We start from the raw sequence: 233,050 nt of genomic DNA, 5'->3' as shown, positions 1-233,050 counted from the left end.
CAGTGAGGCTGGGAGGAAAGAAAACAAGAGTCCTTAGGCGTTTCCTGTTGCTGCTGTCAAAAATGACCACAAATTTAGTGATTTAACAGTTTTATTTTATTACAGTTCTGGAGGTCAGAAGTGACACTGAGCTTAAATCAAGGTGTGGGCAGAGATGTATTCCTTCTGGATATTCTAGGGGAGAATCTGTGTCTTTGACTTTTCCAGCTTCTAGAGGCTACCCACATTCCTTGGCTTGTTGCGGAACTACTCAGACCTCTGCTTCCCTTGTCGTATCTGACTCTGACCCTCTTACTTCCCCTTTTCCCTTATAAATACCCTTGTGATTAGATTAGGTCCACCAGATAATTCATAATAATCTCCCCATCTCAAAATCCTTGATTTAATCATAACTGAAAAGTCATTTTTGCTATGTAAGTTAACATATTCACAGGTGTTGGGGATCAGGATATGGAATCATGGGAGGGGGACATTATTCTATCACCTTCTCCCAGAAAAGAATCATGTCTAGGTGGATGATGAGACCCATAATGAGGTGTATTTTGGCCGAATTAAGCCAATGCATATACCTGAAAACAGTTACAAAAAGTATAGCGATAAAAATGCTGATAATATACCTAGTCTAGACCCCACCCAAAGGGCACAGGGTTGTTTAACCTATTCACAACAAAGGTTCCACTCTTGGAATTAAGGCTCTCAAATTCAATAAATATTTATGAAATTGTTCCAGGAACTGTTGAAGACACTCATCAAAAGCAAGCTCTGCTAACAGAAAGCTGCAGTCAGTTTGAGGGGCAATGATAAGGGCAAGAACAAGGAATTATGGGATACAAAAAGGGTACCTTTTGGGAGGGAAGGAGCAAGGGAAGCTTCCAGGAGGAGGGCCTGCCTGTGCTGAATCTCAGGATGTTGATTCTTTTGGCTAACGGTTCAGAATAAATTCCAGAATCCAGGCATGGTGGCATGCACCTGTAATCCCAGCTATTCTGGAGGCTGAGGTGGAAGGATCACCTGAGCCCAGAAGTTCAAAACCAGCCTGGGTCTGTAACAGAGTGAGACCCCGTTCTCAAAAAAAAAAAAAAAAATCCTGGCTTGCATGTGTTATTGAACAAAATAATGTTTATGAAAACAGTTTGTAAAGTATCAAGGCCTGTAGAACTGAGAGATAGTATCATTATTTCTAAATCCCTCCCACAAATAGGTCAGCCACTGTGTATCCCAAGGCCTTTCCTCCACCACCACGGACATATACACTTGTTGACATTTGCTATAAACATTATATAATAAGTTTATAATAACGTTTCCAAAATGGCTATGTCATCTGCCTTTTAAGGAGTCTTTAGTTGGAACAGGAGCCCCTGGGGACTGGCTGAGTGCCATCATGGGCACTGCTAGGCATAGATTGACCAAGCGCTTAATAAAACAGTAATGGTAGCAAATGATTAGAAAAATAGGGATTGCAACTTGTCATGAGCTTCCAGAAAAGCCCTGAGAATCTGAACATCGTGAGGAAAAAAAACAAACGGCAGTGTGGAGAGGGGAGAGACCTGATTTCTTTTCACCAAGATAGTTCCGGCCTGCTGGCCTTAAGACTATATTGTTACTTTCCTTTCTTCCCGACCCTGAACATCATGCAACGATTTTTCAAATTTTTGGAAGGGGGTGGAAAGAGTCAGGAATGCTGTTTCTTCAACATAAAACTTGTATTTGTAATCTCCGTGTAGTGTGATTCAAAGAGTGTCTTGGATTGAATCAGGCCACTGCCCTGGTCTGCAGGAAGAATGAAGACAGATAGAAGGCTTTCCAGGAACTGCAGTAGACAAGGAGCTTTCAGTCTGGCTTTGTGTAAATCAAAATCATGATGAGTCAACATCAAGTTTAACCCTTAGAGTCCTGATGACTTGGGTGCGAGACTACCAGTGGCCTTTCTTTCACTTTGGCCCGGGGTGGCTGGAGTTCTGCGCTGCCCTGTGTACCTAGGCCACTCCACTCAACTGTTTTGACCTTTGCCCTTCTCACTAAGTCTTCGTCCTTTTCTGTAACTGGAGGCTGAAAAGGGCATATGCAAGAAAATGTCTGGCAGGAAAGAATGATGTCCCTCTTTCCAAAGTCAGGTGTCCTTCCATCCATTTAGAGACACCTTCCTGAGTCCAAAAGGGACACAGACACCAGCATATTCCAAGGGCTTAGCTAAAAGTGCTGGTCCCTTAGACAAAAATCTCACAAAGAGTCCTCTAAGCAAAACCTCACACCACTGCAAAACAAAGAAAAAGGAGAAGTTGAAAACAGGGAATTTCCCTCCTGATTCTGGATCAGTGGCCCCCAACCAGGGGCAATTTTACATCCCAGGGGACATTCGGCAATATGGAGAGATATTTTTGGTTGTCATGACTGAAGCGGGGGCATGCTTCTGGAATGCAGTGAGTAGAGGCCGGGGATGCTGCTGTTAATACAATGCACACGACCGCCCCCACAATAAAGACTTACTCTACTCAAGATGACAACAGTGCCAAAGGTGAGAGAGATCCTAAGCTAGAATACTCTTTGTTGTCTTTTGTATTTGGTCCGCACCCACCCACTGTCCCCCATGCCTGGCCAAAATTAGAGATGAATGCTAAAAGTATGTACTCTTGACAACTCCCTTTCCTGTATCTCGTACCCCCAGTTCCCCATCCACTGTCTAGTCCTGCAGTCACTGATTAGATGGTAAAACATCTCTCAGATCTATTCCTCCCCCGACCACCCAGTTTCGCCTCTATGGTTCTATTTCAGGACTTTATTACCATTCCAGAAACAGTCTTCAAACTGGCCATGAGGGTCTACCCTTTACAAGACAGATCTTCCCAATGAGCAATCTGTCCATGTCACTCCTCAGCTTAAGGTTAAGTGACACCCCTCCCTTCATCAAATGCCACAAAAGGCAGTCTCAACTCCTCTGCCTGCAGGCTTGCCTCTTCAGGATAGATTCCCCACACTCTTCCCAGCTTCACTTCCAGCCAAGCTTCCAGGTTCCAGGTGGCTGACTGGCCACCTTCAGGCTGAATCTCCCTTGTGAGCAATTGTGTTTGGTCCATATCGTGTTGGAATTCATGGGGATCTAGATGCCAAAGTGTTTTTTTTAAGTCAGGAGATTTTGCCTAAGGCCCCAGATTTCCAGCTTCTCTTAATAAATCAAAAGTCCTGGTAATATTGGACCTGTTTCAGTGTAGAAACCATCAGCAGATGTCAGATGGGCTGCCACCTTGTTAACAGGGCATGTACTTCCTGTCTGCACATGCCCTAGGGCTCCCTATTGCTCCCTGGCCTAGTCAGCGTTTCCTCACTTATGACTTGCCCGGTTCTTGTTTGTCACCTGTGATATTTTCTCACTACAAACCTTTTATCTTGCTGTTCCCTTTATCTAAAATGCTTTTCCATTTCTCAAGTGTCACATTTTTTAGGGGCTTCTCTAACTCCCAAATGCAAAATTCTTTGCTCCCTCCTGTGTGTGTGCTCATAGCACCAGACACATTCCTCTATCATATCAAATCACACAGAGGTTTGTGTGCATGTCTATTTCTGCCACTGGATTCAAGCTCCTGGAGGCCAGACTGTCCAGGGTGACTCCAGGTTTTCTACCTAGGAGGAGCTTAGTGGTGGTAATCTGATTGGAAGGAACAATCCCCAGGGGCCTTGTCTTGGAGCCATGTGTGTACAGCAAGAGCTCTACTCTTACTTAGATTCTGAGTGGATTGAGTCGGGGGAGCTTGGAGAAAGGCATCCTCTGGCACCACAGAGAATATAAAGATGAATGGAACATGGTTAGTGGCTCATAACTCATTCTCAATGTTTGGGTTTAATTGAATTAAAGGTCCTTGCTCTTCAGCAAGTGGTTTTCTTCTAGTTTTAGTGGAGTTCACTCAAGGGAGTGTTGCTTGCACAAGAGGCCACTGACAGGACCCTTTGGGTTTTGCCTGAGAGTAGGCACGCTTCTAGGTGACTGGGTCAGTGTCCTGAAACCCGTAGACCTGTGGGCCTCCAAACTTTACAGCAGGTTTTTTGTTTTTGTTTTGTTTTTGGTTTTTTTTTTTTAAGATGGAGTCTCGCTCTGTTGCCCAGACTGGACTGCAGTGCGATCTCAGCTCGCTGCAACCTCCACCTCCTGGGTTCAAGAGATTCTCCTGCCTCAGCCTCCCAAGTAGCTGGGATTACAGGCACATGCCACCATGCCCGGCTAATTTGTGTATTTTTAGTAGAGATGGGGATTCGTCATGTTGGCTAGGCTAGTCTCAAACTCCTGACCTCAGGTGATCCGCCCGCCTTGGCCTCCCAAAGTGCTGGGATTACAGGCGTGAGCCACTGCACCCAGCCTACAGCAGTTATTAAATTGACTCTTTAATTCAACAAGGCACTCCCTTTACCCAGAAATCTCCAATGCTAAAGTCCTCAAGATGGCTTCCAAGGCCTTACCCTATCTGACCCCATTATCTCTCTAACCTTCTCTCCTACTGCTCTCCTTGGCTCCCTTACTCTCCTCCAGCAACACTGACCACCTGGCTGTTCTTCACACAAGCTAAGTGCACTCCTGCCCGAGGGCCTTTGCCTTGACTTTTTCTTTGGCTATTTGCTCTCTCCCCGTCAAGATATCCTCATGCCTCACTCCCTGGCTTCTGTCAGATCTCTCACTGAGGCCTGTCCTGGCCACCCCATTGAAAACTGCAAGCCCCATGGCCACTTCCTTTCTCTCCTTCCGCTTCCTGGGTCATTTGCTGTCTCCACTAGAATGTAAGCTCCATCAGGGCAAGAAGTTTTTTCTGATCGGTTCCCAGCTGGATCCCCAGCACTCAAAACTATATGTGGCACATAATACTTGCTCAATAAATATATTTTAATTGAATAAATAAATTGTACATTTTTCTAGGTGCTGTGAGGAATACCAACCAACAAACCAAAGGCCTGCTCTTAGGAAACTCCTGGTCTAAGTTGTGGAAAGGTATAGAGAGCAATTAGAGAAAATGTAAAAAGCAAACAAACAAAAATGGTACAAATGCTCATCTGTGATATGGGTTCAAAGAAAGGTGACACAGGCCTGTGCTTTTGAAGGTTTCGTACAGTAGATGGGAGTTGAACTAGACCTTGAAGGATGACCAGAATGAGAGAGGGAGGTTAGGAGGAGAGAGAGAGAGAGAGAGAGAGAGCAGTCAGTTTATGGCTTGACCTCATAAGCAATAAGAAGTCACAGCAGGCTTTTTACAAACAAGATGCTGACATAATATGTGGTGTTTTGCTTTCTAAGATGAATTACCAAGAGTTCGTTAATTCTTGTCTGGAGGTAAGAAGGCCCAGGAAAGACTATTTGAGGTGTTGGCAGCCAGGGACAGGGCCAGCCTCCAGGCAAACTGCTGGCTCCATCAGTCAGAGCCCAGGTGCCAGGAGGCTGATTCTTCCCTGGGCAAAATGACTTGGGGTGCTGCTCTACACAGGAGCATGTTCCTGGGGCCTGGAGCCCCTACGCTCTCTTGCTCCCCTTGAAAGCATTCATTATTCCTTTCAGAAGCTCCCTGGCCTCACTTCCTCCAGGCTGCCAACCCTTCCTCTCTGGAATTGGCCTTGCTCTGTTTTCCAACACTTCAGTCTCTGAAAGAGGAAGGGCCTCTGTGTCTTAGCATCCAGGTCCCCTCCTTTGGCTTCTGGCTGCGTTGCTATCATCACTGCCACTACCACTACCCTGGCATCTTAGCCAGGATCCCCTACAACCTTTTCACTGCACTTTCCCCACCCTGGATCTAAAACTCTATGTAGGGCCTGTCCCCTGTTCTGGTCCAGGCAGGACAGGTCCAGTCCTTGTACACTTTACCAGCCCCATTAGTGCTTTGCCACTCAGTTCCCTGGCGTTAGGATCTCTCCTCGGCCTTAGGGTTCCTCAGTTTAAACATTCACACTTTGGGAGGCTGGGGCAGGCAGATCACTTGAGCACAGGAGTTCCAGACCAGCCTGGGCAACATGGCCAGACTCCATGTCTACAAAAAATACCAAAAAAAGATAATAATAATTAGTCAGGAACTGTGACATTTGCTGTAGTCCCAGCTACTCTGGAGGCTGAGGCTGGAGGATGGCTTGAGCCCAGGAGGTGATTGTAGTGAGCCGAGATCACGCCACTACACTCCAACCTGGGCGACAGAGCAGGACTGTCTCAAAAAAAAAAAAAGAAAGAAAGAAAGATTCAAATGCTCCATTTGTGTGTTAGTCACCTGCACCTTCTTGCCTTGAAAGGTCTCCATTGTTTGCTTTGAAAGTGTAGGGCAATTAGTATTTTCATTTAAACAAAGAAGCCTCTAGTCCCTCTTGCCCCAATCCACAACACCTCTCCAAGGAGGGGGCTCTTTGCATATCTGTAACTCCACCCCATTAATGCTCTCATTTGCATATCCCAATAGCATCCCGAGAGGTCACTCTGCATATCTAGCTATTGGACAGATCCCTGTGCAAGCACAGAATTGAGGCCTCATTTGTGGATTGGAAAATACCAGGCTTCTGGAGGAGCAGCAAAACCCACCCCAGTTCAGTCCCTGCATAAACCCATCTTTCCCATAGTCGTTGACCTGGACTGCCTTTTCCGACCCTCAGTCATAGAGCAAGTTGACTGTAGTGTGACCTCATTGGCATCCCTGGTGCTATGCTGCACCAGCCTTGCTACTTCTCAGCCACAGAAGCAAGGACCCCTCCTTAACTTCTTATTCCCAGTTTCCAGGATGGTACCAATCTTCGCGAGTGTGATGAGGTTTGCTTTATGTCACAACATATAGTTTGTTTTTGTAAATGTTCCATGAGTGTTTGAGGAAAATGCATATTCTCCAATTACTGGGCCCAGTGTTCTATACGTTCCATTAAGTCAAGTTTGTGGATTGTGTTGGTCAAATCAACATACTTGCTGGTTTTTTGTTCCTTTGGACCTGCTAATTACTGAGGGTGTTAACGATTCTCACTATGATATTATGAGGGTGCATTTGTCAAATTCTTCTTATAATTCTGTTAATTTTTGCTTTATATATCTTTTTCGACGCTATTTCATCAAATACACGCAAATCTAGAATTGTTATAGTTTCCTCGTGAACCAAACCACTTATCACTATGAAGTACCTTTCATTAATGAAGTACTATTCTTTGTCTTAAAAGTGTATTTTGACTAATTTATTATAACTTCATTAACTTTCTTTTGTTTAGTATGTACCTGGTACATTTTCTTACATCCTTATTTTCCTTTCAGTGCAATTATGTTTTGGGTCTGATCTTGGGAACAGCATAAAGTGCAAATTCAGTTTTTTCTATCCAATAGGCAATTGTTGTCTTTTAACTGTAGACTTTAGTTCACTTAGATTTACTTCTTTCTTTTTTCTTAATTTAGTAGAGATGGGGGTCTCCCTACGTGGCCCAGGCTGGTCTTGAACTCCTGAGCTCAAGTGATCCTCCCACCTTGGTCTGCCAAAGTGCTGAGATTACAGGCATAAGCCACCACACCCAGCCAGACTTCTAATACATTTATACTTATATCTACCATCTGATTCTGTGCTATTTGTCCCATTTTTCTGTTTCTTTTTATCTTCTTTCTAGAATTCTGTTAAATGTTGTGGGCATTTTTTTTTTTTTGGCCTTTTTTAAATAACAAGAGCATGTTTTATCTTTTGTAAACCAGGCATAATGCTATAATAGTGCCTACCACAGGGTTTATTGTAACGATTAAATGAGATGAAGAAACTGACATAAAATGCTGATCCAGTGCCTAGCACATAATAAGCACTAATAAATGGGAACTATTATTAGAATTTCTAGTACTCTTTCATCTTTACAGTTCCCTTGTCTCTTGCGGTTCCGCTTCTGTTGTTCTCCTTTCTGCTGACATTGTCCCATTTGTTCTTAGTCCTTTTTCTTTCATTTCTCCTTTATTGCCACTCAATTTCCTGTTTCCTCTTACCCTTTCATCCCCAGGCAAGCTACATGCACAAGCTGCAATGATGGAGCCCTTTTGGGGAAGAGAGTCAATGTAAAGGGGCTTGGTGGCACAGCAGGGACAGGATCAGGGAGGAGTGCCTTGTCTACTGATCCCCACTCCACAAGCTGGCAAAGGTACACATAGCCAACGCTGGGCACCACTCCTGGCTGGCCATGGTGAAATTAGATCAGCTGGGATCACCGGTTTTTGTGAATGAGTTTAAAGGCCATAGCGTTCACCAACTAGGATACAGTTGAATTCCTTAGCACCTTCATGTATGAAGGATAGCTGGATCCTCACTCTCCACTCTCAAGAAGTAGGGCCGGGCACGGTGGCTCATGCCTGTAATCCCAGCACTTTGGGAGGCCGAGGCGGGCGGATCACCTAAGGTCAGAGTTCGAGACCAGCCTGGCCAACATGGTGAAACCCTGCCTCTATTAAAAATACAAAATTAGCCGGGCGTGGTGGCGCATGCCTGTAATCCAAGCTATTTGGGAGGCTGAGACAGGAGAATCGCTTGAACCCAGGAGGCGGAGGTTGCAGTGAGCCGAGATCGCACCATTGCACTCCAATCTGGACAACAAGAGCAAAACTCCGTCTCAAAAAAAAACAAAACAAAACAAAACAAGGAGCCCCGCTGTGGGGGAGTGTGTCTCACCTCACTAGGAATTTGTGTATGCACAGGCCAGAGCCTGGAAAGAGGAACCATTTGTACTCAAACACATTGTGGTCAGAGGAAAATTTTGTCATCATTGTTGTGACAGAGCCGCAACTAAATTTAACAAGCTGTGTATTTTTGTTTCCTTCATGATGCATGGAGAAAGCAAAACATTTTGTTTCCAAAAAAGCAAAAACTCTTCAAACAAAACAAAACGACAACAAAAAGCCTTCTTCTAATTTGGTATTTGATTGCTGTAGAGATTCCTTTCTCTAGTTGCTTTAGATTTTGCTTTTTCATGTCCTTTGTAGCATGACGTAGTTTCAAGATTCATTGTGTCACTGGAGGAACATTGGCACTTGGTGGAGTTTTGGGTGCTTTTCTGTTTTCTGGTGGTTTCCACACTTGGATTGAAATAAACAGAGGTGCCGAACTTCCATATTTCAATCGAGTCTCACGACAACTTGAGAGTCCAATATTTTGATGACAACTCAGCATATGCTATCATTCTTCACGGTAAATTTTAAATAGACACTGTTGGTAATTTTTGAAATTTCTTTATTACAAAACTACAATGTCAACTTACAATGTAGATGAAATGCAATATATTTCTGACTGCTTGCATCTACAATAACAAAATGCCTCTATATTATTCAGAAGTTCTAAAAAACAAACTATATATAATCTATCGTATCTATCTTTATCAAAGACAATGATACTGCGAGCATAGAAACAGGAGCAATTTGGTATTGACAGGTGACAGCATGCTGGCAGTCCTCAGAGCCCTCGCTTGCTCTCGGCGCCTCCTCTGCCTGGGTTCCCACTTTGGCGGCACTTGAGGAGCCCTTCGGCCCGCCGCTGCACTGTGGGAGCCCCTTTCTGGGCTGGCCAAGGCCAGAGCCCGCTCCCTCAGTTTGTAGGGAGGTGTGGAGGGAGAGGCGCGAGCAGGAACCGGGGCTGCGCACAGCGCTTGCGGGCCAGCTGGAGTTCCGGGTGGGCGTGGGCTTGGAGGGCCCCGCACTACGAGCGGCCGGCCAGCCGGCCCCGGGCAGTGAGGGGCTTAGCACCTGGGCCAGCGGCTGCAGAGGGTGTACTGGGTCCCCCAGCAGTGCCAGCCCACGGGCGCTGTGCTCGATTTCTTGCCGGGCCTTAGCTGCCTTCCCACGGGGCAGGCCTCGGGACTGTAGCCCGCCATGCCTGAGCCTTCCCCCGCCTCCGTGGGTTCCTGTGCAGCCCGAGCCTCCCTGACGAATGCCGCCCCCTGCTCCACGGCGCCTAGTCCCATCGACTGCCCAAGGGCTGAGGAGTGCCAGCACATGGCGTGGGACTGGCAGGCAGCTCCACCTGCAGCCCCAGTGCGGGATCCACTGGGTGAAGCCAGCTGGGCTCCTGAGTCTGGTGGGGACGTGGAGAGTCTTTATATCTAGCTCAGGGATTGTAAACACACCAATCAGCACCCTGTGTCTAGCTCAGGGTTTGTGAGTGCACCAATGGACACCATGTATCTAGCTGCTCCAGTGGGGCCTTGGAGAACCTTTATGTTTAGCTCAGGGATTGTAAACACACCAATCATCACCCTGTGTCTAGCTCAGGGTTTGTGAGTGCACCAATCAACACTCTGTATCTAGCTGCTCTGGTGGGGCCTTGGAGAACCTTTACGTCTAGCTCAGGGATTGTAAACACACCAATCAGCACCCTGTGTCTAGCTCAGGGTTTGTGAGTGCACCAATGGACACTCTGTATCTAGCTGCTCTGGTGGGGCCTTGGAGAACCTTTATGTCTAGCTCAGGGATTGTAAATACACCAATTGGCACTCTGTATCTAGCTCAAGGTTTTGTAAACACACCAATCAGCACCCTGTGTTTAGCTCAAGGTTTTTGTGAGTGCACCAATCGACACTCTGTATCTAGCTGCTCTGGTGGGGCCTTGGAGAACCTTTATGTCTAGCTCAGGGATTGTAAATACACCAATCGGCACTCTGTATCTAGCTCAAGGTTTTGTAAACACACCAATCAGCACCCTGTGTTTAGCTCAAGGTTTTTGTGAGTGCAGCAATCGACACTCTGTATCTAGCTGCTCTGGTGGGGCCTTGGAGAACCTTTGTGTGGATACTCTGTATCTAACTAATCTGATGGGGACCTGGAGAACCTTTGTATCTAGCTCAGGGATTGTAAATGCACCAATCAGCACCCTGTCAAAACAGGCCACTGGGCTCTACCAATCAGCAGGATGTGGGTGGGGCCAGATAAGAGAATAAAAGCAGGCTGTCCAAGCCAGTAATGGCAACTCGTTCCGGTCCCCTTCCACACTGTGGAAGCTTTGTTCTTTGATTCTTTGCAATAAATCTTGCTACTGCTCACTCTTTGGGTCCACACTGCTTTTATGACACAGTATCTTGCAATCCACAGAAAAGATTTGAGGAGTAGAAGGTGAAATGAACATAAACGGGAGACCAACACACAGGGATGCAGAGTGAAACCCATATAGGAAATAGAGTTTTAGGAAAGAGTGGGAAAAGGAAAGGAGATGAGAGAGACAGAGAGAAAGTAGGGAATGAGAGCGGGAGAGAGATGAACAGGAGAGAGGGTCTTCCACTATTAGTAGCCAGATAAATATTTGATTTGAAGTGACTCTGCGGGGGTTTTACCTCTCCTAGTATGCTGTAGACCAGTGGCTCTGAAACTTTTGATCTAGAGACCCCTTTAAACTTTCAAAAATTATGGAAGACCTGATTCCTGCTTTCTTTCCCTCTCTCCCACAGCTATTCATCCCCAGAGCACTCCTTACTTAACCACCTGTCTCAGAGTTTACTTCCTGGGGAACCTCACCTGTGACAACTGTCCAGCACAATGCCTGCCGTATTAATGCTTAAATGACTGCAGCAATTAGTTTCTTCAGTTGCAAATGTACTTGACTTTAAACAAACTAAATTAAACAACTTTTAGACACATAGGGGTTATTTATTTTGTAAACAGTTTCTTTCTTTTTTTTTTTTTGAGACGGAGTCTCAGAGTCTTGCTCTGTCGCCCAGGCTGGAGTGCAGTGGCACAATCTCGGCTCACTGCAAGCTCCGCCTCCCGGGTTCACGTCATTCTCCCGCCTCAGCCTCCCAAGTAGCTGGGACTACAGGCGCCCGCCACCACGCCCGGCTAATTTTTTCTATTTTTAGTAGAGACGGGGTTTCACCGTGTTAGCCAGGATGGTCTCGATCTCCTGACCTCATGATCCGCCCCCCTCGGTCTCTCAAAGTGCTGGGATTACAGGCGTGAGCCACCGCGCCTGGCCATAAACAGATTCTTGAATTCTCTCAAGGTATTTAACTGATAATATGATTTATTAAAAATAAAGTAAAACAGACAAAAAACAAGGTATCATTAGGGAAATGCAAACCAAAACCACAATGAGATACATCACACCCGTTAGGTTGGTTTGGCTATTATCAAAAAGCAGAAGATAAAAAGAGTCATCCAGGATGTAGAAATATTAGATCTTTGTGTACTGCTGATGGGAATGTAAAATAGTGCAGCTACTATGGATAACAGTATGGAGGTTCCTCAAAAAATAAAACAGAATTGTCATAAGATCCAATGACTACACTTTTAAATATATACCCAAAATAATTGAAAGCCGGGACTTGAACAGATAATTGTACACCCATGTTCATAGCAGCACTATTCACCATAGCCACATGATGAGAACAACCCAAATGTCCATCAGTGAATGAATGGATAAACAAAATGTGGTATCCACATACAATAGAGTATTATTCAGCCTTAAGGAGAGAAATTCTGACACATACTACAACGTGAACTTTGCAGACATTATGCTAAGTGAAATAAGCCAGTCGCAAAAGGATAAATACTATATTATTCCTCTTAAATAAGGTACCTAGAATAGTCAGATACATAGACACAGAAAGTAGAATAGTGGTTACAAGGGGCTGGGAGAGGGGAAATGAGTTATTTTTTAATGCATACAGAGTTTTCTTTTTCTTTTTTTTGGAGAGAGCGTCTCACTCTGTTGCCCAGGCTGGAGTGCAGTGGCACAACCATAGCTCACTACAGCCTTGACCTCCTGGGCTCAATGGATCCTCCCACGTCAGCCTCCTACAGATGGGTGCTGCCACACCTGGCTAATTTTTGTATTTTTTGTAGAGATGGGATATCACCATGTTGCCCAGGCCGGTCTCAAACTCCTGAGCTCAAGTGATCCTCCTGCATCAGCCTCCCAAAAAGTGCTGGGATTAGAGAGGCATGAGCCACTGGACTCAGCCACATGCAGAGTTTTCAATTTGGGATGATGAAAAAGTGCTGGAGACAGATGGTGGTGATGGTTGCAGAACATATGAATGTACTTAATATCATGGAATTGTACATTTCAAAATTGTTAAAATGGTAAATTTTATGTGATGTGTGTTTTACCACAATAAAAATGTACAAAATAAAATGTATAAATATGTCTGAAATCTTGCAATACCTTATAAATTGGCTGCATTCCTTTTTCTTGCCAGATAATAGTTCATTGTATGAATATATCACCCTGAAAACATCATGCTAAGTGAAAGAAGCCAGTCACAAAAGACCATATATTGCGATTCTATTTATATAAGATGTCCAGAAGGGGCAAGTCTATAGAGACAGAAAGTAATTTAATAGTTGCCAGAACTGGCGGGAAGACTGGAGGGGGGGGCAGGCAGGGAAGAGGAGTGACTGCCAATGGGCACATTAGCAAATGGGCACAAGTGTTTTGGGGGGGTTGATGAAAATGTCCTAAATTTCATTGAAATGTTCTAAAATTAATTGTGGTGATGGCTCTGTAACTCAATGAATATAGTAAAAACCGTTGAATTCACTTTAAATCACTGAATTATATCTCAACGAAAAGGTTAATGAAAACTGAAACAATAGAAAAGACTCTCGGGGACTATCTTTCCTGATTGACCAAGGAAATTAAACTTTTTGCCTCTGTATGGAAAGGTAGGTGGGCTTTCTTGTGTTTCTCTTCAATCATTCAGTAAGTATGTTACAGTAGGTAGCTAGTAAGGTATGAGCAGGGCAGGAGAGGTCTCCCCCGACACACACACCAGTAGTGTCAGGCAACCATCCCGTGATGGTCAGGCAATGAGTGGTTAACTGTCTTTCTAAAGTAATAATTGTGGCCAGGCATGATGGCTTACACCTGTGATCCCAGCACTTTGGGAGGCCGAGATGGACGGATTACTTGAGGTCAGGAGTTTGAGACCAGCCTTGCCAACATGGTGGAACCCCGCCTCTACTAAAAATACAAAAAAAGAATTAGCCAGGCGTGATGGTGTGCACCTATAATCCCAGCTACTCAGGAAGCTGAGGCAGGAGAATCGCTTGAATCTGGGAGGTGGAGGTTGCAATGAGTCGAGATTGCGCCACTGCACTCCAGCCTGGGAGACAGAGGGACACTCTGTCTCAAAAAAAAAAAAGTAATAATTGGTCACAGCCGGTGCCAGGGGAAGGCAGTCTCCTAATAGAAAACACCTGAAACTGGTGATGAGCAACTTCCTGATAAGATCTCAGGAGTTGGGCGAGTGAGGAGAAATAGCACAAGACCCTAGAAGTATGCCAACCTATAAAACTCTAAGTCAAAGGTCAAACTGGGCACTTGTCTCTCAAGTCACCCACTTGGCCCTCTTCTGAGTGTACTTTCCTTCCTTTCATTCCTGCTGTAAAGCTTTTTAATGAACTTTCACTCCTCTAAAACTTGCCTCAGTCTCTCCTTTTCCCTTACGCCTGTCAGTCGAATTCTTCTGAGGAGGCAAGAATTGAGGTTGCCGCGGAGCTGTATGGATACGTTTCACCGCTAACAAGTATTTATTGAAAACATTCTCTAGGCAAATAATACTGTTGAAGGTAAATACCGGCCTACAAAAAGATATTATGTTAAGAAATGGTGTCTGCCTTTTATTTTATTTTATTTTTTGAGACTGAGTCTCGCTCTGTCGCCCAGGCTGGAGTGCAGTGGCGCGATCTCGACTCACTGCAACCTCCGCCTCCTGGGTTCAAGCAATTCTCTGCCTCAGCCTCCCAAGTAGCTGGGATTACAGGTGCCCACCACCATGCCCAGCTATTTTTTTTATTTTTAGTAGAGACGGGGTTTCACCATGTTGGCCAGGCTGGTCTTGAACTCCTGACCTCGTGATCCACCCGCCTCGGCTTCCCAAAGTGCTGGGATTACAGGCCTGAGCCACGAGGCCCAGCCTTATTTTAGAGATGGAATCTCTGTCGCCCACGCTGGAGTGCAGAGGTGCAATCTCAGCTCACTGTAACCTCCACTTCTTAGTTTCAAGTGATTCTCCTGCCTCAGGCTCCTGAGTAGCTGGGATTACAGGCATGTGCCACCACTTCCGGCTAATTTTTGTATTTTTGGTAGAGACGGAATTTCACCATGTGGGCCAGGCTGGTCTCAAACTCCTGACCCCAGGTGATCCACCCACCTTGGCCTCCCAAAGTGCTGGAATTAAAGATGTGAGCCACCCGCACCCCCCAAGTCTGATATGATTTTTTTCTAATTCACCATTTCACTGAGGGAAAGGGTAAGTGAAGATCCAGTCTTTATATGGGGTTCTTGGTTCCAGGGCCTTGGCTTTTCTCTCTGTATGTTCATCGTATTGGTTAGTATTAGGTTCAGCTGAGAGAAACAGAGCTTCAAAATAATAGTGGCATAAACAAGAGGAAAATTGATCTCTCATGGAACAGTCTAGAGAAAGGCAGTCCAAAGCCAGTGTGGACTGTTTGTCCTCGTAATGTTCTCAGGCACTCCAGCCTCCTTTGATCTTGTTGCTCTACTCTATATGACCTCTATTTCTCAGGTCATCTCATGGTCCAAGATGGTTCCTCCAGCTCTAGGCTTCACTTTCACATTCCAGCCAATAGGAAAAACTAAAGAGCCAAGAAGAAAGGGACATGGCAGCTATCTTTTGAGATTCCCAGTACCTCCACATGAAATTTGCTTTTATATCCCCTTGGTGAGAGGTTAGTCACAGTGGTCATTACTCTGGGTAGCCATGTATGCAGTTAAAAATTAGTAGTTCTATTTCTGTGGATGTAGAGGAGAATGGGTGTTAGAAAATAACTAATAGTCTTAGGCTGGGTGCAGTGGCTCACACCTGTAATCCCAGCACTTTGGGAGGACAAGTCAGGCAGATCACCTGCGGCCAGGAGTTTGAGACCAGCCTGGCCAACATGGCAAAACCCTGTCTCTACTAAAAATACTAAAATGAGCCAGGCATGGTGGCGTATGCCTGTAATCCCAGCTACTCCAGAGGCTGAGGCAGGAGAATTGCTTGAACCCAGAAGGCAGAGCTTGCAGTGAGCTGAGATCGCGCCACTGGGTGACAGAGTGAGACTCTGTCTCAAAAAGAAAGAGAGAGAAAGAAAGAAAAGGAAAGCAGAAAGAGAGAGAGAAAGAAAGAAGAGAGGGAGAGGAAGAGAGGGAGAGGAAGAGAGGGAGAGAAAGAGAGAGAGAGAAACAGGCCAGACGCAGTGGCTCACGCCTGTAATCCCAGCACTTTGGGAGGCTGAGGCGGGCGGATCACGAGGTCAGGAGATCCAGACCATCCTGGCTAACGCGGTGAAGCCCCGTCTCTACTAAAAATACAAAAAATTAGCCGGGCATGGTGGCACACGCTTGTAGTCCCAGCTACTCGGAAGGCTGAGGCAGGAGAATGGCCTGAACCCAGGAGGTGGAGCTTGCAGTGAGCTGAGATCGCGCCACTGCACTCCAGCCTGGGTGACAGAGTGAGACTCCATCTCAAAAAAAAAAAAAAAAAAAAGGAAGAAAGGAAGGGAGAAATAAAAATAAAGAAAAGAAAAGAAAGAGCAGAACTAATAGTCTTGGCCACAGGGGTTGAATCTCGAATCACTAGATCACAGTTCACCTGCATGTCCCTCTAGTTTTCATTTCCTTCATCCTTTCTGGACTCTATTTTTCTTGCACTCAGTTGTGCCTTTCATTTATCCATTCATTCAACAAATATTTATTGAGCATCTACTATGTGCTGGAAACTGTTTTAGGAGCTGAAGATACAGCAGTGAACAAGATGAAAGTCCTACCCTCATTGAGCTTACATTCTATTTGAGAGAAACAGACCATAATCCAGAAAATGTAATACTATGATGTCAGAGGGTGTGAACTGGTATGGAGAAAAATAAAGCAGGTTAAGGGGATGGGGGGGTCCTGGGAGTGGGGTGAGTGGTTATTTTTTTTTCAGGGAAGGCCTCTGTGATGAGGTGACACGTGAGTCGAGACCTAAAATGAGGAAGAAAGCTATGGTATCATTTTGGGCAAGAGCATTCTAAGTGGAGATAAGAGCAAGTACAAATGGTCCGAGGTGGAAGTGGACATGGTGTGTACAAAGGTCAATATGGAGGCCTGAGTGACTGGAGTGGAGTGGGAGAGGGATAGCAGCTCTTCTCCAGAGGCAGCAAAGTGCCAGATTAGCCAGGGCTTCATAGTCTTTTGCGATTACTTGGAATGAGAAGAGAAGCCATTGGAGGATTTGGACAAAGGCATGACTTAACCTGCCTTATGTGTTGTTGGTTTTTTAAAACTTGAGATAGGGTCTAGTTCTGTGGTCCAGGCTGCAGTGCAGTGATGCGATCTCAGCTTACTATAACCTCCGCCTCCTGGCCTCAAGCACTCCTCCCACCTCAGCCTCCCAAGTAGCCAGGCATATCAACATGCCTGGCTAATTATATATATATATATATGTAGTGTGTGTGTATATATATATAGTATATATAGTGTATATATATAGTATATATAGTGTATATATAGTATATATAGTGTATATACACACACACATATATAGTGTGTGTATATATAGTATATATAGTGTATATATATACACACACATATATAGTGTGTATATATAGTATATATAGTGTATATATAGTGTATATATAGTGTGTGTATATATAGTATATATAGTGTGTATATATAGTATATATAGTGTGTATATAGTATATATAGTGTATATATAGTACATATAGTGTATATATAGTGTATACATAGTATATATAGTGTATGTATATAGTATATATAGTGTATGTATATAGTATATATATAGTGTATATATATAGTGTATGTGTGTGTATATATATATTGTGTGTGCACGTGTGTGTAGAGATGGAGTCTCACCATGTTGTCTAGGCTGGTCTGGAACTGCTGGGCTCAATCTGCCCAGCTTGGCCTCTCAAGGTGCTGGGATTACAGGTGTGAGCCACTGTGCCCAGCCTGCATTATGTTTTAAAAGGATCACTTTGGCTGTTGAGTTGAGAATAGACTCTAAGGTAGTAAAGAGTGGATGCAGGAAGATAAGTTAGAAGGCTATTGTGGTTAGCTAGGCATGAGATAAAAAGTATATTTTGAAGGGAGAGACACAAATATTTAGTGAAGGATTAGATACAAGGTATGAGAGAAAGAGAGAGGCTGACTCAACTCCTAGGTTTCTGGTCTGAGCAATTAATTGAGTGGTGACACCATTTACCGAGATGGGGAATTCTGGGAAAAGAATAGGCTTGTGGGGTAGATTGAGGGTACTGTTCTGGCCAGGTTAAATTTGAGATATGCAATGGGAAAGGTCATAATACAACTGGGCATAATTTTTTTTTTTTTGAGACAGAGTATTACTCTGTCACCCAGGCTGGAGTGCAATGGTGCAGTCTCAGCTCACTGCAACCTCTGCCTCACGGGTTCAAGTGATTCTCGTGCCTCAGCCTCCCAAGTAGCTGGAATTACAGGTGTGAGCCACCACGCCCAGTTAATTTTTGCGTTTCTAGTAGAGACAGGATTTCGCCGTGTGGCCAGGCTGGTCTCGAGCTCTTAACCTCAAGTGATCCACCCGCCTCAGCCTCCCAAAGTACTGGGATTACAGACGAGAGTTACTGTACCTGGCCAGGCATAATATTTTTGAGATTAGAGAAATCTGGGTTGGAAACTCAAATTTGGGAGCCATAAGCCTATATATATGACCATGAGATTGGATGAGATCAGGAAGGGCAGCAGGGAGGTTGGTAGATTCGGCAGTGGGAGGAGGATACTCTCTTCTGATTCCAGTTTTTTTTTTCAGTGCAATGAGAAAGAAGATCAGTTGCTGACAGTGAGATGCAGAAGAGGAAACAAGGTTTGAGGAAAGGGGAGATGATATTAAATAGCTATTTGTGATGTTGTTATATTTTACATTTCTAGGTGTTTGTTGTGGAAAGGGTTTTTGTGTTATTCATTGAGCAAGTTTTGCTGTCATAGCTCACTTTTGTAATGAAGAGAAAGGTAATTTTATTTTATTATTATTATTTCTTTGAGACGGAGTCTACCTCTGTCACCCAGGCTGGAGTGCAGTGGTGCGATCTTGGCTCACTGCAGCCTCGACCTCCTATGCTCAGGTGATCCTCCCACCTCAGCCTCCCGAGTAACTGGGACTACAGGTATGTGCCACCACACCCAGCTAATTTTTTTTGCATTTTTGTAGAGATGGGATTTCACCATGGCTGGTCTTGAACTCCTGACCTCAAGTGATCCGCCTGCCTTGGCCTCCAAAAGTGCTGGGGTTACAGGTGTGAGCCACTGCACCCGGCCAGTAATTTTAAATTGAAAGATAAGTAGATAACAATCATCCTGTCCAAAATCAGGCAGAAGATGCTTTATTAAGACATTGACTGGCTGGGCATGGTGGCTCATGCCCATAAATCCCAGCACTTTGGGAGGCCGAGGTGGGAGGATCACCTGAGCCCAGGAGTTGGAGAACAGTTCTGGGCAACATGGCAAGACTCTCATCCCCACAAAAACATTTAAAAAGTAGAACAATAAGTAAATAAAAGAAACTGATTAGACACCATAGAAAAAGGAAACAATCACAAATTTGAAATGTTCCTTTTTTCTTTTTTTTGAGACAGAATCTCACTCTGTCACCCAGGCTGGAGTGCAGTCGTGTAATCTCAGCTCACTGGAACCTCTGCCTCCTGGGTTCAAGCAATTCTCCTGTCTCAGCCTCCCGAGTAGCTGGGATTACAGGCACCCGCCACCACGCCCAGCTAATTTTTATGTATTTTAGTAGAGACGGAGTTTCACCAGGTTGGCCAGGCTGGTCTGGAACTCCTGACCTCAAGTGATCCACCTGCCTTGGACTCCCACAGTGCTGGGATTACAGGTGTGAGCCACAGTGCCTGGCCTGAAATGTTTCTTATATTCCAGTAATTGAATAAAATAGGAACTAGATTGGATTTCCTCTTTTTCCCCTTTACACAGAAGGAATGACATCAAAGAGTGGTTTACCTAATGTCTCTTGCTCGCTGTCACCATGATGTGGTGACTGTCATCATGTAGGTGGCACTAGCTCCCTTGATATTTGCCCGCCGGTCATGTTTCCAGACAAGAATGCTATTGCTGTCCAATGCCTCATTAAAGGTATAGATGGGGCAGAGGACTAGAAATTGAGGAGCAAACACCTCAAATGTCCTTGGCAGATTAGCTGGGTCCTAGCCACATGCAGATGTGTGGTTCCAAGTGAAAGCAGATCTGAATATCCAGTGTGGAGACCACTGGAAAGAAGGGGCCAGACATAGTCCAGCCAGCCCCTGAGGTTAGAAACAGCCAGCATGCTCTCAAATGCTGTCTCCCACTCTTGGCTTTGTAGACCCTTTCACTGGGGGTAGCTGATAGAGCATCATATGCCCTCTCTTCCCAGGCCACAGCAGAAAATGGTGGCATGCATTAACATATTATTTATCCAGTGCCAGCTGAAGGAAGGGGCAAACTAATCTGTAACTTATGCTATACACTATAAGGAACTTAAAAAACATGGGAAGGACATGTACTTCCATGTACGATAGTTGTAGAGGATCTTTCCTTGTAGTTTTCAATTTTGCTTAACTGTCTATGTCAGAAAGCAAAATGGGCCTGGCGCGGTGGCTCATGCCTGTAATCCCAGCACTTTGGGAGGCAAAGGTGGGCAGACCACTTGAGGTCAGGAGTTTGAGACCAGACTGGCCAACAGGGTAAAACCACGTCTCTACTAAAATACAAAAAAAATAATAATAATAAATTAGCTGGGCTTGGTGCGTGCCTGCAATCCCAACCACTCTGGAGGCTGAGACAGGAGAATCGCTTGAACCCAGGAGGTGGAGAGGTTGCAGTGAGCCGAGGTTGTGCCACTGCACTCCAGCCTGGGTGACAGAGCGAGACTGTGTCTCAAAAATTAAAAAAAAAAAAGCAAAATGGACAAGTACCTGAACTAAAATGATGTAAAGATGGATGAAGAGATTCAATAACCATTTAAAAAGTGAGATCTCCAGGCATGGTGGTGCACACCTGTAGTCCCAGCTATTCAGGAGGCTGAGGCAGGAGGATCACTTGAGACCAGGAGTTTGAGACCAGCCTGAGCAACATAGTAAGGCCCCCTTCTCAGATTAAAAAAAAAAAAAAAAGAAAACAAAGTGAGATTGTTGGACTTGTCTGATCAGATGTGGGGAAGGGAGGAGAGTGAGGATTCTAGAGCAGCAAGCTCTTCATATACCAAATCTAGCCCACCTACTTTTGTACAACCTGTAAGCTAAGAGTGGTTTTTACATTTTTAAGTGGTTGGAAAAAACTCAAAAGAATATCTTGTAACATATGAAAATGACATGACATCCAAATTTTAGCACTCACACAATTTGACTGGAATATAGCCCTGCCCATTTCTTACATATTGTTCAGTAGCTGTTTTCATCCTGCAGCAGCAGTTGAGTAGCTGCAGCAGAGAGTGTATGGCTTGCAAAGCTTCACATATTTCTTCTTTTTTTTTTTTTTTCTGAGACGGAGTCTCACTCTGTCGCCAGCTTCACATATTTCTATAAATAGTCCTTTATAGGAAAAGCTTACTGACCACTAGTCTAGGTGACTTGTAAATTTCTGGCCAGTGTCACTGGATAGGAAGAGGTGTCCTCAACTGAGATGGAGAACAGAGGAGGAGGAGCAGGTTGAGAGGAAAGAGGAGCATGGTGATTGTGAGGTGCCTGTGGATCACCTAAGGAGAGAAGCTCAGCAAACAGCTGGGTGTCAGGCTCTCGAACTTGGAGAGAGGCCCCACTGTAAACTGAGTAGGTGAATTTCGCCATTCTTCCACTACTCCAGAAGTGAATTTCCAAATTTTCAGAGTCTCTTCCCATTAATTTGGTAAGGGGCTTAAAGCTCTAATTTTATCTTCAATCTCAGTAGTTGGTTTAGAAATAAAGTCTTACTGTCTTATAGAATCCTAAAGACATGGCACAGGGTGGATGAAGACTACAGGGCTTTTAAGAATTTGAGAAGCTGGAGTTATCTACAATTTAGTCTGCCATCTTACTAGGATGTAAGGGCTTATGGCTGTTCAAAAGCTGCAACTTTGCCTTTTCCTGTTTAAATTATAGCTTAGTGCTGCGGAAAAGGCATGAATGGATCTTCTGATTTTGGTGCTCTAGGTTGCACATAGGCAGAGGGAAGAAAACTGAAACCAAAAAGGCAGCTTTTTTTTTTCTTTTTTTCTTTTTTTTTTTTTGAGACGGAGTCTTGCTCTGCTGCCAGGCTGGAGTGCAGTGGCGTGGTCTTGGCTCACTGCAACCTCCGCCTCCTGGGTTCAAGCAATTCTCCTCCCTCAGCCTCCCAAGTAGCTGGGATTATAGGCACACACCACCATGCCTGGCTAATTTTTGCATTTTTAGTATAGATGGGGTTTCACCATGTTGGCCAGGCTGGTCTTGAACTCCTGACCTCGTGATCCACCCGCCTCGGCCTCCCAAAGTGCTGGGATTACAGGCATGAGCCATGGTGCCTGGCCAAGGCAGCATTTTTATATTCCTGAATTCACATGGATTCCTTCTGAAAACAATTGTTGTTTGTAATATAAAAAATAATAAGGCCAGGCCCGGTGGCTCACGCCTGTAATCCCAACACTTTGGGAGGCTGAGGCGGGCAGATCACTTGAGGTCAGGAGTTCGAGACCAGCCTAGCCAACATAGTGAAACTCTGTCTCTACTAAAAATACAAAACTTAGCCGGGAGTGGTGGCGGGTGCCTGTAATCCCAGCTACTCGGGAGGCTGAGGCAGTAGAATCGCTTGAACCCAGGAGGCGGAGGTTGCAGTGAGCCGAGATTATGCCATTGCACTCCAGCCTGGGCAACAGAGTGAGACTCCGTCTCAAAAATAATAATAATAATAATTATTATTATTATAATATTGGGGAGAGAGTTAGAAAATTACCTATCAGGTACAATGTTTACTATTTGGGTAATGGCTATACTAGAAGCCCACTCCCAGTACAGAATATACTCATGTAACAGACAAGCACATGTACCCCCTGAATCTAAGATACAATAGAAGCAATATCAGGCCAGGCACAGTGGCTCATGCTTGTAATCCCAGCACTTTGGAGGCCGAGGCAGGCGGATCACTTGAGGACAGGAGTTTGAGACCAGCCTGGTCAACATGGCAAAACCCTGTCTGTACTAAAAATACAAAAATTAGCTGGGCGTGGTGGCACACACCTGTAATCCCAGCTACTTGGGAGGCTGAGGCAGGAGAATCACTTGAACCTGGGAGGCAGAGGTTGTAGCGAGTGGAGATCACGCCACTGCACTCCAGTCTGGGTGACAGAGCGAGACTCCATTTCAAAAAAAAAAAAAGAAAAAAGAAACAACATCAATTCCTCTGGACACCATTTATTTGTGAAAAAAATAGTTTGAACACTTATCCCCAAATCATGTCATTTTAGGAAGCTTGATAACAGAGGTAGAGGTGGGGATTGCAAAGACCTGGGTGTGGGCCTGAAAAAGGAGGCTGGGTACCATGTAGCAATTGCCTTCAGGTGTTAGTGAGCTGAGTTTTTCCTCCTCCTTCCTCCCCTTTTTATTCTCTTAGATCTGTCTTCTTTTTCCCTTGATTCCTCTCAAAGTGGTGGCTTGAGTGTGAACTGTTACACCAGATTCTCTGGGTTCAAATTCCAGCATTGCCACCGATTGTGTGATCTCAAACAAGTTATCTAGCTTTGCTGTGCCTTAGTTTCCCCATTCATAAAATGAGGGATATGTGTCATTACCTAACAAAGTTGTAGTGATCATTGAAGGATTTAATTTAGAACAGTGCCGGGCACGCATTTAAGCATTGTACGAGTTATTAACATCACAATTCCCTTCCACACCCTGCTTTCTTTTGTCATTATTTACTGTCCTGTGATGAGCCCACTTAAATGACTGCCTAAGTATGATTCTTGTTTTATGAATGCCGCAGTTGTTGCGGTTTGCTTAGATGTGGTTCTATGTTTGAGTTAACCAGAGTAACATAAACCTCTGTGACTCAGGGGTGAGTTCTCAGCTGGACAAGTTAATTCTTTGTGTTAGCCACCTTGGTAAAAAGGTCTGTCTCTCAAACGAACAAAAAACAAAACAAAAAAACAACCAAACAAGCAAACTTGAACTGGGAGAGCCTTTCTTGGCATGTCTAGTAAAACACTCTTTCCATCTTCACCACGATGTCAAGATGTCTAGAAGGCACCTCCTGTGGGGAGAAGTAGGTTTATGGGGAGTAAGAAGCAGAGAGAAAAAGCAAGGAACCCAGATAAAGTGTCTCTGAAGTTGTACCAACCTTTTTTTAGACTAGATATCTCAGATGTTTATCATTTTGTTTCTTCTTAGAGTTTAAAAAAGATGTTTCCTCCTCCTTTGTCTAGTATTAATTTATATTTATTTAATAATAAAATTGAACATTAGTTCCTATGTTTATTGACCACTTGAATCTTTTCTTCTGCAAATTGCCTATTCACGTTCTTTACCCATTTTCTTTTCTCTTTTTGAGAAGGAGTCTTTTTCTGTTGCCCAGGCTGGAGTACAGTGGCATAATCTCAGCTCATTGCAACCTCCGCCTCCTGGGTTCAAGCAGTTCTCCTGCCTCAGTCTCCCAAGTAGCTGGGATTACAGGCTTGTGCCACCATGCCCAGCTAATTTTTAGTATTTTTAGTAGAGATGGGTTTTCCCCATGTTAGCTGGTTTCGAACTCCTGACCTCAGGTGATCCACCCACCTCAGCCTCCCAAAGTGCTGGGATTACGGGTGTGAGCCACTGCACCCAGCCTACCCATTTTCTTATTGAGAAATTTCATCTTATTGATTTCTAAGAGCTCTTTTTATAGTAAGAATATTTATCCTTACCCTATCATGTATACTACAAATATTTTACTATTATTTTCCTTTTGACTTTATAATTTTTTTTTTTTTTTTAGACAGAGTCTCGCTCTGTCACCCAGGCTGGAGTGAAGTGGTGCAATCTTGGCTCACTGCAAGCTCCGCCTCCAGGGTTCAAGTGAATCTCCTGCCTCAGCCTCCTGAGTAGCTGAGACTACAGGCACATGCCACTGTGTCCAGCTAATTTTTGTATTTTTAGTAAAGACTGGGTTTCACCATGTTGGCCAGACTGGTCTCGAACTAGCCTCAGATGATCCTCCCACCGTAGCCTCCCAAAGTGCTGGGACTACAGGTGTGAGCCACCATGCCCAGCCTATAATCTTTTTAAATTTAAATTTTATATGATCAAATGTATTAATTGCTTTCCCTTTTGACTTCTGGTTTTTAAGTCTTCTTTAGAAAGACTTTCCTCACCTCTACTGCACATATAATAATCTATGCCCAGTTTTAGTTTTTAAAGGATCTTGTCTTTTACATTTAAATCTCTAATCAATTTGAAATTTATTTTTGTGTAAATAGAGAGCCCTTAAATTTTGTGCATAAGGCCGGGTGCAATGGCTCATGCCTGTAACCTCAACACTTTGGGAGGCCAAGGCGGGTGGGTCATTTGAAGTTGGGAGTTCCAGACCAGCTTGGCCAACATGGTGAGACCCCATCTCTACTAAAAAATACAAAAATTAATCAAGTGTGGTATCACACACCTGTAATCCCAGCTACTGAGGAGGCTGAGGCAGGAGAATCGCTTGAACTTAGGAGGTGGAGGTTGCAGTGAGCCAAGATTGTGCCACTGCACTCCAGCCTGGGCAACAGAGCGAGACTCCGTCTCAAAAAAAAAAAAAAAAGGTGCAAATGCTTACCTAATTATTCCAACACCATTTATTGAATGATCTTGACACTGTTATTTCTTGAAATACAACTTTTTTTTTTTTTTTTTTTTTGAGACCGAGTTTTGTTCTTGTTGCCCAGGCTGGAGTGCAATGGCACGATCTTGGCTCACTGCAACCTCCACCTCCCGGGTTCAAGCGATTCTCCTGCCTCAGCCTCCGGAGTAGCTGAGATTACAGGCTTGTGTCACCATGCCCAGCTAATTTTTAGTATTTTTAGTAGAGATGGAGTTTCCCCATGTTAGCTGGTTTCGAACTCCTGACCTCAGGTGATCCACCCACCTTGGCCTCCCAAAGTGCTGGGATTACGGGTGTGAGCCACTGCGCCCGGCAGAAATACAACGTTTATCATACACATTTTTATATACATACAGATTCTGTGTCCTATTATATCCTTCTGCCTATTTCTCTATTAGTAAATGTCCAATTTATTTTTAGGTTTAATTTTTATGGGTAAAATGTTCAATTTTAATTAGCTACATTATTCATTTTAATGTCTGCCAGGGCTCCTTACTCCTCTTCTTTGGTATTTTCTTAGCTGTTTTTACATCTTGATTCCTTCTGATAAATTTTATTTTTTATTTCAATTTTCCTTTTTTTGAGACAGAGTCTTGCTATGTTGCCCAGGATAGTCTTGAACTCTTGGCCTCCAGCAATCCTTCCACCTCGGCCTCCTGAGTAGCTGGGACTTCAGGTGCTTCTGATAAATTTTATAATCATTTTGCCAAGTTAAAAAAAAAATCCTGGCCAGGTGCAGTGGCTCATGCCTGTAATCCCAGCACTTTGGGAGGCCGAGGCAGGCGAATCACGAGGTCAGGATTTCGAGACCAGCCTGGCCAACATGGTGAAACACTGTCTCTACTAAAAATACAAAAATTAGCCGGGCGTGTTGCACCTATAATCCCAGCTACTGGGGAGGCTGAGGCAGGAGAATCGCTTGAAACCAGGAGTCGGAGGTTGCAGTGAGCCAAGATCGTGCCACTGCACTTCAGCCTGGGCAACAGAGCAAAACTCCATCTCAAAATAATAATAATAATAATAATCCTTCTGGGATTTTGACTAAGGTGGCATTGAATTGACAGATATTAAGGAGAGAAGTCACATATTTATAATTCTAACAAAATATGTCTCTCCATTGATTTGGGAGTTTATGTTTTTGTCCTTCAGTAGACAAGTCCTCCCGACTTACTGCTTCTCCTTCAGGGCTAATAACTTAGAGGTCTTAGGTTTTGTTTTATTAAACTATACTGCTTCGTAGGTGGTAGTAGCAATGACATTGTAATTGTATGGCCTAGTTAACTTGGATGGTTTCTAGTAATGAGAAAGCCTTTACTTCACCGGAAAGTGAAAGGGATAGCCACAGAGATCATGAAGCAGATCCTGAGCACCTTCAGGTTCTTGAGTATGGCCAACCTGCAGATGAAGTGCAGAGTTAGGAATGAAGGTTGAGCAGACCAACACTACTTGTGGCATGCAAACATGTGAGGGGGCAGACAGATGTAAATGAGGGTACAAACAGCTATTAGTGGGAGAGATCTCCCAGTGGATTTATTGGTGAGTTGACCAGCAAAAGGCTCCTTGAGGACAAACCAGCGGTGGAGTAGGCATCACACATTCCAGTGAGGCAGGCGTTCCTTCTAGCCAGTGTTTTTCAACATCTGCACTATTGATAGCAGGAGCCAGGTGAGTTTTTGCTGTAGGAGGCTAGCTGTGCATAGTAGGATGTTTAACAGCATCCCTGGCCTCTACCCACTAGGTGTCAGTGGCAACCTCTTTGCCCCAGTTGTGACAACCAAAAATGTCTCCAGGCATTGCTAAATGTTCCCTAGGGGGTAAAATCACCCCCAGTTAAGAACCCCTCCTCTAAGATCTCAGGGACAATGGAGCAAACAACCAAAAAATGAGCATGTAGGGTCAGTGAGTAGAATGACAGTGGTAAGGGTGGGGGGGGTCTAGGTAGTTCAGTCTTGGCCAGTCGGCCTCCCAGAAAGGGGAAGTGAAAGATACCCTACCCTCATTGGGCCACATCTTGGTAGAGGGGGTGGAGTAGCTGACTTCCTAAGGATGTGCCAACATCAGAGCAGGAGAAGGAAGAAACAGAACGAGGGCAGAAACTAACTTACTCATATCCATCTGAAAGAAGACATCCTTGCTGGGGTAAATCTTCCAGGAAGGGAGACTGAAGGTAGAGAGGGAGCCAACTCAGAGAAAAATTTTAGATCTTGGGTGGAGAGAAGGAAATTACAGTAAGTTCCACCTCACAACATTTATCTAATGGAGAAGACTCATCAGATCCTAACTAAACGTGTTTTTCCGAGTTGCAGCATCTGCAGTGACTTGCTAAAATGCCCTTTGGTGAGATGAGCTGGAGTTACACGTCATGGTTGTGGAAATTGATTCAGCCAGGAAGTGGACACTGGGAAATTGTCTTGAGTGTGCACAATATAGGAATGTGAGGGTGCTCCTGGAAAGATAAAGCAACTAAGTTGTCAGGGAGGACAGGGCTTAGGAGAGTACTGTGAGATAGGGGTCAGTGCTTTACTAGAAAGCAACAAAAAGGTAGACCTCAACTCCAAGCCCCATTACCTAAAGTGAGAATGAAATGTCTTCAAATAAGATTGGTTGGGCCAAGTTTCCCTTAAAGGGTGTCTGTCGTTACAGAGAAACGGGTGGGAGGTGGGGAAGGGGAACTCTGAAAACCTTTCTGATCTACTTGAGAGCCATAAAATAGCAATCTGTGACCAGTGACAGGGAAATCCAAATGAGGGGAATAAATTAAACTTAACTGTAGGAGACTGTGTATGAGAGGCTCTCTATGGAGGGAATACTGAGCAAGTCCCACTAGTTGAATTTCAAATCCAAAACCACTTTCTGTGTAGTTCTGGTAGTGTAACAAAGCCAAAGGAAGTGCCAGTAAGCAGAGAAATCCTATAGTTAGGTGGCACATGGGAATTTTCATCAATCCTCAGATGCATAAGAAAGCCATAAAGATAAGCCACTGGCTTTGTTCAAGAAGACAGACACAGGGCTGGATGCAGTGGCTCACGCCTGTAATCCCAGCACTTTGGGAGGCTGAGGCGGGTGGATCACTTGAGATCAGGAGTTCGAGACCAGCCTGGCCAACATGATGAAACCCCATTTCTACTAAAAATACAAAAATTAGCTGGGCGTGGTGGCGTGCACCTGTAGTCCCAGCTATTTGGGAGGCTGAGGCACGAGAATCACTTGAACCCAGAAGGCGGAGGTTGCAGTGAACCGAGATCGCACCACTGCACTCCAGCCTGGGCGACAGAGCGAGACTCCATCTCAAAAAAAAAAAAAAAAAGAAAGAAAGAAAAGAAAAGAAAAAAAAGACAGACACAGGAGCAGGGCTGATATTCAGCCAAGATGCACCACTATGGCAGTACTAGTTGCTAACAGCCAGCATCTGTGTATATTTGTTGGTACTTATACCACCACACAGAAAACAATGTCCCTTCATGGGGGCACAGATCTTCACCATATGGTGAGATCAACGGAGGCCAGAGGTGACCTGTAAGATATCAAATGGCAAAAATTGCCTGACCTTGACCCATCCATTACCCCTACCTGGATGGAGGGATGGGCCCAGAGACACAGAGGGTATCATGGCTGGTAAAATTATCCTATGCTGTGGGGGAAAGATTACAGTTATAAATAACACATATATAGATGTAACAATTACGTAGATGTGCCAGGCAGCATTCCTTTTTTAAAAAAATTATTTTTATATTTTTAGTGACAGAGTCTCGCTTTTGTCACCCAGGCTGAAGTGCAGTGGCACGATAGCTCACTGCAGCCTCAAACTCCTGGGCTCTTCCAGGAGTGATCCTTCCACCTCAGCCTTCCAGAGTGCTAGGGTTAAAGGCACACACCACCATGCCCAGTCCAGGCATCATTCTCTATGCTTTATATACTTGGCTTCATTGAATCCTCACGATGTTAGGAGGTAGGGACAATTCATACCTGCATTTTACAGGTGAGGAAATGAAGACCTAGAGGGGTTAAGTAATGTGACCAAGGTCCCACAGCTTGGTAAATGACAAAACTGGGATTCTGACCCAGTCAACCTGCTTCAGAATTTGTATACTTAACAAATGTGCTGTACAGTAGGGATGCCAAAACTCTCAAGATGAGAATAATCATTAGAGGGAGAGCAGCCAAAACACCCAGGTAGGTATGGGTACCCCTAACTACCCCCCTCCCCCGGCAGCATCCCCCCAACCCAACAGTCTCATCTAGCGTCACAGAGCTATAATGAAATAAACTTGGAGGCCATCACGGTAGTGGCGGTTCTAATAAAAATGAGAAAAATCACAAGATGGTTAAACCAATGGGGAGAGCTGGAATTTCCCCTCCTGAAGATATTCCAGGGCTAAAACTTCAATTCTGAGTTTTGTTTCTACAACAAAGAAGAGGTGGTGGTGGTTAGAGGGGTTACTTTGTTTTAAAAAATAAAACATTCTGTGTAAATATCCAAAATCATTTCCATGAAAATTTCTCTTCAGAAAGGAGGATGAAGAGAAGTGGGTTAAAGGGTACAGTTAGATAGACGGAATAAATTCAATGTTTGATAGCAGAATAGGGTGACTACAGTTAAAACAAAAATGTACTTGGGAGATGGACACCTTAAACACCCTGACTTGATCACTATGCATTACATACATGTAACAAAATTTCACATGTACCCTACAAGTTTGTACAAATAATGTGGGTACATTTTTTAAAATTCTCTTACATGTGACCTGAGCTGTATTCAGCTGGCTCTGTGACTACTTGGGAGTTGCTGTGGAACAAACTGCAGCAATGCTTTCTTCTGGAAGTCTTTCATTTTCTTTATGATTATTATTCTTTTTTCAGACAGGGTCTTACTCTGTCACCCAGGCTGGAGTGCAGTGGCATAATCTTGGCTCACTGCAACCTCTGCCTCCCAGGCTCAAGTTTCCTTCCCACTTCAGCTTCCTGAGTAGCTGGGACTACAGGTGCATGCCTCCACACCTGGCTGATTTTTTGTATTTTTAGTAGAGATGAGGTTTTGCCATGTTGCCCAGGTTGGTCTCAAACTCCTGGGCTCATGTGATCCTCCCACCTTGACCTCCCCAGTGCTGGAATTACAGGAGTAAGCCACCATGCCCGGCTTCATTTTCATTTTCCTTGTTCTGATAGGGATAATTTTGTCAACTCCACCTTTCTTTCTCTCTAATCCTCTTTCATTGCATGTGTATTTCTGTCTAGATTTAGTTTGGGATGGGGAGGGAGGACATAGTACTATTACATGATATCATCGTGGCTCTGAAGGTATCTCAAATCCTGACTATGCCACAGAAGAATTCTGAAATAACCCACTGCATGAGTACTATAGGAGCTGGTCAGCTTTGCATTGAACATAATTCCACATCTATAATGGCTTAGCTTTTGCTTCTCAATCAACATATTAATTGTTCCAATATATCAGTACTAGGAACTATTACTCACATTCATCAGAGACATAAGATGTCTCTCTTCAAGAATACAGAATTTGGAAGATTCGTTATTGACAGAAGAAGACTACTTTTGAATTATCTTTTAGATTATAACATCCCATCTGCATTATCTGCCTGTGAAATATTGCCTTGATCATTCATATACCTGGTTCACAGTGGGTGGTCAATAAATGTGTGATGGATGAATGAATGGTCTACAGCTTCCACACTGCAGCGTTTACCTGCTCATATGATAGTTTTCACTGATTTTCTATGAAAGGCACATGCAGTAAGCATGCAGGATGAGAAGTCTAGAGCCTATAAGACTCAATTCTAGGAGATCTACTAAAGTAATGACTATTACAAAACACTATGGTATATAAAGAATGAGACTTGTCGATCAGAAATTGACTGAGGTTGGCTGTAAAGGTTTTCTATCAGGAGGATGAAGAAAATTGAGCATAAGTTTTCTGGACAAAAAGAAAAAGCTGATTTAACTTGGCTTGTGTCTAAGACCAAAACAGGATGAGAGAGTCTGAGAAAAAACATATAAAGAATGTTACCTGATTTTATATGCACTTTATTATTTTTGCTTTGCATATTGTGTACTACGGATGGTTTTAATTGTTGGAATTCATATAATGATAAAAATGAAGAAGTTAATTTTTTAAACTTCCTGTTAAAAACTTGGCCTAAAGTACTTCTTCAACACAGACACGCTAGTGGCAGTTCTAATAAAAATGAGAAAAATTCATGGCATTTCCTCCATGAAGCCTTTTTCAGTCTACATCTAGAAAGACTCTGCCTTTTCAAGCACTTGTAACTACCACTGATTTGCTATTATCAGACTTCTTCATAATACTTTGAGACCGAGTCTTGCTCTGTTGCCCAGGGTGGAGTGCAGTTGTGCGATCTCGGCTTACTGCAACCTCCGCCTCCCAGGTTCCAGCGATTCACCTGTCTCAGCCCTCCCCCACCCCCGCAACCCCCACCCCAGTAGCTGGAATTACAGGCGTGCCACCACACTTGGCTAACTTTTTGTATTTTTAGTAGAGATGGGGTTTCACCATGTTGGCCAGGTTGGTCTCAAACTCCTGACCTTAGGTGATCTACCTGCCTCGGCCTCCCAAAGTGCTGGGATTACAGGCGTGAGCCACCATGCCTGGCCCATAATATCTTTTTAATGTATTTGTTATCTCCCTCAACCACAGTCTCTCCGAGTTCTGGGATATCTGCCCACAATACCTTGCACATAATAAAGGCTCCAGGGGTGCTGTTTATCTAAACTGGCTTTATTTCCTTGAGACTGCTCAAGCACTTATCCTGTGCTAGGTTCTGGGAAAACAGAGGTGGAAAAGTTCAGATCCAGACTCTACCCATATGGAGGTTACCTTTTAAATGAAAAAGTGGAAAAGATGAACCCTTTTTAGTCTCTAGAAAGTTGCAAGAAGTTGAAGCAGAAGACCAAAGGAAAAAGTAGAGTTGAAAACAATAGACTATAAATCAGGATACTGTGACCTCATCTCTAATTTCCTGTGTGTCTTGAGTGCATTTCTTAACCATTTATGCATCCATTTCCTTATATGTGATACAGGTTCACATGAAGAATTGATTCCTATATGACATATATAAGGAGAATTGGATCAGAAAATAGATGCGAAACATGTTGGAGGAAACTTCCTGAACCAGATAAAAAGCATCCATAAAAAACCCACAGGTAACACCATACTGAAAGGTGAAAGATTGAAAGCTTTCTCCCAAAGATCAGGAACAAGACAAGGCTATCTGCAATTCTGCTACTCAATATTATACAGGAAGTTCTAGCTAGGTTCTAGGTAACAAAATAAAAGACATCAAGATTTAAAAAGAAGTAAAACTATATCTGCAGATGATATGATCTTATGTATAGAAAAACCTAAAGAAGCCACCAAAAACACGATTAAAGCTAATACAGAAATTCAGCAAGATTTTGGGATATCAGATCAATATACAAAGACCATTTGTATTTCTATAAACTAGCAATGAACAATCCAAAAATAAAATTACGGAAACAAATCAGGCCGGGCGCAGTGGCTCATGCCTGTAATCCCAGCACTTCGGGAGGCCGAGGCAGCTGGATCACGTGAGGTCAGGAGTTTGAGACCAGCCTGGCTAACATGGTGAAACCCCGTTTCTACTAAAAATACAAAAAAATTAGCCAGGCGTGGTGCCATGGGCCTGTAATCCCAGCTACTTGGGAGGCTGAGGCAGGAGAATCGCTTGAACCCGGGAGGCAGAGGTTGCAGTGAGCTAAGATCGCGCCATTGCACTCCAGCTTGGGCCACAGCAGCGAAACTCCATCTCACTAAATAAATAAATAAATAGAAAAGAAAAGAAAACAAATCCATTTACAATAGCATTAAAAAGGATAAAATACTAAGGAATAAACTTCCTTGTGGGCATAAGGAATAAACAAAAGAAGTGTAAGACTTATATACTGAAAACTGTAAAACATTGTTGAAAGAAATTAAAGATGATCTAAATAAATAGAAAAACATTCTATTTCATGGGGGCTGGAACACTTATTATTATTGAGATGGCAATACTCTGCACATTGAATTACAGATTCACAGCAAATCCTGCCAAAATCCCAGCGGCCATTTTTTTTTTTTTTTTTTTTTGAGATGGAGTCTTGCTTTGTTGCCCAGGCTGGAGTACAGTGGTGCAATCTCGGCTCACTGTAAACTCTGCCTCCCACCTTCACGCCATTTTCCTGCCTCAGTCTCCCGAGTAGCTGGGACTACAGGCACCCGCCACCACGCCCGGCTAATTTTTTTTGTATTTTTAGTAGAGACGAGGTTTCCCCCTGTTAGCCAGGATGGTCTCCATCTCCTGACCTCGTGATCCACCCACCTCGGCCTCCCAAAGTGCTGGGATTACAGGCGTGAGCCACTGCGCCTGGCCTGCCTTTTTTTTTTTTTTTAACAGCTATTGACTAGCTGATGCTAAAATTAATATGGGCCTGGGCGTGTGGCTCATGCCTGTAATCCTAGTACTTTGAGAGGCCGAGGAGGGTGGATCACTTGAGGTCAAGAGTTCGAGACCAGCCTGGCCAACATGGTGAAACCCCACCACTACCAAAAATACAAAAATTAACCAGGCATGGTGGCATGTTCCTGTAATCCCAGCTACTCAGGAGGCTGAGGCAGGAGAATCACTTGAACCCAAGAGGTGGAGGTTGCAGTGACCCGAGATCGTGCAACTATACTCCAGCCTGGAGGACAGAGTGAGACTCCGTCTCAAAAAAATAAGATAAAATAAAATAAAAATGGAAATGCGAGGGGCCTAGAATATACAAAACAATTTGGAAAAAGAATAAAGTTGGAGGACTCACACTTCCAAATTTCAAAATCTTACTACAAAGCTATAGTAATTAAGACTTTGTGGCACTAGCGTAAGGACAGATACAGAGGTCAATAGAATAGAACTAAGAGTCCAGAATAAACCCACATATTTTTGGTCAATTGATTTTTTATAAGGGTGCCAAGGCAATTGGATGGGGGAAAGATTCTTTTCAACAAATGGTGCAGGGAAAACTGGTTATCCACATGCAAAAGAATGAATCTGAATCCCTACATCATACCATATACAAAATTAGCTCAAAATGGACCAAAGACCAAAAGTAAGAGTTAAGATTATAAAACTCTTAAGAGAAAACATATGTGTAAATTTCTGTGAAATTGGATTACGCAAGGTCTTCTTAGATACAATGCCAAAGCACAGGCAACAAAAGAAAATATAAATTGGACTGCATCAAAATTTTTAAAAACTTGAATGCTTCAAAGAACACCATCATGAAAGTGAAAAGGCAACACACAGAACAGGAGAAATATATTTAAATCATATACTTGCATCTCGAATAAAGAACCCTGCAACTCAACAATAATAGTAATAATAATAAAGCAACCTGATTTAAAAATGGGCTAAGGGGCCGGGAACGGTGACTTATACCTGTAATCCCAGCACTTTGGGAGGCCAAGGTGGGTGGATTGCTTGAGGCCAGGAATTCGGGACCAGCCTGGGAAACTTGGCGAAACCCCAATTCTACAGAAATTAGCCAGGCATGGTGATGTGCATCTGTAGTCCCAGCTACTTGGGAAGCTGAAAAGGGAGGATCGCTTGAGCCCGGGATGGGAAGGTTGCAGTGAGCTGAGATCGCACCACTGCACTCCAGCCTGGGCAACAAAGCAAGACCCTGTCTCAAAAAAGCAAATGGTCTAAGGACTTAAAAGAGATATTTCTCTGAAGAAGATACAAAAATGGCCAGTAACCACATGAAAGAATTCTCAACATCATTAGACATCAGGGAAATTCAAATGAAAACCACAAAGAGATACTACACACTTGCTAGGATGGCAATAATCAAAGAGGCAGACAATAACAAGTGTTGTCAAGAATATTGAGAAACTGGGACCCTCATACATTGCTGGTGGTAATATAAAGTGGTGCAGCTGCCGTGGAAATCAGTCTGGCAATTCTTCAAAAGGTTAAACATGGAGTTACCATATGAACCAGTCATTCCACTTCTATGTACATGCCCAAGAGAACTAAAAACATGTCCACACAAAAACTTGTGAGTGTTCACAGCAACATTATTCACAGTAGCCAAAAAGTGGAAATAACCCAAATGTCCATCAACTGATGAGAAGATAAAATATGGTGTATCTATATAATGGATTATTATTTAGCCATAAAAAGGAATGAAGTACTGATACATTCTACAACATGGATGAACTTTGGAAATATGCTATGTCAAAGAAGCTGGACACAAAAGGCCACATATTGTATGACTGCATTTATATGAAATGTCCAGAACAGGTAAACCTTGTAGGGACAAAAAGTAGATTAGTGGTTGCCAGGGGCTGGAGGATGATGACCGGTAGGAGTGACTGCTAATGAGTATGGGGTCTCTTTCAGGTGATAAACATGTTTTAAATTGTAGTGATACTTGCACAACTCTGTGGATGTAATTTTAAAAAACACTGAATTGTGTACTTTAAATGGGTAAATTGTATGGTATGTGAATTATATCTCAATAAAAAGGAAAAACAAAGCAAAAAAAAAGAACATTGGAAAAGTTTTAAAATGCTATGCACAGAGGCAAAATCTTAGAACTTAGCCACGACTCCAATTAGGAGATGAACAAACATAGATACACTGTTTTTAGACAGTGACCATTAAGTGCTTAGAAAAAAAAAAAGATAAATAAAGCACTCTTACTCACCAACTCCCAAGACAGGGGTATAGCCTTGTTACACAAACCCACTCCCCACCCACAACCAACTTTTACTCTTTTCCTCTCCTTGTCTTTTGATAGCTGAACTAGTGTACTGTTAGAACAAGACTGAGACTAAAGGTAGCCCAACATTTTGGAGATCAGAAGCCCAAGACATATGTCTAATTATCAATGTTTTGAAGAGTTTGGAAATTCCTATTAATCCATTATATCACTCAGGTTCTTCATCTCAGAGAAAGCTAATATCTCATGGAACAAACCTGCACATGTACCCCCTGAACCTAAAAGTTAGAAGAAAAAAAGATACAAAATAGTTTTTTAAAAATGTGCGTTCTTATTATCATGACTTATCTAGTTTCTTAATTAGAGTCATCTCTAGTTCTAGGATGATGTGTTGTTGGTCAAGGTTCCAAGGACATTACTACCACTGCTGCTTTCTGTTTCACTTTTGAAAATATATAATATTTTGATAGGCAGCCAAATCATATAAATACGGTAACAATAACAATCCCATCTATATACATGATGCCAGTGGTGACAACTGGTTACTAGGAAAATTTCCATGGAATTTCTTATTTTCTCTATGGTTTTTCACCGTAGTGATAAACTAACACTACCAAGGGTGACTTAATCACATTTCACAGTATGTCCAAAGACTATCAAAACAACAACTTCTAGGGGAAATTGGACTCAAGCTTAACTGCAAAACAATCAGTATAGGAGAAATGTATTCTTTGGTGTTAATTAATTTGTAGAGGACAAATCACTTCAAGAAATCATTAAACTATATACACTTTAATGCCTAATACATGTAGTGTTTAAAAAACAGATTTACCTAGCTTTCTCTGTTTGAGCCCACCTTGTTCTCTACAGCTTGCTACCTTTAGTTTGAGAGTTGGAAAAATAAATCTAGTGAGCTTGTGCCATGACATGGCAAACTCCCTGGCCACAGGACACAAAATTATCTTTCACATTTCTTTTTTTTTTTCCCTTGGCCATCCAATGAGTCTTACCTAGTCCTTCCATATATGTCTCTGGGACTCGTCCTTTCTTCTCCATTCTTGTCATATCACTCACATCTAGAGGTTTATTGAATTTAGTTTATTGCAATATCTATGTAACTGGTTTCCTAATTTCCATGTCTCTCTACCTCAAATACATCTGGCAGCAATATAAAAGATTAAATTTCTAAAAATAACATTTAATTAAGTAATCTGTTTAAAAACCTTGGCTAGCTCTCTCATGCCTATTGAGTAAACTCCAAATACCATTAGCCTGGTATTCAACGCCTTCCAAAATCTCAGTCCAAATGTATTTTATTTCTTTTTTCTTTCTTTTTTTTTTTGTTGTTGTTGTTGTTGTTGTTGACAGAATCTCACTCTGCCACCCAGGCTGGAGTGCAATGGCATGATCTAGGCTCACTACAACCTCCACCTCCCGGGTTCAAGCGATTCTTGTGCCTCAGCCTCCCAAGTAGCTGGGATTACAGGTGTGTACCACCATGCCTGGCTAACTTCTTTTTGTATTTTTAGTAGAGACAGTGTTTTACCATGTTGGCCAAGCTGGTCTTGAACTCCTGGGCTCAAGTGATCTGCCTGTCTCAGCCTCCCAAAGTGCTGGGATTACAGGCATGAGCCACCACGCCCAACCTGTATTTTCTAGATTTATCATCTACCACCTCTTGGACAAAACTGGTCTCCTTACTATCCCCTGAACCTCCACAAATTCTTTTTGCACCTTTGCTTATGGTGTTCCTCCTGCCTAGAATACCCCTCTCCATCTTTGGAAGCCTGTTCAAAGCTTAACTTTTCTTCACTAAACCATCCCTGAACATTTACAATTCACAGTGATCTCTCTTTCTTTGAATGTGATTTGAGTTATGAATGCTGTCGTTCATTTGGCAATACTCACATATGACTTCTCCTGTCTTACATTGTTAATTCTTGTACTATTTAATTTTGTGCGTCTTGCTTTCTCAACTAGACTGCAAGATCCTTGGGAATAGGGGCCATTTATTACATTAAAAAATCTACCCACAGTGCGTATTGCTGTGCTAGGGGCTTTGACAGGGACTAGTTACAGACAGAAGAGTGCTGGAGTCTCCTCAAGATGCCAAACTCTCAGAATGCAGCATTTACTAGAGGTGATGATTCCTCACACATACATATCAAATATAATCACTTTAAAGGTGAAACTAACTCTACAGGTTACTCTAAGATATTAAGGAATTACAAACTGCCTTGGAAATACTTGTAAAAGTCCCCTATTAAAATACAAAATTAACTTTTAATAAATAAGTTCATGCTCTCCTGAAAGCTTAAAAATGACATATAAAGAAAAAATGGGCTGGACGCGGTGGCTCACGCCTGTAATCCCAGTACTTTGGGAGGCTGAGGCGGGTGGATCACAAGGTCAGGAGTTCGAGACCAGCCTGAGCAGCATGGTGTAACCCCGTCTCTACTAAAAATACAAAAATTAGCTGGGCGTGGTGGCACCTGCCTGTAATCCCAGCTACTCAGGAGGTTGAGGCAGGACAATCATTTGAACCCGGGAGATGGAGGTTGCAGTGAGCCAAGATGGCGCCACTGCACTCCAGCCTGGGTGACAGAGCAAGACTTTGTCTCAAAAAAGAAAAAATGGTACCCCCCAAAAAATAAAAATAAAAATGGTCAGGCCAGGAGCATAATCTCTAGGATTTACTTGATCACAAAGTGCTCAAAAAGCCAAGGCCCCGTGCAATCCATTTATATTTTAGTGACTGTTTTTTCATCTGTAAAAGAGGCTAAACCACATAAGGAAAATAAGTGTAGGCTGGGCAAAGTGGCTCATGCCTGTAATCCCAGCACTTTGGGAGGCCAAGGCGGGCAGATCACGATGTCAGGAGATCGAGACCATCCTGGCTAACACAGTGAAACCCCGTCTCTACTAAAAAAAATACAAAAAATTAGCCGGGCGTGGTGGCAGGCGCCTGTAGTCTCAACTACTCGGGAGGCTGAGGCAGGAGAATGGCGTGAACCAGGGAGGCAGAGGTTGCAGTGAGCCAAGATCGCGCCATTGTACGCCAGCCTGGGCAACAGAGCGAGACTCCATCTCAAAAAAAAAAAAAAGGAAGTCTAGAACCCGAGTTCCCATAGAAGGCAGCCAAAATGATTTGGATAATTCAAGCTTAAAAATGTCATTCACATCTTGGTTTCTCCTGAATTATTTAGGCAATCTGAGATTTCTTCATAGACAGAAATATAATCCCAAGCTAGTTTGCCAAATCTGTGGTGGTTTTCTACATTGACCCAAGACATGCTGCAACCATTAAGTTCTAATCAAAATGTTTATTAATCTTGTAACTGAAGAAAATAATCATTACAAAACTCCTACCTCAGATTGCTGTAAAAGCTTTGAAGTTCTTTGGGATGTACTGACTGCAATCTCAGAAATGTTTTGTTTAGCTTTGTAGATGGCCCCAGATGATAAAGCTTTGGCAACAAATGCTGCTTGCCCTGTATAAATCCCTTAGATGTCTTGTATGTAGAAGGGAGACCTACTAGATTACCTAGCGTCATCAGATCATAACATATATTTATGGTATCTCAAGCTTACTATTATATACATGTTATATATACAGAGTCTCACTCTGTCGCCCAGACTGGAGTGCAGTGGCGTGATCTCAGCTCACTGCAACCTCCACCTCCTGGGTTCAAGCGATTCTCCTGCCTCAACCTCCTCAGTAGCTGGGATTACAGGCATGCACCACCATGACCAGCTAATTTTTGTATTTTTAGTAGAGACGGGGTTTCACCATGTTGGTCAGGCTGGTCTTGAACTCCTGACCTCATGATCCGCCTGCCTCAGCCTCCCAAAGTGTTGGGATTACAGGCGTGAGCCACCGTGTCCAGCCTAAGCTTCGTATATTTGTAAGTATATCTTTTCCTTTTGAAATTTTCTGTGAAATAATGCTTTTGGTTCCTTTAGCCCAGCCTTGACTACTAATTGGCAAGGATTCAAATGATCTCCCCAATTTTAAATATCCGTGTATTATGGAAATGTTATCAATTTTCTTCTCCTCCTACCAAGGATTAGTATGATAATGAATTGAGCTTCTTGTCAAGAAAAATGCTAAGTTCAAAGTATTATTTCTTTCACTTCTAATTACAAATAAGTTTTACCTTTTATTGTATTCCATTATACAATTTTACATAGTACCATTATTTTAAGCAATAATTAAGCAAATTGAACTACTGTTTTTGAGCTCTACTTTTCAGCATATAGATTTACCTAAAAAAGTACAAACCAAGCACAGTGGTGCAATTTTCCAGGCACTTTCAAGTTGCTTATTTACAAATATGTAAGCACCCTGTTGGAACACATGAAAATTTTGGTGTCGAGAAGAAACACTCCATGTATATCAAATCTTTAAATTTTAACATTTGCACAGCTCCAAATATTCCTGAGAAAGGTCAGTCTCATTGTCACGTACATCTGCATTTCCTCACACTTCAGCGTATCTTGGGGAACCATAACCTCGGTCACTTGATGTACCACTAATTGCACAAAATACATGTAATGTGTTGCTCATCCAGGGAGAATGCATTGTGTCTTCTTGTAATATCTAAAACAGAAGAAATCAGCATGGTTATCATGAAGCAAAATAGCCACTGCCAAAAAAAGAATGTGTATATGAAATTGCAGGCATATTTCAATTTATCACTGACAGTTATTTAAAAAGACAGAAAGCAGAGAGAGCAAAGAATAACATTACCGACTTAAGTCTTCAAAGCTGTATTACAAAGGCAGCATATCAAAAAAGCAGAAAAGATCTAGTTACTCATTAAGAAAAACAAAGACTGTAAAATGCAAAATTCAATAAAAAGCGAGAGGTAACACAATCTTTAAAATATTTTTTAACAGATGGTCATAACAAGAGCTCTAAATGGTAGGCTCTGATATGAGTTTATGAATGATCTAACACAGTGGTTCTCAGAATCATCTATGGGACTTTTGAAACATGCAGATACCTATGTTCCTTCCCTGGAGACTTGAAAATAATAGTAAATGAAGATAAAAGTCTTAAGTGCATATTTCTAAAGACACATTATAATTGTATAAGCTAATTGATACAGAAGATTTTTCTTGGAAAGGAAGAACTTCATAAATATAAAATTTAAAGATTGTATTCCAGTAAGTATATAAACATAGATATTCATATTAGTTTAAATATTTTTTAAATGATCCATTTTGTGTAATCTAAAGAAAAAGCAACAGAAATCTTGTGCTTAAAGTAGATTGAGGTAAAAAACGCTATATACATTATATCCACTCTCTTTACCATAAAGTCCTAACTTAGGTCTCAAGCTTTCAATACTTGGTTCTCAAGTTAGTTGTGAAACTTCAGTATTAAGCCCACAGATTGATCTATAGTGGCAGTATTGAGACATATCATTTGTGTTGCTAAAAATCATAAGGCTTAAATAAAATTTATAACAGAGAAATTTCCTCTTACAAAAATATTAACTCATGACACTAATCTGAAAGCATACTAGAATGTTAAGAGATGAATAACTGATTATCTATGCTGGTCAGATGTGACAGGCAAGGAGGGTACTTATTGCTAAGAAATTACAAAACATACCCAACAGATGCTACAATGACCACCCCCAACTCTATCTGAGAAATCTGTAATTTATAGCTTTATGATAATATAAATCCTTTTAAAAATCAAAAGCAGCCAGGCGTGGTGGCTCACGCCTGTAATCCCACCACTTTTGGAGGCCGAGGCGGGTGGATTACGAGGTCAGGAGATCGACACCATCCTGGCTAACATGGTGAAATCCCCATCTCTACTAAAAATACAAAAAAATTAGCCAGGCATGGTGGCACGTGCCTGTAGTCCCAGCTACTTGGGAGGCTGAGGCAGGAGAAATCACTTGAATCCGGGAGGCGGAGGTTGCAGTGAGCTGACATTGCGCCACTGCACTCCAGCCTGGGCGACAGAGTGAGACTCCGTCTCAAAAAAAAAAAAAAAAAGAAAAAAAAGCTTGAAGAAGTTTTTGAAAGGACTATATACTTTGGTATTCTGTAACAGATTACACTGAAAGGGGACAAGGAATATCCAGTCATGTCTTTTTGTCAAGTAATCATTTATGGAGCTCAAGAGAATATTTCAAATTTCAGTACACATTAACACTTGTCTTACTTCTCAGTATTAATATATGCCTCAAAGTGTATGACTACAAGGTGGCTCTCTTTTATGTGAAACTCAATTCACTACAAAGTCAACATTTGCCAAAAGTAAGGCACACCCAAATATGTTTCATAATGACAGGATGGCTTGCATAAATATAAGCCAATAGAAACTAAGAGTTTTCTTGGTTAGCTATCAATATACAATATTAAGAGTCTAAATTATTGGTCTCTATATCTAAGAGAAATAGCCATGTTTTATGGGAATAACTGATACAGACAAGTGGGAAATACGACAGTAGATTTGAAAAATCCATGCTTCAAAAGGAAAACAAAATTTTATAAAATGACCACTCAGAATATCTTGATTACAGTAATAACAGTACATTGAATAATTTGTTTTCAATTTGAATAATTTAGAGTTCAACACTAGGTCATGCAGCTGCATGCAAATGAAATAACTGTAATATAGTAGATACTCACTTAAAATAGCATGTGCAATTGTCATATCTTTTGTGAAGGAGGAATTTTTGCTGCTTTTTCTATGCATTATGAGGAATAGAAACTCATCAACTAGATAGTTTCTAAAAACAAACTATGTAATCTATTTGATAACGGTATACCTCAGTTCAACCTCTTGCCTCTGACACTGGAGCACAAAAAACAAAATGGTTTCTTACAGATAACTGCATCACTAACCACTTTAGATAATTGTTGCAAATTTGATTTGTATTGTATCACTTAAATGATTAAAGATAATATGAAAAAAGTTTAAAATATAGACTTAATAACTTTAAGGTTATGCATTTTGAACCATTATATTTTGCTAAGCAACAATTTTGGGACCCGCAGATCATGTTTTCAGTTTTAGTCACCCTAATACTTGCCTGCTCATGGATAATGTCAGATAATTCTTTTACCATGTCTCTGAAATTTGACTTTAGCCCTTCATGGTACTCAACTTGATCTTCTTTAATTAGCCGCTCATTTAGTTCAAGTGCAATGCTGCATGCTTGTATAAATTTCCTGTGGATGAATATCAAAGATAAAGGTCTTGTTATTTATTCTTAGGAAGTATCACTGACAATCCATTTGATAACTCAGTTTAGCCATGGCTTGCCTAGGAAGAAGATCAGAATCTTCTATTTTCTCACTGTGCATTTATTTCTTAATGTCTCTTCCTAAGTCTGAAATGCCTTCTTTCCTTTCCACCCTTGCCTTATGGTTTCATTTCTTATCTCCTTCAAGACTTGGCTGAAAACACATACCCTCTGGAAAGCCTACTTGCTCAATCATTTCCTTGGCATTCTATCAGCTAAAGTTGTGCTGACATTAATTTGCACCTATAAATAATGAGTCATTCATTCAAAAAGAATTTATTTTGAGCTTACTATGTGGCTAGTACAGTGCTGGGTGGTACAGGTATGAAGGATCTTCCCTGGGCTGCTAAGAAGGAGAACAGAAAGTTGATGACCTATCATAAAAGTCTTTTTCCATTATTTCATGTGTTTATGTTTAATGTCCACAATTAGAGTGTAGGTCTTAGGGGACAAAGTACTTCATTGTCCATTTGTTTTATATCCCTGTCATAGCAACAAATAGTCTTTTGCATGTACCAGGCATTAATACTGGTGAATGAATGACTACTGGTTACTCTGCACTCTGGAACAGCTGATAAAACACAGACAGGAAAAGTAAACAAAATAAGTCGGGGGCAAATGAGTGGATAGGTTATCATCTTTCTCCTTAGTCCATATTACTCAACTGTTTCTCTTCTTCTGAATGAAGACTTTTATATATTAAAGATATTTCTCTAATGTAGGAGCATTCATACATGCCTAAGCTTACAGAGCCGCTCACTGAAGACAAGATATTGCATGCCCTAGTTTGGCAGAGTCCAAGTAGAAGTAAGGACAGGGGACTGGAGTGAGCCTATGCAATCTTTCCTGCCCCACTTCTATTCCTACCCCAAATGGTCTGAAATGCTGTAACAGGAGGTCAATTGGGTGAAGAAGGAAAGCACATAAGGAACATAGGCTTGTGTTTGTGTCACTTAAAATATTCAAAGCAACATAGTAAACTGGCATATTTAATCTCTTGGGTCACTAGGGTATTGTTAATGTCCTGCAGGATGAAACTGATCACACATTTGCTCAAAGTGCCATTAGGAGGTCACTTAGATATTGTAAAAGACCACAGAGAATGTCCCTTTTTGGAGGGGTATTATTTGGTCAATACTTTATTGTTTTTTAAAAGAAGAAAATAGAGAAAACGAACACGGGTCTAACCTGAAAACTATAAAACACTTACCTAAACATGTCTTTCAACTCACTCACTTTCTTAGGTGGATACTTGCTAGCTTGGCTGTCATTTAAGAAAGCTCTTGCATATGCTAATGGACCAGCATTGACCTATATTACAATAGAAGAAAAATGAGAGTGTTTCCAGAATGCAATAATCAAAAGAAGTTTTGGCATTTCTCTTTTTTATTAAAAATCCCAAAATATACAAGAAATCCATATCTGAGAAATATATGCTTATTACAAGTTTATTTCAAAAAACCATTAACTAAAGAAAATAATCTACAAAGATGATATTCTAGTAAGTTAGTGATTTCTGATATGTACATACAGGGCTTCGCTACAGTCATCGGACTTATGTTAAAGTCCTCTGACATAACACAAAACTTTTAAAAATTCAATGTAATATCTTCATTAAATGAACAAAAAATAATGCACAGGTTTTTGCACTCAGTAAGTGCCCAACACATAATTACAATTAATGCTTGCTCTGTGCCCTTATAAAACCAAAAGAAACATCAAGAAACATTCAATACATGTTGGATGACCAACGTACCTGCACAGAAACACAGCCCTGCAATTTAAGTTGGAGCTGAATCATGTCCACGTCAGTAGAGGAGCAAAGCTTTTGCAGCTCTGCAGTTTTATCTTTTATTTCATCAGTGGCAACATCAATTGGTTTTAAATTAATCTGCTGTTCACAGTTAATAGGAATCCTCTTCTTCACGTAAGGAAACGAGTTTGAAGCTATTAAAATGTTAAGATTGATTTACTGACTTTAGAAAATCATTTGTTCAAACAGCCAAATTAAAGAAAAAACTCTATTGTGCTTAACTCTCCCCATCCTTTATCTAGAAGATGACTTAGGGTCCCATATAGTACTTCAGGATTCAGAGAGAAACTCTCTTTATGAGACACCTCTGGGCAATCATGGATGACATATGGGAAAATGATGGTTTATCACATGGACGTGCTTGTGCAAACTTGTAACTGAACAGCAGAACAAATAATAATTAAAATTTCAGTTGTATGTTCCAGCTGGCCAGCTGCTACTCGTGTATGCTGAAAAAGACCAAGACAAATAAGAAGTTAACATGTAAAATTGTACTTACTTGTCAAGATTGTACGGCGTTTGCACTGTTCTTCTATACAGCCCTGTTTTTTGCCTGATAAAGTGTAAGGGGCCTCAAAAACAAATCTGCTGATATTATGATTTCTTTCAAACTCGGTCTTCCTTTCTGTGAGTTCTTTGTCATCAAAGTAAGGCTTCACATAAGTAACTTGTATATGAGCATATTTTGGATCAAGCTCTTTGGCATTTACCTATAAAATAAGAAAGTTTTTATTTATTTATTTTATTTTATTTTTTATTTTATTCAGTGGAAGGGAAAAGGAGATAAGGTAACCTACTAACTTCTTTGAGACCAAGTGAGGAACATTGCCATTATAATTGTGTTTCCAATAAAGGGCATCTTCATTCTTCTTTTTAAAAATCACTTACTTCTGATTATAAAGAAGTTACAGAAATCTATTTGGAGACTACAGAAACATACGAAGAAATTAAAAATTACTGTAATTGGCCAGGCACGGTGGCTCATGCCTGTAATCCCAGCATTTTAAGAGGCCGAGGCGGGTGGATCACTTGAGGTCAGGGGTTTGAGACCAGCCTGGCCAACATGGTGAAACCTTGTCTCTACTAAAAACACAAAAATTAGCCAGGCGGGGTGGCATGAGCCTGTAGTCCCAGCTACTCAGGAGGCTGAGGCAGGAGAATCACTTGAGCTTGGGAGGCGGAGGTTGCAGTGAGCCGAGATCGCGCCACTGCACTCCAGTCTGGGCGACAAAGTGAAACTCTGTCTCCAAAAAAAAAAAAAAAAAAAATTACTGTAATCCTACTACCCAGCAATGATCATTATTCACATTTTTATATATTTCCTTCTCATCTTTCTTCTATGCATATGTATTCAGAAAATTGAGGTCAGACTAAACAGTTTTGATTGTGCATTATGTGAATTACACCTCAATAAAAACACAGGTATCATAGTTTATTTATTTATTTTTGAGATGGAGTCTCGCTCTGTTGCCCAGGCTCAAGTGCAGTGGTGTGATCCTGTCTCACTGCAGCCTCAGCCTCCTGGGCTCAAGTGATCCTCCCACTTCAGCTTCCCATGTAGCTGGGACCATAGACATGCACTACCATACCTGGCTAATTTTTAAATTTTTTTGTAGAAATGAGGTCTCCCTGTGTTGCTGAGGCTAGCTTGGAACTCCTGGGCACAAGTGATCCACCTGCCTCAGCCTCCTAGTGTTGGGATTATAGGCATGAGCCACCATGTCTGGCCAATAGTTTATACTATAGTCACTGACATTACTTTTAATGGCTGTATGGATAAACATGACTTATTGGACCATTCTCTCATTAGTGGAGACAGGCTGTTTTCCAACTTTTTGCTATTGTAAATAATGTTCTGATGAACATCCTTGTATTTAAAACTGTGTGCATTTTTTTCTGATTTTTTCCTTAGGATAAATTCCTAGAAAAGAAATTGCTTAGTTAAAAGATTTACATGGGGCCAGTTGCAGTGGTTCGTGCCTGTAATCCGAGGGCTTGGGAGGCCAAGACAGGAGGATTGCTTGAGCGCAGGAGATTGAGACCAGCTTGGGCAACATAGCAAGACCCTGTCTCTAAGAAACATAAAAAAATTAGCTGGGGTATGGTGGTAACACACCTGTAGTCCCACCTATTCAGGAGGCTAAGACAGGAGGATTGCTTGAACCCAGGAGTTTGAGACCAGCCTGGGCAACATAGTGAGACCCCGTCTCCACACACACACACAAAAAAACCCCACAAGAAACAAAAATAAGCCAGGTGTGGTGGTGCACACCTATAGTCCCAGCTACTCAAGAGGCTGAGGTGGGAGGATCGCTTGAGCACAGGAGGTCAAGGCTGCCATGAGCTGTGATCGTGCCACAGCACTCCAGCCTGGGCGACAGAGCCAGACCCTGTCTCGAAAAAAATTAAAAGCGGCCAGGCATGGTGGCTCAGGCCTATAATCCCAGCACTTTGGGAGGCTGAGGTGGGTGGATCACTTGAGGTTAGGAGTTCGAGACCATCCTGGCCAACATGGTGGAACCCCAGCTCTACTAAAAATACAAAAATTAGCCAGGTGTGGTGGTGAGCGACTGTAATCCCAGCTATTAGGGAGGCTGAGGTGGGAGAATTGCTTAAACCCAGGAGGCGGAGGTTGCAGTAAGCCAAGATGGCACCAATGCACTCCAGCCTGGGTGACAGAGCAAGACTCTGTCTCAAAAAAAATAAAATAAAATAAAAAGAAAAGAAAAAAATATACATCTTGATAGATTCATATGGACACTTACAAATCTCTCATGCTTTTTAATGTCTAGGTGGTTATATCCATTATATGGGTAATACCACCATTTCTTTAACCATATGGACATTTAGACTGCTTCCAGGTTTTTGCTATATAAATTTTGTGGCAGTGAACAACTTTAAACATATATATTTATATGTGTACATCTACAAGATAAAATGTTAAATGTGAAATTGTTGGGTCCAAGGACACATACATTTAAAATATTGGAAGATATTGCCAAACTCCTCTTCAAATTGCCTTTGCCCTTAAGCAGATTTTGTTCTTTGGCAAGGGAAAAGAATATTTTTAATTTTTATTTTCACAAATTGAGAAAACAATAAATATATTTTAAAAGCCAGAACTGCTTATTATGTCTGTTGCCTGTGGGGAACTACTAAAATATGATACATAACAAACATCAGGAGTCCAGCCACCTGTAGTGGTTTGTCGCTAGCATTCTTCGGCCCAGTTTTCAGAGGCAGAATAAGGTAGAAAACTGCATGTTGCACAGAAAGTCTGACTTTTCATTACCTTTCCATTTATACAGTAATCAATATTGTGGGAACAAGTCTTACACTATCTGGCTGCAAGGGGAGAAAATCTTCTGTTGTCTCAATTCAACGAAACAACACAAAATAGTGAAACTGATAAGGAAAGAAGTAGAGAGTGTTTGCCATATATTACGTTGAAACTACCACCAAATCTATTTTTAAATGTCTTAGGCATACGTTTAAGATAAAGTCATCTCCAAGAGATATATGTAAGTATACAAAGTGAAGAGATTATTTTCGTGGTAGACAATGAAGTGTCTTTACAATAGCCATGGGCTTTTTCACTCTGGTAATGCTTCCTGCTAGCTTTTAAGTGTTCTGCATAGCACTGCGCATATCATAGTCACTCAGTAAATATCACTGTGGATACAAATCTTGAACTTTATATGTCCTTCCTACCCTTAAAAATCAGCTCTAAGTCTGGGCACACCCAAGGCAACTAAGGACAGTCAGGCATTCCTACAGTGCTTCCCCCAAATCCTGTCTATAGGGAACTATGCATTTCCTAGGAAAGGGCCTCTCTTGCTATAATATAAGCCTTCTCACTATGCCTTGGCAGGGCCTAGTGGGATGGATAACCTTTAGAGCAAGGCTCAAGGATCTCTCCTAAACCTATTTCATTGCAAATGTTAACTACAGTCACTATTACTGAACTAAGGATATCTTAGAATAAAATGTGTGCCCCAAGGTGATTTTAATCATGATGTAACGGAGAATCATGATGTACAATAGCATTTACAATAATATCTAACCTTTAGTGAGCATGCCAGCTTGCTATTATTAGTGAATGCTTTTTATGTACCAGGAAAGTGATTATACTTTCCATATATTAACTCATTTAATCCATACAACAACCTCATGAGGAAAATACTACTATTATTATCTCCATTTTATTACTAAGAACGATGAAGCACAGAGAGTTAAGTACCTTCCCCATGGTCACACAGCTAGTGAGTGGCAGAGAGTAGAGATTTGAAGCTTGGTATCTCTGACTCCAAAGCCCCTGTTCTTTCTTTTATTATCTGGAAAGCTCTGTTTTCATGCTTCTCTACCAGTTAAAAAAGGAAAAAGTCAGGAGCAATGTACAATGCCTGGAACTAACAAATAATGATTTCAACATGTAGGGTATGTGTTACCTTGTCTGAATCCTGAATTATTTTGACATTCTCTGTACCAAACTTTTCACCATAAAGTTTAACAAGTCTCAAGGAAATTTCTGAGAGGCCAGTGAGCTTTGGTTCTTTATAGATGTACTCCTTTCCATCTTCTTCTTCAAAAAAAGACTATTATAAAGTTAAACAAATAATAACATAAATAATATGAGCAAACACAACATTTAAAGAAAATCTACTAAATAACTAGTAATAATATATTTGAAATACATTTTGAATAATATTACTAAAAGTCCCATGCTTGTATTTACCCTTTTAATTTCAAATACATGAGAATTTTTTAATTCCTGGTAATTTTCAAATTTATAATCACATAAACATATGGCCTGAGGAAGATTTCCAAACTAGGTTTTTTCCTTCCCTGTACACTTACCTGTTTTTAATTTAAAAGTTTTAACTACTATATATTTAATATGTACTTTAAAAAGCTTAACAGAAAATGAAACTGACAGAAATCAAAACCTTTTCTGTTGTATTCTGACCTGAAGGGTTTAGATATGAGAACCAAAGTGAACTTTATACATACAAAAGAGGCTCCCTGCTGTTGTAATAGGCACTCTATCTGGATAGAATCCTAGCTGCTATAGTAAACTAGTAATTCAAAGGTGAATGTTTAAAAAGGAAAACTTTATGAATTCAAGTACACTTACTTGGCCATAAAAGGCAACTCTGAAGAAAGTGCCTAAAAGTCTCTTTTTTGTATGCATAACTTCCAGAATTTTTGTGTAAGCTCCATGAAGAGTTCTATAAACTTGAGTAAGTTTCTGAAAAATAAAAATATACAAATCAGCTTTGTTTTTTGTTTAATTACTAAATGTCTTCAAGATGAATGTACAAAAATAAAAAGCACCAGTATATTCTTTTCAAAATGGTCTTGGTGGGGCCATTCATACTCATCTCCCTTTGTAACAATCAGACAAAGTCCTCAACAACTTTAGGTCTAAGGGTAGAACTTAAAATGGTAAAATAACACTGTATTTCTTTTTAAAAGAAATTTCTTCTAAAAAAAAAAGGGGGGGATACATGTGCAGAATATGCAGGTTTGTTACATAGATAGATGTGTGTCATGGTGGTTTGCTGCACCTATTGGCCCATCCTCTAAGTTCCCTCCCCTCACCCCCCACCCCACAACAAGCCCTGTGTGAGTTGTTCCCCTCTCTGTGTCCATGGGTTCTCATTGTTCAACTCCCACTTGAGTGAGAACACGCGGTATGTGGTTTTCTGTTCCTCAATGACAATGTATTTCTTAATATCATGCTTCATTTCATTCACATCTCAATGGAAATTTTAAACTTTGAAATACTGTATTATCAACTACTATTTTCTACAGGATCGGAATATTTTTAACTGAAAGGGCAGCCAAATGCTTTGCTTGAGCCCTCAGGTAGAGAGCTATGAGAATAAACAATCCATGTATTTAAAAAGGAAAATAAAATGCAAATATAAAAATAAGCAATGGTGTAAGCTGCAGTGAGGACTGCTTTTATGCAAGTTCACAGATATTTCCAAAGGATATGTTTTTCCGCACTTCCAGAAAAAGAGAGCACGTTGTGCAAAGAACATTATCAAAAATGTGAAAGACGACCTACAGAATGGAAGAAAATATATGCAAATCACAGATCTGATAAGGGTTTAGTACCCAGAATATTTAAGGACTTCTTACCACTCAACAACAAAATATATGCAAACCAATTTTAAAAATGGGCAAATGACCTGAATAGACATTGCTCCAAAGATGTACAAGCAGCCAAGAAGGACACGAAAAGACACTCAATCTCACTGTCATTAAGGAAATGCAAACCAAGACAATGAGGTGCCACTTCACATGCACTAGGATGGATTTTATAAAACAAAATAAAACAAACAGAAAATAAAAAATGTTGGTAAGGATATGAAGTAATAGGAATCCTAGAACACTGATGATCGAAATGTAAAACGGTACAGCCACTGTGGAAAACAGCTTCGTGGGTCCTCAAAAAGTTAAACATAGAATTACCAAATGATCCAGCAATTCTACTCCCTAGTATATATTCAAGAGAATTGAAAATATATATCCACACAGAAACTTGCACATGAATGTTTACAACAGCACTATTCATAATAGACAAAAGGTGAAACAACCCAAATGTCCATCAATGGATGAATGGATAAACAATCTGCAGTATATCCATACAATGGAATCTTACTCAGCCATAAAAAAGAATGAAGTTCTGATATATGCTACAACTGATACATGAACCTCTAAATATTATGCTAACAGGCCAGGTGCGGTGGCTCACGCCTGTAATCCCAGCACTTTGGAAGGCTGAGACAGGTGGATCACTTGAGGTCAGGAGTTTGAGACCAGCCTGGACAACATGGTGAAACCCCATCTCTATTAAAAATACAAAAATTAGCCGGGAGTGGTGGTGTGCACCTCCCAGCTACTTGGGAGGCTGAAGTGTGAGGATTGCTTGAACCCAGGAGGCGGAGGTTGCAGTGAGCTGAGATCATGCCACTGTACTCCAACCTGGATGACAGAGTGAGACTCTGTCTCAATTAAAAAAAAATTATGCTAACTGAAAGAAGCCAGACATAAAAGGTCACATATAATATCACAGGCTGAGTATCCCTTATCTGAAATGCTTTGGACCAGAAGTGTTTGAGATTTTGAAATATTTGCATTGGACTTACCAATTGAACATGTCTAATCTGAAAATCTGATATCCAAAATGTTCCAATGAGCATTTCCACTGAGCACCATGACCATGCTCAAACAGTTTCAGATTTGGGAGCATTTATGATTTCGAATTTTCAGATTAGAGAGGCTCAATCTGTATTCCTTTTATATGACATATCCAGAATAAGCAAATCCAGAAAGCAGGTTAGTGGTTATTGGAAAATGGGAGTGGGGTGGGGAGTAATTACTTAATGGGTATGGAGTGTTTTTCTGGGGAGATGAAAAAGTTTTAAAACTAGAAAGAGGTGGTGGGTGCATACTGAGAATGATAGGATAACAGGATTTCTATACTTTAAAATGGTTAATTGTATGTTATATAAATTTCACCTCAACAAAAAAGGAAAAACACACAAGCTTCTTTCTCTAAAATTCCTCCCATATTATCTTTTATAATTGAGCTCAATTGGAGGGAAATCTTCCTTACTTTGGCTGCTATCTCTGATAGTTTTCAGCCCATTCCATAGAGATACACTGAAAAAGTATGCATCAGTGTTCTACTTTTTGGTTTTGTTTTGAGATTGGATCTTGTTCTGTAGCCAAGGCTGGAGTGCAGTGTCTCAATCATAGCTCACTGAAGCCTCAATCTCCTGGACTTAAGCAATCCTCCTACCTCAGTCTCCCAAGTGGCCGGAATCACAGGCGTGTATATCATGCTCCAGCTACATCAGTCTTAAACACAATTACTTCATCTATACAGAGTGCTAGGGGATTTATACAGACCCTTACACCCCTCCAAGGAAATAGGAGTAGTTCCCCTGTAGAAAACATCATTTCCTTTAATGTGTAAAGAAGATATATTTTTCTTTCTTCCCTGTTGGTTGGCTAAGTAGCAAAAGGCTCCCTGGGTTTCTAACAGCCAGAACTTCCTTCATCCTAAGAGTCAAAAAATGGGGACTTTATTTTGAAATTACTACAAAGGTTCTTCAGATGTAATGCTTTGATAGGAGGGGTAATGGCAAATCTGGTTTTGTCTCATAGGCTATTCTTTGCCATCTGTATGACCTATACTTCAGCTTATTAATATATTCACTTGAATTCTACTATGAGTTTTCAGGCATGCCCCATATACACCAAAAGTATGGCAGAGAGAGGAAGACCTAGAATCTGGGAAGAAAAAGTGAGTTTGATCAGAGCTAGTTTGGAGGAGAGATGAAAACACTACTCAGATTATATTAAATCTATGTGTGTTCACTCTCAGAAACTACGTCAACAAGGAAAGGCCTAACTGCTTTATTTAAGAATACATTGCCAGGCCAGGCACGGTGGCTCAGGCCTGTAATCCCAGCACTTTGGGAGGCCAAGGCGGGCGGATCACAAGGTCAGGAGATCGAGACCATCTTGGCTAACACGGTGAAACCCTGCCTCTACTAAAAATACAAAAAAATATTAGTCGGGCACCTGTAATCCCAGCTACTCAGGAGGCTGAAGCAGGAGAATGGCGTGAACCCGGGAGGTGGAGCTTGCAGTGAGCCGAGATAGCACCACTGCAGTCCGGCCTGGGCCAAAGAGCAAGACTCCGTCTCAAAATAAATAAATAAATAAAATAAAAAACAAAAAAAAAGAATAAATTGCCTTGCTTTTTTAAAATGGCTTGAATCCTAAATCATCCCTTCCCAGCATAGTAGCAACAGAAATTATGATATGGACTAAGAGACTTGAATATTTAAAAAATCCTGTTTAGTGCTGGTGGCAATTGCTGTGCATTATACTACTATTCTTTATTAACTAAACTTTATCAATAGTTTATCTGGCAAATCAAAATTTTAAAATTCTCATAATAGGGCTATTACTAGTGTATTATTACCTACCCCACTGTCATTTGCCAGCACCTTTAGTCTCTCCGCTAAATTATAAAGAATAGAATCATGTCTATGCCTCTTCCCTGGGTAACATGGAAATTTGACAGCTTTTTGAAGTGAAGGTTTAGTGAAAACAACACTGATTATTTTATGCTCTGAGAGGAAGAGGGGAGGTTGCTAGATAAAAATATTTTCAGGCCGGTCACAGTGGCTCACGCCTATAATCCCAACACTTTGAGAAGCTAAGGCGGGAGGATCACTTGAGGTCAAGAGTTCGAGACAAGCCTGGTCAACATGGTGAAACCCCGTCTCTACTAATAATACAAAGATAGCGGGGCGTGGTGGTGCATGCCTGTAATCCCAGCTACTTGGAAGGCTGAGGCAGGAGAATTGCTTGAACTCGGGAGACAGAGGTTGCAGTGAGCCAAGATTGCGCCACTGCACTCCAGTCTGGGCAACAGAGCGAGACTCCATCTCAAAAAAAAATTTTTTTTTCAGAACCACTGGTCTAATTTAAATCTCAATTTCTATTTTGGATCTTTTACCCTTAATTTCATTTGGAAAACATAAATGAATATAAGGTAGGATGTTTTAAGTTTTACTTTATTTTCATAAGCAGGACCAGAGGAAGTTTTATGTTGTCATTAATTGACACATAATAACTGTACATATTTATGGGGTACAATTTATGGGGGAAATGTTGTTTCCATACATGCCAACATTGTGTAATGATCAAAACAGGGTAATTAGTAAATGTATCATCTCAAATATTTATCATTCCTTTGTGGTGAAAACATTAAAAAATCTCAGGATTTAATAGCATTTTTAGGGATTGTCACTTTGAAATTGGACAAATGTGTCAAAATGATAGACTATCTATACTCTATGATAAAATGCAAAAGTCATAATGTAATGAACCTTATATTCTTCCGAGGACACAAGTCGAATAATAGTAACAGAACTATATTACTGTTTTCCCTAAAACCAAAATAAAATACATAAGTCAACGATAAAAATGTTCAAATTGCCTACCTCAAACTCACGACGTTTCTCATAAATTGGAATGATCAACTTGGAAATCTCAGAAATTATTTCATAACGTTCTGCCTTCCATAAGCCATCCACACATTGTTCTAGCAACTCCAGCAAGACCTCCTGCATTAAGAGAAAAATCCAATTAGGAATTAAAAATAGTTTTAGAGTTTTGGACAAATAAATTTTGAAGCATTTCAAGTCGGTAGAAAACAAACAGATGGTACTAAATTCAATGAGATGCACAAAAGGAACATACTTGTGTGACGATATTTTCTAAATCAAATATTTAAAATATTTAAAGTTAAAAACATTCTTAAAAATATAAAATTGATGTTAACAATAGTAAACTATGATTATTTTGTTTATTCACATAATGAAGATGTTAACTATAGTTGTAAACGTTAACACATCGAGAAAGAATGTTTTTAAAAAGGGAATATATTGTTTGTTCCAAATTGAGGATGTCTGAATGTCTAACATCTATTATTTTTTATATTAAAACAATATTTACCCATATTAGTCTTAAGAAAATTTGACAACTTTTTCAAGCTATTGTGTTGGTGGTTTAGGTGTTTATTATAATGATTTGATGTTTTTTTAAATTTTTTTAGTTTTTATTTTTGTGGGTTGGTATTAAAATGACTCAGTTTTGATAAAGAACACTTCCCGACTGATGGTTCTAAAATTACCGAGAATGATAGGATAACAGCTCAAAATAGAGATCACCAGCGCTGCCAGAATAACAGTTGCTATAAAACTCTTTTGTGAACCTTCATCTCATGTTCTCAACGATGAAAACATGAAGCCAATTACTGATGCTACCCGTAAGTCATAACAGCTTGTTTCTATCTTAAAGAGATGCACTTCAAACCTGTAGAACTGATTCCTAAAACAGCTCTTCCTGTATGTCCTTTAGAAAATCGAATTCATCTTCTAGCTCTTATACCTGTGTTTCCTATCTCACCAGTGGCAATATCCTATAGACCCTTAGGTAGCAAACTAAGCACAGTTTTGACTTTATCGTCTGTTATGGGTTGAATTGTGTCCCCTAAAAAGATAAGTTGAAGTTGTAACCCCAAGTACCTCAGAATGTGACCTTATTTGAAAATAGAGTCATTGCAGATATGATCGTTTATGATGAAGCAATACTGGAGTAGGGTGGGCCCCAATCCAATATGACTGGTATCTTTATATGAAGACAGAGACACACAGGGAAAACACCATGAGACTACAGAGGCAGAGACTGGAGTGATGCAGCCACAAGTCAGGGGAAGTCAAGGAACAACTCTTACCACCAGAAGACAAAGAAGGCTTCTACCCAGAGTCTTAGAGGGAGCATGGCCCTGAGAACAACTTGACTGCATATTTCTAGACTCTAGAACTGTGAGACAATAAATTTCTCTTGTTCTAAGCCACCCAATTTGTGGTACTTTGATATTGCAGTCTTAGTGCTACAGCCTGAATGTTTCTGTGTACTCAGAATGCGTATGTTAAAATCCTAACCCCCAAGGGGATGGTATTAGGAGGTGGAGACTTTGGGAGATGACTAAGTCATGAGGGCTCTGCCCTCATGAATGGGATTAGTACCCTAATAAAAAGAGAGTTAGCTCACCCCCTTCCATCACGTAAGGGCACAGTGAGAAGATACCATCTATGAACTAGGAAGTCGATCCTCACCAGACACCAAGTCGGCTAACACCTTTATCTTCACCTACTCAGCTTCCAGTATAGTGAAAAATACATTTCTGTTGTTTATAACCTACCCAGTCTCTGGCATTTTGTTATAGAAGCCCAAATAGGCTCAGATATCTACGCAACTATTACACCCTCTTTCTTTACTCATTCTCTAATGAGTTCATCACCAAGTCCTGCCAGTTTTATTTCCTAAATATTTCTCAAATCTGACCCTTTCTCTCCATTTCTCTCATGGCTAAGGTGCAAAATTTCACTATTTTTTTTTCTTAATTTATCTTCCTGCCTCCAGTCTTAGCCCTTTCAAATACATCTTCCACACATCTGCCATAGGGTTCTGATTAAAATGCAAACCTGAGCGTGCCACTCTCCCTTTCTTAAAATCTGGCAATGGCTCCGCATCACTCACAGAACAACGGACGCGCTCCTTCATGTGGCACATAAAGCTTGCAATGATGTGGCTGATACTTCCATAATCTCATCATTCATCATACCAAACTTTGTACTTTATGTTATAACAACAGCGAACTACTAGCAGTTTCCCTGAAGCACAATGGTGTGTCTTAGCTTTATGTCTTTGTTCAGGCTGTGCCCCTCCTCCCTTTAATCCCTTCTACTTGGTTAATCTCTTTAAAACACTTTAGGTATCACCTTTTCCAGGATCCTTCTCCTTATCAATATAGGGTAGGCAAGACACTACACATCTTTTTTTCTATTTCACTACTTTTTTGGCAAAGATTTATCACTATATTTGTACATTATTTACGTATTATCTACATATCTGACTTTTCCAATAGGCTGTGATTCTTTGAGAGTAGGGACAATATTTTACTTACATTGGCTTTTCCAGTAATTATTTTAGTGTCACTGGATAGTATATGTGAAATAAATGTTGCTACTTGAATAAAACATCTGTATATTAACATCTGCTAGCCAAATTAAAATTTCCAGCAATTTTGGGACAAACATTGGGGGAATTAAAAATAAGGTGCACACTTAGTATGAATTATCCCAGGAATGTAAAGTTAGGTTACAATTAGAAAAAAAAAACAATGTAATATACAACCTCATAAACTGAATAAAAGAGAAAAATTATATCTCTTTCAATAGATGCAAGAAAAAAGCATTTACAACACTCAACACCCATTCACGATATTTAAAAAGAACTCAAGAAACAAAGAATAGAAGAGATCTTCCTCAATCTGATAAAGGGCATTTACTAAAAACCTAAAGGCTAGACATGTTTCTCCTAAGATTGAGAACAAGTTAGAATGTCTGCTCTCACCACTTCTATCCAACATTATGCTGAAGGTTCTAGCCAGTACAATAAGGCAAGAGAAAGAGAAAAGGCATACAGGATTAGAAAAAGTAAAATTGTTCCGTGCATATGGCATAATTGTATATGTAGAAAATCATAAAAGACATACAAACTATGAAAACTAATAAGCAGATTTAGTAAGGTTGCAGGACGTAAGATCAACATACAAAATCAATTACATTTCTATATACTAGCAACAACATAATAAAAAATAAAAATATAAAAGCAAGCAATATTATTTACAATAGCATCAAAACATCACATATCTACCAGTAAATCTAACCCAAGACTTCTACCCTAACAACTACAAAATATTATTGGCAGTTAAAGATAACCCAGATAAATGTCCATTGATTGAGAAATTCAATATTGTTAAACTCTCCATTCTCAGGCTCTTTTGAGGAAGTAGAAAAGATGATTCTAAAGATTATATGGAAATTCAAAGGATGTAGAATAGCCAAAACAACTTTGAAAAAGAATAAAGCTGGAGGGCTAACACTACTTGATTTCAAGACTTAAGTTATAGTAATCAAGTGTGATATTGGCATCAAGATGGGCAAATAGATCAGTGGAAGAGAACCGAGAATCCAGAAATAGCCCACACAAATATGAAAAACCGAACTTTTGACCAAGGTGCCCAAGTAAATTCAACGTGACAAAAGGAAAGTCTTGTTTTTCCCCAAATGGTACGTCTTAAAAAAAAAAAGAAAAACTGTCTTAAAAAAAGAGCTTTGACCTCTATTTCATTCCACAAATGAACTTTAAATATATTATAGACCTAAACAAAACTCGGAAACAAGTTTCTAGGAGAAAACACAGGACAACACTATCAGGATCTTGAGGTAGGCACAGATTTTTGGGACCAGATACAAAAAGAACAAATTATTATAAAATAATAAACTGGATTTCATCAATTACAACCAAAACCAAAATTTTCTGCTCAACCACAGACTCAATTAAGAAAGTGAATGGTCAAGTCAGAAGCTGGTAAAGAAATATACAGCACATACATCTTGACAAAGGATTTATATCCAGGAAAGAACTCCCACAAAACAACAATAAAAAGTAAGCAATGTGATTTCTAAAATGGATAAAAGACAAACATTTCACAAAAGAAAATACAAAAGAGGCCAAGGAACACCTGAAAAAGTGGTAGACATCATCGGTTATTAGGGAAATACAAATAAAAGCCACAATGAGATGTTGATTCACACCTAATATTAATAGAATGGCTAAAATTTAAAAAGATCAGCAATATCAGATGCTAGGGAGGATGTGGGGCAACTAGAACTCTCATCTACTACTGGCAAACAGTATAAGACGGTCCAACCACTTTGAGAAACTCTTCGGAAATTTCTTAAAAGTTAAACATATATCTTCCCTAGGATTCAGCAATGCCACTCCTAGGTATTTACCCAAGAGAAAAAAAGCATATGTCAACAATAAGTCATAGATAGGAATGTTTAAAGTAGACTTATTCATAACAGCCTGAAACTGGAAACAATTCAAAATCCATCAACTGAATGGATTTAAAATTTGTATATAAAGACAAAGAACAAACTTTTGATATACCCAACAATATGGATGAATCTCAAAAACATTAGGTTAAACAAGAGAAGCCAGATTAAAAAAAGGTACATATTGAATGATTGATTGCATTTTTATGCCATAAAAACTAATTCATGGTGATAGAAATCAGATGGTGGAGTTGGGGAGCCTGACTGGAAATGGGCACAAGGGAACCTTTCCCGAAGGAATGGGCATGTTCTATTTTTTGTTTCTGATGGTAGGTTACATGGGTGTATACAACTGTCAAAATTCATCAAATTGTTTAAGATTTTATTACATATTAATTATATCATTTTTATTTTTGAGACACAGTCTCGTTCTGTTGCCCAGGCTGCAGTGCAGTGGCACGATCTTGGCTCACTGCAACCTCTGCCCCTGGGGTTCAAGAGATTCTTGTGCCTCAGCCTCCTGAATAGCTGGGATTACAGGCCTGTTCCACCACGCTCGGCTAATTTTTATATTTTTAGTGGAGACGGGGTTTCACCATGGGGACAGGCTGGTCTTGAACTCCTGGCCTCAAGTGATCTGCCTGCCTTGGCCTCCCAAACTGCTGGAATTACAGGCGTGAGCCACCACGCCCAGCCCAATTATATATTAATTATATGTTTAAAATCTATTGCAGGGGCACACGTCATCAGGACCTCCTGAGGTGGTGTCATGCAGAAAAAAAAACTGTTGCAAATCAAGTCAGAAATACATTTTTGGAAACAAGTTACATTGCGTTATTACCGGTTTAACTCACATATTTAAATACAAGCACTAAATGGACAACAGTTTGTATTTTTCATTTCAATGTAACTTCTAAATCAGTGTCAGTTTTTTAAATTGGCTAGGGTTTAAGGAAGAAGCCTTATTATGCAAACTGAAAAATAAAGTGGCACTTGGTAAAACATGATTCTACCTGTATATATCAAATAGAAGTATGTATAAATTACTTGTAGAACCCAAAAGATTTCCAACAAATGTGTTTATACAGAAAACTAATTACAGTTTTTGATTATTAAGAAAAGTTATTGCTCTCCTTAAGAGTATAAAAAAGGGTCAAGCTCAAAGCCATTTCTATGAATACACTGAAGCTGCTGTTTAGAAGGCAAGGATATAAGTTCAGTTGTACTGAACCAGTTAAGCCCCATGAAATCCTCTGAATCTTCCTGCTGTCAGCCTGTAAAACCTGCAGGTCTCTGGGAAATCATCTAACTAATATCCAGAAACATGAATTAACTTGTCCAAGGCTATACAGTCAAAAATTAAGCTGGAATAAAAATTCAAGTATCTTGCATCTCTGTTATGATCAATCAATTCAACAAACATATTTTAAGTATCTATCCTTGTAGGTTCTGAGGGTAAAAGGACACCAACTTGCTTTTGAGAAATCTCACTGCCAAGTAGGTCAATGATAAAACCTGACATTATTCTCACACTTCATGACTTTTTCAGTTTTCGCATGTATTGTGAAGTGACCACGATAGTATTATTGTCCTTATTTTACTGATAGGGAGACAGACTATGTAGAAATAGTAGGTAAAGCTTCTAGGTGTATCATTAACTAAATAAGCCAGAGCTAAGTTGAGATTTGTGTATTTTAAAAAATCAATTCATAAAGTGTTTATGAAGTGTGTCACTGTAATTTTCATCTCATTGTTTAATACAATTTTTTTAAGAAATGTAATTTTATGGGACTGTAACTTCAATCTCTTTTCTGTGTTTCTTTCTTGTTTTCTACATTCACACTCTTTGTGAACTTTTCCCCCATGGTTCAGTCCTTGATTCTCTGGTCTTCACTTGCCGTTATTATGTCTAACATTCAGTCTGCTTTGGTCCTCATAAGGATATGACTTCCAGATGTGTATTTCTAACCCTAATCTCTCTCCTTAGATTCAGTTTCATATTTCTTTTTTTTTTCTTTTTTGAGACACAGTCTCACTTTGTCACCCAGGCTGGAGTACAGTAGCACAATCTTGGGTCACTGCAACCTCCACCTCCCAAATTCAAGTGGTTCTCCTGCCTCAGCCTCCTGAGCAGCTGGGATTATAGGCAGGTGCCACCACGCCTGGCTAATTTTTGTATTTTTAGTAGAGCCATGTTGGCCAGGCTGGTCTCGAACTCCTGACCTCAGGTGATCCACCTGCCTCAGCCTCCCAAAGTACTGGGATTACAGTCGTGAGACACTGCGCCCAGCCTCAGTTCCACATTTCTAATGGCTTGATGGTTATTTCCATTTTGATAAGCTTTCACATCAAAATCAACTCACCTATAAAATGAAATTCATCACTTTTCCTGCAAAACCATCCATCTATCATTTTTCCTTAACCTCCAAACCTGAAATCTTAGAGCTACCTTTGACCCTTCCCCTCCCACAGCCAGCAAATCAGCATCTTTTCCTCACACTATTTCCTGAATCTTTCACTACCCTGGTTTAAGCCTTAACTACTCGTATCTGGATAATTAGGGCAGCCTTCTCTCTAGCCCCTGCCTCTAGCTCCTATCCCTGTATCTTCAATACATCTCCCACATCATCGCCAAATTAGCCTTCCCTCTTCCTTGCTTTCATGTAGTCATCATCCTGCTCAAAAATCTTTGAGGCTAGGTGCGGTGGCTCATGCCTGTAATCCCAGCCCTTTGGGAGGTCAAGGCAGGTGGATCATGAGGTCAAGAGATCGAGACCATCCTGGCCAACATGGTGAAACCCTGTCTCTACTAAAAATACAAAAATTAGCTGGGCATAGTGGCGCACGCCTGTAGTCCCTGGTACTCGGTAGGCTGAGGCAGGAGAATCACTTGAACCTGGGAGGCAGAGGTTGCAGTGAACCAAGATTGCGCCACTGCACTCCAGCCTGGCGACATAGCGAGACTCCATTAAAAAAAAAAAAAAAAAAAAGACTTTGATACCAATTTAATATTCTACTGAATAAAGCCCAAACATTGAAAGTTTCTCAAAATCTGGCCTCAACTAATACTCTTCTCTATGGGAACCTACTGCTATAGCCAAAAGGATCCACTTCCACTCACTGTGCCTCAAACATGTCTTACACTTTCCTACCTCTTAGTAGTGGTCCCTGCCCTTCTCCTGTCTCTTAGAATGCCTTCAGGGTGTCCTCATTCTTCCAATCCCTCTCTGATCATACTTCCTTTATTTTACCTGAGCTCTAAGGCATCTTTCACCTTTGACTTTGCATGGCACATATTGTCTGCATTATTCAAATATTATTCAAAAGTCTTTTTTCCATTTCATGTACATGCATTATCTCTTCAGGTGGACCTTGGAGGTCAGGGACTAATCATATTTAATTATTTAAAGCTCCTAGGTCACCAAGTCCAAGGCCTTGCTGTTAAGTCAATGTTCAATAAATCTTTGGTGGTTGACTGACAGCCAAAGCTGTTTTCTATCCATGTGGCGTTTAGAGCAGAAATTTTCCATTTAAAAATACTTTTGTACATAGTCTGTCTTAGTTGAAGTAAAGAGCAATGTTAACTCTATTTTTTATGGAAAAATTTCCAACATGTGTTGACTCTTATCTAGTTATTGGAATGGTGACTTGAGGACGGCAAATGCTGTATTTCTAAAACTAGACAATGGGACCAGTTCAAGAGACAGGGCCCTCTAAACAGGAACATCTTTGCCCTGGACAGTTTTAATACTTAAAGTTCATTATCCCTTAGTTACCTTCAAAATTAGGTTAGCTGTAATAATTGTTTAATATATATGAATTTTAAGAAGTGAAATTTATATAACTGGCAATGCAGGCCCTGGAATCCTTACTTCACTATAATGGACATCCATCATCCCAGCATCTTCTTTCATTGCTCCTTCTTCATCTATATTGGGAGTAATTTTCTTGAACGCTGAACATCCATTAGGAAATAATTCTGTGTGAATAAAAAAAACAGTGGAGTGAATTTATGAGAAAGCATTTAGTAAATAACAGTGAGCCTTACAGAGATGGGCTATTTAAAATAAACACATATTTTTGTAAGAATCAAAGTCTGAAGTACAATTTTCACTTACAAAAAATTTAAAAATTTGTTTCCATTTGCTACATATTTTATTAGTTTCTCCCCCTACAAAGTGAGCTTAAGTTAGTTATGAATAACTTTTATTCTTTGACTATGTATCATCTTCAATGGCTAGGATAGATGTTTACCTAGTGCAATCTAAACATTTTTATTTAAACTTTGATCCTGTATACATTTGTGTTCTATCATCTAAACAAGAGGGCAGGCACTTTTCAGGTAACCACTAAGTGATCTTTGGTAACCATGTCTAGTGCCTAATTTCACTGAGATTTGGGAGAGGAAGTGAGATGTTGGAGAAGGTCTGGCCTAGGACTTTTAAGAGAGTCAGGAAATAAAACAGATGGCAGGGATGAAGCATCCTAGAGAAAACAGGATGGGGCACTGGAAGAACCACCACTTTTGGAGTTACATAGACTCAGCTCTATCACTAACTGTGTGATTTTGTGCTAATGTTTATCTCCCTGGGACTATAAAAAGTTTTATCATCTGTAAAACAGGGATAATAAATAACTATGCAATGAGAATTAAATGAAATGTAAAGTGTTTAGAATGGAGCCTAGTAAATAAGTACTCAATGAATTATTATTAGCAAATAAGCCTACCAATAAATAAACTAGCCTTCTCAATGTAGAATAAAATAATGGCTGCCAGCTGGACTCCTGGGAAGTAGGAAGTGAACTCAAGCTGAGAACACCTGCTGTAGGCTTCTGGACCAAATTGTTACTGTCAAGCAACAGTCTAGGTGTAAAGGCCACATGGTTCCCCTATAGATTCTAGACAGGGGAACATGTGTAAACATTCCTACTGTGTCTGCCTTTACCTTTATCTAAGTGGGCTGTAATTTTAGAGTTCAAGGAAAATTCTGCCTCTTTATAACATAACCATTGAAAACGTTTCAATGAAAAAGTTTCCTTCTGATAGGAGCTAGTCACACAGACACAAAAAAATGGCTGTTGCAATCTACTGTTCTACAACCTAACAGTGATACTTACAAATAATGACCTTTACTTACAATTAAGTATCTGGTAATCTTCCTGTTAGAGGTTGGGGAAGGAAGAAGGAAGGTTTAAAAAAAAATCAGACCTCATGTTGAAGAGATTTCTCAGAATTCTGGTGGAAAAGAGGTTATATATCAGGGCTTGGATTTTTCCAACTCTTCTTGTCTAAATGAAACCTAATCACTAGACATGTATCTTCTGGGTAAGCTGCTTGACAGAACATGGGTAGGAACCACACACAGAAGTAGGAACCACACTTCTTTGAGAGAAAGATGAAAGTCTGCTAGGGGAAGATAGGATTATTTTGAAATACTTTTTTTTTTTTTTTTTGGAGACAGAGTGTTACCCCGTCACCTAGGCTGCAGTGCAGTAGCGTGATCATAGCTCATTCCAGCCTCGACTTCCTGGACTCAAGCCATCCTTCTGCCTCAGCCTCCCAAGTAGCTGGGACTACTGGTGCAAGCCACCACGGCTGGCAAATTTTTATATATTTTGTAGAAACCAGGTCTTGCCATGTTACCCAGGATGGTCTCAAACTCCTGAGCTCAAGTGATCCTACCCATCTCAGATTACCAAAGTGCTGAGATTATAGGTGTGAGCCACTACGCCTGGCTTTGAAATACTTTTTCAAGAAGGGAGAAATACATGGGAGTAGTCAGTGAGTTTTAATTAAGGAAGAAGGAGCCCCAGGAATGAAAGTGATATTTACTTTGACCCACCAAGCTGTGGGACCATTTTTGTTCAAATAAAGTAGTTAATAAAAGGCATTGGGCCAGGCGCGGTGGCTCACGCCTGTACTCCCAGCACTTTGGGGGGCCGAGGCAGGCAGATCACGAGGTCAGGAGATTGAGACCATCCTGGCTAACAGGGTGAAACCCCATCTCTACTAAAAAAAAAAATACAAAAAATTAGCTGGGCGTGGTGGCGGGTGCCTGTAGTCCCAGCTACTCGGGAGGCTGAGGCAGGAGAATGGCGTGAACCCGGGAGGTGGAGCTTGCAGTGAGCCGAGATCACCACTGCACTCCAGCCTGGGTGACACAGCGAGATGCCATCTCAAAAAATAATAATAATAATAAATAAAAGGCGCTGAAGATAAAACATAGCCTGCTTCATTTCTGAAGATAAGCATGCCTAAAATGGTCTGTTACAAGACCTCTAGAGAGTTCTATTCAAAGTACTGGACCATAAAAAGATAAGGAACTTTCACCAGAATGTAAATCAATTCCTCATTTCCTTCTTCAACAAAGTCTTTCTATTAAAAGGAACAAGTCAGTTGAACAAACAGAGTGTTTAGTGACATGGTTCATTTACATTCAGGACAATACTCCTTGTCTTGTTGTAAACATGTGATAAATAGTTCTCAGACTAGCAGCTGGTCTGTGGGATACTCTTTGTGCAGTAGCGCATTAGAAGAACTTTTTGAAATGTAGAAGAAACCATCCCACTTGATCAGCACTATCAAGTCAAGGGCCAGGCCGTAAAGAAGAGGGCCCAAGACTTGAGTGAAGAGACAAAGAACATAGCCTTTATTGAAGAAGATAGTGAATCCCTGAAGGCCTCGGGCAGCTAGGTCCATGACTGGGAGAAAAAAAATTCCCATCTGTTCAAAAGAGATTATTACTTTAAGTCATTTCCAAATGTAGGGCTTTTCTAGAATGCTGGGATTTAAGGGAGGATGAAGAAAGGCACACTCCTATGCCAGATGAGATGAGGCTAAAAGCATCTTGCTAGAGTCTTCGGGTGTATCTTAAGTAGAATTAGGGAAAATTATGTTTTATCTCAGGAACAAAGACATAAACACCCACTTTTGAAAGTCGTGTCTGGGTTATCTAGTGCAAAGACTACTATTGTGAATTTTCAGCTTCAGAGTCCAATATTCTTGCTAAGTGTGTTATCTTAATGCATCTGCCTGATAATGTATCTCTACCCAGAGATGACTATATTCCTCCCCCTTTTTGCTAAAGTTATCAACACCCATCAATATCCAATTATATCACGACCCTTTGTTAGAATCTTTAAAATGCTTGGAGAAAATCCTGATTCCTCTTAGTTCTAGAAAGATTTTCAGATGAAACAAGTTGCTGAGTCTAGAATTGGCCAATGTACATATCCCAACAGAAGGATGCATCTGTTTGAGGGATCTCATGTAGACCTATGCAGCCCTGTAGAAGGTGGTCCTGGAGAGTCTGCTATCAGTTTCTCTGGTATTTGACCAGGACTCTTGACCTTGCTGTTTATAGCTGTAACTTCTGTATTCCTGACTGCTGTCCTAGGGAAAGCAAGATGGAAACTGTTCAGATAGAGACCATAACCCTGAATCCAAGTTATCCCGTGAAAAAAAGTGGGAAGGGGTGTGGAAGATGGGATAGCAGTGCAACCCTTGATTAAAAAGGATGGCCAGTCAGAAGAAGGATAAGAGCTAAGAGTCCTGAGGGGAGGATAAGAAGGGAAAAAGCTATGACTAGGAAAGAATGAGGGAATAAAAAGCTTCATGAAACTCAAGCTATGAGATCCTGGATACCACGTCTTGGGAAAGAGAGCAACATTACCCTGTAAGGAATGAAAAAAACCAGATTCTATGGGAAAGGAAATTCCTTTTTCTGGGTTGATGGGTGAATCCTTGCAGGCCTGAAGCTTTGCTGAACCTAGGATGCTATTTGGTGGTGAAAGAATGCAGAGACTTGACTCTTGTCTTCCCTGGGGAAAACAGTTGTACCCTCTCTTAGGAAAAGAAAAAAGAGAGAATGTGATCTAGAAAATTTGAGGTTCTCAAACAAAATAAAAATAAGCAAATTCTGACATTTTTTATTTTATATTTTTTGGGAGGGAGGAGAATAGCTGACACTCAGTATTATCACTTTGAGGTGCCTTCAATAAAGGGAAGAGAATAGTGATCCTTAAGTCTCTTTGGTAGAACAAGCAAGAGCTTAGGCTGCCTGAAAGAAGTTTGAGGGTAGGGTGAGGGTGGGGGCAGGGAGTACTGCATACCTCCTTTCCCTTTTCCTGTCAATTCAGTGCCTGACACAGTGAAGAAAAGGATCTGGAAATGGTCCCTTGTGGGTGCTGTGTAGTCACCTTTGAGGGGCAAGGGCCCCTAAGCCCTTCCCTGCTTAGGCAATGATCCAATAGGGCAAAGTATTTTTTTTCCTTAAAAACGCTACACAGTAGAACATCTGCTTCCAATGTGTCAACTGATGAGTAGTATTTTATTCCATCTTGATTTAAAAATGTTTTATAATGTACTTCAAGAGAAACTGGTTAGGAATTAGAGAAAACAAAACATTTTTGGCAATGGATATGTATCAGGGATTTAAAATATACTCTAATGCTCCTTCCCTCTTGGCTTCATTATCAAAGGGCACTTAATGATAGAAAACAAAGAGTTCTAAAGGTGCCCAATTATCTTTGTCAAATACGTTGGTCTTAAGTGTAAATTCAATGATTTTTTTTCAGTTCTGCACTCAAATGTATTTTCATTTACTCTGTCAATTGCCGGGTCTTATCTAGACTTCAAAAAGCTCACTAATGCTTTCTCAGAATGGATGGGAGGTTAACAGATTACAGGTTTTTTTAAAAAAATAGTTTTGGAGGAACAGGTGATTTTTTGTTACATGGATAAGTCCTTTAGCAGTAATTTCTGAGATTTTGGTGTACCTGTCACCAGAGCAGTACCCAATGTGTAGTCTTTAATTCCTCCCTGGCCCCCACCCCCAGTCCCCAAAGTCCATTATATCATTCTTATGCCTCTAAATCCTCATAGCTTAGCTCCCACTTATAAGCAAGAACATACAATATTTGGTTTCCATTCCTGAGTTAGTTCACTTAGAATAATACTCAGTTTACGTTTTTAACTTGTGTTTTAAATTGGTAGTCGACCTTGGTATAGCTAGCATAGTTGAATCAGCTAATTAAGAAAAAAAGGTGTTTTGGATCACTGAAGCTAAGTGGGGAAAACCCTGAGGACTTTTACTACTACCACTATTTTAGAATAAGGTTTTCTAATTTAGGCAAATAGAATTTTCCAGGTTTAAAAATAGATGGCATCAGCAAACCACCATGGCACATGTTTACCTATGTAACAAACCTGCACATCCTGCACATGTATCCCAGAACTTAAAATAAAATAAAATTTAATTAAAAGAAATTTAAAAATAGATGACACCTATAAATAAATATGTAAATTCTCTTAAACATCATTTTTTTTAACATTCAAAACAACATTTTCTCCTCATTAGTGAAGAGTGCTTTGATTTCTATGAAGAATAAATTCTAAAAAACCTTGAGGGTATTATGAAATATATAAATGGCTAGTTGAAAATATTATTTCCACTTCCTGAAACGTATCAGTTTGGTGTTTATGCTAGCTGCCCCATGCTAATATCCAGAAAAACCATAGCAAGAAATTATATTTCTAAAGCTTAAGGACTGATAATAAAGACAAATAATTCTTGATTTTTGCTTAGCTTTAATGTCTCTGCACTTGTGAAAAAAACAAAAACATTCCAGGAAATAGTTTTAAAATAATTAACTATTTTCAAAGTCTAAAAAGTACAGTTTTAGACTTAGTGGACATAAAAATCTTCAGATTTCTACTGCTATTATTATTATTTAGATGGAGTTTTGTTCTCGCTGCCCAGGCTGGAGTGCAGTGGCGTGATCTTGGCTCACTGCAACCTCCGCCTCCTGGGTTCAAGCGCTCCTGCCTCAACCTTCTGAGTAGTTGGGATTACACGTGTGTGCCACAACGTCCCGGGTTTCACCATGTTGTCTAGGGTGGTCTTGAACTCCTGACCTCAGGTGATCACCTACCTTGGCCTCCCAAAGTGCTGGGATTATAGGCGTGAGCCACCATGCCTGGCCAGATTTCTAATTAAAAAGATGAGATAATATTAATCTATTTCTCTGAAGACATACTTGAAATCACGGTACTCCGTTTAAGGTTCTCATATCTTGTCAGTTTATTTGGAATTTCAGGTGTGTAATTTCAATATTTACTTATACTGTGATTTCATATGCATACCAGTGATTTTTAAAAAAAACCCTCAAATGGGGCCTTATTTTGGTAATTAATCTCCTTCTCTGTTTAAAACTCACATATGTATACTAAAAGGAGAAAACTAAAGTATATCAAACACATAGATTATTCAAAAGAATTCCAGAGTCAGACAGAAAGTGTTAATTTAAAATATAAGTAAAATGAATCTACATTTTACTTAAGAAGAATCTTTTTTAAAAAATTTATTTATTCATTTATTTATTTATTTATTTATTTATTATTTTTTGAGACAGGGTCTTGTCCTGTCACCCAGGTTGGAGTGCAGTGTCCTGGGCTCAAGCTATGATCCTACCTCACCCTCCTTCGTAGCTGGAACCACAGGCATGTGACACCATGCCCAGCTAATTTTTGTATTTTTGTAGAGATGGGGTTTCACCATTCCTGCCAAGGCTGGTCTCAAATTCCTGGGCTCAAGTGATCCACCTACCCATGCCTCCCAAAGTGTTGACATTACAGGTCTGAGTCACCACACTCGGCCAAGAATCTTTTTAGAAAAAGATTCTCCACATGGGTGTTATATGAGGCAATCAAACACTGAGCCTCAGTGTGAAATGATAGATATACAGTTAACTGTAGGAATTCTGTAATTAAAAAATAAAACAAAATATGGTTGTGTTCGTACAGCTGAAGCCAGAGTGATATGACTCCTTTAATAAGTTGGTTTCATTTTGCCGTATTGTTACTCATTCCACTGCCTTAAAGGAAGTAGCTTGGACATTGAGATAGAGATTTCTTGGTTGCCAGCTCCATTGCCAATCAATGTTTAAACCTAACTCAACTGGGTTACTATTTGAGCAGATGCAGTTTGTTCAACAATACTGTTGAGCAGTAGCCAACAATACTGTTTATGGAAAGGGACACTTCCAAGTAGATTTCCTGAATTAGGAATCTTAAATTAGGAATCCAGGGCTGCTGGACCTAAAGCCCTTCAAGAGTATGACTCCCTTTTAGTACCCAGGTATCACTGCACTAAAGTGGCTGGAGAGACATAGTCTATGGGCAGTTTGGTGATGTTAAGACACATGACGGGGAAACAAATAATCTGTGTTATCCCGACTTGAGCCTTGAGAAGAGTTTAATTTGTGGCAGTCTTCCAGGGAGGGACAGTCTTGGAAAATAAACACTGGGCATCAGGCCTGGCCCTGTACTATTTTTTTTTTATATTTTATATTTTATTTTAAAATAGGTACAGGATCACACTCTGTTGCCCAGGCTGGTCTCAAACTCCTGGCCTCAAGCAATCCTCCAGCCTTGGCCTCCCAAAGCACTGGGATTACAGGCATGAGCCACTGCACCTGGCCACCCTGTACTATTTAACTTTTCTTGTAATCTCTAATGAAAGCAGAAGGGACAACAAACAATCCAGTCTTCTTTTATAACAGCTTATTTTTAACACTGAATAAGGCCAAGGGTGAACATATTTTTCAGTGTTCTATTATATCATATTCATAGCTAAACTACAAAGATAAAAAACTATTATGCTAAATGAAAATCCCCCCCATCTCTAAAAACAGAAATATCTTACTTTTTCGATGAAGAAACTCTGCAACTAGAGCTGCTACATGGACATAACACATCGCAGCCTGAAAAAGGATGACAGAGAAAGAACTGTCAGAACATGCTCAAGGTGTTTTGAAGGGCTGTTTAGAACAAAACTTTAAGTAGTCACCTCTGAAAAATCTCCATTTTTTACATGAATCTTGGCCATGCTATCAAGCCAGGTTTTCCTGAGCTCTGGGGTGCTTGCATAGGACTTGGCTAAGCTATACTGGAGATCAATTAGCATTTCAGGGTCTTTCTCATGCTCCTTCATTTGGGCAGTGGCCATAAGAACAGTGCGGATTCTCTTGGTCAAGTCTTTGACTTCTGCGGGAAAGGCAGTTGCCTAATTTCAAAACAAACAAAAAAGACAAGTTGAACAACAATATCAATGTGCTCTAAGGCTTGTCATCCAATGCTGAGGACATATGATTTTCACTTCCTGTTACAGTTCTTGGTATTGCATATAGTACACTGAAATAATTTTAAATAAATTATTTTTTAAATATGTAACTAGCCCAGGCTTCAAAGGCTCTAACCTTGGTGGCAGTACATTCACAGGACATAAAATCATTAGCTCTGGAGCCAGACTACCTGGCTTTGAATCCTAGATCCTCCATTGTGAATTGCACAGCCATGGGAGTGATCTTTGTTTGCCGTTTTCTTGTAACAGTAACTAAAAACTAATAGCTTACTATGTGCCAAGCACTAGTCTGGGTTCTTTACATGTTTTAATTTTTACGACAACCCTATGAGTTAAGCACTATTATAAAAAAGTGTTTAAATGCTCGACCAAAGTCTCAAAATTGGTAAATGTTAGAGACAGGATTTTCACCCAGGCAGTCTGGCCCTAGAGCTGGTGCTCTTGGCCACTCTTCCATTCTGATAAGCATACCTACTCCATCCACTAACTACCACATACACTAAGGTGAAAACCATACTGCAGAAATTTCTGTTTACACAAATGGGAGGTCATGAATCACAGAACGTTCCAGAAAGTTTAGAGAGATCATTAAGCTTTCAAAGTTTGTTTTTGGCACCAAGAATACCAGAGTTTCCTCTTTACCCTAGCCACTGCTAAGGAAGTCCTATTGCATCCTCTTAACCCCCACAGGAGTAATCACAATTATCTATATGATTCAGAGATGATGAGGAAGAGACAGGTACAGGGGTTAGGGAGCTTGTCAATATAAACACAATATGTGGGGGAAATGGTTTGAAACACTGCCTTCTTGGCCGGGAGCAGTGGCTCATGCCTGTAATCCCAGCACTTTGGGAGGCCGAGGCAAGAGGACCACCTGAGGTCAGGAGTTCGAGACCAGCCTGGCCAACATGGTGAAATCCCATTTCTATTAAAAATATAAAAAATTACCCAGGCGTGGTGGCAGGCGCCTGTAATCCCAGCTACTTGGGAGGCTGAGGCAGGAAAATCACTTGAACCTGGGAGGTGGAGGTTGCAGTGAGCCAAGATTGGGCCATTGCACTCCAGCCTGGGCAACAAGAGTGAAACTCCGTCTCTAAGTAAATAAGTAAATACAATAGAAATAAAAAATACCTACCTGGCTTTGAATCCCTTTAAAAATAATAATTATATACATAAAGTTCCTTTCTATACATTAATAGAGATCCCATTTACCAGGGGAAAGCTGTATCTTTTCGTAATAGGGTTTGTTGGTAATGACTGCCATAACAGAATAAAACTAAGTCATTTCATAAATGAGTTATGGAAAAGAAAAAGATTTCCTATCAAGGAGAGAGTATACAAGCCCCATTTACCTAGAAAAACTTACCAATCTACCTATATAACATAGTACTAAGGATGGTAACAACTGGTAAAAACAATTCCTTAGAGTATAAGCATAAGTGGTGTAACTTGTTTCTATGCTCACAAGATTAGCTGGAGCATATACTGATCCCCCGCAGAACTAGTAGAACTGGCTGGAAAGCAAACTTTCCCAGCCTGAGAGCGGCTGGCACTACACGCTGTTATTTTTCAGTACAAGCAACATTCCTATGGGAATATTTTTTGGTGCATAGATTCTACACATCCAAACATCAAATATGCTGTGACTATGAGCTTTTAATCTTTTTCAGATTTTACACAATGTTGTCAAACTGTGCTGGAAGATGACCTTTCCCAAGAATGGGGATGATTCATTCTTCTGGGAGGAAAAGTCCTATTGGCAAAGGATTCTTCTTCCCTTGTATACATGTGTCACTGAAGATCAGAACCTGCACTCTATGCAACAAAGCAACAGATGAATTTTTACAGTGCTATAAGTTTTAAGCATACAGGAAAGAAAGTGGAACAGTGGTCAGAGTCTTGGGTTTGGCCTCAGCAAAATGGTGCTTAAGAGTGACAGCCTTGGTGTTAACAGATAATTTTCAAAACTCACAAAACCATCAAATAATGAATCCCTTCTGTGCCATTTCTCATCCATTGGCAATGGATCAGGCAACTGTTAGCTATTCTAAGTGAAATTTTGTGAAATTTCAAATTCAGTGCTTATTTAACCAATATTAAAAGTGGTGACAATTGTTAAGAAATAAAGGATCTATGTATTTTCTGAGCAAGTTTGGAAATGAAGCCCAGAAAAAAAAAAATTCAGATTCGACTTGCCATAACAACTATGAATACATAGTATATTCATTCATCCATCCACTAAACTGATATTGAATATATGCTATGTACCAGGCAGTGTTCTAGGTACTAGAGATATAGTGATGTATAAGACAAAGCCCTTAACTCATAAAACTCACATTCCGTACATTCTATACTAACAAAAGTTGTGAATCCAATGACAGTTTAAGAGTTTAAACTTCCCTGATAGCAAAGGTGGTTCTAATTTATTATATGAAATGAGAACATACCTTCATAGGTCTGTCACTATTTGCAAAATTATTGATAATGAATAAAGACTCCTGAAATCTTGATCCTCCGCTTAGTGCTACATCAGCTATCAGTTGGCTTACAGCAATTATTATCTGTGGGAAGAAGTAAATATTATTTTCCAAATAACTTTTGAACAAATGCTGCCTACGCTCATCATTTTATAAGTATATAAGCACTCACATGAAATGCTTCTTTTAAAGATTCTACACTGTACCATCATAATGTACCCTTCATATATGAGGGGTTTACATTCTTCTGCTGAAATAGTAACTTGAAAGGCCCTATTTCAAATTTTAAAGGATCTTTCTTGGTTAGACGTAAACAATTTTTCAAAACTCATAGCATAGCCAGATCTAAAACTATTTTCATAATAGTGAACTGATACAATGGTAGTCAGGTCTCCATTTTAAATATGCTTTCTAGGTTGTAGCTGTGGCAAAGGTGAGAATAAATCATGTTTTTCTTTGATGATTTCTCATTCCTTTTCACTAGTCTATTTTAGTTGGCTGGACTTCCAAGTCCAGTGCCTCAGCAACTTTCTTTGTTTTTGACCAGGGTTTACCTAGTTTAACAAAAGTTTATGGAATGGACTTTGATGGTACTTTTTATTTTTTGGGACAGGGTCTCACTCTATTGCCCAGGCTGGAATGCAGTGGTATGGTCTTGGTTCACTGGTTCACTGCAGCCTCGACCTCCCAGGCTCAGGTGATCCTCCCACCTCAGCCTCCCAAGTAGCTGGGACTACAGATGTGTGCCACCACACCTAACTAATTTTTTATATTTTTGTAGGGACAGGATTTTGCCATGTTGCCTAGGCTGGTCTCGAGCTCCTGGGCTCAAGTGATCCACCCACTTATGCCGCCCAAAGTGCTAGGATTACAGGCATGAACCACTGTCTTTGATGGGACTTTTAAATCTCTCAGTCTCCCTTGGGTGAATGCCAAAACAATTCATACTAAGATGTTAATGGCTGGATGCTTTACCACTGGTCCTAGGAAGCAAGATACAGTAATAGCCATGTGTATGGGCTCTAGAGTTGAATGCCTTAGATACAAATCTTGACTTTATCAATAATTCACTGTGTGGCTTTGGAAAAGCTATTTAACCTTTCTGTGCCTCATGTTTCTCATCTGTAAAATGCCTATGATAAAAATCCCTACTTTGTAGAGGATGAAAGAGATCATAACCATTAGAGTACTAGTTAATCCTTTATTGAGCACTTATTATGTGCCAGACAGTGTTCTAAGTCTTCATATTTATTAATTTGTCTATATTTGACTAAAAGACTTAAAGAAAACTGATGCTTTGACCCAGAAGAATCAATACCAATGGGGGAATTTCAGTTATATTGGCACACAAATTAGAACAATGTTCTGGGGGAAGGTGGGTTTCCAAGTGCCATCTCATATAAAAGCAAATAGTAAAGGACCTAATGTGTAATGATGGCTGACTCTAACATGCAAAAGTAATTATATAGCAGACTTTTACAGGAAGCATACACAGTATTCCTATTAGATTTTCACATTATTGATGACATTTTTCAACAAGCTGCTTATGGTTGTTTCCCCACTAATAATCTTATCTTCAGTAAACAACTCTAATGGGACAGACCATGACAGTAAAGATATAAATAGGACCAAGGATTTCCCATATTACAATGAAGGCTACTGAGTCAAGCAGTCCCAATTGTGGTTTAGTTCAGAGCTATTTCATCCAATAAACCCAAAAGTATGGAGATGTTGAATAATAACTATCATGTAGGAAGTATCTATCTTGTGCTACACATTGTGTCAGGCACTACAGGCACTATACACGCCTTATTTTAATCCTCAGGGTAACTCTGCAAAGTGAAATACTCAGTCTCATTTTACAAATAAGAGAACAGGTTCAGCCAGATTGAGTGACTTGCTTAGGGTCACAGGGCATGTAAGGATTTAAGCTATGATTTAAGTGCAGGTAGGCCTGATTCCAAAGTCAATGCTTTCCACTAAACCTTGACACATCTCTCATTTTTAAAATAAGTGGGCATACTGGAGCATGAAAAACATAAACTATGTTATCTGTTCTGTAAAATCTAACAAGCTTGTTATTTAATCATCTCATTTAATCCTCATAAAAATCCTATGAGCTAGGTAACAATATTTACCCCACCAGATTTGCAGAAACTGAGGCACTGAGAGGCTAAGGAAGTAACTTGCTCCAGGTCACATAGTATGTGGCAGTCCTCAAATTTAAACTAGAGACTGGGCACGGTGGCTCATGCTTGTAATCGCAGCACTTTGGGAGGTTAAGGTGGGTGGATCACCTGAGGTCAGGAGTTTGAGACCAGCCTGGCCAACATGGTGAAACCCCGTCTCTACTAAAAATACAAAAATTAGCTGGGCATAGTGGTGCATGCCTGTAATCCTACTTGGGAGGCTGAGGCAGGAGAATCACTTGAGCCCGGGAGATGGAGGTTGCAGTGAGCCGAGATCATGCCACAGCACTCCAGCCTGGGTGACAGGGCGAGACTCCGTCTCAAAAAATAAAATAAAATAAAATAAAATTTGAAATAAAGCCTATGCTCTTCTCTGCTCAGGAGCAGCTCTATTCCATAGAAATATGACACATGCCACATACGTAATTATCAATTACCTAGTAGCCACACTAAAAAGAGACTTATTTTAATATACTTAACCTAATACAGGCAACATATCATTTCAACATATAATCAATATAAAACAATTGAGATCTTCTTTTTTTTCATACTTAGTCTTCAAAAGCCATAGTATATTTTACACTTTCAGAACATCTAAATTTAGACTAGCCACACATCAAGTGCTAGATGGCCACATTGTATTGGACTGGGTTGGGTGGCTCTGGATCTTGATCTAGAGGTTAAAGATTGAAGAGAAGAAAGATGAAGAGGCGCTTTTATTTTCACTGACCTGTAGATGTGTCCTCAAAAAGGTTTTCCTTTTGGTATACTCAAAGTTGTTTCTCATCAAAAGATACAAAAGTGCAGATGCTTCATTCCTGGTTGAGCTAATCTTCGATGTGCAGCACTTTAAAACCTCATAGCAAAATGCAGCACACATGTTTACTCTTCCTTTGAAAAATGCTGAAGGAAACTAAAGAACAGGGAAAACAGAAATAAGTATTTAAAATCCAATCATAGAATCAATAGAATATCAAGTGCCCTCTATACCCTCACCTAAAACTATGCTGGGGGCTTTGAGGATACAAAATCAACATAAGGCAGGCTCTGCTCTCCAGAGAGCCTGAACTAGTTAACATAAACACCAGCATGTGATAATAATAGAACTTAAGTCAGTATATAAGTTATTACAAAGATGTAGAAGTACTGAATATAAACGCTATAGATCTGAGAAGAGCTCGAGAGTCTGCAACATATTATAGTATTATACTATATCTATTATATATTATATATGTATTATATATTATATATTAATATATTATATATGTATTATATATTATATATTAATATATGATATATGTATTATATATTATATATTAATATATGATATATGTATTATATATCATATATTAATATATATATTATATGTATATAATATATATAATTTATGTTATATATAAATATATAAATGTATAATTACATATTACATATTAATATATTAACATATCAATATAATATATTATATAATAATATATTGTCTCAGCACGTTGATGTTCACAATAAAGGAACTGTTGAAATATAAAGCAAAAGAGTAAGTAATGAAAATTGACCTTCCCATTTTTAAGCCCCCATTTGAGACCCATCATTCATCATTTCAGGCATTCTTTCAAAACATATTGAGAACCTGCTTACTGTATTATGGCGGTTCAAAAGTAATTGCCACTATATCACTATATAGTGGCAAAAACCGCAATTACTTTTATATATATATTATATTATTATATAATATTATTATATTATATAATATTACAATGTATATGTTATATTATATAATATTACAATTTATGTTATATTATATAATATTACAATTTATATATTATATAAATTATAATGTATATATTATGATATAAATTATAATTTATATATTATATTATGATATAAATTATAATAATATATTATATATTATATAGTATTATAATTTATATATTGTATATTATATAGTATTATAATTTATATATTGTATATTATATAGTATTATAATTTATATAATATATATTATATAGTATAATTTATATAATATATTATATTATATATATTATAATTTATATATTATATTGTATTATATATATTATAATTTATATATTATCTTATATTATATATATTATAATTTATATATTATATTATATTATTATATAATATTATAATTTATATTATATTATATATTATAATTTATATTATACATTATATCATTATATAATATTATAATTTATATTATATATATTATATAATATATTATATATTATATATTACATATTATATTATAATAATATATTATATATTATAATATATTATAAAATATATTATTTATTAAATATTACATTATAATATATTATATATTATTAAATATTATATATTATTAAATATTATATATTATTAAATATTATATATTATTATATATTATATTATAATATATAATATATTATTAAATATTATATATTATATTATAATATATTATATATTATAATATAATATATAATATATTATTAAATATTATATATTATATTATAATATATTATATATTATTATATATTATATATAATATATTATATATTATTATATATTATATATAATATATTATATATTATTATATATTATATATAATATATTATATATTATTATATATTATATATAATATATTATATATTATTATATATTATATATAATATATTATATATTATTATAATATATATAATAATATATTATATATTATTATATATATTATAATATATTATATATTATATATTATATTATAATAATATATTATACATTATTATATATTATATTATAATAATATATTATACATTATTATATATTATATTTAATAATATATATTATTATATATTATATTATTATATATTATATAATAATTATTAATATATAATATATAAACATATAATATATTAACATATAATATATCTTATATATTATATTTATATATAATATATAAGATATATGTTAATATATTATATTAATATATAACATGTATAATATATTATATAACAATATAATATATATAAAAGTAATTGCGGTTTTTGCCACTATATAGTGATATAGTGGCAATTACTTTTGCAACGCCATAATACAGTAAGCAGGTTCTCAATATGTTTTGAAAGAATGCCTGAAATGATGAATGATGGGTCTCAAATGGGGGCTTAAAAATGGGAAGGTCAATTTTCATTACTTACTCTTTTGCTTTATATTTCAACAGTTCCTTTATTGTGAACATCAACGTGCTGAGAAAATTATAGCTAAAATCTACTCAGCAAGTGAATTTCATCTTTTAACAAATGGGATATAGGAGATACACACACACACACACACACACACACACACACACATATCCTCTTCACATAAACACTGATAGTTAAGATACATTTTAGCATAGAAAAGGAGTAAGAAAGTGACTAATTATCAAAAGAGACAAGTGGCCTGTTCCTTTAAGAATGTATTCAGTCTGCTTTGTGGAAGACACAATATACAGGTAACATAGACTTGTTACAATTTCCCATGCTTTTAGGTCTAGGCAAGCAAATAATAAGCTGCTTCAGGGTACACAATAGATGTTTTTCAGAGAGTGAAGCTAGAGGGACATCTTTTAAAAATTATTTCTTAGGAACCTTGAATTTAGACCCACATATAGGAATCTACCCTTTATTTCACCTTAATACCAAGTGTAATTCTATGCAGATAATGAATGCTTAGTAAATGTTTTCTGATTGGCAATTGGGAAATCTCGCTAATAATTTCACCAAACTAAACTAACTCTGGATGAAGCAGATACTCTGGTATGAAAATAAACATTTAAGGGAGATCATAGCTATAGTGTAGCTCATCACTACACTAAGTCTTCTACCCACATCACTCACTTCTCTGAGTGGGCAATGGCTAAAATCATCAATGACCTAATTGCCAATTCTAACAGACCTCTTTTCCCCTTTCTTATTTGACTACTCCGTATACGTCATGACAATGTTGGAACTCTTTCCTTCTTTGGCTTCCATGATATCCTTCTTTCTTACCTTTCTTCCCACCTCTGTGACTGCTCCCTCTCATCTCCCTTACAGATTCGTCTTTGAACCTCCCTTCTACGTTGTTTCTCTCCAATGTTCTGCTCCTGATTTTTTGTTGTTGTTGTTGTTATTCTTCTTCTTCAATGTACCCTCCAGGGAAAATCAAACCACTCCCATGGCTTCAACTACCACTTGTATGTTGATGCTCCCGCTAGTTCACTATGCTCCAAAAATATCAGCCTTTTAGTTCTCAGAATACTCCAAACTGTTTCCCAACTCAGAGCCTTAGCACATGTATGTCATTCTCCCTAGATAGTTCTTTAAGCTCTTTTTACAGCTGGCCCCTTTTCAATAATTAAGTTCTCTCTGTTTTTTTGTTGTTGTGGTTTTTTTTGTTTTTTTTTGTTTTTTTTTGTTTTTTTTTTTTTGACGAAGTCTCGCTCTGTTGCCCAAGCTGGAGCGCAATGGCGCGATCTCGGCTCACTGCAACCTCTGCCTCCCGGGTTCAAGTGATTCTCCTGCCTCAGCCTCCCGTGTAGCTGGGACTACAGGCACCTGCCACCATGCCCAGCTAATTTTTTTTTTTTTTAAACTAAAGACAGGGTTTCACTATGTTGGCCAGGCTGGTCTCGAACTCCTGACTTCGTGATCTGCCCGCCTCAGCCTCCCAAAGTGCTGGGATTACAGATTCAGGTCTCTTTTTAAAAGTGACAAACCTATCTAAGATAAGATTATCTCCCACAAATCATTTACTGTCTCAGTACACTGTTTCCTTCCTAGAACATATAATAATTATGAATTCTTTTTTTTGAGATGAAATCTTGCCCTGTCACCCAGGCTGGAGTGCAGTGGCACGATCTTGGCTCACTGCAACCTCCGCCTCCTGAGTAGCTGGGATTACAGGCACCCGCCACCACGCCCGGCTAATTTTTGTATTTTTAGTAGAGATGGGGTTTCGCCATGTTGGTCAGGCTGGTGTCAAACTCCTGACCTCAGGTGATCTGCCCACCTCGGCCTCCCAAAGTGCTGGGATTATAGGCGTGAACCACTGCGCCCGGCTCATGATTACTAATTCTTCTATTATTTATTTTCTGTCTCCCCTATCCCCACTAAGACTGAACGCTTCATGAGGGCAAAGAGTATATTTATTTTGTATCTCCATTGTATCTACAGGACCTAGTACAGCACTTGACACACAGAAGGTCCTCAATAAATATAGTATGGATGAATGGAGAATGACTCCAACTCTGGCTCTCCAATCTGATCCCTCTCCAGAGCAAAGATCCATATAACCTAATGTCCCAAAGGCACTCAAATTCAACAGGACTCATTAACTTTTACTGCAAATGTAGTCTTTCCCCTGTATTTCACATCAACCACCACACTCCACCATACTGTCAGTGGACTGATGATCAAATCCTGTAAATCCTTTTTCAACATGTCTCATCTGCCTTTGATCCTTCATATATCCACTGTCACTGCCTTACTTCAGGCCCTCATTTCTTATTTAGCTTACTGCAACTAGTCTTTTTACTGCCTTTGACATTGTCACCAATCCTTCTTCAACACAACTTTTAAAGAGATTTTCCCCAGTCCTTACCAATTCCCTCTTAATACAAATATAATTGTGTTACTTCCCTGCTTAAAACCCTTCCATGACTACCTGATGCCTGAAAGATGAAATCCAACTCTTAAGATGAGTCCACATGATCTGTACTCCATTTACATCTTTAGTTTCATCTCTTGGTGAATCCATATTAAATCCTAGCTCCGTTGCTGCAGAAAAACTTTTGCTAAATTAGAGTTTTTCTCCTGCTCACCCCAGAGGTCTATACAGACTTATTTTATCCTGATGGTATTTGTTTCTGTGTATGTGTATCTTGATGTGTGTGTGCCTCCCTCTACTGGACAATAAGCCCTTAGGGACTATATCCAGTAAGTACCTACAGTTTTTGTTAAATGAATTATTTCTGAATCTCTTTCCCTTAGTTTCTTGTAACATGCTTGTGTTGAACTTGGCTTCCCATAGATTAATTCATAAATTATATTAAAGAATGGCAATAAAAAGCTTCAAATTCATCTAATTTCTGTATCTATTAAACACAATTGGCTGCTATCTAAATAATGAGGATGGCAAAAAGTTTTCAAAGCTTAGCTAGCCTATTACACAAATAAAGAAACTGAATTTCTTTGTCTTATTGTAGTTACATAAACCAGTGGAAGATCTGGACTGTGCCTTTCCATAACCTTGGCTCTATCTTGGTTAATTATGTTTATTCTTAAGTTTAAAAAGCCCCTGAGCACAGAAAATAAATCTTTGCTGTCTGTTTCAGTCATATTTCTTCCTAAAAGCCAAGTCTGAGGTTATTGTTTAGCTGAGGTAAGTGGACTGCACATTTAGGGCCCTCAGTTATGGCTAGCATTGAAAGGCAGGATTCATCCATTTGAACATGTACTGAGTGCTTACCATTTCCAAGATATTATACAAGACCCTGGGATTACAAAAGTTGGATCCTTTCAAAGTGTTTAGACATGAGTGCACTCATGGCATATATACCTCCAACATGACAATACTTTTAAAAAGAAGCAAAATAGAGAACTGGCAGGTTTGGTAATTTTATAATGATATTCTTCAAAGGAGCTTAATGGAAAAGGGAAGGTATGATGGGGTGAAATAAAAAGTAGCTTCTGATTTGAGGGGGTTCATGGTCAGGCCCTCTGTGTGTGCTTTGTTGTTCTGTATTTCTATTTACAAAGGCAGTACTTAATGGCTTCATGAGCTGGCATTGTATATGTCACCACAATGACCCCCATTGTCCCATCTTTCCTTTTTGCAATGAAGAGAGCCCACCGGCTGCTCCCAAGCTTCTGTCCTTACCTTACTGATGAAAGCTCTCAGTGAGGCAAATACATGTTTCAGCGACACTTCAGATTGTCCATTTTTAAGAAAAGCAAGATGTATATCAAACACTTTTTTCATTAATGGGTTATGGCCATCATTATTTAAAAGTTGGGTCTATAAAACATTAAAAAATATGGTTTATGCCCCACTGAGAATGACAGAACTGATTTCACCAATACCTGTTTATGAAACCACTGTTTGGAAGTTTCAGGAAAATAAAAGGCTCTTACATATAATTTCAAAATATTTGTGCCATCTTTCAACTTGGAAATCTCAAACAACTACTACATACATGATATCTAAAATATTTAATCCCAACATTTTAAACAGGTAGATTTTTTTTCAGTGCAACACAGCAATATACAGGACTAGTATGGGAAGAGTATTTTCTATTAACCTATACCATACTGCTTCTCAATTAAGAAATCAATAAATTAATAATGAATACAAGCAAATCAGCCTTTGTATTTCTGAGAGACTAAATATTGTAATGTATGAATGGAGGAAAATACCAGTTCTATTTTATTAGATTATGATCTAATTTACTTTAAAAGTATGTTTAGTATATGGTTAGCCATTTGTGAAAAAATAAGCCCTCTATGAGTAGAGATAATTAACAGGTATCACAATTGAACAGACTATGTAAATTATTTAAATGCCCCTTGCAAAGAAACAACAAATTGTAGAGAAATACCTATTAGTTTGTCAACTTTGTTTTAATCAGCAATGGTTAATTTCTCCAGCCCTATCCTGCTAACCCTCAAGAAAGTAACCAGCAGGTTACAGCTTGGCCAAAAACAACAAAACCCAAAACAACAACGATCTAATGATAATACTGACAGCCAGAATCCCTGAATGGTGTTTGATTTTTCTGGCACTTTCCTTAGTATATTTCAAGGCATGGTATAGTGGCTAGAATCATGGTCTCTTATAACTGGCCTAGATCTCAATCCTGATTCTGCCACTGCCCAGCTATATGACATTAACCTCCTGTGGGCCCCAGTTTCCCCATTTTCAAAAGGGAATAATAACAGTATCTACATCATAAGGCTATTATGAGGATTAAAAGTGAGTTCATATTTGTATTTTTAAGTTATTGAGATATAATTTACAAACCATAAAATTCACCAGTTTCAGGTATACAATTAAATTACATTTAGTAAATTCGGCAACAGAGTTGGGTGACCACCGCAATCCAATTTTAGAACATTTCCATTGTTTCAAAAAGATCACTCCCCTTTCTCATTCCCAGCCTCACAATGAAAAAGTGGGTTAATATTTGTAAAGCACTTAGGACAGTGCCTGATATCTACCAAGAGACTATATAAATGTTTGTTAAATAAATAAGAGGTATCAGAATAGGAGGAAGGAATACAATGTACATCATGAGATCTAATGGCTTTCTTAGTTATTGGCACGACGAAACATGGAGTTGTGTTGCATTTTAATATAGAACAAACCTAATACTTCATAAAGGGATCTGTAGCCTATTTATTAAAGGTATTCTGCAGCCTATTTTATATTAGTATCTAATTCAATTTTCCTTTATAAGCCTCTTTGAAAAGCACAGGCCAGGTTTCCATAGAAAATCTCGAGGTCTGAAGCAATTAACTTAATTACTTAGAGAAGAGGGGAAAAAGGAAAAAAAAAATCTGTATAACTGAAGTGAAAGCAAGCAAGATTTTCACCTTTGAGTTCTTACATTATGGTCACATCGTTTTTACTTTTCAAAGCACTCTCACGTCCATTATCCCATTTCCCCCTCCAATAATCCTGCTAGATAACTGCTTTTACCTTCTTTTTAAAATCATAGCAGTGATGATTTGCACTGAGAGGCAAACATCTGAGAAAAAACACTAAGTGCATGCCTAGGGAAGCCAGCCAGACTGCCCGGACATCATCTACCCTGACAGGACATCTCATCACAATGGGTATTTGGGCAAACAGATCCAATCATATTTTGGGCTAAAAATTGCTGGCTACTTAAAAGTATGGAAACTTTGTTTTTAAATACGAAAATCTAATAGAATTTAAGAGGTAGAAGAGAGCTTAAGGGCAAGTTAGTCCACTCCCTTCCCTTTATGGATGACACAAGTGAGTCTCAGTGACTTCCAGGGTCACATGATAACCAAACTAGAACTGCCATCCACATTTCCTGACTATTCATGCCAGCCTTTTTCAGTGTACTACCCCACATTGACTAGGTAATTTCTGCATAATGTTACTTTGCAATGGTACCAACTGAATTATAACTCTTCATTTTTACCTTGAAGCACTGAGTGAAAAATGATATGGTGTCTAGTACTGTTAGGGAAACTTCAGTAGCTGTATTGCCTTCAAGAAGTGCCTGGTGGAAAATGTCTGCTTCAGTTGTTGTAGAACCTAGGATTAAAAAAGTAAATTAAACTTTTCCCAACACGAAGATGCACATAATGGTGTTGAATGACTTTCTACCCAAAGACTTAAGACAAGAAAGGGGGCTCGGCTGGGTGCGGTGGCTCATGCCTGTAATCCCAGCACTTTGGGAGGCTGAGGCGGACAGATCATGAGGTCAGTTCAAGACCAGCCTGGCTAGCATGATGAAACCTGTCTCTACTAAAAATACAAAAAATTAGCCGGGCATGGTGGCACGTACCTACAATCCCAGCTACTCAGGAGGCTGAGGCAGGAGAATCACTTGAACCCGGGAGGCGGAGGTTGCAGCGAGCCGAGATCACGTCACTGCACTCCAACCTGGGTGACAGAGTGAGACTCCGTCTCAAAAAAAAGAAAGAGGGCTCACAGTGTCATACTGTATTTAACTCCTTCATCAAATATAGTCTGGGTTAATCAATTTCATTAGTTTTCATTACAGTTCTGTATCAACAGCTCTGCAGGACATAATTAGGTGCCCACCTCTTTGGAGACAAGGTTTCAGTGATGAACTCTGGCGATGTAACTAGGAAATAATGTGGGAGGCCTTCTAAGTCATGCCACTAATTATGTGGGTAAAAATGAGAAACCACTAAATAGAAATTCAGCTACAGATAAACAGTAGTGCCCTATGGTCAGACATTTTCAATTATGCCAATTATATGAGATTTGTTTCTAAATCAGAAGGAAAACAAGGTATCTTGGAGGCAACTGAAGGAAGTGGTTCATCATATTTTTACAAGAAGCTGAAGGCTTTAAAACATGCAGATTTAAAGGTCCTGAGTCTATTAGCTCAGGGTCTAGCAAAACATTATTTTTTATTACTAGGTCTTACCACAAAGCCAGTTTTGCTGGCTTCCTTTTCTGAAACCTTCAGAGGACTGTGTGGAAACAAAACATTCTCACTCTTTGAGTTGTTATTAATATTTGCTTTTCATAGGATAGCTTCCATTTATATAACCCTCTAGCTTCCGCAGTTGGGCAAGATTTCTCTCCTTGCCCTATTTGCCTTGTCAATACTTCAACCTGTCTGAAATACACCTTTGCCAAACTAGTATTTAGGGTTCACCGATTTCTGCAGTCAACTCAGCATGTTCATTCCCTAATCATTAAATGACCAAAAGTAACTAAACAAATATTACATATACTATTATATTAAGATGTCAATATTTGCATTAAAGTTTAACAGTAGGAATGAAGAATACTCAATATAAAAATATTATGAGAATAGCAATTCCATGGGAAAAATTTAGTTTCTTTAACACTAAGAAGAAAACATCATGACCTAAAATTGTTCAAAAATCCATGTGTATTTTATCATTTTATAGTCATGTATGATGAAATTGATTATATACATAGCAGAGAGATGCAAACACATGTATGGGAAATCATTTCCCATCATATTGGCAATTTAAACCAGGACTTCTTTTCTTCATACATATTTAAGGGATACAGGTGATATTTTGTTACATGCATATAATGTGTAATGATCAAGGTATTTATGGTATCCATCACCTTCAGTTTTTATTATTTAAACCAGGACTTCTTTAAGGTCAAATGGGTACCACACACACATTTTCACTTACTGTGATTAAGTGTAAATGAACTTTCTAGGCTACTAAGATGCTGAAGCCGGGCCTGCATTACTCCTGATCTGTTTCGAAGAGCAGGCATGGTTTGCGATTTTCGGTCTATTCCGAAGTGTTTTGACAGCCAGGCATCATGCACCCTAAAATAAATTTTAAAGTCAGGAACTGGAGTGCTCTAATAACATATCTCAATGTTATCATCTTTTTAACTAAAAAAAATTAGGTTTCCACATAAACATAGTAGTACACTCAAGGATTAAATGAAGTGTCACTAGAAACTGGATGAAGTTTTAATGTATCTTTAAAATAGCATATATGAATATAATTAAGGAATTTAGAAAGAGCTTCCACTTCCCTCCTTCTTCTCAAAAACATCAGAGATAAGTGGCCAACACTCCAATAAGATTTAATCTTTTCACAGGAGGTGAGGAAGGGCAAGAGTGGGAAGAAGACAGCCAGAGGTTCACTAAGAGTTGAAATGAGAGGGGAAAGTCCTAGAGCCAGATGTTCAAGAATGAATGCCAATCTAATCTGTTTCTGAACCTGAGGTAAGTTTGGATTAGAAATTTTTACTCTGTAAGCATGTCCATTGCTAAGATGAACAAATTTTTCTTTGTTTTACTTTAATGTTTTTTCCATTTAAAAAATTACAACTGGGTCATACATGGACTAAGGAAGAAATAGTTTGTTTATCCTCTAGTAAACGTAGTGGGAGAGTTGACAGAATCCTAGAGACTGAGGTTCATGGTAACAATGGCCATACCAGCTCCAACTTATGGGAAAACATGGTTGAAATTGGAACCCTCACCACCCAAACTACCTATCCTTAGGACGTTCCAGAGACTGAACAGTAATCCCCATCCACACAGCCTCTTAAAAATTAAACATTTTTTAAAACTGTTTTTGAGCTCCTTTAATGACTAACTCTACCCCTAAAATACATCTCATTGAAATAAGCAAGTAACCTTCTTCACCTTAGAATCTCTCAAATATTTCCTTAAGTATTTATTTCACTAGGACTTACACGGCAAAAGAGGAAATAGATAATGTATCATTTATGTCCCAATTGCTGTTGGGGATTTCTATTTGCCTTAGTAACTGAGGTGAGTATTGATAGTTTTCAGATAAAAATACAGACCTTACAGTTGTCCTCACTTTATGATTTCCTGCCTTCCCCTGGATCTAGCCTCTTCTGGATTCCTTTAGAAAAGATAAGCATCTCACAAGGTAGAAACTCTGTATATCACTTTAATCATCACCCCTTGGGAAGCTTGAAAATGTAAAAGTTCCCATTCGTTTAAACTTTCAGTTGGGACATGTTAACTAAATCACGGGTATCCCAATGTTAACTCAAAGTATACAACCTAGGTTTTACATGGCATGACTAAGATTGCCCTCTGTTGGAAGAGAAGGAAAAAGTAGAAATTGCAGTGCTATGGGAATTACCTTGCTATGTTTCTTTTCCCCATATATCTAAAGTGAAACAAGCATACTCTAGAAAGAAAAACAATAGCATGTTAGTAATATATTAACATCCTCTACAGATTAACAAGTGATATTTTAAAAGTCATAAGTTACAAAGAATAGCCTATTTAAATCATATTATAATGATAAGTGTTTTGCTATACAGAAATACATAGATAATTAATTGCGGGCTTGCCATATTCTCTTTCTACATTTATTTGCTACAATTACATCATGTTTTCATATACCATTTTAATGACAGGTTTAAAAAACCTGTCAATGCAAATCACCCTTTATGCTCTGTAACTTATCATAGCAAAGGTCTCCATCAGTCATTTTTTATTTTTGACACAGGACCTCGCTCTGTCACCCATGCTGGAAGGCAGTGGAATGATCTTGCGCGGCTCACTGCAGCCTCGACCTCCCAGGCTCAAATTATTCTCTCACCTCTGCCTCCCAAGTACCTGGAACCACAGGTGCACATCACCATGCCCAGCTAGTGTTTTATTTTTTGTAGAGATCAGGTCTCACTATGTTGCCCAGGCTGCTCTCAAACTCCTGGGCTCAAGTGATCCTCCTGCCTCAGCTTCCCAAAGTGCTGGGATTATAGGCGTGAGCCACCACGCCTGGCCCGCCAGCATAGTCAATAATATCTCTAAAAGGTTCTTCCACACTAAAAATTGGGGCAATTTCTACATTTTAAATAATAGCATTAAAATACTTTATATTATTAAAAATTTCAAACGCGTACAAAAGTAGGGAGAGTACCACAGTTAACTCCCACATACCCAATCATCCCCCAGATTCAACAATGATTGAACTCATGGCTATTCTTGTTTGACCTCTGCCCTGAATAGGTCCCCTGATATCCCTCCACCCTCCCTACCCCTGTGTTTCTAAAGCAAATCCCCAACATCAGATATTTTCATTAGTAAATATTTCAGTACAATTACAGTAGTTAAAAAAAAAATCTTAACTGCTGTTTATTCTTCTGACATTTTCCGTAAAAGTTTGTAAGACTTTAATCCAAGGGTTTTGTATTGATATGCTTTGTTTTTGTAGACATGCACATACAAATCATATATGTGTACTATTTATTTAAAAATTTATTGCATTTCATTCTATCTGTAATTTTTCTTTTAGCTTCCAATAATCATATAAAAATAGCTCAGGATGAAATATAGGACAACTTCCCATGTCCAGACTAGGTTTCCCCCCAAGAGTCTTGGAATACATACATATACACGTGTGTGTGTGTGTGTGTGTGTGTGTGTGTACACACAAATACACAGACACATTTCTGCAGTGGGTAGAATTACTCAGCTCTACATGAAAGTACAAATTCTAAATTCCAATCATTTACACTGCTCCACTAATCCAGCATCTGTTCCAAATGAATGATGCACGACAGCTGATACTACTTCTAGTTTTTCAGATCACAGAAAGCCTTTTGCTGGGCTTTAAAGATGGTTTATTATTAGCTAGAGTTTCAGCAGTATACAAAGTATTCCACGTTCACATTTTTCTTCTGTCTGCAGGTAAAGAACCTCTATGTCAGGCTCTATATTATCAAAATAATTTAACATTTTCTACATTATTAGCAAATAAGCTATTAAAAACAGAAAAAATTGTAACAGTTGAATTCTCCCCAAATAAGGGGAAAGTATATGAAGATAAATTAATATAACTTACTCTAAAAGTATAAGAATGTTTATGAGCTCCTGAGGTGATACTTTATTCCAGTAAGTTAAGAGAGTATCTGAAAATGGAATAAATAAAGTGTTAGATCTTGAAATAATTACAGCAAATAGCACAGTGAATCCCCAAGTCCTATGTAGCTTCAAGGACTATCAACTCAAGGTGAATCTTGTTTCATCTATATTCTCCTCTCCCCTCCCACTGCCCAGTATACACTCTGTATTCTTTTGAATTAATTCCAAATATATCATTTAATTGGTAATTAGTTCAGCATCAATGATCCTTTTTATGTGCTTTGTGTATGTCCTTTTGGGTCGCTTATCCCAATCTTCGTATCATTTCTGAAGACAGAGTAAGGGAAGTTGCTGTGTTTTTACTTTAGATGAGGTGTTTTTAATGAACTCCCTAAAATTTTATGCCAGATGGTGTGTTTATGTGCATTTTTCTGAGAAGGTCAAATGCCTTTGCCTGCTACTCAGAGGGCTCTGTGAATAAAAAGGTTTAAGAATTTTAAACTTCAGCCCGGTTGCGGTAGCTCACATCTGTAATCCAGCACTTTGGGAGGCCAAGGTGGGCGTATCACTTGAGGTCAGGAGCTCGAGGCCAACCTGGACAACATGATGAAACCCCTTCTCTACTAAAAATATAAAAATTAGCTGGGCGTGGTGGCGAGCGCCTATAATCCCAGCTACTCAGGAGGCTGAGGCAGGAGAATCACTTGAACCTAGGAGGTGGAGGTTGCAGTGAGCTGAGATCGTGCCACTGCACTCCAGCCTGGGCGACAGAGTGAGACTCCGTCTCAAAAAAAATAATAAAAATAAAAAAGAGAATTTTAAACTTCAGGAGAGACAGATAACTTTCCTTTTTCTCTCTGCCTTTGCATTATAAATTCTGATGTCCTATCTATCTGTGGAACAACTATTTGAGACACAAAAGTCTCTTAAATCTATCACATATACTTCTCTTTCTTACCCATTTCTTCCCCAACACACCTACTTAGTGAGATTTAAAACAAAACAAAACAAAACAAACAGTGCCACCACTTGACTTTCCACTCCTTTTTTATCCTACTTTGATGGAGCTAATGGTGTCAGCAGACCCTCCTCTAACTGTAAAAATCGCATAGGTGTCACAAAAGCAGGCAAATGACTTAATTCCCAACTGAGCTAGAACCTCTCAATGATAAAGATGGAAGACAAGACAATGTTGGCTTTATGGAGGGGCAAGGAGGATGAGGGAACAGGGGAGGTCGACTTAGTTACTTCCAATTTTCCAATTGTTTTATAAGACCACGAATATTGCTAGGTTTCAATTATTACAAAATGCTAATCATCAAGAATAAAACTGAAAATAGACTCAAAATTTGACTTGTTTTAAAAATTAGGCCAGGCCCAGTGGGTCACGCCTGTAATCCCAGCACTTTCGGAGGCCGAGGCGGGTGGATCTGAAGTCAGGAATTCGAGACCAGCCTGACCAACATCGTGAAACCCTGTCTCTACTAAAAATACAAAAATTAGTTGGGCGTGGTGGCGCGCCTGTAATCCCAGTTACTCAGGAGGCTGAGGCAGGAGAATTGCTTGAACCCGGGAGGCGGAGGTTGCAGTGAGCTGAGATCGCGCCACTGCTCTCCAGCCTGGGCTCAACAGAGTGAGACTCCATCTAAAAAAAATTAAATTAAAAAAATATATCAAGCTAGCAGTGACTTCCGCTTTCGCCTATCTGCCACTGGGTGTCTACTCACAGAAGCTTGGGTTCCCCCCCAGAAGTCCCTGCGTTTCCGGCCTCCGGTCAAAGGGCAGCTTGCTGTGCCACTGCGTGAGGGTGCTGGCCTCCCTCTCCTGTGGGTTAGCTCTTCCAGCCGAAAAGTTGGTGCCTCCTCTCCAGCGAAAACCTGGGACTTTCCGTCCAACGGTGAGCACCCATCTCCCTCGCCCCATGTCCTAAGGTAGCTTCGGAGAAGGTCTGTGAAAGGGGTAAAAGTGCTCGCCCTCACAGCGAACTAGCTCCAATCCACGGCAAGTCCGCCATTTTCTTAACGGCACTGTTGTTGAGCGACGAGGCCATCCCTCCCATTTCCAAATCTGTGAAACATGATGCAGGCAGGGAACAAGGGTGTAGGAGGGAGGAGAGGTTGTAAGAAATCTTCAGGAAGAGAATCATCACGGCTTAGTGTATGTGATTTGGAATCTGACAATTTTAAAAAAACATGGCTGGCGCTGAAAGAGCTCCATGATAAAGAGCTGCGGCGTCTACAGGCAAAATTAACAAGTCTGAGGAAACAGCAGTTGTCGGACGGGAGGCGGACGCGCTCCACAGCCAAAATTAAAGAGTTGACTGAACAGCAGAGAGTCTTGCAGAGCACCATTAATGACTTGAAAGATCAGTTAAAGGCAAAAACCTGTGACTGCTGTTCAATGACAGAAACATACAGGCTTGCGCTAGAGAAAGACTATTATGAAATCCAACAACAAAATCTTTTCTTTATTGCGGAACTCACTAAAGAAACAAATAAATTACGAGAAGAAAATAAAAGGCTTTCTAAAATAATAATGAGGCAACAACAATTTCAGACTTCTGGTAGTGATGACTTCGTTTCTGGTAGTCAAATGACTATGTCAGATTTTTCAGTCAGGGAGCCTGCACAAGGAAGGCAGAGGCATGTGCCTATCAAATCGATAAGCCAGTCACAAAGTAAGCAGATGAAACCTACGAGCACAAAGGAACTGCAACAAAGTTCAGAGTTTCCAGCTCCATCTTTTAGTCAAGACCTCTTTGAAGTGCCAGAGACCTCTTTTGCGAAAAGTTCCTCTAATGACACTAAGCCTAACATAGAAGACCCTGCCAGCCAGAAGCCACTGGCAAGTTCTCTTTTAACAACTTCACTTAGTCCTCAAAAGAGGTATGAATTTCAAGATTTTTTCAATCTTCATGAAGACAAGATTGGCCAGCCAAAAGGGACACTTGAAACAAAGGTCTCCCCGCAAAAAGAAACTCAGATTGGCGCATCATGGAACCCTTCCGCTATCTCCCCAGGAGAATACCCAACTCATGTATCTGAAACTTTACTGGAAACTTCAGAGGATTATTCTATAACCTCATATCGCCCTCTTGCAAAGGAAAAGAAAATAATCCCTTTGAATGTCTTGCCTTTAGACTCTACTTTAAAATCTAGTACAAAAAGAAGAGCAGTGGTTGCTATTCCTTTTAACACCAAATTTGCAGTGAGAGATAGCTCTAACCAGATACCTTCCAATGAACAGTCTGCTTCGGAGAATATTAATGAATCTACAAGTGCAGGGTATGGTGCCGATAAGCCTCAATGTGATACTGAGAGTGTCTTTTTGGAGTCTGGGCGAAAGAGAAAAGTGAAGACACAGTCACAAAGAAAGAGGAAGTAGCTTCCCCATTCCCCCCACCCCCCTCACCCCCCCCCCACCGCCCCCCACCACCTTCTCTCTTAAGGAAGCAACAATGTTTTACTTTTCCAACAGAACAGTCTTCTTGTCAATTCAGACTTCGTAACTGGTAACTCCTGACTCTTATTCCTTTTCTCACGATATAATAAACTAAGCAGTAAGGCCTGAAAATGTTTGGCAAATGAATCTAAGACTTTGAAATAGCAAATTTTTGTCAATTAATAAAATGCAGCTATAAGTAGAGAATGAAATTTATTCTCCAGAATCCATATAAAAGTGTAGAGATAGAACATCTTTTCATTGACATTAAAGTTGCTACTGTTTTATGACTCAATAAAAAAGAAAGCCAAGAGAGGACCTCAAGATTGTGGACTTGAAAGAGATAAATATTTAAATGCATATAGAGTAACTAAAACAATATTTACCGGACAAGACAAAGTAATTAGAATACATCCATTGAGAAGGATCTAGAAGAAGACATTTCTTAGAACAAAATGAATATGACTTTACAGATATACAGCATGACTTTATACATATAAAAGATAAACAGATGTGACAGACTGTATACTAGTTATTGAAAATGTGCTTTTTAAAATCAAAAAACAAGAGCAGAAGACTACAAAACCTAATTAACAAAGACTGAATATTCGGCACAGAGTACTGCCACTGAGCAAGCATGGTCAACATTTGCAAGAATAAGAGGAACTATCAAGTTCACAAGAAATAAAACAGTCATGGGCCGGGTGTGGTGGCTCACGCCTGTAATCCCAGCACTTTGGGAGGCCAAGGTGGGCGGATCACGAGGTCAGGAGATCGAGACCATCCTGGCTAACACCGTGAAACCCCATCTCTACTAAAAATAAAAAAATTAGCCGGGCGTGGTGGCGGGCGCCTGTAGTCCCAGCTACTCGGGAGGCTGAAACAGGAGAATCACTTGAACCCGGGAGGTGGAGGTTGCAGTGAGCTGAGATCCTGCCACTGCACTCCAGCCTAGGCGACAGAGTGAGACTCCATCTTCAAAACAAAAACAGTCATGGTTTTACCCATGACATTAAAAATAACAACCAGAGACTTGTCTCTGGTTAGTATAGAATGTGATGTATGTGTGTGTGTATGTGTGTGTGAGACCTACAGTGGAGGAGGGGAGAGAACTAGTCAGCAATGCAGCTTTTCCCCTCCTCCTACCTTCTCTCTCTTTCCCTCATTCTTTGGGCTGTGGTGGTATTCAACCGCTTTTTTGTTCACTTCTGCTTTTTTTCTAATGTATCTCTTGGACCTATTTTTTTTAAGGCTAGTCAAGTGGCAATGGGAGTGGAGAACAGATAAAGATTGGGCCTCTTTTTTAAAAAAAACATTTACTGAGAGATTCATTTATCATAAAAATGCCCACATAAATAGCCCACAATATTACAATAGTTTATAGTTTATTCAAAGACTAATGAAACCTTCACCACAGTTTTAGAACATTTTCATTGCCTTAAGAAGAAACTCCATAAATGTTAGCAATTTCCAGATTCCACAACACGTTTGATGTTTATGCTAAATCGTACATTCCTAGAACTTGAATATTCCAGTTTTTATTTTATTAATGAACTTTAGAATTTACTCATATCTAGCTATTTATTTTAATGTTTCTATAGCTACTTAGATATCAACTTATTTTATGTCTTTACATCCTGCATTATTATAAAATATTTAAAACGAAATAATTACTAAAAATAAAAAAATAGAAAATGAGTAAAAGATAGCAATCACTATGATGATCCCAGGTGCTTTTATGTTTTCCATTTTTGCATTTTTTTTTAAGCAAAAGTATTGCGAAAAGGAAGAGAAGGGAGGGAACTGTCTAAGTAAATGTGGTATTTGGAAATAACCTGCTTTTACTTCCCGAGGACATGCAGTTTATGAAAGTCCTTCGGTTGTATTCCATCATATAGTGTAAAGAGGAACTGGTGACACTAGTAAATACGGCTCTATACCAAGTAGAAAAAACAGAGCCCGACAAAGAACGCGGTACCAGACAATATCATACAGTGTTGCTGCAAAGATAATGATGACATTCCCTACCCTTCGAGAACTCTTCCTGTCTTTTTGTTTCTTATTTGTCAAATCCTGGGTTAAATAAAAGCTGAAGTATTAAATATGAATTCTGGTGGTTATTATTTCCTTTCAGTTACATTGGTCATTTAATGAATTAAATGCTCTGCATGAAAACAAAATGTTTAGCACTTCTAAAACCACTGCCTCATTTTAGAAATTCATTTGCAAAATTATGTTAAAATTATTTCAAAGACTCAAACTTGTGTGACTGACATGAACCTATTTTGAGGTTCAATTTAAGAAACATTTTAAGGTCAGAGTCTCCAAATAACTGTTTATAATGTGCATGTGCTCTGCCTCCAGATGATGATCAAATATTGTTGCATGAATTTGTGAACCTGTGAGGGTGTATGTCTAGTACAGTCCATGCTTAATATGATGGTAACTCACCTTCTGAAATCATTTTTACTATATACAGGTAGCACATCAGGAGGCTTCTGATTTCATACTGATCCAGGCGGTTATACTGGGATACACTACTCCTTGTAGAACTCTGTCGGGTCTATAAGGACAGGATGTTCGTGAAATAGTATCAGTACAATTTTCCACAGCCTTTAACTCAGTAACTCTTTTTTTATCATTAGATCTGTTTGGGAAAATTCTAAACATAAATCTAAATTTTATATCACAACTTGAAGGTGAATGGGCTGAATCTTTCTTTCCTAGTAATAGCTAGTAATATCACTAGAAATTACCTTGGAGTCTTCACAAAGATATAGCCATGAATATTGTGTTTCATTCTCATATGCCATGTGTTTTAGTGGTAAAATTTTAAAATAATCATGGCTATTTAAGGAAAGATAGCTTTTACATGGAGTGAAAGCATAAGAAACATCTTAAACTTTTTCATTTGAATCTTTCCTTAGAGTTTATTAAAATCCAACCTCCAAATCATACATTAGAAAATCTATCTTAAGGGCTAATAAAACCAGGCGCGGTAGCCCACACCTGTAGACCCAGCGTTTTGGGACGCTCAGGCGGGAGGATCACTTGAGGCCAGGAGTTTAATACCAGCCTGGGCAATATAGCAAAACCTGTCTCTACAAAAAAAAAAAAAAAAAAAAAAAATTTAGCTGGGTGTGATGGTGCATGCCTGTAGTCCTAGCTACTCAGGAGGCTGAGGCAGGAAGACTGCTTGAGCCCAGGAGTTCAAGGCTGCAGTGAGCACTGATCGTGTCACTGCACTCCAGCCTGGGTGACAGAGCAAGCCCCTATTTCTAAAAACTATAAATAAATTAAAAAATGGGCTAATTATATTATGATAATTACACTTAGGAGTACCCAGTAATACTTCAAAATTAGTGCCTCTACAAAGTACTGATGTGTTCCTATTATTTAATGACTTTTTAAAAAATATCAGAAATTAAGCATGACAAGATCTGACTTATTTGGGGATTTATATGAATAGAATAACAATAATCTAAAAAATTTAAAAGCTAATACTTTCAGTTGAGCTAAACTGGGGATGCACCATTGACTAGGGTGGAATTTACTAAGGAAGAACTTTTACTTGGAGCAAACAGACCTAGGTTCTGATTGCTTGCCTAGCTACTGTGTGACTACTAGCAAGTCATTCAACCTCTCTGACCTTTATTTGCCTTAGCTATGACAGTACCTGTTGTCACAATTTCTAAATGGTGTAAAAGAGAAACATTTGTGAATAAATTACTGTTTACCCAAAGGCCCAAGGAACCAGTGGAAGTATAGTCCACTGGTTCTCAAGGGTAACAATACCCAACCAGCAGCATCAACATCACCTGGGAACTTAGAAATACATGTTAGCAGGCCCTATTCCAGACTTACTGAATCTCACCCTGGGGTGAGGCCCAGACATCTATTTTTTAAGCCCTCCAGGTGATGCTGATGTACACTAAGAGCACCATGATATAGGAGAAAAAGTGCTCATATTAGAAAATCTGGGTTCGAGTATGGTCCTGCCATAGCTGCTTGTTCTAAGTCATAATCCCAATTTTCATTTGTAAATTGAGAGTTGGAATTTATTGTTCTTATAGTCCCTTCTAATACAATTTTATACGATTCAATGATTTTACATAACAACATGGCAAAACTTTACTCGTCTAAAATGAGGTCTTTCTGCCTTAAGGCAGTCACATCTCAAACTTTAATGGTAGGCGTGAAACGACTTGATAGAAGAGTTGGGAGGATATATTCTGATTAAGTGATGCTGGGACCCTAAGATTGTCAATTTCGGGACCTATATTTTTTCCTCCCAAATTAATATCATTACTCTATTACAAAAGAATGAAAGACTGCATTAATCCTGCCAGGATGTGCTTCGTTTTAAATAACAAGGCACATTAGATATTTTAAACTTGAATTTCCCCTCACTAAAATAGCGTGCTAGGGTTAAAGGAGATATTCAGAGTTACAACTCTTGAGGATGAACGCCTTATTCTCTATAAATAGTTTAAGACATTGAAGTAGCAGCTGCCACTATAGGAAGATACTGCTAAAATATCTAAGAATTATGGGATGCTTTTTGCAGAGCCAGGACGGACTACAGGTGAGTACAGATGCTCATATTTATACTATAAAAAAATTGTTGCAGGCTAATGTGTCACTAGGGTCATCCTATATATTTAAGTTCTTACATTTTCACCAGTGTTGCCCTGATCTGGAAATCCTGTTGCTCCTTCTGGGATGAGGGAACCTCTTGAATCTTCTCTCTTAATTCCATGTCCATTTTGAAAAGACCCATAAGCTGGGGAAAAAAAAAAAGTCAAGCCCTTGTTGGCAAGAGGGGGAACTGTCAGAAATATTTAAAAAGTACGGAACTAATTTAAGTAGAGACATTAATATAGGGAATAGATCTTGGACATCTAAAATGTGAAGTTTATTATATCAAAACACCATAAGAAACCATGTAAAAGTGAAGCAACTTTTCACCTTTCAAAACACTTTAGCATGTACAAAATGACAAGAAATTCCTTGGAAGCCGTAACATAAAGCCACACAATTTAAAAGACAATTTTATAGACAAGGAAACTTGAGCCCAGAGATGGGAGTATCTGGCTTAAAACTGGTGACAGATAAGAAGAGCGGAAACCAGTATTTTTCTCATTATCCTCTATTTTCTCAGTATGCCAAGCTATGTTCTAAATAAGCTTAGACAAGGAAACCTAGGCAAATAAATTTGACTGCAAGTATGAGTCAGATTTTAATTAAACTTTAGTAGAGATCAAGCTATGTATGGTCTTTATTATGAAATATATCAAAAATACTGAGAAGTAGAGGGTACATGTCTAAACACCCACGCAATGTATCATCTCCAAAAGGTTTAATTACCGGTGTCTTTGTCAGTGCTCAGACTCCCTCTATTGGCAGGTGAAGTAAAGCCACATGGAAACTCATCTCTGGATGCCTGTAACAGAATATGATACCTGTGTCATTTAAACAAATTCGTATATAGGATAAGAAATCTGAATTAACAGAATAAAATGTTACATTGATTTTAAACAAAGCTCACTGTGAAAGTCTAAATCAGATACTAGTAATTAGTATTTAGGTGACTCTTTTTTAAAAAAAAAAAAGCTACTAGCATACTGTTGTAACCATGACCTCTAGCCAAGTGACATAATTCTAGATAGCTGCAACTGGTACAGCTGCAACTGGTACAGTCTTTTTTGTTTTCGTTTTCTGAGACAGGGTCTTGCTGTGTAGTCCAGGCTAGAGTGCGGTGGCATGATCATAGCTCACTGTAGCCTCAACCTCCTGGGCTCAAGTGACCCTCTCACTTCAGCCTCCAGATTAGCCAGGACTACAGGTATACACCACCACACCCAGCTAATTTTTCATTTTTTTAGAGATGGGGTTTTCCCATGTTGCCTAGGTTGGTCTCAAACTCCTGGACTCAAGTGATCCTCCTGCCTCGGCCTCCCCAAGTGCTGGGATTACAGGCATGTGCCACGGCGCCCAGCCTGGTAAAGTCTTAACATGATTCAGTTCTCCTCCTTAGAACCAGGGCAATGCTAGAAGAAGGTGTGTGACCAGAAGCCCTAGGGAAACTTGAGCTGCAAAGAGTACAGAGAAGTGAAATATTTCCAAATAATGCTGTCAAATATATGTGGAGGGAGCATAAGCATGAGATACTGTATTTGTAAAGTGAGACCAGCCTGACACTCAGGTAGGTGTAGTATCCACATTCAGCCAGTTGACATGACTGGGAGTCACAGGGAAGCAAGCCACTAGAAAAGCTTAAAAGCAACGTCCTCAGGAACACAGGACAGGCATGACAAATTGGCTGTAGCATTTCATAGGGGGAATTTGCAGAGGAAGCTGTAAATGACACAGTTTAACCTGCTACCCAACAATATTACGTGGCCAGCCAAAGTGCAAAGGTGATCTTGGGCCATACAGAACATGGATGGGGGCAGAAGTTAACAGTCTACTGGGCAGACTATAAAGTGTATAATTTGGACATTGTATTTTAATAGGGTTACTGGTAAACTGGAGCATATTTGGAAAAGGGGTGACCACGAAAGCAAAGGGTTTTGGGGACCGGGCACAGTGGCTCATGCCTATAATTCCAGCACTTTGGGAGGCTGAGGCAGGCAGATCACTTGAGGTCAGGATTTCAAGACCAGCCTGGCCAACATGGTGAAACCCCGTCTCTACTAAAAGTACAAAAAAAATTAGCCGGGCGTGGTGGCGCATGCCTGTAGTCCCAGCTACTCAGGAGGCTGAGGCAGGAGAATCACTTGAACCCAGGAGGCAGAGATTGCAGTGAGCTGAGATCATGCCACTGCACTTTAGCCCTTTAGCCTGGGTGACAGACTTAGACTCTGTCTCAAAAAAAAAAAAAAAAAAAAAGTAAAGGATTTGGAATGACAGATTAGTGGAGATATTTGGTGGCTTGGAGAAAAATTTAGAAGGCACAAGTGGAAAGGGTACATTTGGAGGTGGGAACAGATGTGTTTCATGTGTCTCTAGAAGACAAAAGTAAGACCAGTGGATAGAAAACCTTTTAGGTCTAATGTGAGAAGGAATGTTTAAATTATTACAATGGCAAAAGGTTGTTTTGCCAAATAGGAGACTGATCACCTCCAAAGTTCCTTCTAATTCTTAAAATTCTAAGGGGAGCAAAAAAAGCACAGACCAATTGTGATAAACTAAAAGAGTCTCACCAAGAAGTGCTGAAGGAGACTACTAAGGGAAAGGAGAAGCAAAGGAATACAGTTTAGTCCCCAGTGCCTAATATCTTGGAAGTAGAGAATCTTTCGTTCAGTTTAAGTTGAATAAATGTATGAAGCCATACAACAACAGAAAATGTTAAGAACGAAAACACAGCGTTCAAAGGATTTGTGGTGTTCTCTTGGAATTTGTTTTCCAAAGTGCAATCTTTGGACCAGAAGCAGCCAAAAGCTTGTTAGAAATGCACGCTCTCAAGTCCCACCCCAGGTCTATTGAATTAAAATCTGTTGGCTAGGTGTGGTGCCTCACGCCTGTAATCCTAGCACTTTGGGGGCCGTGGTGGGTAGATCACCTGAGGTCAGATGTTCCAGACCAGCCTGGCTAACATGGTGAAACACCGTCTCTACTAAATATACAAAAAAATTAGCCAGGCATGGCGGCGGGCACCTGTAGTCCCTGCTATTCAGGAGGCTGAGGCAGGAGAATCCCTTGAACCCAGGAGGCGGAGGTTGCAGTGAGCCGAGATCACGCCACTGCACTCCAGCCTGGGCGACAGAGCGAGACTCTGTCTCAAAAAAAAAAATCTGTTTTAACAAATTCCCCAGGTGATTCATATGCAGATTAAAGTTTGCAAAGCACTGTATTAGGAAAAACAGTGTACATGGAGTAAAAAATGAACTCTTGGCTGGGCACAGTGGCTCATGCCTGTAATCCCAGCACTTCACGGGGCTGAGAGGGGAGGATTCCTTGAGCTCAGGAGTTTGAGATCAGCCTGGGCTGCACAGTGAGACCCTGTCTCTGCTAAAAATGAAAAACATTAGCTGGGCATGGTGGCATATGCCTGTAGTCCCAGCCACTCGGGAGGCCAAAGCAGGAGGATCACTTGAGCACAGGAGTTTGAGACTACAGTGAACTATGATTGTGCCACTACACTCCAGCCTGGGTGATAGAGCGAGACTCTGGCTCAAAAAAAAAAGTGAACTCTTAAGGTTGAGATCATATAGCATATGACCCCAATTCCAAATGCATTCAATAAAATAGGATAAAACTCCAACAGAAACACATTACTACTTACAGAATTAGGCATGGCTGCACAAGAATACAAGGTATCTCGACCTGCTAATCGCTGTATATTTTCCAAAAGTAGTCCAACAAAGGGGAGGTACAATTGTGCTATTTTGGCTTGTTGGTTCTGAAAAATAATTATTGAAAGCTTAATACGTATATAATATGTATATATTACAAATAAATGGAGTTGGCTTCATATATCAATTTAAAGACTAAAAAGTAGGCTAACATCCATAACAAATTACTGAAGCATGAATCTCTTTATACTTATAGTCTGAAAACTAATTACCACAGAACTTTGTTGGCCTTTGGATTTATCCATGATACAGACTCAAATTACATCCCTCAAACATAATGACATGAAGTAAAAGGTTTTTGTAAAAAATAGAAGTTGGCCTATAAAGCAGATGATATTAGTCCTGTTTTTCAGCTCCAGTGAGCGTTGAGCTTCATGAGAGCAGGGACAGTGTCTGTCTTGTTCACTGCTTCATCCCCAATGCCTGGGCACATAGCAGATGGTCAATACATATTAGCTGAAGGAATGAATGAGTAAGTGGAAGAAGTGAAAAAATGGTAAGTTACTGTATTCATTCAGGAAACATTTTTTGCTTCCATTAAAGCTACAATTACAATAATATGAACTTGGTCCCCTAAGTCAATTTTAAGACTTGGGAGATTGATATATTTGTAAATATGTAAATAAAACTGGCCACCAGGACTCTTAATTAATGTGGTACCTCTTATACAAATTTATTTCTTTCCTCAGCTTATAGACATTCCTCGCCAGATATGTATATACACTCAAATCAGAGAAAATAGTGGCTGTGGTAGCACAAGAGTTGCCCTCTATCTTTCATGACTTTAGGAGGTTTTTCTGGAGAATTAGATAAGGCCCTCTAGGGCAAAATGGTCAATATGTAGAATATAGAAGATTACTGCTCTCTTACTATTGTTTTAGTTTGCATTTACTATTGAGGTTGAACAATTTGTCACGTGTTAATTGGCCATTTGCACTTCATTTGTGAATTTCAAAAACCCTTCCCTTCTTAACAGACTTTCTTCCAACATAGTACCCCGTCAGTAATAGTCTCTACCACCAGAAGATTCTGATTTACCAGGTCTGGACTGGTCCAGATGATGCTGATGTGCATAAATGTTTCAGAACCACTAACCTAGTCCAACTTCCTGCTGAAGGCAGGAATGAATGGCCCTTACATGTATCCTTGACAAATAGTTTTTTAAACTTCTTTAAAACTCAAGCCGTTTCATGGGTTCTATTAGGAAGGTCCTTTATCTGAAATACACTCCTCCTAAGTTCTACCTCCTAGGTATAGCTCTGCCCTTTGGAGCTACAAAGAATAAGTCTATTTCTACTTTTGCATGGCAACCCTTTAAATATGTGAATACAGTTACCATGAATCATCTTAACTCATTCTTTTTTTTTTTTTTGAGACTGAGTCTTACTCTGTCACCCAGGTTGGAGTGCAGAGGCACAATCTCAGCTCACTGCAATCTCTGCCTCCTGGGTTCGAGAGATTCTCCTGCCTCAGTCTCCCAAGTAGCTGGGATTATAGGTACCCACCACCACGCCTGGCTAATTTTTGTCCCTTTTTAGTAGAAACAGCGTTTTACTATGTTGGCCAGGCTGGTCTCGAACTCCCAACCTTAGGTGATCCACCCTCCTCAGCCTCTCAAAGTGCTGGGATTACAGGCGTGAGCCACCGCGCCCGGCCTTTTAACTCTCATTACTTTCCTTTGTTCCATGACTTTGGTGTCAAGATTTTTCACTTAGTGATTACCCTTTTTCTGGTGGTTCTCTAATTTTTCAATGTCCCAAGTTGAGATTTAAAAGGCAGTATAGCTAGTGGCTGACAGCACAGATTTTGCAGTTAGAGACATGCGCAAAACCCAGCTCTCCCATTACTAGCTACTTGATTACAATCAAGTCACTTAACTACAGTTTTCTCTTTGGTAAAATGGGGGTAATAATAATGATATCAATTAATGTGAGGTATTTAAAATAGTGTTCGGCATATAGTGAGTCCTCAATAAATTTTAGCTGCTATTATTAATATTATGGCTTCTAAATAGGAGTCCATTTTAGTTCTGATAATGAGTGCTCTCTAGGGGAAGAGAAATTACAATTCTCTCAGGGAAGCAGGAACACAGGAAAACATACAGTCATTGCCAAATATGTTAAAAATTTTGCCTGCACAACAGATAGAATATAACCTAAGTATCTATTAATAGAAGACTAGTTAGATAAATAAAATAAAGTATATCCATATGATAGAATACTATGCAGCTACTTTTTAAAATGCGGTAGATCTAACCTTCAGGCTGTATTGTTAAGTGAAAAAAGAAAAATGTATAATGGTTTCTGTTATATTTTATACATATATGTCATATAGGCTTGTGCTTATATAAAATAGAAGTATAAATAAACTCACAAGAGTAGTTGCTTCTGGAAAGATGAATTGGTAAGTGGAGGTAAGGAATGGGAGACAGGCATTTTGATTTTTGTTTTTCACCATGCACGTGGATTACTTTTTCAAAAAAGGAAAAAGGATTTGCCCACAGCCCAACTAGAAGTAGAATCTGCAGTTCTCTTAGGTATGAACATTACTTGTAGTGGGTACAAGAACTATACAGGCCCCAGGGTAAATGTTAGATATTGAACATTCTTGTTCTGAAAAGGAAAAATATCTCATGGTAATTATAACAAGAGACATTGCTGGCTGGGCACGGTGTCTCACACTTGTAATCCCAGCACTTTGGGAGGCCAAGGCAGGCGGATCACGAGGTCAGGAGATCAAGACCATCCTGGTCATCATGGTGAAATCCCATCTCTGCTAAAAATACAAAAAATTAGCCAGGCATAGCAGTGCGTGCCTGTAATCCCAGCTACTCGGGAGGCTGAGGCAGGAGAACTGCTTGAACCCGGGAGGCGGAGGCTGCAGCGAGCTGAGATCATGCCACTGTACTCCAGTCTGGGCTACACAGCGAGACTCCGTCACAAAAAAAAAAAGAGAGAGATATTGCTAAATAGTTTATGAGTAACACATAACAGGGACCAGCAATATCTCCAGAATTTCCTAAGAGCAGGGGCTTAGGAGTGGCAATTGGCTGGAAAGGGTGGGGATGATTAGGGAGTTGAGTCTCAAAGTAGGCTTTTCATAGGAAACATTCTTTTCTTTTTTTGGTTTATTACTTTGGGGTCCCTTTAGAGAACTGATGGAAAATATGAGGGCTTAAGGCTCCCTCCAATCCCTCACCTTGGTGTCATCATTAATAGGAAACATGCTCTACTTGGATGTATTTGATAAATGAACTCTTACACAGGCTGCCTGGAAACTGCACAAAACAGACAAAGGACCTTTTATATCCTCATCCAATACTCCAGAATTGAAACTTTGGTTAACCAAGCCCACGAAGTAAACAAACTTCTTATGGAGAAAACTCCATCGTCATTTAATGCCTGTATGAAGCCTCTGAACAAAGAGGAAAGAGCTTCAGAAGTCATTGAAAGAGTAATAAGGCTTGGCATTTCAATCTTTCCCGTAGTTTAAAACCTCAAACACTCAAAGAGTGTCTAACTTATTTACAGGTAACAATACCTGCGTGTGTACACACACTGCTCTAAGAATTTAAAAAGTAAGTTAAAAGTGTCCAAATTTGTGATATAAAATATTTAATTCTGCCTCTAGGTGGTGAGAATCCCACTGGCAAAATCCAATTTTCTTTCACTTTCATGTGAAAAGGCAGTGGAGAAATATACAACTTTTTGCTTCAGAGAGGGGAAGTTCATTTTGTATTTTTCCAGTGAATCATTTAAAATCATGGCTAAAGACATTTTCCTCCACGTGGCATAAGGTCCTTTTCCCCACTTACAGGCATAAGCAAGTAGTTAGCCAGAACCCAGCGATAATGCATTTTTAAAGGCTTGGCCAAGCTTGATTGGACTGGAGGACTTTTAAGATATCTTTTTATTTGGATATATTATACCAGTTAATTTGTGTGAAGTCAATATCAACATTCACAAAAAGTGAAAATGGCACATAACTGAGCCAACTACACTAAGTGGAGGTATGTTATAATGTGTCAAAAACAAAGCAAACTGCAGTAAGCAATAAATTACATCTTAAAGCAAAGGAGTTAAATCTACTTTAGGATACAATCACATGAAGAAAACTAGCAAGATTTACATGTATGAAAATCACTGTAATTAAAGGAATGTAAGCAGATGTCACTGGCAGGCATTTTCTGTTTAAAAAGGACAAATGAGAATACCGTAGAAAAAGAATAAAAGCTCCAAGTCAGCCTTCCAAAATGACCGATGATAAATGACATCATAATTTTATTTATATTGGAATGTAAAAAGAAAAGGATAAATTATTTATTATGAAACAATATTATGTTTCCTAGAGTGATTTATGATACCGTGGAAGTAAATTAGAGTCTTCTAAATCCATACAGTTTGCACTCTACTTTTTCAAGCCAACAGGATTTAATGTCAGTAAGATTTCAATATATATGTTAAAAGTACAGTAAATAGGCCGGGCATGGTGGCTCACGCCTGTAATCCCAGCACTTTGGGAGACTGAGGGGGGCGGATCATGAGGTCAGGAAATGAGGACCATCCTGGCCAATATAGTGAAACCCCATCTCTACTAAAAATACAAAAATTAGCTGGGCATGACGGCGTGTGCCTGTAGTCCCAGCTACTTGGGAGGCTGAGGCAGGAGAATTGCTTGAACCGGGGAGGAAGAGGTTGCAGTGAGCCGAGATTGCACCACTGCACTCCAGCCTGGGTGGCAGAGCGAGACTCCATCTCAAAAAAAAAAAAAAAGAAAGAAAACAAAATTAGTGCAGTAAATAGAAACTGTAGCTGTGACCGTTACTCATAGACAACAGTGTAACGTATGTAAAATTTATAGCCATACCCACAGCTATTTATAGTAACACCATCACATTAACATTTTTTTCAGTAAGAAGAAAAACTTATTACATATTTTACATATGATATATATTTAAAGATATATTAAAGCGTATGTTTCACAGAATAAATTTTTTAAAAATTCTTAATCATGAAGCAGTTATGTTATTCTTTAAGTATGAGTTGAGAAAACAGTGTATTTCTTTAACAGTTAACTAAACTATATATATATTTTTTTTTTTTTTTTTTTTTTTTGAGACAGAGTTTCACTCTGTCGCCCAGGCTGGAGTGCAGTGGCATGATCTCAGCTCACTGCAGCCTCCACCTCCTGCCTCCCCAGTTCAAGTGATTCTCCTGCCTCAGCCTCCCGAGTAACTAAGACTACAGGTGTGTGCCACCACGCCCGGCTAATTTTTGTATTTTTAGTAGAGACGAGGTTTCACCATGTTGCCCAGGCTGGTCTCAAACTCCTGGCCTCAAGCGATCCACCCACCTCAGCCTCCCAAAGAGCTGGGATTACAGGTGTGAGCCACTGCTCCCGGTCCTAAATGGTATTTTTAAAAACCTAATGTTTTGAGGCCAGGCACAGTGGCTCATGCCTGTAATTCCAGCAGTTTGGGAGACCACAGTGGGTGGATCACTTGAGGCCAGGAGTTCGAGACCAGTCTGGACAACATGGTGAAACCCCATCTCTACTAAAAAATACAAAAATTAGCCAGGCGTGGTGGCGCTCGCCTGTAGTCCCAGCAACTCGGGAGGCTGAGGCACAAGAATCGCTTGAACCTGGGAGGAAGAGGTTGCAGTGAGCCGAGATCATGCCACTGCACTCCAGCCTGGGTGGCAGAGTGAAACTCTGTCTCAAAAAAAAAAAACTTATGATTTGAAGCAAAAATAAATTTTCCTCAATGCTTATATAATGCTCCTTGCTACAAAAACTTCATCTTCTATAAAAAATCATAGTAGAACTCTACCAGTGTGATACTGATGACTGCATGGATATCCTTACCTTGTGCTGGTATCTTGTGTCAAATGCATGTTTTATCAAAAGATTCTTTATAACAGAGATAGCTGTATATCTGATCTCATAATTGTCCTGAAGAGCAATGGAAGTTTCCCTCAGAAGCAGACCAACCAAGAAGTGATGCTTGCAATACTCATCTGATAAACTGTATTCAAGATTTGAATCTGCAGTACAATGAAATTTAAAACCCATTTATGAAAATATTCAAAACATGATTATAATTAAAATACTGTATTATTTAATAATATGTGATCATGCTAGCAAGAGCTATAATTTTTATTATTAATGATTCTGAGCAATTCTTTTATCATCTAGAATAAGCATGCAAAATTTACAAGACAGGAGCACTCATATTTTGGGCTAGACGATAGCTTTAATGATCATTTCAGTCAGAAAGAAAGTCCCTATATTCTTTTTTTTCCCCTAGATTCTTTTAAACTCATAGAAATCTTAGGATAGAAACTACAATAAAATAATTATATATTTTGCAACGTTTTAACAGATTTCTTTATAGCTGAAGAGATTTTGTCACAACTATAAATTTGAAAAATTCTATGTAATAATACTTGATTTACTTATCCATTTATACTTATAAAGTGGGAAAAGACAAACTAAACAACTGAATAGTCTGACAGTATTGACTGTTTTAGTAAATATTATATATTGGGCTGAAAATATACATGGGACATAAGAACAATAAGGAAAACAGTCTCATTTCATTCCAATCCATCATCACTCAAAAACAAATATTTTATATCAGAAAATAATCACTTCGAACTAAGTCTTTCCCTTCCTTTAAGATCCTCAGTCTATTTTATTTATTTATTTATTTGAGATGGAGTCTCACTCTGTTGCCCAGGCTGGAGCTCAGTGGCACAATCTCAGCTCACTGCAACCTCTGCCTCCAGGGTTCAAGCAGTTCTCCTGCCTCAGCCTCTGAAGTAGCTATGACTATAGACGTGCACCACCACGCCCAACTAATTCTTTTTGTATTTTTAGTAGGGACGGGGTTTCACCATGTTGGCCAGGATGGTCTCGAACTCCCGAGCTCAGGTGATCTGCCTGCCTTGGCCTCCCGAAGTGCTGGGATTACAGGCATGAGCCACTGTGCCCAGGCTAGATCCTCAGTCTATTTTAAATCCCAGATGTTAATATCATGGTTGGGACTTGCTTTGTAAGTACTTATAGGGGATTGTGATCAGGTTTAGTAATTTTTTTTTTTTTTTGAGACAGAGTCTCGCTCTGTCACCCAGGCTGGAGTGCAGTGGCGCAATCTCAGCTCACTGCAACCTCTGCCTCCCGGGTTCAAGCGATTCTGCTGCCTCAGCCTCCTGAGTAGTTGGGATTACAGGCATGTGCCACCATGCCCGGCTAATTTTTTTGTATTTTTAGTAGAGACGGGATTTCACCATATTGGCCACGCTGGTCTCTAACTCCTGACCTTGGAATCCACCCGCCTCGGCCTCCCAAAGTGCTGGGATTACAGACGTTAGCCACCGTGCCCAGCCAAGTTTAGTAATTTCTGTGGTAGATTTCTACTATCTTTATTTCCTCTCCCGTACTATTTAATTAGATAGGCCATGAAGCCAAAGGATATGTTTTCTATTTCTCTTTTGGCCTGTTCAGCACTTAATACAATGCTTTATATTCAGTTGGGACTTAATAAATGCTGCGAGTAGTCCAATTTAATCCTAAATCCTGATTATCTGTCCACCTCTTCTTTTTCCTGACTTCCTCATAGTTATAAATAAATATTGGGTGAATTATGTGAGCTATACATGTTCAGAATCGAATAAGGGGGTAGTTGAATAGGAGTGCTATGGTTTAAAAATATTTTTTTCTCCATTTTCACTGGCTATAATTCCATCACTAAAACCACCACTCAGCAGATACTTCTATACAGACCAAGGCAGATTATTTTCTTCCTGCATTGGTCTTGCTCTTTTGTGAATCCCTATCACCTTCTACGCACAAGGGCCAGGACTGACTAACAAAGGTGGCTTTATCTGAGTAGATTTTACAAATGGTAATCAATTTGTTATTTTGGTGATTTGAATAAATCCAATCAGGTGGTTTCATCTACACCTGCAAAATTGTGGCCAAGATGTCACTAAACAGCATCTGAGAGAGGCAAGCCTGAGAGAGGAGACACACACACAAAAAAAACAAAAACAAAAACAAAAACAAAAACAAAACAAGTAACTTCCAGTTCCCCATCCATGGCCTCTATGCTGGCTTGCAGCAGGAACTTGTGTTTTGAGGGAAAATGTTTTAAAGTTGATTTCTCTAGCAACACTCAGTTTTATTTTAAAACTAAACAAACACACTGCCTCCTAGATTTTCTGGGTACTTTAACTAAAGCCACATTTTGGCTAGGGAGAATTTGAAAAGCAAACAAAGCCCCCATCCATCTTAGCAATTCATCAAATCAATTGTTTTCTAAAACAGCAAGCTAATTTAGAGTGAACCGAGTTAAACCTACCTACTGAAGTCAAACGGTCCACCGCAAATGAAAAAAAATCTAATTAATATATGAAAAGAAAAGGGACAAATAAAAAACATAGTAACATAAGAATAGTGCTATACAACAAAGCATTCAATAAAACTAGCAATGGAGATAACTGAAGGCATTTCATAAATTTAGCACAAACATGTTATCATTTTACTCTACCTTTACATTTTTTGATGCTTTGAGGAGAAATGCATTTATGTCTTTTTCTTAATTTAGTCTCATACAAGATCCCAGACACTACTACAGAAAGTAATTTCACTAGTATCTGACATCTGTGTTTAAGCAGCAATCTATTAACACACCTGATTTCTTCACACTATGAACATTATTACTGATATTATGAAGGAAATGCAGAAAAACATTAATGGACTTCAGATAGTAACAATTCTGAAATTACCTTCAAGTTGACTGGTTCAACTAGAAAACATTATACTACACTAGCGCTAGCAAAACATGGAAAAAAACAAACTCAAATGATGGAAAATGCAAATACATGCCTTGAACCCGCTGCAGTTTAGGTTTTGCAAATGCCATTGGCAAGTTCAGAGGAATGTAATGTTCGTGATTGCAAATTGTTTGCAGAAATTCAAACTTGTATTCAGCCAGAACCTAAATGGAAAGAAATGATACATTAGCTCATATTTAGTAGGCATTTGCTATTTTAAGAATTTAATACAGCGCATTATTTTTCACAACGGAAGTGCTTAGTATTCTAAGCATACCTTGAGATGCGACCTGTGCAGGAAAGAGTTAACATAGCAGGTCCAAGACTGCTATCCTTTAAAAGGCCTGCTTGTTGGCTGGCATCTAAAAAATGAAATTTTGAAATGTTCCCTACATGTTAAGTTGCACCTTCTGTGTCAGCCTGCTTAGACTATTTGTACAAACATTGTGATTTATAGTGAACACCTGCTTTGCTTTCCTTTCTGAGAGTCTGGAATTTTGACCAGCCTCCAACACATAATCAGCCCCCAATAAAAACCCTCAACTCTGAGTTTTAAACAGGCTTCCTTGAACAGAAATATTGCACACTTACAAGTGCATTTTCACTGCTAGAAGGAGGCTGTGCTCTGTGAGACCCTTCACAGGAGGGAAAGAGCTCAAAAAGGCTGCATGTGGATTGCTACCCACCCCATTTGATGTCTTTTCCTTTCCCGATTCAGCTGAGTATCCTCATTATGTCACGCTCATGAATATCAGCCATCAATACAACTATATGTTGAGTCTGTGAATCCTTAAAATGAGCTATTGAACACATGGGGGGTCCTGGGGACCCCAAAACACAGTCCAGTATTCCTTGCTTTTACGTATGTCTATAGTCCAACTACCTAAATAAAAACAACAGTTCCTAATCCCCTAGAAGAGAATAAATGTCACTTTGGTCTTATGCTCAGATGTCTGACATCCACTACAATCATGTCCTTATAACTTACCTTAGGATCTTTGGGGCTGAATCCAGATATATAGTCATTTATTAAATTGAAAATAAATCCTCTATCCATTAGTGTCAAACAGCGCTATAGAAACCAAAACAAAACTAAGGGTTAATTACATAATTCTAAAAGTCTAAATTTTAAAAATGTAAAGTTTTAAAAATTCAAAATTGGTTCCACACAAAAAGAAAGACATTTTTATTTTTATAGATAACTTTCTGAGCTTCAGGTGACCTTAAAGAAAAAGATAAAGGGCAAGTGGCATCACTGGAATTGAGACTGAAGGGCCTCAATTATACAGTTTTCAGAACAAGATGTATATATAGCCACACACACAAATATACATTTATCTATACATACACACACATACATACACAGACACACATACATATCTGTAATCTATTCAGCTACACTTCCTCATTTTGGTCAACTCCCAAAGCCCAAGCGAGTTGACCTCATTTTGGTCAACTCCCACTTCCAAAGGGAAGTGTAAGGTAGTCTGTTAGCTGATGAAAGTGAGGCTTGCCTATGTAAATATTAATAATTCAGACCAAAAGAGTTTTTGTGTTCAGTGAAGTCAAAGCATAAAACCTCCCTTCTCTGTGACAGCCCCAAGTTATTTATATTTGCCCACTGTCATTGTCCTAGTTAAGGCTCTCACTACCTTGCAACTGAAAAACTGCAGTTAACCTCCTCAGTCTTCATGTCTCTCATGTCTCTATCCATCTGCTTCCAGATTAACCTCTAAGTCCTAGCCCAATGGTGTCATTTTCCTGCCCCAAAGCTTCCAATAGTTCCCTATTGTCTCTAATACAATTTCAAATTCCTTAGCTTGCCATTCAAGAACACTCATAGTCTTTTCCCAACTTACTTGTCCAGCTTCATTTGCCAATAGATCTCATTGACTTTCTTTGACTCTGTCTCAAAACAGAAAAAAAGAGAGAGAGAGAGAGACAGGCAGAGTCTTGCTCTGTCACTCAGGCTGGAGTGTAGTAGCACAGTCATAGTGCACTACAGCCTTAAACAATCTTCCTGCCTGTCTCCCAAGTAGCTGAGACTAAGGCGGGCACCAGCATGCTCAGCCATCATTCACTTATTATCCCCTCGAGATGCACTGTGTATTCCCACCTCTAAGTCTTTGGCTTATGCCACACCTAGCAATTCTATCGCTACTTCTATCTGGTCTTGTTCATTCTTTAAGGTTCTCATGAAATCCCATCTTCCTTAACTACATTGGTCCATGGATCCTTTTAAACACTTTATTCAGTATTAGCTTGTATTTTACTGACTGTTTTCCTGTCGTCTCACCTAGATTGGACAATAAGAATGATCTTTTCCTTTATATCCTTCATAGTGCCTAGAATATTTCTGTGAAATCCGAAGAATTCAATATTTGATTAACCAGCTACCTGCATCTTGCATCTCATACTCTCCTTTATACTTCTGCTGCCACTGCCCAGGGTAAGACCCTCATCACCTCTCATCTGGATTACTGAGTGAGGCTCATATTTATTTATTCCAGCATCCAACAAACATTTAGAGGATCTACTATGTTTGAGACAATGTACTACATTCTAGAGAAATACAAAGTGGAATAAGGCATGGTCCATAATCATGTCTAATAGTGAAGACAAACAAATAATGAAAAGATAGTGCACAATAACAGTGCCACAGAGCTATGTAAAAGACAGGTGAACAACAGAAGGGGTGATCAACACTGCATGGAAAGGCCAGGGAAGAGCTGAGCCTAAAAGATAAGTGGATTGTGCCACGCGGATGATTGGGTTTCTAATCGGTTGCCCTGACTCGAGTCTCTTCCTCACTTCATCTATCATACCAGCAAGAAAAGTATCCTCCGAAGTATTTGGTGTTACTCCATTGCATATGAATCAAAGTCCAAATTCCTTAACCTGACATTCAAGGCCTTCCATTATTGGCACCAGATGGCCTTTCCAGCTCTTTCTCCATACATCCTAAACTCATCACACGACTTTTCACTCATCCCTGAACAATTTTTGAACATGCATATTTCATCTTTGTTCAGGGACCCTCTAACTGTAACATGCTCAACTCTTGTCTTGGGGAACTCTGCACTATGTTACTTGTTTCATGCTGCCTGGTCATAATCTCTCTCTCCCTTTCTAGTTTTTCTATAGTATTTTGTCTGTATTTCTGGTATTACTGTTATCACCTTTATCTTGTATATATATTCAAATTTGACTACTAACACGGCCTCTCACATCTTTGAATTGCCACACAGAAGTCAAGCCAATGTTTGCTGACTTGAATTAAGTAAATACTGCTACTAAACCAAAAATGTTCTATTCCCTTTACATAGTAAACTTCAACTTTAAACTCCATGGAAGAAGCTAATATTCTACATTTCAGATAATCTAATTCGTAGTTTATTTTAAAAAGATATGTGGATGTTGGCTTTTTTAATACACAAAAAAGGCTGGTGTAATAGGGTTAAAACTTTATTTTAATTCTGGCAAAGAGAAGTCTTATGTCAGAAAATCATACTCAAGATATGTGAAACCTAGTTGTGAATTTTTAATTAACAATGAGGATATGTTAGAAACTAAAACTCCTTGGATGAATTGCTGCCCACAAGGTTCTTAATATGAAGAGTTTTGAGAGTAATGAAGAGCTTTGAGAAATGAAGAGAGGGAGAATGGAAAGAGGCAAGTAAAAACTAGGTGCATTTGCAACCCACGCTTGTCTCTGCCACACATCAAATATTGTTGTTACCCACTTTATCACAGTTACATTCAGGCCAAGAGGGGCAGATCACTTGAAGTCAGGAGTTCAAGACCAGCCAGGCCAACATGGCAAACCCCTGTCTCTACTAAAAATACTGGGCATGATGATGCATGCCTGTAATCCCAGCTACTTGGGAGGCTGAGACATGAGAATCAGTTGAACCCAAGAGGCGGAGGTTGCAGTGAGCCGAGATCGCACCAGTGCACTCCAGCCTGGGTGACAGAGCGAGACTGTGTCTCAAATTAAAAAAAAATGAAAGAAAGCAAGAAAAAAGAAAGAAAAAACAGTTACATTCTCTCACTGCCACTTACATACTGACAATAACAAAACCTAACGATGGTAGTTTGCCATCTTTCATAAATATAGTTTTTTTCTGGTATATCCCAAATAAAATAACCTCACTGATCAACACTAACAATTTACATTTACACGTATTAGCAACATGTACACTGTGGTTACATCACCAAACAGGTTGCTTTAGTCCAAGAGTTGCAAAGTCAAAAGCCAACAGGGTCAGAGAAACGATTTAAATGAATGAGGAGGCTCAGGGCTGTAATAAGGAGTGGTAGGGATGGTGGCAACCTAGAAAGTATGTGTTCCCATTTAAATAAGCATTCAAACTATGCTTAAAAACACTGTGTGCAACAAGCAACACTTGTCTTCTGACTAGGCCACCTGTATGTGTCCTCTGATTTAATTATTTGTCATTTCATTGGGGGATGGGGACAAATTTGTTGTGATCAGGTAAGCTAAAATATACAGCTTTTATCCAAAAGAGGCAATAACAAGTGTTGGTGAGGATGTGGAGAAAAGGGAACCTTCCTTCCCTATTGGTGGGAATGTAAATTAGTACAATCACTATCAAGAACAGATTTGTTTGTATTTCTGGTATTACTGTTATCACCTTTATCTTGTATATATAGTTAAATTTGACTACTAAGGTAGCTTCTCACATCTTTTCTTGTTTTGTTTTGAGATGGAGTCTCACTCTATTGCCCAGGCTGGAGTGCAGTGGTGTGATTTCGGCTCACTGAAACCTCCACCTCCCAGGTTCAAGGGATTCTCCTGCCTCAGCCTCCCAAGTAGCTGGGATTACAGGTGCCTGCCACCACACCCAGCTGATTTTTGTATTTTTGGTAGAGACGGGGTTTTACCATGTTGGCCAGGTTGGTCTCGAACTCCTGACCTCATGTGATCCGCCCACCTCGGCCTCCCAAAGTGCTGGGATTACAGGTGTGAGCTACTGTGCCTGGCCAGCCTCTCACATTTTTGAATCGCCATATAGAACACAAGCCAATGCCAATGTCTTCTATGGAGGTTTCTCAAATAACTGAAAATAGAGCTACCATACGATCCAACATTCTACTCTTAGATGTATACCCAAAAGGAAGAAAATCAGTGCATCAAAGAGATATTTACACTCCCATGTTTGTTGCAGCACTGTTCACAATAGCCAACGTTTGTAAGCAACCTAAGTTTTCCAACAGTCTTATGAAGACCTAGCTGAGCCTCTAGAAAGTGCTTAATTTTTTTCTTGGGCTTCCTATCAATGAAGAGGAGTTCCTTACCACATTCTAGCTGCCTTGAACTCACCTTCAGGAAGCTAGCCAAACTATAGTTCACATTTCTGGACTCATCGGGAATCTCCGCATATCGAATAGTCACATGGGGAATTATTGCAAGAAGCAGTGAATGTAAGACATGATGATATGTCTCGGGAAATCTCTGGCCTCGGGGAAGCTGAAATGAAATAGGCACAGAAAAAAGTCAGACTTCCAAAAGGTCTAAATCAATTGCCATTTTTACTTTCAAACACATTCTACAAATAAATATATCTTAAAACTGATGTATAATTGTTCTCCCAACTTAAAAATGACATCACTAGTTCAAGATGTACTTCACTCTATATAATTACAGGAACTATCTGGATCTCTAATAATCTACCTGACTGAGGTTATCAGCAAGAATGGGTTGTTCTGCCCCAACTTTGGAATATCATGCTTCTGAGTTACAGACACAACGCAGTTTTCATTCTACTTTTTTCCTGGCACACAAAGTATGCATGCACTTCAATTTCAGTAAACATATTCTGTGAAAATTCTGATAAAAAATAATTAAGTATAAGGTAAATATTTTGTACTTCACAAGTCTTAGCTTTATGATTCCTATGAATAAGAAAATATTTTTATACCTTTCAAACAATTAAAAATTACAACAAAATGTATACATCACATTCCGGGATCATATCTAGTGCATAAAGTGTTTGTAACACTCCACGTGCATGGGCAAACGCTATGTCTGATTTAACCAAATGAGTCTTCTCGAGAGACATTTTTAAGCCATAAGACAAAGGCAAAGCTTCAAAGGTAATGAGATGTACATGGCAAATGATTATAGGAAAGAATCTATGTGGAAAAGTCTCTGCAGATTAGACGGTGAGAACATATCAACTGCAAGACCTCAGATTTATGCAATAGATCCGTTGTTTTGTAAGCAACATTGAAAAAGCCAAGCACTAGCAGCCTTTAAATATAAAATGGGATTTGCATGGCATGGCTATCTGAGAGTAAGATTAGCTTTTTTTGTCTCCATCAAATATTATTCTTATATATACAATTATCATTTGCCAATTGAAAGTTATTCTTTACCTTAATTTACTTACCTTAATCTTATTCTCTTCCAACAAGTATGTGGCCATTGACTTTGCAATTATTTCAAAGAAAAACCATGAGTACTGAAAAAAAAAGAAAGAGAATCTTTAACGGTTACCAAATCTCTGAAGCTTAGCAAAGTTTGACAGATCAATATGGGTCTTGTCTTTGAATTTTACTAACATTTTCAAGTGATCCCAAGTCACTATCAAAGTCACAGAATATCTGCAAATGGTTTTAGCAAAAAGGTACTATTGTACTTCAGGGTTGACTGGTAATATATAAAGGAAGGATGGGAACCTTTGTCCCACTGGGGAGTATTTTATCCCCAAAATTGTTTCTAATTGCCCACACGTGGTAATAAGAGCAAACTAACTTCTAGTTTATCTTGTTACCGCTTTTAAATGCTCTATAGACAATGAATCTTATTACCACCTGCACTTAGCTTGGACCCCAACCCTGCTCTTGATGTGACATTCGTGCAGCCTAAGTAGCCTAGATGTTTGCCTACCTCATGTAATTTGAAGAGTAGAGAGAAGCCCCAATCAGATATACTCCAAGATACTCGAAATTCTACCATTAATAAAAGAAGTAATAAAAATAATGACAATAATAAGAGCTATCATTTCTTGAGTGCCTACAATGTGCCAGGAACGATGTGTTAAATGCTTTACTTATATTTTAGAAATGAGGACTTGGAGGCTCAGAAATGTTAAATGCCTGGCCCCAGGTCACAAAACTATTTTGTGATGGATACAGGATTCTAACTCAGGTCTATCTGATCCAAAATTCTTTCTTTTACACATTTAAATGAGGGCAGGGGGTGGGTAGTTGGGGTGAAGAAGGTTCTGTGGAGAACTTCAGGAAAAGGATGCATGGGCAAAGTGGTGGAGAGAGGACAGGTCACATGTGAAACTGATGAAAGACTAGAAGTGAAACGGGAGGGTATCAAAAAAAGTGTGTCTATGGCTGCTTTTGTTCCTTGTTGTGTCCTGTGTTCATACCTTTAGCAATTTGTTTATTGATAAAAAATCTGCAGACTGTTTCAATATTGCTATCATCGTAGTAGCCAGGGTTTCATGTATCAGCTGGGCCTGAGGAGCACTCGGTTTTTCAGGTCGGAAGCTATACTACAAATAAACAAACAAACAAAAAATGAACTGTAAGACAAAATTGTCACATAAAACAAATTGCTCAGAAAGAAACTTTACTCCACAAACCTTTATGAATGATCTTAGATAACTATCCAAGCCTTCTTCATGGCACTTTGATACAATATGTAAGAGAACCCTGAAACGACATTCACAAGAGTCAGCACGTCATGCTATAATGAATTAACATATTTTGATTCTTAAGATCGTCATGTCTAGCCCCCAAAACATCTAACACTGCCTGAATAATTAAAAGTGAGATGATTGCATTAGATATAATGGTGATAGTTTAGGCATAACAAAGATTTCAGCATCTAACATGCTTGGGCCTTATGAAATATATTTCCTAGTTCAAAAGAAGGATATTTAATTTGACAACCCAGATGTCACATCTGTTTCTAAATCTCTGTATGTGTCTGAAGCATGGTGGTAGCTACTATCCAGTGAAAGACTTCAAATTAGGTAAATATTGAGATCTCCTCTAGTGAGAATAAAAGGAAGAGAATAGAAAGATAAAATGAAGGCTGAATCCCAGCACTTTGGGAGGCCAAGGCGGGTGGATCACGAGGGCACAAGATTGAGACCACAGTGAAACCCCGTCTCTACCAAAAAATACAAAAAATTAGCCAGGCGCGGTGGCGGGGGCCTGTAGTCCCAGCTACTAGGGAGGCTGAGGCAGGAGAACGGCGTGAACCCGGGAGGCGGAGCTTGCAGTGAGCCAAGATCGCGCCACTGCACTCCAGCCTGGGCAACAGAGCGAGACTCTGTCTCAAAAAAAAAAAAAAAAAAATGAAGGCCCGGCACAGTGGCTCATGCTTGTAATCCCAGCACTTTGGGTGGCCAAGGCAGGTGGATCATGAGGTCAGGAGTTCGAGACCAGCCTTTCCAACACAGTGAAACCCTGTCTCTACTAAAAATACAAAAATTAGCTGGGTGTGGTGGTGGGCGCCTGTAATCCCAGCTACTCGGGAGGCTGAGGTAGGAGAATTGCTTGAACCCCAGGAGGCAGAGGTTGCAGTGAGCCAAGATCACACCACTGCACTCCAGCCTGGGCAACAGAGCTAGACTCCACCTAAAAAAAAAAAAAAAAAGAAGGAAAGGAAAAGAAAAGGGAAAGGGAAAAGGAAAGGAAAAGGAAAAGGAAAGGAAAGGGAAAGGAAAGGAAAGGAATAAAGACGCAATGAAAAGCATGTCAACAGGGGGAAAAGGAAGGGAGAGCCGGGGCAGGTGTAATGATATGAACTATAATTGGGGGTAAGAGACTAGCAGTGTCCTCAAAGTTTAGCATATATCAGAAGCACCTGGTGGGCCCTTTTAATAGATTGCTCAGCCCCTCTCCTGGAATTTCTGATTTTGTAGGTCTGGAGTGAAGCTCAATGATTAACAATTTTACTGAGTTCCCAGGCGATATTGATGCTACTGCTATGGGAACCATGTTTTGGAAACCACTGGCCTAGAGTTTCTTCCATTTTCAACCACACTATCCCCAACAGCAGCGATGCACGCAAATGGTGTGTGGCTGTGGTGTGAGGCCTGCTGGAAGAGGTTGTGGCAACAGCAGAGGCAGCAAAGCCAAAGCCAGAAACTTCCAGCACTCAGCCCACAATTTAAGTACCCTGTTTTGATTTCAAAATTCAGGTGCATTTTGCATTCTACTCTACAATATATCCTTGTTTGTTTTCACATAAAAATAATACTTCCTTATTCTTTCAAGTAAAAATTGATGGCTTGGGGCCCCATTCTGTTAAATATGCATCCCTAGTCACCTGTGTCTATTTAAATTGATTAAAATTAAAATTACACACAATTAAAAATTCAGTTCCTGCAGGACGCGGTGGCTCACGCCTGTAATCCCAGCACTTTGGGAGGCCGAGGCGGATGGATCGCCTGAGATCAGGAGTTTGAGACCAGCCCGACCAACATGGTGAAACCCCATCTCTACTAAAAATACAAAATTAACCGGGCATGGTGGTGGGCGCCTGTAATCCCAGCTACTCGGGAAGCTGAGGCAGAAGAATCGCTTGAACCCGGGAGGCGAAGTGAGACATTGCACTCCAGCAGGGGCAACAAGAGCGAAACTCTGTCTCAAAAAAAAAAAAAAAAAATTCTGTTCCTCAGCTGAACCAGCCCCAGTTGAAGTCTCAATAGCCACATGTGGCTGGTGGCTGCTATATTGAACAACGCAAGTGCAGAACATTTACATAATTGGAAAAAGTTCAATTGGAACTCATATATTTATCTTCTTAAATACATAAAGCAAATATTAACGAACATGAAAGGAGAAATATATTGCAATAGAAAAATAGAGGACTTCAATACCCCACTTTCAACAATGGACAGATCAACCAGACAGAAAAGTAATAAGGAAACATTGGACTTGAACTACACTTAGACCAAATAGACCTAACAGACATATACAGAACATTCTATCCAACAGCAACAGAATATCCATTCTTTTCATGAGCACATAGAATAGTCTCCAGGATAGACCATATATGTTAGGCCACACAACAAGCCTTAAGAATTATAAGAAGACTGAAATCATATCAAGTGTTGTTTCCAACCACAATGGAATGAAACTAGAAATCAATCACAGGAGAAACCGTGGAAAATTCAAAATAGGTGGAAATTAAACATGTTCCTGAGTCAAAAAAGAAAAGGGAAAATTTAAAATATCTTGAGACAAATGACAATGAAAACACAACATACCAAAACCTATGGAATGCAACAGCAGTTCTAAGAGGGAAGTTTATAGTAATGAATACCTCCATTAAAAAATAAGAAAGATCTCAAATAAATAGCATCTTTGTATTATAACACCAAAACTCACATGGTGCAGTTGATAGGAACGTCATCTTCATGGGTCATATTTGTGAGAACTCGGAAGAGTTGCATAAGAATTACAGGTAGAAACTGTATCATGACTTGGATCTCCATGGCATGCAAACACTAAAATTAAGTCATTATTAGTTATGAAAACAAACAGAAATATGATAAAATTTGCAAATGTGAAACAGCAAAAAAATTAAGTAATGAGAAATACATTGACTAGCGTATAAGCTCAATTAAAAGTGAGCTTTCCATTGGATAGGGGGCTTTTTTGTTAATTACTTAATCCACACCTCTATTTGGCACTCAGATTTTGTTATTTAATATTAAACACTTTACTAAAGCTAATAAGTATAATTTGGATAAACAGTTTTTAGAAAATTGACAACTGACTCCTGGTAAACCAACACTCAATTGCCTGGGGCAGTGGGGAGGAACAGACATGTTTGGAGATGATACTGGAGATGCATCTACTAACCCCCAGGCATTCTGTATGTTCTGCAGGGGAATGTGGGCATCAGTTAATCTGGTGACAAGTTAAGTGGAATGCAATAAAGAGTGGTTCTATATGTAATTGGCTCTACACCATCACCACTACAAAACGGAAGCACTTTTGCAGTCTAAGAATCTCACAATACATTTCCTTCAAAGTGCTAACACTGTGACTCCAATGATAAGTGCGTTACAAACATCAAAAAGAAGAAACGTGATCATATATACAGAGAAATAATACAAACAGTGAAAGTTGTTCAATTTCTTTCTTCTTTCTTCCCTTCTCTCCACATTCACTCACTCAACCAGCTAACCAAAAAAAAAAAGGAAACAAACCTCGCTGAGCATCTTTCTATATCAATTCAATGCGTAGTGCTAGGGGAAATAGAGAGGTGGATAAATCAAGTCTCTGTACTTAAAAAACTCATAAATTCTCTTTCCCAGATTCCCTGACTTTTGCCACTATCTGTCTTCAAGACCCTCTAATCAATAACCAAAATAGTATAAATCATTTTCTTTTTAGCAGGTCTCTGTACAATTTCTCTTTACTCTCAATACATCCAACTCTCATTTCTAAATTAATCTTCCTCAAATACTCGTTACATTAGGCCACCTCCTGCCAAGATTTTTTCGATGTCTCCCCATAGCCTATGGCAGTGGTTCTCAACCAGGGGCCATTTTGTTCCCGACAGATTTGGCAATGTCTGGAAACAGTTTTGGTGGTCACAACCAGGGAGTGACACTGACATCTAGTGGTCAGAGGCCAGCAATGCTGCTAAATATCCTACGACGCACACACAGACCCTCACGGACAAAGAATAACTCTACCTCAAAATGTCAATAGTGCGAAGATTGAGAAATCCTGGCCTAGAGTATCAAGACCAAGTTATTTCAGACCTAACTGACATTTTCAGCCTAAACAATCATCACTGTTCTCTACAAGGCCAAACTGGTATCTCTGGTTTCTTCACTGTTCTTGAATATATCATATACTTTCCTGCCTTTGTGTCTGTTCATCGTTTTTAGCCAAATCCTGGCTACTCTTTCAAGGCAAGTACAAATCCCCACTTCAGTGAAACCATTCATTTTCTCATTCGACAAAGGGCAAACAAATGAACTTCCAATAGCCAAGCACACCAAAAACAAAAGTAAACCCAAACAAATAAAGGCCATGGTTTCTACCATCAAGTAGTTCACAGTATACAGGGGATAAACACATGGAACTAAATAATTGCAATATCAACAGTAAATAGCATGATCATGGAATATACAAAATGCACAAAGAAGCAACTGAGTGTGCAAGTGGGTAGGGAATGTCTGGTAAGGCCTCAGAGATGAGAAAGGGTAAATGATAAATAGAATAGTGCCAGGTAGAAAAGAGAGATGGGCATTCCCTGCTACCAGTAGCAGTCCTCTGTAATTTATTCTCAACATGACAGCCAGAGTGTTCTTTTTGAAATGCAAATTAGACATTGTCATCTTTCTGTTGTTAAAAAACAAAACAAAACAAAACAAACTACCACGAACAAAGAGCTATCATAAGCTTCCATGCCTACGACATACCTGGCCTGTCCCGCCAAACCTGTCACTTGCCATCCTCCCCTCACAATGCACACTGTACTATAGCTACACGGTCTTTTATTTTTCTGTCCTTCAAACATGCTGATGTAAGGTGTTTACACCTACTGTGATATTCTGTTATCCTTTTACACGACTTTACCCCCTAAGGTTGTCTTCCTCTCATCCTTTCAGCTTGAAATGCTATTTCCCCCAATAGGCCTTCCCTGACAACTCTATGTAGAATACACTCCTGGTCATGTTGGATCTCATTAACCTGCTCTTTTCTTCATGGCACTCACTTATAATCTCTCTACCACAACTAGAAAAGGTATGCTGTCTAAACTGTTCCCCATTTGATTCATAGCATCCAGAACAATGTCTGGCCCATACTACATGGTCAATAAATATTTGGTGACTTACTGAATAAATGAATAAAATAAGAAAGTAGGCCGGGCGCGGCAGCTCACACCTGTAATCCCAGCACTTTGGGAGGCTGAGGTAGGCAGATTACTTGAACTCAGGAGTTCGAGACCAGCCTGGCCAACATGGTGAAACCCTGTCTCTACTAAAAATACAAAAATTAGCCAGGCATGGTGGTGCATGCCTGTAATCCCAGCTACTTGGGAGGCTGAGGCAGGAGAATAGCTTGAACCTGGGAGGCAGAGGTTGCAGTGAGCTGAGTTCATACCATTGCACTCCAGCCTGGGCAACAGAGTGAGACTCTGTCTCCAAAAAAAAAAAAGACAGGAGCCCTCTAGTCTACAGTAGTTCCTCAGTTCACCGAACCCTCAGCACTTGTGCCCTGTATCACATACTGGACATTTAATCATATATTGCTTTGAACTATTAATTGTATTATTGACAGACTGTCATTTAACTTATGTATGTCCTGTCTCTTCAGTTAGACTGTAAGTTCCCCTATGGACAATAACCCTAAATTATTCTTCTCTGTAAGCCTCAAAGAGCTAGGAAAATACTAAATATATAACAAGAGCTCAACAAGTGGATGGTAAATGAATTCTTGAAACAATGTCATTTATAGGAACAAGAGATAGCAAGGTGTGGTAGAAAGAACATGGGACTTGTCATAGTCTCACCCCAGTTCTGCTACTAACCAGTTGAATGTCTACAGGCAAGTCACCTCTACTTGGGCCCCAGCTTCCTCATCTGTTTAAAAAAAAAAAAAAAAAAAAAAAGGTCTTGGCCGGGCATGGTGGCTCACACCTGTAATGCCAGCACTTTAGGAGGCCCAGGTGGGCGGATCACCTGAGGTGAGGAGTTCAAGACCAGCCTGGCCAACATGGCAAAACCCCATCTCTACTAAAAAATACAAAAAAAAAAAAAAAATTAGCTGGGCATGGTGGCGGGCGCCTGTAGTCCCAGCTACTCGGGAGGCTGAGGCAGGAGAATTACTTTAACCCAGGAGGCGGAGGTTGCAGTGAGCTGAGATTACACCACTGCACTCCAGCCTGGGCGACAGAGTGAGACCCTGTCTCAAAAAAAGAAAGAAAGAAAAAAAAGTCTTAAGAATCCTTTTCAGCACTAAGGTTATATAGAGGAGCTTGGCTATTTCTGAAATCACATGGTATTTCATTGACTACCACTAGAGGGAGAGCGTAGGTCACATAAATACCAGAAATTCCACATCTTCAAAAAAACAAATACGAGAACTTTTCTATTTTAAGAATACCCGTATATATGAAAATGATGTTCTTTTCCATTCCACATGATTAAAACTTTTATAAAACTTTCCCATGTGAAGAACAAACCTTAACAAAGCATTCATACATATTGAAGTCCTAGATATTTACCTGAGGAAAGGATTTAAAAGTTAGATGATTATCATACTTTTTTCTTTTTTTTTTTTTTGAGACAGGGTCTCGCTCTGTGGCCCAGGCTGGAGTACAGTGGCATGATCACAGTTTACTGGAGACTCAACCTCCCAGGCTCAAACGATCCTCCCACCTCAGCCTCCTAAGTAGCTGAGATTACAGGTGTGTGCCACTATGCCCGGCTAATTTTTGTATTTTTTTATAGAGATGGGTTTCACCATGTTGATCAGGCTGGTCTCGAACTCCTGGGCTCAAGCAATCTGCCTGCCTGGGCCTCCCAAGGTGCTGGGATTACAGGCATGAGCCATTGCACCTGGCCTATTATACGTCTTAATGATAGTTAAGAACATATAGCCATATAGCCACCACTTATTGACTGTCTCCCTTCTACTCTTCCAACAGTGTGTTTTCTATATGGTAAGCAGAATGACACTTTAAAAACCAAAGTCACATCATGTCACACTTCTGTCCAAAGCTCCATATTCCTATCTCACTCGGAGTAAATTCAAACTCCTCGCCATGGCTTATGAAGCCTTACTCGACAAGCTCCCAGCAACCTCCCCAAGGTAATGTCCTATCACTCTGTGTCCCAGCCACACTGGGATTCTTGCTGTTCCCCAAACACACCAAGCCAAGCTCCTCGGGGCCTTCGTACTTGCTGTTCCCAGCTCTCCCCGAGAAATCCACATGGCTGGCACTCTCATTTCCTTTAGGTCTCTGTTCAAATGTGCCTTTACTAGAGAGATTTTCTCTGGCCACTTTAAAACAGGGACCCCTTGTAAATCCCTGCTCCCCTTCATTGTGCTGGTTTTCTTTATAACAGTTATTACCATATGAGATGACGTATATATTTATTAACTTATGTGTTTATTGTCTGTCTCAACAAGTAAGCTCTTTGACAATAGGGATATTATTTGTTTTCTCCACTTAAATTTCCAATGCTTAGAATGATGCCTGGCCCATAGGAAGCACTAAAGAAATAAGTGTGGCATGAACGATTACTATCCGGCAGATGCCCTACTCTTTTTCTTTTTTCTTTCTTTTTTTTTTTTTTTTTTTTAAAAAAAGAAAACAAACCAGAATCTCGCTGTCACCCAGGCTGGCACAATCTCAGCTCACTGCAACCTCCGCCTCCCAGGTTCAAGCGATTCTCCTGCCTCAGCCTCCTGAGTAGCTGGGATTACAGGCGTATGCCACCACGTCTGGCTGATTTTTGTATTCTTAGTAGAGATGGGGTTTCGCCATGATGGTCAGGCCGGTCTTGAACTCCTGAGCTCAAGCAATCTCCTGCCTCGGCCTCCCAAAGTGCTGGGATTATAGGCGTGAGGCACCATGCCCAGCTCCATCATCTCATTTAAGTCTCACAACCACCCTACAAGATGGGCACTATTGTTATCCTCACATGACAGATGAAGAAACAAAGGCTCAGAGAAGTAACTTGGTCATAGTCAGTTACAGAGCTAGTAAGTGACATGTGGGATACAAGCTCAGTTTATGATTCCAGAACCCATATATTTGATCTCATCTCATACTACCTCTCTGAAAGAAATGAACATTTTTGTTTCCTGAGTATATCATTAAGTAATAGCATATGTCCAAAGGTAAATCCTAAAGATGTTTCATTTAAAATAATACTTCCTCAGACTTGCTATAGCTATCTTACTAAAGGAACAATTAAAAGAAGAGAGCCACTGTCAGGCAAATTATGATATGCACTGTAGTCCTAGCACACAGGGAAAAAACCAAGTGTTAGGTCCACATGTATAGAGATACATGTGGTAAGATACAATATGCCAACATGCATAAAATATGTGTCTTTCATTAGCTAGCCCCTTTGTTAGTCTATCACCCATGGACACAAGAACAATTTCACATTTCATTCCAAGTCAAAGTGATTCCATTCCTCCTGGCCCTTTCCCCCACAGCATCCTCCACCTTTATTGGGCAGTCAGCAGGAAGAGAAAGGCCCTGAAAAATCAATTTATGGACCTGAAATAAACATTTTCATGAGAGTTTCAAAAATATGATGCTGCATTGTGGCTATTACATTTTCTTCCTAATGTCGCCACTCTGCTGTCTGCTTCTAAACAGCCACATGATGGAAAAATACATCATAGAAAGTATTCTCTTGAGGAAATACAGCCAAAAATATTTTAAACTGTCTGTTTGCTTTTTTTTTCCACACCAAAATGTGGCAACAGAAAGACATGAAAAACAAACCTTTTGCAGAAAGCTGCTGTTCATTTACCTTTAAATATTTAATGAGCTCCCCTGGAACTTCTTTCGAGCCTGACTGAATTAGCTGGCAATGATGGAAGAATTTGTGCACATGCAGATCCTGGAACACAGATGGAAACAGCCATATGAAATTTGATTCATTATCCTCAAATGCAAGCTCTCTACCTCTCCCTCCTCCTGTATCTTGCAGACCTATTTATCCGGTATTCTAATGCCCAGGCTCAGCAGCTCTTGACCACTATACAAAGCAGCAAAACCAGGTAAATCTGGCATGTACATAAGCACATGGGGTAGGCCACCATTTATGCCCAACTAGCTAAAGATTCATTTGATTCCGACTTTGACTAGTGTGTTCTATGAAGTTGGGCTGCTTCTCCATTTTAATGAAATAAGCAGGAATAAAGGTATGAACTGAAAAAGATACAGATAAATAAATAATAAAGATGTGAACTGATAAAGAAAAGATAGCAGCAGGAAGTTAGCAGAACAATAGTCTCAGGCATTCAGTACCCAAATTTACCATGGCACTTCACTGGCAAGGGAGTCCAACTGTCCTATGTGGAATCCATATACACTGATTCTGTAGACAGCATGGACTACATCAGGAACCAGAATAATGAAATGTGTGTTTTGACCTGATTCCCCTGATTACTACTCTGTGACCTTGGGTAAGTCACCTAACCTGCCTGAGCCTCAGTTTCCTCACCTATAAAATGGAAATGATGGCTTCCACATTCCTTTCAGAGTTCTGTGAGGCTCAAATCAGTTAATGAGAATTAAAAGATCATGTAATTTGAGAGGAATTATAATATTTGAGATAGAATGACTGTTTTTTTTTTTTTAAGAGACAGGGTCTTACTCTGTCTTCCAGGCAAGAGTGCAGTGGCGCAATCATAGTTCACTGTAGCTTTGAACTCCTGAGCTCAAGCAATCCTCCTGCCTTAGCCTCCCAAAGTACTGAGATTACGGGCATGAGCCACTGCACCTGGCCAGATGTTATTACTAATGAGAAAATCTTGCAGGTCACATATTCTCTAAGGCTGTAGGAATCAAATGTGGTCTATTTTAATCAAACAAACTCAAGTATAAAAATTGACAAAATTCAAATGATGCAACTTACTTGAGTGTAAATGGTAGATTCTAAGTGGCTTTTAATTTTCAACAAAGGCTTTGCACCATCTACCCATTTAATATCCACGTTACATTGCTGTGAACAGAAAATTGAGATTCTATAACATAATAATGGATAGATGAATAACATATAATACCTTTATGCATTTAAACATTTTTTTCAGAAATGAATGTATTAATTTCATACCAAGAGATTATTGGAGAAAATACCCTGCCTTTAGAATAAATGTATCATAAATCATTTTACATTTCCAATCCTTTGCAGACTATTTTTATAAATTATGATAAAATGAATTACTTAAATAATTTTTTAAAATTATGCACAAAATCTGAGCCCCACTAAAAAAATTATTAAAATCAACAGACATAAAATTACTTTGTCAAACTGCTATAAATTCTAAACATGCACATTCCATGTTTATCTTTGTTGTGGACCCGCACCGGCCCTCAGACCCTACTTTGAGTAACATTGTACTAAACAATCGAGACCAACAGAATTCTATTTTTTGCACATTTAATCATGATTACTTCAACAAATGCAGTATTTTCCTACCCTTCTTGATTCTGCATCATTCAGATTCAAGTAGCCTGGGGGAAGATTGGCGGAAACTGGCAGCTGCTGCTCAAATGTGATGATTCTACCATCTTTCAGCAAAGGTACCCAGGCAAACCCAACTGCCAAGATAATAACAAACCGTGAGAAATGAAATATCAAATGCAATCAGCTACACAAATGGCTGACTGCTAGGGGGCAGGGCAGGGTGGTGATGTCTCCAGGGATCTGTATGTGGGAGTTCAGGTGCTGGGCAACTGAGTACTGGGGAAGGAACAATGGGTTTGGATCGACTCTGAATCCCAGCCTGGCCACTAACAAGTTATGTACTCTATTTCTTTGACCATAAAAATGGGAACAGCAACATGGCCTTTCCATCTACAAGAATTATTGAGAAACCTAGAGTGAGATTATATGAAAACATTTTAAACCTTTAAAAGCGCATCGATTCCATTATCTTTATGCTTTGGGAAATATTTTTGGTAGATTTATTTTCAAAAGGCTCAGATAGTTCTCATCCATTCTTACACTAAGAGTGCAGAGTCTCACGGCTGAGACTATTTCAGATAACAATCACACGTTCCAAAATTTCTTATGGCAACCCTAGGGTAAGGAACTATGGAAAATTAAGGTCACAAAGTCACGGCTACACTCCATATTTATACAAGGCAGTAGGCATAAATCATTTAGTTAGGCAGACTTGTCCTGATTACAGAAGGAAGAGGTGTAGGTGTAGGTAGGAGAATGCAGGCAGGAAATAGTGTTTATGACTTGAATCCATCAAGAGATTTTCCCCAATCTCTACATTTCTTAACAGTTCTCCCCAAAAGAGCCTTTTGGCTTTCAATTAGAAAACTCATCATGTTCTAGCTAAAAAAGCCAGAGCCATCTGTGTTACTCAAGTTGAGTGGTGTCAGTATTTCCATTATAGAAATTACTCTGGGATTCAAGTGTTTATAACTCAGCTGTAAAAAAGCTTGCTCTGGACTGAGTTTTGGCATATGAGAGAGGGTATTGGCTGGAGAACATTTTTTAAAGCTACTGCTTTCTGATTCTTTAAAATTATTTGTGACTCTGTGTGTGAGTGTGTGTGTGATACTGTGAACACAGAAGTCAACACAAATCTGGTTAGAATGTTTTCATTTATGTGTTTAATTTGGCAAATGCTTTAATTCTTAAAAGGAGACTAAAACATTGCTTCTCTAAGTAGACTAAATGGCTTTCTCAGACTCCGAAATGTGCCTGACGGGCATCTTTACTAGTTCAACTACAGAAATGCTTTACCCAGACCTTTTCTTTTATAAAAAGCAGAGGAAAGTAACATGAGCAGAAGAACCATTAGAAATGACTCTGTCAAAGTAGTTAAACTAAAAATTTGACAAATGAGAAAAGATTTCCAGCCCAGAAAATAGGAAAATGAAAGGAAAATCTATTTCTTGTTCTTAAGCAACATTTTTAAATAGAAATTTTTATTGAGACCTCATTCAGATATACCATACAATTCATCTATTTAAAGTGTACATATAGTGGTCTTTAGTATATTTGCAAAGTTGTATCTCCAAGACCACCACTTAATTCCAGAACTTTTCATCACCCCCAAAATAAATCCCATAGCCCTTAGAAGTCACTCCCTATTTCCCTCTCCTCCCAGCCCCTGGCAACCGATAGTCTACTTTCTGTCTCTGTGGGATTGCTTAGGCAACATTTTTGTACTGTAAATGAATCAGAGCACGACCAAGCGTTTCCCCTATTCAAAACTCATAGAGAGCACTTGGAAGCTATAAAGGTACAATGTCAAGCACACCATCTGGCTCAAAGGTGGGAAGCCACTTAAAGAATGCACAGTTCAAAGTGATGAGTGGCACACGGAATAACTGTTTCATGCTCCACTGAGCATCTTGTCCACTTCTGTCTAGGATTTGGATAATGAATCAGTAATTTAGCTTTCAGGATGTACACATGGTCATGGGTTCTCATCGTTCTGCCAGTTTTCTTCTCAATCCTCAAAGCCCCTACCCTGAACTAACTGCAATTTCTATGGGGATAAAGAACATATCCATACTACCCGCAAAGGGAACTCCCTCATATTCAGTCCTGCTGCCTGCTGGGTATCACTCCAATGTCTCACTAGCACCTAAAACTCAACTGATGTCCCAAACCTGCCATCCCTACCCACAGTTTTGCTATTGGCAATACCTTCTTTCCAATCACCCAGTTTTGAAACTTCATTGCTAACTAAATCATCTCTCTAATAGCCAATCACTTTCCAGGTCCAATATGTTCTTCTTCTGCACTTCCCTTTCTCTCTGCCCCCGCTGCTACTGCCATAGTGTGGCCTCTTCCTTTCCTGGACTTTTGAAATAACCCTCTAACTGGTGTTCCTTTCTTCCTCTTCCTGCTTCTACTTGCCTTGCCCATTATACTGCTGCCTGGTTGGTTTTCTTGAAAAACTGCTCTAATGTTTAAAACCCTTCAATAGTTCTACTGTGGTGATAGAATAAAATAAAATCTATAGCCTGGTATTCAAGGCTTTCCAAAATCTGACGCCTCCTGTTCAACCTGACATCCTATGATCCCCCTCCTAGCACCCTGTGCTCCAGGCTTAGTGAACTACTTGTGGTTTCCTGTCCATGCCTCTTGATACTCTGCCTCTGTACAAGCTGTTCCTTCACCCCATAATCCCCTACATTCCTGCCATTGTTGCATTATCAAACCCCACCCAACCCTTTAAGGCCTCACTCAAACACCATCTCCTAGAAGCCTTCTCTGATTCTCAGCCACTCGTCTCTCCACCAGCTGAATAACTCGCTCTTCTGAGTTCACGTAGCACTACTTTCTTAAACACCACTTTCTATCTTGTATTATAATTGTTTACGCAGGACTCATTTCTCTTACTAGATCATATCCTCACTGAAGATGAGATCTGTGTTTGATTCTCCACTGTATTCTCCAAAGTGCCTACTACAATATCTTGTACATAATACAGTTTGAGTATCCCTTATCTGAAATTTTTAGGAACAGAAGTGTTTCAAATTTCTGATTTTTTCAGATTTTTTCAGAATATTTGCATAATACCAGTTGATATCTCAAATCCAAAAATCCAAAATATGAAATGTTCCAATAAGCATTCCTTTGAAGATCTTGTCAGTGCTCAAAAAGTTTCCAATTTTGGAGCATTTTGGACTTGGGGATTTGGGATGCTCAACCTGTATGCAGAAATATTTGCTGAATGAATGAATGAGTGAATAATACAGACTAGCTGGGATCTGAATCTTAGGACATGCTGATGTTCATAAAGTGCTTGTGATACAAGCTGTGTTCACAAGGCCTTCTATTTCTGCTAAGGGTGCTACCCATTGGTTTACGTAAAGCCTTGCTGAATGGGCCCATGACGAGAGCTTCACTGCTGAAGCTTATTCAAGTTTGTTAAATCAGTTATCTTCTCATTAGAACTAGTCAGCCCCCAACCTCCCTCTGGCTCACAGATGTCCCTGGCTCTGGGCTCACTTCCCTCTTCCTCAGTGAGCAGAACTGGAAAATTCTGGTTGCTGGGCAATTCTACATAAAAGAAATAACAAAAATACTGTATCGCAATATGTGTTTCTTTTTGAGAATAGCAATATTACTTTATGTTGCTTATAGTAGTCTAAGCACATTGGCAAGCATATGGACAATGATATTTGGTAGAAATACTAAAATGAACATATTATATGCATTTTACCAATGAACTTTTAAAATCAGAAATGTGCTTGATATGGTTTGGCTGTGTCCCAACCCAAATCTCAATGTGAATTGTATCTCCCAGAATTCCCAGGTGTTGTAGGAGGGACCCAGGGGGAGGTAATTGAATCATGGGGGCCGCTCTTTCCTGTGCTATTCTTGTGATAATGAATAAGTCTCACGATATCTGGTGGGTTTATCAGGGGTTTCTGCTTTTGCTTCTTCCTCATTTTTCTCTTGCCGCTGCCAAGAAGTGCCTTTCACCTCTTGCTATGATTCTGAGGCCTCCTCAGCCATGTGGAAGTGTAAGGTTCAATTAAACTTCTTTTTCTTCCCAGTCTCTGGTACGTCTTTATCAGCAGCATGAAAATGAACTAATACAGTGGTTTTTGGTCAAGGGGAGAAGTGGTCTATAGCTTGGTGAAAAGAGGTTATACCCTGGACAGTTCCATTTCAAATAACTGTAGAGAGAGACATTTAAAGAGAACACGTACCTGGAGTTTCAACTGTGTCTTGCTTTTTGGTTGTTCCCTTTGTGTTAATTTCACAACTTACATGATAAAAAGTGAAAAGCAAATGATGTTTTTGATGTAGGTGAATGGGAAGCTCAATTTTAATCTGAAATGAAAGCAAAATTACACATGGAACTTCGTTTTCTCAAGCTGAAACTGTCAGACATATTAGTTCAGTTTCATCATACTGCTCCAAAAATACTTCCTAAAGGACTGGCCAAGTGGCCAAATAGTAGGTATCATTTAAATATATTCCAAATGCTTTTCTGGTCAGTTTCAATTTGACAGCAATATTCTGAGTTGTGAGAGTTGATTTATTACTTTTGCTGGAGAGTACAATGGATTCTCCTGGATTCAATTTTGCAGCAGAATTTTCTAAAACACTAAGTCAAAACTACATCATCACAGCCCAGGGATACTATGCAACTCAATCTGCATCAATGAATGCAACCCATTTAAAATGTACACTGAATCTGAAAAACAAATTTTTTTCTAAGTTGTTGCTCTCTTTTGCATGAAAAAATTAAGCCATTACAAATAAATATGCAAAAAGTAACTATGGTCTTATGGTATCCACAAATTATAGTTTATAGAAATTTCTCTAGAAGAAAAACACAACTTTGCTCTTAAAGATGAAAATTATCAGCCATGACATACAAACTTAGTTAAAAATTAATGGTTGTAATAAAGTATCACAAGTAATTTTCTAATCAGATCCCAACCGAATGTTTGTAATGCCTCCTGGAAGTATGTAAGAGACAAATTAGAGATTTAAATGATGTGATGCACATGCATGTACCCACAAAGGTACACGTGCAAATATTCTCTCTGTCTCTCTCAGTCAATATACAGTGAATGATTGAAAGCATGTTCATTGACACTTCTCAAAAGAAGACATTTATGCAGCCCAAAAACACATGAAAAAATGCTCATCATCACTGGCCATCAGAGAAATGCAAATCAAAACCACAATGAGATACCATCTCACACCAGTTAGAATGGCAATCATTAAAAAGTCAGGAAACAACAGGTGCTGGAGAGGATGTGGAGAAATAGGAACACTTTTACACTGTTGGTGGGACTGTAAACTAGTTCAACCATTGTGGAAGTCAGTGTGGCGATTCCTCAGGGATCTAGAACTAGAAATACCATTTGACCCAGCCATCCCATTACTGGGTATATACCCAAAGGACTATAAAACATGCTGCTATAAAGACACATGCACATGTATGTTTATTGCAGCACTATTCACAATAGCAAAGACTTGGAACCAACCCAAATGTCCAACAATGATAGACTGGATTAAGAAAATGTGGCACATATACACCATGGAATACTATGCAGCCATAAAAAATGATGAGCTCATGTCCTTTGCAGGGACATGGATGAAGCTGGAAACCATCATTCTCAGCAAATTATCGCAAGGACAAAAAACCAAACACCGCATGTTCTCACTCATAGGTGGCAATTGAACAATGAGAACACATGGACACAGGAAGGGGAACATCACACACTGGGGCCTGTTGTGGGGTGGGGGGAGGGGGGAGGGACAGCATTAGGAGATATACCTAATGCTAAATGACGAGTTAATGGGTGCAGCACACCAACATGGCACATGTATACATATGTAACAAACCTGCATGTTGTGCACATGTATCCTAAAACTTAAAGTATAATAATAATAATAAAAAAGAAAAGAATGATTAGGGAGGAAAAAAGGGGAATATTAAAAAATCAGAGCTATAAAAAAAAAAGAAAAGCATGTTCATTTTAGGTATCCTAAAAATAATGTGGGTTACTTACTACATGATCAAGTTTTTTGCAGTGACTGATGTTGGTTACAGAGATACACATATTAAACAACTTGGTGATGGACATCTGGTCCAATTATCATTCATACAAAGCATGGTTTTGATGTTATAACTAATGTCCGTTTTAGGTCTATTTCACTACAGAACATGCCTATTCACAGCATCCAGACCATCTGGGTATGTAATGCTCTGCTGCACATAAATATGGGCATACTCCCTCCCTGGGTGGCAAAAATACTATTCCCCTCCCCATCCCCCATGAAACTAGGGACATTGGATTGAGAAGGAAATGAGCAAGGCCTAAAAGGCTGGGATATAAGGCTTCCATACAACAGCAGGTGGACATGGCAAAATCACCACAGCGGGGGGGATGGTTTCAGACCAAGCCAAGAATGGAGACATGTGGACTGAGAAGCAGGGACAGCAGAACGTCTGGGCTGGGATGCCCATCCAGGTTCCATAGAGACATATAGGAATCAAAAGGAGACTACAGATTTGGATATGCTGGATACATACAGACCAGAAGTGGCTGTGACAGAGATGCTAAGAGACATGCTGGGAAGCACACAGAGATGTAGAGGTGGAGAAGTAGGAAGAAGGAAAGAGGGGCAGAGACAGGGTTTCAAAGGCAGAGACACAATTTGAGAGGCTGAGTCAGGAGGAACCACAGAGGCTCAGAGACCCAACCATACCCCTTTATGTGCTTTGCACCCAAGCATGCAGGCCAGCCAGTGGGATTCTGGTGGCCCAGCTGTATCACTGTCTTTCCTAGTATTTCAGTTACAGAGAGGCTGCACCCTACTGTGTACAACCATAAGGGGAAAGAGCTAGAAAGGCATTCTGAAAATCTCTTCTGAATTTCTCATTTTAAAGCTGAGGAAATGGAGACTCTGGAGGGGGAAGTGACTTGATGTTACAGAGCCAGCACTGTCAAAGCTAGGAGGGCTAGAACCCTAGCTCTACTCTCATGTTTGTTTCCTGCATTGTTATCTCAAGTCGAAGAGCCCCTTAAATTGGGGGGTAAATCTTCTACTACCATCAAAAGGCACCAAGCAGGCCAGTAGCACTCTGTTTTGTTGTAATATTTTCTGTTTTCATGGAACAAAACACTCAGGGATTGAAAGTGCTGGTAAAATGATGAAAATGATTCAAAGAGAAAAAGAATTCCAACCACTGTGTTTTAGAAATGTCAGGATAATATATTTTTACCTCATCATAGAACTCTGGATTTTGGTTGTGATGCGAGACAACAGCATAAGCATTTGTGGTAAAAACAGACCCTGCAGGTTTTCCATAAATACACTGCAAAAGAAAGAAACAGAGTCACCGCTCTAAATGCAGGTCTGTAAATGTGATGCCATGGAACCACATATAGTTAGAGGCATCTGTGAGTATAGGGCCATGGCCAAGCCCACCTGGCAGTCACCGTGAGCCTGTAAATTCCCAATCATTTACACAGTCACTCCAGACACCAAATCAGACACCATGTAACTTGGCTGTATGGATGCTTCTGAATTTCCAGCCATCAAAGAAACACGATCTCAAACTAGTTGACAGTAAGGAGCTGAACAGGCCTACTCATTTGGAAGGGAAATACTTGTCTCAAACCAGGCCTGTAAAGCTTACTTCTCTTATGCTACTTGCATTTCTTAATATGAGAGGCTCCCCCTCAACCAGTCGGCAACATTTGTTAAACGCTCTTTGTGCAGTGGGCAAGGTGAAGCGTGTTTAAAAAGCTCCAGCAGACACATTCCTGGCCTAAAGGAATTAAAAAATTGAATGTGTATTAAGCTACAGACAAGCTTGCTGTTCTCTCACATTTTTAAATGTGGCACTTTATGAGCCACATTTTAAAATATCACTGGCTTTCTGTTATACCAATAAAATAAATGTAAGGCTTTCTATGGTTCCAAAGAAAGATCCAATTTCATTTCTAGTGGGATTTTTTCACTTCTATAGGCCTAATAGGCTCAAGGATGAATATGGAGTCAGCATGCCAACGTACTAATTGCCTCACTCTGTTACTTTAGAGTGAGCAATCCAGGCCAGCTAAGAAATGAAATTGAAACTCCATTTAAGTGAATATCCAACTCTTCTTAAATATGGTTATGAAGGCAATTTGCAAGAACTGCTGAGAAGTAACCTAAGAGTCATTGGGTCTACAAAAGGATATTGCATGGAGGAAATAGAGCAGTTGTTCTCATCTCCACTGAACAGAGAACCAGAGAAAACATACAGAATTTGAGCCAGCAAATCCTTAATTTAAGTTTCTCTGTATACATAAAAAAAAAAAAAATCTCTTTTCAAAGGTAGGGGCTATTATTCAATTACTTAGTCAGGGGCATTCCAGCCTGTTTCCCTAGGTGGTTTGAGTGTAAGACCCAGCATCCATCTGTCTGATTTAGGCTGATGCAAGAGAAATGGGGAGCCAAATAAACACTTCTTGCTGGCTAGATGTTCTGACTTCTCTTTCAGGTCCCTGATTGATGGGTTACAGTTATAAAGAGTAAAAATATAAAGGCACTGTGGTGTGACAGGTATTTAAGGATTGCTGTATCAGATAAGACTGAGATTCTGCTTTTCATAGACCACAATCCAAGACTGGAGGCACCATTTGGCCGGTCACGGAGTAGAAGTCATATCTCAGATCAAAGCAGTCATGCTGTGCTTCTGTCAGCTCAAAGCCTGTTCAGGTTTCAAGGAGAAAGGAGTTTATAGTCCCTTGATGGTACCATTATAAACTATCAGGTCATAAGAAAACGACCTTGCAATTGGGCATTGAAGCAATTGCAAAATCAAAAAGGAGCAAAAGCCAAAACCTGGCATTTTTAAAGCTATATATGCTACTACTGCATTAATATTTAAACTAAGCCTTATAGTTAATATGTAAGAGTAGAAAAGAAAGTATTACATTTGTCACTTTAGAACATTTTCTTTTTGATGTTGATACAAATTAAACCTAGAGCATAAGACTGCTGAGTACCAAAATCTCCATCTCTACTAAAAACATATGCCTATCAATATCATAAACAAACCTTTAGGGCACTAGCGTCACTTTCATCTGAATCCCGGAATTCCACACAGACTGCAATGTTCCTTGCCTAAAATGATTAATCAGTCAAAATGAGTCACACAATTAGCAGATTATAAATAACATTTTATACTCCAAAAATGTATAGTTTACATGGTTACCTTGGCAAATGTTTTCTGGCTATCGTATTTTAATTGCAAGGGATATACATACAGATGGTTTTTGTAAATAGTAAATGGATAACAATATTTTGTCATTTCTGGAACAAACTCTTCAACCTCCACAGTAATATTTTGGCAATTCTTTTCAAAAGGCTTCAAGGGCACATATGAAGAAGTAATACAATCTATAGCAGGGAAAAAAACAGGCAAAGATCATTCAGTTTAATAATCATTAACACATTCCTGCATGTATAAAAAATATACATGAATTGTATTCTCAAAGAGCGATTTAAAAAACATAATTCTTAGTAATTGACCAAAAAAATCACATGACAACTTTAAGAACCCAAAAAGACAAGACTGAGTAGTCTGATGCTGATTTTAGTGGAACCCTTCATACCAGACGTGGAGTGCTATTTCGTTCTCAATGTCGAGTGATTTGCCAAATATAACACATCATAATTTTGACAAATTTAAACTCTGCAAAGAAATCCATTTCATTTTCCCTCCTGTGGCAGCAATTTAGCTTTCACTGCAAATTTTTATTGGTATCAGGGAAATAACGGTAAATTTATGCTTCCAATTAGTTCATGGCAAGTCACTTTTTAAAAGCTAACTTGGTACAGGTGCAAATTTTCACCTAAGAAATAATGGAGGCCTTTTGATCTTACGATGTGTTACCAATGATAAACTCAATACCCCGACCGTGAAAAAATACTAAGCCTCAGAGAAGTTTAGCAGCATATGTTATTGAAATCGTCACTGTAGTAAAGGTTATTCATATACTTAAGGGGCTCTAAGACTGCTGGTCCTTGCTGCAGAGCAGTAATGATGAAGGAAGACCCAGGGAGAGTTGGACCTGAGGATGCTGTATTTTTTGTTGGATTTGCTTTTCTGATTATTACAGTGATACATGCCTATAACAGAGCATCTGGAGGTAGACAGTGAAGGTAGACAAGGACAGTTGCTCATTCCGCCACCCAGAGATAACTACTGTTGAGACTTTGGCATATCTTCTTTTAGTCTTCTATGCATATTGTATATAGTGATATGAAAATCCTACTCTATGTATAGAACTTTATCCTGATTTTTCGACATTTATCTGGTGTCTCATTCCATGAACTCTGTAAACATTGCTGTTAATGGCTGCAATAAAGTTTCATGGTATCAGTGTAGCATCATTATCTTAACCACACTGACAGTGTTGGATTCTGATTGTTTCCAATTTTCCTCCAATATAAATAACACTGCAAAGAACATCTTTATGGATCCATTTCTGCCTAGATTTCAAATTGCTTCTTTAGGAAAAAATAATCCATTGTACTCTTAGATGTTTTAAAATATAAAGTGGATGCCACACCTCCATTTACTATTCTTTATTGACTTCTCACTGCATTTAGAATAAAATTCAATTTTTTTAAGGCATTACCACAATCAACACAATTCCTTACATGACCTGATGCTTCCTATTTTATCTCCTATCTCCACTGTTCCCATCACATACTACACTAGAGCTATACTGGATTCCCTTCTGTTCATGCAAACCCAGCTTGGTCTCACCTCAAGGTCTTTACATATATATGTGATGGTCTTTACAACGTATGTGATGCCCTCAGTCTGAAAATGTTCAGTCCCAATCACCACATGCTGGCTCTCTTTCTCCCTCTTCAGTTCCTGAGCTTAAGACAGGTGTTCCCTGGCTACCCTTTTTACAGCTGCCCTTGTGATATGGTTAGGCTTTGTGTCTCCACCCAAATCTCACCATGAATTGTAATCCCCAGGTGTTGAGGGAGAGACCTGGTGGGAGGTGAATGTATCATGGGGCAGTTTCCCCCATGCTGTTCTTGTGATAGTGAGTGAGTTCTCATGAGATCTGATGGTTTTATGTGTTTGGAAGTTCCTCTTTCATTCACTATTTATCTCGCCTGCCACCACAAAAGACGTGCCTGCTTCCCCTTCTGCCACGATTTTAAGTTTCCTGAGGCCTCCCCAGCCATACAGAACTGTGAGTCAATTAAACCTCTCTCCTTTATAAATTACCCAGTCTTGGGTAGTATCTTTATAGCCGTGTGAAAAACGGACTAATACAACTCGTTTGCTTGCATACTATCTGTCACTCCTTCTAGACTTTAAACTCCCTACGTTTAAAGCACCTCGTTGGTAGTCAATAAACGTTTACTCAATAGATAGTTATTCAGTGAATGAATGCATATACTCTCAAAATTGGAATGCCCTACTTATGAACATCTATGGATATCTATTACCAAACTGTACTCCTACTCATGATAGGTGATACCACCTGGCCAAAACCTAGCCAGCATTAGGTAGCTTCACTTTAAACATTTTAATAGATTTGATGGATGAGCAAAAGCATATTGTTTAATTTGCCTTACTGGCATTATTACTAAGATTGAATATTTTTCACATATTTACTAGCTACTTCATTTTATCTCTTGCAAATTGTGTTTTGTGTCTTCTATTTTTCTCCTGGGATCTTGGATTCTTGTCCTTAGACAAGAAAAGAAATCCTTCTCCTTTTTCATCTCTTAGTTGATGACAGAAGTAAAAGTTACCAAAGGCAAAAGGCAACAGAACAGTTGTGACTGGGACACACTCACAACTTCGTATATATGAAACAGCATCTGATAAAATCAACTCAATTCACTTCCTAATCTGTAACTATTCATCGTGCATACTGGGTTGAAAAGCATCCACACCCCCACTCAAAATTCATGTCCACCCGGAACCTCAGAATGTGACTTTATTTAGAAATGGGATATTTGTAGATGCAATTAGTTAAGATGAGGTCATACTAGATTAGATGGGCCTTAAATCCAATGACTGGTGTCCTTATAAGAAGGTCATGTGATGACAGAGGAGAAGTTGGAGTGATGCAGCCACAAGCCAACTGATGCCAAGGTTAGCTGGGAGCTACTGGAAGGCAGGAAGAGGCAAGGAATGGCTCTTCCCTAGAGCATTCAGAGAGAGCATGGCCCTGCAAACACCTTAATTTTGGACTTCTAGCCTCTGGAACTGTGAGAGAATAAATGTTTGTTGTCTTAAGCCACCCAATTTGTAACAGTACTTTGTGTTATGGCAACCCTGGGAAACTAATATGCCACGTAAACCTCAAGAAAAATATCGAAAGGATAACAACCTGACATTCAAACATTATGCTTAAGGTTTATTTGCAATATGTTCTTACTTGATAAATCCACAGGAACACATTCTACTGTGATGTTTAGCTGCCCAGGAATAATCTGCAGTTTGGTCTTTTCTGGCCTGGGTATAAAATAATAATATTTTAGAGTTAAAATTATGATTACTGAATGCACTGGTTACCCTCTATCCAAACTTACAATTTTAATCATTCTGTTTTTCCCATATATGACTCACATTCATCATTTTAAAAAACTGAGGATTCATCTATTATATTTACTTATTGCAGAAACACCAAACACTTACTTCTTATATTCTGAGAGCAACTTGAGAATGTCTTCACTTGAAAGCTTGCTACTGTCTTGTTTATACAGAGGAGAAAATCTCCCATCCAGATCGAGAGAGCCTTGAGTATCTTTGAAAATGGGTCTAAAACAGCAACAGAAGCATTTTTTTAAAAAAAATATTCCATGTTGATAAATTAAGATAAAATTAGCAATGGTCGGGATGTAAAATGGTGAAACCACTTTGGAAACAGTTTGGCGGTTTCTCATTAAGTTAATCACCCATCACTCTACAATCCTGCAATTCCACTCCCAGGCATATTTCCACATGGTACATGAATGTTCTTAATTTGCGCAGCAGCAATTTAACAAAAATTTATATAAATAAATGTTCACAGCCAATTTATTTGCTATAGCTCCAAACTAGTAATAACCCAGATATTTATGAAAAAGTGAATGGGTAAGCAAACTGCTGTATATTCACGCAATGGGATACTGCTCAAAATGAACTACATATTCACACAACAATATGGACGAATCTCAAGAACACTGAGTACAAGAAAGCAAACATCAGAGGACATACTGCATGATTCCATTTATATGAAGGTGCAAAAGAGATTAAAAGTCATCTGCAATGAAAATTAGATCAGTGGTTGCCTGGGACAGGGATAAGATGGCTGAATGGACAAGGGACATGAGGAAACTTTCTGGGGTAATAGATATGTTCCATATCTGGTTGGGGTGGTGGTTACGTGACTGTATACATTCATGAAAATTCATGAAGCTAGACATTTAAAATATGTACATTTTATCAAAGGTGAAGTATATTTCCATAAAGTTCATAAAAAGCATAAGGATAAATTTATATGGGGAGATTACAATGTAGAGTCGGTTCTCTGTATCCACAGGCTCCGCATCCGTGGATTCAAAAAACCATGGATAAAAAATATTTGGAAAAAAGAACTGTGTCTGTACTGAACACAAATAGATTTTTCTTGTCATTATTCACTAAAGAGTACAGTATAACAACTATTTATATAGCATTTACATTGCATTAGGTATTATAAGTAATCTACAGATGACTTAAAGTACATGGGAGGATGTGAATAGGTTACATGCAAATACTACGTAATTTTATATCAGACACTTCAGCATTTGCAGATCTTGGTATCTGTGGGAGATCCTGGAACCAATGCCCCACGGATACTGAGGGATGACTATATATGTATAGTTTCCCATATGAACTTGAATTATTCCCTTCCCCTCCTCTTCTCCCATTTTTAAGCAACTATTCTGCTGCTAAAATGGAAAACAATATACACGCACCCAACACACTGGAAGCAGCTATAGCCTGAAACATATTTCCCCCCTAGCATACCTCTGAAGATGTGGTAATAGGCATTAATTAACTCCATTGTTCCTACTTCATATATATATATGTGTGTATATATAAAGTGTATATATACACTTTAAGTTCTGGAATACATGTGCAGAATGTGCAGGTTTGTTACACAGGTATACATGTGCCATGGTGGTTTGCTGTACCCATCAACCCATCATCTACATTAGGTATTTCTCCTAATGTTATCCCTCCCCTAGCCCCCCAACCCACCGAAAGGCTCTGGTGTGTGATGTTCCCTTCCCCATGTCCATGTATTCTCATTGTTCAACTCCCACCTATGAGTGAGAACATGCGGCGTTTGGTTTTCTGTTTTTGTGTTAGTTTGTTGAGAATGAAGGTTCCTAGCTTCATCCATGTCCCTGCAAAGGACATGAACTCATCCTTTTTTATGGCTGCATAGTATTCCATGGTGTATATGTGCCACATTTTCTTTATCCAGTCATCATTGACAGGCATTTGGGTTGGTCCCAAGTCTTTGCTACTATGAACAGTGCCACAATAAACATACATGTGCATGTGTCTTTATAGTAGAATGATTTATAATCCTTTGGGTATATACCCAGTAATGGGATTGCTGGGTCAAATGGTGTTTCTGGTTCTAGATCCTTGAGGATCGTGACACTGTCTTCCACAATGGTCGAACTAATTTACACTCCCACCAACAGTGTAAAAGCGTTCTTATTTCTCCACATCCTCTCCAGCATCTGTTGTTTCCTGACTTTTTAATGACCGCCATTCTAACTAGCATGAGATGGTATCTCGTTGCGGTTTTGATTTGCATTTCTCTAATGACCAGTGATGATGAGCTTTTATTCATATGTTTGTTGGCCACATAAATGTCTTCTTTTGAGAAGTGTCTGTTCATATCCTTCGCTAAGCATACCTCCTTTATTTCTAGTAAACAGAGGTTTATCATATATCTTTTAAACATCCAGCCCAGCCTTTTGAGTAAGTTTTTACTACTGCTGAGAACCAAAACAATTCAGGAGGAAAAAAATACCTTAATTCCTCATTAGAACTGGAAATCAAAGCTTCTAACTTTGAAGACTTCAAAATTAACTTTTCTACTGGTAAAACGGCATCAAGCAGCTACTGGTATGGCCCAAAGAGGGACCGTATGCCACAGTGGTCTAGAGATGGCTTTGAAGGCAGGTGCCCTGGGTTCTGATCCATGTTCTGCCACATGCTGTGTGAACTTGGAAAATAATTTATATTTTTGTCTTTCTGCTTCACTTCTGGGCCTCAATTTCCTCATCTTCAAAGACAGGGATAACAGTACCCACCTTTTAAGACAATAGACATGAAGCACGTAGATAAGTGCCTTGAACAGAGTTAGCACTCGATAACTTTTTTTTTCCCCGAGACAGAGTCTTGCTGTTGCCCAGGCTGAAGTACAGTGCTGTGATCTCGGCTCACTGCAACCTCCGCCTCCCACGTTCAAGCAATTCTCCTGTCTCAGCCTCCCGAGTAGCTGGGATTACAGGCGCCTGCCATCACGCCCGGCTAATTTTTATATTTTTAGCAGAGACGGGGTTTCACCATGTTGGCCAGGCTGGTCTTGAACTCCTGATCTCGTGATCCACCCGCCTCAGCCTCCCAAAGTGCTGGGATTACAGGCGTGAGCCACTGTGGCCGGCCAATAACCAATTTTTTTTTTTTTTTTTTAGGAGACGGAGTCTCGCTCTGTCGCCCAGGCTGGAGTGCCGTGGCGCAATCTCTGCTCACTGCAAGCTCCACCTCCCGGGTTCACGCCATTCTCCTGCCTCAGCCTCCAGAGTAGCTGGCACTACAGGTGCACGCCACCATGCCCAGCTAATTTTTTTGTATTTTTAGTAGAGACGGGGTTTCACCACGTTAGCCAGGATGGTCTTGATCTCCTGACCTCGTGATCCGCCCGCCTCGGCCTCCCAAAGTGCTGGGATTACAGGCGTGAGCCACTGCGCCCAGCCGTGCCCGGCCAATAACTATTAACAATAATAATAGCAGCAGCAGCAATGGACTTTTCAGGCTGGAGCATTAAAAATATGCTGATATTTATAAGCCATACTTCACCTTCTATAATGCCTACATACACCAACCTCTGCTACTCTTTGCCATTCACCTACCCCTAGCTATCATTTTTTTTTTACCAGTCTGCAAAACAAGGACAATAGTGATCTTTCATCTACCAACATACAATACATTTTGAGACCTTGCCCAAAATGAAATGATTATAAATAGTGACAAATAAAAGAGTTAATTAACTTAGAATCTCCTACCCTTATGCTACTCCCTAGCACCCACTGAACATAATTGATTGAATTATTCAGAACATGGTGTCCTTTCCACAGAAGCCCCAGTGAGCTGTACAGGCTGTACCACAAACAAGCCAGTGAACCTGTACTTGAAAAAGGGAGAAAAACAAGAAACTTGTTTTAAGTCATCCCTGCATGGATTTACAAAATTTGGATAAAATAATGTAACCTACCATCAGATATGAAATATAGTTATCACATGCTGGCAGAATTTGTCATCAGGAAGAAAATACATTAATTACACACTCACATTTAATGACTTCATTAGTTGCCTCTGAATTTTCAGTATGTTTTCCAGAAATATTCTATGATAGATTTTCAAAGCATAAACACAACCAACTCTGAAATAGGGGGTATACTGTACATAACTCACTATAATTTCTGCTTTTCTGAAAAAATTCCATGACTACCAAATAAATTCTGCTTTTAAATGCAGTAAAAATTAAGTGGTGTCAGTCAGAGCAGTAACCAAAGCCAAAGAAAACTTCCCTAAAGCAAGACATATGAAAAAAAAAATGAGAGGGTCTTTGATGCACAGCAAAGTTTAAGAGAAAGCATTCTTGGCCGGGCACAGTAGCTCACGCCTGTAATCCCAGCACTTTGGGAGGCCGAGGCAGGTGGATCGCCTGAGGTCAGGAGTTCGAGACCAGCCTGACTAACATGGTGAAACCCCGTCTCTACTAAAAATACAAAAATTAGCCAGGTGTGGTGGCGCATGCCTGTAATCCCAGCTACTTGGTAGGCTGAGGCAGGAGAATCGCTTGAACCCAAGAGGCGGAGGTTGTGGTGAGCCGAGATCGCGCCACTGCACTCCAGCCTGGGCAACAAGAGCGAAACTCCGTCTCAAAAACAACAACAAAAATAATAATTATTACATCCCAAGTGTCCCAAGATACAGCTGGCCTGCCAGAAACACAGTGCTGAATGCTGGTAAGTATAACAGCCCTTAACTTCACATATGAACACGAGTGAGCGGGTCAGGATTATATTTGTACAAACCTGGCAGCCCAAGCGAAGGGCATTCTGTATTGTCCAAGGCGGCTACACACTTGTTTAGCTGTCCTGTGCACCTTCTGGGCCGTCTAAGGTCAGAAACAAGAAGATAGGCTTGTATTTGTTCAAACTGCCATGGACCCACCCAGAAAAATAATTTCCCCAACCTACCATTATAAAACATCAAAAATCTCAAAAAAATATATAGAAATAGCCACAAGCAGAATAACATGCATCAGCCAGCCATTTTTCAAGTCCAAAGTATTTCATAAAGGCTTTGGATTTTCTCATTAACAGAGCTTCTGTCATTTATAGCAGAAGACAGACGAAATAGATACAGGGCACACTTTGAACCAAGACCTCTACTGGAAAAATGTTCAGTGGTTTTAACATGTACTTTACTTCACATAGCAGGCAAATGCTCATCATTCTTGGGAGAAGTTTTTTCTGGATACAGCTGCCCTTTCTACTCCCAAGACAAGGAGCAAGTCACCAGGAGTCAAGGCAATTAGTCTAAGTGTGGGCAGGAGCTGCTGTTTGCACAGGCACAGGGAGATGACAAGGAGATAAACTGCCTATAGAGTCTAAACAGACTCGAAATGCTGGCTGGATGCTTATCCCTAGGGATACAGAATGCTGGAGGCTTTTATCTATATTGTTGAGACATTTTTCCTCCACAAATTAGTCCCATCACATCAGCAACTTCCACTTAATAAACACTATTTGGGTATACAACAAAATGCCATGTACAACAGATTGATGTTTCATAAATACACAGTAGCTTGAGTGCTACTAATGAACTCAACCATGAACCTTTCCCTCCTGGGGTCTCAGTTTTTCCATTTATAAAAGGAGAGGATGAGATTAGAGCGATGATTTCCAAACATTTGAATTTCACAATTTCACAATTTTCTAGAAATCTGGATGACGATATAGGGTTACCAACTTTTAATATTGCCACTTAAGGACACTCAACAATAATTTTTTAAATCCCTGCCATTTAATATGCCAACATTTCATGAAAGGAAGATACGCATAACCTTTAAAAAGTAGGAAGGGCAAAGATCTCAGAATAAAGGGCAGCCCTTTGAATTAAATACATTTAGCTTCATGAAATGTTCACTGTCTGTCTTTCTTTTCTCGTTTCATCACAGATAGGAGTAAATCTGGGTATGAACTGACATTTGGGAACTATAGGACTGGATCATCTTTAATCTCCCAGCTCTGAGATTCATTCTAGGGCTTCATGTAGGGCTGTAAGGAAAAGAACGGCTATTGTCAAGGATATGGTGTCAATTAGCAGATGTTGCCTAAAAGCTTTTGGCTCTTATTTTGATAATCAAGCAGAAATCAGATTATCACATTAACAGAACATCAATGACAATAGGAAAATATGCCATGTTCAAGTTTTAGCAAACATACACAGTATACAATGTTTTCAGAATATATAGCATGCTCAAAGCAATGGCATTTAAAATATCAGTAAAAGGCAAATTCTACGTTAAGGTGAAATGTTGATCAACAATCTTTATAAATTACCTTTACTGGATCAGAATTTTTGATATAGGGTTCTGCACAGTGTGTAATGTTTCCCTGTAGTACCTTTTCAATTCTGGCAACTAGAAAAATTTCAGGATGTGGATTCGTCACTGAGAAAATTCCCTGGGAAAAAAGTACTTCCATTAGACTTTCTTATGTAATCTTGTGCATATGGTTGTTTATGGTTAACGATTTTTAGTAAACAATGTTCATATTCAACAAAGGATCATGTCCAGGACCCTAGAAATAGATAGAATTTCCTTTCATAGAGTTTTCAAAGCTTCCAACGTTCCTTTCAAAATGGATTTTATATTTTGTCACCAACCTCACATCTGTTAGTCTCCATAGCGCAGGTGTCACCGTTGCTGCTTTGCCTCTTTGGTTTGGTTGTGTATGCGAAGTGAGTTCTTCGACCTAATTTAATACAATGTACACTGTTTGGCTTAATTGATGTGTGCTAAAATAGTGTACATTTCTCGAGTGGAACTAGATATACATTTTTAAATGCAGCTGCATGTAACTCAAGAGCAATTAATATTTAACTAATATTTATTTCCACTAAGAAGGAAAAAGAAACTTTACTGCTCTAATATAGAAAAACTAAATCATCCTCTAAAAGACATTCCTTTGTTGCAGTTCAAGAGCTCTGGTACTTCCAATGCAAAGGTAGGAGACAGAGAATCCAAAACTCATTTTGTCCCCATACACTTTACTTAAATGTACTAATGTAGATGCAACCAAAATTACATTTTTCTTTGAATGCATGTGGAACAGGAACACCTCCTGTCCAGTTTGACTCCTTCCAAATATAATATCATCTACATAGCATGTTAGTTGGTTATGCCTGTTGTTTAAAGGGGCATCACTAGTGAATTCAAGTGGAAAAATCTATCACTGAGTCTCTACCAAAATTTCGTTTTTTTCCTTGATATATTACCAACTTTGTTAATATAGTGATTTCCAGTTTCCAATGCATTTCAGACACATTATCTCATTTGTACCAGATAGAACCCTTGGAGGTAGACAGGGCAGAATAGAAAATTGAGTGTTAAGAGGCTAATAATTTCCCCCAAGTCAAACAGCTTATAAGGATCCTGCGTAATGGCTGATTCAGCTTTGAATTCCCAAGCAGCAAGCATGGAACAAAGTGGTTCAAATTTGCTTGAGAAAGTGAACAAAGTGGTTCAAAATTGCTTGTCAAATTTCTTGGGTTCTGGCTCCAACATTTATGGGTTTAAGCAAGTCACATTCTCTCTAAGTCTCAGGTTTCTCATCTGTGAAATAGCAGGATAGTAGTGATTTCATACATTTCTTGTATGGATTAAATGAAGTAATGCACATCAGGTACCTTGCTATTACCCAGGTGGCCCACCAAAGCATCCCAAGGTCACAGAACCTGGCTTCTGGTACTGCCGGGAACATGCTGTTTGAGCTGTGAGGCTGACCGGGTTGGCAGACTGCCCGGGCTGTCCCTGCAGAAGGTATGCTGAGCAGTGCGCCTTGAGTGCAGTGTTACGCTAACTGCCACATAACCATGCTAGATGGTTTTCATGCTTTATCTCATTCAGTCTTCATAAAAACCCTGAAATGTAGGCACTACTATATACATATTCTATAGATTAAGAAGTGGAGGCTCAGAAAGGTTTGTGCAGTGAGTAAGTGGGTGAAGAAGATTGCAGTTCAGGCTTCCAGATTACACAGCCCATGCTATATTCTCTCTCAGCCCTGAGTCCCATACACCCAACATCTCATATGATGAGGCCAGATTAGAACAGTAATACTGCTGGGTGTGGTGGCTCGTGCCTGTAATCCCAGCACTTTGGGAGGCTGAGGCGGGAGGATTGCTTGAGCCCAGGAGTTTGAGAACAGTAATACTGATTATTGCTATAGCTAACATTTACTGAGCACCTATTGTTTCCCATTCCCAGTACTCTAAGCATTTCCTACTGATGCCAGCAATGAGGACTACAATTTTAAGATAGTTGATAATTGATAAAAGCTTGCTGTTTTCACTTGTTTGAGATCACTGTCAGTGCTACTACTCCTGGCTGCTACGTTGCACTGCGCTAACCCAGTGTGCCCATCACAGTGCTGAGTGTTTTCTTAGAACCACGCACCTTATTTGTGCCTCCCCACAGCCCTTGGAGACAGGTACTGTCACCACCTCCACTTGCAGATAAGGATGCTGAGGCACAGAGATGTCCATTTTCTAACTGACCAGGGATTCCAATGATGGGGGACACTCTTTGGGGTTGTTTTACCTTTTGTCCCAACAGCTTCTGGTCCTCTCCCTGTCCCCAGAATGCAAAAGGTGGCCAGAGAGAACCCAGAAATCCCACGTGGGCTGGAGGTCTGGCCGTTTAGGACAAGGTCTATGGCCCAGTCCTTGTTTCCCACCAAGGGGCATGAATATGCCTCCCCACCCCAGGGCGACTCTTACCCACTTTGCTGGCCCCTCCTGCTAGAAAATGGGCCAGGTCCTCTACCCCAGCCACCAGCACTTACAAAGCTCCCAGGATGTGGCAGGGCATGTGCTAGGGTTATATATTTCAGCACTTAATTACACTTGTCTAATATTCTTGATCAAATTATTTCAAACAGACCTAAATTCAAATCCTACTGTCACCACTACTAGCTGTGTAATGGTGAGCAGCTTGCTTAACCTCCCTGAGCTTCAGTTTCGCCATCTGTCAAACAGTAGTGATTATATCATTTCACAAACTAGTATGATTACATGAGACACTGATGGAATAATGTTGGCACACAGGAGATCTTTTTTAAATGTTGATTTTCTTCCTGTTCCAAATTACAAACTGGATGACATCTGAAATCATAATTTAAACTTCCTGCATTGAACATACAGCTGAGTGCTACACACTGAAGTAATACGGGAAATACACATTGGCTTAAAATGACTTATTTGATATTGTGCAGGAAATTTTAAACATAAAATTCAATAGCAAGTTCTCAAATATTTACAACACTTTACTTGCTCAATCCCTCTTTCAGAAGCATCCACCATCATTGTGGAATGTTCACAGAGGTGACAACTATAGTCTCAGTAACAAGCTAAGGGGCTATCAGGGGATAAGGGACAACTTGAGGACAAGCCACCAGAAATCCACAGCCCCAAAAAGACAGTGACAGTCCATGTAAAGCAGTCTTCCCCAATGTTTGATCATCTATATAAATCAGCATAATCTTTGACCCTAAAAATCCTAATGCTTGGAATTTATTCTAAGGAGATAATTCAACAAATGAGCTAAGATGTGTGCACAAGAGGTTCAATGCAGCATTATTTCTGATAGCAAATGTCTTAAGTAGCTAAATCAATGAAATGTCATGTTAGCCTTTCGTATAAATATGACTGATCTATAGATATTGGTATAGGATGATAAATATGATATTAAAAGAATACAGTAGGTATAAAACAGCATGAATATAATTTTTATAAGCATACACATAACGTGTATGTATTTCTATATACACAACAGAGATGTCTGAAAAGATGTTTACCAAAATGTTAATAGGTATTGTCTTTTGGGTGGAGACTTTTACTTTCTTTTTTATACTTCTTATATTATTTGAATTTTCTACATAAGAATGTACTTATTATAATCAGGAAAAAAAGAATAGTATTTTTATTTAGAAAAAAATCAATCTCCTTACAACATGAACAGCTTTGTTCATATGCCTCTTTCTACTTTTAATTCTATGCCGTGCTCTCATTTCCTTTTAGCTGCAAAAGTCTAGCGAGCAAATGATCAATCCACTCGGCTAACTTCTTATGGCCTCTAGTCTGGTCAGAGGTCAGAATTCCAAGGAACAGTTAAGCTCTTTCTGAAAGGGATTCTTTGCTCCAGATAGAATAGAAGAGTGTAGCATTACAGCTATGACACAAGCAGTTCCCGCCCATTGCTTTTCAAGTAAAACTCCTTGTATAAAGAGCCCATATGCTCCATTCAAATTACCTACTCATAATGGACATGAAAATCAGGGGTGGGAGAGTTAATTTAGGGTCAATTTTTCTTAAAAACCAAAACTTTCAAGCACTTATTGCCTTGCTTAGAAGTATATGTATGAGTGTGGGTGCAGGTGTGTTTATGGGTGTCTGTATCAGCTTTCTTTTTGAGACGGAGTCTTGCTCTGTTGCCCAGGCTGGAGTGCAGTGTAGCGTGATCTCGGCTCACTGCAACCTCCACCTCCTGGGTTCAAGCGATTCTCCTGCCTCAGTGTCCCGAGTAGCTAGGATTACAGGCACACATCACCACGCCTGGCTAATTTTTTTGGTACCTTTAGTAGAGATGGGGTTTCACCATGTTGGCCAGGCTGGTCTCGAACTCTTGACCTCAAGTGATCTGCCCGCCTCAGCCTCCTATAGTGCTGGGATTACAGGCGTGAGCCACCACGCCTGGCCTGGTTCAGCTTTCTATCTCACAAAATAATTCCCTTGTGTCTCACATCATGGTCCCATTAAAAATGTTCCTTTGATAACATGTTACTAGCATGTTCATTGGTTTCCATTTTTGCCCTCAAACTTCAGTAACCAGAAAAATCTCTATCGACAGACCTTACAAGAGAGAGAATGCCATGAAAACATTGGCCTGAAACCATGAAATAATACAAGAATATTTCTGTTTCTTATTCTGAATACGCTGCTAAGACTAAAGGTCATTCGTTACCTGTTGTATGTAGCGTAACTGAGATTCGGCAATTCCATGAATGTAAGATTCGGGTGAAGAGCCCTTTGGGCTACCGTCACTGGCCAGTTGGGCTGAAGAGCCCCACAGCATTTCACGGACAGATGGGGGATTCAGGTCTACATGAAAGTCTGCTGAAATCTTACAATTGTTCTTTACATCAAATAAGGCAAGATTGATAAAAAAGGGCTCAACCTGGGAATGAAAACAGTTACATTTTAAAACTGAGACTTTAGTGGGGGCATAGCGGGGAGGGGCACAAGTGCAAAATAAGTTTTGTATTCCTCCAGTTTCTGTGATTACAATTCCTTTCTGAGTTCAACACTTAGCTAAAATTATATTATGGCTTATCTGCACAGAAGAAAGGGCATTCCAAAACAACAGACTTCATCAAATTTTAACTTCCGTCAGGTGTAGATAATTTCACAAGTTATAAAGTTTACAAAAAAATGGAAATCAAAAGCTACATTTAAATAACACAAATTGTTCTATGAATAAAATTTTATTCTCTACACGTTTACTGAAACTACCTAAAAAATAATGCCAATATTACAGTATAGAAATAAATCTTCTCTTCTGTTATGTTCCAACTTACTTGACTATACATTTCATAAGCGCTAATAACAGTCAACATCAAAGTACTTGACAAAAGCTTTGCCCTATCAGCAATTTTGGAAGACATGATTCCTCTCTACAGATGGCATTTGAAAGATAGTCACAAAGAGAAATTTCATGCCAGATGGCATAAAGATTAACCCTTTACACACAGAAAAGTCTGTTGTACTTTTAAGCTATTTTGTAAGAGAATCCCTCATCACTGTTTTATTTTTAATAGACAAAACTAGAACGAAAAAATAAAGATGAACACAAAAAAGTCTCTCTGAAGATTTTACACTTACAGTTTCAAGGATTTCTAAGCAACTCAAATGATCCATGAGAGCTGTCACTTAGAATTTTCTCTGTAGACCAAAATGAATCTAATGCTATAGAATAGTGACCGAGCCTAGCAGACTGCACAGCATCTGTATCCCAGCATGGCTATGGTGATCCTTACTCATTGCTACGAACCAATTTCATAGAAGAAAACATATTATCTAGTAGAATTTACGCATTTGAGGATTTTGCAAGTTTGGGAGACATGCTCCTCTTGAACATCAAGAGCCTACTCTATCTGCTATTCTGAGTAGGTAAGATTTTCATGAATCCTCACAATGAGAACATAGTCATATTTTGGCAAAAGAAAGAGATGTATAAAATTCTTCCATGTCAAATTTATCATAATATGTGGCACTGGAATTTTCACACAGTCAATTATTAATAGTTCTCAGTCATATAAAGATGTTTCTTCATTTTTTTATTGTAATAAGATTTCTTTTTTATATATATAAAACTTTCATTTTAGGTTCAGGGGTACATGTGCAGGTTTGTTATATAGGTAAATTGCATGTCACGGAGGTTTGGTGTACAAATTATTTTGAGAAAGACATTTCTTTAATGCACTGATGCAAGGGGGGTAGAAGGCAAAGTCATACATACATTTGTGGGTGGTCCTTTTGCATTGTCTCCAATTTGGCCCAAGATATTGAAAGTTAAATCATGGCAATTCACCAGGAAACGTTTATTGCATTTTTCTTCAAATGGCTTTATATCAGGTTCAATTCCTGAAAAGTCCAACCTCTATAAAAGAGATAGTATGAATCATTTTCAAAAAAAGATAGGATTCATATTGATTTACATCAATATACAAAAAATGGCAAAAATCCAACAGTTCTCTGTCCATTCTTCATTTGAGCCCTTTTTATGTTTTCATCTAACAAGCTTTTATAGACTTTTTACACTAAGGTTAAACAGTGATGGAGAAATCCTAGAGGGAGATGATGAAACTCGGATCTAAGGGCAATGGAAAAGTCACAAGTCTGTACTATGGCCTACAAAGCCCTACATGGCATGATTCCCTGTCTCTTCTCACTGCTCTGACCTCATCTCCTACCACAATTGCCCTCTTCCCTCTTGCAGCCACACTGGCCTCCTTGGTTATTTTGCCAGCACAACAAGGACACTCCCATGCCGGGGCTTTTGCACTTGCTACTCTGTCAGGAACCCTCTTCCCTCAGATAGCTGTATGGCTTGCTCCCTCATTTCCAAGTCTCTGATCAGTCGACACTTCTGCAGGGAGACCTTTCCTAACTCCCTATAGAAAACTGCACACTCCCTGACAGTCTATACTCCCTTTCTCTCATTTATCTTTCTAATATTACTTTTTATATGTGTTTATTCTTTGTCTTCCCCACACAATATATGTTCCAGGACAGTCGAAATTTGGTTTCGTTTTTGAGCTGTGCAGGATGCAAAATTGACAGGAATGGGTATGGGAAGCATCAAAACTAATATGTAGACCGAGGAGGGAATTTCGCTTGAGGCCAGGAGTTCGAGACCAGCCTAGGCAAGACAGTGAGACCCTTGTCTCTATAAAAAATAAAAACTAGCCAGGCATGGTGGTGCAGGTCTGTAATCCTGGTTATTCGGGAGGCTGAGGTGGGAGGATGGCTTGAGCCCAAGAGTTCAAGACTGCAGTGAGCTATGATGGTGCCACTGCACTCCGACCTGGGTGACAGAGTGAGATCCTGTCTCAGAAAAAAAAAAAAAGATTAACACAGTGGTCTCTAATTTGGGAGATTCAATAGATAATGATGTTATGAACTTAGTCGTGAAATACAAATGAATGGCAGATTTTGGGGTACAGTGAGTAGAAATGGTGAGTTCAGTATGGGATGTGTTGTGTTTGTGGTGAGGGTAGTAGGTAGTTGGAAAAATGGGAGAGGCCTGACTTAGAGATCTGGACGTGGGAGTCAGCAGCATTTAGGTTGAGAGGCACAAAAGGCTGGAACCCCATGGACTACCTACGTTTAACTTATGAATAGAGTAAGAGGCATCCGCTTAGGAAACTGAGCAACACTGAGCTCAGCTAACAGAGCTGGGCAATGGACCTGGGCTGCCACAGAAATCGATTTTTAAAAATTATTGGTATTTTGAAATAAAAACAAGTTTAAGAAGAAGATATTGGGTGTGAAGGAATTCCTTTCAGTAGGGGAGGAATCTGTCTCAAAGAAAAAGATTGCTCAGGCAATCTAAGTTCATCTGTTCATGCTGAATGTCTGAACAGACTTATATTCTATTCACAAAGGGGAAGAAAAGTGTGGATTGTGGGGACAATTTACTATACTTTCATTAAGGCCATAGACATTGTAGGCAGAAAATGATTGGGTGGATCTGAGCAGAATAACACTGTCAGTATGGAAAACTCAAGACAAGAAACACAAAATTTTTTCTCAATTACCTAAGTAATTCAAGCCAAAACAGGTATTATGCCTGAAGAATACTGGATAATTATAGCTGTTCTAACCTACCCAGTATGACTGACTGAAACCTCCTTAAAAGGGCCCAATGTGTAAGATTTGTGCCTGAAAGCTTGACTTCTTCACCTTTCAATCTATTTATCTACAAAAGGAATGCGAATGTGTGGGACTAGACAGCTCCCTCTTGAACACATATCTATCTGTGGAGGCAAGTCATTGCCATGGAGATCAATTTTAATTTCCACCCATTTATCTGCTCTCCTTTCTGTGTTACTCAGACAGTAGAATGGAAAGAGAAACTGGACCAAACCACTCCAGCCTTCAAATCCTTTCCCTTCTAAGGCCTGTGAGTACAAATGTTGGGACACATGGCCTTCTTCAGCTCTACGTTTGAGCCATCCCCTTTAATCAGCCAGTGTTTCTTTATTCTCTAAGGTCATGTCTCTAAACAATGAACTATGGCCAAAAGAAAAGGTAAAATTATGGGATGGCACCTCACCTAGAAAAGGTACTCGACAGATACAACATGGGTTTCTCCGAGGCGACACTGCCTTCCATAACCAACATTACATTCAATTTCTTCTCCTTAAAGCTTCATCACAACTGTGAATTTCTCTCTTACCATAGCTCACTGATAAACAACTCAGACATAAAACCAGTTCAGTTTTATTACCACAAAAACGCTACACCACAAATTTGTAAAGATACTGGATTTAGTTTCAACCACAGTCAATTGGCTCCTTTGTATACAATGAAACAGCCTGACACGTCCAACTAGAGCCCAGTCATGGGTGGGAGGATCAAAGACTCAGACATGCTTGGAACAAGTAAATTTCTGAATGAATATCTTAGAACAAACATCCCTGAGGCCCATTATACTGTTACTTTTTTACAAAAAAAAAAAATCACATAACTTGCACTAAAGCAATATTTAACTCCGTGGGGGGAGAAAGGGAAATGAAATTATTTTTTAAAATTTATTTTCTCCAAATAATTCCATTTTCTTGTGTGATACCTTCATTAAGGAAAATGTTTGCATTACTTATAGCCTATATACTTTTTCTATTTTAAACTAAATTTTTAATTAGAAAACCATATGAAGCAAAAAGAAAAAAACAACAATGGCTGGTCCAAAGGTAGTGAGTTATCTCAATTGATTGTTCAGTCAATTACATATTGAACTTTTTGTTCTACTCTTTCTCCCCTTGTCACTACTGTACTTGACTACACTTAAAAAAAGAAAAAGAGGCCGTGCACAGTGGCTCACGCCTGCAATCCCAGCACTTTGAGAGGCCAAGGCGGGTGGATCATCTGAGGTCGGGAGTTCGAGACCAGCCTGACCAATGTGGAGAAACCCCATTTCTACTAAAAATACAAAATTAGCCGGGCGTGGTGGTGCATGCCTGTAATCCCAGCTACTCGGGAGGCTGAGGCAGGAGAACTGCTTGAGGAGGCAGAGGTTGCAGTGAGCCGAGATCGTGCCATTGCACTCCAGCCTGGGCAACAAGAGCGAAACTCCATCTCAAAAAAAAAAAAAAAAAAAAGGAAAGAAAGAAAGAAAGAAGAGAGAGAGAGAAAGAAAGAAAGAAGAAAAAACGACAACAACAAAATCAGACTTCCCCAAATTATTTCATATTTTCGTGGAAGAAAAAACTGTAATGCACATTTTCCGATTTCAAACAAAATAAAAAATTTTCATTCGAAATCTCATGTAGAAAAAGAGAAAAGAAAGCCAAAAAATTTCGTCTTCCTCAATTTCATTTTCTCAAAACGTATTTTCCATTAGGAAAAATATTTGTAATACTTAAATACTGTAGACCTTTCCCACTTAAACAAATTAAAAACTTAATTAGAAAATGTCATAGACTTAAATATTAACTGCATATATCTTACTACAAAACACATCTAACTCTCATGAAAGAGGTTAAAATACACATCCGCATATAAACCTGCACCTTCCTGCACCACCCTCCATTTAAAGTGTGATTAAGCCAGACATGACAATTATCCTAGTTCTACAGGCCTACATCAAATGTGAAAAATAAATGTCTCATATGACTCATATGTTCTTTATACTGGAGATATTTTCTGCCACTAGATCACAATTGTATTTCATGGGCTAAAAGAACACTGTAACCATCTTTAACGGTGCTTTAATTTATCTATTTTGAGGAGCAAAAGGAAGTGAAAAGAATACAAGAAACTGAGAAATATATATATATATATAATTCAGCCCCAAATTATCTGCATATGTGACAGTCCCCTTGAGTGAAGAGTTATTTGTTAAGTTACCTGTTCAAAGCAAACAAGACAAATATAAAACAATCTATATTCCCCACTGGTGCAAGAAAAACAGTGATTTCAACATTTCAAAGATGTTGTTTATCTGAATAAGCAATAATTCTAGGACTATTAAAGAAATGTATCATTAATACCTGAACTTCTGAATCAAAAGAAAAGAGATTCTGTCTTCCATCTCCTCTACTGAGTTTGTTTAGTTGTTCAGTTTCTCTTCCATACTAAAATTTTAAAAAATAAGTATGTTACTTCCTTTCCTTCAAAACAGTGTTAAATACTATTTAAATGTATAGTTTATGTGAAACTATCAATCTGTCACAGCTTCAAAAATATACCATTCATCTTGTAGTCAGTACAAAACAGGAATGCAAGAGACTCTGGATGCAAAGGAGAAATAAACAAAAGAGAAATCACCATAGTTTTCATAGCCATTATGTTAGCTATAGAATATTATATGTAATTCTGATTCCATCACTTTGGGAAATACCTAATGGAGCTGCACAATCCAGGATGACAAAGATTGAGAGGGAATGCAACTAAAATCTATAAAATCATTTTATAAAATCCTAGATAAGGCCAGGCACAGTGGTTCATGCTGGTAATCCCAGCACTTTGGGAGGCCGAAGTGGGTGGATCACTCGAGGCCAGGAGTTCAAGACCAGCCTGGCCAACAAGGTGAAACCCTGTCTCTACTAAAAATACAAAGATTAGCTGGGTGTGGTGGTGGGCGCCTGTAATCCTAGTTACTCAGGAGGCTGAGGCAGGAGAATCACTTGAACCTCGGCAACGGAGGTTGCAGTGAGGTGAGATCGTGCTACTGCACTCCAGCCTGGGCGATAGAGTGAGACTCTGTCTCAAAAAAAAAAAAAAATCCTAGATTAGAGGATCATGACTGTGTCCCTAAATTTTGAAAAATAGCTTTGAAGTTTATGAGGGGTAAATTTAAAATAGAAAAAAAAAAGGAGCTTCCAAATTTGTGTAACTAATTTGTCCAGTAAGATGAATAAAGTAAAAATATAAATAGATTTGGCAATGATTTAAATGAATAAATGGGTCACAACCTTCTAATCTACTATAATATAGAGTCTACAGAATACAGTATCGTGGTAAGATACTCAGGACAATCATCTCTACAATTTCAAAACTGGTTCATTTCAAACTTCAAACAGCAGAGTAAATAACAAAAATGATGCATGTTCACCAAAATCTTTATCAGATTAAATCATTCATATACACATATATTTACATATAGAGAATATGATTTTCATGTGAGATTAACATATGTTGGTCATAGATTAAATATCATGTGCATAAGCTGCATCATTATCCTTTTGGAAGAAGAATATTTTATGAATGATATACAGTAATTAAATTAAATAAGAACTAGCAGATAAAATTAATGAAGTCACAAAAGCCTGGAAGTATTTCTTGGTGTCTGGAAAAAAATAAGATTTTTCCAAACTGTCAGTTGGTACTTACAAGTTAGTCTTCAGGAGTGCAACTTTTCTTTTACAATCTCTACCTGTTTCACCAATTTGCTGTGGTTTTTAACGTGGAAATGACATTGCCAAATGGAATCCAGCATTAAAACTTTAATAGCTAATCCTGCATTATCTCAGTTGAAGGCAAGTTGCCATATGAAAGATGTACCTTCATCAGTTCCGGATGCATGCTCCTTTCCAAACTTGCCATGATGTTCTCGGCTTTTCCTTGGCTGCTAGTTTCATCATCTGCAAATTCATTAAAAGCAGATGTTCTAAACCATACAGACCATTACTAATAACCTAAGAGGAGTATCCTAACTATCTCTCCCACCCATCCTCTCCTACAAGATTTATTGCAAAGAATTTCTATTATGAAAGCATAGGGAAAACTTTAATGGACTTTTGAAAACCTGCCATGAATTTTCTATCTGTTTTAGTCTGGTTATATTTCATGTGTCAGAGCCCATGCAGCATCAACTGTTTAAAAAAAGTCTATCAACCTCCACAGTCACTTATTAATGAAGAAGCAGGTCAACTTTTAAGATTAAGAGTTCTCTATTCACCCTGCACAGAGGACATTTCCACGGATTAAAGACAAGGGCTTTACTTCAATAATAAATCACTTTAAAATTCTGACCTTGTGCTGTTTCTACCGTCTCCTTTTTTTCTTGAACTAAACTGTCGGTGTTGATCTGAATAATCTTTTTCAAAGTTATCAACCATTCCTCCATTTCCTGCTCAGTTTCAGCAGCCAGATAATGGCTATATTTATCTAACATCTTGAGTTCAAAAGCATGACGGCGCATTTTGGGGCACTAGAGGGGAGAAAAAGTATGTGTTCAGTTAGTTTAGTTGTACTTTTACTATTAGATGTCATTAGTTTATATTTATTTTTATCTCAGCTTAGTGCATATGTGCGTCAAGACTTTCATGAAATAACTGCTTCTTTCAGTAAGAAACAGACACTCTAAGACAACAAATGACCATGTTAAATATATTTTTTGTTCCCCTCCCTCAGGACTGAGCACAGCAGTATGAATATGTATAAAGTTGGGAGAAAACAATACTTGTTAAGTATTATCATTTAAGGCCTTTTGGCATCCTTCACATTCAGAAAATCAAAGTACCACCATAAAAGTAAGCAAACATTTTAGAATTTCCACTCCGTTCAAACTTTTCCTTGAATATTTAAGGATTTTCAAAGTCAGCACTTTAAAAAATTTAAATATGACCTGAAACAAATCTGATAAATTTATATCTCACCATAAAAGGCACTATAGATCCTAACTCATTTTACCACGCATAGTATCAACTGTATCACAATAGTATAAAAGAAGACCACAGTGTTTGGCAGCACAATAGGGCGACCATAGTTAACAATAATTTATTGTGTATTTCAACATAACTAGAAGAGTGGATTTGGAATGTTCCTAACACAATTAAATGATACACACTTGAGGTGATGGATAACCCAATTACTCTGATTCGATCATTTGCACATTGTATACTTGTATCAAACTATCACATGTACCCCCAAAATATGTAGAAATATTCCATATCCATAGCAACGAAAAAGTAAAGACGGGGGCAGTGGCTCACACCTGTAGTCCTAGCACTTTGGGAGACAGAGGTGGGCGGATTGCTTAAGCCCAGGAGTTTGAGACCAGCCTGAGCAAAGCGGTGAAACCTCATCTCTACAAAAAAAATACAAAAAAATTAGCCAGGCGTGATGGCGCATGGCTGTAGTCCCAGCTACTCGGGGGGCTGAGGTGGGAGGATCACCTAAGCCTTGGAGTTCAAGGGTGCAGTGAGCCAAGATGGTACTACTACACTCCAGCCGGGGCGACACAGTGAGATCCTGCCTCAAAAAAAAAATTAAAAATTAAAAAGAGAGGCCCCAGCATGGTGGTTTATGCATGTAATCCCAGCACTTTGGAGGCTAAGGTGGATTGCCTGCAGCAAGGAGTTCAAGGCTGCAAGGCTGCAGTGAGATATGATCATGCCACTGCACTCCAGACAGGGCAAGACTCCAAAGAAGGAAAGAAAGAAAGAAGGAAGGAAGGAAGGAAGGGAGAGAAGGAAAGAACGAAAGAGAGAAAGAGAGAGAGAGAGAGAAAGAGAGAGAGAAAGAAACAGAAAGAAAGAAAGAGAAAGAAAGAAAGAAAGCTAGCAAGCAAGCAAAGAAGAAGAAGAAGAATGGCTTGGTAAAAAAGAAAGAAAAAATAAGACCATGCAACCATAGTTGGTTCACATTAAATTGTGACTCTCCATAAAATACATGGAAGTAACCTGTGCTGAATACCACCACACAAGGAAAATAAGTCTCCTCCTTTTCTCAAGCTTGCTGATACATTCTTTTACTTTACCACCTTCTCTGTCATGAAAAAAGAAATGACATACTACCCTTTTCAAATCCCTCAGCATTAATTTCAAGAAATGCTCATGAATCAATAATTTTCCACTGCATGGTCATTATTCAAGAAGGAACCAAGAAAGTTCCTCCTTCTAATCTTTGAAGTCTAGGAAAGGATGAAATTAAACTGCTGTATCAAGTCATAAAGATTTATACATTTGAAAATATTTGGGAGGCGGTATCATAAATAGATGAGGTGCCTGAGCATGGCGGCTCACGCCTGTAATCCCAGCACTTTGGGTGGCTGAGGTGAGCGGATCACTTGAGGTCAGGAATTTGAGACCAGCCTGGCCAACATGCAGAAACCCCACCTCTGACAGAGATAGGAGACAGCCAAGGATTCCCGGCAAAACCTTTAATCTGTGAGGTGGGAAACCTGCTAGCAGGACTCTCTCTCACTTTGGTGAGAGTTATTTTTCCTTTTCACTCAGTAAATTCCACTTCTCACCCTTCTATGTGTCCACAAGCCTAATCTTTCCTGGTTATGTGACAAGAACTGGTTTTAACTGAACTAAGGAGAAAGTTATACAACATCTCTACTAAAAATACAAAAATTAGCCAGGCATGGTGGTGGGTGCCTCTAATCCCAGCTACTCTAGGCAGGAGAATCGCCTGAACCCAGAAGGTGGAGGTTGCAGCAAGCTGAGATTGCGCCACTGCACTCCAGCCTGGGCAACATAGTGAGACTCTGTCTCAAAAAAAAAAAAAGAAAAGAAAAAAATTTTTTAAATGATAATAAAAATAAAAAGATGAGGGAAGCACTACAAAGAAAGGTCAATCCGGAAATTGTGTGTGCCTCGTTCTTCCAGTAAGAAAGCTCTTCTTTATATATATGAATATATATGAATTCATATATATGAATATATATATGAATTCATATATATGAATATATAATCATATATATGAATATATAATATATAATCATACATATAAGCACATTTTATTCACATAGAGCTTTGTACTTTTTAAAAAGTGTTTTCTCATTTGTTAGAATTTTTTAATTTATCTTTTTAGAGATGAGATCTCACTGTGCTGCCCAGGCTGGAGTGCACTGGCTAATTCCACAGGCGTGATCATATCTCACTGCAGCGTCAAACTCCTGGGCCCAAGCAATGCTCCTGCCACAGGCTCCTGAGTAGCTGGCACTACAGGCACACAACATCATGCCCTAAAGGTATTTTCTCATTTGATCCTCACAACAATCTTGTTTGATAGAGTATACAGATATTACTAATCCCACTTCACAGTTCTGAAAATGAAGATTTAGGTAAATTGAGGGTGCTGAACTAACATCACTTTCCTCCTAATCAGCCCATTGTTCTTCTAGTCCACCACACCACCCTGGCTCTGTAATAATGACTTCTGTTCCATAGTCAATTGACTTCGCATTCAGATCATCTCTCAGCCCTCTACTTCCCACCCTGTTTCTGTCTGTGTCCCCTCAGTAATTCATATCAACAAACATTCATTAAGTCCCTACTGTGTGCAGAACCCTGGTAATTATAGAAGAAACAGAAATGAGTAAGAGATGGTCCCTGTAATCCCGAAAGGAATGTGTAGAATAAACCAAAATTAGAATGTGACTTAGTTGTATGACAGAAGGAAAAGCAAAATGGTTAGCACAGGAGAGGTGGAGCTTAATTCTACTTGGTAGTCATGAGGGTGAGGAAGGAAACACAAAACTTTTCACGGCAGAAGTAGCCTTTAAGCTGAGTCATAAAAGATAAGGTTCAAACGGGAATAGAAGGAGAAATTATATATAGCAAGAAGAGGAAAAAAATGTAAGGCAAGCCATATATGTGTGAAATGCCTTAGAATGCTTAGCCTGGTGTGACCAGAGCACAGAATACACAAGGGGGTTCAGGAGGGATGAGGCTAGAAAGCACAGTGAGGCCAAATCACTATGGGCCTTCAATGTCAGGGCAAAAGCTTTAGAGTTCACTCTGTAAGACAATAAATCAAGAGCCAAAAGATTTGGAGAAGGCAAATGATTGACCCAAACTATATCTTAGGGAGTTGAACTGGAGCAAGACAAGAAATCAGGAGGCATAAAAGCACAACTTTGGGCCAGCGATGATAAAAGGGAGAACCGGAGAAAGGGCAATGAAAGTAGGAGGTAAGAGGTTAAGAGGCACTTTAGAGCCAGACTCAAAGAGACTTGATAAACATTTAAATATTGGCACTGAGCAAGAACAGGGCACTGAAGAGGATTCTGAGCTTTCTAGTGTAGATGTTTCGGAGGACGGAGATGCCATCAATCAAGATAGAAAAATGCCGAGGTTCATTTTCTTTCCTTTTTTTTTTTTGTGATGGAGTCTCACTCCATCACCCAGGCTGCAGTGTAGTGGCACCATCTTGGCTCACTGCAACCTCTGACTCCCGGATTCAAGCGATTCTCCTGCCTCAGCCTCCTGTGTAGCTGGGATTACAGGTGCGTGCCACCACACCTGGCTAATTTTTGTATTTTTAGTAGAGACGGGGTTTCGCCATGTTACCTAGGCTAGTCTCGAACTCCTGACCTCAAGTGACCTGCCCACCTCAGCCTTACAAAGCACAGGGATTATACACATGAGCCACCGCACCAGTCACTTTTTCTTTTCTTTTTTGTAGACAGGGTCTTGCTCTGTCACCCAGGCTGGAGTGCAGTGGTGCAATCACGGCTCACTGCAGCTTCAACCTCCTAGACTCAAGTGATCCTCCCACTTCAGCCTCCAGAGTAGCTGGGACCACAGGAATGTGCCACCATGCCTGGGTAATTTTTGTATTTTTTTGTAGAGATGGGGTCTCTTTGTTGCCCAGGCTGATGTACTCCTAGGCTCAAGCGATCCTCCTACCTCAGCCTCTCAAAGTGCTGGGATTACGGGCATGAGCGACCATACCCAACCATCTGGGGTTCTTAAAAGTTTATCAATAACCCTCTTAGAAAAAGAGAAGGATTACCTCAATGGCCTTACCTGAACAACATCAATGCAGGCGTCCAAGTAGATGCAACCTTTTGATTCTTTTGAATTTTTCTCATCTTTATAGGAATTGAGAATATATGAACCGTCAGGAAGTTGGGTCAAGTAAAAATATCGTCTCTTGAATACCTACATGGGGAAAACCCAGCAATGATACATTTGTTACATATATATTGCATTTGAATAGTTTCTCTGAACTAAAAACCTCAAAAGCTTGCCAGGCATTGTGCCTGGACAATCTTCAGACAACCCTGACAAAATGTTAGGAATTATCATTATCTTCATTTTTCTAAGATAGTGAATGAAAATCACATGATTTACCCTCAGTTAATCAAATATCTAGAGAACAATAATTAAGACTTAACACTTTGAAATGTATAAAGCATTCTGATATCTGAATCTCCTGACCCTTTCACTATAGCATTCTTTTCCCATTTAATTGCAAACCATGATTACATCATTTTAATTTGGTTTCTATTACCACGAATCCAAGAATAAACATAAAAAGCATATATATACATATATACATATACCCACATTACATATTTCCATCTCACCTACACATGTACTCATCTACACTGTACCACTGTCTTTGCTTCTGAAAGTCCAGTTTACAGGGCACTCACAGGGAAGCACAGAGTCATTAGTTGCCTGTCAGTTGTTGTCGAGTGCCCCAAGTGCTGAGCTTTAAATCAACAGGCCTAATGGAACTATGCCATTTGTTTGGAGTTAGGGATTCACAATAGTTAAGGAGTAGCCTGTTGCTACAACTCACAGCAAAGCCCACAGGAACAGGAAAAGGTTGGGGACTGCCTGATGAGTTCATGCTGTCCCTCTATTCTCCCCTAAAAACAGACTTTGACAGTCTGATAAAAGAGGTGAGAAAAGGGATTAGGAGCTCTCTGATGAATTGATGCTTCTTTCAGTAAGTCACAAACTGCAGGCTATGTCAAGCAATTGTCACAGTGAAAGGCAGAGCTTATTCAAGTTGCAATTTCCCAGGATGACAGATCTGAAGTCACTTCAGGGTGAGATGGGAAGAGCAGCTAGGAAATAGACTCCTGGTGATTATTGAGGAAATGCATTCCTATGCATCTTGTCTTATTCGAAGAACCTGGCTTTAAAATTTAAGCTGGTCATTTTTAATTACCCATCTGATTATCCAATATGATCCCTGATCATTTTGAGAACTTTAATTATGGAAAGAGTATTATTTGGCAAGATTGTTCTTGCCAACAACTTAACGTCTGGCGAAGTACCTGAAACATCAATTTATTTCTCCATAGCATGACCAAGCAAAATATATAAAAGCCTTAAGGGACATTTATTTTTAGAAAAACCAGTAAAAATAAATAACATTGATAGTTATTTTTGACTTGTATAAATATCATTGATTTTTTTAATGAATGACAAAAATATATATCAGTGTAAGGAATACCCTAACAGGTTAGACTGATAAATGCTACAGCTTCTATCTCGGGAAGGGGCCATGTGCGCTACGTGCTATCAACAGAAAAGAGTCCTAGCAGAAAACATCAGTTTGTTTTGCAATGCCAGTCAATTAAATGTTATTGTATTAGTATGCAAAGGAACAGAAAGAGAATGTGTGGGTATATTTATATCTTTCATATATGTACATATCTCATATATGTGAGAATATATACATATATTCTCATATTCAATTAATCTACATTTAAGTTTGCTGGAAGAAATCTAGATTAATATTAAAGGAAAATGTTAATCATAATGGTGATTATATATGCATGTTTGCTTATTTTCTTTATTTTTATTTTTATTTTTATTTTTAGTAGACACAAGGTCTCCCTATGTTGCCCATGCTGGTCTCGAACTCCTGAGCTCAAGGGATCCTTCTGCCTCAGCCTCCCAAAAGTGAGCCATCCTGCCTGGCCTATTTGCTTATTTTCATGACAATGGTTCACCTCTCTCATTAAAATGATGGGAATAGAAGGCTTAAAATTACATGCTGAGGTCATTTCAAATGAATAACATGTAATGAACACTAACTTTGTGTAACACATTGCTTTTTAAAATTATCACAATAATTATCTATAACAAAACTAGAATACATCTTTCAGGCCAAAAGTAACATGAAAAAAATAATACGAAAAAATTTATATTTGAATTGTTCAAATCTAAAACTGAAATTCTGCTGCTTCAGTGGGACAGCCTACAGAATCCACTTGCAGAGTCAACAGCCAGCAACAAAGAGAGAGGCAGAAGAAGAGAAAATACAGAGCAAAACATTTGTGGCATACAGTCAAATTATAGTCTGAGAAATTTTTTTTTCACATACAGCTGCCTCACCAAGCAAAGAAATTCTGTGGCAGCCACCACTTCCAATATTAGCAAAGCGCATCATTACAATGGACATGGAAAGGGATATGAAATTACAGCAAATCACTTCCTGTAACATTGCAATTATATCTAAATGTGACACTAGGGTAGGTAGCTTATGAATCTGGGGAGAGAATATGATGCCTGAAAGAGCACTCAGAAAGAGCAGTTGCCTGAAAGTCTTATGATACTGATTCTCAGCCAGTATCTCCTGCTAACCAGCAGTGAAATTGTCCTCAAGACTCTGCTTCTCTCAGTTTACTCACTTTTAAAATGATGACATCAGACGAGATGATCTGTAAGATCATATTTTTCCACAATCTACAAATAATTACATTCAACTTGAACAAATAACACAGCAGCCTTCCTAGCCTGGAAGCTACTCTCCCCATGTGATTTCTCATACACTAGAAACACACAGTTTGGACAGTAAGGAATATTTTTAAAAGTCATCTCTATGTAGAAATCAGACTCTGCCCAACAACAAATTGTAAGGTCTCTTCTCATTCTAATATTTTATGATATATGTTGGGTTTCAACTTCTGAGAAGCTTTTAAGATATCTTTTGCAAAGAAGAAAGGAATATCCTAAATCTCTCCCACGGAAATCAAAGGGAAATCAGAAACATAACTTCCTAGACATTTAAAAAATTTCCACAATGCAGCTACTTAGGGTATAAGTTTATATATATTTTTTACATTTCTAAAAGAAGACAGGTGTTAAAATAACGACTATACAGAATAATGGTAATTACTCTATATCATACCTGTCATTTGAAGGCTGCAAGCCTTTTGTAACCAATAGCTAATTCTTTTAATGCCTCTTGGGGTAAGTATCATTATCCACATTTTACCTAACAGCAAACTGAGGGATCAAGAGCTCATTCAAATTCACACAGGCGGCCAGGAGCGGTGGTTCATGCCTCTAATACCAACACTTTGGGAGGCCGAGGTGGGTGAAACATCTGAAGTCAGAAGTTCGAGACCAGCCTGGCCAACATGGTGAAACCGTGTCTCTATTAAAAATGCAAAAATTAGCCAGGCGTGGTGGCGCACCCCTGTAATCCCAGCAACTCGGGAGGCTGAGGTGAGAGAATTACTTGAACCCGGGAGGCGGAGGCTGCAGTGAGCCGAGATCAGACCACTGCACTCCAGCCTGGGCGAGACAGCAAGACTCCGTCTCAAAAAAAAAAAAAAAAAGGTTCACACAGGCAAGTCACTGATAGAACTGGAATCAGAATAGGATAATGGCTACAAAGAGAATCTTGCCCGAATCCTCCAATGGCTTCCCATCTTACTTTACAGTAAGATCTAAAATCCTCACCATAGCCCAGAACACTGCACAGGATTTGGCCTCAGATTACTTCTTGGATTCTACTTCTTCTCTTTTTTTTTTTTTTTTTTTTTTTTTTTGAGACAGAGTCTCATTCTGTCTCCCGGGCTGGAGTACAGTGGCGCGATCTCGGCTCACTGCAAGCTCCACCTCCTGGATTCACGCCATTCTCCGGCCTCAGCCTCCTGAGTAGCTGGGACTACAGGCGCCCGCCACCATGCCCGGCTAATTTTTCTGTATTTTTAGTAGAGACGGGGTTTCACCATGTTAGCCAGGATGGTCTCGATCTGACCTCGTGACCCACCCACCTCAGCCTCCCAAAGTGTTGGGATTACAGGCATGAGCCACCGCGCCCGGCCTTCCTGGGACTCTATTTCTAATCTTTCTGCTCCAGCTACACTGGCTTATCTGCTGTTACTCAAATATCTCAAAGTAAGCTCCTTTGGGTCTCTGTACTTCCTGTTTCCTCAGCCTAGAATCCTCTTTCCTCACTATCCACACAGTTTACTTTCTTACTCCTTTCACGTCTTTGCTTGAATCTCCCCTCCTCTGGGAGGCCTTCTGTACCACCTGCCCTCATCATAGCACCCAGTTATGTCTTTTTCATGGAGTGATCCCTATACAAATATGTTATCCATCTATCTGTTTTATTTGCTGTCTCTTTCTAGCCCATGAAGTTTCATGTTTCATCTACTGCTGTTAACCCTCCAGTACCTATAACAATGCCTGGACTCAATAAAATGTTTCAAAATGAATAAACAATGAATGAATAATCCCATTTCCAGCAAAGATTCTCCAGCAGATTCTCCAGTGGTTTCATACAACAGAATTGTGTTTCTCTGTAATGCCCACACTCTTCTTTCTCCTCCTCCTCGTCTTTATTATTTTTGTTAGATGGTGAACACAGCTGAAAATGCCCCACCTTACTCAGTGAAGAACATAGATCCTGAAGACTGGCCCATTCAGACCACCCACAACAATAAAACAGAGAGCAAGCCAAAGGATTTGATTCTATAGGATCAGGTCCTGCCAAGTGTGCTTAAGGCCCCAAGCTGTTGGAATGACACACTTTTTTTTTTTTTTTTCCCGGAGACAGAGCCACGCTCTGTTGCCCAGGCTGTAGTGCAGTGGTGTGATCTCAGCTTACTGCAACCTCTGCCTCCCGGATTCAAGCAATTCTCCTGCCTCAGCCTCCCAAGTAGCTGGGATTACAGGTGCGTAACACCACGCCTGGCTAATTTTTTTTTTTTTTTTTTTTTTTTTTTTTTTTTTTTTTTTTTTTTTTTAGTAGAGATGGGGTTTCACCATGTTGTCCAGGCTGGTCTTGAACTTCTGGCCTCAAGTGATCTACCCACCTCAGCCTCCCAAAGTGTTGGGATTACAGGTGTGAGCTACCGTGCCTGGCCAGATGACAACCTTTTTGAACCCCTTCTGGAGCAGGAACAAAGGTCTTTTGTCATTCAGCTGCATCAAAGATTAAACATAGGAAGGAAAGTTGGAGCACTTAGTATCCTCAAAGTAGGAAAATGGCTGGGGGTGGCGGCTCACATCTGTAATCCCAGTACTTTGGGATGCTGAGGCGGGTGGATCACCTGAGGTCAGGAGTTCGATACCAGCCTGGCCAACATGGCGAAACCCCATCTCTGCTAAAAATACAAAAATTAGCTGGGCGTGGTGGTGCACACCTGTAATCCCAGCTACTTGAGAGGCTGAGGCTGGAGAAGTGCTTGAACCCAGGAGGCAGAGGTTGCAGTGAGCAGAGATTGTACCACTGCACTCCAGCCTGGAAGACAGAGCGAGATCCTCTGTCAAAAAAAAAAAAAAGAAAGAAAGAAAAGAAAGTAGGAAAACCTTTTATCATTTTATACAGCAAATCCCAAGAGTGTTTACCTATTGTGTGTTACCTAGAGGGGTAATTATTTACTGCTAAATTGCATGAACCAGAAGCCCTTAGAAAGGATACCTCAAACATTTAGAGGTAGAGTAGGTAGGCCAAGAGCAATGTAGAAATGATGTAGGGGAACTTGCCTAATGTCTCAGACAGAACACAGTGGAAGAGCCAGCAAGGAAAAGGAGAAAGCAGGAGAGACAGAGACATACTGGGTCTTAGAACTGTTCTGCACAAAAATGAAAGAAACAATGGGGAAAAAAACCACAGGACTTAGAAAAGTGAGTTGCAGTAATGACACCAGAATGCCAGGAACTTCATCCTGCTAAAGAACCCCTACCACTACGTTGGCAACCTGATATATCACTCACCTCTCTCCATCATGTCATTTACAGTCCTATCAAGTTTATTTTGTTTTTTTTTTTCTTTTCAAGATGAAGTCTCACTCTGTCACCCAGGATGGAGTGCAGTGGCACGATCTCAGCTCACTGCAACCTCAGCCTCCTGGGTTCAAGCGATCCTCCCACCTCAGCCTCTCAAGTGGGTGGGACTATAGGTGTGTGTCACCATACCCGGCTAAGCTTTTTGTCTTTTTAGTGGAGACAGGGTTTCACCGTGTTGCCAAGGCTGGTCTCGAACTCCTGACCTCAAGTGATCCTTCTGGCTTGGCCTCCCAAAGTGCTGGCATTACAGGCATGAGCCACCACACCCGGCCCCAAGTTTTAATATATGACACTCTCCTACCCACTGAGAAACTGAGTAAAAATCAAATCGCTTTTCTTAAATAATTCTACCATATCTGGGCACTGAAGAGTTCAACTATTTGATTTAAAGCCAAGTCTAGTAGGAGGGGTCTACAATCCACCCTTCTCATTACAGACAAATTATTTTATCAGATGTATTTCAGCACAGCATGTCACTGCTCAAATAATCAATGACTCTCAATTACTCACATAAGGCACACATGCCAGATACTGCATTCAAGGCCCTCCCACAATCCTAATAATATAAAATAACAACAATTGCTAACATCTGTGGGGTGCTTTGTGCATTATGGCCTCTGGTTAAGTGCTTTCCTTGTATTATTTCATTGAATCCTAGTAACAATTTATGTGGTCATTACTGTTATGCCCTCCATATTACAGAAGAGAAATGGAGGCACAAGGTGATACCAAAGAACCAAATCAACTTCATCTCCCATGACTACTGAGCTTCACCTAACCATTCTGCCTTATACATATTGCCTGGCACACTCACTTTCTCCTTTCTGATTCACTTCCTTCGAGGCCCCGCCTTCTTCAAGAAGCCTTCTCTGACCCCAGGCCACAATGATCTAGATTCATGTAGCACTTGGTCACTGTACCATCTTTAAACAATTATTTTTATTGTGTGTCTCACCTCCCCAAAAAGGTGGTTTTTTGTTTTGTTTTGTTTTTTTGAGACAGAGTCTCACTCTGTTGCCCAGGCTGGAGTGCAGTGGTGCGATCTCAGCTCACTGCAACCTCTGCCTCTCGGGTTCGAGAGATTCTGGTGCCTCAGCCTCCCGAGTAGCTGATATTACAGGTGCACGCCACGACGCCTGGCTAATTTTTGTATTTTTAGTAGAGACAGGGTTTCACTATGTTGGCCAGGCTGGTCTTGAACTTTTGACTTCAAGTTATCAGCCCACCTCAGCCTCCCAAAGTGCTGGGATTACAGGTGTGAGCCACTGTGCCCAGCCCACCTTCCCAAAAAGGTTTTAAGCTCTACATCTGACACTTCTCTCTACCCTCCACAATGCTAATACCTTGTATTAACAAGGCATTCAATATCTATTTGGTAGCCAGGCGTGGTGGGATGCACCTGTAGTCCCAGGTACTTGGGAGCCTGAGGCAAGAGGATCGCTTCAGCCCAGGTGTTGGAGGCTGCAGTGAGCTATGATTGTGCCACTGCACTCCAGCCAGGGCAATATAGTAAGACCTTGTCTCTGAAAAAATTAAATTAAGAAATTATCTATTTGGTCATGAATTTGTTGATACCCAATAGTGTCTGACACATATGAAGCACCTAATAAATGGTTTTTGAGAAGTAATATGAATGAGAGAAAACAAAACATAAAAAACAAATTAATGAAAAAATCTTATGCATAATAAATGAATGCAATCCATTTGTTAGCTGTAAGAGATAGTCTGGTAGATTTGAGAATACAATTGGACTAACATATCAAAAATAAAATATTTTCTCTTCCTTTTGTTCTAACACACATAGTGACCTTGACCTCCTAGCAATTATTTTAATACTGTATGTGCTTTCTTAGGTCAAATCCTCATTTGATTTGATGTTCTCCCACTGCAGAGGAGGAAAAATCCCTCCTGGAAGAGTTAAGGATTTAAGGACTTTTGGACTCTGGATATATAACAAATGGCTCTTTTTGTGCCAAAAAAATTTTAAAGGGCACTAGAAGTGAGTCATACATCAACCAGTTGAACTTGCAACCCCGATATCATATCAAGGCACTTCAGCGTTTAATTGCTGAGAATGGGGAGGAGAGAGCTAGAGGAATGTGACCAAATTGAGCCAAAAAGATGCATAAAGGTGGGTGTCCCAGGAGTTGGCCAAGAATCTGCAGCAATTTTTTAAAAAATGAAAAACCACCCTGAAGATTAAATTCCTCCATATATCATTATATCTCTTAGGAGAAATAGTTCTAAATACCAGGGGAAGGCTATGTCCAATATCACAGCTATCTAAACCCACATTAAATTCCTTCATTGATATGAAAAGAAGTTGAATAAAGCAGATGTCTCTAGCAGCTACTTGGGAAAGAGAGAATGTAAATGAATAGGGGTCTGTTAGGATTGTGGTTTCTGTCTAAAGGATCATGTATTCTCTATGACATCTTAAAACTTCTCTCTAATACTTTTCCAGGAATTGAAGAGTGGCAGCAAGGTACACCCTCATTAACTAGAAACCACAAATTGACGAAATTAATCACTATGATAAGGCTTGTCCTGTTTTAACTTGAATACCAAGAACAAAGCAAATTACAAGTGCTAAATGTTCACTGCACCCAAACAACCAACACAGCGTTGGTTTTTTGTTTTTTGGGGTTTTCTTTTTGAAAAAAAAAAAGGGGATGAGGTCTCGCTTTGTGCTCAGGCTGGAGTGCAGTGGCACAATCATAGCTCACTGCAGCTTCAAACTCCTGGGCTCACGTGATCCTCCTGACTCAGCCTCTTAAGTTGCTGGGATTACAGGCACATGCCACCACACCCAGTACAACAGAGCTTCTGCAAGAACTGCATGATGCATCCTCTTCAGTGAGAGGAAGTGCTTGGGCACAGAGCACTGTGACTCGTGGAGTGATGCACATTATTCGCAGCTTTCCTGTAGCCCAGGCTCCTCAGGGCAAGTTTCTCAGCCAACAATGAGGTTATACTCAGCAAGCACTTCTGGGAAAATATGCCCATTTCAGAAGGTGGTACAGATTATATCTTAACAACTGACCAGAGCAGGGGGAAAGCTATATATTGGGGAAAATATAAATTTTTATCCTATAAATATGTGGTCTTATAATCTTCCAATATGAAGAACTCAGCCTAGTTCCTCTACTAGCCCCTCTTTTCCCTACAGCCCATCGACTTGAATGCACTGCAAGTCATTGCAAGAACTATCGACTTGAATGTTCTTGTAAAACTTGCTGGCAAGCTAGCTAGGAAGGTTAAACTGTCTACAGCAACCCATATACAAATTAGTTTGGCTATATTATTTAGATTGCATTAAAGGCCATGTGGTGCTTTCTCAAAAGATCTTATAAAGTTGGAATCTTCTAATTCCTTTTTATCAACTGCACTTTGCTGAGTCTCTTCTAATACTCTTTCCTTCGTTTTATTTTTGCACTTTCTCTCACGATGTGATTCCTCCCTTCCTTGCTATTAGAGTCCTCCCTCCCTCCCTTTTTTTTTTTTTTTGAGACAGAGTGTCGCTCTGTCACCCAGGCTGGAGTGCACTGGCACAATCTTGGCTCACTGCAACCTCCACCTCTTAAACTCAGGTGATCCTCCCACTTAAGCCTCCAGAGTAGCTGGGACTATAGGAGTGCACCACCACGCCTAGCTAACTACCTTTGTATTTTTTGTAGAGGCGAGGTTTCGTCATGTTGCTCAGGCTGGTCATGAATGCCTGGGCAAATTCCTTTATTTCTAACAGTCAAAATGTCCAGCAAAACAACTCAGACCTATTTCTAAGATCAGTTTAAAGTTGCGCGTAATTTCAAACTTTCCAAAGAACTGACTGTAATTTTTTTTTTAAGAGATCGAGTATTGCTCTGTCAGTCAGACTGGAGTACAGTCTTGCAATCACAGCTCACTGTAGCTTTGACCTCCCAGGCTCAAGCAATCCTCCCACCTCAGCTTCTCAAGTAGCTGCAAATACAGGCATGCGTCACCATGCCCAGCTAATTTTTTTATTTTTTGAAGAGACAGGGCTCGCTATGTTGCCCAGGCTAGTTTCGAACTCCCAAACTCAAGCCATCTTCCTGCCTTGGCCTCCCAAAGTGCTAAGATTACAGGCGTGAGCCACTGTGCCCAGCACATAATTTTTAAAATTTAGAAATTTCTTAATGAATAAAGACGCTTAAACGTACACCTCTCTCTAAAAGGCACCAAGATGCCTTGCTTTTATTCCCTAGCAATTCCAGAGGGAACTGCAGGCAGTGTCAAGCCACAGGGCATCAAATAAGCTCAGCTAAAACACAGGGAAGAAGCTTGGCTTATGGAGGCTGTTATTTGCCACTGAGTCATGGTTAATAACCAGATCTGCTCTTGCTTCCTAGTTAGTTTGCCGTGAGTTTGCAGGGGCTATCGAAGCTTGGATTTTCCAAAAAGAAAAGATTCTTTGCTCTCAACTCTGCAAGCTCTGGCCCTGACGTGCTGGTTGCTAAATCTACCAATGCTTCTTACCAGTGTGGGCTGGTGTTCCTAGCGGGCAGGGAACTCCAGATGCTCTAAGGATAAACCTGCCTCCAGGATTGGGGAAATGACTCAGATAATAGCACACCTGAGTCATCTTCCCATTTGCTTATGAGCTTCATTAGTATTCTTCACTTCAAACATTACCATAGTAGAAAAAAAATACATAGAAACTTTCCTCTCAAACTCTGTCAACCCTTTGTCTCAGTTCTTCTGCCTCTGCCTTTTCCAATTATCTAAGAGCTGGGTCAGCTGCTCACCTCATCTTTAGCTTTAGCCTCCTATGCCTGAAACAATCCAGACGTGATGCAGGAAGAACTTATATGATCCCCCACCCTGTAACAGAGCACTGAAAGGTACAAACCAGACTCTCCCAGTGTGCCTTTGTTCATAGGCCTGGACTTGTGCTTTGGCCTTCACTTCAAGTTCTAGCCTGGAAACTATAAAACTGCTCCCCCTTTTCAATCCTCTGCCCCATACACTCACTTGCCCTGTATTGATACAGAAAGAGAACATGAAAAAATGATGTGTCAACACTGCAGTTCCAACTAATTTCAATAATGTTGAACTAAATAACAGTTAAAACACTTTTTTTTTTTTTTGAGATAAGGTGTCACTCTGTCACCCAGGCTGGAGTGCAGTGGCTCAATCTCGCCTCACTACAGCCTCGACCTCCCAGGCTGAAGTGATCCTTCTACTTCAATGTCCCAAGTACCTGGGACTACAGGGGAGCACCAATTCACATGGCTAATTTTGTTCATTTTTGTAGAGACAGGGTCTCGCTATGTTGCCTAGGCTGGTCTTAAACTCCTGGGTTCAAGTGATCCTCCCATATTGGCTTCCCAAAGTGCTGGGATTATAGGCATGAACTACCACGCCTGGCCCAAAATACAATTATTAGAGGAAAAAGTAATCTTGGCAAAATGCCTCAGAAGGTTCTAGCTGAACCTTCCTCTGATTCCCATTCTAGCTGTGACAAATTCTGAAATACAACACTACTGCTATGGCTCAGGAGATGAAATCAGAAGAGTTTGAAATTCAAAATGGAGATTCATAATTTATAATGGAAAAGAGTGGGGATAAAGGAAACTCATAACCAGAAACAGTTCCCAAACCTCAATATGGCCTTTGCATTTCAAAGTATTTCCTATTAACTTTTTTTAAGCTGTGTAGTAGCCAGGCATGGTGGCTGATGCCTGTAATCTCAGAATTTTGGGAGGACAAGGTGGGAGGATCACTTGAGTCCAAGAGTTTGAGACCAGCCTGCACAACATAGGGAGACCCCATCTCTATCAAAAACAAACAAACAAACAAACAAAATTAGCTGGGCACGGTGCTATGTGCCTGTGGTCCCAGCTACTTGGGAGGCTGAAGTGGGAGGACTGCTTGAGCCTGGGAGTTTGAGACTGCAGTGAGCCGTGATCACGCCACTGCACTCCAGCCTGGGCGACACAGTGAGACTGTCTCAAAAACAAATAAATAAATGATAAAAATAAACATAAAAGTTGTGTAGCTTCATATGACCAATTAACTTGGTTTATTCCTCTTTTCCTTCCTTTGCCTGATGTTTGGTAGAGATTCTAAAAAGAAAGAAATAGGCCGAGCACAGTGGCTCACACCTGTAATCCCAGCACTTTGGGAGGCTGAGGCAGGTGGATCACTTGAGATCAGGAGTTCGAGACGAGCCTGGCCACATGGTGAGACCCCGTCTCTAATAAAAATACAAAAATTAGCCAGACATGGTGGCGTGCACCTGTAATCCCAGCTACACAGGAGGCTGAGGCAGGAGAATGGCTTAAACCCGGGAGGTGGAGGTTGCAGTGAGCTGAGATTGCACCTCTGCACTCCACCCTGGTGCAACAGAGCTAGGAGCCATCTCAAAAAAAAAAAAAAGTTTTTATATGTTAATGATCACACACACACACACACACACACACAGAATATGAGCAGCTGAGGATAAAAAGAGGCAAAGCAAAGAGCCTAGCTCAGCTGCAGCAAAACAACAATTAGCTGGAGACAAGTGGCAGCTGTCCCCTTCAGCTGTGGGCTATGTGGTCACCAGGTTGCCTCGGACCCACCACACACTCTATGAATTTATGGCTCCTGCCTGGTCACTGTTAGTGCTAGAGTTTCCAAGCTCAGGGATAAGAAACACACAAGCTGAACAATCAACCTTTGCCTAACTAATTGTATTAGTTTCCTATTGCTGTTGTAATAAATTACCACAAATTTGATGGCTTAAAATAGCACAAATTTATTATCTTATAGTTTCGCAGGTTAGAAGTCTGACATGGGTCTCACTGGGCTAAATTCAAGGTGTCAGCAGGGCTATGTTCCTTTCTGGATGCTGCATGGGAGAATCCATTTTCTTACCTTTTCCGGCTTCTAGAAGCTGCCTGCATTTCTCGGCCTGTGACTCTTTTCTGTACCCTCAAAGCCAGCAAGACAGCATCTCTCTCTGGCCCTCCTTCTGTTCTCACATCTCTTTCCCTGACTATCCTTACATCTCTTTCCCTGACTGTCCTTTTCTGCCTCCCTCTTCCACTTATGGGGTTCTTGAAATTGCACTGGGCCCACCCGCATAATTGTGGATACCGTCCCTCCTGCCGATTAGTAATTTTAATTCCTCTTTGCCATGTAGGGGACCATTGACTGGTTCCAGGGATTAAGACATGGACATCTTTGAGAGGCCATCAATTCCTCCTATCACATCAATCAATCAATGTGTATTTCACAAATTATGAGAGAAAATGTAAAGCATGTGCTTTTTGGCTTATAATATATGGACTCCTACAAAATTAGAAGTTGTTTGTAAGGCAAATTAAAGTTGAAAGGTATTAAACTAAAGGAATCTGTGGCGAATTATTCTGTAAAGATATTAATTTCCTAACATCTTATTTTATGAATCCAGATTTTTGCACATTTACTTAATGTGAGGCTAAGGCTTAAATGTGGGTAAAACCATTCATTCCTTCATGCATTTATTTATTTAATTTAGAGACAGCATCTAATTCTGTTGCCCAGGCTGGAGTGCAGTGGTGTGATCATAGCTCACTGCAGCCTCGAACTCCTGGGCTCAAGCGATCCTCCTGCCTTGGCCTCCCAAAGTGCTGGGATTACAGGTATGAGCCTCCTGCCTGGCCCTATTTGAATATTTTGAGAATCTGCGGGAAAGGGAATGCAGTCAAAAACGATACAACCATTTTCTGATAATCCACACAGAAATGTAACCTTCACACGTACATTTCTGAACCTGATAACTCTGGCAGGAAATATATTGTTAATAAACCCTTGAGTCTCATTCAGCTAGTGAGCACTGATAGTATACTGGTTAAGAGCATAGGCTCTGACATCAGCCTGCCTAGGTTCAAATCCTACCTCTGAAAACTTGGAGCTGTGGGACCTTGGGTTAATTATTGAATTTCTCTGAGCTTCACTTTCCAAATCTATAAACTAAGAATAGTTAGCAGTACCTATTGCATAGGGCAGCCATGAGAATTAAACAAGATACAGAATATAAAACACCCAGTATGGTGCCTGGTACGTATTAAGTCCTTAATAAATGGTTTCTCTTATTATCACCACTTGCTGATGCCCATGCTTAGGTGCAAGCGATATACAGGAAGTATCCTACAACTTGGATTCATTATTTTCAGGGCTTGAAAATGAAAGTGAGAACAGGACATGATCACCAAAGGGAAGGCAGCAGGCAAAATATTAAATTAAGATAAAATTTGAGTCTTCCCTTGGTAGATACCCATGGTTTCTACTTGCAGCCTGTGAAAGACAGAATGACCTTCAATACTTAATGCAAGTGTGAATCATCCTCAGAAAACCACATGATTTTATATTGAATACCTGAAAGAACAGTTATATTTGGTATCAGAGCATAATTTGTTTTTCTGCTCAGAATCCTCATGTAGCTTGTTTTCCCTTTGGATTTTAATGGCTCTTTACAGCCTCCCAAATAAGTGAACCTCATGTCCAAGGTGTTCAAGGCTCTGCACAATTTTATCCTTTTTTGTAAAAAAAAAAAAAAAAAATTATCTATTTATTTTTGAGATACACTCTCCCTCTGTTGCCCAGGCTGGAATGCAGTGGTGCCATCTTGGCTCACTGCAACCTCCGTCTCCTGGGATCAAGGGATTCTCCCAGGCTCAAGGGATTCTCCCACCTCAGTCTCCTGAGTAGCTGGGACTACAGGTGTGTGCTATCACGCCAGGCTAATTTTTGTAGTTTTTGTAGAGATGGGGTTTCATCATGTTGCACAGGCTGGTCTCGAACTCCTGCCCTCAAGCAATCCACCCACCTCGGCCTCCCAAAGAAGGAGGGACTACAGGTGTGAGCTACTGCACCCAGCCCAGTTTTATCCTTTTCAACGTTTCAACTTTTAGCTCACTTAAACCCCTTATGCAAACTCACTATCCTGTCAAACCACAAAACTTTCTAGTTAGACTGTTCTCACTGCACTAAAGGACTGCTTTGTATACTAGTTAAAATAGTATATTTCTTGTCTAGTCTAGAGGCTGAGACCAGGGACCACATCTTAGATATCTACATATTTCCCCACAGTGACTAATATGTAATAAGTACCTAATTAATATTTGCTAAAGAAATGGATTACTTGTCCTTCCACTCATTAAGGTCATTTCTACATATGAAACTTTGATGCCCATTTTTCAAAGCTATTTTCCTCCTTCAACTGACAGCCTCCTTTTTAAACATCCTGATTCACCAGATAATCATTACATTATATGTCTTTAAAAAGTTGCACTTCTAAATTTATCCTGATGTTTTAGATTTTTTAAATTCCATACGTCTGTGAGAATCCTCTTTTTTTTTTTTTTTTTTTTTTTTTTTTGCTAGGGCTCTTTGTAAAATAAATATTGTTTCCAGATAGACTACTTATGCCAATATCATTAAAATGATGGAATAATATAAGAACTACTTCCTACCTTCATGGTTACTGTGATGGTACTATTTACATTTGCTTTATGCAACCAGCCTTGTTTTATCACACCACCCTTCTGAGAACATAAAGAAGATGAGTCCTGAAATAGAACAAAAATTATCAGTAAAACAACAGCCAGCCTGCCATCTAATTAGCGAAACATTTAGGGGCACAGAATGAGGCCCTGCCCATTTCCTAATTAAAACATAAAGTCCCCTCTTCCCCGTGAGGATTTAAAATAGTTGACTGTAGAATGAAAGGCTCTGTGCTATGCACACAGTAGGCACTCAGTATTTACTGAATGGTATGGGCTCTCTTCTGGGAAATCTTCTGCATTATGTAAACAGTCGAACTGCACCTCGAAATGTCACAGACATCCGGGCCATCTGTCCCAAGAGGAATCTATCAGGCAGGAGAGTCCAGATGAATCACCACACCACATGCCCAACTCAAGAAAAGCAACTCCACAAGCATGTCCCACAGGTGGGGGAATATGTTTATGTACAAATCATAGCCCCTCTCACTTGATTTTTTTTCCTAAACCCTACTTGGAAATACAGTAATTAAAAAAAAAATTGAAAAGCACCCGGTTTGAAAGCTGGCCACAGATCATTCCAAAATAATTATTTCCTTCATATTTTCTCAAGAAATTCCCTTTGAAATCTTTTTCAGCAAAGTGACCGTGAGGAAACTAGCACAGTTACCCCAACTGTTGCCCCCATTCTTACCTCATCTTTCTCACAGTCTTCATCTATCTCAAATACATGATTAGGAATCTTTTCTGGTCTCAAAGATTTACTGCAAATATAAGAGAACTGTCTTAAGACACTAAACAGACCAAAAAAAAAAAAGAAAAACAACACAAAAACACAACAATAATGACAACAACAGTAAAAGCAAGATGAGCAGATTTCTTTCTTTCACAAACGAGAAAATGCCAAGACATCCTATTCTCCTTTCCAAATTCAGATTATCCCCTCTGAGTAAACTTACTGTAAGTTTGTGTTTCTGTAAGGACTTCCACATATGTGGCCAGCAGCGAAGACATAACTAAGCCCAGAAACTTAGGGAAGGCAGAAGTTGCTAAGGAACCTGTGCCAGAGCTGTTAGTGGTGGCAGAACTTCTCCTTCCCCGGGTCAAAAAGCAACACAGGCCAGGCGTGGTGGCTCAAACCTGTAATCCCAACACTTTGGGAGGCAGAGGCGGGTGGATCACCTGAGGTCAGGAGTTCAAGACCAGCCTGGCCAACAGGGTGAAACCCCGTCTCTACCAAAAATTAAAAAAAAAGAAAAATTAACTGGGGGTGATGGCGGGTGCCTGTAAGCCCAGCTACTCAGGAGGCTGAGGCAGAAGAATCGCCTGAACCCGGGAGGCAGAGGTTGCAGTGAGCCGAGATCGCGCCACTGCACTCCAGCCTGGGTGACAAAAGCGAAACTCTGTCTCAAAAAAAAAAAAAAAAAAAAAAAAAAAAGCAACAGTGTAATTCTGGCTCTTGCATTTGTTTGTTGTATGACCTTGGACTGGTCATTTTAGGACTCTGTTTTCTTTTTCTTTTTCTTTTTTTTTTTCCAAGGACCAGGCTGTCATATAGGACTCAGTTTTCTCCTCTTTTGGAAAGTGCTCTGAAAACTACAAAAGGCTAAACAAATGTCTTATTCCTCTGCTATTTGTTCCAAAAACATTTCCCATATGACATCCTGTGAGGAATTAGTGCTAGAGATGAGAAAATGGAGAGCTCAAACAGGTTAAGTGACTGAGCCATGGTCATCCAGCTAGTAAGTGGTAGAAATAAGATTTGAGCCCCAACAGTCTGGCTCCTGGGCCAGTGTGCTCATGCCATTCCTTCAATTCAACTGAAAGAGATGCACTTTTTCCAAGGGATGGCTAGGTTCATCAAACTGAACTAATTATCATCAAGCTTTTTCACTGACACTACTGGAAAATGCTCACTACATTATCCACCATCAGCTATATTTTAGTTTATGATCAATACAGGTTCACTAAAGCCAAAAAGTGAGCTCTCATACATTTTGGAATTTCAAAGAGGAAAGTTAAAACCTATTCAATTAACCAAAACACTGCATTTAACCAAACATGCAGGTTCCTTGAAGATTTGCTTTATTACAAATTATAACTGAAAGGTTTCACAAGTGGTGTTTGTTTGTTTTGAGACGGAGTCTCTATCTGTCGCCCAGGCTGGAGTGCGATGGCATGATCTCTGCTCACTGCAACCTCCGCCTCCTGGGTTTACAACATTGTCCTGCCCCACCCTCCCAAGTAGCTGAGACTACAGGCGCCTGCCACCACGCCCGGCTAATTTTTTGTATTTTTAGTAGAGACAGGGTTTCACCGTGTTAGCCAGGATGGTCTCGATCTCCTGACCTCGTGATCTGCCCGCCTTGGCCTCCCAAAGTGCTGGGATTACAGGCGTGAGCCACCGCACCCGGCCTCACAAGTGGTTTTAACAAGGTAAAAAAGCTTAATAATTCTCCTGTTGCATGTTTCCCTGGAATGCTAAACTTACCATGGCAACATTCGAAAGTCCCCAGAGAAGTCCTCATACTTGTAGTTTACCACGTGCCAATCTGTGCTATAGGTTTTAATACACTGAAAGAAAATAGGAATCTTGAATTTGAAATATAGGAAAAGTACATATATATCCACTTTTTAAAACTCTGGTACTATGCCGACAGGCTTTCTAAAACCATTTGGCAATTACTAGTACTGGGATCTTCCTTTATGGGCTAACTGTGTCTCTCTTACCCAGTTGGTGGCAATAAATCCCAATTCATATGCCCTTTGAATACTATGACTCTCAGTGCAAAGAGTATTCAAATCCAAAAGGAAAACACTAAGGTCATATGCACCTTGTGGAAATGTTTAAGCTTTATCATCATATAGACTTGTTAACATCATATAAACTTGTTATTTAGGACAGTTAATGTTAGTTATTTTATTTTACCTTTACATTAAAGGAAGACTACTTTAAATATTTTACATTTATTTATTTATAAACAGGTTACAAATACATAAAGACATATAAATACTGTATATATTTTAAATATATGAAGAATATTCTTCTGTGGCCTTTGAGCCTCTTACCTCTTTAACAAATAAACTCTGGGCCCTCTTTTCAGCATCTTCTGGTACAGTAGACTGCACTGTTCTGCGCTGACGACCTATCACCGAGATCTAGAACACAAAGAACATTTTTGCTGTAAGAACTGGCTTGAAAAATAGGGTTTTTTTTCTTTAAAGAAGTGTTTGTGAACTCACAGATATATCTTCCATTGGGAACATAAGCAGATCTCGGAGGGGGTCGCTGTAAATCTGGGTTTTTCTTTGGGCAATAACATTCTCATAGTCCAGGGGCTCAACAACTTTGGCCTTTTCCTTTATAAGAGACAAAAGTAAAGTTATTATGATCAAACTCACAAGAGTTAAATAACTTTCTATGTACTAAAGATACATTACTTCTCAAAGGAAGGGATTACTGATACTTTTAAGTACTTAATTGAGACAGTTTCACAAGAGAAATATTCTTCATAGCTAGACACACACCACAAACACATACACACACACACACACACACATAAACACACACACACACACAGACATTCTCTTGCTAAAGATAAAGAGTTCTGGCTGGGCATGGTGGCTCATGCCTGTAATCCCAGTACTTTGGGAGGCTGAGGAAGGTGGATGACTTGAGCCCAGGAATTAGAGATCAGCCTGGGCAACATGAGAAAACCCCATCTCAACAAAAAGTACAAAAATTAGCTGGGTGTGATAGCCCATGCCTGTAGTCCCAGCCACTCGGGAGGCTGAGGCAGGAGGATCACTTGAGCCTGGGAGGTTGAGGTTGTAGTGATCCGTGATTGTGCCACTTATATCTGGGCAACAGAGCAAGATCCTGTCTCTCCAAAAAAAAAAAAAATTTCTGGAGAAATAGAACTGTGTTATTCTACTTAATCTGTGTGCCTTCTAAAAATTATTGAATTTTAAGTAAAACAAAAAGTGGCATACTTGGAAGTGCGCCTGTTGGTATTTACTGCATCTGTACTACTCTCTGGGCAACGCTGGAGGAAAAAGTATCAACATTCATGTTCCTACTCTGTACCAGGGACACTGTCCCATGGGCATACTAAGTTCCAGCATAGCCGGGGCAGGCATAGATACTAGAGATGCTTGATCCCTTGGGCAGGTTATGAAAGGGTTAGGTTCAAGGTGACAAAGTCAGTGGATCCCTGCTGGACTTCTAGGCGAGCTGGCCATTGACAGTAGGACCCAGACTGAAGCTAAAGTAACAAGAAGCAGGGTCAGTGATGCTAAGAAAGCCAGGATGTAACATAATAAGAGTAGTGGTAACAGTTCACATTTACTGAGCCCTTTCTATATGCCAGGCACTGTGCTAAGCACTTTCTGTACATTTTTTCATGTAACACTCATAGCAATATGAAACAGATTGAATCATTATCCCCATTTTACAGATGCAGAGACTCTGGACCTAACTGAGGTTAAGTAACTTGCCTGCCTTCAGAACTGGAATTCAAACCCAGGTCTGTGACTGCAAAGGCTCTGCTTTTCTTTTTCCCCTCAGAAATACACAAAGACGGCACCCACTTCTGCACACCCATGGCTGACCCTGCAGCTGTGTGTACACATGCAACTGACTTCAATGTCTATCATCACTAGTTTTCATTGTCACAGGTGTGCATGCCATAAGCCTCAACCCCCACAGCCATATGAGGTGACCCTGACTTCCACCACTGGCCATCACTACTGTACATGCACCCACAGCTGTCATGCGTGCACACCACCAGCCCTTGACCCCTGCAACTGCGGGGGAGCGGGGGGCGAAAAGAAGAAGAAAGAAATATACCAAGATTCTCATGTGCATGGTACTGAACTGGGAATGGGATCCCACTATTTACCTTCCTATCATTTTTTTTCCTTCATTGAACTTACCACAATCTGATATACCATCTATTTCACCTCTCTGACTATTTGAGGGCAGGGATTTTCTTTTATTTGTTTACTTCTTTAATCCCAGCACTTAGAATACCTGGCACACGGTAGACATCCAGTCATTAATTGCTGATGAACTTTGAGATATTCAGATTCAACCAGAGCCATGTCTCAACACTCTATTCTAAACCAAGGTGGGCAGACAGTAGTAATTTTTAATGATGATGTTTCATATGAAATTATTTCCTTAAAATTTTATAATAAAAACTGTATAAAAACCCCAAATATAATTTATATTAAGACTTAATATTATAATAGCATCGGGATTATACTTGTATTTTTGTACATAGTATTTGAGGTAGTCTCTAGTATCACTACATCCATAGAAAAGTTGAGAATAGTCTTTATACATGGTTCACAACAGGTCACAGCTATACCCAATTTCCATATCTGAAGGGCATCTCAGAGTTTCCTGTAGAAGATTATTTAGAAAGATTAAAGTAAACTACTCTGACCAATGAGCTCAGTGTTCAACAAATCTAAAAGATCCTAACCTTTATGCTTTATTTCAAGTCTTAAATTTGGATTTGTAGACCCTTGTCTACAAAGATCAAAGCAAGTTGATCATCCCTCTCATGTCTGCAAATACTACTGCAAAATGAGTTGAAATAAAAGGAAAAAATCCTATTTGAGAAATTCAGATTTTTTGACAGAAAAATCTGACCCCTTTCGGCCATATCTACCATGTTTCCATGGACTCAAAAGGAAACTGACTGCATCTTCCAGCTCTAACGCTCACAGTCTGAGATCAATTTCTCAGAGAAGTTGAATGAATAAGTCCTATCTAAGAAAGCAAGCTTGAGGCACTAAAAATAATCTAAGTCTTGCTTTTGGTGCCAACTATTTTCCTAGTACAGATTGCAAAAACAGTCCTCAAATTTCAATGTTTTAACCTGTTGAATCTGTCAACTTCTCTGTACAATAATTTCACAAGTACCTACTTCAAGTATATTTGAAAAAGAAAAAAAAGAAAATCCTCCTTCAGCTTTCTTTTTTCTTTTCTTTTTTTTTTTTTTTTTTTTTTTTTTTTTTTTTTTTTTTTTTTTTTTGAGATGGAGTTTTGCTCTTGTTGCCCAGGCTGGAGTGCAATGGCGTGATCTCAGCTCACTGCAACCTCCACCTCCTGGGTTCAAGCGATTCTCCTGCCTCAGCCTCCCGAGTAGGTGGGATTATAGGCGCCTGCCACCACACCCAGCTAATCTTTGTATTTTTAGTAGAGACAGGGTTTCACCATGTTGGCCAGGCTGGTCTCGAACTCCTGAGCTCAGGTGATCCCCCCACCTTGACCTCCCAAAGTACTGGAATTACAGGCATGAGCCACCATGCCTGGCCCTCCTTCAGCTTTCTAATGTAGCTCCAAATTAATATGGAAAGAATATGTCAAAATGAATCACTTATTTTTTTAATTTATGGGGTACAAAGTGGTGTTATGATTTTTAACACAATGTAGAATGATGAAATTAAGCTAGTTATATCTATCACCTCAAATATTTAACATTTCTTGTGATGAGAACATGAGAAATTTATTCTTAGTGATAAGATGTACAGTACTCAATTATTAGGCATATTCAGCATGCTATACTATTGATCTCAAAAAAACCAAACTTATTCTTCCTGTTTAACTGAGACTTTGTATCCCACCATTGACTACCATCTCCCCCACTTTGCCCCCAGCCCCTGGTAACCACCATTCTACCCTGCTTGTATGAGTTTGATTGTTTTAGATTTCACATATAAGTGAGATATTGCAGTATTTCTTTCTTTGCCTGACATACTTCACTTAGCGTAATGTTCTCCAATTCCTGAATTACTCATTTATTTAAATGTATATACCTTCTAAAAATGAAACACAGCTTACCACATGTTTTGAAGGACATATATTTATGTTATAGAAAACAAAGTTTCACTTTTCATTTAAAACTGATTAAACTAAGCATTCTGGGTCTTCACGCCTACTTTTTTTGTCAGGGGTAGCTCAATTGCGGAAAAGTTAGGGTGGCTACTCTGGGTCCCACAAAGCTTCCCCTAATAGAAGATTTAGGCCTGTGAATCAGGATTCATCTCTCCAAGAAGAAAGATGAGAAGGGACTGAACCCTGCATTTCCCTTCTAGTAGGATTCAGTTACAACTCTGCAGGCATCAGAGACAAAGAAAACCTTTTGACCTATAGAATTATCATGATTTAATGGTAGTTCTGCCCTGCAGTCTCCATCATATCCCTTATCTAACTTTCTCATTCAGCTTTCTCATTCTATTATTAGACTTATACATAAAAGCTTCCAATACACTCAAAGAGGGTCTTTCTTTCAGGTTTGTTATTTATCCTTTCTGCCAGTGTGCACACTGATTGGCCTGCAAAGGCGCTTTTTCATTAACTCCAAAAACCCGTTACAATAAATGGTACCTTAAACATTCAAATAATAGCAACTTCCATACAGTTCCGGAGCAGTGCTAAGTAAAAGGCGAAGGCATTTATGCAATCTGGAGAGAAGTGAGCATATGTTTCAGTCTTTTTCCCGTAAGTAGTGACAGGAAAACCGTCAACCTAAATTTGGAACCAACTCAGTTTTCACCATGGGGAAAACAAAACAAAACAAAACGATTTGTTCTTAAAAGTTTTCATTCACTGACTCCTAAGTTTTCTTGAATAACTTGCTAATAATATTAGTATTTTTTGTTAATTCATTTCAAGGTCACTTTGCAGTCTTAAGAAAACACTTTCATATGCATTCTGTTTGTTACCAAACGCTTTGTCAAGTAGACAAGGAAAATACCATCATTTCAACTTTATCCATCAGGAAACTGGCTCAGAGGCCTAAGTTCATCTGTCTACATTAGGAGCTGAACCAGGATTCAAACCCAGGTCTCCCAACTCCTAATCCTTGTTTCCCGAACTTATTCACATATAATCCTCATATTTGCCACACCATCTGTATTATCATTTACTTCATATTTTTCTTCAAATCAAATATCTTCTTCATTGAAAACATTTATTGAAAAAGAAAGCTTCATATCATCCCATAAAGGAGAATAAATTGCATTTTTCTATCTCTAGTAAAATAAAAATGCCAATTTTGGTACCATGGTGTGGGATGCAGTACACTTTTCCATTGCTTACTCAGGCCACTAAGGACCAAATCTCAATGAGCTTTCTATGTGCAAACTCTACAAATGGGAAGAAATGCACAGCTCCATAAATTGAGATAATTTTATTTCTAATATAAGTGGAAAGGACAGATAGCAAAAAAGGAAACTCGTCAGAATAGATTCAGTTGCAGTCCACTTCCTGGTCCAAAGAGAGGAAACAATGGATCCTCACTGAGGGTCACTAATAGCATCACCACTTAGACTTTACAATTTTGTGGTGGTTCCTGTACATTCGCAGTACAGGATGACTGATCTTTTATCATCATAACTGTATGTGTATAAATATAAAACCATGCTTGTAATACTAAAATACATAAAAATGTACATGAATGTATATATTCAACCATCCAACCACTCATGTATCCAAAAGCACATTTGACTAGCAGGCATATTTATGTTATCATTAGAAATGTGTAAGATACAAGAATAATCACATAATATTTATCTGTAAGCAATGCAAAATGAGCGTGGGTTACTTCTGCTTAAATATCATACCAAAGGTCATTAGTTTACCGGTAAATCTTTTACTTTAGAAACTAGTTCTCCTTAAGAATTCTAAGAATGTCTCTTCTGCAAGTCTGAAGTGAACACTGGCATCATAGAATCTCTCCTTTATCACACTGGGAGGGATACCAGAAAGCAGGCAGAAAGCTGAGCAGTAGGGCACAGGGCCAATTCAAAAACATCCCTGCACCACCACGCCACCACTACCACCACCCCATCCTCCAAATTGAGTTTCAGCACAATGAGGAACATGGCAACTACTGGTTTCAGAAAGAGAATGATTAGCCCAAAAGTGCTTTTTTGCAGTATTGCAGTCAGACTACAGCTTCAATGACATCTGAGCATTTTCTTATGAAAAATAACAACAGTCTTGGGATAGAAGTAGCACACTCAAAAAGAGGTGAGTCTCTCCTTCCCATCATTTCTCCACGACCTTCACTTAGGAATTTCTCCAGATCCCCTAGTCATTCGGCTCTCCTTTCCTCTCAGACATTTGTAAGCAGAACCTAGAGTGCTTTCTCTAGAGAGCATCTTAAAATAACACTTTGCACTCAAAATGGCCACTGGGGGCATGCAATTTCCGGCAGCACAGAAAACAAAGTGAGTTCAGCATAAAGATGCATTTATTGAGTTCCTACTGAGGTTCTGGCCCTGTGCTAGCCCCTGGTAATGCAGAGGTGAATAAAAAAACAGACCTTGCCCTTGAGAAGTTCACAGTCTCGTGGGGAAGGTAGATAAACCCAAGATGTGAGAGCTGATCACAGACTGTTGTAATTTCTGTGCATCTATCATGCCCTTTGATAGCCATATCTTCTTCCAAAAAAGGAACTGTACAAGTGTGTTTGCACACTAAAATGTGTGAGTCCCTCTATTCCCCATTAGATCAATCAGAAGAATTTCATCATATCGATTTATGTGGTCTCAGATCATTTCATCTTGCCTTCTAGTTTTATTCATAAACCCTGTAAGATCAGAGACTAGGTAACTGTCAAGAGTGGTGTGTGAATATGAGGAGAAGCAAAAGTTGTGTTATGATTCACAGAAGTGAGAGATGCCACCACTATAGATTAGAGACTTCTAGAGAGGAACCCTATACAGCATGTCAATAATGGAACCATAACTGTAAGGATTTTTTTTTTTTTTTTTGAGACAGGGTCTTACTCTGTCGCCCAGGATGGAGTGTAGTAGTTTGATCACAGCTCACTGCAGCCTCAACCTCCCTGGGCTCAGGCAATCCTCCCACCTCAGCCTCCCAAGTAGCTGGGACTACACGTGTGTGCCACCACATCAGGCTAATTTTTGTATTTTTTATAGAGACGGGGTTTTGCCGTGTTGCCCAGGCTGGTCTCAAACTCCTGAGGTCAAGTGATCCACCCATCAAGCCTCCCAAAGTGCTGGCATGAGCCACTGTGTCCAGCCTGTAAGAAATTTCTTCATAAGGTTCAAATAAAGAGTATTTGACTTTGTTATGACCATGGCCTGTTTGTTCCAAATGTGACCATCTTTCAGCAGCTCATCTCTTTGTCTCTTCCCCAATAGGAACTCCAATTACTGAAGGAGCTTTGCATAACTACAATCTAATGGTGATGTGGTGGGTGGGGGGGGGGGTGGGCATCTTTTTAACTAGCGGAACCCAACTTGCCAAAATAGACATGAACATCTTTTCATAAAGATTATTTTCTGGGGAAAATCTTGGCATAAGAATCTAAATACAAACTGCATTCAGGACACTGACCTTTCTTAAAGTAAACGGCTAAGGGAAAAGTCATACTTTCCATGAGACCAGTGGGTCATGTTTATTACCAACCCACACTTAGCTCACCTGATTCTTATGATAGCATAGCCCTCCTCGCTCCCCAACAGCCCTTATTGTCTTTCCCATCTATTGTGGCATTTACTCATGTATAACATTCCCTGGATACTTAACTGCTTTTTGGGTGGTTTACTTAGTCTCCTAGGCAGGATCAAAAACACCGGTTCGGTCAGCAAACAGTGCCTTGTACTTTCTGTTACCACTTACATTAAGCATTGCTGTATACTCGGTTAAGCGTTTTATATCTATGATCTCATCTAATTCTCCCCAAAATCCTGTGAGAGGTTATTTTATTATGCCCATTTTACAGATGAGGAAATTGAGGCTTAGGCAGGTCCAGTGTCACATATTTGTGGAGCTGGGATTCAAATCTTTATCTGATGGACTCCCGAGCCAGTGCTCTTAACCATGATCCACATAAACCTTTATGCGTTGAACTTAACAAAAGCAAATCATTTTCTCAGCTCCTACCACATTTTATTTCCTTGAATGAACTTTGCATTTTAGAATTTTCTAAAACTTACTCAAACTACGCTATCATTCTTACCAAAGTGAGATCTTGCCTTCCTATCACCCTGATGATGCTGAACATGACTGGCTTAGAGAGCTTGTAATGTAATTGGATAAGGATCTTTGCATTTCTAAGCTGTTGCTTCCAATTTAGCATTTGTCATCAGTAAGTAGGGATTAGCACCTTAGGTCTTTTACTTGGGGGAAAGGAGTTGGCAGATTCAATTTCAAGTGGTTAAGAATCAAATTACAAAAAAAAAACAACAGTACGCTATTGTCAAGGGACCATGTCTAATTCACCTCAATATCCTCCACACAACCTAGCAGAGAGCCCTGAGAACTACAAAGCCAGAAGTTTTTGTGTAGGGATAACCAGCTAAATAGTACAAAGAGACTGATCTTACACGTATGCCTTCCAAGCTAAAATGGCAGCACACAAGGAGAGAAGGACAAGTTGTTGCTGATGCTTTCAGAATTAAATTTTCACTTCCCAGCTTTAATTTAGGAACAACAACTTAATGTTCTAAGAATCAGCAAAATATGATTTCGAAGGCCTTTAAATCTAACATAGAAACATTAAGGAAAAATAAAACCCATTTTTTCCCTTAGAGTTTTAGCATAGGGAAGAAATTGTTTTAACTGCCGAATTATTTCCCCTTTCCAAGTCTATTTAACTATTTACAAAAACTCAAGAGCTACTTTTAAAAACTTACAAAGAATTTACTTTAAAAACAATAAGAAACAAACAAGACTATGCACTATATGATTAGTGCACACTCTATTAACAAACATTTTTCATTACAGCCAGTTCAAATATTATGCAAATAACCTTGATTACCTACAAATGGATAAATAGAATTTTCATGAACTTTCTACCCCAAAACTCAATTTAACCAAAACTTTACTCGACAAACTGGTTGACAGGTAGGAAAACTGATTTGAATTCAATTCCTCCTGGCTTTTTGTGCTCACTCTGTGCTAATAAGCATTTAAATGACTCAAAAGTAAAACAAAAAGAGGTTTAAGAAATGAAAAGAAGGGCTTGAATAATTGAGAGACTAGAATGGCAAAGAGCCTTTTTAAAATTAGAATTTTTTTTCTATTCTTTAGTACACCATTATTGACAGAAAGAAAAAGAAATGTGCCTTGGAGATACATAATGACTTTCTAACAAATCAAAGAATTTAACGAGTTCACAAAGACATACACAAATTATTGCAAATAATTCATTCCTGCAAGGAGAAATTAGACTGTGCTCATTCTATGCCTATCAACTATTTTATAACCTGCCTCAGATCTTAGTGCTCACCTTAAACTTGTAACAACAACAACAAAAAGACATCTCTGACTTTTTCCTGAGTTTTATAAACAAAACTCTAACATAACTTGCATTCTTAAGCAGAAAAAACTGTAAAGTGCACAGACATTCTATAGGTATGTAGATTTAGCCATCTAAATCACTTACATTCAATAAAACATAACCTCCTAGAGGTCCTGTTTGTATCATTTGAACACAGTAGCATAAACTTACTCCATTAGAGAAGCTCAGTAATCTATAAAGCAGCCACACATCATTTTCCACACTGGATCTGGCAATCGGTCTACCCATCTCATTAACTTGCTCTTGATAATGGAGTAAAGAAAACTGACAGACTCTAGTTTGAAAATCAACCTTGATAGGGGCAAAAATACACCTTTCTACAAATATTTTAGTTTTCCACCATCCATCATATTGAATCTATCCATTAATTGAAATTATCTCTACCTTTTTTGAGCCCACCAATATTTTAAGTTTATACAACTGCATGAGATAATATATTCTAAAAGCTATGTAAGGCCAAGCGTGGTGTCTCACGCCTGTAATCCCAGCACTTTGGGAGGCCGTGGTAGGCAGATCACCTGAGATCAGGAGTTAGAGACCAGCCCGGCCAACATGGTGAAACCCTGTCTCTACCAAAAATATAAAAATTAGCCAGATGTGGTGATGGGCGCCTGTAATCCCAGCTACTCAGAAGGCTGAAGCGGGAGAATCGCTTAAACCCGGGAGGGGGAGGTTGCAGTGAGCCGAGACCATGACATTGCACTCCAGCCAGGGCAACAAGAGCGAATCTCCATCTCAAAAATTAATAACAACAAACAAACAAACAAACAAATAAATAAAAGCTATGTAAAGTAAATAAAGTGATAGCTCCTTTGACTTAAGTTTACCTCTTTATCTTTAAAATGTCAGGAGATGCTCCACCTTGTGGTATAACATTTCAGGATATGGTGAGGTGATTTACGTTTATCCTGTATCCCACTCGTGACTAAACAGGCACACCTTCTTTTTTTTTTTTTTTTTTGAGACAGAGTCTCGCTCTGTCGCCCAGGCTGGGGTGCAGTGGCGCGATCTCGGCTCACTGCAAGCTCCGCCTCCCGGGTTCACGCCATTCTCCTGCCTCAGCCTCCCGAGTAGCTGGGACTATAGGCGCCCGCCACCACGCCCGGCTAATTTTTTGTATTTTTAGTAGAGACGGGGTTTCACCGTGTTAGCCAGGATGGTCTCGATCTCCTGACCTCGTGATCCACCCGCCTCGGCCTCCCAAAGTGCTGGGATTACAGGTGTGAGCCACCCCGCCCGGCCAGCACACCTTCTTCAACTGGGTTTTCTTGGTGAGGTGAGGCAGGTGTCTACAGATGCCTGCCAAAAAGCCCTTCCTGATCATGCCCTGAATTTTACCGTTCTATTGGCCCTAACACATCCTGGTCCTCAGTTGCTCTCGTGTAGCTTCAGTCAAGTTCAATTAAGCTTACAGCATACTCTCCTATTAATAAGTTGTAATTATTTTCCCAATTCTTGTCTCTCTAGAAACCCATGTCTCACTTTCCTGTCCATGTTCTATAACTTTATAGGGTCTCACTGTATGAAAGCTCCAATAGCTTAGCCTCTCTCTATCCTTAGAAAGGGTGTTAAGTCAGACCAGCATCCGTTAAACCATCCCTTGGGTGTTCAGCTTTTTTTTTTTTTTTACACATCCTCCTCTGAAACAAAAAAGCCTGCCCCTATCTATAATCTTTATATTCTTCTTTAAGCCAATTCCCTTCCCTATGACAAACCCCCTATCACCAGAGATACCATTTAAAAGAAGTCTTAAGAGTTGACCTCTATGAAAGGTTTTTTGACTGTCTTAAACAAATAACCTTGAAGTGATGAAAATGTTCTAAAATTGTGGCGATGACTTCACATATCTTTGAATATACTAAAAATGAAAATATACACTTCAGCTGGGTGTGGTGGCTAACACCTCTAATCACAGCACTTTGGGAGGCTGATGCGGGCGGATCACCTGAGGTCAGGAGTTCGAGACCTGCCTGGCCATCATGGTGAAACCCCACCTCTACTAAAAATACAAAAAGTTAGCCAGATGTGGTGGTGGGCGCCTGTAATCCCAGCTACTCGGGAGGCTGAGGCAGGAGAATCACTTGAACCTGGGAGGCGGAGGTTGCAGTGAGCCAAGATGGCACCATTGCACTCCAGCCTGGGCAACAAAGCAAGACTCTGTTTCAAAAAAACAGTATATATATATATACACACTTCAAATGGTTAAGCTGTATAGAATGAGGATTATATCTCAAAGGCTGTCAAGAAAAGTAAAACATAAAATTACTCAGCTTCACTTCCTGTTTTGTTTTTTTTTTTGAGTATATGGCTCACTGCAGCCTCGAACCTCCTGGGCTTAAGGGATCCTCCCACCTCAGTCTCCTGAGTAGCTGGGACCACAGTCATCCACCACCATACCTGGCTATTTCTTTTTTATTTTTGTAGAGACGAGGTCTCCCTATGTTGCCCAGACTGGTCTCAAACTCCTGGCCTCAAGCAACCCTCCTGCCTGACTCCCAAAGTGCTGGGATTACCAGCATGAGCCACTGCACCCAACCTCACTTCCTTATACATCCAAAAACAAAACGAAACAAAACAACAACAATAACAACAAAATCTCCAATATTTAGTAAGAGATGAGTTCTCAGTACAGAAATCATGTTGCTCTTCATTCCAATGGTTAGTTTTCAATGTTTGAGGTTCCTACACCATAGCCATATATTTCACAGACCAGCCTGCTACAAAAGTGAGGCTTGCTGCTCTGTCATTCCCCGAGGGCTCTTCTGGAATGCTTATAAACAGAAATAGAAAACATAGAACTTAGTTCTATAGATTCACTGAGCATTAATCATGTGTCAGGCAGTGGAGCTACAAAGCTGGGAAGGCAAAAGCAGGCAAGATGTGGGCCCTGCCCTTAACAAACTCATGGGCTAGAGGGAGAGAGAGATCCCTAAATCAAGAGCTACGATGCAATGGAGTAAGGGCTAGGGTAGGGGATACAGAGAGTGCCATGCAGACACAGGGAAGGGAGTGATTCATATCACTGGTGAAGGCAGTTCAGAGAGGAAATAGCTTTTGAGCTGAGACTCGAAGGATGAAATAAAAATCCCCATGGCAGGCAAGGAAGAGAGTATAAGTCTTAGCAAAGAAGAAGAAAGCCATGTGTTCATTGATTCTGGGGTGTACAGAACAGGGAGGACTGGCCAAGATGAGCTGGGAAGGAACGTTTATGGAGGACCATATATGCCAAGTCAATGAGTTTAGACTGTTTCCTAGTGTAGGTGATGGGGAGCCAGAAGTGGTTTTTAAGCAAGGGAATGACATGAACAGATGTTTTACTCACATTTATCCACTGAAAGCCAGAAGGTCAACGTTAATGGAAATTAATCCATAAAATGACAGCATAGGCTAAAAATTTGTCCTATTGTCTGTTTTCCAGGAGTAATACACTGAATTATGGAAAACTACTCATTAGAGTTGCATACAAAACTATTGAGGAAAATAAAGTGAGGACTCTGCTTATGTGAAAAGCCTTTCTTTAAGAGAGAGAAAATGTTTGCATTGTCCTTGTGTGACAGAGATTAACCAGAATATTTCATTTGGAAAAGATCAGCTGCCAATCTGTACTTAATTTGTTCCCAACACCTTTCCTATGGCTAATTTGATCCAAAATGGTCCAACTTTTGATGAGAAATATGTTGGATCACAGTATTTCTTTGTTTCAATCCCTTCAGTGGCTCACCAGAGTCTGTAGAATAAAGCTCAAACTGTTCAGCAAGGCTTATTAGATCCCTTGTGATCTGGTCTCCATCTTCAGCCTCCAGCCCCATGTCCTCCAATCAGGGTGGGTAGACCTCCTAATGGGTCATGTTATCTCATATTTGATGATCCTGACCTCTCTGCCTGGTTATGTCTACTCCCCCCACCTCAAGACCCCAAGAGGCTGCCTTATCTACCCAAGTACAGGTGACCACTCCTTCCTATTCAGTGCACATTCTGAAACCCAGAGCTATTCTATTTCCTACGCTTCCTTCGCCATCCCAGCCCATTTCAGAGGTGCCAAGGTGCAGTGCCTGATGTTTCCTTTTCTGTCTCTCTACCCCCTTGAATGAAAGTCCTGTGATTGTAGTGTCGTTGTCTTATTCACTGCTCTGTCCCTAGCTCTTCAAATGAGCAAAGTACAAATCCATGGTCAATATTTTCCTAACCTTCAGAATTAAGATTTTCTGCCTCTTACAATCTTTCCTAGATGACCACAATCTCTAAAACACTGAAATGCAAACATTAGGGTAGCTGTCCAAAGGAGCTCTGCTACTGAACACTTTTAATAGTATGAATCATCACTCACTAATTTATCTTTTTGTAAATTCACAATGCCATATATGAAGTTTTCATAGAACAAGGCACCCCACGAAGAAATGCTGGGAGGTAGAAAATAGTATGGGTGGCCGGGCGTGGTGGCTCACGCCTGTAATCCCAGCACTTTGGGAGGCCAAGGCAGGCGGATCACAAGGTCAGGAGTTTGAGACCTGCCTGCTGAGCATGGTGAAACCCTATCTCTACTAAAAATACCAAAAAAATCAGCCAGGCATGGTGGCACGTGCCTGTAGTCCCAGCTACTTGGGAGGCTGAGACGGAATTGCCTGAACCCAGGAGGCGGAGGTTGCAGTGAGCCGAGATCGCGCCACTATACTCCAGTCTGGGTGACAGAGCGAGACTCCATCTCAAAAAAAAAAAGAAAAAAAAAGAAAAAGTAAACAGTATTGGTTGCGCACTTGAATTAAACCTGAGAAGAAGTCGATGACTCAAGCAAAACTCCATTTGTGCTGGTAATAGCTTTCCCCTTGTCAAACTTCCTCCTAAACAACCTCTCTCTCTCTGTCTATCCCACCCACCCTCCCTTCCTTGAAGCTCACATTTAGTCTGTGTGCTAAATGTGCCCACAGGAACATTTTCTTACCTCTTCCCATAAAAGTGCTCCAAAGGCCATGCAGTGTTGAACATACCCAAAAGCCTAGACTAGCTTTGGTTACAAGAAGTAATAGCAAGAAGCACTCGCCCACGCCCTTCCTTAAGCATCCCCATTTTGTAATGCTAACCCGTATCCCCTGCAAATGTTACCATAAGACCTTAGACTAAGAGCAATCCTGCCTCCAGAAGCCTCTACCTATAGTGTTTGCTATCAAGGTGTCTGACACAGACAAAACTATGTCTACACCTTCTCCTGTACATTCTCCAACTAAAATGCTATCCTCTCAATGTGACAGTGCGTTCCTGTCTTGCTTTCATTTTCAGTTCAACTGGGACCTCTTCCCCCACCACCCCTTGTCATTTTGAACCACATCCGCCGCCACTCCCCAGCCCTGGATCAAATCCCCTTCTCATTTATTTCTCTGCTGCTTCTCCAAGGGGCTTCCAGCCTTTGCAGCTGCTGGAGAAAATCCCAACTGGGTGCCAGGGGTGGGGCGGCTTCATTCACATAGATACAAGCCCTGGGATCAACTGGGCTCTCAGGCCTGCCCCTCAAGGTTTTGACTTCCTCCTTGGCAGCTCCCTATGCCTCAGCCTATAGAAGAACAGTACACTTGAGGCTTCGTGAATGGAAAAATTCCTCTCTCTTACGATAGCAATGGTGTCCCAATCAATTTGCATAGTCCGATGTCAGGGCTGTGCCCTGAATCAGATGCCTCCACAATGATGCCAACAACATGTATATAACTCTGCATCCTGCTACATTTATTTGGCAGCCAATACCTTTTGGGGTACCACTCTATCCACTTCCTAAAGTAGTTCCTAATCTGGGGGTTTAGTCAATTCTTGGATGGGCTACACAGAATCTGTGAAACTACTAAAATTATATGGAAGGTGCTATATGTACATCTTTTTGGGGAGAGGGTTCACAGCTTCCCAGAATCTCAAAGGAGTGTGTGGCCCAAGAAAGGTTATAATCTACTGCCTTACTAGCTTCATATAAACAGGTTGCCTTGTCATCATATAAGATGTATTGGTTTTGTATAATTATAAAAACAATACATGTTTGTTGAAGAATTTTTAATCCAAAAATATAATGAGGAAAATATAAGTCACTTGGAAAACCACCATCCATAAATGACCACTGTTAACATTTTGATGTTCTCCATCTCTTTTCATTTTTTTCTTCTTCCAAAATGGATTCATACTGCTGATTAAGTTGATTTCTAGCAGTTACGGTGTTCCCAGTAATATAAGAGAAATTTCTGACTACAAGGAACCTCAGACCAGAGTTCAAAAACCTCTTTGATTTCCAAGACGTATCCACCAACAAATATTTGTTGCTCCAAAAGTAAGAGAGGGAAATTCTTAACTAAGTTTTCACACAAGGTGTTTAAAAATTCTAAGGATTTCAACAGGCTATGTGAAGCCCCAGCCTAAGAAAGAGTATCTTTTCACGTAAAATGACTGGATCTATATCAATTGGAAAAAAAAGCAGATGTAATTATAGTCTTGGAGAGACACAATAAAACCAGTAGAAGTTGTTTTGTTTAAATGGTAGTTTTCCTTTACTACCAAAATGCAGACACTCATCTAATGATAAAAGTATATACAGTACATGAAATACAACTATATAGTAAAGGCCCTGGGTATCTCACACGAATCATAAACTTACAGATGGAAATTCCTGGGTTTTAGAGCATTAGGGAGTGATTATGTGGCCTCCTGTGGTGGGTGACAATTCAAAGGACATCACTTATATGTTTTTGGAGTCCCATCGTGTTTAAGGAGGAAGATTGGTGTAATTACTTCACTGCTGCTTACATATTTCACTATTGAGAGAATTCTGGCAAAACAGGATTATTGCTTGGATCAATGAAGGACTTCTGGCCATTTAAGTCCAGTCTTTCCAATGTAATTTTCATCCCATATTTAAATAATATCCCACTTTCCAGTGGGAAAACAAATAAGTCCCTTTCTAAAATTCAAGGAAAAGCCAATTGAAATGTTTAATGGTTTTCTCTATCAGTCACTCTGTCCTCTGTTAAATCAATGAGCCTTTTCCTCTTTCCTCTGACCCTTGGGAGGTTTCTCTTAGGGAGCAATCTGGGCCTAGCTCAGTAAAGTTTCCCAGAACCCAGGAATGTACTGGCACTACTGTAGAAACTACAGTCTCTGGCCAGGTCAGGGGCTGGCCCCTGCTTTCTCATAAACACCACAACCTGAGAGCACTCACTTTCAGACTGTAAGCAAGTAGTCATCGGACAAACAGGCAAAGGCAGCCCTTGTAAAACTCCGGCATCTTTCTCTCCCTCAGGGACCCTTGGCCAGAGTTCCTTTTGAAGGGCCCTGGGGACAGTCCGTTGACAGAACAGCTAGCTGAGAGAGGAAACAAGAGATAACAGCCTTCACAGCTCTGAAGCAAGAGCCATGCTCAGTATGAGGAGGACTTGATTCAATATGGCTAAATGTGATGTTGCTCTGCGGCTTAGTAAGGGACGTGAGAATGACTGAAGACTTGAAAGCCCTGGCTCATATCTTTCATACGACTGGAGCTGGAAGCCAGACCTGCTGACCCCAGGTCCTTGTGCTTGTCTCGGCAGCTGCTCCCAAGATGTAATGGCCTGGGAACTACCGCCTTGCTAAGGATAGGTTTACAACAGAATGCCCAGCAGGGAAGCGATGTTTTTCACTGCTCAGGTCTTTCTTCTTTTTTTTCTGTTTGTGAATTAAGACACGGAAATTTCACAGGGAATAAGTAGGCACTATTTTGCCACCTATACGGGAAGTGGTAGAAAGTGATTGTCATTTTTGCTGACAAGGGGAGGGTAGTTAAAAAGAAACATGGTCAAATCAAAACATTAAAGGTTTATGTATTCCAAATGGAGGTGTTACGTTCTTTTTCTTTTTTTTCCCTTTTCTGTTTTCCCCCAGAGTTTTCTAGCACAAACAAGTACCGCTGGTATAATCCAAAACATACAATCAACTTAATTTGGTTTTTTTAGTTATTGTGGTAAAAATATACATAAAATTTACCATTTTAACTATTTTAAAGTATATACTTCGTTAAGTATATACTATATAAGTGTCTGCATTTGGCATTAACTATATTCACATTACTCTGCAATCATCATCATTACCCATTTCCAAACTTCCTCATCATCCCAAAGAGAAACTCTGTACTCATTCAACTCTGCACTTCCTCCACACCGCCCCCGCCCATCCCTGGTAACCTTTATTCTATTTTCTGTCTCTATGTACTTGCCTATTCTAGGTACCTCATATATGTGGAATCATATAAAATTTGTCTTTCTGTGACTGGCTTCTTTCACTTAGTATAATGTCCTCAAGCTTCATGCATATTGTAGCATGTGTCATAATTTCCTTCCTTTTTAAGGCTGAATAATATTCCATTGGTCATCTGCTGAGGGACACTGGGCTGTTTCCACCTTTTGACAATTGTGAACAATGCTGCTATGAACAGTGGTGTGCAACAAGTATCTGAGTCCCTTCCTTCAATTCTTTTGGGGAGAATTTCCCAATTCCACCTAAAAGTAGAATTGCTGGGTTATATGGTAATACTTTTTTTTTTTTTGAGACAGAGTCTCGCTCTGTCACCCAGACTGGAGTGCAGTGGTGCTATTTTGGCTCACTGCAACCTCCGCCTCCTGGGTTCAAGTGATTCTCCTGCCTCAGCCTCCTGAGTAGCTGAGATTACAGGCACACGCCACCACGCCCAGCTAATTTTCATATTTTTTAGTAGAGATGGGGTTTTACCATGTTGGCCAGGCTTGTCTCAAACTCCTGACCTCATGTGATCTGCCTGCCTCTCCCAAAATGCTGGCATTACAGGTGTGAGCCACCTCTCCCAGTCTATTATATGGTAATTCTATATTTAACTTTCTGAGGAACCACTTAACTGTTTTCCATAGTGGTTGTACCATTTTACATTCCCCACCAGCAATGCACAAGGGTTCCAGGTCCGCCCCGCCCGTGTTCCTCAACACTTATTTTCCAGTTTTTTGAATAACAACCATCAGAACAGGTGTGAGGTGGTATCTCGTTGTGGTTTTCATTTGTATTTCCCTGATGACCAATGGTTTTGAGTATCTTTTCCTATGCTTATTGGCCATTTGTTTATCATCTTCAAAGAAATGTCTATTTAAGTCCTTTGCCTGACTTAAATCAAGTTTGTTGTTGTTGTTGCATTATAGGAGTTCTTTATCTATTCTGGACATTAATCTCTTATCAGATATATGCTTTACAAATACTTTTGCCCATTCTGTGGGTTGCCTTTTTACTCTCCTGTTAGTGTCCTCTGATTTGAGAAAAAAATCAGAGGATACCGACAAATAAAGTTAATGTAATCAACTTTATTTTTTAAAGAAGGTATGGGTTGAATTTTTAGGGAGCAAACAGACAGCCTGAAATATGGATGGAGAAGGTACGCCTAATACCTCCTTTTTACCCTTCTGTGGGTGAAGGAACAAGAACTGAGGTATTCTCAATGAGGTCACAAACTCATCACTCGTCCCCCAACTTGGCTCCTTTTTAGGCAGCTAATGCGGTGGGGCACTTGTGTACTAATGACAGTCACAGAAAGGAAACTCATCTGGGTGTGGTAGTGAGCCCAGCAAGGGCAAACAGGCAGGGTGGGGAGGACATAGATCTTACAGGCTTATACGATTCCTCAGCCCTACCAGCTCTCTGTTTCTGGCTGGTTCTTAACTACACACTCAAACTTCCAAACTTCTCACATAGAAGACAAACATGCAGATTTGTCACTACTGAATGGAGAGGAATGCTTGAGTAATTATTGTGAAAAGTGACACCCAAGTTCAGTTCCATCTCGGAGGATCGAACTCCCCTTCTTGTCTCTCTGCCCCTTGTTTCCTTTCTCTTCAGTCCCCCCTGCAAAATGGGCCTTCGAACCAACTATTTGTCACATGGGAGTTTGTTTTCTAAGTATTATTGAGTATGATCAATTTACACAGGCAATGAGAAAAAGCAATACATATTCATTTTCTTCTAGGAATAGCCCCGGAACTATACTCAAATCCTCTAGAAATGGCTGTGTCTCAGTAGCTTATGTGAATAAACTCAGTCCAAATTTCAGGACTATCATGAGGCTGAACTGTTGAATATCCTTACTAAACGTGAGAAACACAGTGCACAGTGCAGGTCCTGTAAACTGAAATTTCTCGCTCTACAAAGTACTGATTTGTTATTGAAAGGTATTGACAATTACAGATCACCAACCTACCAAACTGTCTTTTCATAAGCAGAGTAAATAACCTAAAATCTTCTTACCTAGGAAGCACACCTAAAACCCCATGAACTGCCTGCTGCACATGCATTCATTTAACCAAGAATCCAATGAGAAGGATATTTCTAGAAAGGTCTCCACCTAGACATACAAATGGCTTAGAAATTTCAATGTTAAACAACCTTTATGCTCAGTAAGTTCTTTTTTGTATTTAATTCAAATCCTAAGGGCAAAAACTCAACTTCTTTAGCATGTGACCATATGTCCTACCCTCAAAGCCATTTCATTATGAGGGTGGGGAAATGAAAGAAAATGTAGGACAGGAGGAAGAAATGTAACTCTTCTCTATTATGCTTCTAACATTTATTGAAAGCTTGCTAAGCACCAGGTACTATGCGAAATGCATTACATGCGTTACCTCATTTAATTTTAGCAATGACTCTATGAGGTAGAGAATACTATCACTACTCACATTTTATCAATGGGAAAACAGATTAAGAGAGGTCAGAAACTTGCCCAAGTGAGCAAATAGAGTCAGCGTAGTACGCCAAATTCTAAGATGCCCCTAGAATTCTTGCCTCCTGGTCTACTCACCCTGTTTAATTCTCCTCTTGAATGTAAGCGGGACCTGTGAATATTGAGAGATATCCCTACCCTGATTAGGTCAGGAATCAACTGACTGTGAGTTAATCAAAACAGAGAGGATTCCAGGTGGGCCCGACCTAATCAAGTGATCTCTAGAAGAGGAACTGGGCCCATCCTGAAAACAGAGATACACCTGCTGGATTTAAAGAAGTAAACTGCCATGTGATGAGAGGCCTATCTGTCCAGGACCTGAGGATGTCCTCTAGGAGGTGACAGCAACCCCCAGCTGAATGGGACCATTTCAACTACTTCAAGGAACCAAATTGTGCTATCTTGAATGAGCTTGGAAAAGCTCTGAGCTTCTGGATAAGAATGCAGTCCTGCCAACACCTGTAAAACCCTGAGCAGAGAATCCAGCTGAGCCATGCCTACACTTCTGACTGTGAAATAATAAGTGTGTTATTTTAAGCTGCTAAGTATGTGGTAATTTGCTATGCAGCAACAGAAAACCAGTATAGTCAGGATTCAAAGCCAGGCTCTATTTAACTCTGGAGTGCAAGCTTTTTTTTTTTTTAGACAAAGTCTCACTCTGACCCCAAGCTGGAGTGCAGTGATGCAATATCACTCATTGCAACCTCCGCCCCCTGGGTTCAAGCAATTCTCCTGCCTCAGCTTCCTGAGTAGCTGGGACTACAGGTGCCCGCCACCACACCCAGCTAAATTTTTGTATTTTTAGTAGAGACGGGGTTTTGCTTTGTTGGCAGGGCTGTTCTCAAACTCCTGGCCTCAAGTGATCTGCCTGCCTCAGCCTCCCCAAGTGCTGGGATTACAGGAATGAGCCCGGCCAAGTGCATGCTCTTAACCACTACAGCAGATTCTGCAGCAGTTTTGTGAATTCCCAAACATTTTCAATGCTTTAAAGAGTAAAGATATTAATGTAAATCTCTATGTAATAGGAATGGTTATGATATTTTCTTCTTCTAGTGCAGTTTTCAAGTTTTAGAAATGTTTTTTACCACATTCTAGTATAGAAACACACTTATTGATACGTTACATTTGAGATGGAGGGAGGGGAGAATACATATTCAATAGAAAACTGCTCAAATACAATGTGATAATAGGTTACGTTGTGAAAAATAAGTAGGATGGAAAACATAAGATTTCATTTACCAAAAACACCTTATTAGAATAGACGTGGCTTTTGCAAGAGCTCCAGGGTATGCTACTTACAAATACTTTCCTTCTGACTATTGCGTGAACTACAAAGTCTGTCATGTGGTGCTTCCAAGGAGATGACAACACATTCCCTCTTTTAACAGGGCTCAACTAAAAATGTAGTGAATATGAGAAGCCAGTGAATTCTCTGCTGCAGTGAAATAAACTTAAAGAGAATTCCAAAATTCAAACACTGTGGTTGCTTTTTGGAGAGTGTCAGTCTAGAACTAATGGTTCATGTTCCCCCTTCATACAAAAACTACACATGGAGGTGAATTGATTAATAATAATAGCTAACACTTAGCCTATGCAAAGGGTTGACCATGGATTATCCCTTTAGGCCTCATGCTTACCTTATGCGGTAGGTATGATTATCACCATCACTCCTATTTTATAAACAAAGAAACTGGGACTTAAAAAGGTTGAGTAAGTTTCCCAATATTCCACAGCCAGAAAGCGGCATTTCAACTCAGAAGTGGACACCAGAGCTCATTCTCAGTCACTTAGCTATATGACCAAAACTTCTGTTGCTTTCCAACTAGATGTTTCTTCCATCCTTCACAGTATCTAGGAATGCTCAATAAATTTTGCTGGTAATGATAAGGAATGAGAGACCGGAACCTGAGGGAGTAGATAAGGCTTCCAAGCCATTCATCATTGTGAGAAGATGGGAGATGTGGAGAGGGCAGAAGTTGACAGAGGATAAGGAAGCAGGCTAAAGGCAGCCCCCACTTATGTGGATGTCAGTCTAAAGGAAGTGAACAGGATTGTACTACTTAGAACTCCAAATATATGTTGACTAACCACGCACAAGCAGATTTAATTCTGGCCCTAAGATCATTTAAAAAAATAATAAAACCCAGTTTTCCAGAGTGTATTTCTCTCTTTTGGAAAAGTTTCTGCTCCACATCTGGAAGTGATTTTCTAACAACACTAATTCCAATGAGTCATCTATGATATTAAGCAATGATTCCATAGGGTGAACCCTGATCATATTTTTCCATTGACTGGCAGCCACCGAGGTCAATGAAAGGCAAAGGCGAACCCAGACATGGAGAACCTCACCCTCCACAGCTCCATCTTGTATTATCAAGGACATGGGTTTTAAGAAGTACAGGAATGCAATCCATCTCCCAGCACTAATGCAAGGCATCTTCTAATACACTCCGTTTCTTTTCACTGGTTATATGCAGAAGATGGATCCAAAGGCTGCTTGAGGGGAAAGCAACCATAAATTAAGCTGGCAGAAGAAACATTATGAGGCCATGTGTAACCATGAGGCAGTTAGAAAAGCAGGGAGTGGGCTTTCTGGACAAAAGAACAGGACAGCCTATGGTACACAGAGTACAGCCAGAGCTCAGGAGCCTTAATGCCGCCAGCAAGAATTTCCCCAAGGAATATTCTAGAAAGCACTGCCAGTCAATCCCTTGCCCTTTCATCCTAATACAGTGGCTCCAACCATCAACTTTAAACCAATATCATATTGGTTTCCTAATATTTAAGATCTCTAGTACTGATGTTTAGAAGTGTAACTTAAGTCCATTTCCCAGTGTCTTCTGACACTTGGATTTCTTTCAAGTTACAAAGAAGGAATGAGTCATGTTCTCTTAGAGACTGAGGAGCCACTTACAAAGGCTATTTTAAATTTTTTGAGTGACAAGGGTATTATTTAGTTCCCAGAAACAATAATTGACTAAATGCCTTCTTCAGGTCTGAAGGAGTTAATGCAACTTCCCAGAGTTATCCTTCTCTCCCAGGTATAATCTGATTTTAAATGGCAGAGGAGTGACAGTGTGTTACAAAAACTGAAATCCCACCTCACAAAACCCTGCCTTAAAAAAATATAAATTAGTGGATGGTTACTTGCATTACAAAATTACACTTTGCTTTTCCAAAGGATTCCAATAAAGTTCATTCAAAAATCAGATTCCCCAAGTGTATGTGAAATGACGTGATTTGCCCAAATTTGATTTACATATGGGCCACATTGAGGAAACACAGCTGCTCCAAAGTCTGAATTTGGTTAGCAGGTACCTCTTCACCATGATTTTGGTGGTTCACATACTCATTTCATCAGCGCCTTGCCTCCAGGGTCACACAGTGAAGAGCAGACCTTAAAATTTCTTTTCTGTTTTGAGACAGAGTCAAGCTCTGTTGCACAGGCTGGAGTGCAGTGGTTCACTGCAACCTCCACCTCCCAGGTTCAAGCATTTCTCCTGCCTCCACCACCCGAGTAGCTGGGATTACAGGTGTGTGCCACCACGCCTGGCTAATTTTTTTGTATTTTTAGTAGAGATGGGGTTTCGCCATGTTGGCCAGGCTGGTCTCAAACTCCTGACCTCAAGTGATCTGCCCATCTTGGCCTCCAAAAGTGCTGGGATTACAGGCGTGAGCCACCGTGCCCAGCTGACCTTAAAATTTCTGACTCATAATCCCCCACTCTAACAATAAAATTGCTTTGCTTTTACCTGGCACCTTTCATTCAAAGCCTTCGAAGTATTCAATTCTCATTTGCTGTAAGTCTCCATAATTATGCCGAACAAGTCAGCAAGAGAGCTGGGAATGCAAGCTTCCAAATTATCGAGATGGGACAAAAAGTTTTTTTAAAAAAATATTAGGACTACTGACAGGCAGAAAAATTAAAGGTCCACGGAAATGCAAAAGAACTACACTTAGGATATTTTTTGACAAAAAAAAAATTTCATAGATCTTACTTTTTTAAATAAACTATTTTTCAGAGCAGTTTTAGGTTCCCAGCAAAATTAAGCAGAAATTATAGAGTTCAGTTCCCATGTGCTCCCTGCCCCAACACAGGCTCAGCCTCCCCTACTATCAACACCAGGCACCAGAGTGGTACATTTGTTACAACTGATGACCCTACAATGACACATCATAACACCCAAAGTCCATAGGATACATTAGGATTCACTCTAGGTGCTGTACATTCTATGGGTTTTGTTTGACAAATATATAATGGCATATATCCACCACTGCAGTAGTATATGGAGTAGTTTCACTGCCTTAAAAATCCTCTCTGCTTCACTTATTCATCCCTTCATTTGCCCTACTTTTTCAGTTACAAAGAGGAAATATCCAAATCCCAGTTTAAATACAACAAACCATTTCTTTAAGAGATGGGGTCTCACTATGTTGCCCAGGCTGGACTTGAACTCCTGGGCTCAAGGAATCCTCTCGCCTTGGTCTCCCTAAAGTAGCTGAGACTACAGGCAGAGACCACCAAACATAACAAATCATTTTCATATATCTTGTAAGAAAAAGAGACATATAGTGGAGAGAAGACAGAAGAACAGAAGGAAGAAAGAAATGAACTCAAGGACATGCATGCTGACAGAAAAAAGAGGCACACAGTACAGAGGGAAAGAGCCCCTGCCTACCAAGATGCGCATCATAATCTAATTGTTTTAAATGTCAGAGGCAAGACCTTCCATTTCAAAGCTCATAATTCATAAGTAATTCTCCCATCCATTTGTTTTTAAATCCATGAGAAGTATAAAGTTTATTTTAAATAAAAGAACAAAGATTCAGCATGTTCAAAATCAGAAAAATCATGACCACAAATCTTTGCAATTTCAATGCAAATTAATTAGCTTTACTTGAAATTTAAGTCCCTCTAGTGATTCATCTTCTTAATGGCAGCAAAAGAGAACTCCAGTATCAACAACCTGAGATACATTTCACACGCAACATAGCAGCTATTTTAATTTACAGTTCAGAAAATTCAGAGTAGGCACTTAGGCCTCCCAAAATTATAAAGATAATATGAAATATATAGATATATGTGGATGTACAGGCAAATATCTAGTGTAAGACTATATACATATATTCTTCAAAATTTCACTTTAAAGAAAACACATTATAATCAAAGTTCAGGGAATAATACTTAAGAAGATAGGAATTAAATGCAAGTGGGAATTAAAGTCAGATCTCTAGCCCATCCTAATTTTAATGATCTAGCAGACAGAGAATCTGAGATACGCAAAGCACTAGGCAAGGAGCTGCAGGATTATAGGAAAAATTATCTTAATAATAATAGCTAATTATAGAGAGACCATATGTTGTGTGTGCACACACATGCGTGTCACATAAATCTAGAAATCCTGAAAGTATGGTTCTTATCTTGAACTCTGCATCTTCTGTTTATCAAAATAATAATGCTCAGAGTAAAATAAATGAATTAATGTTTTTAAAGCAAAAATAAAATTTCCTCATAACATAATCCCACCATCCGAGATAGGCATTCTTTTATTTATTTTCTTTTTCTTTTTTTTTAAACAGGGTCTCACTCTGTCACCCACGCTGGAGTGCAGTGGCACGATCATAGCTCACTGTAACCCCAAACTCCTGGGTTTAAGCAATCCTCTTGCCTCAGACTCACAAGTAGCTAGGACTACAGGCACACACCACCACGCCCAGCTAATTTTATTATTTTTTTTAAGAGACAGGGGTCTGGCTATGTTGCCCAGCCTCGAACTCCTGGGCTCAAATGATCCTCCCACCTCAGCCTCCTGAGTCACTAGGATTACAGGTGTGAGCCAGTGTGCCCATCTAGCACTCTTAATATTATACACACATATACACATTATATATAAACATATGTTATCAACATACAACATCCTTTGGGAATGTTGTTTTGAATATAACAATAATACTAATAGCTACGTTTATTCAGTGCTTCTCTATGTGCTAGGCATTGTTCCTCGTGCTTCAATGTCTAATTTTACTCAAACCTTGCAACAACCCTCTGAGGTCAGTACTATCATTATCTACATTTTACAGATGAAGAAAACGAGGCACAGAGTGATTAGGTAAGTATATTCACATATATCATATATGCATTATTTTATAAAAATAGGATCATACTTTGCATGCCATTTCATAATGTAAATTTTTTGCCACTGTCAATAAATATAGATGTCAGCCGGGTGCGGTGGCTCACGTCTGTAATCCCAGCACTTTGGGAGGCTGAGGTGCGCAGATCATTTGAGGTCAGGAGTTCGAGACCAGCCTGGCCAACATGGCGAAACCCCATCTCTACTAAAAATACAAAAATTAGCTTGGGCATGGTAGTGCACTCCCAGCTACTAGGGAGGCTGAGGTAGGAGAATTGCTTGAACTCAGGGGGAGAAGGATGCGGTGAGCCAAGATCACACAGCTGCACTCCAGCCTGGGCAACAGAGCGAGTGTGAGAGAGGCGGAGAGAGAAAGAAAGAAGAAAAAGGAGGGGAGGGGAGGAGAGGAGAGGAGGAGGCCGGGTGCAGTGGCTTATGCCTGTAATCCCAGCACTTTGGGAGGCCGAGGCGGGCAGATTACGAGGTCAGGAGATCGAAACCATCCTGGCTAACATGGTGAAACCCCATCTCTACTAAAAATACAAAACAAAATTAGCCGGGCATGGTGGTGGGCGCCTGTAGTCCCAGCTACTCAGGAGGCTGAGGCAGGAGAATGGCGTGAACCCAGGAGGCAGAGCTTGCAGTGAGTCGAGATCATGCCACTGCACTCCAGGCTGGATAACAGACGCAGACTCCATCACAAAAAAAAAAAAAAAAAAAAAAAAAAAAGAAAAGAAAAGAAAAAAGAAAGAAAGAATGTCATTTTAAGGACTGCACAGTTTTCTGGTGTAAGAATGTATATATATATATATATATAGTTGCCCAAATCCTTACTTTTGAACATTTAGGTGAACTTTTTTGGGTTTTTGTTTTTGCTATTATAAACATATTTGCAAGGCCAATTGATGTTCATGTTATTCTTCCAATGTTTACAAATAAGCAAAAGGAGATCCCCCAAAAGTCAAACAGTCTGCCCAAGGTAACACAGATTGTCAGTAGAATTGCTGGGCCCTCTGGCACTGACTACTAAGCAACAGCTTTCTAGTGTCCTACCAGCCCCTTAAGGTATTTACATTCTAATACAATAGAGAAGCTATCAACAACTATCTTAGGAGGCCTAATGAAATCAATCCTCTCTAAAATGAAAGTACTGATATCAATCCTCTCTAAAACCTAAGAACACACAGACTGAAAAAATGCCTCCCCCACAAAAAGATATGCCCCCATCCTCATCCCTGGAACCTGCAAATGATATATGGCCAAAGGGTCTTTACAGACGTGAAATAAATTGGCTGGGCGCAGTGGCTCACATCTATAATCCCAGCACTTTGGGAGGCCAAGGCGGGTGGATCACCTGAGGTCAGGAGTTCGAGACCAACCTGACCAACATGAAGAAACCCCGTCTCTACTAAAAATACAAAATTAGCCAGGCATGGTGGTGCATGCCTGTAATCCCAGCTACTCGGGAGGCTGAGGCAGAAGAATCGCTTGAACTCGAGAGGTGGAGGTTGCGGTAAGCCGAGATTGCACCATTGCACTCCAGCCTGGGCAACAAGAGCGAAACTCCATCTCAAAAAACAAAACAAAATGAAATAAATTAAGGATCTTGAGATGAAGAGCGCATCCGGATTATTGGGGTGGACTCTAAATGCCATCACAAGTATCTTGATAAGAAAGAGGCAGCGGGAGACCTGAAACAGACCAAAGAGGTGGCAATGTGACCACAGAGGCAGAGATTGGAGTGATGCAACCACAAGCCAAGGAATGCTGGTAGCTACCAGAGCTGGAAGAGGCAATAAATGATCCTTTCCTAAAATCTCCTGAAGGAGTGAGGCCTAGTGATACTTATTTCAGACGTCTGGCCTCTGGATCTGTTAGAGAACAAACTTGTTTTAGGCCACCCAATTTGTGGTAATTTGTTACAGCAGCCACAGGAAGCCAACGCAACTAGTAAGAGGCTGTAAGGCTGCAGAAGGAGCAATTGGCTCCAAATATGGTGGCCATGGAGAAGATGGCCATTTGACCTAAGCCCTGAAGGACAGATAGGATTCTCTTTAGCAGGGAAGGGCTTGTAAGGGCATCCCCGGATGAGGAGTCAGCATGCACAAAGGTATGTAGGTGAGAAACTATAGAAATGTGTTTGAAAAAGTGTGATGGTTCAATGTGGCTAGACTACAGGGCAAAGGAAGGGTGTGGTGGGAGAAGAAACTTCAAAGGTGGGATGGGCCTTACTGGTGGACATGAAGGGCCATGAAGTCCCCTCTAGGAAATCTGGGTGTTTATGGCAATGTGAAGCCAGTGCAGACAGAGTTGGCATTTTTATGGGTTTGGGTATTGTTAATCTCCCCCACCCTCTCAAGAGGTAGGAGAATGGTACAGTTTCTAGATATTTCAAGACAATAACTTTTTGCTTACCATCAAGGTGGTCAGCTCTGACTTGTTTCACCCCGCAGGAACGTGTGCACAAAACTCTGGCCAAATTATTTGTATTAGTCCATTTTCATACTCCTAATAAAGAACTGCCTGAGACTGAGTAATTTATAAAGGAAAGAGGTTTAATTGACTCACAGTTCAGCATTGATGGGGGGGCCTCAGGAAACTTACAGTCAAGGCAGAAGGCAAAGGAGAAGCAGGCACCCTCTTCACAGGGTGGCAGGATGGAGTGAGTGCAGGCAGGGGAAAGGTCAGACGTTTAAAAAACCATCAGATATGCATGAGACTCATTCACTATCACCAGAACAGCATGCAGGAAACTGCCCACATGATCCAATTACCTCCACTTGTTCCCACCCTTGACATGGGGATTATGGGGATTACAATTCAAGATGAGATTTTTGGGTGGGTACACAGCCAAACCATATCATTATTTCTCCAAGAGGGGGCAAGAAACATGAAGGTGGAGTAGGCCTACTCAACTGCACCTGGTAACAACGGGAATGATGCTGCTGCTCCCCCATGAGGCCCACTCCAGGTGCTCTGAAGTGTGCCTGGCCTCTGCCAAGTAACCCCAACGAAGCAAAATCATCGATTAAACTGAGCTGCAAGAACTTTATTTGACTCTCATGCAAAAGGTTTCACTTTTGAAAGATCTACTAAGTCAAAGGCCACTCTTTCCCAATTAAACCCAGCAGAAAAAAACAGTGACATAAACTGGGCTCTGGGGTTATAATTACATAATTTTGTAAACTCTTCATTTTTTTTTTTAAATTTGAGACAAGGTCTCGCTCTGTCACCCAGGCTGGAGTACAATGGTGTAATCATAGTTCACCATGGCCTTGAAGTGGGTTCAAGTGATCCTCCTGCTTCAGCCTCCCGAGTAGCTGGAACCACAGGCGTGTGCCACCACACCTAGCTAACTCTTCATTCTGATTCCATAATTCCAGATAGAACCTCCCCTTCTTTCAGTTGGACCTAAATCCAAAGCCAGGACATTTTAGGGGACAACCTTGCCAGATGTGTAGCTCCACAACATTCCCTTGGCACCCAGGCCACTGGATTTCCAGAAAAGGCATCCAGCCATCACTAGCTCAGGCCTTTGGAATTTTCCATCCTTGGCTAAAGAAAAGGTTTAAAAAAAATAAACACAGTGATGGCTCTGTGCCACAAAGCACACTTTTTAGCCAAACAGAGGAGAGAGAAAGAAGAGGTGAGAAAAAGATGAGAAGGGGAGAGAAGGAGTGTGCCCAAAGTCAAATAATGGTTCCCAGCGCATGGTAGAAGGGAGAAGTCAAGGGGCTGGATCAGGCAGCCAGATCCACAGAAGAGTTTCCTGGAAGGTGGCAGTGCAGAGGCAAACACCAGGAGCAGCAGTTGAGGAAAATCAGAATGAGGGGAAAGCAGTTAGGGAATAGTAGAAGGTGGAAAGGGGAAGATAGTAGCTTGCAAGAAAGAGAATGTAGTCAGTAAGAGGAAGCCAGTCCCGGTGGGGGCCGCTCTCAGAGAAAGTCACAAGGGCTCAGAGTGGCAGCCTCTATGGCCACCATTCCTGTCAAGCAGCGTTTTCTGCCTTGAGAAACACGGGTCTGGCAGAGGCATGAGCTGTTGGCTCCCCTTCTACCCTGGTAGAGGATAGGATGGAAAAAAGGAGGGCAGGCAGACCTAGCACCTGAGTCCCTCTACCCTGGGCTCCCAACAGAAATCTGGCCCCTATGGGTGTCTGATGGTCATGTGTCTCTGACCTCCATTGAAGTTGGAGAATGAGTTTCCCTATGTTCCAACTATCCTATATGCTGAATGGCATACAAGTATTTTCTCAATTCCTTAACTAACTGATTTGAGGTCCTGCATCATGCAAGTTGACAGTATATGCACTGTCTCCAGCCCCTGAATAAGTATCTACTCACCCCTTTGGTACCAGACAAAACTGTTTCATTTATCAAGCACAATTTCTAAAGGACTTGATCTCTTCCTGTCTGAATCTAAAAATATACGGCTGCACTCATTAAATATTGTTAATATTTTAATCTCTGGTCTCTTGGTCTTTGTAATGGAAAAAAAAATACCTTCCTTTTGCCCCTTTTTAATCCTTCAGTTTCTTGAGATTAAGCCCTGGTCTTGCCTTCCACCATTCCTCCTACCTCCTTGTCGTAAGTAGGTTTGATCTGTTAAAAAGAAATCAGCGGAGCAGGGCATGGTGGTTCACGCTGTAATCCCAGCATTTTGGGAGGCCAAGGCAGGCAGATTGTCTGAGCTCAGGAGTTCGCGACCAGCCTGGGCAACACGGTGAAACCCTGTCTTTACTAAAATACACGCATGGCGGCGTGCGCCTGTAGTCCCAGCTACTCGGGAGGCTGAGGCAGGAGAATTGCTTGAACCCCGGAGTCGGTGGTTGCAGTGAGCCAAGATCGTGCCACTGCACTCCAGCCTGGGCGACAGAGTGAGACTCCTTCTCAAAAAATAAATAAATAAATAAATAAATAAATAAATAAATAAATAAATAAGCGGAACTAGATTCTCTGCTTCTCTTCAATTCAAGCAACAGTTCACAAGCATTTCCTTTGGGATTTGAGCATGAACTGAACGACGGTATCTGTCTTCTCCCTCAGCCAGGGGAGCCATCTTCCACAGCTCAGCACAATTTTCTCTCTCTCTAGCTCACTCTCCAGCAACGCCCTCCTTTCTAGTTCCTTCTGCTGCATAACACAGCCCCAGAGGTTCCAGGGTTCCCAGGCGTCAACTCTGTCATGAAGCTCATTGACCTAATGCACAGTACCCAGAAGCCTCGGTGAAGTTCAGCTGACAGCCAATAGAGAAAAGGAGAAACTCCAAAGCAGAAAGTAGTAAATCGCAAAATAAAATCAAATAAGCCAGGTTGAAGAGAATAAACCCACAATTTACAGAAAATGAACATCATTTTCTAAAAAAGACTTAAATAGGACTACAGTTAATACCCTTTCACATTTAATAATTAGTAGATATTCATCGTAGATAAGCACTTTCAAAAAATGGTTTAACATAATTCCACTGAAAACATCTGAATATTTACCCTGAGATGGTTTATAAGGAGAATTGAAACTGTTTTCCTATTGAGGAGGAAAAAAAGAAAAAATAGAACAGGAGAAAAGTGAAGATGGTGAATGTGTATTTTGTCTCTACAGATTTTCAAACACAATCTGGGAGTTTCCCCAACCTTTTCTATAATGATTTTCAGTGCATTACAGCCAGGTCAATTAGCCAGAGGCTTGAAAAAAGATATGCTGGGCCTGGGAGAAATATGGCCGTGGCCAATTAGAACCAAGGTAAAAATAGGAAATGCAATCCACATCTACGATAGAGTGCTTCTTCAGGACAGCAAAGCTCTGTGCCATCAGACACATCATGGACATTATACTGGCCAGTGTGAGGAGGGCTGATGCAAATGTTATCAGCCAGGAAACTTTTGTTCTATGTGTCTCTAAGATGGCAGTGACTAGATGTGGTAGAGAGGGGAAGTTTCCATTTATCTTTTAATTGAAATCATCATGAAGCCAGAAAGAACTCAGATAGATTTTCCAGTCCTTCCTTCTGCTTCTCCAATCATGTGTTTTAGAAAGCCATTTCTGGGAAGGGATTCTGTGATTACCTTGAAAATGCAGAAGGACCATGCCCAGTCTAACTTGACCTTCAGGCTGGGCAAAGCATCTCTTACACAGGACATATGAGAGGTATCTTGGGACTTGTCGCCAAATAGTTATTTTATGTGATGTGCAACCATCGCTTTCTCTTTTAAACACCTCCCCGCTGACCCCCCGCCACACACATACATCCACACACCCACACACACCCCTACCTCTTTGCTCTTTTCTTTAACTGAAGGTGGAAAATTCTATAGGCCTGAGCTGGCTAAATGCTCGCAAAGTGTCTGCCCAGCTTGTATCCTAAAACACCTCAAGTCTGAAAGCAGTGCCCGCTATAAGAACTTCAGGCTCAGGGAGTCCTGTGTGGGGAAAGACATTTAGTTATGAAGAATTTAAGAAAACATGTCAATTGAAATTGCAGACTGCAGACCTGTATTGCTTTCTTTCAGCCAAAATTCGCAAAAGGGATTGTGCTTCCTCATTTGAATTCTATGAAGACTTCTGCGCCTGGCTGTTTGCCAGATCCCTGTTCCTCCTCCACTGTAATGTCAGGACCTGTGCTGGGAACCCCTCTGACCCCAGGATTCCATCAGTCCTCAAACTTGGGTGACATCTTGCATGATAGGCAGAATAATGGTTCCTCAATGATGGCCACATCTTAATCCGTGGAACCTGTGAATATGTTACTTTACATGGCAAAGAAGACTTTGCAGGCATGATTAAATTAAGGATTTGGAGATGGGGCAATTATCCTAGATTACCAAGGTGGAACCAAGTGAAAGAGGGAGGCAAGAGAGCCGGTGTCAGAGAAGGAGATATAATGACAGAAGCAGTGTGAGACTGATAGGATGTGAGAAAGACTCGACCAGTCATTGCTGGTTTGAGGATGGAGGAAGGGGCCATGAGCCAAGGAATGTGGGCATCCTCTAGAAGCTGGAAGAGACCAGGCAATGGATCCTCCCCTACAGCTTCTGGAGGAAGTGAGGCTTTTTGGACACCTTGGCTTTAGCTCAGTGAAACCAATTTTGGCCTTCTGATCTCTAGAACTGGAACACATCTGTGTTAAGACACTAAGTTTGTGGCAATTCATTACAGTGGCAATAGGAAACTAATAGACCATAAAGCTAGTCCAGTCCTCAACAGGGCCACTTGCTGGACTGCGTTATCCCAGGCACTTTGTCTCCTCTGAGTTCTCTAAGCAGAAACTCACCCCTCCAGGCCAGGTGCAGTGGCTCACGCCTATAATCCCAGCACTTTGGGAGGCCGAGGCAGTTGGAACACTTGAGGTCAGGAGTTCGAGACCAGCCTGACCAACATGGTAAAACCCCGTCTCTACTAAACATACAAAAAATTAGCCAGGAGTGGTGGTGTACACCTGTAGTCCCAGCTACTCAGGAGGCTGAGGCAGGAGAATCACTTGAACACGGGAAGCAGAGGTTTCAGTGAGCCGAGATTGCACCACTGCACCCCAGCCTGGGAAGACTCTGTTTCCAGAAAAAAAAAAAGAAAGAGAAACTCACCCCCTCAATCCACAGTTCCACTGTGCTGGGCTCAGTCATATGGTCCTGGTGAGGGTAAGGCACCCCTCCTCAGGAAGGCCAGCAACAAGGCAAGAACTTACTCCTAGAGGAACTGGGCGATTAGCCAGAAAACTGAGGCAGGGGGTTAGCTATGGACAGGCTAGGGGGCCAGACAGAGATACAGTGAGTGAGACAAAGACACAAGGGGACAAGAAGATCCAAATCCAGTTGACTGGAAATGGATTTTAAAGGCAGGGCAGAACCAGCAGCCTATGGACTTGAAGAACCTGGGCTCTGAATATGAGACTCCCGGATGTCTCTGAGCCTAGGGGCAGTACTGAGCAAAGGAAGCAGGGCAGGCAGGGAGAGGGAGCTGGGTTTGTTATTACAGAACTGAAGCGAGAAGCCTTATGGAATTTTCTTCTGGCTCTCCTGATGAGAATTCTGCCAGACCATTTAGAAGGGACAGACGGAGGCCAAGTTCCCTTGCAAGTGGTCATGTCGGTCACTAGGAGTAGAGGAGCAAGTCTCCCCAGGGTCAAGTTAGCAAGGGAGGGCTTTCTTTGCTCCACAAACTATAGAGCATGTCGTAAACACTCGGCTGGACACAACGAGAGCTATTGGCCCCTGTGAGCTTTGAAATAACGATTCAGTTCCATGTATGTACCGGTTGATTTAGAACATTCTTGAACTTAAGTTATTTCTTGGTGGTAAGGTAGGTACCTTGGAAGGTAGCATTCCCTCCTTCAGATCTCTAGGAAACGATTTAATGTACTGAAGCATTAGGAACGTGTTCACCTATGAAAGTAAACTGGCCATGCCAACAGCACTCTTCCATTCACACCGTGAACACTGTGACAACAGGCCCTGCAAGGCATAAAGCTGGCAGTTTCTCAAGTGGGAAAACTAAACTACTAATATAAAAGGCATGGAAAGAAATATATATGTTGTTATTTTTGGACAGCACTAACCCACTTGAAAAAAATCATGAAAACAGTTCCATGAAAATGATCCCAGGTACCTCTGCAGAGCCAGTGTTCTGGATATTTTTTTCCATATAGTTATTCAAATAGCAAAGTAAGGAGGAATGGCCAATTGCAAACAGTTCTCAATATCATTAGGCTTACTTTGGCAAGGAAAAATCTATACTGATCTTGCCCACATTTCTCAATAACAACCCCATCCCTCTTTTTTTTTTTTTTTTTTTGTCTTCACCTCCTACTTTCCCACTAAAGAGACCTAAGCTTGTTTAGAAATAAACACTGTTTCCCAATAGAGCGAGATCATCACCAAAACCACACAGAAAGAGCTTTCTCCACCTGATTGACTGTGGAATCTGGCATCCCTCTAGTATTTCTTCACATGGTTACTCCAAAGGAATCAGGACACCTGGAGTTCATTACCTGCTCTGTCATTTCATTAATATAAATAACCTATGGCCTGCCTCACTGAAAACCATGCCTCTGTTTCCCCACTTACAGAAGAGGGGTGATGACTATGTGATATGTGTTCAGTAGTGACCTGTAGACATATGAGGCCACAGATAGATATAACAGCATTTTTAAGTCTTAAGATTTCGGCTATAAAAACTCAAGGTCTTGTCACCATTTAAAAAACGGGCCGGGCACGGTGGCTCATGCCTGTAATTCCAGCACCTTGGGAGGCCCAGGCAGATGGATCACCTGAGGTCAGGAGTTCAAAACCAGCATGGCCAACATGGTGAAACCCCATCTCTACTAAAAATACAAAAATTAGCCGGGCGTGGTGGCAGATGCCTGTAATCCCAGCTACTTGGGAGGCTGAGGCAGGAGAATCGCTTGAACACAGGAGGCGGAGGTTGCCACTGCACTCCAGCCTGGGTGACAGAGCAAGACTCTGTCTCCGGAAAAAAAAAAAATCTTATACAAATGAATTCCCCAGCCTTCTGACACACTTCACTGAAACACTTCAAATAAAGATGTTCTGTCTCAGAGACTTGGAAGCAACACTTGACTTCTCAGTTAAATCTTACCCAGTAAAATATTTCCAGTCATTAGGGAAAGCAATGCGATGGGAAAGCTGAAGTATCAGAATATCTTCTAACATTTCTTAGCAGCTTGAAACATATACACAATCCAACAGAAGTCAAAAAAGGCAAAAGCACATAACTTCCCATGAACAATAAACTCAATAGGCAATAAAAGTGGAGAAGAATCGCAGGAAATCATTAATAGCAAATTTAGGCATGATTGTGCAAGGCTGTACACAGACAAAAGATGAACCACGTAGAGCTGGAACACTCGGCATGTTTTCCACTGTACTGACTCTGCTAGGAACCTGTGCGCACTATTCTTTTTATTTTTTTGGAAAGACGGGGGTCTTGCTATGTTGCCCAGGCTGGTCTTGAACTCCTGGCCTCAAACAATCCTCCTGCCTCAGCCTGCCAAAGTGCTGGCATTTTAGGCACTAGCCATCATGCCCAGCCACACACTATCCTTAACAGAACTTATCCTGCTACCACAAAACCAGAATAGCCAAATATAAAAGAATAATTTCTCGAGACAGCTTTAAGTTTTAAAATTTCCTATTAAAACGTATGTTTCCAAAATATAATTTTTTTTTTTGAGACAGTCTCACTTTGTCGCCCAGGCTGGGGTGCAGTGGCGTGATCTCAGCTCACTGCAACCTCTGCCTCCCGGGTTCAAGCGATTCTCATGCCTCAGCCTCCCAAGTAGCTGGGATTACAGGCGTGCACCACCATGCCCAGCTAATTTTTGTATTTTTGGTAGAGACAGGGTTTTACCATGTTGGCCAGGCTGATCTCAAACTCCTGACCTCAAGTGATCCACCCACCTCGGCCTCCCAAAGTGCTGGGAATATAGGTGTGAGCCACCGCGCTCAGCCCCAAAATAGAACTTTAAAAAAGCATTTGCATTTCAATATTTATTTGACTATTAAATGTGAGGATTAAGAGTGAAAGGGATATCAATAAAGGTTTTTTGGTTTTGGTTTTTTGTTTTTTTTTGTTTTTTTGAGACAGGGTCTCAGTCTGTCACCCAAGCTGGAGTGCAGTGGCACAATCAAGGCTCACTGCAGCCTCGAACTCCTGGGCTCAAGGAATCCTCCCACTTCAGTCTCTCAAGTAGCTGGACTACACGCATGTGCCACCACGCCTGGCTCATTTTTGTTTTAATTTTGTAAAGATGGGGGTCTCCCTGTATCTCCCAGGCTGGCCTGGAACTCCCAGGCTCAAGCAATCCTCCCAGCTCAGCCTCCCAAAGGGCTGGGATTACAGGCATAGGCTAACGTGCCTGGCATCAGTGAAGGTTTGAAAGGGAAAGGTAGGCATGTCCAAGCTCTGTTTTTCCACACAGATCCCAATTCTCTTCTATTCACCCCTTTGCATAAATCACACTGAACAGGCTGGCATAAAGGTAAGTGCTTCTGCCAAAGGCCACAGGTACAGTTTCCTCAGTCTGGAGAGCATTCCGGCCCAAGGCACAGGACAGAGTGCTTCTCCCTACTTGAGGACCAGCCTTCCCACTCACTCATTAAACTCGTGTGAAGGTAGAAAATGCAAAAAACCCAGAACGCTTGCTACCATCCACTAGGCTTTTCAGTATGACTAAGTCAGACTGGGAACGGGTATTGGCAAGAACCTCATGCAGAGGGGTCTGCCAGCTTGTTCTTCCAGGAAGGGTAAGATTCTTGGATCAGCCATGTGGCTCACCCCTTTGGGGCATCATCTGGAGCAAGGAATTAAAGCAAGGGTACCTGCTTCCCCTCTTCCAGTTAACTTTTCTGTCTGCTGACTTGTAACACATATACAAAAGACGTCTCTTGCCCACCATAAAGCCTGGGGATGATAATGCGAGCCAACAGTCATCAGTACTTAACAATTGGCAAACCCCACTTGAAGTGCTTTCAATATTATACATTAAGAATATAATAACTCACTCAAGGCTGGGCATGGTGTCTCACGCCTGTAATCCCAGCACTTTGGGAGGCCGAGGCAGGCGGATCATTTGAGGTCAGGAGTTCGAGACCAGACTGGCCAACATGGCAAAACCCTGTCTCTATACTAAAAACACAAAAATTAGCCGGGCAATGGTGGTGCATACCTGTAGTCCCAGCTACTAGGGAGGCTGAGATGGAAGGATCACTTGAACCCAGGAGGCGGAGGTTACAGTGAACCAAGTTCGTGTCACTGCACTCCAGCCTGGGTGACAGAGCGAGACCCCGTCTCAAAAACAAAACAAAACAAATAACTCATTTAAGCCTTTCAACAAGCCCCTGAGGGGGTTACCAATGCCCAGGAAGGTTAAATAATTGGCCCAAGGTCATCTAGGGCTGAACTCTGAACCTGGGCAGCATGCTTCCAGAGCCCAAGCTCTTAACCACTTTGCTCTGAAGCACAAGCTTACAAAGGCAATGGCAGCTAACTGAGGCTGTCTCTTTGCTCCATTCAAGCTACTGCTCTGGGAGCGTCCAGGGTGGGGTGCTGCAAGGAATCAAAAAGGCATCTGGCTGTAGGCTGATATAAACGGCAGGCCAATGTTACCCACCAACTCCTCTGCATGCCTGATAAAAATTAAACCAAGGGGTGTAAATCTCAAAGAGAAACGTATTCTAAGTACCCTTAGGATTTACAGAAGAGAAGAAATGGCTCGAGCTGTACCCTCATGTAGTTTTGGCCTCCCCTTCCATGATAAACAAATTATTTTTAAAAACTAATCATCTTTCAACATGACTTGCTGACAATTCTACAGCTCAGGAGAAAGCACAATCAGACAGGTGAATTACTCCTCTGAACTGAACAGCAAGGGTGGTTCTTGACGTGGAGCATGGGAAAGTAGCAACCACTGCTTGCAATCCACAGAGGTCAAGTAAGAGAACGCCAAGATGAGTTAGTTACACACGCACACTATATAGGAATTTCTCAGCCTGTTAGATGTTACCATTTACTCTCCACTTTCCATAAAAAGCCGGTTGGGGGTGGGGCAGGGTCTGTGGTCAAATAAATGTGGGAAATGCCATAAACAGAACAATGTTCATTAGTAAAGGCCTATTTAACCTTGTCGAACCCAGAAAGGACGAAAGTCTTGAAAAACGTTAAGGATCTTAAGAGAGAGCACTGGGGGCTGGGGTGGGGGTCGGAGATGGGGTGAAGACTGGGAAACCAATGACCACTGGCCTCCTATCTGGCTTCTATCTTCTCTAGGTTATTTGCGTACCTCTAGTCTCCCTTAAAAGCAGGAACTATCCTATTAGCCTCTTCCTGAGCACCTGAGCAGGAAGTCAACCCCTCTCTGACCCCCTGCTCCTCAGGGCAACTGCTGCTCAGACCCACCCCAGAGTGGGATCTGCCCAAGGGGTGAACTCACTTCCCATCCCCACCCCATTCTAACTGGAAGTCTGGGGCTGGCCTCCAGATCGTTTCTCCACACCCTGCCTCCCACTTCCCTAATCACCCCCAAAGGTGCAAACCTCTTCAATCAGCTAATCTCGCCTACAATTTCATCTCTGTCCACTCAGCCCTGGCCTTTTCCTGGCTCTTCCTCTCCTTCCTGAACCCACTTGGAACACTTTCCACCTCTGCCCTCGAGAACCCTAGTCCTTTGCCAAAAGACAACCTTATATGCTTAGCCACCGTCTTGCTTAACTGAAACCTGGCTTTGCCCTGACAACTCTCTCAAACAGAAGTTGCTCATTTTCTTTTCCCTTCCCCTATCAACAAACTTGCTTTTCCTTCAGTTCACACAAGCTGAGAAACCTCAAAATTATCTTGACTCCACCTCCGCTCTTCCTCTCTTTCTTCCTCCCCCTTCTCCTTCCCTTTTAAGAATCACCAAATCCTGTTGATTTTCTCAGCACAATGTTTCTTATGTCTTCTCCCTTATCTCCATTCTCATTGCCTCAGTTAAAAGCCTTTGTTCGCCTGGTGCAGTGGCTCAGGCCTGTAATCCCGGCACTTTGGGAGGCAGAGGTGGGTGGATCACCTGAGGTCAGGAGTTCGAGATCAGCCTGGCCAACGTGGTGAAACCCTGTCTCTACTAAAAATACAAAAATTATATGGGGCGTGGTGGCACGCATCTGTAATCCCAGCTACTCAGGAGCCCGAGGCAGGAGAATCGCTTGAACCCGGGAGGCAGAGGTTGCAGTGAGCCAAGATCGTGCCATTGCACACCAGCCTGGGCGACAAGAGTGAAACTCCATTTCAAAAAAAAAAAAAAAAAAAAAGCCTTTGTTAGCTCTCTCCAGAACTATATTAACTGTATTTTAAGTCATTTCCTGGCCTCCAGGCTCTTCTCCCAACAATGAGTCCATCCTACCCAAGGTTGGCAGTGTATTTTCACAAAACACCTAAGAATCTACTGCACTCCAGACACTGTGTGAGGGGCTGGGCTGGGAATAAAAATGAATACACAGCCCCCGGCTTCTCGGCTCACACCCAGAAATGATACAAAACATTGCCCCCTCCCTGACTGTATTCAGTGGCAGATCCTTCTGGAATACTGTTTTTTTGTTTGTTTGTTTGTTTTTTGTTTTGGCCAGATCTCTTTTTTTAACCTTTATGAATCACTTATACATTAGAAACTTTCCATATGTTACCTTCGTTATTCCCAAGAACTCCACAAGGGAGGTACTACTATTTATTCCCATTTCACAGATAAGGAAAATGAGACCAGGTTACTTGCGTCTGTTCACAATTCAGGCAAGTGACAGACGTTGGGTTCAAGACCAGATCTGATCCTCTAGCTTATGCTCTGTCTCTCACATCTTAAGTAGGACGTAGAAAACTTGGAAAAGAGCCCAAACAGGATGATAATGATATGAAGAATCTTGAAACCAAGTCATGTGGGGAACGAAGGAAAGAAATGTAGCCTCTTTGGCTTTGTGAAGAGTGAATTTTAAAATGACATGGTGGCTGTCTCTAAATATTTGAGAGGTTGTTATGCAAAAGAGGAAGGAAGCAAACGTGTGGCTCCAACAGCAGAGCTAGGTCTAGCCCATGGTGAAATTTACACAGTAAATTTCGGCTCAAGAACCTTTTCTAACATAGCCCTCTAACAGGCAGGGGTGTTTAAGGAGAAGCTAAATAATCATTTGTCAGGGCTGGGTGGAAAGGACATTCCTGCCTTGAGTGGACAAGCGGTCTAGATGAGTGTTTCTGTGCACATGAGAATCATCTGGGGTCCTTTTAAAGAATACAGATGCAGGCCCCACCCCAGACTTAGCAAAACAGAATCTTGGGGGATGGAGACTGTATTGCAAGAATCACAAACGAGGAAATAAGTCTGTAAGCAGATTCATTCAAGCCTCAACAGAAGAACTATGAAAGGCCAATCAACATGAAAAACTGTTCAACTTTAAGAGTAATCAAAGAAATGCAAATTAGAACGGTGATGTACCATTTATTTCCTATCAAACTGCAAAACATTTTTAAAATATTACTAACAAGCGTTGGCATGGGAGAGGGGAAATGAACACCCTCACACTCTCCTGGTGAAAGAGTAAACTGAAGCTACTTTCTGTAGAGCAATTTAACAGTATGTTTAAGAGGAATTTTTAATACTAAAAATGCATACAGTGTAATCTTTGAGCAAGCAAGTTCACTGCTAGAAATTTATCCTAAGGGGACGATTTGGCAATTTTGAAGATGCCTTCTCAAAGACATTCACTCAGTTACTGATGGTAATGCTCTTTATCTGCATATATAGTATATGCAGTCCAATATAGTAGCCACTAGCCACATGTGGCTATTGAGCACTTGAACTGTGGCAAGTGAAATTTAGAAACTGATTATTATTATTACTTTTTTTGAGTCGGAGTATCGCTGTGTCGCCTAGGCTGGAGTGCAGTGGTGGGATCTCAGATCACTGCAACCTCCACCTCCTGGGTTCAAGCGATTCTCCTGCCTCAGCCTCCCGAGTACCTGGGACTACAGGCATGCGCCATGACACTCAGCTAATTTTTGTATTTTTTTTTAAGTAGAGACGGGGTTTTGCCATGTTGGCCAGGCTGGTCTCAAACTCCCGTCCTCAGGTGATATGCCTGCCTCAGCCTCCCAAAGTGCTGGGATTACAGGTGTGAGCCACCATGCCTGGATATGATTATTTTTAATTAATTTAAATTTAAAAGTAAAGAAAGATATATAGCTATTTACCTTTATAGTTCATGTTTATAACAGCACAAAATTAGAAAAACTATCAAAATATCAAACAATAAATGATAATTACCTCTGGTACACCCATAATGAAAATTTAGGCAGTCATTAAATATGATTATATAGATTTGTATTTATTGACATCAAAAAATATTCATAAGATACTGATAAATGAAAAAAATTATTTAAAAGTTTGTGTGGCCAGGCGAAGTGGCTCATGCCTGTAATCCCAGCACTTTGAGAGGCCAAGGTGGGAGGACTGCTTGAGCTCAGGAGTTTGAGACCAGCCTGGGGAAACACTGTGAAACCCTGTCTCTACTAAAAAAACAAAACAAAACAAAAACAAAAAAAACTTTAGCTGGGCATGGTGGCGTTTGCCTGCAGTCCCAGCTACTTGGGAGGCTGAGGTGGGAGGATCCCTTGAGCCACAAAGGTCAAAGCTGCAGTGAGCCATGATTACACCACTGCACTCCAACCTGGGTAAAGAGCAAGACTTTGTCTCAAAAAAAAAAATACATAAACAAAAATAAAAAGTTTGTGTATATTTCTTTCCATCCATATATGTGTGTGTGTATGTATATGTATGTATAGATATGTATACATCTATATATACAGTATATATGTGTATTTATAGATGTGTATATATACACATAGAAAGAGAGAAAGGTAAATATTTACATTAAAATATTTACGGAGCTTCCTCTGGGTAATGAGATGGTGATAATTATTCTTACTTTTCTGTTTTTCTAGCTGTTGTACAATAAACAAGCATTTGGCATGTAATAAAGCAATGAAGGCCAGGCGCGGTGGCTCACGCCTGTAATCCCAGCACTTTGAGAGACCGAGGCGGGCGGATCACGAGGTCAGGAGATCGAGACCATCCTGGCTAACACGGTGAAACCCCGTCTCTACTAAAAATACAAAAAATTAGCCGGGCGTGGTGGCGGGCGCCTGTAGTCCCAGCTACTCGGGAGGCTGAGGCGGGAGAATGACGTGAACCCGGGAGGCGGAGCTTGCAGTGAGCCGAGATCCCGCCACCGCACTCCAGTCTGGGCGACAGAGGGAGACTCCGTCTAAAAAAAAAAAAAAGCAATGAAAGCTTAAAAAACAAAGGTTCACTGGTGATTAGAATAGAAAAAGACTCAATCCAGAGAATTTTTTAACATGTTAGTCTCAGAAAACAAATTTTCCTATTTGGTGCTTAAACAAGGGTTCAGCAAGGAGGCCTCTCTGGCTTCACAGCAACCTGCACCGGTCTTTTGTACAGATCCTGGTGGAGTGGCTTGCTCTGGGCCCTGCTAACCTCCAGTAGCGAGACTATTTTATGTTTAGGTGCTAACGCTCTGGTTAACTTTCCTGACCCTCAGTTCATTGACAGCTCAGTTCATTGAGAGCCTCTGAACTGGAAATGCTTGGTCAAGAAGCCCAAGTTGAAACTGGCTTTTATTCCGTATTGTTCTCACCTCCTTACAGATGAGGCTGTGGGTTTTGTCCTATATTACCTACTTTCCACAAATTCCCTTGGGAAGAGGGAGCAGAGGAGTGGTTCCGTTTCAGCGCTTCCCTAAATGCAAACATAACAAACATTCCATGCAAAGGTAGTTGTGAGCGGCGGGTTGGGGGAGTCAACAGCTGCAGACGCTTTTCAGCCATTCTCAGCTTCTGGAGAGCTTTTCTCTACTGGAGCTATTAAACGAAATCTGGCTGATGCCAGCCAGGGGACGCTGCGTGCATTACGGCGCGTCCAGGGGCTACAACCCCTAATATCTAGCAACTCTTTCCCGATCTTTTGGCGCACAAGGAATTGAGGGTAAGCTCCGCAGTAAACAGTATTTAAACAGCTACTAGGCGACTCTTCCAGGCTGATAAAGTGGCTTCTCTAAAGGGCGGCCATAATACAACAGGTTTAGCAAAATGCCTTTGTTCCCCTGCGGCACCAGTAGCTACATCCTGAATTACAACAAAATCAATTTAAAAATTAAAAACTCTGCATTTTAAACAAGTATATATGTAAACACTTCTCTCTTAATCACATACACTCTCAGGTTATAATGTTTCTCCCCAATCCCCTCTTGAGAAATCTGTCAATGATGATTCTGTAATTATCCCTTTCCCTGGGTTAAAACTGACCTTCATAAAAATGCTGAACTTATAGGAAAATGCAGTAACAGTGGAACAGTCTCTCTGTCTGCTTTATTATGTAGTTAGTTAATAGATTCGTGGAAGTACTAATAACTGAATAACAGTTTGAATACGCAACAACATGCTATATATAGCCCAGGCCCAGCCATCTGAATTTTTCAAACAGTGAGGAAAACTGAATGATGTTAGCAACAGGCCAACAAGGGTGTAATTCCAAAATCCTTAAAAAAAAAATTAAAAAAAAAACCTAAACAGGAAATACTGTATATTTGTACAGCTTGGTGGGTTTTCCATGTTCTAACAAGAGATACACCAGAGGAAAGCTTGACTTGCTGCGGTAATGGCTCTAACTCATATTGAAGCCCCAATGTGAGTATCTTGGGTTTATAGCACAAGTGTAAATCCTACCTCAGCTGTCCCTTAAAAGAATCAGAAGTTATGGCAGCAGCTGCAACATGGTCCCCTCACTCTCCAGCCACTCGTGGTTTTACTAACTTTGGTTAACAGCTCTTTGTGAGAGAGAGTCATTTAGGAGCATACATTCCATGTAAGAACTATTTCCTTATTTTTTCGTTGACTAAACTGCTTACAAATAGCATTTGCTAAGGCTCTATGAAGAATCTAAACTTGATTTGTGTGCATAATCTGGGTGTCCTATTGACAAAGACATTCCCATACACACAACCAACCCAGATTGTAAATAATGAAAACAAATGAAGAAAAAGATCATTTGCATTCTCATAATTATAGAGCATCTAGCATTGTGTCTGGCACATTGTAAGGGCTCAATAGATATTCATTGATTTAGATTACTAGAATCTGTTCTCCCTCACTCCCAAAATCTCAATGTGGTTCACATACTAGAGTAATGAGTAAATATTCCTCTGCATTGCCTGGTGTAAACGGTAAAAATCAATGACCTTGGTCCCAAGTAAGCTGGGCTGACAAGGGAACCATGGCCACTGCCAGCATCTCCTAGAAAAGACTCCTGCCAATAACAGTTTTTCCTCCTTCGCCATAGAATCAATGGTCAGGAAGGAGCCGCTGAACCTACAATGCACAAAATTCTTTTGAAAACCTAAAAACAGGGGAAAGAATGCTAATGTTAACTTTTTGCTGCTAGGGTGGCAGGTCAAGTGCTGATCAAATCCCAGTGGAAATTTTCTTAGTCCCATTTATTCTCGAGAAATCTGTCCACCTACAGCTTTCTTCACGTGTTGTGGTAGAAGGCCAGCCAACCCCGCTCAAGGAAGGTTTTTTGTTTTCTCTGAATTTAGGAAAGCGTTCTCTGCTAGGTAGATTGAATCACTTGTTAACAATCACCCAAGATGAGAGCCCTGGTATAAATGCTCTGCACACAGCTTGCCTTCCTCTCTTAACTGGCTGTGATGACAGGCAAGGCTCCAATCTGACCTCAACAGGTCCTCACTCCAAAATCAGACTGAAATACACAACAAGCCAAGTCCATTAAAGTAACATTAAAGGTCTGGATTTAGCTCCACTAAACAGCAGAATTAAACTTTCAAGGGTCTAGCCACAATAAAGAGATTACTTTAAAGTCACTTAGGTTTGCACAGTTGTAGCTATTAGGGATCAGATCTTTATCTCAAAGGTACATAGTTTACCTTTGATCCTCCTCCAGAACTCCCACTAATGTCAACTTTCTCCACTGTTGGGATCAAGCCCCTGGCCTCCCTTTAATGCTGGGTTTTATTGCTGATTCTACAAGATCAACAGAAAAATTACAAGGAAAAGCTGTGAAGTTCCCTTCCGATGACAAGTTGTTTTAACAAAAAGAGCCCTCTCTTAAACGGTGAAATTTAAACACAGCAAACGACTCGCTGTAAAATGGAGCTGAGGGAGACAAAAACAAACAAAAACAACAACCAAAAAACAAAGTAACAAAACAAACACTAATTAATCAGTCCGATTGCTTATTCAGGGTTTCTTCGCTTGTCCAGGAAACTGGCAACGAGTGTCTTGAAAACAAGAGAAGGGGCAAGTGCCCGTTAGCACCCTTTAGCCTTTCTCCAGAGTCAGACAATCTGGATAAGGCTGAGGGTGCTCTGGGAGGGTTCCCAGGGAGTCAGCGCGCTTTCAAATCCCCATCCCCCAGTCCTGAGCTGTGGGGCTCTGACCCCAGGTCCTCCATCCCTGGACTGACACACCCAGTCTTCCCCCAAATCCCCACGGCACCGTCCCCTTGGTCCCCTTGCCTCTGGAGCGCTCGCGTGTCCCCGAGGGACACACTCTCCCTGCGGTGGATGACCCTGCGCCCACTCTGTCGCAGAACCCCGTTGTTTCTAATGCCCTTCCTCCGCAGCAGCACCCCTTCAACACCCATCACCACTCTCTCTCCCCAGTTGCAGGAGGAAGTCGCTCTGCTTCCTCTGTTCTCACCGCCAGCCCGAGCTTGGGCGCCCGGGGCTTTCTGGGTGGGGTTCTTTTTTGTGTACACAGTGTGTGTATGTGTGCGCGCGAGAGTGTGTGTGCCAAACGCTCATCGCATCCTTCCGCCTAGGCGGCCTCAGGTGCTCGCGGGAGGGGATCAGGATCTCATCGTGCCCTTGTCCCCGGCTCTTTGTGCCGAGTCCAGAGCAGCGCGAGGTCAGCTCTTTAGCTCACACCCCCGGCCCCGACCCTGGGTGGGAGCCTCCGCCTCCGCCTCCGCCTCCTCCGCAGCCGTCCGAGCCCGGCTTTGCCCGTCTGCTTCCATCCCGGCGCACGCCTCCGCCGTGCCGGGCGGCCGGAGAGCTGTCAGCCGGCGCCTGGGACTCGGACCCCGGCCGGCGGCTGCCGGTGCGAAAACTTACTGGAGCGGAGAAAGACAGCGCGCGGCGCACCAAGCGGCCGCACTGGCGCCGTTCCTGCCCCTTCCCGCGTCGCTCCCGCCTGGAGCGCGTCCCCCGGGATGCCCCGTCCCCCGGCCACTCACCAGCACCACGGAGCCCCGCACGGCCTCAGACACGCTCTGCCGGAGCTCAGCCGCCGTGCCAGGCTTGCTGAGCCGTTTGGTGAATTTGCGCACTTCGGCCATGGCAGCGGCGGCGGGCGGGTCTCGGCGGGCGGGCGGACCTCGGCGGGCGGGTGGACTCACTGCCCCGGCCCGCGGCGGCCGCGGCCGCTGCTGCTCCCTCTGTTTACTCGCCGGCCGGCCGGCCACATCGCAGCTCGGCGGCGGCGCGGCTCACGCTGCTCCTCCCTCCCACCTCCCACCCGCTGCTCCTCCCTCGTTCCCTCCTTCCCTCCTTTTCTCGCTCGCTTCGCCCGCTCACTGTCCTGCCCCACGGCGTCGGCGGCGGCAGCTCCCTCCCCTAGAGGGCCCGAGCTCCGATCGCCAGCAGCCGAAGCAGGAGGGTGTGTCTGATGGGGAAGGGTGTGTAGAGGGGGAGGGAGAACTGGAGGTGGGGGCGAGGGTCACGAGGGAAGAGGGGGGAAGTGGCTACCGCTCGGGCTCCGCCCGCAGCTGATGTTGCTGGTGCAGCCGCATCCGGGAGGGGAGATGTGGGCTGCTGCTTTTTTTCCGCTTGAGTGGGGAGGGCGGGGTGGGGTGGGGGAACAGAGAGGGGTGATGAAATGTCTCCAAGAGTGGGGCGTGCTCCTCTCCCGCCCTAGTGCTCCTCTCCCGCCCTAGTGCTCCTCTCCCGCCTCCGAGCTGCAGTGCCCGCAGGAGGGCTGGAGAACTCTCACGTCCCTCCACCCCGCAAGCCCCCAGGGCCCAGGAGGCTAGGGGCTGGAAAACAACGTGGAGCAGCCGCCTTTTGTGTGCTCCTTGGGGAAGGGTCGCACCAATGTCGAAGGGACAGAGAGCTGCTTTCCAGCGTGAGCGGCTCGACTGGGTCCCCCTCCTCGCCCACACCGCTTTCCTACTCAGCTGGCTCACCTAACAGGGGGCAACACTGGGGAGAGAGCATGCTTCTGGAAGTGGGAACTTATTGTGGCGGCACCCCTCGCTCCGTCCCCCACGGGGGAGAGCTGGGTGGTGGAGCCTGAGCCTGTGGCAGGTGATCCCTAGGTCAGCACTGACTGCACCAGGAGTGGGGTGGGGGTGGGCATTAGGAAGGCCATCTCCCTGGGTTTGGTGGACTTACCAATCTTATAGTAGCTTTTACAAGTGCCCTGCACTCACCTCTCCATTTCCTATTTATCTCCTTACCCTTTTCAGCTTCCAAGAAATTGTTTTTCCAAGAATCAAAGAACATCTCATAACAGGGTATAAAACGAACATGCTTAAGACAGAAATAGGGACGGGAATCTTGAAGTACTAGTGACCCTGTCAGACCTCCTGAAGTGCAGAGTGAAAGGCTCCACTGATGGTGGCAGTTTTCTATCTGGTTATTTCATTTGTTGAGAGTTTGAAAATGGCCCTCAGTCTGGGGGACCGAGCAGCCCTTCTGAAAGCAGTCCTACCACCACCCATCGGGCACTTTCCCCACCCTCAAAGACCAAACAGTCTTTTAGGGGACTTTATTATGGAAACAAGGGCATGCGTGGTGATGGTTTCTTTGAACCCAGAAAAGGCCAAGTCTCTTCGCAGTAAGCCT

The 233,050-nt window shown here is 40.3% G+C and overlaps 1 protein-coding gene across 4 annotated transcripts; it reads right to left on the bottom strand.

Moving 5' to 3' along the window:
- Positions 1-40,615: 40,615 nt before the first annotated feature.
- Positions 40,616-231,871, bottom strand: DOCK11 (dedicator of cytokinesis 11). 4 transcript variants are annotated; one of them, XM_034949442.3, is made up of 55 exons: positions 231,442-231,840; positions 184,670-184,786; positions 184,496-184,585; positions 183,918-184,000; positions 182,121-182,190; positions 181,397-181,492; positions 165,912-166,046; positions 161,182-161,359; positions 160,711-160,790; positions 159,198-159,281; positions 154,943-155,083; positions 153,389-153,601; positions 148,707-148,829; positions 147,174-147,256; positions 142,501-142,623; positions 142,241-142,317; positions 139,036-139,220; positions 138,879-138,944; positions 137,053-137,145; positions 134,015-134,138; positions 129,801-129,922; positions 129,237-129,323; positions 128,127-128,216; positions 121,996-122,114; positions 119,235-119,304; positions 119,019-119,144; positions 118,026-118,097; positions 116,957-117,103; positions 112,601-112,684; positions 111,665-111,776; positions 111,138-111,176; positions 108,641-108,819; positions 102,706-102,822; positions 99,786-99,861; positions 99,092-99,201; positions 96,870-96,981; positions 90,958-91,024; positions 89,248-89,295; positions 87,799-87,941; positions 86,067-86,182; positions 83,777-83,914; positions 77,619-77,801; positions 74,670-74,783; positions 71,929-72,144; positions 71,785-71,842; positions 63,952-64,058; positions 55,610-55,732; positions 50,710-50,823; positions 50,024-50,170; positions 46,075-46,285; positions 45,519-45,709; positions 44,973-45,073; positions 43,550-43,688; positions 41,242-41,259; positions 40,616-41,091 (listed from the first exon to the last, which is right to left on the bottom strand). In XM_034949442.3, exons 1-54 carry the CDS (start codon positions 231,541-231,543, stop codon positions 41,254-41,256), a joined length of 6,147 nt encoding a protein of 2,048 aa, XP_034805333.1. In that variant the 5' UTR covers positions 231,544-231,840; the 3' UTR covers positions 40,616-41,091; positions 41,242-41,253. The 4 variants fall into 4 exon arrangements, with proteins under 4 accessions (XP_034805333.1, XP_034805331.1, XP_034805332.1 ...); XM_034949440.3 differs by lacking the exon at positions 41,242-41,259 and having other exon boundaries at positions 231,442-231,871; XM_034949441.4 differs by lacking the exons at positions 41,242-41,259; positions 111,138-111,176.
- Between the last annotated feature and the right edge of the window lie 1,179 nt (positions 231,872-233,050).

This window comes from Pan paniscus, chromosome X (genome assembly GCF_029289425.2).
Source record: "Pan paniscus chromosome X, NHGRI_mPanPan1-v2.0_pri, whole genome shotgun sequence".
Lineage (NCBI taxonomy): Eukaryota > Metazoa > Chordata > Mammalia > Primates > Hominidae > Pan > Pan paniscus.
Note: the sequence above shows the minus strand (reverse complement) of the source record. Positions and strands in the feature narration are given on the sequence as shown.

Excerpts from the sequence above, each read along its gene's own strand:
- DOCK11 (XM_034949440.3), bottom strand. The coding sequence starts at position 231,543 with ATGGCCGAAGTGCGCAAATTCACCAAACGGCTCAGCAAGCCTGGCACG. Across the intron at positions 159,282-160,710 it reads TGCATCCGGAACTGATGAAG|TATGGAAGAGAAACTGAACA; the intron begins GTACATCTTTCA and ends TTAAAATTTTAG. Across the intron at positions 50,824-55,609 it reads AGAAACGTCGTGAGTTTGAG|AAACTTACTCAAGTTTATAG; the intron begins GTAGGCAATTTG and ends TTTATTTTTCAG.